The 288358-nt window shown below is 32.7% G+C and overlaps 6 protein-coding genes and 2 long non-coding RNA genes across 9 annotated transcripts; 3 read left to right on the forward strand and 5 right to left on the reverse strand.

Annotated features, from left to right (window-relative positions):
* Nucleotides 1–3759: 3759 nt before the first annotated feature.
* LOC114331367 (calreticulin) lies at nucleotides 3760–34873 on the forward strand. The gene is made up of 6 exons (XM_028280918.2): nucleotides 3760–4074; nucleotides 10088–10192; nucleotides 15349–15647; nucleotides 15736–15908; nucleotides 19816–20332; nucleotides 34648–34873. Exons 1-6 carry the CDS (start codon nucleotides 3990–3992, stop codon nucleotides 34669–34671), a joined length of 1203 nt encoding a protein of 400 aa, XP_028136719.2. The 5' UTR covers nucleotides 3760–3989; the 3' UTR covers nucleotides 34672–34873.
* A 32688-nt stretch (nucleotides 34874–67561) lies between these two features.
* Nucleotides 67562–148372, reverse strand: LOC114331368 (ruvB-like helicase 1). The gene is made up of 6 exons (XM_028280919.2): nucleotides 148104–148372; nucleotides 116202–116505; nucleotides 107173–107435; nucleotides 95417–95708; nucleotides 75378–75524; nucleotides 67562–68099 (listed from the first exon to the last, which is right to left on the reverse strand). Exons 1-6 carry the CDS (start codon nucleotides 148242–148244, stop codon nucleotides 67876–67878), a joined length of 1371 nt encoding a protein of 456 aa, XP_028136720.1. The 5' UTR covers nucleotides 148245–148372; the 3' UTR covers nucleotides 67562–67875.
* On the reverse strand, nucleotides 120205–122261 carry LOC126883893 (piggyBac transposable element-derived protein 3-like). Its single transcript, XM_050649597.1, has 2 exons — nucleotides 122112–122261; nucleotides 120205–121372 (listed from the first exon to the last, which is right to left on the reverse strand). The coding sequence occupies exons 1-2, from the start codon at nucleotides 122143–122145 to the stop codon at nucleotides 120216–120218; spliced, it is 1191 nt and encodes a 396-aa protein (XP_050505554.1). The 5' UTR covers nucleotides 122146–122261; the 3' UTR covers nucleotides 120205–120215.
* A 4789-nt stretch (nucleotides 148373–153161) lies between the features above and the next one.
* LOC126883894 (uncharacterized) lies at nucleotides 153162–159861 on the reverse strand. Its single transcript, XR_007697740.1, has 2 exons — nucleotides 159297–159861; nucleotides 153162–153479 (listed from the first exon to the last, which is right to left on the reverse strand). It is a non-coding gene; the product is annotated as an uncharacterized LOC126883894 (long non-coding RNA).
* Nucleotides 159862–162827: 2966 nt separating this feature from the next.
* LOC126883895 (uncharacterized) lies at nucleotides 162828–165227 on the reverse strand. Its single transcript, XR_007697741.1, has 3 exons — nucleotides 164738–165227; nucleotides 163944–164102; nucleotides 162828–163008 (listed from the first exon to the last, which is right to left on the reverse strand). It is a non-coding gene; the product is annotated as an uncharacterized LOC126883895 (long non-coding RNA).
* Nucleotides 165228–172773: 7546 nt separating this feature from the next.
* On the forward strand, nucleotides 172774–214230 carry LOC114331369 (endoplasmin). 2 transcript variants are annotated; one of them, XM_050649595.1, is made up of 11 exons: nucleotides 172774–172955; nucleotides 173021–173174; nucleotides 173228–173314; nucleotides 181746–181906; nucleotides 181965–182397; nucleotides 183165–183481; nucleotides 188745–188896; nucleotides 192413–192584; nucleotides 198951–199254; nucleotides 203094–203580; nucleotides 213911–214230. In XM_050649595.1, exons 2-11 carry the CDS (start codon nucleotides 173129–173131, stop codon nucleotides 214098–214100), a joined length of 2349 nt encoding a protein of 782 aa, XP_050505552.1. In that variant the 5' UTR covers nucleotides 172774–172955; nucleotides 173021–173128; the 3' UTR covers nucleotides 214101–214230. The 2 variants fall into 2 exon arrangements, with proteins under 2 accessions (XP_050505552.1, XP_050505553.1); XM_050649596.1 differs by having other exon boundaries at nucleotides 172939–172955; nucleotides 173024–173174.
* On the reverse strand, nucleotides 173138–173971 carry LOC114331370 (uncharacterized). Its single transcript, XM_028280922.2, has 3 exons — nucleotides 173747–173971; nucleotides 173507–173648; nucleotides 173138–173453 (listed from the first exon to the last, which is right to left on the reverse strand). The coding sequence occupies exons 1-3, from the start codon at nucleotides 173859–173861 to the stop codon at nucleotides 173327–173329; spliced, it is 384 nt and encodes a 127-aa protein (XP_028136723.1). The 5' UTR covers nucleotides 173862–173971; the 3' UTR covers nucleotides 173138–173326.
* A 70199-nt stretch (nucleotides 214231–284429) lies between the features above and the next one.
* Nucleotides 284430–285674, forward strand: LOC126883647 (uncharacterized). Its single transcript, XM_050649302.1, has one exon. The coding sequence runs from the start codon at nucleotides 284430–284432 to the stop codon at nucleotides 285672–285674; it is 1245 nt and encodes a 414-aa protein (XP_050505259.1).
* The last annotated feature ends 2684 nt before the right edge of the window (nucleotides 285675–288358 follow it).

The following is a 288358-nucleotide window of genomic DNA, read 5'->3' on the forward strand; positions in this document are numbered from 1 at the left end:
ACTATAATTATAAATTTGATTTTATTTCTGTCCACACATCAATAAAAACTAATATTATACAATATTTTTGTTTACCGATAATCTCCATATTGAACAATTATTGACAGATCATTTCAAAATTTCAACACCTAATCAGAGCCCGCATAACCACTAATACCATACTGTCGGTGTGCGCATGCGCGGGGATCAATCAAATTTTACCCTCAATCGATTCTCCGCTAAAGAAGAATATCTTCAACAATAAAACCACCCAACTCAATATTAAAGCGAAAGATGAGGGAAAAGATGAAGATTTTTTCGATTTTGTGGATATTCCATCCAATTTGGCAAGTCTTAACCGTTTGTAATATTATAAGAAGATTTCTGGAGGGCCAATTCAATGTAATTTTTTCTAATTTGTATAACTTAAAGATTTTTCAAAAAAAATGAGAAGTAATTTTGGCGTATGCATTTTAAATAAGATAATTAATATATACATGTTTACATATTGCACACATTTCCTGCTTATTAATGGATTTGTGCACAGCAATTTGGTTTTTTAATAAAATAAGTTGCACTGCTGTATCATTGACATAAAAGGACCTAAAACCATATAAATATAATGTAAATGTAGGTACATACATAGTATGTACTATTATTATGTAGGTCTATTCAGTAGGTACACTTATTTCTACCAGCCATCAATGATCGGGTATTAGAATATCCCAATAAGCGGGTTCGACTGTACAATAAAAACGATCATTCTAAAGAATTACCTCTACTGTAGGTATGCAATCTTGCTTACAATAGATGCCAAAAAATTAAACGTTGGCTCCAGTACACGTTGGGCCAACTAGTTGGCCAATGAGTTGGGCCAAGTAAGAACAGTGAATACATGGTGATTACACGTTGGTGGAGTTATCAGTCTGCATTAACCTTTCTTAGTGGATAAACAAAAAACAAACTCTGATTATGGATATGGATGTGGAGACTGTAGCAGCTGCCGCAATTAATTTGTACAATGCGTTCAATGCTTATAGAAAAGTGTACCAAACAAGAGTGATTAAAAAACAATGGCGCAAACGATGGTGCTTTTACACCGAAAAAAGTATTCATATTAAATCACAACCTTAAAATTAATACTTATAAACAGTATCAGTATTGTGAGAAGAGAAAACAAATATTTTAAACTCAACGACAACAACGTGTTCAGTGTTCATAACCAAACAGCTGTTTGGCAGATCGCGCAAGTCCCAAAAATCCTTTGATTTGTGCACCAAATACCGACAAGATTCGGTTTGTAGACCAACACTGACCGCCAATCGCAAACTCATGCCAAGTGGTCCTGTACACGTTGGCCCAACTCCTTGGCCCAACTGATTGGCCCAACGTGTACTAGCCCCAAAGTGGCTTGACTTGTGTAAACCCAGAGCAAACAGTCTTCTTAGCATTCCTGAGGTTTGCCATAAGTTTTATTTTTCCCTTACAGCCGAGAATGGGACAAAAATTTAAAAGTGTCAGAATATTAAAAGTACATATTAGAAATATGGAAGCAGAAAATGACAATCATGAAGAATATGAACAAGACTCTAATTTTATTATTCAGATTAACTATAGAAATGTTTTTTATTATAATTTTTAAAAAGAACTATTTTGCTTCAATAAGAGTGTTACTAAGTCTAGACTAAGTATTTTTTCGTTAAGTGTTCGACGAAAACTTTGGTAAGTCTACAAAATTTAGCAAAAAATCCGCTTTTTGTTATGTTTGATCTGTGAAATCCCTTAAAGCTCCTTATACATAATACCTATATCAGAAATTTAAATGAGTAAGACGTATTTCTTCCAAAGAAAACGCCATTTACTGTTAGTAAGTCTAGAGTAAGTATTGTTTTCCTTAATTGCTTCGACGAAAACTATAGCAAGTCTACAAAATTTAGCAAGAAATGTGTTTTTTGTTAAGTTTGATCTGTGAAATTCCTTAACATTCTTTATAATCTATAATATGTCAGAAATTTCAGTGTGTAAAACGTATTTCTTACAAAGATAATATCATTTCTTAGAGCGAAATCTTTGCGAAAAATTTTCAAACGCGATTATTTCAGTTCATCCAAAATTGAGTTACAATAGTCTTCGTTGCATGGGTCGAAATGTTCTTGCTAGTCATATGTTAGAAGCTCTAGGAACTCATAGTTTGCACGAACTGTAAGAATAGTCCTGCATGAGAGTCGTTTACATTCTCATAAGCTTGCATGCCCTAAATAATTAATAGCAGTTCATTGAGCTAACCAGGATAAAATTTACAAATGATCACAGGGACTGGACCGTTCAGCTAAGGAATGTTGTAATGTTTTCTAACGAGTCCTGTTTTTGCTTACAATCTCCAGACGGTAACGAACGTGTAAGGAGGAGACCCGGAGAACGATTTGCACCTTGCTGTATTTCACCCAGAACGCTGTTTGGTGGTGGAGGTATTATAATATTGGCGGGTATTTTTTTCAACGGACGCATCGAATTAATTTTTATCGAACATGGAACTCTATAAAGACGCGGCCACTCACGATAGTGCGGTGTCGTTCGACAAAATCGTTCATGATATCATTTCTGCAGTACTGCAGTAGAGAACCCAGTTTCTCTGTGGTAAAATTGTAATGATTATTTTCTTGGATGCACGGTCACACACGATCAAAAATTTTGTCAATTAGTCGAATTCGACAAAATTGCACGACGCCGCAGTATCGTCAGTGGCCAGCTTAACAGCAGGCAGATTCATACGACGGTGTCTGCAGGATAATGTGGTCCCCTATTCCCCTTTCGTTGAGGATAATTTCTTATTTTTGCAGGATAATGCGCGTCCATATACTATCCAAATCGTCATGGACTACATAAATACTGTAGCAATTCCCGTTTTGGATTGGCCCGTTTGTTGTCCTGACATCAATCCATTAGAACATTTATGTGACATTTTATGGGTAATATTAAAAAGAGGCTACCATTATCAGAAACGATTCAAGAGTTGGAAATAGCGTGGAACAAAGAACGTGAACATATACCGCAAGAACCCTTTTGATGTCATCTCTCCATCGTGTAGGTGGTCTACCTCTACTTCTTCTGTCTTCTCGTGGTCTCCCCACTGTAATTTTTTGGGTTCACCTCCCCACCTCCCGTCCTTCATTCTGGCTACATGGCCCGCCCAATTGCACTTGAGCCATACTATTCACTCTATGACATCTGTGATGCCTGTCTTTATTCTGATTTCCTCGTTTCTAACCCTGTCTCTGAGAGTCAATCCAAGTAGTGACCGTTCCATTCTTCTTTGGGCCACTCTAAGGTTGGTTGCTGTGGCCAAAGTAATTGATAAGAATAAGTAGTTGATGAGAATAAGTAGCAAGCATTTGCAATAGATATGTGCTGCACATTTTGCATGATAATCAGTAATTCATTATTCTATAAGTGAGAAATATTGGGAGTACCATAAAAAGATATGTGTAACTCCTAAATGAATCATCGGAAAAATGCGGATGAGATTGAAACAAATGTTGAATTCTATTTGTCTAAAGCAATAACAATATCTCTAAGAGTAATAAATATTTAGTAGAAGAGAAAGAATTATTTATTCTAATATACGTTTTTCCATAAACTTTTTCATATATACATATTTTATTAATTTCATTTTTTCACTACTTCGAATCTACCCTCTTCATTAGAACTCTGGCAACGCCGAAAACCAGAGCCGGTCAAAAACGACACAACGCAAGCCACGTTTTTGATTCTTCAAGTACTTGGACCAATCAGAGTATTCCATCTGTCGGCTGGATTGCGTTGTAAGGACAAACTCTGCATTACACCGAACGGACACTATATGTATAAAAGAGAGATGCAATAATATACGGTTGTCTGTGATATTAATGTAGGTTTGTCATTTCTACACACCTCGAGTTGTTTTTTGGCATTTCTAGAAAGAACTTGTCGAAGGTTTGACGTATCGGAGAAGGTCCTAACAGTTTAGAATAATGAAATATCTTGCAGTTTTTGTGATTTTTGCGTATTTATACGCAGCTCATGCTAGTGTTTATTTAGAAGAGAAATTCAGTGATGGTAAGTTACTATATTCTTATATAAACACATGCAGAATTAAATGACCGGTAGTTTTGGGGTAGTCCATTGCCCTAAGAAGAAAGTTGTCAAAAGATGAAATTGTTTTGTATTTTTCTTTTATTACGAAGTGTCTCAAATTGGCATTAATTACTTTTTCGCAAAATATTGTTTCACGACATATTACCAATCTATTATGCCGATCACCAGTAATAACTAATTATTTTATCACTAATGGCCTAATGTCAAGGTATTAGGTACCAGTGAAAATCAATGTTCATTTCAATAGTGATTTATGTACTTAATACATCTACAACTTATTTCTAGAACAACAGTAATACTGGTTTAATCAGATGCACCACCAACATTTTACATTTCAGCAAAAACTATTGTATTTATATCACAACCTAACTTTAAAGAATGCATATTCCATGTTTTGTTATTAAAATTCTATTAAAACCACAGAAAATACTATGTAAGTTTCTTATTTTCTTTAGGAGTCATTCACACATGTTTTAAAAATATTTTGTTGGGTTCTAAATATAAAACATTGGCAAATTTATTACCCTACAGGCTGTTTTTAAAACCTGTATATTTTAAATTTATTTACTAATTATATAAATGAAATAGAGGTATTTTGTAATTTCTATTCAGTTAATGGGTTCCAAAAGTTTTATCTCTAGAAAATTATCATTATCAGTTTTTGTCAAGCTTTGTCATTACCATCAGGTATTTTTGAATGTAAACCTAATAGTTGATAAGGATTGGATCTTCTTTGCCATTATAGGCATTTATATTAAACAGTTGACAGGTTTTATTAAAACCACATACTTATAGAATTGCTTGATATCATTTGAATAAAGCGAATTATGAAAAACCAATGTAACTGGCCATATAAAAACCAAATTAGTACAAATTACTACATATCCAGACGATGTAGCTATCATTAGTTGGAGCAAGCAACTACTAATGGAAACATTTAAGCAAATTGATCCTGAAGCACAATAAAGAGGGTTTAAAATAAATGAATCAAAAACGAAATAGATGACTGTCAAAATATCACCTGACAATGAAAATATTGTAATAGACAACTATCTCATTGAATATGTAAACCCCTTTACACATTTGGGCAAAGAAATCAATAAAAAGAATTCCCAGCGAAATCAATGCATGTATTTTCAGTGGGTGCCATACACACTATGCTAATAAAAAATCGAAATTATTAGACAAATGAACCAAAATTACTACAAAACTTTATGCAAACCCATGACAGGCCCGGCCTGAGGAGGGATTGTGCCGCCCTGGACAGCCACCTGGTTTGTCCACCCCCTAGGGCCGACCTTGACCCATGAGGTGGACACTAAAATGGACAAGGATAAGTTCCGTGTCCACTAGGTTGAACAGAAAACTTACTGTACCCACGGGTGGTGCACATGGTTGCTAAAGTGTTAATTAGACCAGTAGTGCAGTCACTGAAGGTTTTCACCTCCGATTTCGTTGAACCTCCATCGATTTTCATGAAAATTGGTGAGTAATTAGAGGATACCTCAAGGAACAAAGGTGACATGATGCCAACTTGCGCTTTTACCCTGGGGGTGGATGCCACCCCTTCTCAGGGGTGAAAATTATTTTATTAAAAATAATACCATAAGTCGATAGAGGGACAAATTATAAGCAAAATTTGTTATATAGGTTTATTAAAATAAATCAACACTTTTTGAGTTATTAAAGACCAAATATTTTATTTTTTTGTAAAGAAATGCATGTTTTAAATCGGTTTTTCACATATAAATCAAAAACTATAATAATACAAAAATAGACGGTTTAGTTTTGATTTAAATCTGTCTCCTGCCATCCCCCGATAGCGCTATTTCTAGGTCTACCTTTTGTCAAGGAGGCTATGCAAGAAGACAAATTTAAATCAAAACTTCCGTAGTTCTCGGTATACAATAAAACTATTTATACCGGAGTAAGGTTAGAACGCCCTCTAACGGGGAATAAGTGAAATAAATGGCGACTCGATTCTAGTTTTCTGTTGACCTAGATATCAAAATATCAAAAGGCACCGCTGGGAAAATATTCCAAAAATGCGGTTCAGAGAAACTATATAAAACGAGTCTTTGTACTCTCATACAGAGTATGGCATTAGTAAAAACTATAAGCAAAAACTATAAGCTTTTACAAAAAAGTTATTATTACTGAAATTGAAGATAATAAAAAATTTAATATATTCCTCATATAAAGAACTAAACTAATGTTAGTTCAAAGGGAGTTATTGGCAATTGAATGTGTATTTTTTTCGACAAGTACTCAAATCTAAGTATTCAAGCTTAAATAACGGGAAAACGATGCAATGTATAAAATATTCCTGCTAAACATTTGCCAAAGCACTTCGGAATACCTATCAAATGAGCTTCAGAACAAGGTAATAGCGTCAATAAGCAAGTTGTAATGAAAATAAAAGAACAGTTTCGAATTTTTTAGGAAAAAGTGAAAAATAAAACATACGCCATTTCCACAAAAATCAAAATTTATAGTAATCCTTACAAAAACTTATTTATGTTAGCATAAGTAATGTGTTCTATAATTTTGACCGGTTTAGAATGCATATTTTTGAAAAAAAGATAATTTAAAAAATCATGATTTTTAAAATTATTGTAATTCTCATATTCTTTTGATAATAACTCCAAAAATACTCAATATACGTTAAAAATATATATACCGGGTGGTGAATCGGAAAACGGGCCATAGGAAACTCAATGTAAAATTCTAAACTGTTGAATTCCTGCTTCCCTATCTATTTTACATCAAAAGTCATGAGAAGTTATTTGTAGAGGATTGAAATCTGTATTAAAAACAGAAGTTACAATTGTTCTACGATTTAAACACATTCCAAAATTTTGAAAAATATAATGTATTTACCGCAGTAGGTATGTGTGGGTATGTTAGGCCACACGTTACTATTTAACTGACAGTGAGCACATTATTGACTGAAGAAAATATCTTTATTATTCTTTTTCTCATGATCATCTTTCAGTGCGTCACAGTTTTTCGATTTCTCTCTAACGCATTAAATTGTATGTGACAGAAAAAAAGGCACGTCTGGGAATACTTCGGTAATTATTCTAGTTCGGTGATTATTCTAGTTGTCGATAGATGGCGCCATAATCAAAAAAGAATTATTTATTAAATAAAATAATAATATTATCAATATAATCTGTACAATTTATAAGACTATACAAATGAAAGAAAATACCATTTTATAAATGCAATAGACACAATTGATTTGGTTTTATTCCAAATTGAAAATAAAATTTGACAACTGTCAGATTTAACTAAAATGTCACGTTAGAATAAATGTCATAAATGTGTATTATCACGGACTTACCTTTTTTTCTATAATTTGTGACGCACTGAAAAATGTTCATGAAAAGGAGAATATTAATACTTTCTCCTTAACTAAGGGTATCTTATCAACTTTATTGTGTTTTAAACAAAAAATGATAAAATAATTTAAAAAATTGACAGTTCTAATTGTTAATATAATAAATTCATTGTCAACAAATGCAATCTTATACACATTATTGTATTGTGTGTGGCCTAGCTTTGGCGTATTACTCTGAAAATTGTATTATATTTTTACAAAATTTTGAATAATTATTGTTCATAGAACAATATTAACAGTTGTTTTCAATAGAGATTTCAATTCTCTACAAATAGTTTCTGATGACTTTTGATGTAAAATAATTAGGGAAGCAGGAATTTAACAGCTTAGAATTTTACATTGAGTTTCCTATGGCCCGCTTTCCAATTCACCACCCGGTATAGTCAAATTTAAGTTTTTTCTGTGCCAAATATTTTACCTGTTTTACTATTTCTATAGCGTAAAAAATAACCGAGACAGAAACGTTTAAATCTTAAAATTTTGCTGTGGAAACCATGCAACCGGAGTCATTTAACCTTTTATTTTTAAACAAGTAAGGGGTTTAAAAGATTAAGTTCAACGTGCTTAAATAGCACTTGGAATTAGTTTTTAAACAGTTCTTAAGTGAACCTGATATCGTAAACACGAACGGAGTTATTAAAAAAAACCATAACATTTTTTGGAAAAATTTTTAAAAGATAAATTTTGAAAAAATTTTGGAGCATAAATTTTAACGCTATCAACATGTTTGGACATTAAAAGGTTTTTGTAGTGAGGGTTTTATTTCATTTTTTTGTTAGCCTCAATTTTGATAATAATAACTTTTTTGTAAAAACTTACACTTTTTGAGTTATTGATGAAAAATTGGTTAAAAACATGCATTTTTCTTAAGAAAAATTAAAATATTTATCTTTAATAACTCAAAAAGTTTTGATTTATTTTAATAACTTTATATAACAAATATTGCTTGAAATTTGTCCCTCTATCGAATTACAGGGTTATTTTTAATAAAATAATTTTCACCCCGAGAAGGGGTGGCATCCACCCCCAGGGTAAAAGCGCAAGTTGGCACCATGTCACCTTTGTTCCTTGACTCACCAATTTTCATGCAAATCGATGGAGGTTCAACGAAATCGTAGGTAATAGCTCATATCCACCTTCAGTGACTCCACTACAGTAGTAACCTATGTTTGTGAGACCTGGGTAATGACAAACAAAGATGAAGCACAACTTAAGACATTCTTGAGAAAGATACTGAAAAAAGTATATGGCCTGGTGCAAGTGGAAGGTGGCACATGGAGAATCAGGCGAAACGAACGATATTAATGAATTAACTGAAGGGCATTTTGTAAGGTTTGTTAAAAGTCAAAGACTGTCATGGCTGGGAAATGCCAGAAGCCAGAGACAAGAAGATACAAAATCAACAAAGAAAATATTACAATGGAAGTTGATAGGAAGATGAAAAAAGACAAGACCCAGAACTAGACGGTCAGATAACATGGATGATCTGAAAACTATGAATGTAAGGCAATGGACGAGAAGGGCACAAGAGAAGAAGAATGGAAGGACATAGTCAAACAGGCAAGAACCCATCCAGTGTTATGATGCTCTACTCATGATTGTAATCATGATACTAAAGTACTCTAAATATGGACATTCTTAAGTTTTAGTTGCCATCTCTCTCAGTAAAGATTGTTTTACTATACATACTATTTCCTACATATTTTACAGTGACTATTCTCCTAGAACCTTATAAGAGCAACAACAGATACAGAGCACACCTGAAGAGATAGAAAAAAGTAGGGGGTGGTTACCTAGGGATGAAGAAGTCATGCCAGAGATTACGAAGGATAAAATAAAGCATGCTTCTGGAAAAGGGGGAAAGTACCTGGAAAGATATTACAGTAGTTGAGTCTGCAAATCTTCACGCAACGCAACAGCAAGTGACTTGCTGTTGCGTTTAGTAAATTTCAATTTCCGACTTATCATCGACTTATTTCGTATGCTTTAAATGATGACGCACAGGTAAGGATTCGCGGACTCAACTGTATTGAAGTTGGAGAAATTGTCCTTGAAAAATTCAAAGTCTACTCAACTTATGTCTATAGACAGCATAATTCCAAGCGATGGGATCGTTTTAATGATATTAATCCATAAAAAAGACCCTACACGAATCGAAAACTGTATTCCTCTCCCATTTGTATATACACTATTTACCAAAATAGTCACCTGCAGACTAGAGAATAAACTGAACCTCTATCAACCAATAGAACAATAGGAGTAAAACAAAATAAAAGCGATTCTGTAGAAAGTACAAAATCCGACTCATAGGATGTCACCGCTTTCAATCCAAATGTACTTGATGAAACTAAACAGATGACTAAACACTGTGTCATCGCATAGATGAATATACAATAGAAAGCTATCTAGCTGCTGTGGCCACTACATGCAAAATTTCCTTATGTTTTAGGCCCTTCAGTATTGTTGGGGTGTACTACACCCCACCTGTCAGATGCCGAGTTAAATAATTGTCCAACTTTTTATTAAGAAAAATTATATTTCATTTGATATTATTGAATTTCATTGTTTCAGATTCCTGGGAAAAGAATTGGATATACAGCAAAAACCCAGATAAAGAATTTGGAAAATTTGTTAGGACAGCTGGAAAATTCTTTAATGATGAAGAAGAAGATAAAGGTAAATATATTTATTCATACTCCACCTAAAAACAATTGTTTTTTTTTAATATTGATTTTTCATGATATACGAGTAATTGTTATAGATTTATAACAATTTATATAATTGTTATAAATCTACTTCAGTAAATAGAAGTGTTTATTGTTAATTTTTATCTTACACCTGGCTTTTCAACAACCTATGTTGGGGTAGGTGCTAGTTAGTCAGTTATAAGCTATCAGCATTCCACTACAGCTTATATGATGCTATGAGATGCAAAGTGGCCTAACCCACAACCCAGAATTTTACCAAAACGCTTTTATTACATTAAAGTTATCGCTTATTTAAGTATTTTCAGGTGCAGAGTGGCTCAAGCCCAATGCTTGGCCACTTTGGCTCAAGCAATACTGGCTTGAGCCACTCTGCATCTGCTATTGCTTGAGCCAAAGTGGCCAAGCATTGGGCTTAAGCCACTCTTCAGCTGAAAATACTTAAATAAGCGATAACTTTAATGTAATAAAAGCGTTTTGGTCAAATTCTGGGTTGTGGGTTAGGCCACTTTGCATCATAATATCATTGATCATTCAAAGTTGATCCAAATGATAGTTTTTCTTCATAACAAGGTTTTAATTAATACGTTGAGTTAAGGGGCTATCCTAGTGTAAAAGTACGAAATTCATATTCTTTTTTGGGAATTTCTAAATTAAAAAGTACTGTACCAATTACAGTGGAACCTCGATAAGTCGGATTAATCGAGACCGCAGCCGATCCGGGTTATCAAAACTCCGAATTAGGCGGAGAATATGGTAAAAATTAACAAAATATGATATACTTACAGGTAAACTCCATCGTTATTGCAAAAACATGAAATACATATGCCATCTAAATTACATACAGCTGTAGATATACAGTATTGTTTATTTATTAGTAAAAACTCAGTCAAAGTGAAAAAATGTTTGTTTTGCTGATGAAAATCAGTTTGGGTTAACCAGACTTCTGGGTTATCGGGGGCTGACTTATCAGGGTTCCACTGTATTTTGAAAATTTGCATGAGCATTTATTATTCGCGGTGTGCAAGTACTTGGAAAGGGAAACGAGAAACGACCGTGCGCGAGTCGCGGAGAAATATTGCAACTATCTTAAATAATTCATATTGTCAATTGAAATTGTCAAATTGACGTATATTTCATACCTTCTGTCATTGACGCAGAAAAATTATATATTGCTCCACAATATTGATATGATATGCAATTATTATATAAAGGTAAATTTAATTAATTGTATTTTGCTTGCAGTACTGCATTTTAATAACTGATTTTATTTACTACATACAATTGTTTACGTTTGCTAAACATAACCTGCATCTTATTTTTTCTTCTTATTATTTTTTTGGACTATGGTCTTGACAATTATCCAGCAACCAGGACTAATATAATTGGCGAATATAATTAAAAGTGCGAATAAAAGTACAGAGCGTAGAAATAGAGGTCGCTTTGCCGAACTTGCACGGTCCCAATAAAAAGGAGTACATGTAAAACAATTTTCATAAAATAATATTGAAAATTAAATGATTTATGCGCCATCTAGTGGCACTGTGAAAATAAAAACATAGCTCCACTGCTGCAGTGATTGGGACTAATACAAATCCTGAAACATAAAATTTCAAAGTTATTATTGAAATATAAGTAATTTTCTATATCATCAACTAGGTGTTTTTTGATCGGATAAAAAATGTTAATTTGGCGGTTTTTGAAACTGAAAATGTTTTAGCTAATTAAAAAAAAATTCAACACTTTGTCATTTTTCCAAAGTTTAATATTTTTCAAATATCCTAGTTGATGTTATATAGGAAGTAACTTATATTTCAATAATCACTTTGAAATTCTATGTTTCAGGATCTCTATTAGTCCCAATCACTGCAGCAGTGGAGCTATGTTTTTATTTTCACAGTGCCAGTAGATGGCGCATAAATCTTTCGATTTTCAATATTTTTTTATGAAAATTGTTTTACATATACTTCTTTTTATAGTAAATGCTCATGCGAATTTTCATAACGATTGCTACAGTACTTTTTATTTTAGAAATTCCCAAAAAAAGTATATGAATTTCGCACTTTTACACTAGGATAGCCCCTTAACTGTATTAAAACATTAAAAATTCGTTTGGCTGGTGTTGTAACTTTCTACATCTGGCATGGCATTCCAACGGTGTCATTTATACTTTGCATAAATAAGTGTGCACTTACTTATTTATTCTTGTAAGGTTTATTTCTATCGTTTCATTTTTATATTGCATATTCCTTTAATGCTCCTTCTTCTCTTCTTGTGGTGCTGTCTCCTTTAGTGGAGGTTAGCGATTACACTGGCAATTTGAACTAGAATGTATAGAATAAACTAATTAACAATTCATTGTTTTTTGTATTGACTCATGTTTATCAACACTCCATGTATGAGCTGATACTTTCGTCAAATTTCCAAGGAAATCAACATCTCCAGATTTTTTCTACTTAAATCCCTTGCAAATTGATTTGATCATTTGTTTTCCTCTCGCATATAAGTAAAACCTTATATATTTTTTATGGACACCTTTTTTATATGTGTTGCACCTTGATTTCTTTTCCATTTTACCTGATTTCATTGTTTATTACATTTGAGGTTACAGTTGCCATAGGTGTTTTACTACCATCAAAAACTATAATGCTCTAGTTATCCAGCCTGTGGCCTTTAGCATGCCTGACAAGCATGTTTTCTGTGTTGATCCAAGTAAACCCTCAATATTTAAGATGCACGCCATAGTAAATTTCGCAACACAATGAACTTTATGTTGTTCTGAAGCTATTTTCTTGTGGCATTTTTATAATCAAGTATATTCAAATGGGAAATAAGCCACAATTTTACCTAAAAATGATTTTATTAACGTTTTGACGCCCAAGTCGGGTGTCGTTGTCAAAATACAAAATAATACTAAATAAACAAAGATGTTGCTTAGTAAAAAATTCTTCTAATAATTTATTTAATCTGACTCATTTATATCGGCAATTCAGATACGTATTATACATTTTAAAGTAGACGACTTTAAAATGATATTGCCAATATTGATGAGTTGCGTTCCTGGGACGACTTTACTAAAAGATAGTTCATTCGATTACATGAAATCAATCCCAACTCAAGAATATCCGCCACAAAAAATCATAGCATGTGATCTGTCTTTAAAAAGACAACCAAATGCAACGGTGGCACTGAAATTCTCGCGTTAGAGATTCCATAGTAAATCACGAGGGAAAACCAGGAAATACCTCGTGATACTATCCCGACATCGTAAGTATTTGGGTTTACATTTAGTTTACTCTCAAAACTAATACCAAATTCTGACTTGATATTTTAAATTTTAAATAATACTAAAATACTAAATATGTACTAACTGGATATGTTACTGATTTACTAATTGTGGTATTTTCTTTCTATTGACTTCCTCCTTTAATAATATGGGTAACCACATCCTACTGCATTCTACCGAGGAATTTGCGACACAATTGGTTTCATTTAGCATAATTAGAGCCGCTTCTTTGATTTTTCTCTTTTTACTATCTGCTTCTTTTAGGACTATACTTGAATCTCTCCACTGAACTCTATGTTCATTATCCCATGCGTGTTGACATATTTGAGATCTATCAAATTCTCTATTTTTTATATAAGACTGATGTTCATTTACTCTAACGTCTAATGGTCTTGACGTTTCACCTATATAAAATTGTTCGCATTCACAAGGTATTTTATAAATACAATTCTTTGTTCTTTCTTGTTCACTGTTAGGTTTAGTTTTAGATTTTTATTTAGTTTTAGTTTTCCCTCGTGATTTACTATGGAATCTCTAACGCGAGAATTTCAGTGCCACCGTTGCATTTGGTTGTCTTTTTAAAGACAGATCACATGCTATGATTTTTTGTGGCGGATATTCTTGAGTTGGGATTGATTTCATGTAATCGAATGAACTATCTTTTAGTAAAGTCGTCCCAGGAACGCAACTCATCAATATTGGCAATATCATTTTAAAGTCGTCTACTTTAAAATGTATAATACGTATCTGAATTGCCGATATAAATGAGTCAGATTAAATAAATTATTAGAAGAATTTTTTACTAAGCAACAACATTTTTGTTTATTTAGTATTATTTTGTATTTTGACAACGACACCCGACTTGGGCGTCGAAACGTTAATAAAATCATTTTTAGGTAAAATTGTGGCTTATTTCCCATTTGAATATACTTGATTACAATGAACTTTGTCTATAACTAGTGTGACCAACTCCAATTCAGTTGAATTCGGGACAAGGCTGAAAAAATACCTGAAATCAGGGACATTTGAATGAAAATCGGGCCATTTTTTAATATAGAACTTTAATATTGTCATTTTTTTTTATTATTTAACATTTTTGTGTTGTTGGCATTGATATTTTTGATGGGATTCAGCCACAATTGGTTGTAATGATAATTACATTTTTGTTAGTTTATCATGTTTAGACTTCCAATCCGGAAATTGTTCTCAAAGAGAAAAACTTAGAAAATAAACTGATGTTGGATTTCCATGTAAATATAACCTTAGGTTAATATAAAAATGTATCATTACAAACAATGTTGGCTTAATCCCATCAAAAATATAATTATTGTCAAGCATGCCATGCCAAAAGAAAACCGCTTCAGAACAGGTTTATTACTTCTTACTATTGTAGCTTGTTTCTTAACATCGTATTTGTCTTGCGATGAAATATAATACCACCATATAAAATTATGCATTTTGGAAGTGGTATTAGAATATTACACTTTAGAAATTGTCGACTTTTTTCATCCCACCAATTCAGTTTGATGTGAATTCTTAGAAAAATAACGTATTCAAAATTTCAAAATAGAATTTAACCAAAACATTGAAAATTCGGATGGCCCGGAAGCCTTGCCCGGGACGCCGGGACACGACTTTGTAATTCGGGCCATGTCCCGGGTTTTTCGGGCTAGTTGGTCACACTATCTATAACTGATGTTAGCAGCAAAAATGTGAAGTGGTAAATAAAAAGTATTTATTTGCTCTTCTCTGAATGTTTATACTTAGATAATGCTTAACTAATAATCATATTGAATTTCAAGTATAGTATATAAACTTTACTAAAACTTAATTATTTTTAGGTCTTCAGACATCTGAAGATGCACGTTTCTATGCCTTAAGTAGAAAATTCAAATCCTTCTCCACAGAAGGTAAAGATCTAGTTATCCAATTTACTGTAAAACACGAACAAAACATTGATTGTGGAGGTGGATACGTTAAAGTATTTGATTGTTCCTTGAAACCTGAAGAATTACATGGGGAAACTCCATACAGGCTTATGTTCGGTCCCGATATTTGTGGACCTGGTACCAAAAAAGTACATGTTATCCTTAACTACAAGGATAAAAATGTCCTTATTAACAAGGACATCAGATGTAAGGTAATTATTATATCTTTTAGTTGCCAAAACCTAATTTATTTGGTGTCAAAATGTTTTTCCAACAAATTCTGATCATTAATGTTTCTAGGATGATATCTACACTCACGCCTACACTCTTATTGTTCGCCCAGATAACACTTATGAAGTACAAATCGATGGTGAAAAGGTAGAATCTGGAGAACTAGAAAGTGATTGGGATCTTCTTCCACCCAAGAAAATTAAAGACCCAGAAGCCAAAAAACCAGAAGATTGGGATGACAGGTAAAGATTTTTTCCTGTTTCTTGTAAAAATCATTTCCTTGAAAGTTTTTTGTAGAGTAAGAATTTCTAGATCAACAAAAATATAACAACACTTTCCGATGGTCTATCTTTTTGTACAGTTCTAGTGTTAACCAAAATTAAATTTGAAAGTAAAATCCAACAGTAAATTGGAATAAAGTGATATCTAAAAACAGTCCTGAACCGGCTTATCATAATATTTATCAGTGCCTTCAAAAAGTTCTATAATGAGTTCTACATACAAAAACCATGATTATTCAAAACCATAAAAAAATTGACTGTAGGTCATTAATAGCAGCATTCAATCTGTAAAATATGAAGATAAATTGAAAGAGTCAGTAAATAAAAACAAAGATAATAAAGATCTACTACAAGAATATAGAAACTATAGAGAGATTATGCAAAAATTACAAAATATGATTATTACAAAAAATAAATAAATAATAATGTTATCTCTGAAACAACAAATGAAAATAAAAATAATATTGTGATTTAATTTAACGAAATATCTGATTTTTACAACTATTTTATTAACATCGAACTGAATATGATAAAAAAATAACCTAATTCTGATATCTATATAAACTATTCAATATTCTTTAATTGTATGGCATTAAAATCTGTCAGTAATGAAGAAATTATAATACATATTAATGATCTAAAAAATAATAGTGCTTCACATATTGATTGTATTTGATATTTTTTTATTTTATAATGTCTTTGGCTTAGCCAGTTAGCCAGACCATTTGTGTTTTGTATGGTATTTATTCGATCTTATATGCCATTATATATAATAAATCCATTAGTTCATTTTATATGTAACATTTTTTGAATGGTTTTGTCCCAAGTCCCAGCACTTTTTAAGTTTTCGTTGTTGCACTAATTAAAAAAAAAAGGTAAAGAAACTGATAATAATTTATCGATCTATAATAGGGCAGTCAATGAGGGTATTTGGCTCCGAATTGAATCATACTTAACATCGATTTACTTGATATTTTCACAGTAAGTAGGGAATAGCTCAAGAAACAAAGTCTACCCTATACCTATAATATGGCGCTTTTATCTTGGGGGCGGTTCTTACCCCTTCAAGGGGGCGGGAAATTTTTTTGGTCAAAATAACCGCGGAAGTGGCTAGAGAACCCAGTTGTAAGCAAAAACTGTTATATAATTTTTTTTAAACTCAATACTTTTTATGTTATTCGTGGTTGAAAATTGGCAATTTTCATTGCAAAATGACACCTTTTCGGACGGTTTTTTGCGAATACCTTAAAAACTATGCATCTAACTAAAAACTATATGAAAGATTTTTGTAGCTTATGAAAAATCAAAGAGATTCGTTCCTTCATAAATTTTCTAAATAGTTTGAAGGTGAAAAGAGATTTTTTTGGTGCATGCTCAAATCGGTGTATTCAACTTAAAATAACAGAGAAATGGTCTATTTTATGTGTATAATGCTACCAATACCTTTTGTAGGGGTTGAAAAGACTTTTAAAAACGAGCACTCTTATAAGTCGATTACATTCAAACTAAGCGAGATAGGCTGCAAAAAAATTGATGACTAATGTATTTTAAGAAAATGAGAAGTATATTTAACCCCTCATCCACCAAAATTTAAATGCATCGTTTTCCTTCTGCAATACCTTTTATTATAGTGTTATTTCTATGTTCAAAAAGTTGGACGGGTTTAAAATTAATGGTTTTTGAAAAAAAAATAAGATCAAATTATAGAGCGCATTTTTAAATTTTCTTAAAAATCTTCCTTTTTCTCCATGTAACTTGAAAATGATACAGTAATGAAAAATAAAAACAAATTTTTGGTCCAGAAAACGCTACATTTTTCTACCATACTTTTTTTTCGTATCTGTTATCATTTTCGACTTACCTACATGGAGAAAAAGGAAGATTTTTAAGAAAATTTCAAAATGCGCTCTATAATTTGATCTTATTTTTTTCAAAAACCATTCATTTTAAACCCGTCCAACTTTTTGAACATAGAAACAACACTATAATGAAATGTATTGTAGAAGGAAAAGGATACATTTAAATTCTGGTGGATGAGGGGTTAAATATACCTCTCATTTTTTAATGTCGTTCTGAAGATATTTTCTTGTGGCATTTTAGTAATAAACTATTCTAAATGGGAAATAAGTCACAATTTAACTAAAAAAATGATTTTATTAACGTTTCGACATTCAAATCGGATGTCGTTGTCAAAATACAAAATATTACTTGTAGAAGAAGGAAAAAGCAATTCCTATTTTTCTAGATCTCGCAAATAGTTTTTCGACACCCTACACACTATGGTATTGTGTATGAGGTATAGTATTGGAAGTTTTCGACAATTATTTAAAGCATGTAAGCTGATGTTAAAAATTAGAACAGCTTATAGTGACCCTCTAAATATAAAACACTGGAATATCTCGGGGGACAGTCCTCAGACCACTTCTTTTTGTAGTTTTTATAAATGGAACCTCTATTTCATAAGTAGATGATACAGGCTTAGTCTTTAAAAGAAAAGTTAGCGACTGTTTAAATCAAGGTGGTTAAAGGTTTCTGTAAAAGTTAACAATGTTTATTTAATTAATAAAGTAACTGGAGACAGAGATAAATCTTTTTTACACAGCAATTTCATTGAATAATTCAAAAAGATCAAATAAGTGTTAACTCACATAGATGCAATGATTATCGTTATAAAACTACGAGGGTGAATCAAATATGAACCGACCTTTGCTAATAACTTTTTATTGAATTATAATTACAACAATTAAAGAATATTTTATTTTTCTATATACATTCCTTCCTTCTGTGTGCATTTTTCCCAGAGGCTAGGGAGTTTCTGTATTCCATTTTCATAAAAAGAAAGAGGGCGGATATCTAACCAATTACTCACGAATTGCTCCACTTGATTATCATCATCAAAACGACTAGTGAATTTTTTAATGGACCGAACATGTGGTAATCACATGTTGAAAGATCAGGACTGTATGCAGGATGTTCAGTGAGAGTCCAATGCATTTTCACTATTTTTTCTTGTGTTAGGGCAGCTGTATGCGGTCGGGCGTTGTCATGCAAGAGCAACACATCTCATATAGGACATTCCCGTCTTTTGGACCTATTGGGACCGTGCAAGTTCGGCAAAGCGACACCTGGTTTCTACGCTCAGCAAAATTATTCGCACTTTTAATTATATTGGCAAATTGTATTAGTCTTGGTTACTGGATAATTGTCAAGGCCATAGTCCAAAAAAATAATAAGAAAAAATAAGATTCAGGTTATGTTATTAAAACGTAAACAATTGTATGTAGTAAATAAAATTTGTTATTAAAATGCAGTACTGCAAGCAAAATACAATTGATTAAATTTACCTTTATATAATAATTGCATATCATATCAATATTGTGGAGCAATATATAATTTTTCTTCTTCAATGACAGTAGGTATGAAATATACGTCAATTTGACAATTTCAATTGACAATATGAATTATTTAAGAAAGTTGCAATATTTCTCGGCTATTCTCGCACGATCGTTTCTCGTATCCCCTCCAAGTACTTGCACACCGCGAATAGGCAGCTCAAACACGGTAAAAAAGACTACAGTAATAAGCGGCATTAATGGTTTATCTGTCATGAAGAAAATCCAGCAACAAAACGCCACGATAATCCTAAAACACTGTCCACCACAGGACTAATTTAGATATATCGTCAGTTTATGCTAAGCGGGGACAAAAAGGTCGGTTCATATTTGATTCACCCTCGTATAACGTTTGTTTATGTAGTTGTAATAAGGTTTGTTAATAAATTATTCATGATGGATTGTATGTGCTTTTCAAAAATGTTTCTCTAGTGTTTAGTATTATTTGTTACATTGAAATGTTTTTTTTTTGTTAGGGCTACTATTCCAGACCCAGATGACTCCAAACCTGAAGATTGGGACAAGCCAGAACACATCCCAGACCCAGATGCCACCAAACCTGATGACTGGGACGATGAAATGGATGGCGAATGGGAACCACCAATGATTGATAACCCCGAATACAAAGGTGAATGGAAACCAAAGCAAATCGATAACCCTGCATACAAAGGTGCCTGGGTTCACCCTGAAATCGACAATCCCGAATACACTCCCGATGCAAACCTTTACAAACAAAAAGAAATCTGTGGAATCGGTTTCGATTTATGGCAAGTCAAATCTGGTACCATCTTCGATAATGTCCTCGTCACTGATGATGTAGATTATGCCAAGAAAGCATTATCAGGTCTTAAAGATAAACAAGACGGTGAAAAGAAGGTTAAAGAAGAACAAGACAAAGCCGAAAGAGAATCTACCAGTGAAGATGAAAAGAAAGAGGATGACGATGATGATGATGAGGATGATGATGCAGAAGAACATGTGCCACAAGTAGAAGTAAGCTTTTCATAATAATCCCTCTTATATAAATGTATTCACACAAAGATAGGCGGAATGCAGTATAAACATTTTTTAATAGTCAAACATTTTATTAAATCAATTAGATTTCTGACCGCAAAACAAATTAATTGATGGTTTAGTGACATAATAATTTTAATAGGCGGACGAGCGCCATTTTGTAAAATTATTTTAACACTTAACTCCTGGGCCTATTTATCCTCGTAAGTTGTCGCAGCCTGGCCACTTTTTGTCGCTTGAATAAGTTGTGTATCAAATAGACAAGGCGAAAACGGCGGGTTCGTTCGAAAAATATTCCGATGAGATTTTTTTGCATAATTACATTTGTGAGACACCCCAGAATAAGGTTCAAGAAGTCGCTCACGCGAAAAGTGGTCCAAAATTTTTTTTAACAATTTTTTTTAATCAAATTGTAAAAATAAATATTTTTGGTCTGGTTAGGTTAGGACAAATTTTTTTTTTTAGATTTTTTGGGCCATTCTGGACAAAAAAGGTCTCTTGTAATTTTTCTGTAAAGTTGATCGTCTTCGAGTTATAAGCAATTTAAAAAACGCGAATATGGCCATTTTTAAGAAATTTTTTAAGACTCTTAATAACACGGTTAAAAATTATTATTATGAAAGTCAAAAAGTGACTAAATCCAAGTTTAAAGCCTCCACTACATGATCCTGAAGAAATTTTGTCATTAATTTATTACTAAGCTGTTATTTTTAATTATTAACAATGAGCCGTAAGATCGTATTGACGCGGCTGTAAATGTGAGTGCGAGCAAATACTATTGACTGTAATACATACAACTCGACATTTCCCATTAATTTTGAGGAAGCAAAAAAATAGCGACATCTAGCGGTATGAGTAGGATAACCAGAGCAATCTAACCTTACATTTATAAAATTGCTTTATTATAGTTTTTGTGTAAGTGTTTGAACTATTTTTATTTTAATTTAATTTAGCAAAATTAGCTCGTTATTCTAAAATTAAATTTGAATGTTTACGTCAAATTTTACGTTGTCAAAACGTAGTTCAACTCAAGCCGACAGTGGCGCTAGTGGCAACGTGATTCCAGATTTCTGTGGGAGTTGGATGTATTACAGTCAATAGTATTTGGTGCGAGTAAGATGCACCATTGACTGCCGGAATGTCATCTCTCTCGCACTCACCATTGCCGGCCGCCTAATACGTGCATGACGCTCATTATTATTACTTAAAAATAACAGCTTAGCAATAAAATAATGACAAAAGTTTCTTCAGGATCTTGTAGGCTTTAAACTTTGATTTAGTCACTTTCTGACTTTCATAATAATAACCTTTAACCGAGTTATTTAATCCTTGAAAATCGCCATTTTTCGTTCTTTTTTCAATTTTAAATTCCTTATAACTGGAAAACGATCATAGGTCTGGATCCCGCGTATGAAAAAAAAGTTGATTAATAGCAAGCTGAAAATTTGTTAATAGCTTAAGGGTGTCTAGTCGGATAAACTTTGATATATGGGAACACTGGAACAGGGGCAGTTTTAATTGTGGAACAGGTTAAAAATTTGGAACGGTCATACCACGAAAACGGCACATTTATTTTGTCCGACAGAACAGATTTAAACACTCCGAACAGAGATTAAGCTCTCATGCAAAAATCAGACTGCTATTTGTCACCTGTCATAATTCCTGTCATTTGACATATTCTACATGTTCCACTCATTAAAACGCCCATTTGGTGATAAATAGCAGTCTGATTTTTGCATGACAGTTTAATCTCTGTTAGAAGAGTTTAAGTCTGTTCTGTCGGACAGAATACATGTGCCGTTTTCGTGGTATGACCGTTCCAAATTTTTAACCTGTTCCACAATTAAAACGGCCCCTGTTTCAGTGTTCCCATATATCAAAGTTTGTCCGACTAGGCACCCTTAAGCTATTAACAAATTTTCAGCTTGCTATTAATCAACTTTTTTTTCATACGCGGGATCCAGACCTATCAACTTTAGGGAAAAATTATAAGAAACCTTTTTTGTCCAGAGTGGTCTAAAAACCCTAAAAAAAATTGTCCGTGCCGAAAATATTGATTTTTGCAATTTGATTTAAAAAAAATTTGGACCATTTTTCACGTGGGCGACTTCTTGGGATGTCTCACGAATGTGATTATGCAAAAAAATCTCATGGGAATATTTTTTCCAACGAACCCACCGTTTTCGCCTTGTCTAAAATTCATACACATAGGCTCAGACAGAGTAACTGTTGTGTATTATGTATGATACACATATGAGTCAAAGTGTTAAATGCGATAATATTTATGGCGAATAATACTTAAATCTCTTGTGTGCCGCATTAAATTTCTAGATTTCTCAGTGGCGACTGTTCTGCTCGCTTTTTACAGAAAACACTGAATCTAGCCTATCTATCTTTTTATCTTCCCACATATTGTGATAAAATTATTTTTCTTATTTGTGGATATTTCAAAAATATGACGTCATCAAATTTTTTCTTTTATTACAATTTATAACATTTGAAAGCTCCAATGCCACTCAGTATTTCTAAACTTTTAATTTGATTCTCTCGCAGCACTTCATAATGGAGATCGTTCAATACCCAATTGGGACGCTGTAAAAAAAGGATGGAGATACACTATACCTTGTTTTTAAACTAGGAAGAGTAATTTAAATTTGCCGCACCGTAATGCTTGTTTTTTTTTATATATATTGTTGTGATCTTATTTATTTATATGTGATGATATTCTTATATGTAATTTAATTTAATTAATGCATTAATGATAATCTAATTAATCAACCAGATCACATATCAATATGTTTTCAATCTCAGAGCGAATTATAAAATTACTTACTTACTTTCGTGACTTCTAAGTATTTCTCAGTAGTTCCTAATCGGGATAGAAAAAAATAAAATAATACACACATATGGATTACAATTATAAATCAAATTTTGTTTATTTTATATAAATGGCAATCATTGCTTAATATTTGTTAGATCTTATATTTATTTAATACAAACATTTAAAAATGGGAATCTTATTTCCTTTTGGTTTCCAATTTAAAATTTTTACTAATAATGAACTATTAGGATTTATTAGCAACAAATTGATTTAAGTTTGATGAAAATCTTCTGATATTAGCGATTATGTTCTTCAATTTTTAATGTGGTATTTAATACAAAAACCCATACATTCATGTCCTGACAAATGAGACTGACCTTTATCTGGTGAACTGCGAATGTCCTCACACAAAACCCGTTTCCTCCTACCCTTGGTTGCGATGAAAAAACTCGTCCTGGCCTCCAGTAATGTTCTCCTTTGAAAACTACCTCGTACAGCTCTCGTTCATGCTTTTCTCGTGATGCCGTGTTCTACCTTTTTCGAACCACTTCAATCAGCTACCGGGACACTCTTTGCTCAAGGAGATTCTTTTCTCTCGACTCGGCCTACCTCTCGTTCCCCTAGGGTACTCAACACTCACGGAACTACACCGGCTTTTTCACTCTTTCGTACACTACCGTCCACCACTGGACTTGTCCTCTCCACCGCTCAAAACATTCTGATCTCTCATCCTCATTCATTTTCCTACTTTCTCAATATCCCTTCCAGATTCAAAAATCAACATTCCACCACAAATTTTAATTCGCCGTATTCCTCAATACCAACTTTTAATCTTTCTAAATATGTTTAATGGATTTCAAGAAAAAATAATCATTTCCCAATTTAAACTTACTTTCTACTTTTTACAAAACTTAATGACCTATTATCTATTTCACTGAGTCTTATTTAGCGTAGGCTAATGATCGAATCTTCCGCGAACACTATAATGGCCCGCGTCACTCAAACTTGTTTATCTTAGGCGCATTGTTACCGAGTTTCGTATGCTTCTTCGAATCACTTTCTTAAAAACTAAATATAATAATTTGTTGTATACAGGTTGTTCTAAATTTAAATGCCCGTGGTTGAGAAAATTGAAGATCTTTTATATTAATTTGAATTTTGCTTATAATTATAAATTTTAATTCTCCTATCAAATAGGAATATAACAATATATAGAAAATGTTGAGTCATACAGGGTGATTGATTAGTGGGATAAAGCTCAATAGATCGGCTATAGTAATAGATAGCAATAAAAGTTAATAACAAAAATTTTAACCACCTTTGAGCTTTACATTACAAAATTAGTTAGAATGTTACAGGGTGTTTGATAACACAGTGGCAGACCAAACTTATGTTTTTTTAAATGGAACACCCTATATTTTATTTTATATTCAAAATCCTGTTAACTTCTCCATCACAAAAATATAAAGGTTCGTTATGTTATACAGGATATTTACAAAGTTATAACCAATTTTGTATGAAAATCGTAACTGTTCAACTAAACAATAGTTTATTAATGCCATATTTTTTTATTTATTGTCAAAATTTTCAAGAATTATTGACATTGCTAATTTTCTTTATATCAAATACAGGGTGAGTCAAAACGCAAGTACATTATTTCCTCAGTAATGTTAAATGGAACACCTTGTATTTTATATCATTATTGAAAAGCAACATTACCGTACTTTAATTTTTATATAACATTCCCTATGTCCAAATTTATTAGTCTTCGAGATATTTTCATTTTCAGAGCATATTATTTTAGGTGTCTAAATTTATCTAAATTTTAAGTAAGCCATGACTGAATTGACAATAATTGACTATTACTGCTTATAAATCCGGTAATCAATGTTACAATATAGCAAATAAAGAAATAAAAATAATTTATTAGTAATACATTTCACAAAAAAAAAACACAACCACAACATGTAACATTTTTGAAACAATTAAAAACTACTGTTTTATGTAAATGTAACAAATAAAGAAAGAAAATTAGTAATACATTTTACGAAAAAACACACTAAACACAAAATACAACATTTTGTGAAGACAATTAAACACTACTTTTATATGTAAATGTAACAATGTAACAAATAAAGAACGAAGAATAATTTATCAGTAGTACATTTTGCAAAAAAACCTGTTTAAAAAAATTAGAAGCCACTTTTAGTAAAATATTTTTAATATTTAATTACATAAGGTGTTCAAAATTACCTCCTAACACATTTATGCACGCCTAAAAACGATCATTGAATGAGCTACTTACTCTACGAAGCATTTGTAAATTAACACATCGAAATTCTATTTTTTATGTTGTTCTGAAGCTATTTTCTTGTGGCATTTTTATAATCAAGTATGTTCAAATGGGAAATAAGCCACAGTTTTACCTAAAAATGATTTTATTAACGTTTCGACGCCCAAGTCGGGTGTCGTTGTCAAAATACAAAATAATACTAAATAAATTTCCCATTTGAATATACTTGATTTTATTTTTTATCTCATCCCTTATTGTTGGAGGTATTTTATAAACTTTCCATTATTATTGTAACCCCAAAAAAATCAGTCCAGTTTATTAAATTCTGGTGATTTGGGTGGCCACGCTAGTGGTCCATTGAAAAATGAAAATATCTCAAAAACTAATAAATTTAGACATAGGGAATGTTATCTAAAAATTAAAGTACGGTAATGGTACTTTTAAATCGTGATATAAAATACAGGGTGTTCCATTTAAAATTACTGAGAAAATAATGTACTTGCGTTTTGACTCACCCTGTATTTTATATAAAGAAAATTAGCAATATCAATCATTCTTGAAAATTTTGACGATAAGTAAAAAAATAAGGCATTAATAAACCATTGCTGTTTTGCTTATTTTTATTTATACAGGGAGTTGAACTTGTTACGATTTTCATATAAAATTGGTTATAACTTTATAAATACCCTGTATAACATAACAAACCTTTATGTGATGGAGAAGTTAACAGGATTTCGAATTTAAAATAAAATATAGGGTGTTCCATTTAAAAAAAACATAAGTTTGGTCTACCACTGTGTTATCGAACACCCTGTAACATTATAACTAATTTTGTAATGTGAAGCTCAAAGGTGGCTAAAATTTTTGTTATTAACTTTTATTGCTATCTATTACTATAGCGGATCTATTGATCTTTACCCCACTAATCAATCACCCTGTATTATCGTCGCTGAATTTCAAAAAGGTGCCAAGTGATGTTTTATTCAAAAGAGGAGTTATGTGCAAAAATGATAGGCACGAAGGTTCTACCTATTCTGTAAAAAAGGGATCAAGTGTATTAATTACTGTTATTCAGATAGTCTCATAATTTTTTGGTGCCAAGTAACATTTTTTCTAACTAGTTGTGTAGAAAGGAGCTAAGTTCCACTTAGTAAAAATATAAAAATGTCACTTGGCCCCTTTTTGCAAATCAGCGACGATATATACTTAGGACAAAAAATCGAACTGTCTTATCCTAAAGGCTGATTTAAATAGATGTTCCTTAGCATGGGCAGCATTTGGTCGATTACAAAGAGTATTTATCAGTACGTGTTGCCAGTTCTGACATACAGAACTGAAACTTGGGCTTTTAACAACAGCATAGTCCACAAACTTGAAGTGACTCACAGAGCTATGGAGAATGCTCAATATTAAGCTCAGTGATCACAAATCCAATGAAGAGATAAGAAGACGATCAAAAGTAACAGATGTGATTCAGAAGATTGCCATGTTAAAATGGAACTGGGCAGGACACATAGGAAGGATGGAAGACAACCGTTGGCAAAGTAAATTCTCGAATGGCGACCAAGGGCAAGCAAAAGATGTAGAGGCAGATCTCTAACAAGCTGGACGGATGACACCAAGTGAATAGCTGGCCACGAATGGATGCAAAAAAACAGCAAACAGATATGAATGGACACACCTAAGGAAGACTTACATCCGAAGATGGGTGGAATAGCTGTTTATGACGATGAATGCTTGTTTGTAATTCAAAAAAACAGTAAAATCCTGTATAAAAGGTATATTTAAAAAACCCTCAAAAGGGCGACATCAAAATCACATAACTAGTTTTCGACCGGTTTACCAGTCATCATCAGTGCTTACGTGCAATGTACCGGGTGTCCCAATAAGATTGGCGCTCGGCCATATCTCAGGAACCGTTTATAGTACAGCTTTGGGAAAAAAAATTTATAACAAAATTTGCCTCGAGAAAAGCCTGGAAATTATTTTCATAATTGTAAGTCCACCGCTAGAGGGCGTAATTAAATATCAAAAATTTAAAAATCGAAATTTTACAAAATTTTCCTAATGAAAGGACACTGGAAATCCGATTATCGTATTCTTCATAAAATTCTGCGCATATTTTATTTCACAAGTTTAAGTCTACCTGTGCAAATAAGAGGTGGGGGTGAGTGGGAACATTCTTATGAAAAAATCGCTGTAAGTCCGGTTCTGCTTAATCGATTTTTGCAAACTTGGTCTTGTTGAAAACAGCTCTTTTTCGTCAATGTAATAGTTATAATTTGGAAACAGCCTATTACGTAATATGCCGGTTAGGAGGCGCTATTCATTTCCTTTTTAGAAATCCAGTTTTCTTTGGAAAATATTAAATACAAGTATGTATTTTTTTCCTGTATTACAAAATTAGACCAAATTAGCAACATAATACCGAAAACCTCATGTCTATACCTTTTTTATCTCGAGATATCTTAAGAAACGTGTAAATTTTAAACATAACTGTTGCTGTCATATAAGTGTAAATATATAGAAGCAAGTAGTGTGCTTTGGAAAAAAACAAAGAAACATTTACCAGATGTCACCGTATATAATAAATCAAAACAAAATATGAAAAACTCTACTACTGGGGTGACGTCTTTGGGGATATTTCATTGCATATATTCTAGCCGCAACAGTTGCATTTCTTATGCATTCAAAGAATGTGGCTATCATGTCAAATGCTTCTTAGTTTGTAAGAATCATCTTGAATTTCACTCTGTATAAATTTTATATAAATTTTAATAGAAACAAACCGCAACAAACCATCAATGAACAAATTTTTATGTTTTACTGATTTGACACATGATGACTTTTTGAAGTTAATACTTCTAATAGTTCTATTTTTTCCATAGCATACTACTTGTTTCCACTTTGACTTCCTTAACTTAGTTTACCGGTTATGTTAATAACAGTTATGTATTTATCTTAGTTGGTAATAGGATAATTGATATTAAAATATAATGAAATAAAAATTAAAAATTTGTGTAGGAAATCTGACGTTCTTTTATTTTCTACGATTCATCGAGAGAAAAGTAAATGCGCGGAGGCAACAATTCATAAAAATTTACATATTAACGCTATTTTTTTGGTATTATTTTAAGTATTAAAATTAGTGTAATATTTAAACAAAAATAAAATTAAACTGTTTGAAATATATTTATTTCGTTAAAATCATAATAGTAGAAGTATAACTTCTTACTCGCGTACAAAGTACACCCTCTTTGTTATATTTTATAGTGTTATTTGTCTTATTGTTGTTTTGATTCATTATATACGGTGACATCTGGACAATGTTCCTTTGTTTTTTTTTTCATAGCACACTACGTGCTTCTATATATTTCCACTTATATGACAGCAACAGTTATTTTTAAAATTTACACGTTTCTTAAGATATCTCGAGATAGAAAAAAGGTATCGACATGCGGTTTTCGGTATTCTGTTGCTAATTTAGTCTAATTTTGTAATACAGGGAAAAACATACATACTTGTATTTAATATTTTCCAAAGAAAACTAGATTTCTAAAAACAATAAATGAGGCGCTCCGAGGAAAAAGGGCGAATACGCCAGTTACAGTTTTTTTTTTATGCAATGGATAGCCTGATCATTATTCGAACAATGTACCACCATAACATGGTTTATTCGTCCTTTCTATTCAGAACTATAATAGGTTGACTTAACGGAAGCAAACTGTATGAATCTTAAAAAGTATGGTAAATGTTCCGTGGAACAACGGCGAATACGCCACCGCTACGTCGGTATACAGCTAGCCCTCCCACTTCTGTCTTGCCAAATTTCTGAATAAAATTTCCGTGATTTCCGTCTTATTTTTACCGTTTTAAGCTACAGTGTCGTTTTGCTTGTCAAAACAAGTAGTTTTTATTTTGATTAGTTTGAATAGTTTGAGTTACTTTACTAATAAAGTTAAAATTTTACTGCTACAATGTCAGAAAGCGAGTTTACAGAAGACCAAAACAAAGGCTACACTAGAAAAAGGTCGAAAACTGAAGACACGTGGTAAAAGAATGTGAATAAAGTTAAAAGAAACTCAGGTGAAGAATACAGCACCATTAAAAACAGAAAACTTGTGCCTAAGCGGACTGTGGGAAGTCCCTGTTCCTGTGGATGTTTTGAGAAAGTAGGTTTGGAGAAAATTAGTATAATTTTTAAAAACTTTTGGGAATTATCTGAGTATAACCTACAAAACGCTTACTTATCTAAAAGAGTGAAATCTGTTTCTGTCAACCGTTGTCGCATTAAAAATCGACCTAGTCGAAAGTTACGTAGTATTGAGTACAGTGTACTTTTTGAAAGCAATGAATTTAAAGTCTGCAGAAAAGCATTCTATGCGATTCATGGTGTCACTGAAAAGAGGGTTCGAACTGTTTTGAATAAAGTATCCACAAGTGGCACTGTAGAATTGGACAGAAGAGGAAATAAAAATCCAGTTAACAAAGTAAGTGTAGAAATGAAAGAAACTGTAATGTTACATGTAAATAGTTTACCCAAATGTTCAAGCCATTACAGCAGAGCAAAAAGCCCTTACCGAAAGTACCTTTCCACAGACTTAAACATAAACAAGTTGTATGACCTGTACTGTGAGTGGATGACAGAAAATCACCCTTTAATTGACCCTGTCAGCTCACGGTTCTATCGTGACACATTTAATAAAAAATTCAATATTGGTTTCAACCCTCCTAAGTCGGATACTTGTAATTTTTGTGACAAAACAGATATGGAACTTTCAAATTGTGATGATTTACAACGTAACCAATTGCAAGTTGCCAAGGAACTTCATTTAAGACGAGCCAAAGCAGTTCAAAAAATACTTAAAAGTTATAAAAGTAATAATGAAGACTCAGTTTCAGCAATTTGTATAGATCTGCAGCAAACTCTCCCTACCCCTAAACTGACGACATCTGTACAGTATTACAAAAGGAAGCTTTGGACCTACAATTTTGCAGTCCATGTTGTTAAATCTGGAAAATGTGTTATGTACATGTGGAATGAAAGTACTGGAGGTCGTGGTTCATGTGAAATAGCAAGCTGCTTGTCCCATTACTTTGATTCTATGGATCATCAAGTCAAAAAAGTTGTGCTATTTAGTGACAATTGTGGGGGCCAGAACAAAAATATGAACATTGTTTTAGCTTGTTTGAAAAAAATTCATGAATTAAAATTTGATTTCATAGAACATTACTTTATGATTCCTGGACATTCATATTTACCTTGTGACAGGGATTTTGGTCACATTGAGTTAAGGCTTCGAAATATTGATGTTTATTCTGAAGACCACTATATTGACTTAATTCGTTCATCAAGGAAGGTCAGACCATTCAAAGTAGTAAAAATGACATCATCAATGTTTTTTGATTTCACTGCTCTTCAGAAGTTAATTACAAAAAGAAAATCAACTGCTAGTTTTAAAGATGGTAAAGTATTTCTTTACTCCAAGTTGTTCAAACAAGGGTTTTCCATACAACCAACGTACCAAAATGTTTTGTCCGAACAAGTTGTTTTGCAGAAAGGAAAAGTAGGAGAATATCAACGCCATTTGTTTGATTTATCTGCCGCAGTTTTGTCTCCTAAATACCAACAGCCTATAAAACTTTCAGAGGAAAAAATAAAAGACATCAAGTCACTTCTTCCATACATACCGCTTCATCATAGGAGTTTCTTTGATGAGCTGATCTCTCTCCAAGAATCACAAACCAATTTGGCAACGCTAACTGGAGAAAGTCAGGATGATGTTATGGATTTTTGCTTGAATTAATAATTTATTGTTTGGTGTTTTTTTAGTTTTTGATTTATCTTAAACAGAACAATTTTTAATTAAAAAATGTTTTTCATATCATATCCTTTGAATAAAACTTTTTTCAATATCCTGAATTATAATTTTGGTTTAGATGGGGTGATCTTATTTGCTTAACAAGCAAAACTTTTTATAAAAAAAATAGTTTTTACCTAACCGCATTACAAAATTTTGATGACGTGTATATTCGCCCTTATTGAATTAAAAACACTTTTTCAACTTTAATCGCGTTTTTCTCAAAATGCCCATTTGGCGTATTCGCCGTTTGTCCACGGAGCGCCTCAAATATCGCCTTCTAGCCGGCATATTACGTAATAGGCTGTTTCCAAATTATAACTGTTACATTGACGAAAAAGAGCTGTTTTCAACAAGACCAAGTTTGCAAAAATCGATTAAGCAGAACCGGACTTAAAGCGATTTTTTCATAACAAGGTTCCCACTCACCCCCACCTCTTATTATTTGCACAGGTAGACTTAAACTTGTGAAATAAAATATGCACAGAATTGTATGAAGAATACGATTATTGGATTTCCAGTGCCCATTCATTAGGCAAATTTTGTAAAATTTCGATTTTTTAATTTTTGATATTCAATTACGCCCTCTAGCGGTGGACTTACAATTACGAAAATAAGTTCCAGGATTTTCTCGGGGCAACTTTTGTTATAATTTTTTTTTCCCAAAGCTGTAGTATAAACGGTTCCTGAGATATGGCCGAGAGCCATTCTTATTGGGACACCCGCTACATGCTAACCACCAAGATAGTATTATACAAAAATATGTGGGTAAAAGCCCAGTAAAAGTAGTCCGTCAAGGAGACATTGGTTTAAAATGCTACATTAAGCCTGGATGTTTAAAATATTTTCTAATTTGCCCTAGGTAACATATGAGATGTAGATATGACTTGTTCACATGTTGGAAGTGAGATGGCTCAGCATGTACATTGCACGTAAGCACTGATGATGACTGGTAAACCAGTCGAAAACTAGTTATGTGATTTTGATGTGGCCCTTTTGAGGGTTTTTTAAATATACCTTTTTTACAGGATTTTACTGTTTTTTTGAATTACATGGTATACAGCCAACTACAGGAAAACTTTTTCCTTGTGGATTTTTTGTTTGTAATTAGTCTAACCGCGGGCAAATTTTCTCCACTAAATTATGAAATTTTGACACTTGACATTGATGGAATTTTGACACTATTGGCATTTAAAATTTATAGGTTAATTAAGTTATATCGGAGATTTTTTGTTTTTTTTTGAGTTATTCCTTTAATTTTTAGATTTGTAGTCTGCATTTATATAATAAAACAGTTGCTTCTAGAACTCTTTAGCGACGTATTAAGGCCTGGTTTGTCTGACCAGATCAGTCCGTAATATTTCGGCGATGTAGCACGAAAAAGGTACCTTACCGTTTCAATTGAAACCCAATGTACAGAGTGTCCCAAAAGTAGTGGAACGGTCGAATATTTCGCGAAATAAACATCGGATCGAAAAACTGAAAAATACGTTTTCAATAATCTATTGAATGACAGCAAACACGACCCCCCACTCCACTCCCTGGAGGTGGGGTGGGGGGTAACTTTAAAATCTTATATGGAAACCCCCAGTTTTTATTGCAGAGTTGCATTCCCTACGTAAAAGTAAGCAACTTTTATTCGAGATATTTTTTCGAATTGTGAACAGATGGCGCTATAATCGGAAAAAACGATTTGTCCTGATACCGTTGGTAAATTATAGAAACGGTCTAATATCTCGAGAAATACACTTCGAAATGACTAACCAAAAAATACTTGTTTGAAAATACTTGAATATTTTTCAAAAAACTATCGAATAACATCAAACATCCACCCCATCCCCTGGAGGTGGGGTGGGGGGTAACTTTAAAATATTAAATCGGTACCCCCATTTTTTATTGCAGATTTGGATTCCCCATAAAAAAGTAAGTAACATTTGTTCGAAACATTTTTTAGAATTGTTGATAGATGGTGATATAATCGGGAAAATACGATTTATTAGCGCCATCTATCAACAATTCTAAAAAATTTTTCGAATAAATGTTACTTATTCTTTCATGTGGAATCCAAAACTGCAATAAAAAATGCCGGTTCCTATTTAAGATTTTAGAGTTACCCCCCACCACACCTCCAGGGCGGGGAGTGGTGGGTCGTGTTTAGTGTCGTTCGATAGGTTTTTGAAAAATATTAAACACGTGTTTATTGGTTTTTCATTTCGAAGTGTATTTCTCAAGATATTAGACCGTTTCTATAATATACCTATGTTATCACGATAAATCGTTTTTCCGATTATAGCGCCATCTATCCACAATTCGAAAAAATATCTTGAATAGAAGTTGCTTACTTTTATATAAGCAATCCAAATCTGCAATAAAAGCAGGGGTTGCCGTTAATATTTTAAAGTTACCCCCCACCCCAACTCCAGGGGGTGGAGTGGGGGGTCGTGTTTGCTGTCATTCGATAGATTTTTGAAAATTATTGAACACGTATATCATAAATTAGAGTTCTCTGCACTAGAGGATGAAATGTTAATAGAAAAAGTTAAGATTCCTCCCACGTATAATTCAATATAATATGGAACAGTTGCGCAGTTAAACGAAAAAATTCTTTGAACTTGGTATCGCTGTCCACAAGATGATTTACTACCAACGCTTTGTAAAGACCTTCTTTGGATCTATTTTCAAACTTGTATTATTTTCATTTTCATTACCTACATATTTATAATAACGCAAACGCATCGTCGCCATCCTGTTCTTCATCTAAGACCATAGCAATAAACAAAGTCATGTCTGCGTCCATTATTTATAATATTTATTAACTTATGTCGCAACGAAATGACTGCATGTATACAAACCACAAACAGACGAAACTTCCGAACGGAATAATTCCCTGAAATAGAGCGATCTTTTTCGTGCTATATCAACGAAATATTTCGGGCCGATCTGGTCAGACAAACCAGGCCTTTAGTAGATAGATAGATAGATTTATTTAACTACTTTACAAAAATATTGTTTGTAGCAAGTCAAAATTACAAGGTATATCAAAAAACTATAAAAATTAGTATAATATAATATTTATGGATTACCGTCGAAGGCCGACATAATCAACCAAAAACAAGATGAATCTGTTGTAATTATTAGGTGTGAATCTGTCTTGTGAGTTTACTCCTCCTAGTTTAAAATCAGGGTATAATAATTTGATACTCTTCATCTTTTATGACAAACGCTTGAACAGGTCAATTATTTTTCTAATTTATTAAAAAATTTTTAATGTATTTAATGTTAATGGTTTTTATTAATGTCTTTTTCTGTTTTGTTGCAGGAAGGCGATCACGATGAGTTATAAAAATAGTGTAAAGTGAACTAAAGAGACTTTTTTTATATATTACAGGTGTGAAGTGTTTTGTTCGATAGTGTGTACTGTTCCTTGACTGATTTTTGTTATTTTTGATCGTATTACTTCTAATAAAACACAAAATCGACAAGTTGTTTTCATAATTTCACATTTTATTTGTACAAAATTACAATAAATTATATTTTGTAAATAGTGTGATATCTTTAATTTTTTATTTGTTAACTAAAGTCAGGGATCCCAGGCCTATTTTCACCATTTACCAAATAGAAAAAAGTGATTATACAATATGGTATGCAGGAAAGGATAAACAAGGGCAAGGAGGGACAGCATTTTACATCAGAGGAAAATTAAGAAGGGAAGTCTTAGAATTTAAAGCAGTCGATGACAGAATATCATATACAGTGATGAGCGCACTAATAACCGGCAAAATAGCGCAAAAGATGGAAAACATATTAAGTTGTGAGATAAAACGAGATGAACCTAGTGGAGATGTTAAATTTAGCGATAGTAACTTATAGATTGACATTATATTGATTGTTTCCCACCTTTAGACGTATCGGACGAGTTTGAGAAATGCCACTGTCACAGTGACAGTTTTAGTTGACATACTCCTCTGATTCGTCTAAAGGTGGGAAACAATCAATATAATGTCAATATATAAGTTACTATCGCTAAATTTAACACCTCCACTAGATTCATCTCGTTTTAACTCACAATTTATTATGTTTTCCATCTTTAGCGCTATTTTGCCGGTTATTAGCGCGCTCATCACTGTATAAGAATAGATTATAAGCCGCAAAAACTATCTATAATTAACGTTTATGCACCCACCGAAAATAGTGATGAAATAACCAAACAAGACTTTTACGAGAAATTGGAAGAGACAGGTGATCAAGTGCCAAAACAGGATATACTAATTATCCTAGGGGATTTTAATGCAAAGGTTGGAAGAGAAAATTATAATCAAGAAGTGGCAGACACACATACATTACATGACAAAAACCAATGACAACGGGGATAGATTATGTGGCATAGCAGCAGCACTAGAAATGGAAATAAGTAACACCAAATATCAGCATAAAGATGTACACAAAATAACATGGTTAAGACCTGGAACTAATACCGGAAACCAAATCGATCACATTCATATCAAGAAAAAACAAGCGAAGTCAATAAATGATGTACGATCATATAGAGGAGCGAACATAGACTCCGACCACTTCCTGGTGATTGCAAAATTAAGGCAAAACCAAAAGAAACAAGAGTAGCGAAAAAGAAATGGAACATACAAACAACTGGAGGAGGATGAAATAAAAGATAGATACAAAGAAGAACTTGAAAGAGGAATACAACACGAAGAACAAGAAATAGAAGAACAATGGAAACGAATTAAACAAGCCATAGAAAAGGCAACGGATACAGAAATTGGCACAATAAGAAACATCAGAAGAAATGAATGGTTTGACCAGGAATGTAGAGAACAAATAGAAAGAAAGAATAAATCCAGATTGAAATGGATAAACAGGAACAACAGAAGATATGGAAACATATAGGAGAGCAAGGACAATAGCAAAGCAAACATGTAAAATGAAAATTAGAAGAAATAATGATGGCCATCAAAAGAGAAAACATGAGAAATAATTCTAAACCACTATATAATTACTTAAAATTAGTAAAAAAACCAAAACCGATGGTAGCCATAGAAGAAGACATTTCGAGGAATTATATAAAGCAACAGGTGAGATGACACAGGAAGGGGACATAATAAGGATAAGACAGGACGCGGAGGAATACAAGGAACCTACATACAAAGAAGTAGCAGAAAGTATCAAGAACAGAAAAGCAGCGGGTTATGACAACATAAACGGAGAACTCGTCAAATATGGTGGAGAAGCTCTAACTAGAAAAATACATGAATTAATTGTAACGATTTGGAAAGAGGAAAGAATGCCAGAAGACTGGAAAACGGGAATAATTATAACGATACCCAAAATGGAGACCAAAAAAATGCAAAAACTATAGAGGAATCACCTTGCCAAATGTGACCTATAAGGTCATGACGGGAATAATAAAGAACAGACTAGCAGAGCATACTGAAAAAATCAGGAAATTATTAATATGGATTCAGAAAAGAAAAATCGACGATAGACGCTACTCACATAATAAGACAAATCACGGAAAGAGCATAATATGAACACAACATGGAACTGATCTAGATAGAAGATCTAACACGCATAAAAATTCCAGGCAAATTAATACAGTTAATAAAAATGACAATGAAAGAGGCACAAGCAGTAAGATTTAGGTCAAAAGACAACGGAGAAGATTAGGGTCCAAAACGGAGTCAGACAAGGGGATGTCCTGTCAACTGAGTTATTCATTACAGCTCTAGATTGTAAACGGCAACATAAAAGAAGCAACAAATAACGGAATAATTAATAAAAATGCAGTACAAATAGTAGGTTATGCAGATGATATCGTTATAAAAGCCCGGGACAAAAGATCATTAAGGCATTCTCTGAAATCGAAAAAGGGGTAAAAAGAAGAGGACTAGACATAAATTTGGAAAAAACAAAAAAAACTGGATACCCCCTGAGACAAGAGCACGAGGCAGACCAAAAGCAAGATGGAAACAGCAAGTCGAAAACGACTTAAGAGTTATGGGAATTCGAAACTGGAAAAAAAGACAGAACCGAAATGAGTGGAGAAAAGTAGTGACGGAAACGAAGACACACCAGAAGCTTTGAGGAGACAGATTAGAAGAAAAGTGGACTGATCCCCCATGTCTTAACGGATCATTAAAGTGAAAAACATCTTTAACTTCCACGGGAGTGTACAGCTTATATACATATACTACTAACAAGCTAATTTTTCATGAGTAGTTTCATTTTGACGAGACGCCCAACTTTTTGCCTTTCAAAAATTTCCGTATGTGATAGATAACAAAGATAACAGGGATAGTCCAGTCGGGTTAGAGGTTAGACGAATAACAGGCCACACCTTGCATGCCGAGCTGTTCCAAATTTTATTTTTCTAATCTTTAGGGAGGATCAATAGTAGTGTAAATTTAAAATCTCGACTGAATTCCGCCGTTGCGTTGGCCGTCATTTTGATTTTAAACGGGAACCGTTTTTGCTCAATATCTCAGCCATTTTCAACTTCTCGACAAAAAGTATGAAAACTAAAATTGTTGAAAATTGATTTTCTTTAATTTCTTTCATTACAATTATTTCCGTGCGGTCGATATTTTCAGAGTGATGGGGGGAAATAATGACAGTTATTATTTTCCCCCCATAACTCTGAAAATATGGACCGCACGAAAAAAATGCAAAGAAAGAAATTGTAGAAAATCACATATTTTCAACAATTTTAGTTCTCATACTTTTTGTCGAGAAGTTGAAAATGGCTTAGATATTGAGCAAAAACGGTTCCCGTTTAAAATAAAAATGACGGCTAACGCAACGGCGGAATTCAGTCGAGATTTTAAATTTACTCTACTATTGACCATCCCTAAAGTTTAGAAAAATCAAATTTGGGGCAGCTCGGCATGCAAGGTTAGGCCTGTTATTCGTCTAACCCGACTGGACTATCCCTGCTATCTTTGTTATCTACCACATGCCGAAATAATTGTAAGGAAAAAAGTTGGGCGTCTCGTCAAAATGAAGCTACTCACGAAAAATTAGCTTGTTAGTAATAAATGGTGAAAATAGGTCTGGAATCCCTGTAACTATACGTGTTTGGACTGTATTTCACTGTTACCAAATATCGCCACTCTACTTTTGAAAAAACAACATTAACACTGACTAAAAAAATACAGAGAGAAAGAGGGAGAAATACATATTATATTTATTGGCTGCTTTCAAAGGGTTCCCATCGGAGTATGTATTTCCGTATTACACATATCCAGAAGAAAGAAAGATACATAGATAGATCTCTGAACGCAACAGTTACAAATAAATAATACGAACAACAAAAGACTGTTCGATTATATCAAGCAATATAGTACCAAAAAACAACCATAAGAATAAACAAAAAAGATTGGGAAAAACATTTTACGGATCTATACAAAACCAGCCAAGAGACATACGCAGAAGATGAAGAAATGAGAAAATAGAGATGAAGAGGAAGACGGATTAACCTACAGTTGTTTATCCCAAACCCTTTTTTCAGTGTGTCATTAATTTTGACGTCATAAGTTTTTAAGAATGTCGCGAATCACTGCATGACATTTTAGTTAAACCTGACAGAATATTTATATTTGTGTTTATATAAATCTCAATATTTATATAAATATGTGCCAGAATATTAATATTTTAAGGTAAAAATAAATAAATATAGAATGCATGTTCACTATATAATGTCCATATATACCAATGACATAAAATATTTATGTTACTGACAAATTTCTAACCTAGAATTACAATTGTCATTTTATCCGTTAACATTGTGAAAATACTGTCACGATAGATTACTTTTGTTTCAAATTATCTTTATTCGCATCATGGATTGATTATACACATGTTATACATACAGTGCTAGTCAAAAGTTCGTACCCCCCTCTCGTAACTTTTGCACGGTTATACTTATAATAATGAAGTTTGGCGGGAGGAAATAAACGGACGTAGGCTTCTTAACTAGTTATGACAGGTGACGTAATAGTGACAGATGACTTTACAGCGCCACTGTGACAGAAAATTTTAAATTGTACCTTATGGCAAGTGATACCTTGTTTGAAAGGTATTCAAAATACCTATTCAGTCATACTAATTGTTTTGGGTTTAAGTTGATTTTGGGGTCATTCCATATCAACTCAACACACCTAATTTCCACCCCTCTTAAGATTTGGTTATAATTTGGAATGCTCATAGTGGCTAATAGAGGAAACAAAAATACAAAATTTTAAATTTTTATCTCAAGCTGTTTCCGAAATATGCTTATGTAAAGTTTTCCAAAAAAATCCAACTGCGCCACTGTGACAGAAAATTTTAAATTGTACCTTATGGCAAGTGATACCTCGTTTGAAAGGTATTCAAAATACCTATTCAGTCATACTAATTGTTTTGGGTTTAAGTTGATTTTGGGGTCATTCCATATCAACTCAACACACCTAATTTCCACCCCCTCTTCAGATTTGGTTATAATTTGGAATAATACTCATAGTGGCTAATAAAGGAAACAAAAATACAAAATTTTTCATTTTTATCCCAAGCTGTTTCTGAAATATAGTTATGTAAAGTTTTCCAAAAAAATCCAAAACACCGCGACCATAATTTATTGGAATGCTTGTAGAAGCTGTCCTAATTGAGCCAAAATGCTGGGAAAGGTGTCATTTTGTAGCATTTTTAAAGCTCCTTACAGTGATATGTACAGTATGATGTTATAATAAACAAGTTTTTCTCAAACAAAAAAACCGCTCGCTGATTGATTATGTAAGAATGCCGTAAAATGCATACTTACGTAATTAAAGAATGCAGTAAAATGATCAATGTCATTTGATAAACAAATACGAATAAATAAAGATATGTATGGTTATCTGGCAGTCTTAAATTATCTTGTATACAAAGAAAGCATCTTACCTTAAATGTTGAATTATCTCGATTAGCGTGGAGATTCAGCTCACCGCTAGGCACCAACGCCACGGTGAGGCACACGTTGATCGCATTAGTACCGACGTCTTCGTATCACAGTTCACAATTCAAATCTGAGGAATTCTATTGTCAACAGCGGGGTACCCAAAGGAAATCTTTTCTCCCGTGGGATCCCAACTCTGGTCAGAAATGCCATAAAAATACTATCGTATGGCGTAGGTAAGCCGTTTAACATGTTACAATTAGACATGTTTTCACGAGAAGATCCTTAAGTGGTTTTCTAAGGATTTTAAGAATAAGTAATGTTGTTCTGAAGCTATTTCTTTGTGGCATTTTTGCAATCAACTATTCTTAATAGGAAATAAGCAGTGGCGGCTCGTGATTTTTACAATAGGGGAGGCTATACCTAACTGTAAAATATCTAGACAAATTTGCACTAGCAAAAAAATGCGCCAAAAAATGTAATTTAAGGCCCCATCTTTTGACCATTTTTTATTTACATTTCATAATATCATCCTAATTCATAATTTCATGATATCATCATTTTAAAAATAGTTAGTCTAATAGTAAAAGTTTAATACCAAAGTTTGTGTCGTTTATTTGTTAACAATTCCATCTATTTGTAAATAGATACCTATGCATATCAAAATAAATACAGATTTGAAGTTTTGCAGTCCATACATAATGAAGCTTCAAATTTTTTAAGATACTCAACTGAATTTTTTTAATTCTAAACGCGGTCTACTGCGAATTCAAAAACACGATAAATTACCGATAATTTGCTTTGAGTTAGAGATATCGGAAAAAGTTATTTGAGCAAGTTGTTCCAAATATTATTATAACCCCACATACCAAATTTCATAACAAAATTCGCACTTTTAGATTTTTCATTATTTTTAATCAGGACCCTAAAATTCGTTGTCCTGAGACGCACCCAACCACCCAACGGAGCCGAGAAGCTACACTGCCTCCCTTGGTATATCTCCGGGCAGCGTGTGATGGCGCCGTAGATGCCACTGTTAGGAGACCGGGTCTCCTTAAACGCCTGCTGCGCTGCACGGAGCATTAGCAACGGAGAAAGCTGGGCTTCTCGGCTCCGTTCGTGCATCTCGGGATAACCCAGGGGCTGCCTACAATAATATGTAATAAAACTGAGACGCGATCATGCGTTCTAATGCTAATGCTCCGTACGTATGGATAATTAGTGATAATATGGAATTTACACGTTGTATAATAGTGAGAGTAATTGTTGTTTTCGCGATTCATGATAAACAAAACAGTATAGAGTGTGTAAAAAATTTATGGGGAGGCTGAGCCTCCCTTGCCTCCTCTGACGAGCCGCCACTGGAAATAAGCTACAATTTAACTAAAAAATTTATTTTAACGTTTCGACGCCCAAATCGGATGTCGTTGTCAAAATACAAAATATTACTAAATTAAACAAAAATGGTGTTGCTTAGTAAAAAATACTTCTAATAATTTATTTAATCTGACTCATTTATATCGGCAATTTAGACATATATTATATATTTTAAAGTAGAAGACTTTAAAATGATATTGCCAATATTTATGAGTTGTATTCCTGGGACAACTTTACTGAAAGTACATGTGAATTTAAAAACCAGTAGTGACATCTACGGATATTTCACATATCCTGAAACTAGTTTGTTTATCATTTGGCAGCCATTGGATATGAGTACGTTATATCTCTTGGCACCCAAACAAGTGTTAGTTATATCGTTTGGCAACTAACTCGTTAATACTTGTTAGTAATTGTCTAGTAATTCTAAACTAAATCTATTGTTTATACCTATCTAGTAATTTTAGTAATTATATTTTTGCGAAGTTAGTTACATTTTAGACATGGCTGGAAATTACTGTACAACCAATCACACTTGTTCATAACCAATATTAAGAGTAAACAAACATAAATAACAAAAATCTTACGTTGATTAATAATACAGTTGAGTCCGCGAGTCTTTACCCGTGCGTCATTAATACCTGGCGAGATAAAACACATACTGTTTATCTAGCATCATTCTCTTCCACGCATGAATCTAATGTCAAATCAGCTGCCTCATGTTATTAAGTAAAAACACATGTTATTTTTATGAACGATTTAGACTCAGTGCATTGAAAAGAGATAGATACAAAGAAAGACGACTGGGATGTTTTCACATATTTTAAGTACAATTTCTGACGTTTTGGTTTGTTTACTTTTGTGACTGTCAGTTTGTTAAATTTTTTGCTGTTATTTTGTCGAATTTTTGCATTTTGAAGTTTTTTATAATATACAAACAGTTGTTTTCACAACTGATTTTATATTGGAGTTAGAAATTTTATGATAAATAAGTTTACGTTATTTTACGATAAATTTTGACAACGTACAAGAAATGCTTGTGTTTAATGTTCCGCCAAAGTGAATAAAATAACAAAAATAAAATATGTTATTGAATTTTTTTTATAAATTGTTTATTAATCAATGATAATAAAATAATTTATTAAGAATCCACGAGGAAAAATTTTTCCTGTAGTTGGCTGTATACCATTACAAAAACATAAAATCCTTGATAACAGGTATATTTGTTAAAATCCCTATACAGGGCTACATCAAAGACATAACTAGTTTTCATTCGGTTGACCGATCATCATCAGTGTATTCTCAGAATCTAACATGCTAACCACCAAAGTAAAAAATATGTGGGTATAAACCCTTTATGGTAGACTTGCTTCCATACAGTCATGATGTGAACTAGTCAAATTGAGCTCCATGGTACCTCGAGCGTGAAATATTGGATATTTTATACATCCATGTTCAAAACCACATCATTTTCATATGTTCCTATGACGGATTAATTATAAAGGGTTTATACCCACATATTTTTTACTTTGGTGGTTAGCATGTTAGATTCTGAGAATACACTGATGATGATCGGTCAACCGATTGAAAACTAGTTATGTCTTTGATGTAGCCCTGTATAGGGATTTTAACAAATATACATTTTATAAAGGATTGTATGAATTTATTAAGCTACTTCGAATGTAGCTGTAATCATGCATCAAAATTTTAAAGCAAAACTTAAATTTGATATTATATTTATTTGATAACGTCAAATTTCATACTATAACCCGTGATCGGAATAATACCTACTTTAGGTCACTTGCTATTGCGTTTAGTAAATTTCAGACTTACTCCGTCTTTTTAAATTATGACGCACGGGTAAAGACTCGCGGACTCAACTGTATATAAAGATCATCCTGATCCTGATACATTGTTTTTCAAGAACCGTGTAGGAACTGAACCTTTTTTCGAAATAATCTACCACGTGAAACTAGAAAGCCATTGTTAAAACAGGCAACATATTATGGTAATCTTATGGAATTAGTGCAGTTTGTGCCTCCCATCCATCACAACTTCTACAGAAATTTGCCTTACCAACAACGGGAAAGACAACAAATCCCAGATCAAGGTATTCAGGATAATATTCAGGAAGAACCCGACGAACCAGATACCTGCTTCGAAAGCGATGATGACTACTAGTTACGTTTATTTCTAGTGTGTTTCCTACTTTTTACATTTTATATGGCAATTGTTCACTTTTTTTACAAAAATTCGATGTTTCGTTAATTAAATTGTAGGTATTTAAAAGAATAAAGGTACAAGTACAGTCCAAGTATTTAATTGGAAGGCAATGGGTATAAGTGCTGTTTCTTATTCTAAAATATCTTATAAATTGCTAAGTTTTTTTCAATCTGATATAAATATACTATTACATAAAAGTTTTTAAAGTTAAAAAGACCAGCCAATCACTAACTATTTTGAAAAACAAGCTGTAGAATTTAGGAAAGGTGTTAAACTTCAAACTTGATTTTCTCAAAAGTACCCAAAATGCACTTGTATCCCTTGGCTTCTACACGCCTCATATGGTGTCGAATGTTTGACTTTAACGGGTATACTTCTCAGAAAACTGGAAGCCTTTGAAATCTGGCTGTATGGGAGAATCCTACGAATAATTTGGGTAGATAGAATTCGTAACGTTTGCAGAGGTGGCAATACTTCATTTAATAATACAAGACAAGATAGACGGAAGAAGACGGCCAGGTCGAAGAAGAATGTCATTGCTTGCAAACCTGAGGGAATGGTTTAACAGATCCCCTACATTCCTTTTTCGAACTGGCGTCAACAAAATTCCAATTTGATAGCCCACGCACGATAATGGAGCAAGGAGAGAAGAAGAAACAAATGTACTAAAAATTTTAGTGTTTCTGAAGTTACTCCGAATAATCAAAAAATTATAAATACAAAGCATAATATGAATCAATCAATTTTTAATGGATTAAAATGTTCATAATTCCGAAATAAAAACAAATAATACGTAACATTTTTGGATTTTTTGTCTTTCAAGATTAAGAAACCTTTTATCGGCCGAAACTGGTCGTTCAAGTTACAATAAAACCAAGTGTTCTATTTTTTACCTATTGAGATCTACATACACGCATCGGAAAAGTCTAGGGATATTTATATAATGTAATAAAATTAATAAAAATAAATTCATGTGGCCGTTTAATTTCAATTGAATTTATACAGTTGTCCATCCTGTATATTTTTATGCATGTTATGTAAAACAAAACGGAAATCGGCAAAAGTGATAACGAATATTTGACAACGTTTTTAACAGGAGAGGAAAAAACTATGGTTTGTATACTGCAGTAAAAATATTCTAGTAGTTTCGATTCTGTTCGTACTATAAAGTTCTTGTTTAGTTAGTGCATTGACAATATTGTTTTCGAGATATTTAAAGTTAAAAATGAAGGGGCACAGTACATTAATCAAAGTAGCTGTGTCGTTTCTTTTTCAACTTCAATTATCTCGAAAACTTATCGTTACGAATGAAGAGTATAATATATAATTTACATTGAAAGTATTGGAGAATCGAAGTATTGCGCTAAAAAGCAATTTCGCCAGTGGCGTAGAATTTGGGAAGGGTCAACCATTATCTGTCCCCCGTCGTACGCTTCTGGTACTAGCCAGAAACGTGTATTTATCATAATTTAATACGGTGTACAGTGCCTACATTCTTTGCCAAGTATGAAAAGGATATGTCAAATGGTTCTAAAGTACTGGATAAAAATAAATTTTTAAATAAAACACCCTGTAACTCAGTAACGAGCGACATTTTATTTAAGTGATTCGGGTTGGATCTTAATATTTTGAGGTCTAGAATTTACTACTTAGAGATTGGACATTCTTAATGAATCACCATGTATAGATGATGTCGTTTGTATCTCCTTTAGTTGTTTTAACTCTTGCTTATGAGTCCTTCGTTGTTATTCTAGTCAGTCGTATTAACTATGCTGGCATTTCTATCATTTTCATTTCTTTTAATAATCATTTTATATGCCAGGGGTGGCCAAACTCCTTAACAGTCCGAGCCATTTCTCAAAATTTTAAATTTTTCGCGAGCCTCAATTAAACAATTATTTAAAAACTGTAAAAAAGGTATAAAATTTTTCTCAGTGTTTGGATATCACGAATTTTAAAGTAAAACTTGTTTCACATGAACGATGTTTCACATCGTTGTTTCAAATATGCAAATAATTCTACAAGCAGCCTTTGCTAGTTCAGGATACTTCCGATTCTTCATCATCCTTCGTCCGTCTCTCAAAAAGCACAATCTTTAACACTCTGTCTTCCTCTGATCTTATCACATGACCTATCCATCTTATCTTAGCTTTTATATGTATCTGACGATGTTTTCAGTACCATACACATTCACCAATTCAGCTTTGCGGCACCTTTTCCGTCTCCTGTCAATTCATATCTTGAGGGCAAAATATGATTCTGAGAACTTTCCTTTCACATACCAGCAGCTTATTTATTTCCCGATGATTTAGAGTCCATGTTTCACTTCCATATGTAACAATCATCATTGGGCGAATAATTGGTATGTAGTCTTAATTTAGATTGTCTTTTTAGCAGCTTAGATCCTAATAATGATGATAGGGAGAATAATTCTCAATTTCACGCAGCTGTTCTTGCTGAGACCTCTTTTTATATGTGGTTGTCATCTACGATTACTGCCCCTAGATATTTAAACTCTTCCTATTTCGAAGTTGTGGTCATTAATAGTTACGTTCTACCTAACTCTTGTTCTTGGATTTTTGGTTACTAGCATGAATTTCATCTTCCCTTTATTTATTCGAAGGCCCATACTACCTGTTTTTTCCTCGAGTTGTGAAAACACCTCTTTCACGTCTCTTGTAGAATCAATGACTGCACCTAGATCATCAGCAAAGGCCAACAGTAGTTTTGATCCTCGATTCACAAATCCCATATCAGCTCAGATCATATTTTACTTATTACATATTCTAAGGCCAAATTGAATAGCAACGGTGATAAGGAGTTTTTTTGTCTAAGTCCTGATGTTGCACCTAGTCTTTTATATTTGTCGTCAGTAATTTAAGACATTTTGAAACACAAAAATTAAAAGAAATCCAGGTAGGGACATTTATTGAGAGCCACAAATTATCCTCCAAAGAGCCACATGTGGCTCGTGAGCCACAGTTTGCCCACCCCTGGTATATGCTGTCGAAGGCTGTTGGAAGTCGATGAATAATATGTGTAGTTCTTTTATGTTCGTAGCTTTTTTCGATGGTTTTCGTTAGTATGTGTAGGTATAGCAGTCTATTGTTGATATCCCTGTTATTACTGTCCTTTTTTCTATATAACAATTTAATCAGTTTGTTATGTGATGGTCAGGACCTTTCTTATTCATTATGTTTAGTAACATAATAGTTTTATAGTTGTTGCACTAGTTGTATCCCCATTCTTAAAAATTGGTGTGGTGTGTACGATATTCCATTCTAAAGTACTTATTTAAATATTTTGCATTCTTAGTACTCCTTCCATACAGATCTCTCTTGTGCCTCCTTCTTCATATCTTTATATGTTCAGGTCGTTTTCCACGTCATCCAACCATCTCTTTCTGGGTCTTCCTTTTTTCGACTTCCATTGTAATATTTTCTTTGTTGTTTTTGCATCGTCTTGTCTCTGCACATGTCCCAGCCACGACAGCCTGACTTTTCACAAATCGTACAATATCATAACCTTCATTCAATTCATTAATTTCGTTGTTTCCATATAATATATATTAACAATAGATCAGGCTAGTTATAGGCCGCTCAATGCATCGAGGTGTAACGCCAATCAAGTACAGTGGTCTAGCGCTAGCTATCTTTGTCTGTCGTACGAGTATGAGCGTATCTACCAAGAGGTGAGAGTAATGGAACGACACAGCGCCAGCGCCCATCATATGCTAGAGAGAGAAAGCTAAGCGCCAGTAGAGAGAGATAGATAGATCACCGACCTGAACTGCTCCGCGTTCCGCCATTTTTCGTACCTTGCCCAATCTACGTATTAATATATCTATGGTTGTTTCTCCTGATTCTCCATGTGCCGTCTTTCTCTTGCACCGGGCCATATATTTTTCAGTATTTTTCTCTCGAATGTCCTGAGTTGGGTTTCATCCCTTTTTGTCATTACCCAGGTTTCACAACCATAGGTTACTACGGGTCTAATCAATGTTCTGTAGATAGTCATTTTGGTTCATTTATCCAATAATTTCGATGTCATCAATATTTTGTTCGCATAGTATGTACGATTCCCGCTGGAAATACGTGCATTAATTTCGCTACTTGCGGAACTCTTCTGTTTCATTTCTGTGCCCAGATATGTGAAGGCATCCACACGTTCAATAGTATAGTTGTCTATTGTGATATAATTTTCATTGTCAGGTGTTCTTTTGACGGTCATGTACTTCGTTTATTTTAAGCCCCCTTTTTCGTGCTTCAGGATCAATTTCTTTGAACGCTTCCATTAGTCGTGGCTTGTTCCTACTATAATGATAACTACATCGTCTGCACATGCAGTAATTTGTACTGTCTTGGTGCAAGGGCGAATCCAGGACCGGAGGGGTATCAGTGGGTCTGGGGGTAATTTTTAAAAATTAAGGTTACAATGGTGAGTTTTCAGGCACTTTTCATACTCTTTTGAGTGCCATAAAGACATTCAAAATTTATCCTTATTAAAGTATTATTAAATCCAGTAACAATCTCTACAGATTTTTTCGGATCCAAGTGCAGTTCTTTCAACAAGTTTAATACTTTTCCCAATGCTTCTCCTGTCAGACCTTGTTCTTTCCCTCTTTCTTGATTTTCATTTATTTTTATGTTCCCATAAGCGTCAATGAACTTAGCAAAGTTTTCACGAATGTTATTATTGTGTATGTATCTCAAACTTAGAGAAAGCTGTTCCACGTGGGATACGTCGGTCGTTTCGTCAAATATGACAGAGTAATAATGTGCACTTTGAACCTGATTCATAATTTGTTCAATTATTTCTTCACCACAACATGTTATCAATTGATTTTGACTAGGCTGCTAATGTATGTTACTCGGAAACATGCTGTGGATAGGTGTTGTTTAAGAGCCTTATCTCCTGATGTGATTTTAAACCTTAACAATTCCCCTCAGTGCTAGGTCCAGCATCTTCGTCCAGAAGCAGAGAGAAATATTTTGTCGACCTAATAAAACTATATAGACTCTACTATTGGTCGTAGTCTTTCGATATTTTTTTGTATCTGTTTAGACCTCTGAGAGTCTATCTGTTTAATGACTGACTTTTGCGAGTACGATCACTTTATAGAAATTCCAGGCCCACCTAAAAGCACTCCTTGTGGTATGATGTTTTGTCATGGGTTTGTATAGTTTGCCCATGAGTTTGGCGAAAGATGTTAAAAGTTTCGTGACAAGGCTTTTGGCTGTCATGTTAAAAGTTTCGTGACAAGGCTTTTGGCTGTCATTGTCATCCCTTTATTGTTATGATTGATATGATTGTTATGATTGATAGTTTTGGACTTGAAGATTTTCATTCTTTTTTACATACAGTTAAATTAGTAAAACCAAGTTACCATGAAAACAGTAATATTAGCTCTAACATCTTAAGAACATTCTTAGATAATTGGCCAGATTCTATAAATATATATACACATGCATCTAAGACGTTAGTTGGCACTGGTTGTGCCTTTTTCATACCTGCTACTAAAACAGAAAAAATATTTAAGTTAGGCCATGATTTTTCTATCTTCAGTGCTGAAGCCATAGCAATTTATGAGGCCCTGCAATATTTTAAAGAATCAGAAGATATATCTGCAACAATTATTTCCGATTCACTCTCTGTTCTTCTTGCTATTCAAACTATAGATTTTCCCAATAACAATTCAAATATTTATATCCTACTAATTAAGAAAATCCTTTTTGAAATTCATAAAAATAAAAGAAGAGTGAACTTTTTATGGGTTAAGGCTCATATAGGACTAACGCATAATGAATATGTTGATAGTTTGGCTAAAAAAGCTATTGAATATGGTACTTCACATAATCGTAAGTTTTGCATATCTGACTTAGTTAACACTATTAAGCATCGAGTTAAAAATCAGTGGAGTCAATCATGGCGAGATCTTTGTAAACAATCCAAATCTCAGTATTCACTGATTCAACCTTCTGTTACAAATATATATTGGTTTAAAAATTATGTAGTACCTCGAAGATATATAACAACATTAATTAGAATGAAGTTTGGACATGCATGTTTCCCTCTACATCTAGCAAGAATTAAAGTTTTTGATTCAAATCTTTGTACAGAATGTCAGAAGGTTGGTGACTTAAATCATACTTTCTTTTAGTGCGCAAAATATATTCCATGCACATATAATTTAATCCAAGATTTAATAAAATGTAATGTTTTTCCACCTTTCAATGTATCCTATCTATTGTCTCTGTACAGCAAGAACATATATGATTGTTTAATGAAATTTATCTGTGAAACTAAAATTAACCTCTAAACTTATTAATCCTGATAATTTGGTATATTATGTACATATGAAAAAAGAAGAAGAAGAAGATACATAATGGAAAATGTGGTGAGTAACTTGGACAGTCCATAGCGGCCAGCTTTTGAACTGAGTAGAGAGCTGTAGAAGAGTTTGCTATGGAACTCTAAGGACCTCATTGCCTTCCTTATGTATGAACAGAGAACAAAAAAAGTTGTGACTGGCTAAATGACACCCAAGTCTATGCCATAAAAAAAATCCCTTTATTGTGACCATATTTTTTATTAGAAAAATAAAATGCAATACTTGCAAAACAATCCCTTTTGAATGTGCAAAAGTACTAACCAACTCCTTTGTTCTAAGTGCTGATGACCCAAGTAACGCTTCATTCCTTTTTTTATTCTTAGTGTGTACAGAATATGGAAATTGATACGATTTTAATGGTTGCCAAGGTCGTTCTAACAATTGGTACTTTGTAAAACTATCGACATTTTGATTTACAAAACATCATATGTCATTCTCCAAGCTCCTTTTAAGTATTGGTTTTGTTCCATCCTACTCCAGAAGACATATTGGGACCGTGCAAGTTCGGAAAAGCGACACCTATTTCTACGCTCTGAACCTTTATTCGCACTTTTAATTATATTGGCCAATCATATGGTCCTGGTTACTGGATAATTGTCAAGGCCATAGTCCAAAAAAAAATAATAAGAAGAAAAAATAAGATTTAGGTTGTGTTATTCAAACGTAAACAATTGTATGTAGTAAATAAAATTAGTTATTAAAATGCAGTATTGCAAGCAAAATACAATTAATTAAATTTACCTTTATATAATAATTGCATATCATATCAATATTGTAAAGCAATATATAATGTTTCTTCTTAAATGACAATAGGTATGAAATGTACGTCAATTTGACAATTTCAGTTGACAATATGAATTATTTAAGAAAGTTGCAATATTTCTCCGCTATTCGCGCACGATCGTTTCGCGTATCCCTTCCAAGTACTTGCACACCGCGAATACCCCTGTTTTGTACATAATATATGTGTTTGAAACTAAAAACTTCTATTTTTTTAAATTCTCGGTGGATCCGCCCTTGTCTTATGGTGTTTATATGGCCGGTTACATTGGTTTTTCAGATGACTGTCTCAAGAACTAGGTTGAATAGCATGGTTATTTATCTTATACTAGTCTCATTTTTACTATATACGATCTATTTTCGTATTTTTAAATATCTCTCTGTAAAAGCTACTTACAAAGCTTTTAACCTAGCAATATGGCAGTGTCATTGTTTATATTCAAATAATTATTTATTCTTGCAATCAACTATTCTAAATGGGAAAAGCCACAATTTAACTAAAAAAAGATTTTATTAACGTTTCGACGCCCAAATCGGATGTCATCGTTGTCAAAATACAAAATATTACTAAATTAAACAAAAATGTTGTTGCTTAGTAAAAAATTCTTCTAATAATTTATTTAATCGGACTCATTTATATCGGCAATTCAGACATATATTATACATTTTAAAGTAGAAGACTTTAAAATGATATTGCCAATATTTATGAGTTGCGTTCCTGGGACGACTTTACTGAAAGATAATTCGATTACATGAAATCAACCCCAACTCAAGAATACCCGTCACAAAAAAATCATAGCATCACAAGTGATCTGTCTTTAAATAGACAACCAAATGCAACGGTGACAGTAAAATTCTCGTGTTAGAGATTCCATAGCAAATCACGAGGAAAAACCAGGAAAAAAACCTCGTGATACTATCCCGACATCGGAAGTATTTGGTCTTCAAAACTAATACCAAATTCAAATTACGAGGTTTTTTCCTGGTTTTCCCTCGTGATTTACAATGGAATCTCTAACACGAGAATTTTACTGTCACCGTTGTATTTGGTTGTCTTTTTAAAGACAGATCACATGCTATGATTTTTTTGTGACGGATATTCTTGAGTTGGGGTTGATTTCACGTAATCGAATGAACTATGTATCCTTTGTCCACAACATTAAAATGGGTATTGACTATCTATTACTGTAATTATGTATCTCCAACTTGACCAAAATTGCACTTATACCCCTTGGCTTTTAGACGCCTCATATAAAAGAATAGAAAACACATAATATCTTACTAATCTAAGTTTCAGTCTCAAAGTATTTTTTTCATATAAGATTTTTTATGGGCTGAATCAGCGCGTCCCTCTCTCCATCTCAGGCAAATTCTTTCATGATCTCTTGCTACTGTTCTTCTCCAGCTATTGTCCTTCAGCTTGTCTCTTCTTCCGTATAGTTGGTATTCGAGTGCCTGTCTGGTTATATTATTTTGGCTTTTCCCTAGTGGATCTCCAATCCATTCCTTTTTATTCGTGAGTGTTTTCCTTTGTTTTGTTCTTATTCATAGTTCTCCGTTTGTTATTTTATCAGGACAGTATATTTTTAGTATTTTTCTCAACGACTAAATTATAAAAGTTTTGAAATTTTTTGGTTTTGGTAGTTGTTTCTTCCAACGTCTCCAAGATTCTGCGTCATACAATAATGTACTCTTAATACAGCTGTTAAACATTTGGATTTTGGTTAATTCTGATATATCGCGCGTGTTCCAGAGTTTCTTTAGGGAGTTATATGCATGTTGTGCCTTTATTATTATGTTTTCTATATCTTGCTCTGAAGGTATTTCTTTGTGGCATTTTTGTAATTAATTATTCTAATTGGGAAATAAGCCACAATTTAACTTGAGAAAATAATCTTATTGACGTTTCAACTTCCACATCGGATGTCGTTGTCAAAATATAAAATATTAATAAATTAAACAAAAATGTTGTTGCTTAGTAAAAAAATCTTCTAATAATTTAATTTAATCTGACTCATTTATATCGACAATTCAGACATATTATACATTTTAAAGTAGAAGACTTTAAAATGATATTACCAATATTTATGAGTTGCGTTCCTGGGACGACTTTATCGAAAGATAGTTCGTTCGATTATATGAAATCAAATTTAACACAAGAATATCCGTCATAAAAAAACATAGCATGCGATCTGTCTTTAAAAAGACAACCACATGCAACTGTAAATTACGAGGAAAAACCTCGTGATACTATCCCGACATTGTAAGTATTTGGTCTTATATTCAGTTTACTCTCAAAACAACACCAAATTCTGACTTTATACAGGGTGATTGATTAGTAGGGTAAAGCTCAATAGCTCCGCTATAGTAATAGATAGCAATAAAAGTTAATAACAAAAATTTTAGCCACCTTTGAGCTTCATATTACAAAATTAGTTTTAATGTTACAGGGTGTTCGATAACACAGTGGCAGACCAAACTTATGTTTTTTTAAATGGAACACCCTATATTTTATTTTAAATTCGAAATCCTGTTAACTTCTCTATCACAAAAAGATAAAGTTTTGTTATGTTATACAGGGTATTTACAAAGTTATAACCAATTTTATATGAAAATCGTAACAAGTTCAACTCCCTGTATAAATAAAAATAAGCAAAACAACAATGGTTTATTAATGCCATATTTTTTAACGTATTGTCAAAATTTTCAAGAATGGTCGATATTGCTAATTTTCTTTATATCAAATACAGGGTGAGTTAAAACGCAAGTACATTATTTTCTCAGTAATTTTAAATAGAACACCCTGTATTTTATTTCACTATTGAAAAGTACCATTACCGTACTTTAATTTTTAGATAACATTCCCTATGTCTAAATTTATTATTTTTCGAGATATTTTCATTTTTCAATGGACCAGTAGCGTGGCCACCCAAATCACCAGAATTTAATAAACTGGACTGATTTTTTTGGGGTTACGTTAATAATGAAGTTTATAAAATACCTCCAACAACAAGGGATGAGATGAAAAATAGAATACAAAGTGTATTTCGATGTGTTAATTTACAAATGCTCCGTAGAGTAAGTAGCTCATTCAATGATCGTTTTTAGGCGTACATAAATGTGTTAGGAGATAATTTTGAACACCTTATGTAATTAAATATTAAAAATATTTTATTAAAAGTAGCTTCTAATTTTTTCAAACATGTTTTTTTGCAAAATGTATTACTGATAAATTATGTTTCGTTCTTTATTTGTTACATTGTTACATTTACATACAAAAGTAGTGTTTAATTGTCTTCACAAAATATTGTATGTTGTGTTTGTGTGTTTTTTTGTAAAATTTATTACTAATTTTCTTTGTTTATTTGTTGCATTTACATAAAAAGATAGTTTTTAATTGTTTCAAAAATGTTGCATGTAGTGGTTGTGTTTTTGTTTGTAAAATGTATTACTAATAAATTATTTTTATTTCTTTATTTGTTACAGTGTTACATTGATTACCGGATTGATAATCGGTAATCTTCAATTGTCAATTCAATCATGGCTTACATAAAATTTAGATAAATTTTAAACACCTAAAATAATTTGATCTGAAAAATGAAAATATCTCGAAAACTAATAAATTTTTGCATAGGGAATATTATATAAAAATTAAAGTACGGTACTTTTTTTTTGAATTTAAGTAATTTTTGAACTGCGGTAGAGGTTCGTTTTTCGCAACGAAGTTCTTAATTTATTTTAAAAGAATCAGATATTTTTGCTAAATACAAATCCGGATTATTGACGGTCCGGATTTTTGACGTCCGGATTATCGACGTTCTACTGTATCAATAATTCTTAAAATTTATAAAAAAATATGGCATTAATAAACCATTGCTGTTGTGCTTACTTTTATTTATACAGGGAGTTGAACTTGTTACGATTTTCATACAAAATTGGTTATAACTTTGTAAATACCCTGTATAACATAACAAACCTTTATATTTTTGTGATGGAGAAGTTAACAGGATTTCGAATTTAAAATAAAATATAAGGTGTTCCATTTAAAAAACGTAAGTTTGGTCTGCCACTGTGTTATCGAACACCCTGTAACATTCTAACTAATTTTGAAATGTGAAGCTCAAAGGTGGCTAAAATTTTTGTCATTAAGGCTATGGGTACATAATTCGCAAATATTTTACGTGTATCCCTACTTTTCTGTCTTTACACTGCAAATTACGTGTAGTAAAATTCACACTGGTATGGATATGTAAACATTACTAGAATGTCATTCTACTTGAAAATGTCATAATTAATTTAAAGAGATGGCTTTTGAATGTTCTTGGATAACTGTTATTTTTATAATTGCAAATTATTAATTCAGTTAATAAATGTGATAATTTTTTCACTAACTATGTTTTCAGTGATTGTAATAATTTATTTGTACAACAAAAACTAATAATCAATCGAGAAAAGAGGAAAAGTGTTAAAGTGATTTTTTAATAATATGTTGTTATTTTGGAACGCTTACAATTTTGAACATCTCTAACAACAAAATACTTGGATCACAGGATATATCTGATGTATTCTCTGCTTGGATCTTCCACAAATAATACACAATAAATAACTTTTTATTAAGTTCACGTCTTAAATCAATTATTTATCAAATACACTATATATCAATAATATTTAATCAATTTCTCAAAATATTCCCGATGCAATGTCAAATATTTAAAATTGTCACTGATTGTCAGTATCTGACTGACAATAGGGCTTTTCATTCACAGTCATTTGTTTCGAGCTTCTGTCATGTGTCACATAATATTAATATATCTACGTCATACGTTATTGACATATACCAATGATACAAACCAAAGACGTATGACGTAGATATATTAATTTTATGTGACACATGACAGAAGCTCGAAACAAATGACAATCGATGAAAAGCCCTATATATGCTGACAATATTATATTCGGTTGAGTGCGTTGTAAGACAAAGACAGATTTGGAAAATATTACCACGGCATTGTGTTCATTTTTTTCAAATCCTGAAAAAACCAATATATATTTTTGAAAAATTTAAACGCAGAATGAAAGACTAAATTATTGCCGAGGGCCGAAAGTCCCTTAGAATAAATAAAAAGTTTATTTTGAATGAGATATTTGAAATTAAAAATCACACTAAATTTTCTCTTAGTTTTTTCACCCCTGTAACTTATTAAAATAAATATTATAGAAGTTCTCAGGGACTTTCGGCCCTCGCTAATAACGTAATCTTTCATTCTGCGTTTAAATTTTTCAAAAATACTTATTAGTTTTCTCAGGATTCGAAAAAAATGAATCCCCATTTGAATAGCATTGCAGCCGATAATACGTACCGATCCTCTTAACTTTTACTGCTATCTATTACTATAGCGGAGCTATTGAGCTTTACCCTACTAATCAATCACCCTGTATGTACGATATTTTAAATTATAAATAATATTAATATACATAGATACAGTTGAGTCCGCGAGTCTTAACCCGTGTCATCATTTAAAGCATACGAAATAAGTCGGAAATCTATTTCACGCAACAACAACTGACAGAAAGTGGTTACTATTCCGATTACGGGTTTTATTATAAAATTTGACGTTATCAAATATATAGAATGCCAAATGTAAGTTTTGCTTCAAAATTTTTGTGCAGAATTACAACTACATTTGAAGTAGCTTAATAAATTCTTTTATTATTATTGATTAATAAATAAATAAACAATTTATAAAAACATTCAATAACATATTTTATTTTTGTTATTTTATTCACTTTGACGGAAATCTAAACACAATAATTTCTTTACTGCGTGAATGACGTTATAATAGCTTTGTATGTTTTAAATATTAATTGCCAAAATATAATTATTTACCTTAAAATTTCAAAGCCCAATATAAAATTAGTTGTGAAAACAACTGTTTGTGTAATATAAAGAAACTACAAAACACAAAAATTCGACAAAAACCGCAAAAAATTCAACTGACTGACAGCCACATAAGTAAACAAAGCAGAAACGTCAAACAAATTGTGCTTAAAATATGAAAACATACCGAATCATCTTTTTTTGTACCTATCGTAGCAACATTCACACCCTGTAGAAATGTAGTAGTTTGACATATAAAACTCTACTTACGTTCAAATGATTTTTAATATAGTTTACTATTGTTACGAATCATTAGTATAGCTAAATTTTTATTTTTAGTATACAGGGTTGGTCGAAACTCGGAATGAGTATCTTCTGAGTTTTCTTAAATGGAACACCCTGTATTTTAGTATTGTAATGAAATGATATTTTATGGTACTTTTTTATTTCTTAAGCATTCCCTATACCTAACTGCTTTAATTTGTGCTTAATTGTTAATCACACCAACTATCTTAATTACGTAGGTATTTTGATAGCTAAACCATTATTGGTAATTTTAAGGATTAGTCTGGATTAATATGTATTTATTTCTGAAAAATTATTTGTGATTGAATTTTTTCACGGCCAACCTAATAATATTTTACGTATTTTTTGTTGCAATTAATGTTTAGCTTGAATCACCAATAGCTCACAAATTAAAGCAATTAGGTATAGGGAATACAGGGTGCATTACAGTACTAAAATACAGGGTGTTCCATTTAAGAAAACTCAGAAAATATTCATTCCGAGTTTCGACCAACCCTGTATACTAAAATTTCAAAATTAGCTATACTAATGATTCTTAACAATAGTAGACTATATTAAAAATCACTTGAACGTAAGCAGAGTTTTTAATGTCAAACTGTTACAATTCTACAGGGTGTGAATGTTGCTACGAAATTAATAAAAAAACGTAAATATCTCTTAAAATCCCTGTACAATATTACAAAACCTCATATTTTAAGAAAGAAGATATTGAGGAGAATCCAAAAATGTAAAAATATACAGGGTGTCCCATTAAAAAAACGAAGTTATAAGCAACTTCCGGTATAACCGGAAGTTGCAAAGAGATGAAAATATTTTCATTTAATAGATCATCCTTCAAAACCCCTACATTCCAATTTTCATGATTTCTGTTGCCTTTAGTTCTCGAGATATTTCTAATAGGCCGGTTATCTGCCTCACCCTATATAAATTAAACTGAAACAAAATATATGGAGTGCACAAAGTCGAATCAACGTCAGAATCTGGTAGACAACGATACCTACAAATATGCCTCCACTTTTCCCTACCTAGGCTCAATAATAAATGACGACAACACCAGTCAAGAAATGCAGGCACGGATTCTTAGCGGTAATAATTGCTTTTATGAATACAAAACTTAATGAATACTAAGTTACTGAATCGTGAGTCTAAGGGTAGAATCTACAAAACAGTAATTAGACCAGTGTTCACATATGGACGTGAAACGTGGACCTTCTCAACCACTGATGAAAATCAACTGAAAATATTTGAGCGCAAAATACTTTTTTTTGGCTTTAAGGTAAAACCCACACAGCCAGATACAAATTTTGTAAAAGAGAGTGCAAGAATTTGACACAAGGATTACACTCTTCTCGCCCAGGGGCCGATCAGGACATTTTATAAACGATCAAAGGTAGGCCTCGGATAGATAAGGTATATATACATTAAGCAAAGACATAAGGTGGCAGCAAAAGGTATTATTAAATTGTATTTTTGTTATTCTGACGAAATATAACAAACAATCGTAAATTTCTTTTCTGTTTAAAGCAAGAAGATACATTATGTTATATGGGCTTTCAATGTTCAATTGTAGAAGTTTTCTGAACAGCTCATTGGATTGAGCCCTATATTTTTGGCAATCAAAGAAGATGTGGTTCAGGTCACCGATTTTATTACAAACTTCACAAAGATCACTCTCAAGTATTTTGATTTTATGTAAGTGTGCTGGATAACATGCATGGCCAAACTTCATTCTACTAATAGTGGTTATGCTTTTGTGATTGTAATCGAACTTATTGTACCAATGTTTTTTCCTCAATTTGGTTTCTAGTCTGGTGTAACGTGTTGGATTTGTAAAGGTGTATTCTTGCCACAAGTATGACCATTTTCTTATCATTTTATGTTTTGATATGTTTATTTGTTCATCCGTAGTTAATTGGCAATTTATCTGTTCCCCATTTCTATGCTTTCTTTGGCAATTTTATCTGCAATTTCATTGTTTGTTATTCCTACGTGTGCTTTAACCCAGAAGAATTTTATAAATTTATTTTGATCTTGTAATTTTTTAATAATTGTTTGAATGTTAAAGATAATATCATTTGTTGTGTTTGAGTTGGATTTTAAAATTTTAAGAACTGAAAGTGAATCAGAGAAGATAATGGCATTCTGCTCCTCTTCCTGTTGTACATATTCTAGTGCTTTTAGAATTGCCATTGCCTCGGCTGTATAGATAGATATGTTTTTATGTAGCTTATAGTGTTTTTGTATACGTTTAGGTATTACGATGGCACAACCTGTGCCGTCAGTGTATATTGTGACATAGTTTGGATGTTGGTCTAAAATTTGATTAATAACTATGTTATTAGATGATGCTAATTCAGAGTAATGCGGTATATTCACATCACATACAACAAAGTGAACAAAGTAATCGATCTCTACCTTTGTTTGTGGTTGTAGGGTCACGTTTCTTAATGCTTCACAAATAGGAGGAGAGTTCTTATGTATCCAAAAAGGCTTAGTTAAGTCGTATTCGTTTAACTTGTATATGCTACTAATGAATGGTGATTTTTTCTATAGTGATTTAATAATCATTTTTTTAGCTAAAAATGGTCTTCTCAGTTCTAATGGAGGTTCGATTGCTTCAGTTCTTAATGGTTCAACTGGTGTAGATTTCATTGCTCCCAGACATATTCTAAGTGCTTTATTTTGTATAATGTCCAGCTTACGTAGATTGGTTTTATTGGACGTTCCATAAAGTGTACAACCATAATCAATTATTGATCTTATGTAAGCTCTATAGAAAATTAGTGCTGTTTGAGGTTCTGCTCCCCACCAAGTTCGCATGATGGATTTTAGGAAGTTTAGTCCTTTGTTACATTTTATCTCTATTTGTTCAATGTGTGGTTTCCAGGTCAGCTTTCTGTCTAATATAACTCGTAAGTGTTTGGCATTGGTATCCACTGGAAATTCTATTTTATTAATTTTAATTTTCTGCATTGGTTTCACATTATGCCTGGTGAAGATAACGACTATGGATTTTTCAGCGGAGATTTGTAGTCCTAAATCATTTATGGATCTTAAAAAGAGTTCTGTGCTGGAGTTTAAACGATTGATGCATTCATCGAGGTGTTTGCTACGTGTATAAACAACAAAATCATCGGCATATTGTATCATAGTTGCTGTAGATATGGAGGAGTGTAAATTAGTGGTATATATATTGAAGAGTAGTGGTGCAAGAACAGATCCTTGTGGCAACCCTAAATTTGCAGTTTGGTATTTCACTGGACAGCCATCACATCCTCCGAGTCCTACTTGCCTGTTTATATACAATTTGCATATGGTATTAGCAACTTCTTGAGGTATTTGTAATTGTATCATTTTTTCCCGCAGAATGAACCAGTTGACATTGTCATACGCACCTTTAACATCTAGAAACATCGTGCCATTGTAATCATTTTCAGTTAAACATATTTGTATGTCTGTAACTAAGTGTGTCACCGCATCAATGGTGCCAAACCCTGATACTGACTGATAGGTTCACAGAAGATTTTATGATTGGTATTATTTTGTTCTTGTTTTGTAAAAATGTGTGATGTATCATTCAAGGCATTAGCTGGCGAAATTTTATCTAGAATGTGTGTGTGTAGTTTTATTTTATGACTAGGGACATAATCCATTAGCCTATTCTGTTTTGATAAATAATTCAAGTTTTTTTTTTAACAACTGTTATAGAGAGAACCCGTAATTTTATTTAGAAATTGTTCTTGCCATTCATAATTCCCCGGTGTATTAACTTTCCCAGATCTTACTATTCATTTTTCTGGCCTGTATCCATATATTTGTCAATGGTGTATTTTTATTTAAGTTTTCACACCAGTGCTGCCAATATAATTTGGCTTAATATTTTAAAAACTTCTTGGTTTTTGAATTTTCGTTTTTACATTTCATATAGTTTTCCATGGTGCTTTGTTGCTTATATGTTTTGAGCATTTGTTTTCTTTTTTTTTAATAGCATCTTCGCAGCTTTGATCCCACCATGGTGGAAGAGAGGTTTTTTTGCTCATTTTAAAAGGTTGGTAGATGGGTATAGAGGCATTGGCTGCCTTATTTATCCCTTCAACTAATAAGTTGTACTTATGTTCTACGTTGTTGTTATTTTTAATGTGTTGTGAGAAGTATGTATCCGCAATTTCTTGATATAAGCTCCAATCTGCTTTATTTAGGTTCCATTTTGTTTTAGGTTGTATTATGATGTCTTTACTTTCCATTCCTTTATTAATTTCTATAATAATTGGAAAATGATCTGAGCCCAGTACATCAGGAAACGTTTCCCATGCACAATTAATTGCTATATCTGCAGTTTCAAAAGTTAAATCCACGACTGAATTATTCCCATTATTTGTGAACCTTGTGGGGGCTCCGGTATTTAAAAGTACTAATTCGGTGTTGTCTGAAGCGGTTATTATTTGCGTGCCTTTGCTGTTATTTTTGTAAGATCCCCATGTTTGATTATGCGCATTGAAATCTTCTCCAAAAATGCTATTAGACTTGGTACAGTTAAGAATTGCCTCCCAGTCTGCAACTGATGTTCGTATATCTGGTGGGCAATATATCGAGAAACATGTTAGTGTTATACTAAGCAAATTATAGCGCTAAATACTAAGGAAGATATTTGGACCAAACCATTTCAGCAATGGTTCGTGGAGAGTTAAAATGAACCACGAGATGGATGAAATAATTCAGAACGCAGATATTGTTAGATTTATAAAGTCAAAAAGACTAAACTGGCTGGTCACTTGGAAAAAAAGCCAGAAAATCGAGCTGTAAAAGTAATCCAGGGATAGAAGCCCCAAGGAAATATAACACGAGAAAGGCCCCGTAAAAGATGGATAGACGACGGCAATGTAGAAGGAGATCTTAAAACCATGAACATCAGGCAGTGGCGAAGGAAAATATCCGTCAGGGCAGAATGGTAAAACATTGTTAAGCAGGCCAATACTCACAAAGGGTTGTAGCGCCATTAGAAGAAGAAGAAGATATCCAGAAGTTTGTGAATAAAGTTTTCTATCTAAACTTACATCAGAAGTTTGTAAATGCACATACAGTCCCTGGACATATTATTATGACCACCTATGAATTTTTACAAAAATCAACTATTCCACTAGGTACATTTTGTTTAAAATATGATTTTTAAATTTAATTTCGTTATTCAATGTTAATGTTATGCATTAACTATAATACATTTAATAATAAACAGCAATAAAATATTTCAAAATATTACATATTTATATTTTTTTAATATTTTGTTCAACTTCTGACCTTAATCAGATGGAAAATATTTGGGAGCTTTTAAAACGACGAATTTGCGATGAAAAGGTCACTAACGAAATTGTTTTGATTAAAGGACTACGATATTGTTGAAACCACAATGGCAAATTGAAGCAAAAAAAATTTAACTGCATTCAAAGTATGCCAAGACGGGTACTAGCGGTAATCAAAGTTAGAGGGGGCTCAGCAAAATATTGAAAAAGTAAAAATATGTGATATTTTAAAATGTTTTATTGGTCTTTATTATTAAATATAATACATTTAATAATAAACAGCAATAAACCATTTGAAAATATCACATATTTGTATTTTTTAATATTTTGCTGAGCCTCCTCTAACTTTGATTACCGCTAGTACCCGTCTTGGCATACTTTGAATGCAGTTAAATTTTTTTTACTTCACTTTGTCATTGTGGTTTCAACGATATATTAGTTCTTTAATCAAAACAATTTCGTTAGTGACCTTTTCATCAGAAATTTTTCGTTTTAAAAGCTCCCAAACATTTTCCATCTGATTAAGGTCAGAAGTTGAACAAAATATTAAAAAAATATAAAATATGTAATATTTTCAAATATTTTATTGCTGTTTATTAAGAGGCTCGGTACGTTTTTTCGGCTGCAATGCTATTCAAATGGTTGATTCACTTTTTCGAATCCTGAGAAAACTAATAAGTATTTTTAAAAAATTTAAACGCAGAATGAAAGATTACGTTATTAGCGAGGGCCGAAAGTCCCTGAGAACTTCTATAATGTTTATTTTAATAAGTTATAGGGGTGAAAAACTAAGAGAAAATTTAGTGTTATTTTTAATTTCAAATATCTCATTCAAAATAAAAATTTTATTTATTCTAAGGGACTTTCGGCCCTCGGTAATAATTTAGTCTTTCATTCTGCGTTTAGATTTTTCAAAAATATTTATCGGTTTTTTCAGGATTCGAAAAAAAATGAACACAATGTCCGTGGCAATATTATCCAAATCTATCTTTGTCATACAACGCACTTAGTCGAATCGAATATTGTCAGTCAGACACTGACAATCAGTGACAATTTTAAATAATTATTTGACATGACTCGGGAATATTTTTAGTTGTTGATCAAATAATATTGATATATAGTGTATTTGATAAATAATTGATTTAAGAGGTGAACTTTATAAAAAGTTATTTATTGTGTATTATTTATGGAAGATAGAAGCAGAGAATATATCAAGATAATTCTGTGATCCAAGTATTTTGTTGTTAAAGCTGTTCAAAATTGTAAGCGTTCCATAGTAACAATATATTTTTAAAAAATCACTTTAACACTTTTCCTCGATTGAGTATTGGTTTTTGTTGTAGGTACATATAAATTATTACAATCACTGAATACATAGCTAGTGAAAAAATTATCACATTTATTAACTGAATTAATAATTTGCAATTATGCAAAAAATAACAGTTATCCAAGAACATTCAAAAGCCATCTCTTTAAGCTAGTTATGACATTGTCAAGTAGAATGACATTCTAGTAATATGTACATATACCAGTGTGAATTTTACTACACGTAATTTGCCATGTAAAGACAGAAAGGGTAGGGATAGCCGTAAAATATTTGCGAATTATGTACCCATAGCCTTAATAAATATATTATAGTTAATGAATAACATTAACATTGCATATAGTCGAGGCATTGAAGCACAAAAATTTTGGCGCAGTAAGACGGATTTTAATGCAGTTTGGTGCGTTGGATTCGTGAGAATGCCAGGAAATTTTGTGAACTAATGTAATGAATAAGAAATCTGAAATTGCATTTGTGCATAAGAAAAATGCATTTCAAAAGTGCATTTTGAAATAGGCAATTATTATAAATTTGCAACTAGGTAAATTTTCTTACTCGGGGGGTTTTTGGGGTCGCTGAAAACGAATATGAGGTCGGCGAGTGTGCAAACTACCTGGTGCTTGCAGCGGGTGTAATAAACCTCTTCCTCTGGAGTATTGTGGTAATTTATCATATAATTGGCTTAAACTCATTACTCGGGGGGTTTTTGGGGTCGCTGAAAATGAATATGAGGTCGACAAGAGTGTGCAAACTACCTGGTGCCTGCAGCGGGTGTAATAAACGTCTTCCTCTGGAGTATTGTGGTAATTTATCATATAATTGGCTTAAACTCACTACTCGGGGGTTTTTGGGGTCGCTGAAAATGAATATGAGGTCGGCGAGAGTGTGCAAACTACCTGGTGCCTGCAGCGGGTGTAGTGAACGTCTTCGTCTGGAGTATTGTGGTAATTTATCATATAATTGGCTTAAACTCATTACTCGGGTGTTTTTGGGGTCACTGAAAATAAATATCGCAACGACTAAATTCTAATTTCATAGGATATTATAAAAAACATGATTATTTTGTTCAGGATCTCCATTTTTTTTTTAAATTTGGCGCTTAAAATTATGTTGGCAGTATTGATACATTCTTGACTAATTTTATGAAGGATTTATTGCCTTTGTCTTTCACACGTTTGTATACACTAATATTCATATAACGGTTACACTGTAAGCAAAACAGAACACTTTTTTTCTTATTTTGTTTTCCTGTTATTTAAATAATTTATTATAAAGAAGTGTAAAAAATATATTTTTTTATTATTTAAATTAACGTGTCTCAGCAACGCAGGCCATTGACACGGTTAGAAAAGTAAGGTTTACAATATGTTTAAATTACAAGAATTAAGAAAATTAAGTATTTAAATTAAGAAATTACAATATCAGCAAAATGATAAAAAAAACAACATTTATATGGCGTAGTATAACTGAAAGTCTTTGAGAAACATTATCACGTTATTAAAGTTACTATTATCACTAAGAGTGGTGGTTTGGTCTTCATCCAGTTTATGTTGTCTTCGGGTGTTCGTGTATAGCTGGCACTCAACTAGTATATGTTTGACGGTGACACGAGTGTTGCAGGTATGACACCAAGGAGGATTTCCCTGGCTTATCAGGTAACCATGTGTAAGACGGCAATGTCCAATTCTTAGTCTTATCATGACAACTTTGTCTCTTTTACAAAGTGCTGGTATTTTTAAGGCAGGTATTCTGGGTTGAATATTATGGAGTTTTGAGTTTGTTCTATTCCAGAGGTTTTGCCAGACTCTCAAGCACATTTGATTTACTGTATGTTGTACCCCTTAATGAAATTATTGACCACGGCTGTCAACTTCTTATGGCTATGTACAATGCCCCGATAAGTTTCAGGAAACCGAATATTCCTGAGCAGTTTAAACTGAGTAATATCCAATTAGCTGAAACTTACCGATACAGAATGTACTTAAGGTGATACAGTAGCGATCAACAGGTAGCAAAAACGCGTTCCAAGATTGCGGCTGTAATTTTGAATATTTTTTCGAGATATTTGGCACACGTATTCGTAATATAATAAAGAATGGCGGTACAGGCCCCAATTTGAAAAATATATTAATATGTGAAAATTACTCTGTAATTAAATACAATATTAAAAAAACGAGCCTGTACCGCCATTAAGAACAAAAAAATACACTTTCTTCAAATAAACTTTTTTATCCGATGCCTAGATTTTGTGTCATTTTGGAACTACTAAAATTTCTTATTTCATTAGTAGTTCCAAAATGACAAAATCTAGGCATCGGATAAAAAAGTTTATTGAAAGAAAGTGTATTTTTTTGTTCTGCTTAATGGCGGTGCAGGCTCGTTTTTTTAATATTGTATTTAATTACAGAGTAATTTCCACATATTAATACATTTTTCAAATTGGGCTCTGTACCGCCATTCTTTATTATATTACGAATACGTGTGATAAATATCTCGAAAAATATTCAAAATTACAGCCGCAATCTTGGAACGCGTTTTCGCTACCTGTTGATCGCTACTGTTTCCTCTTAATGGCTATTGCCAAAAATAAAAAGATTGTCATTGGAAAAATTCTTTCATCTGTTGATGCATTTACCCAGCATTTAAAAAGGGTATATTTACAAACACAAATTTGGCTGCATGGAGAGGACAGTAACATGAACCCAACCGATTAGAGATGGGAATTACAAAATAATGTATTAATTCCAGTTAGAATGACTCAGCCACCTGGTCCTCCAAACATTTTAAATTTAATATTCTGTAGTTGTAAGTCAGACTGCGGCAACTCATGTGGGTGCAGGAAGCATGGGTTAGTTTGTAATTTAGCCTGAAAAAATTGTGCAGGCTCTGATTGCACAAATATTGCATTGGACTCGAGAGAGGAAGGCAATAATGAAGAAGAAGATGATAATGATGAAGAAAATGAATTTTAAAGATAAATTACGATAAATTTTTTTATAGTTACATCGAAGAAAATAGAAGGATTGAAGTGTCGATTACCCCAAAAACCCCCGAGTAACGAATTTAAACTAATACTCCAGAGGAAGACGTTTATTACACCCGCTGCAGGCATCAGGTACTTTGCACACTCTCGCCGACCTCATATTCATTTTCAGCGACCCCAAAAACCCCCCGAGTTACAAGTTTGGGCCAATTATTTAACAAATTAACATAATACTCCAGATGAAGACGTTTATTACACCCGCTGCAGGCACCAGGTAGACTCTCTTACACACTCTCGCCGACCTCATATTTGTTTTCAGCGACCCCAAAAACCTCCGAGTAAGAAAATTTACCGAGTTGCAAATTTATAATAATTGCCTATTTCAAAATGCACTTTTGAAATGCATTTTTCTTATGCACAAATGCAATTTGAGATTTCTTATTCATTATATTAGTTCACAAAATTTCCTGACATTCTCACGAATCCAACGCACCAATCTTCATTAAAATCCGTCTTACTGCAAAAAATCGACACTTCAATCCTTCAATGCCTCGACTAATAACAAAATTAAATTTAAAAATCTTATTTTAAACAAAACGTACTTAGTGGAATAGTTGATTTTTGTAAAAATTCATAGGTGGTCATAATAATACGGCCAGGCACTGTATATTCCTCAATCGATTCTAATGTTCTAACTATTGCGCATGATGTACAGGATTATTACAAGGTATTAAGAGATTAAACACAAATGTATATTAAACTTCTATACTTTTATTCATTAATCTAAAATTCGTGTCGACAATGAACAAACGCTGTAGAAAATAATCATGTGGTTCATATAATTGTTTTCACAATAATTGTGACATATCAATATTCTGGATGATGTGAAGTGATATAATATGTAGGTACAATGGACGAAGTCCCAAGAATTAAAATAAATGGTATTCAATTTGCAATAAATGTCTAGTTAAATATTGACAGTTTCCAGAAATCTTAATGCACGTAAAAAAATCAAAAATAAAACTTAACGTAATTGATACAGTTATAACAAATTGATATTATCAATTACGTCATAAACTTCTCCTTATTTTCAGATAAAACTTTCGCTGAAGCTTTAGCATCTAAAAATAGGGAACCAACTTCTTCAATGTCACTTTGAAGTATATTGTTTCTTCCGTTAATTTTTGCCGTTAGATGTGCTGGCGTTAATAACTGAACTGCATATCTTAAAGTTGCTTTTGCCCCAACTTCGCCTAACGATGCGATTGCTTCATGATCAATTTCTAAACCTAAAAATATAAAAGCTATAAATATCGTACATAAAAGCATATATGGCATAAAAATTAACATGTGAAAATAAAATTAATGACAGTTAATAATAATTGATGACCGTTTTATTATAAATGAATTAGTCCTGGATCACGCGCACCAAAAAAAGTTGATTAATAGCAAGCTGAAAATTTGTTAATAGCTTAACGGTGTCTAGTCAGACAAACTTTGATGCATGGGAACACTGGAACACGGAAGCTTTAATTGTGGAACGAATCTTTTCTTTTTTTTTTCATGGAGACAGAAATATTATAAGAAGACCCTTGGTGAACAAGGTAATTATTAATATATTATATATATTAATGGGTTAATTTTTGGGGATTCTATGTAGATGGAAAGTAAGATATTTAAACATTTTTCTATTGTACAGTTTTACGGGGGGACATCACATATTTGGTAGCTTAGTCGACAGACAATCTGTCCTACACTAACTGTAGTAGTTTCTTTTTTTGATTACATTACTAAATATAATTTTGGGGCTTATTAAATTCAGTAAATATTTTAAAAAAAGAGCACATGTATTTTTTTGCATTTGTTTAAATACTGCCTATAGTCACATGTGAATTCATTTTTCTTGGGTAGGAATTATTGATGTACTACTAAATATGTATAATGTATGTACAGTTTGATGACACAGAGTAATGGGATTTTATTCTTATTTTAAGGGTGCTTGTACCGGGTGGTAGTCTTTGTACCGGACACTAACTGTACCAGAATTTAGATGATGGTAGTAGTTTCCATACCTACCGGACGTTAGTCTATTTTCTTGTTTCGGATGGGAGGCAGCGAAGAAGGCCTAGTGATGGAGTAACTTCAGCGGGACGATGAGTATCATTTGTGGTTTTAATTATATATTTTTTATTAACTTATCATTGTCCACCTTCTTTTAGTCATAGTCATGACTGTGTAAAGGTATAGGAATTAATGCCTTAAAAATTCGTTTTGACGTTTAAACGACCCCGGGGTTGATTCATTATTAGTTTTTTTTTCAATAACAGTTAATTTCTTACCTACCATATTTTAGTATTCAGGGGGGGAGATAGTGAATTGACAATTTTTTAGGAGAGAGACGGATTAGCGGATTTTACTAGAGCCAATGGCCTAAATATTGTAACTGGGGAGAATATTAGTGGATTTTACTAGTTTATAAGGAAACTTAGAGCCAAATGGCCTAAATATTGTATCTGGGGGGAATATTAGCGGATTTAACTAGTTTGTAAGGAAACTTAGAGCCAAATGGCTTATATATTGTAACTGGGGGAATACTAGTGGATTTCACGTATTGATGTCTGTCGGAATAAATACCTGTCAATTTCTTTTTTTTTTTGTGTGTGACAAACAATAAATGTTGTGAGTTCGAGGTTTGCCTTGAATTGGGAATCGTGATTGGCTTGTGGAGCAAACCAGCTGGCGGCCTGTGAGACACTTGGTTTTTTAATATATTATTCCCTATGCTTCCTTGAACACCTTACCGGCCATCTGGCTACTGAGACAGGTTGCGTTCATTACTGTGCAGCGCACCTGTACAGGTAAATATACCGAATTTAAAATTATTTTAAGACGAAAAATTTTTTTGCCATTACTTTTTAAACATTATTAGAAATATGAATCATAATAGCCAGGCATTTCTGTGGTTGCTAAATATGCGCCAGACGCTATTTTTTATAAATAATAATTGAACAATTTAAATAATTTTAGTATGTCTGAAATTTTAATATTATATTATTTACACGTAAATAAATGCAAAATTAATTTGCCAGGCATTAATTTGGTTGCATTCACCAGCCAGATGGATTTAAAATCATAAAAATAATGTGTATTTTCAGCAAAACGATTGCTGGTTGGGTTAAGAAACTAGACAAACAAAAGATACGACAATTTCGGGAGTGAATGTTGTCCGCACATGTTATTAAGATGGGCCAGTCACAATAAATTCACAGTTTGCTAACGATTCTTGTCGAGTTTCTATTTAGTGAAAAGTGATTGTATACAATATAATGGCAAATAAAATACAATGTGTGTTTTGCAAGGAAAAAAAAACGAGAATGTAATAACTTTTGTGGATGAAAAACTGTTAAAGTGTAAAGAAGTTTTGAGTGCGCGTATAAATACAATTTAAAATATAATAATGTACAGTTACCGAACCAAGTGAATACCACTGATGGATACCATAAAAAATGTTACAATTCTTTTGCAGCCTTAATGGCTAAGTATCGTAACATATCTGACATTAATTCAGTTTTGTCAAATCTTCGTCATACATCAAGTTCTTCGCTGTCAAGTATGAGTGACACTGTAATAACTAATATTACTTTCTGTAAGTGACACTTTCTGTAATAACTAATATTACTGGAATACCCTACAACTTTAATTTGATCTGGCTGATGACTGCAACCGAGTTAATGTCTGGCAAATTAATTTTGCATTTATTTATGTGTTAATAATATAATAATAAAATTACAGACATACTAAAATGATGTAAACTTTTCTATTATTATTTATAATAAATAGCGTCCGGCGCGCATTTAGCAACCACATAAATGTCTGGCAATTATAATTCATGTTTCTAATAATGTTTATTTTTCGTGTTAAACTAATTTCAAAAACCTGTATCTTTTGTTTGTCTTATTTCTTAACACAGCCAGCATACGTTTTGATGAAAATATATATCATTTTAAACGATTTTAAATCCATCTGGCTGGTTAATGCAACCGAATTAATGCCTGGTAAATTAATTTTGCATTTATTTATGTGTTAATAATATAATATTAAAATTTCAGACATACTAAAATGATTTAAATTTTTCTATTATTATTTATAATAAATAGCGTCTGGCGCTCATTTAGCAACCACAGAAATGTCTGGCAATTGTAATTCATGTTTTTGATAATGTTTAAAAAGTAATGGCAAAAAAAAATTTCGTCTTAAAATAATTTTAAATTCGATATATTTACCAGTACAGGTGTGCTGCGCGGTAATGAACGCAACCTGTTTCAGTAGCCAGATGACCGGGAAGGTATTCGAGGATTCATAGGGAATAATATATTAAAGAATCAGCTGTCTTAAAATACTTTCTCGAAAACGTTGATAGCCATTTAGACTATAGCGTCTGGCACGTATTTAGCAACCACAGAAATGTCTGGCAATTATAATTCATATTTCTAAGAATGTTTTACAAGTAATGGTAAAAAAATTTTTCGTCTTAAAATAATTTTAAATTCGATATATTTACCTGTACAGGTGCGCTGCGCAGTAATGAACGCAACCTGTCTCAGTAGCTAGATGGCCGGTAAGGTGTTCTAGGATGCATAGAGAATAATATGTTAAAGAATCAGCCGTCTTAAAATAGTTGCTCGAAAACGTTGGTAGCTCTTAGACCAATAGTTGTGGAACTCCGGGAATACTAAGCTTTAACCACGACCGTCTCCACTTGAGTGAAGCCGAAGGCCGTAAAGATTGAAGACCCGGGACAACCGAAGAACGACGACTACTTTGTAGCAGGTAGGTTATCTAGTGTCTGTGAGTTGTCGCGTTAGAGTGTCATCCTGACAAGTTGATGATTACGAAAACTAGCAGGTTGTTTTTAAGTTCATTCAATAGTCCCCGTTATATACAGGGTGATTGATTAGTGTGAGGAAGCTCAGTAGATCTGTTATAGTAAAAATTACAAAAATAAGTTATTGACAAAAATTGTAGGCAGCTTTAAACTCCACATTTTAAAACTAGTTACAATCTTATAGGGTGTTCCATAAGATGGTGGCAGACCAAACTTATGTTTTTTTAAATGGAACACCCTGTATTTTATTTTAAATTTGAAATCTACTTCACATCCACATCACAACAATGTAAAGTTTTATTAGGTTATACCGGGTATTTAAAAAGTTATAACCAATATTACCTGAAAATCGTATCAAGTTTAACTCCCTATACAATTAAAAAGGAGTACAGGAACATTGATCTATTGCAACCATAGTTTTTTAATAATTGTTAAAAATTATAAAACATATTCGTTTGCATAATATTCGTTAAATCAAATACAGGGTAAGTCAAAATGCAACTACATTATTTTCTTGGTAATTTTAAATAGAACACCCTGTATTTTAATCACTATCGAAAAGTACTAATATCGTACTTCAAATTTTATGTAGTACTCCCTATACCTAAAGTTATCAGTTTTCTAGATATTTTTATTTTTCCATCAAAGTAATAATTTGGTAGATATTTTAACGTTATTGTGAGTTGGCCATGAACCAATGCGGTTAAATCGATCTTTCAATTATTTTTCAAATGCATTTTGTCTAGGTTGCCGCCTATCTGGAAACCGTTCTTGATAAATTCTAGCTGATAGTAATGAATTTTTATTGCATTCCCCCAAAATCAAGATCATATCTACCATTTCATCAGTAGTAAAATTCATTATTGCTAATTTAAATTGAATTAATTACTGAATTACTAAATAATAATTGTTGCTAATTTACGGTGTACCCCAATACTAAATTAATAAAAAATAATGTCAAACTGTCAGTTTCTGACAAATCAATCATGGCCAACTCACAATAATTATTGGTAAACGTTAAAATATCTACCAAATTAATACTTTGATGGAAAAATAAAAATATTTAGAAAACTGATAACTTTAGGTATAGGGAGTACTTCATAAAATCTGAAGTACGATATTAGTACTTTTCGATAGTGATATAAAATACAGGGTGTACTATTAACAATTACCAAGAAAATAATGTACTTGCATTTTGACTTACCCTGTATTTGACTTAACGAATATTATTAAAACGAATATGTTTTATAATTTTTAACAATTATTAAAAAACTATGGTTGCAATAGAGCAATGTTCCTATACACCTTTTTAATTATACAGAGAGTTAAACTTGATACGCTTTTCGGGTAATATTGGTTATAACTTTTTAAATACCCTGTATAATATAACAAAACTTTATATTTTTGTGATGTGGACGTTAAGAGGATTTCGAATATAAAATAAAATACAGGCTATTCCATTTAAAAAAACATAAGTTTGGTCTGCCACCATCTTATGAAACTTTGAAAGATTGTAACTAATTTTAAAATATGGAGTTTAAACCTGCCTACAATTTTTGTCAATAACTTTTTTTTGTAATTTTTACTATAACAGATCTACTGAGCTTCCTCACACTAATCAATCACCCTGTATAATATGATATATGAAATACTGTTTGTCCGCCAAAAATGTTGGGCATTTTCACCAGTCCGACACGTAAAACATTTCAAAGGAATTATCTTGGTGATAAATAGCAGTCTGATTTTTGCATGAAAGTTTAATGAAAGTATAAAAAATTCAATTTTAAGTTCTGTCCGACAAAATTCATGGGACCCTTTCGTAGTCCCACGTTCGAAACCTGCAAGATATAGACAAAATGCTGACTACGAAAACGTCCCATGAATTTTCCCGGACAGAATTTCCAATTGCTTTTTACCCTTTTATTAAACTCTCATGCAAAAATCAGACTGTTTTCTATCACCAACATAATCCTTGTCATTTTACATGTTCTACGTGTCGGACTGTATGCCAACATTTTTGTCGGACAAACATTTTTCATATATAAAACGTTGGCTATTAAATAAACTTACAACCTGTCACTTACAACTTATCACTTTCCACCTTTAAAGCTTCTCCTGTTCCACGCTCCATTACATCAAAGTTTATCCAACTCGACACCGCACCGTTAAGCTATGACCAAATTTTCAACTTGCTATTAATAAACTTTTCTTGGTACGCGAGATCCAGAACTAATGTCACTACAGCTGTTTCGACTCTTTCTCCGGCTGTTTGTCTCAAGTTGGTAATTCAGAATTATATTTGATTATTATACAAATAACAGTACAGGACTTATCATGGTCAATCCTCTAAGCTCATTGCTATCAGATATTTTTATGAACCATCCAGAAACAACGACTTCAAAACATTGCAACGTTCAATATTGTTGAACTCTTTCATTGAATTGCAAAATACATGGCCCATTTTGGTTAAATCATCTCCATTGTTCAACCGAATTGAGTGGAGTATTTTACCTTTAAGCTTTATTTGAACATAAGACAAGCATATTATAAAAAAATTGTAGGAACAACAATAAATGCAAAATTAAAGTAATATTAACTCGACTTCTTTTATATCGTGCAATAGTTATTTATGTACCAAGTCAGTAAAGTGACTCTTTATTGAACGAATCTGATATTACGAGCAAAGGGAGCGAAGCGAGCGAGGGGAGTAACAGACAAGTTCGATAAAGAGTCTTTACTGACGTGGTTACTTCTAATGAAAAAAGAATGTGGGTACTTTGTACGCACGTAAGAAGTTAACTTCTGTTATTATGATTTCAGCGAAATAAATATATTTTAACAGTTTAATTGTATTTTTATTTAAATATTAAACTAATTTTAATACTTAAAATAATACCAAAAATTAAAAATAACGTTAATAATTACGTAATTATTTATGAACTGTATAGCCTTGCGCAGTTGCTTTTCTCTTTATGAATCGTAGAAAATCTAAATAAATATAGTTACTAACAAATTATCAGTAAATATCTATCACCGTCCTATATATAATAGAATTAACAAAAACACAATTTCACACATTAACTGCATTAATACCTAACTTCAAAGATTGAAGAATTTCTTAATTTCAGACGTAATAAAAATTTCGCATGACAGTAATGACAGAATGCTTTTGCATGATGGCCGGTTTCGATGTTTAATCGATAGTTGTTATCAATATTGAATACCTAATTACTAAATTTGTAACGTTTTCGATTTATTTTTTATGAATATAATTGCAAAATACTACAGAATTTCACATTTTGACATAAATTTAATTAATAATAACGTAAATGTTGTACAATATTTTTAATAATTAAAGTAAATAAATTTTAAGTTCACTCAAATAAATAATCGATTACTGCCATCGACCACTTACATTCAATCTCGGTTAATTTGATAATCGCGGCAGGTAAAGTAAAATTCTTCTTTCAGTACAATGAAGTGTTACTTTACTGCCGCAAATGAGGGCAAATGAGGACAATAATGAATGACTTTAGTGACGGTTGGCGATAAATTTTATAACACAACATATTGATTATTAAATTTTTGAAGATTAGGTATCAGAAATTCTAATGTTATGTTTATTATAAATAATCTATCCTCACTATGTTATTCACTTACTAATGTAATGTAATATATTTACCTTCAGTGGTAGCTCTCAGTTTCAGTATTTGTTCCATGTCACTTCTACCGTAAGGAATTGTCCGAATAATCAACAGCCTATCTAACAGATCTAAAGGAATACCATGTGGAGCATAAACATCGTCTGTTCCTCTAATTAGACAACGACCTAAAATATTATGAAGCATTAAATTTTGATGATTTAAAATTTAAATAATCCAGTATAGGGCTTTTCATCGACTCTCGTTTGTTTCGAGCTTCTGTCATATATTTTGTAGGGTAACCGGTGAATTGCTCGAATGCAGTTGCTCGAAATCAATTGCTCGAATTCAATTGCTCGAAATACAAATTGCTCGAATAAAAAAGAAAATTATATATCTAAAATATTTATTCACAATAATACAAAATACAGACATAAGAAAGATTCTTAAAATAGGACGAATTATGTGATATTCCACGTATATAATCGTATATTAATTTATGCTGAAAAGTATTTATAACAAATCTAAAATATCTTTGAACTTTTAAAATAATAAGAAAAATAACGGTTTTGATTTTCTCTCATTATGATAATTAGGGATTATAATAATTTCCAGGTATTAGGGAAAGATTAAAATCATTAAATACCCATAAAAATGCTTACCCATTACCAATGTTTCTTTATTGGGTATTACCCCAGTTAACAGGGAAAAAAACATGAAAAAATGTTAAGCAGGGTTTTGAAGGTGCTAAACGGTAGATAAGAGATAAATGATGATAATTCCGTGAAGACGTACAGCTAATTTTTCTTCTTCTTTTTTTTTAAACAGGTACAAAGAATGACAAACTCAGTTTTTTGACTATAAAACGTTTCTTGTAAATTTTAGAGAAAAATGTTTTAAATAAGTGTTGTAGATCTTAAAAAGTTCTTGAATTTGATAGTACTCATATTAATATACATAAATAATTGACCTAGATAATTGCAAACAACTCTCATTTTTGCACTAATTTTAAAATATTAATAACTTTACTTTTTACACAATGATATATAATTTAACTACTTTAAATTATGCCATTTAATGGTTTCTTTAAGTGCACTAAATTTCAACCAGATTGACCAAATAGTTTATAAGCTATTTAATTTGTTTATCCCAGAGAGCAATTGTTTATACAACTGTTCTTGCCCTAACAGTGAATCTAGAGATATTTAGCAAATCGCAATCAATTATCCGAGAGTCTACTTTTAAGATGCATTAAGAAAAAATTAACATTTTATTAAAATTGTTATTAAAAAACTCGTTTGAAAAAGACCCTACTTTCTAGGTTATAAACAATTTGAATAACTTTGACAGTTTTTATGTCACACGCTTGCATGTAGGCTCACTGAAAAGCTGGTGAAAAAATACATATTAAAAAAGAAAAAATAATTTTATATGACAAATAGGAATCAAGTTAGTATTTTTTTTATAAATCAAATTTTGCATTGTTTATAAACATCTATATTTTACAATCCAGTTTATAGATTGCATATGCAGTGAAATAATAAAAACTTATGACCTGTTAAACTGATGGTACTCGTGAAACACCTCCAACGAAAGTGAAGGTGGGAATTGTTCAAGCTTCGCTTCCTTTTTTGGGAAAAAACTGCAATATATTATCACCTTCCATAGCATGCACAACCTTCTTTTTTAACTGGAGTAGCTCAAGAAAATACTAAAAATTGTGTAAATTTCACCTTGCACAATTGGAAAATCCCGTGAAAATCAATTAATTGAATTTTATTATAAAAGTTATTGAACTCTACAAGTATTCCTTAAAAATTATTTAAATTATTAATTAAAGTATATTTTTTATATAAATATAAAATAATTATAAATTAGTACAATACATTATTTATTTTTTTTTATTTGAAATAATTAAAAAGTATTTAAAAGTCCTTAATAGTTTTTAAAAAACTAATTTTTGTTTTATTTTGTTTTTGAATTGTTATGAAATGTTATTTAATTTAATGAAGCTATTAATATTTGTTTAGATAGGCATCTAATAAGTATAAATATGTAATATGTTTGCACTATTATTTAATGATGTATGTTAAGTTCAATAATTAGAATAAAATTCGTATATTTGTTTTGATAGTAATATATATATATATATATATATATATATATATATATATATATATATATATATATATATATATATTAGAGCGGAGTAATTTATATGACAAAAAAAAAAGTCATCGGGTCACAATCAGTTTCTGATTCTACAATGAATTCTGTGAAAAAAAAACTTTACACCATAGGTATCTGATGAATTTCGAGGCGCCACATTTTTCATTTAAGTTTTGAGGTACATCAGAACTCGTCATTTTACGACTTCTGATGTACATTGAGGTTGATTGTGGACAAAATTTCAACTTTTTTTATTACGGAAAAGTTTATTTTAGTAGATTTTGAGACGAGGAATCCATTTTTGATATCTATTTTTACCAAAATTACTCACCAGGGGGCGCTACAATGCAATTTTTTGAACGTCAGAAGTTGTCATTTTATGACTACTGATGTTCATTGCGGTTAATTGTGGACAAGTTTTAAACTTTGTTTACGGAAAAGAGAATTTTAGTATTTCTTGAGACGAGAAATTTAAATTTAATATGTTTTTCTACCAAAAACACTCACTAGGGGGCGCTACAATACAATTATATGAATATTATAAATTGTCATTTTATGACTTCTGATCTACATTGCAGTTGATTGTGGACAAACTTTAGACTTTTTTTACGGAAAAGTGTATTTTAGTAGCTTTTGAGACGAGGAATCCATTTTTGATATCTATTTGCACCAAAACCACCCACCAGGGGGCGATACATTGCAATTTATAATTATCAGAAGTTGTCATTTTATGACTTCTGATGTACATGGCGTTTGATTGTAGACAAATTTTAAACATTTTTACGCAAAAGTGTATTTTAGTAGTTTTTGAGACGAGCAATCCATTTTGATATGTATTTCTACCAAAAACACTCACCAGGGGGCGTTACAATGCAATTTTATGAGCATCAGAAGTTGTCATTTTATGACTACTGATGTAGATTGCGGGTGATTTTGTACAAATTTTAAACATTTTTTTACAAAAAAGTGTATTTTAGTAGTTTTTGAGACGATTAATCCATTTTTGATATGTATTTCTACCAAAAACGCTCACCAGGGGGCGCTACAATGCAATTTTATGAACATCAGAAGTTGTCATTTTCTGACTACTGATGTAGATTGCGGGTGATTGTGTACAAATTTTAAACATTTTCTTACGAAAAAGTGCATTTTAGTAGTTTTGAGACGAGGAATTCATTTTTTTATCTATTTGTACCAAAAATACTCACCAGGGGGAGCTACAGCGCAATTTGCGTCATTTTGTGAGTAAAACAATGTTAATATTATTATTTTTTCTTTTATTTTTATTTAGTAGATATTAATTCTGTGTTATTAAAAATATCTAACATTAACTTGATAATTATAAAATTTAAAAAAATTAATAATTCTGTTAATGAAATTAATTAAAATATAATAATTAACTAGACCTTAAGCAATTACTTTTATATTAGGTAGGGGAGCCCAAGCGGGGATTTCTGCAAATACTCGAGCACATCAGAATATCACATTGGGAGAAACATTGTACCCTGTAAATGTACCCCTACCATATATGGACTCTAACTACAGGGGATTTCGTTAAGGGGGGTCCGAAAGAATTTATCCTTAGAAAATCTCGAAATCATCAGATTAAGATAAGGTAAGTTAAGTACACGCAGTATATTTAAAAAAATCTTGCGATTTGAGCGGATACGTAAGGAAATGGATGAGTCACAAAGTTTTACAACTTTGATCGTCGAAAATGAACGTCAGATCGAAAAACTGAAAACTACGTGTTCAATATGTTTCACAAATCTATCAAATGATACCAAACACGACACCTCACGGACAGAGGTGGAGCGTAACTTTAAAATTTTAAATAGGAACCCCGCGATAATTCGCGAAATGAATATGAGATCAAAAAACTAAAGAATACGTGTTCAATATTTTTTAAAATCTATCAAATGACATCAAACACGACCACCCACGGTAGTGCGGTGGGGGGTTACTTTAAAACCTTAAAATAGGATTCCCCATTTTTTTATTGCCGATTTGAATTTCTTAGCTAAAAATAAATAACTTTTATTCGAGACATTTTTTCGAATTATGGATAGATGGCACTGTAATCGGAAAAAATGATTTTTGGAATTTAAACTAAAAAATGGAAAGTCTCCAGTAAAATGGAAAACTTGACTTAAGTTTTTTTGGTTTTCGGACTTAATTTTCACAATCCAATAGGTCTCCATAACGCTCGAGTAACTGCAAATTTAGCACACCTGCCTCCCCTACTAATACGAACGTATTATATACTACAAATACATACAGTTCATTCCAAACCCTTCTTTCAGTGCGTCACCGATAAAATGTCGAAATATGACAATTATTGTAACTAACCTAGAATGAAAATTGTAATTTCACCTCATGACATTGTGAAAGTATGTAACTATTCTTTAATGAATATATAATTTTCTGACTTCTATCTATAATAATCACGATCGAGAGAATTCGACAAACTATGATGCACAGAAAGAAGGGGTTTAGTATTAGCTTTAGTTCAATTAACCAATTCAAATTTTAATTTGACTGTCAAATAAGCGTCAGATCGTTTATGTACCGATCTGAAAATTAGTGTCGATTTTTGCTATTATTACCTTAAATACTAGTTTATAATACTATTTACTTATCAGATAGTAAGTATTAACTGTTGTGTAAAGTGTTAATCATCAAGAGAAAACTGTAACCACGATCCGTAATAGATGTTTACCTAATAATATTCTATGTTATAGTGTTACAGTGATGTTTTTGCCGTGGCTGGCTACATTCAATGGCACAAAAACATTAACGCTACAAATTAATCCAGTACTTTTGACTATATAAGTAACAGATAACAACAACATGTCTGAACTCAACTCTACCAGTAATATTTCTAGTTCACATGCAACTGTTACTATGTCAAAGCCGAAACCTAAATACCTATCCAAAAAAGAGCAAACCATAGGTACTAATCAATGCAGAACCAAATTTACTACTACTCGAATATGTCAAGTACATAGGTAACATTGTTAGTCCCACAAACATTTGCTTAGCCTCAAGAATCTCCAATAACAGAATATGCATCTACCTAATAAACTCTGAACTGGCGGAACAAATTATAACTGAATATCCTACGATTACAAAACTACCGTTGAAGTACTAGTAAGAAGACTAGTAACCCACGCTAAAAGACTTATAATTTTCAACGTTTGCCCATCAATATTTCACGAGATTACATAGAAACATCTCTAAAGGTTTACAACTTGCTTCACCAATATCATATCTAAAAGCCGTAATCCCCGGTGATGTGTTTGTGAGATTTTTATGATTTGGACGCGGAAATTGATAAAAACTTCAACCAATTTTAATATTACTTGTAGCGGTTTGCGATGTAACAAATATTGTCTAAAATCGTTTTAAACAATTATTATGTATAATTATAAGTTATAAAAATAAGCGAAGGAGATTTAAGAGCCCGCAGTCATATAACTTCAAGACAAAAAAGGTATAAAATTCTTACAATTAAGATAAAGGCGGAAGTGAGCGCTCTAAAAGTATACAGGCCTGGATCGCGCGTACAAAAAAATAGTTGATTAATAGCAAGCTGAAAATTTGTTAATAGCTTAACGGTGTCTAGTCGGACAAACTTTGATCTTTGGGAACACTGGAACAAGGGAAGTTTTTGTGAAGCAGGTTAAAGTTTGGAACGTCAGACTACGAAAACGTCCCATATATTTTGTGTGGCAGAACTTCCAATTGATTTGTTATCCTTTCATTAAACACTCACACATTTGCGAAAATCAGACTTATATTTATCACCAACTGGACATTTTAATAAGTCATAAGTCCGATACGTAGAACATGTCAAAGGACAAGAATTATGCTTGGCAAAATATTGCCAAGATGATCAGCAAAATCCAAGTATACAATATTTTGGGAATGGAGGAAAATGTAAGAAACGGCATTCTAACGTTTTCTACACCAAAATTTGACCAAAACCTCGTTTTGAATCATAATAATTTGTTATAATGCCTTATAATGACATTTTTGATTCCCTCGTATTAATACCTTATATTTTTACATTGATACTTTATGATAAAATATACAAATTGAAAAAATAGAAGAAGACTGTTTGGGCTTAAATGTTTCAGCTTGAGCTTATTTTTACGTTCCTCAGAAGCTATACATTAAGTTTTAGAAAATCGAAGATCCAAAATTTTTTTGATCCAAAATTGAGTGGTTTGGTTACTCAAAAACATCTAATTTATTATATTTCAAATAAATTTAATTAAGCAAAATATTCTTTAGTAAAGTTTATAATAAACTAATTAATATTACCTATTTTTTGTAACATAAAATCAGGGCCTATTAAATAAAAACGTTGAACAAATAATATTAACACTGTTTTATCCAAAGAAGTAGTCGTAAAATGACAAAAATTGCACTGTAGCGCCCCCTGGTGAGTACTTTTGGGACAAATGCATATCAAAAATAAATTCCTTGCCTCAAAAGCTACTAAAATACACTTTTTCGTAAAAAAAAGTTTAAATATGTCCCCAGTGAACCGCAATGTACATCACAAGTCATAAAATGACAAATTCTGATGTTCATAAAATTGCATTGTAGCGCCTCCTGGTGAGTGTTTTTGGTACAAATAGATATCAAAAATGGATTCCTCGTCCCAAAAGCTACAAAAATACACTTTTCCGTAATAAAAAAAGTTAAAATTTTGTCCATAATCAACCTCAATGTACATCAGAAGTCGTAAAATGACGAGTTCTGATGTACCTCAAAACTAAAATGAAAAATGTGGCGCCTCGAAATTCATCAGATTCCTATGGTGTAAAGTTTTTTTTTCACAGAATTCATTGTAGAATCAGAAACTGATTGTGACCCGATGACAAAAAAAATTACTCCGCTCTAATATATATATATATATATATTAATAAATTCATATAATTAATTATAAAAATAAAAAAGTAAAACATTGTTTATGAATTTTAATTTGATTATTCTAGTGAACGTCTATAACTTCTAAATCGCTTCTCGGCAAGATACAGTTTATCCTCTACAAAGTCTGACTCGACATCGTCAAGAACCACTGCAGCGCGATTACAACATTTTTTCTCCTCTTCTTCCACTGCACAGTTTGTAAAAAGATCCGTACAGTTTATATCATATTTTTTACAGTCACATCTTGTACTTTTGCAACCCGTCGAACATTTACATGTAATTTGTTTTAATATCTCTTTAGGTATCAAACAATCTAAGGTGTAAATAGGTTCAAAACCCGTATCAGTTATTTTCCATCCATACTGGGTAGCATCCAGTTTTTTACCTAACCAGTGTTAAACGCGAAGTACATGCTGATAACCTGCACCTTCTGTTGGGGGCAAATTTTCCAATTTAAAAGATTTTTTCCCTGTATTTCTTATAAATTGTAAAAAACGTAACTAATTTAATGCCAATATGTTATTATTTTTTTTATATGTAACATCAATTGCAGCAGAATACAAAGCAACAATGACATCACATCCGTTTTTCATGATGTCCTCCTTGTTAGCATTCTCGTCATAAAAAATATTTATCAGATCTACAATTTCTGACGATGCAGTTAATAATTTGAATTTTCCTTGATTAAAAAAGAGGAAGTTGTATCACACTCAGTAAAAATATATAAGAACCCAACGTATTTTCTTAGATGAGAATGTTTAAAACTATTACAACTATAATAGATAGATTTTCCTTTTGCGCCTTTTTTTTTTTCAAAATATATGTTATTGTCCGGAGCAGAGAGTTGCGTCAATATTATGAGTATATCAGTATCATTACCAATTATTACAATGGTCTTGTTAGTTTCATATGTATGTTCGTGAAGAGCTGTCTGCACTATTAATACGTCTGCATCTTCATCTGCTACTTTAGTTCGGTACCCAGATTTGTTGAGCTCTGCACATAAAAGTTGAATCAATTGCTTTTTATTTTTACTAACTGCTAAAAATATTTTTTGTTTTATGGATAAGATCGTGTTTTCAACCAATTTATTTTCTGGGCCTGAGCTAATTATTATTGTATATTTATATAAATAATATTCTTTAATTAGTAAAATATAAGTAATTCTTACGAGAAATTATTGTAAAATTAAAGCAAGTAATAGCAATTAAACTGCAAATTTTTTCAACATGTTTCAAATTGGGATTCCATTCTAAAAAATAAAACGAAGCTATTCTCACCTTCACATTTGTTGGCGGTGTTTCACGAGTACCATCAGTTTAATGAGTCATGTCTTTTTATTTTTTTTTACTGCATATGCAATCTATAAACTGGATCGTAAAATATAGACTTTCTTAAACAACTTTTTCAATTTTCAGCTCTTAATGTTTATAAAAAATGGAAATATGATTTATTGAAAAAAAAATTCTAACTCGATTTCTATTAGTCATATAAAATCCACTTTATTATTTTAATGTGTATATTTTCACCAGCTTTTCAGTGAGCCTACATACGAGCGTGTAACGTAAAAATTGTCAAAGTTATTCTAATTGTTTATAACCTAAAAAGTAGGGTCTTTTTCAGGCGGTTTTTTTAACAACAATTTTGATAAAATCTTAAAACATTTTCAATACATCTTAAAACTAAAGTCTCAATTAATCGATTGCGATTTGTAAAATATCTCTAGAGTCACTGTTAGGGCAAGAACAGTTGTTTAAACAATTGCTGTCTGGGATAAACAAATTGAATAACTTATAAACTATTTGGTCGATCTGGTTGAAATTTAGCTCACTAAAATAACCCATTAATTGGCATAATTTAAAGTAGTTAAATTAAATATCGTTGTGCAAAAAATACAGTTATTAATATTTAAAAATTAGTGCAAAAATGAGAGTTTTTTACAATTATCTCGGTCAATTGTTTATATATTGCAATATGTGTCACACCAAATTGAAGAACTTTTTAAGGTCTACAATATTTATTTGAAACATTTTTCTCTAAAATGGATAATAAACGTTTTATAGTAAAAAAACTTAGTTTTTCATTCTTTATAACTATTTTAGAAAAAGAAGAAGAAAAATTAGCTGTACGTCTTCACGGAATTATCATCATTTATACCTCATCTATAGCTTAAAACCTTCAAAACCCTGCTTAACATTTTTACGTGAAATCGATGATTTTTTTCCCTATTAACTGGTGTATATGTATTATTATTATTTTTCATTATTGTGAATAAATATTTTAGATATATAATTCTCTTTTTTATTCGAGCAATTTGTATTTCGAGCAATTTTCATATCGAGCAATTGATTTTCGAGCAATTGATTTCGAGCAATTGACCTAGAACCATGTTGTAGGTGAAATCCAAGTCAAATCACTCAGGCAAAAACTTTTGGATCTGATTTTTCTGAAACTTGGTGCATAGCTTCTGCGGGACGTAAAAATAAAATATTTAAGTTCAAAAAGTCTTCTTTTTTTTGATTTGGTGATTATTTAAACAAAGGCTATAGCGGGATAAGATGGTCAAAAATACCCCCGCACCGATCTGCCGCGCTACTTATTTTTTCGATAAAGGATATAAAATTATGCCCTCATGCAAATTTTTAGCTTCCCAGAGGTCCTAAAACGTCTTAAATCAAGAAAATAAAATTTTTTAGGTTTTATTTTTTTGTGAGCGTAATTTTACTTTAAAAAATCTGAAAAAATTCAAGAGATTGTATCTTTTGAATACAAAACAACCTAATTTTTTTCAGATTTTTGTAATAAAAAATTAGCCCAGGAAAAATTTTTGAAATTTTCAAACAATTTTTAGGTTATGATATGATTTGGCCAACTTTTAAATAGTATTTTTTTGTGTACTTTTTGCCGTTCTTTTAAATGGCATAGGTAGAATTTTTAATATCTGAGCGGAAAGAACGAAAAAATCATAAAAACCGTTTTTGGCTGTCTCGAGATGCATCTCGGGACAGCCAATTTTAGGATTTAGGATCCTGACTACAACAACTAAAAAAACTAAAATTGTGAATTTTGTCATAAAATTTGGTATGTGGGGTTATAATAATATTTGGAACAACTCTTCCAAATAACTTTTATCGATATCTGTAACGCGAAGCAAATCGAATCGCATATCGAAAATACACCCTGTCTGTACTAGGCCGCGTTTAAAATTTAAAGTTCAGTTGACTATTTTAAAAATTGTGAACCATCACCCTGTATGACTGTGCAAAATTTCAAATCTGTATACATTTTTATAGCCGAAACATAGGGGTGTCTTCATCTTAAATGCGACACACTGTATCTTATCAATTTGATAATTTATTGCAAATAATATAGTCGTATTATTTATAGATTCAAATCATTTTATCATAAAAAATTCAAATTGATTGCATCGAAGTATTGAACATGTGTATTAATAAAAAATAATGTTTATATGTATAATTATGTGTAATAATACAGGGTGTCCCGAAAAGATTGGTCATAAATTATACCATAGATTCTGGGGTCAAAAATAGGTTGATTGAACCTCACTTACCTATATACAATAGTGCACACAAAAAAAGTTACAGCCCTTTGAAGTTACAAAATGAAAATCGATTTTTTTTTCATATATCGAAAACTCTTAGAGATTCTTTATTGAAAATGGACATGTGGCATTTTTATGGCAGCAACATCTTAAATAAAAATTAAAAAGAAATTTGTGCACCCCATAAAAATTTTATGGGGGTTTTGTTCCCTTAAACACCCCCCCCAAACTTTTGTGTACGTTCCAATTAAATTATTATTGTGGCACCATTAGTGAAACACAATGTTTTTAAAACTTTTTTGCCTCCTAGTACTTTGTCGATAAGCCACTGGTTATCGAGATATTTTGAATATTTGTCGAATCCACCACATATTTGTATATGGTTAAGTACGATTATAAAGACCTGTTAATAATCTGAAAATTTATTTATAATTTACATTTTTATGTATATTGTGAAAAAGAAGCCACATCTCGACATAACGTGACTTATCAAAAACAGACTAAGAGGCAAAAAAGTTTTAAAAACACTGTGTTTAACGATTGGTACCAAAATAATAGTTTAATTTGAATGTATACAAATATTGGGGGGGTTAAAAGAAACAAAACCTCCATAAAATTTGTATGTAAATATATTAAAAAATAAGCCGCATCTCGATAAAAACTGGCTTATCGGAAAAATACTAAGAGACAAAAAAAGTTTTAAAAATGTTGTGATTAACTAATGGTACCACAATAATGAATAAATTGGAACATACACATAAGTTTGGGGGGGGGGGTTTAAGGGAACAAAACCCCCATAAAATTTTTATGGGGTGAACAAATTTCACTATAATTTTGTTTTAAGATGTTCCTGCCATAAGAATGATACATGTCCATTTTCAATAAAAAATCTCTAATAGTTTTCGATATATTGAAAAAAATCGATTTTCATTTTGTAACTTCAAAGGGCTGTAACTTTTTTTATGAGCACATTTGTACTAAGGTAAGTTAGGTTCAATCGAACTATTTTTGACCCCAGAATGTGTGGTATAATTTATGACCAATCTTTTCGGGACACCCTGTATAATATAATATACTGAGTGAGTTTTATGTATGGAAACCCTCAACTATCTCGGAAATGGCTTGCACGATTTTTATGGATTGTGGTGGGTTGGGGTTTTCTAATGTGGCCGATATTATAGTAATACTTACATTGTTGTCAGATCTTCCGTTTTTCTGAAAATCTAATTAACTTTCTTATTTCAAATAGAACACCCTGTATATTTTTTGCGTTTTGAAGTCCTTAAGAAATACTGATTATTTTCCATGTTATATTCCCTATACCTAAAGGCCATAATTTCGGAGTTATTGCTACATTTATTTAAAAAAACTTTTTAAACAAATTATAAAAATCAATCTTTTCGGCCTGCGTAGACATTATTTTACGTTCTTTGGACCATTGGGAACAAAAAAGTTCTCTTGTAATTTTTCTATAAAGTTAATCGTTTTCGAGTTATAAATATGTAATTTAAAACTGAAAAGAAATCGAATAATTACGATTTTCAAGGTTAAAAAGCACAAATCAAAAATATTATTTTTGAAACTGCCAAGTATAGAAATTCAAGCTAAAGCCTTATTTTATCAGTTACCAATAAGTAATTATTTGAGCTAGTTTCATTCTAAAATATTGTTTTTTAGTTGTTAATGCAGCCCGATCGCCCGTCCTCTCATATGCGCTTCATTAACATTTAAAAAGCAATGTTTTAGAATAAAACGTGCCAAAATTTTTTATACCAAGCCCCTGGAAGAAGGGTTTTGGGTACTCCGCAGTTTCAAAAATAATGTTTTTTATTTTTGTTTTTGAACAACCTTGAAAATCGTCATTATTCGATTTTTTCAGTTTTAAATTGTTTATAACTCGAAAACTATTAACTTTAGAGAAAAATTACAAAAGACCTTTTTTTGTTCCCAATGATCCAAAGAACGTAAAATAATGTCTACACGGGCCGAAAAAATTGATTTTTATAATGTCTTTAATTTTTTTTTAATAAATGTAGCAATAACTCCGAAACTTTGGCATTTAGGTATAGAGAATATAACATAAAAAATAATCAGTATATCTTAAGGACTTTGAAACGCAAAAAATATACAAGGTGTTCTATTTGAAATATTGAGGGTTTTATACATAAAACTCACTCTATTATAAATATTATAATAATAATTATAATAATATGTATTATATTAATACGCATTAATTGGTTCAATATTTCAATGCAATCAATTTGAACTTTTTATGATAAAATTAGTGAATTAGTCAGTATCCTCATTGTATATTTTGAATCTATAAAAAATACGACTATATTAGTTGCAATAAATTATCGAATTGATAAGAAACAGTGTGTCGCATTTAAGATGAAGACACCCCTAAGTTTCGGCTATGAAAATATATACAGATATGAAATTTTGCACAGTCATACAGGTTGATGGTTCACGATTTTTAAAATAGTCAACTGGGTGATATAAAATAGTCAATACTATAAACAGGGTGAATTGTCGATATGCGATTCGATTTGCTTCGCGTTACAGATATCGATAAAAGTTATTTGGAAAAGTTGTTCCAAATATTATTATAACCCCACATGCCAAATTTTATGACAAAATTCACAATTTTAGTTTTTTTTTTAGTTGTTGTAGTCAGGATCCTAAATCCTAAAATTGGCTGTCCCGAGATGCATCTCGAGACAGCCAAAAACGGTTTTTATGATTTTTTCGTTCTTTCCGCTCAGCTATTAAAAATTTCGCCTCGGCTATTTAAAAGAACGGCAAAAAGTACACAAAAAAATAATATTTAAAAGTTGGCCAAATCATATTATCATAACCTAAAAATGTTTTGAAAATTTCAATCATTTTTCCTGGGCTCATTTTTCATTACAAAAATCTGAAAAAAATTAGGTTGTTTTGTATTCAAAAGATACAACCTCTTGAAATTTGTTCAGATTTTCTAAAGTAAAATTGCGCTCACAAAAAAATAAAACCTAAAAATTCTTCTTTTCTCGATTTAAGACGTTTTAGAACCTCTGGGAAGCTAAAAATTTGCATGAGGGCATAATTTTATATCCTTTATCGAAAACATAAGTGCGGGGGCATTTTTGACCATCTTATCCCGCTATAGCCTTTGAATTTTATATCGTAAAGTATCAATGAAGGCCGAGGAAGACATGGATGGACCAGATCCAGGACATAGGTGAAAGGAGACACATCAGTATGAGGGATATGAAGAACCTGGCCACCAATAGAAGCAACTGGAAGAAGTGAATAAAAGGCGGAACCCGACATCCGACGCCCTGAAGGGCACTTAGGATTATGAGAAAGAAGAAGAAAGTATCAATGGAAAAAATAATATTTTAAAAGAAGGGACTCAAAAATGTCATTATGTGGCATTGTAACAAATTATTTTAATTCAAAGTAAGTTTTTGATCAAATTTTATAGTATAGAAACCGTTAAAATACATTTTTACATTTTCCTCCATTCCCAAAATACATCATAATCGATTTGGCTGAAAATTTGCCTACAGATAGCCAAAACATAGGACTTTTATGACCGATTTCACCAACGATACCTAAACAGTTGCCTTATTAAGTAATTCTTATCGATAGGAACTTCTTAAGTCAATACTTAGGAACAATCGCATTTCACAACTAAAAGAACTGCTTATCTAGGAAATGCTTTCCTAGGTATTACCTAGGGTATGTTTGAACTATTTTTGATAAATAAAAAGAAGAATAAGATGACATTTTCTTACTTTTTCGATTATTTGTCATTAATTGTTTGTTTGCCAATTTGGTTTTATTCAGTTTTGTACTGTTATTTTATTTAGTAGTTAGTTATTTGTGCATTAAGTTTGTATATAATAAATATAGTCTTGTATGTTATTTGTATATGTATAGTGAAATGGAGGAAAAGAAAAGAGTTGTAAATTTCACATATGACGAAAAATTGAAGTTAGTTGAATTGTCATTATTGAAATAATTTTAAAATATATAATATGTTGAAAATTGCTTTTTATTATTAATTTTTTAATGACACACTTTTAGTTATATCATGAATGGGTTTTTGAAACACAACACTAGTTTGTTAGGTAGGTAGACTACATAATTTTGTCAATAGACCTGTAAAAAACTCCAAAGGATTTTCTATATTTTCCAACACATATTATATTAATAATATAAAAGAAAATACAAAATTACAACTAATAATATACCTAATATTACAGAATAACAGAAAAATTAAGGTAAGAAGCAAATTATTGACAAACGTCACAAGTACATTAGTCAAAATTGTAAAAATATAACCCGACTGTCAACGATAAGTAACACCTAAAGTTTAGGGAGATCGAAATCCGTATCCTAACGTAAGGTAATGCTTAAGCGGTTTAGGCAATTCTTATCGTATGGTGAAATCCGTTTTAGAGTTAGGAAGTACCTAAACCCACTTAGGTAATTCTTAAATATTTAGGTATCGTTGGTGAAATCGGGCATGAGTGGTTAGAAGGATTTGGATTATATTACAATACCAAAAAAGTAACATGCAATAATATCAGACTCAAAAGTATATTAGTCCAGTCGGGATAGCATTTGACCTTGCATGCCAAGCTGCCCAAAATTTTATTATTAATTATTTATATGGGAAATAAGCCACAATTAAAATGAAAAAAATAATTTTATTAACGTTTCGACGCCCAAATCGGGTGCCGTTGTCAAAATACAAAATATTACTAAAATAAACTAAAGTGTTGTTGCTAAGCAAAAAAAAATTCTTCTAATAATTTATTTAATCTCACTCATTTATATTGGCAATTCAGACATATATTATACATTTTAAAGTAGAAGACTTTAAAATGATATTGCCAATTTTTATGAGTTGCGTTCCTGGGACGACTTACTGAAAGATAGTTCATTCGATTACATGAAATTAACCCCAACTCAAGAATATCCGTCATAAAAAATTATAGCATGTGATATGTCTTTAAAAAGACAACCAAATGCAACGACAGTAAAATTCTCGCGTTAGAGACCTCATAGTAAATCACAAGGGAAAACCAGGAAAAACCCTGTGATACTATCCCGACATCGTAAGTATTTGGTCTTACATTAATTTACTCTCAAAAAAATAATACCAAATTCTGACTTATAGCATGTTTAAATTATAAATAATATTAATAATACTAGATATATAAGTAATACTAAAATATAAAATATGTACTAGCTCGATATTATTGACTTACTAATCTTGGTATTTTCTTTCTATTGACTTCCTCTTTCAGTATGGGTAACCACATCCTACTGCATTCTACCGAGGAATTTGCGACACAATTGGTTTCATTTAGCATAATTAGAGCCGCTTCTTTGATTTTTCTCTTTTTACTATCTGATTCTTTCAGGACTATACTTGAATCTCTCCACTGAACTCTATGTTCATTATCCCATGCGTGTTGACATATTTGAGATCTCTCAAATTCTCTATTTTTAATATAAGATTGATGTTCACTTATTCTAACGTCTAATGGTCTTGATGTCTCACCTAAATAAAATTGTTCGCATTCACAAGGTATTTTATAAATGCAATTTTTTGTTCTTTCTTGATCATTGTTAGGTTTAGTTTTAGATAGAATAGATCTCAATGTGTTTGTTGTTTTGAATGTTGTTGAAATGTTGAATTTATTTCCTATTGTTTTAAGTTTCTCGGATAGTCCTTTTATATATGGTATTGATATTTTCCTCGTATTATTTCTGGTGAATGTTGTAGGATCCCGTTCTAAGTTGTTCTGTTCCATTCGATCCAATCTTGACAATTCCTTATTTATAAACGATAAAGGATAATCATTTTTTAATAAAACAGATGTTAACAATTGTTTTTCTGCTAAAAAGGAATTTTCGTTAGAACAAGTAATTTTGGCTCTATCATATAAGGATTTAATGATTCCCTTTTTAACGTTGATGTTGTGATTTGACTTGTAATTGAGATATCTGTTGGTGTGTGTTGGTTTTTAAAAAAATTTTATTTTTCTAATCTTTAGAGGGGTCAATAGTAACCTAAATTTAAAATCGCGAATGAATTCCTCCGTTACGTTAGCCGCCATCTTGATTTTAAAGAACCGTTTTTGCTCAATATATCCGCCATTTTTAACTTTTCGACAAAAATGGTAGGAACTGAAATTGTTCCAAATAAATCGTATTTACAATTATTACAATTTCTTTTTAACAAATTTTGTCGTGAGGTCGATATTTTCCGAGTTAATTGTACTTACAATAGACGCCTATATTTTTGACTATGGTATTGCATGTAACTTTTTTGGTATTGTAATATAATTCAAATCTTTCTAACCACTTAAAGTCCTATGTTTTGGCTATCTGTGGGCAAATTTTTTGTAAAAAACGGTATTTTAACGTTTTCTACATTATAAAAGTTGATCAAAAACTTGTTTTGAATCAAAATACCTTGATATCATGCCATATAATGACATTTTTGAGTCCTTTCTAGTAAAATATTATGTTTCCCATTGATACTTTACGATAGAAAATGCAAATGTGTTTAAATAAATACCAAATCACTGTAAAATCGCTTAAAATAATATTTTGAGAAGTAAAAGAAGAAGAAGAAGAAGACAATTCGACCTTAAATGTTTTATTTCTACATCCCGCATATAATATATACCACTTTTCAGACAAATCGGAGATCCAAAAGTTTTTTGATCCAAAATTGAGTGATTTGAAATGGAATCACCCTGTATAATTTGTGTATAAAATTCATATATGTATACTGATTATACAACATATATGACAGAAGCTCGAAACAAATAAGAGTCGATGAAAAGCCCTATTGAAAATTTATTTTTATTCCAATGTATATAGAGCTTATTACATGCTTTTCACTGGAATTGAATATAGAAAAAACTAAAAGTTTTTACCAATATCTGTAGTAATATACATACTACATTACAATTTAAAACATTTTTATACTAACATCAAAATGCGAATTTCAGGAGAAATTGTACACTTAGAGCCCGTTCACATGACGAGCGCACAACGCGCGATTACAACTACATGCATGTCATTCGAGACCGTTCACCGCGTTTTAAGTAATTAAAACGCCCGTTGGCATGTGAACGGTCTAAAATAAAATTGATGTAGTTGTAATCGCGCATTATCAAAACGCGCGTCAAGCACCTATCATGTGAACGGGCTCTAACCTTCAAATAGTCGAATGTCATTCGTCGCCAATATAATAAACAGAAATTGTGAACACCTTTTTAAAACAGTGAAATTAAAAATTACAAATTAAAAGAAAAAAAATTAAGTCTACCAAATATTTTTTGAAGTGAAACTTCTTATCGCTCGATATGGACTAAAATCGTATTTGGCGCCATTCAAAAATCGTGACGCGAGAGGTAACCCTGCGGTATAGACTTATTTGAACTTTTTTAATAAACTAAATACAGATCCTGAATTATCTATTGTCGTCTGGTTTAAGGGTGATTTCAAGTATAATTCCCGAATTTTACATTATTAGCTGGCTTCGGGGTGGTTTCAACCCTACGGGTTACTTGTTCAATTTTCTCAAAAAAAAAATACTGCGATACATGTTACTATCTATTTGTTATACTCAAGAGAGGTACCTCTAGGAATATTTGAAACGATCGAAAACATCTACCAGAGCAACACAATAAAAGTAAATGTGGAAGATGAACTAACTGACCCAATTGAAGCCGGCAATGGGATAAGACAGAGGGATTCCTTGAGTCCTTTATTGTTCAACCTGATCATGGACGAAATAATAAAAATAATAAGAACTAAAAAAGGATACCAAATGGCAGATAAACAACTTAAAATAATCTGCTATGCAGACGATGCAATACTAATTTCTCAAAGTGAAGATGATTTACAACGTATGCTGCACCAATTTAACATAACCGCCAGAAAATCTACCATGTTAATTTCCTCAAAAAGGACAAAATGCATGGTTATAACAGCAAATACAATAAGATGTAAATTGGAGCTCAGATGAGAAGGTCAGATGATAGAACAACTGATGGTGTTTAAATATCTAGCCATCACGCTATCTAGCTACGGAAGGCTCGAAACAGAAGTGGAAGATCAAGTGAATAGAGCAAACAGAGCCGCAGGTTGCCTGAATGACACAATATGGAGAAATAAAAATATCGGAAAAGAAATGAAAGGCAGAATTTACAAAACAGTCATCAGACCAATAATGACATACGTGGCAGAAATACGACCCGACACAGAGAGGATAAAAAGATTGCTCGAAACAGCCGAGATCAAAACCCTTCGAAAAATCGATGGTAAGACTCTCACAATTAACAATAATCTATTTTTTCAAATAGGCCAACAAGTTCGTTTTATTACACAAAAATATAATAAATTAACAATAACGAATTCTTAAAATAATACACTACTGCAGTGAACAGATATCGATAAAGATAACAGAACAGATAAGAGAAAATCTGACGCAGGTTTGTCAAAATGACAGTGACAATTTCTCTATGTTGCCTAATTAGCTAATAAGTCGTTCATCGACATCTAATAAACTATGTAAGAGGCATCAAAACATTTCAATAGTGGTCGTATGCACAATACTATTGTTGTCTGATATAACGAGATCCGCGTATAACAAGGTAATTAGTCCGCCATTTCAGTTCTCTTTATAGAGAGAGTCTACTGTAGTTTATCCCTCATGTAAGGGAACCATTTTCTCAATAATAATTATTTTAAGCGATATATTAAATCAATGAACAGGGAAATGAAAAATGAACATATAACTCTAAGATAACTCGAAAAGTATTGACTTTGCATGAAAAACGCTATAGAACAAAAGTTGCTTAGAATTAGTGTACTAAAGTAGCTGTACAGTCATTATGACGGTACAGGCTCGTTTTTTAATATTGTATTTAATTACAGAGTAATTTCCACATACTAATATATTTCTCAAATTGGGCTCTGTACCGCCATTCTTTATTATATTACGAATATGTGTGCCAAATATCTCAACAAAATCCGCACAGGCGCAATCTTGGACCGAGTTTGTTGCTACCTGTTGATCGCTACTGTAGCCTCTTAAAAAGCACTGATTGCTGCCTTTTCAGAATCAAGTAGGAAAAAACGGGATTTAAATTTGGTAGGGTTGATAGGCGGTATATCTGGTTATACTTTACCGAATTTAGTAATATAATTCAGTAAGACTAAATTTGCTAAACAATTAAATGTTGGCGTTACGAAGTGTCGCCGTTACGAATTGACTGCGTTACGAATTGTCCGTTACTATTTGTGGGGCTACGAACTGTCGCGTTACTAGATGTCGTGGAACCTCAAAATCTACATCGACTGCCAAGTAAAATAGATTAAAAAACTTACCTCTATTCGTTGCAAAAATAACAATGGGAGCTATGGCACTTTCTAAAGCTCTGTGTAGATAAGTGAATGTTTCTATATCTAACATGTGCACTTCATCGATAAATAGTACACCAGGAACCAATTCTGCAATACCTTGATCAATATATTTATCTACTATTTTGTTGATTTCTTTTCTAAGTTTATCTGTGATTTCTGTTTTCTTTGGTTTTAGAAGTTGGCCCATCATTGACAAAACGTCTTGTCCACCTTGAGGTTTAGCATTAGCGGCATCTAGATCGTGTAATGTAACGTCCTGAAAATATTATTAGTCAGCTAGTACTTTTATTTTAATTCAGGATAACCATTACTACTAATGCATGCACAAAAATTTTAACTATTTAAAATCAAAGCGGCAGTTTCACATAGCAGTTCATTGTTATCGCAGAGCCTTTTAACGGTGGGGATATATTTACTGCGATGGGTTTCACTGCTACCTACTGATTCACTACCCGTATGTCCAAATGAAACAGTCAGTTTTTAAAGATGGCGGCGAATAAAAAAAGTTGTAGATGGTCTAACTACCTATTTATTACTATTGAAGAAAAAAAGTAACCTCGTTGGCGAAACGAATATACAGTAAAAAAAGATATTGGATGAAAACACTGTTATTAAACAGACCTCGCCTTGACATGGAAAATAATTTATTAACAGAATCATTAAAACCATGGCACTGTTGGACAGTAAATATCATCTGTGCTCATTCCTAGTTCATTCCTGTTGGTTGGCTATCATGAATTTTCTTTTTTTTCTAGTAGATACGTTGCTCTTATGGATGCTACCTTCTTTTTTATCGTTTCTTCATCTATAATCTATACCCACCTTTTCCGCATTTCCCTTAAATTAATAAAAACATTTTTTTTTTCGTCCTGGAACGTAATGTGTTTTACAGATTTCGCCACTTTTATTTTATAAATAAGTTACTGCGATAGCAAAACTAGAATTATTTCTACTTATTGCAGTAATTCTTCTAGCAATCTACTGCGATCGAAGTGGTATGATTCACAACGAAGAAAGTGACAGTCGAACCACGCCTACCTAGCAGTCGCTGTGATTACAAAATAATAATAAATGACAAATTGATTTATTAAAACATCCCTTACGATATGGATGATACCCAATTTGGGTTCCGCAAAGGACTTGGAACAAGAGAGGCATTGTTTGCGTTTAATGTCCTCTCTCAAAGATGCTTAGATATGAACCTGGATATTTATTCCTGTTTCATCGACTTCGAAAAAGCGTTCGACAGGGTCCGACATGAAAAACTAATAGAATTATTGAAAAACAGAGATATAGACAGACGAGATTTACGAATTATCATCAATCTGTATTGGAATCAAAAGGCCAATATAAAGATAGAAGAACAGGAGTCTGAGAATATTTATATAAAGAGAGGATTAAGACAGGGTTGTGTTCTGTCACCGCTACTGTTTAACCTGTACAGTGAAGCCATATTTCAGGAAGCGATAGCGGAGCTAAGTGATGGAATCTCTATAAACGGAAGAATAGTAAATAACATAAGATTCGCTGATGACACCGTTATAATGGCAGACACCCTGGAATCACTACAAGAATTGCTAAATAGAATTAACGATTATTGCATTCGATACGGACTAAAAATAAACAAGAAAAAAACTAAATTTATGATTGTCTCAAAAACAGAACATGGAAATGAAAGGTTAATGATAGAGCAAACCCAAATAGAAAAAGTTAAGACATACAAATATCTGGGAACCTGGGTTGATGACAAAAATGACCAAAGCAAAGAAATTAAAGTCCGAATTGAAACTGCAAGGCAAGCATTTATAAAAATGAAGACACTGCTTACAAACAAAGACCTTCAGTTGCCTCTCAGATTGAGGGCTCTAAGATGCTACATATTTTCTATATTGCTATACGGAATGGAAGCTTGGACATTGAAGAGACAACACATAAGAAGAATAGAAGCGTTCGAAATGTGGTGTTACAGAAGAATATTGAAAATTCAGTGGGTTCAAAGGATTACCAATGTTGAAGTGCTACGACGTTTAAATAAGGAGTTAGAAATTATGAAAAGTATAAAAACTAGAAAACTGGAATATTTGGGTCACATTACCAGAGGAGAAAAATATGAGTTGCTGAGAATTATTATGCAAGGAAGGATCCAAGGAAGAAGAGGCATAGGAAGAAGACGCATCTCCTGGCTGAGGAACCTTAGAGAATGGTTTAACTGTAGTTCATTACAACTATTCAAAGCAGCAGCCAACAAAGTGACCATAGCCATTATGATATCCAACCTCCGATAGGAGAGGGAACTTTAAGAAGAAGAAGAAAACATCCCTTATAAAAGGTATATTTATTAAAGAACCCTTTCGGACTACATCACAGAACATTTTCGGAACGAAAAGTCCATCTTCAGTGTTGCTACAATGTACACTATACAAATACATAGTTAAAGCCACTAAATATTTGGGTGAATAAATGTTTAAAATTGTTAATGTATTACATTGTTGCTGATAAGATTATCTTCTTCTTCTCCATGTGCCTTGTCCGTTGCGGACGTTGGCTATCATCATAGCAACTTTAATTTTGTTTGCGGCTTTTATAGTGCAGTCACTGAAGGTTTTCACCTCCGATTTCGTTGAACCTCCATCGATTTTCATGAAAATTGGTAAGTAATTAGAGGATACCTCAAGGAACAAAGGTGACATGATGCGAACTTGCGCTTTTACCCTGGGGGTGGATGCCACCCCTTCTCGGGGGTGAAAATTTTTTTTATTAAAAATAATACCATAAGTCGATAGAGGGACAAATTATAGGCAAAATTTGTTATATAAAGTTATTAAAATAAATCAACACTTTTTGAGTTATTAAAGACCAAAGATTTTATTTTTTCGTAAAAAATGCACGTTTTAAATCGGTTTTTCACGTATAAATCAAAAACTATAAGCTTTTACAAAAAAGTTATTATTACTGAAATTAAAAATAATAAAATATTTAATACATTCCTCACATAAAGAACTAAACTAATAATAGTTCAAAGTGAGTTATTTGCAATTGAATGTGTATTTTTTTCGACGAGTACTCAAATCTAAATATTCAAGCTTAAATAACGGGAAAACGATGCAATGTATAAAATATTCTTGCTAAACATTTGCCGAACTACTTCGGAATACCTATCAAATGAGCTTCAGAACAAGGTAATAGCGTCAAAATTAAGCAAGTTATAAAGAAAATAAAAGAACCGTTTCGAATTTTTTTGGAAAAAGTGAAAAATAAAACATACGCCATTTCCACAAAAATTAAAATTTATAGTAATCCTTACAAGAACTTCTTTATATTAGCATAAGTAATGTTTTCGATAATTTTGACCGGTTTAGAATGCATATTTTTGAAAAAAAAAGATATAATTTAAAAAAATCATAATTTTTAAAATTATTGTAATTCTCATATTCTTTTGATAATAACTCCAAAAATACTCAATATACAGTATGTCCCTGTAAGTTGTATCCATATGGAAAACTTTTTTATTATTAATTTTACGAAAAAAAGTTATTCTTTATAAAAAGCTCTGCATGGTCCAAAACCTACGATTTAACCATCAAATATCAAATTTTTTGAATATTATACGAGGTATGTCAAAATGTTTGAAATTCACTCAAGAGTAAAGTAGCTTTATTTTTCACAATATTGAAAATTGCTATTATGAAAAGTTGTTTGGAATTAAAAACTATATTCTAGTATGCAATTACATCCTTCTAATGGAAATTTTTTTTTTGAAAAATTATGGATAACAACATTATTTTTAGTTAGTTCAATTCAGATAATTCTTTTATTATTAATTTTACGAAAAAAAGTGATTCTTAATAAAAAGTTCTGCATGGTCTAAAACCTAAAATACAACCATCTTATGTCAAATTTTATCAATTTTATACGAGGTATGTCAAAAAATATGAATATCGCTCAAAAGTAAAATACGTTTATTTTTCACAATATCGAAAATTGTTATAATGAAAAGTTATTTAGAATTAAAACTATGTTTAAGTATGTAATTACATTCTTCTAATTGAAATATTCTGAACTATAAAGGTACTTGACTTTTGATCTAAATTTATCTTTTTTGACACACCTCGTATAAAATTGATAAAATTTGACATAAGATGGTTGTATTTTAGGTGCAGAACTTTTTATTAACAATCACTTTATTTCGTAAAATTAATAATAAAAGAGTTATCTGAATTGAAATAACTGAAAATAATGTTATCCATAATTTTTCAAAAAAAAATTTTTTTTCAATTAGAAGGATGTAATTGCATACTAGAATATAGTTTTTAATTCCAAACAACTTTTCATAATAGCAATTTTCAATATTGTGAAAAATAAAGCTACTTTACTCTTGAGTGAAATTCAAACTTTTTGACATACCTCGTATAATATTCAAAAAATTTGATATTTGATGGTTAAATCTTAGGTTTTGGACCATGCAGAGCTTTTTATAAAGAATAACTTTTTTTCGTAAAATTAATAATAAAAAAGTTTTCCATATCGATACAACTTACAGGGACATACTGTACGTAAAAAATTATATTTATCCAAATTTTAGTTTTCTCTGTGCCAAATATTTTACCTGTTTTATTATTTCTATAGGGTAAAAAATAACCGAGATAGAAAGGTTTAAATCTTAAATTTTGCTGTGGGGCCCATGCAACCGGATTCATTTACCCTTTTATTTTAAAAAAGTAAGGGGTTTAAAAGATTAAGTTCAACGTGCATAAATAGCAGTTGGAATTAACTTTCAAACAGTTTTTAGATGAACCTGATACCGTAAACACGAACGGAGTTATAAAAAAAAACAATAACATTTTTTGGAAAATTTTTTAAAAATTTTGGAGCATAAATTTTAACGCTATCAACATGTTCGGGGGCTCATTTAATAGATATTTTTAAGTACTTTGAAAAATGTTTAAGTTTGTTACAAAATGCATCAATTTCCCGTTATTTCAGCTTTAATACTTAGAGTTTTTTACTCGCCGAGAAAAATATACATTTAATTACCTATAACTCACTTTTAGTTAACACCAAAAGGTTTTTATAGTAAGGGGTTTATTTCATTTTTTATTAGTTTCAATTTTGATAATAATAACTATTTTGTAAAAACTTACACTTTTTGAGTTATTGATGAAAAACTGTTTAAAAACATGCATTTTTCTCAAGAAAAATTAAAATCTTTGATCTTTAATAACTCAAAAAGTTTTGATTTATTTTAATAACTTAATATAACAAATTTTGCTTGAAATTTGTCCCTCCATCGAATTATGGGGTTATTTTTAATAAAATAATTTTCACCCCCAAGAAGGGGTGGCATCCACCCCCAGTGTAAAAGCGCAAGTTGGCACTATGTCACCTTTGTTCCTTGAGATATCCTCTAACCACTCACCAATTCTCATGCAAATCGATGGAGGTTCAACGAAATCGGAGGTAATAGTTCATATCCACCTTCAGTGACTCCACTATTATGCATAACTCGATCGATGTTAGTCCAAACCATTGGCGTCAGTTATGAAGCCATGAGTTTCTTCTTCCGGGTCCGCATTTACTCTCTATATTGTACCCTGTATTATCAGTTGCAGTATACGATATGTATCATGCCTCATAATATGACCGAGGTGTTCATGTTTCTGTTTCTTAATTGTGAAAGAGATTTCTTTTTGTTTTCCCAATTCGGCACAATACCTCTACGTTGATGCTGTGGGTTGTCCAGAATATTTTGAGGATATGTCGGTACACCCACATTTTGAATGCCTCTAATATTTTCATTAGTGTTCCCGCTATTGTCAAGGCCTCTGCGCCATTAAGCAAAACTTTTTTTTCAGCAGCCGTATTTTTATGTCGCTATGGGTGAATATATTTCTCATGTTAAATGTTGCCTTTTTAACTCCAGATCATATTTCGGTTGTTTGATCCCATTTCGAATTGATGACTGTTCCAAGGGATACACATGAGTCTATGTGTTGAATTAATTGGTTTTTTATTTTCAATTGCCTAAGCTTAGTTTTTAAACCAAGAGGAGTAAACTAAAAAGACAGATCCACACCGAAGAGAGTCACTAGAAATATCACCAAACACATCTTCTTTTTTGGTTGATCATATCGGCCTTTGAAGGTAATCCATAAATATTATATTATACTAATACGTCGCTAAGAAGTTCTAAAAACAATTTTTTTTTATATAAAATAGACTAAAAATCTAAAAATTAAAGGAATAACGTAGAAAATACAAAAAATTGCTGATATAACCCAATTAACCTACGAAATGCCAATAGTGTCAAAATTTTATAAATGTCATTAGTCATTCGTGTCAAAATTTGATAACAGTGGAGTAAACTTGCCTGAGGTTGGACCAATTAAACAAGCTTTACTGCGCGGGAAATTTGAATTACTCCTCTTGGTTTAAAAACAGATTGATAGCTGGTTGTTGAATTTTGCTTACCAGCATCATTTTTGTTTTATTTATGTTAAGGTTAAGTCCTCTTTCTACACTCGCTCTTTGTACCTTGTCCATAAGATGCTAAAGTTCATCAATACTGCTGGCAAGTACGACTATAATATCATCTGCATATCACATATTATTTGTCAATTTTATTTGTCAGTAATTTTTATGCCTCTGTTTGTTTGATATAGTGCTTTTTTAAAAAAATGTTTGGAATAAATAGTAAAAAGGGGAAGGGTGAGAACACATCCATGTCACACACCTTTTCTGATCTCAATGATCTCTGTGAACGAATTGCCAACTTTTACCCTGGCTGTCTGATTCCAGTAGAGACTTATCACAATTCGGATGTCCTTATCATCAATTCTTATATTTCGGAGAATTTCAATTAGTGGGTCATATAGTTCGTCCGCTCTAACTTTTCTCATGCGTCACGATTTATTTTCAAACAAATTCAGTCAAAATCTAATTGAAACGTACGCCGATGTGTGTAGTATATAGTATACAGTATACAAAATGTCGGTATATAGGGTGTTTCATTAATAATTGTCCATATCGTAACTGGAGAAACCTTAGCACAAAATACGAAGATTTAACCCAAAACACAAATAAAGTATTATTCCTTATCGAGATACATAGTGTTTTATTACAAATGTTCTAAAATGATTTTAGCCCATTGTTAAAGCACCTTTTAATATTTTTTATCGCCAACCGTCACCAAAGTCATTCACTATTGTACTCATTTGACGCCATTTGAGATAGTAAAGTAACACTTTATTGTACTGAAAAAAGAATTTTACTTTACCTGCCGCGATTAATCAAAATAAACTGAGATTGAATGTAAGTGGTCGATGGCAGTAATCGATTATTTATTTGAGTGAACTTAAAAATTAATTATTAAAAATACTGTACAAAATTTACGTTATTATTAATTAAATTTATGTCAGAAAGTGAACTTCTGTAGTATTTTGCAATTATATCCATAAAACATAAATCAAAACTTTACAAATTTAGTAATTAGGTACTTATTCAATATTGATAACAACTATCGATTAAACATCGAAATCGGCCATCATGCAAAAGCTTTCTGTCATCGTCATTACTGTCATACGAAATTTTTATTTCGTCTAAAATTAATAAAATTCTTAAATATTTTAAGTTTTATAAGCAAATACAAATTGTATATTATGAAATGGTGTTTTTGTTAATTCGATTATATGTATATAGGACGGTGACAGATATTAATGATAATTTGTTAGCAAATATATTTATTTAGATTTTCTACTATTCATTAAGGGAAAAGCAACTGCGCTGCGGGAACGAAGCAACACTTCATAAACATAACGTAACTAGTAACGGTATTTTTAATTTTTGGTATTTTATTTTAAATGTTAAAATTGGTTTAATATTTAAATAAAAATACGATTAACTGTTTAAAATATATTTATTTCGTTGAAATCAAAATAATAGAAGTATAACGTCTTACGTGCGTACCAAGTACACACACTCTTTTTTCATTAGGATGTAATTAAGTAAGTGTTAATGTTTTTTATGATTGGCGATAAAATTTTGTATGCACCACGTCAGTAAAGACTCTTTATCAAACTCGTGTGTTAGTCGCCTCGCTCGGCTCATAATATCCGACTCTTTCGATAAAGAGTCACTTTACTGACTTGGTACATAAATAACTATTGTTCAAACTTGACACACAGTTTACACATGTTAGGGTATTTTAACTAGTATTAAAAAATTGTGTTCCGCTGTTACCAGAGGCATGCCGTAGGGATATATACGTCATTTTCGCCCCTTTTCCCCCCTCACAAACTACGCCACTGTCGTAATAATAATTTCAGTATGTTTTTTGATTCCTTGTTACTTTTTACATAAATATCATCCTTTTGTATCATTGCGATAAAGTAAGTAGTTTGCGTTTAAATATAATGGATTCCATAAAACTATGTATTTTAAACTACATACATACATTCAATAAGATTATGTGTCTAAAATCGTGACCCGTCAAAATAGCCCGGTCAAAACAGCCCCGTCAAAAAAGCCCCGTCAAAATAGCCTCAACACAAAATAGCCTCGACAAAATAGCCCGCACACAAAATAGCCCCGACAAAATAGCCCGCACACAAAATAGCCCCGGTCAAAAAAGCCCCAGCTAAAATAGCCCCGGCTAAAACAGCCTCTTATAAACAATTACATAATTATTTATACAAGGTGTCCAAAAACTTTTTTTTAATTTAAATTATTTGACAAAAAGGAAGAATGTATTTAATTTATTTAATTTAAAATGCATTTTACTGTTGCCCGAAAACAGAAAAAAATGTTTATATCATAAATTAACATTGATTTTTGCTTAACTTTATTGTTCAAACTTCCAAGAGGCAGGAAAGACAGGACTCGAGTTCTCTGAAAAGACAATTTTTATTTAATGTGGTTAAGATAAACATCTGAATAGAGGATAATTACCATTTCCGAAAAAATGTATTTTTAAGGAATTATTTCATGATGAATTCTGAAGGGAGCTTTTTTTCGGGGCTATTTTGTCGGGGCTATTTTGTCGGGGCTATTTTGTCGGCGGGCTATTATTCCGCGGCGATTTTGTCGGAGCTATTTTGTGTGCGGGATATTATGTCGGGGGTATTTTGTCGGAGCTTTTTTGACGGGGCTATTTTGACGGGGTACCGTCTAAAATACATAATTTTATTGAATCCATTACATTAAAACGCAAATAACTTGAAAACTACTTACTCTATCGCATTGAGACAAAAGGATGATATTTACGTAAAAAGTAACAAGGAATCAAAAAAAACATACTGAAATGATTATTACGACAGTGGCGTAGTTTGTGAGGGGGGAAAGGGGCGAAAAGGAAGTATATATCTCTACAGCACGCTTCTGGTAACAGCGGAAAACTATCTTTTAACACTAGTTAAAGTATCCTAACATGTGTAAACTGTGTGTCAAGTTTGAACAAAAAATATTAAAAGGTGCTTTAACAATGGGCTAAAATCCTTTTACAACAATTATAATAAAACACTCTGTATCTCGGTAAGGAAAAATATTTTATTTAAGTGTTTTGGGTTAAATCTTCGTATTTTGTGCGAAGGTTTCTCAATTTCAATAATCTACAAAGCACATGTATAAACTAATGTTTGCAGACAAAACACTACATCCTTTGTGCCCAAAGCATTACTAAAACCAAATTGCGACTCGTTGATTTCCGCTTCACACTTGTAGATTCTGTTACACAATAACCGCCACGCTACTAGACGTACGGGAGCATTGGGCTATTACAGCCCTGGACCCTTCACTTGTTGCAATGTTTATTTTTATGTCTAGTGACGTTCTAAGTTTATTTTTATGTCTAGTGACGTTCTAAACGTCACTATACATTTTATACCTCAGAAAATGCATAGAAACTGAATATTAACATAGAAAGTTGGCAATTAATCAACGAACTGTCAATACTGATGAAATGGCCCCGTCCCATTCAAACAGTGAAGCGAGATTGCGGCCAACATACAAGAGAGAGGTCCTAGAGAGACAGAGAATGCCAGGGAAAATTTGCTACAACTACCCAGAGTTGCCAGATGTGATTTTATAAATCTCCCGCTTAGAAACTGAAATTCCCTCAAATTGAAGCTCAAATCTCCCAAATTTAAATTTGTGGCGCATTTTAATAAATTAGTAGTCAAATGTAGAGAACAGCAAACCAAAATTATACTACTTATCAACAGAGGGTCTTGGAAATAATTCATAGGTCCTATCGTGTTCGTTTATATGGGAGTATAATATACAGCTCTACTATGTATAATCGTAAATTTAATTTACCATGGCTTCTTAAAATCTTCCATAATTGTCCCCCCCCCCACAAAATTCCCCAACCATTTCTACTTAGAAAAATTTCCCTAGACGCTTTCAAATTACTCCAAAATTGTGGGAAAATACCCTAATCTGGCAACCCTTACTACCACTATCAATTTTTTTGTTTACGAAAGATGGCGATTATCTTCTAGCCTTCCCCGACTACTCTATCTCATTCTGGCCGCATTAAATTCGCTTCATGCCCATTCCATCAGTATTGACAGTTCGTTGCAATTAATGCAACAGCTGTATTTGACGTTTATAGTTGTCATTTTGAAGTTGTAAAAGTTTTGAAGTATTTAAAAATTCTTGGTGTTTGAATAAAGTTATTTTAAAGATGAGTAAGAATACTATTAATTAATGTAATTTTTGTATGGAAAAACAATTATTTTGAATAGTTTCTTGATAGTAACATGACAGAGATGAAAGTCACATCTGAGAACGGATCGAATTAGCCCATAAGCATAGCAATTGGGTACCTACCCATGTGTCTAGTAGAGTGGCGCTTACTGTATATGTATATGATTTTGGTGAGATTTTGGATAATATTAAACGCGGTGTGCAAGTACTTAGAGGGGATACGAGAAACGATCGTGCGCGAATAGCGGAGAAATATTGCAACTTTCTTAAATAATTCATATTGTCAATTGAAATTATCAAATTGACGTATATTTCATATTTACTGTCATTGAAGAAGAAAAATTATATATTGCTTCACAATATTGAAATGATATGCAATTATTATATAAAGGTAAAGTTAATTAATTGTATTTTGCTTGCAGTACTGCATTTTAATAACTAATTTTATTTACTACATACAATTGTTTACGTTTTAATAACATAACCTGAATCTTATTTTTTTCTTATTATTTTTTTGGACTATGGCCTTGAGAATTATCCAGTAACCAGGACTAATATAATTGGCCAATATAATTAAAAGTGTGAAAAATGTTGCTGAGCGTACAAACCAGGTGTCGCTTTGCCGAACTTGCACGGTCCCAATAGGATGTTTAAACTTTACAGTGATTTACTTCATGGCAACGTAAAACTCCCCTCTAGGGGGGTGGCTAGCTCGGAGAGAACCTCTCGAAACGGACTTTAGGTAGCAACTGAGTTGAATTTTATTGAAGCAAATGACAATAATGAAATAATGGGGTGGTTTTCCCGATAAAGTTTATTGGGCACATTTAATAAATTTCAACTAAAATTTAATATTAAGCCAGGTGCCAAACAAAAATTGTTAACCAAAAGTTCTTGCTCTTCCAGTAATGAGCAAAGCAGTGAAGAAATCAAATAAAATAATAAAGTGGTCAAGAATTTTCTACATTTCAGAATTAGTCATATCAACAAGTTGTTATGCATCTAGATTTCCGACATACCTGAATAACTTCTTTCTTTTTATGCACATCTCCTTTTGGTAATGGCACATATTCTTCAGCTTCTAAGTCAAATTCGGTGGCATAAGCATCAGATCTTCCTTGTCTTTTAACTGCACCACTTGTGGCTTCAATATAAATGACGTCTCCTACTTCAACTTTCTCTTTCTGGAGTGCTTCATATATACCGGGATCCAGTTTGAGTTGTTTACTTCCCTTTGCAGTTCTTAGACCAATGATAACATGACTTACAGTTTTTCCATAACCTAAAAATAATCCAGTCTATATAACGTAATTTACAAATGAGGCGCTCAGAGCAACAGTGGCCTAAGCCACAAATTAAGCATTTTTAGATTAATATATCAATAAAAGCAGCAACATTAAATCTTCGGATTAACAAGAGTGTACACAACCTATCTCTATATTTGGGTGTAAATCCCATAAGCATAATATAGATACGAATGCAAAGATTGCATTTATCTCAAAACTTAGTTTTTGGGGTTAGGCCACTGTTGCTCTGAGCGCCTCAAATATGTGGTGGATTTTACAAATGTTCAAAATATCTCAATAAAAACTGGCTTATCTAAATACACTTGAGAGCAAAAAAATCGACTCACTCGCTGAATTGTACATGTTAAATGTCTCGAATTTCCTAAACCTTTTGTCCGATTTGAGTGATTTTTAGTATGTTATAGCCTTATAGTTTAAGAAAATCGATAGTAATTCCTATTGAGAAATTCACACCGAGAATGCAGTACGGCAAGATAGGGCAATACATTTCTAATGGGGAAAAAACGCACAGGGTTGCCGGTCTTCACCAGTTGTTGATTGTTCCGTAACCGTACTGCAATCCCAGTGTGAATTTCACGTTAGACAGGTAAATGACATTTTATACCGGGTGTAACAATCATAATGTGTTTTTTCCTTAAAGTTCGGAACACCCTGTGGAATATTCTAACATATATAAAATATTTAAATTAAAACTCAATTGTAGCCTTAGGCTTTGTTAACATTTTGTTTTTTGATTCATTCGTTTATGTTCGATAATAAAAGAGATATGTACTTTTATATTACAAATCAGGTATGCTATTTGGTCTTGATCAATATCATTCCAAGTCTTGAGAGCTACTGTTTCTACCTCGTGTGAGGTTTTAGGAGGAGGCAAACGCTGTCGTAGTCTTCTGCCAATTATGTCCCACAAATGTTCGATCCGATTAAGATCTGGACTATGCGATGGCCAATTCAAAGTTCGAAGATTTACCTGTGGTAAATATTCGGTTACAGTTCATGAACGTGAGGTCTTGCATTATCGTGGATTAGCAAAACATTGTTACCAATATAAGGAGCCGATAGCATGATAGTTAAGCCCTTCGCTATGTAAGATTACTGCTTGAACACACTCATCGCGGGTCAAATTCATTGTGGCGCGTTCCATTTCCACCACACAACAACAAAAAATACGGACTTAATTGAAACTTTAAATAATAAATCTACTAATTTTCACAACAGACCCGACACTTTTTGACTGTTAACAATTTGATATCCATTAAATTGTTAATTTCTCAAGGCCTACTTTAGGCTTGTCTATTAAACTAAGCAGAAAATGAAGCTTAATTGATTAAAAACATCGCTAGTTCTTAACATACCTAACTTTTTGATTATCCAACATAAGCAAATGAATCAAAAAAGAAAATGTTAATAAAGTTTAATGCAACAATTGAGTTTTAATTTCAATATTCTATATGTGCTAGAATATTCCACAGGGTATCGCGAACTTTAAGGAAAAAACACAGTATGATTGTTACACCCGGTATAAAATGACAGTTACCTGCCTAGCAACATTATTATTACAGCGATTTTCTTAAGGGGATGGGTACGTATTTTCGGCTGCAATGCTATTCAAATGGAGATTCATTTTTTCGAATCCTGAGAAAACTAATAAGTATTTTTGAAAAATTTAAACGCAGAATGAAAGATTACGCTATTGCCGAGGGCCGAAAGTCCCTGAAAACTTCTATAATGTTTATTTTAATAAGTTACAGGGTTGAAAAACTAAGAGAAAATGTAGTGTGATTTATTTAATGTCATATACCTCATTCAAAAGAAACTTTTTATTTATTCTAAGGGACTTTCGGCCCTCGATAATAATTTAGTTTTTCATTCTGCGGTTAAATTTTTTAAAAACATTTATTAGTTTTTTCAGGATTCGAAAAAAATGGATACCATGTCCGTGGTGATATTTTCCAAATCGAACATTCGCTATCTTTGTCATACAACGCACTGAGTCAAATAGAATATGATGACAAGACAGTGACAATTTTAAATATTTTAAATATTTGACATGGCATCGGGAATATTTTGAGTTGTTGATTAAATAATATTGATAACGTATTTGATAAATAATTGATTTAAGACGTGAACTTAATAAAAAGTTATTTATTGTGTATTATTTATGGAAGATCCAAGCAGAGAATACATCAGGATTATATTCTGTGATCCAAGTATTTTGTTGTTAAAGATGTTCAAAATTGTAAGCGTTCCATAGTAACAATATATTATTAAAAAATCACTTTAACACTTTTCTTCTTTTCTCGATTGAGTATTAGTTTTTGTTGTACATATAAATTATTACAATTACTGAATACATAGTTAGTGAAAAAATTATCACATTTAATAACTGAATTAATAACTTGCAGTTATACAAATAACAGTTATCCTAGAACATTCAAAAGCCATCTCTTTAAAGTTAATGATGACATTGTCAAGTATAATGACATTCTAGTAATGTTTACATTTCCACACCAGTGTGAATTTTACTACACGTGATTTGCCGTGTAAGACAGAAAAAGTAGAGATAGCCGTAAAATATTTGCGAATTATGTACCGATGGCCTCAAATAATAAGGCTATAACTTACTAAAAAAATCACTCAAATCGGACAGCAGGTTTAGGAAATTCGAGGCATCTAACGTGTATGTACAATTCAGCGAGTGAGTCAATGTTTTTGCTCTCAAGTGTAGTACTAAGAGGGAAAAAGTTTTAAAAACATTGTGTTTAACTAAAGGTATCACAATAATAATTTAACTGGAACATGCACAAATATTTGAGGGGTGGGGGGTTTAAGGGAACAAAACCCCCCCATAAAAATTGATGGGATGTACAAATTTCAGTGTTATTCTTTTTAAAGATGTTCCTGCCATGAGAATGCCACATAAAAAATAAAAAATCTAATAGTTGTTGATATATTGGAAATATCGATTTTAATTTTTTAACTAAAAAGGGCTGTATTTATGTGCACATTTATACTAAGGTAAGTTAGGTTCAATAGAACTATTTTTGGTCCAAGAATATGTGATTTAATTTATGACCTACCTTTTTATTACATCCTGTATGTATTCGCGGTGTGCAAATACTTGGAAGGGATACGCGAAACGATCGTGCGCGAATAGCGGAGAAAAATTGCAACTTTCTTAAATAATTCATATTGTCAATTGAAATTGTCAAATTGACGTACATTTCATACCTATTGTCATTTAAGAAGAAAAATTATATATTGCTCCACAATATTGATATGATATGCAATTATTATATTATTTAATCAAAGGTAAATTTAATTAATTGTATTTTGCTTGCAGTACTGCATTTTAATAACTAATTTTATTTACTACATACAATTATTTACGTTTTAATAACATAACCTAAATCTTATTTTTACAATAGTATTTTGTATTTTGACGACGGCACCCGATTTGGGCGTCGAAACGTTAATAAAAATCATTTTTTAATAATATTGTGGCTTATTTCCCATTCTAAATAGTTAAAATTGTAAAAATGCCACAAGAAAATAGCTTCAGAACAACATTATTTTTTCTTATTATTTTTTTTGGACTATGGCCTTGACAATTATCCAGTAACCAGGACCATATGATTGGCCAATATAATTAAAAGTGCCAATAAAAGTGCAGAGCGTAGAAATCAGGTGTCGCTTTTCTGAACTTGCACGGTCCCAATAGAGTTTTTTGACTAGGTACATTTATTAGAAATGCACATGAAAAAATCAAGTAACATTTAAAATGGAATATATTAATAGACGAAGCAAATAAAAAGTATACAGAGAGAGGCAGATAAACGGCCTATTAGAAATATCTCGAGAACTAAAGGCAACAGAATCATGAAAATTAGAGTGGAGGGGTTTTGAAGAGTGATCTATTTAATAAAAATACTTTACTTTGTTTGCTACTTCCGGTTATACCGGAAGTTGCTTATAACTTCGTTTTTTTAAATGAGGCACCCTGTACATTTTTACATTTTTGGATTCTCCTCGATGTCTTCATTCTTAAAATATGAGGTTTTGTAATGTTATATAGGGTAATTTAATAGATAATTACGTTTTTTATTAATTTCGTAGAAAGTTTTACACCCTGTAGAATTGTAGTATTTTGACATCAAAAACTCGTATGTTTATGTTCAAATGATTTTTAGTAGTCTACTATTATTAAAAATTATTACTATAGCTAAATGTTGAATTTTAGTATACAGGGTTGGTCGAAACTCGGAATAACTATTTTCTGAGTTTTCTTAAATAGAACACCCTGTGTTTTAGTATTGTAATGAAATAATATTTTATGGTACTTTTTTATTTCTTAAGCATTCCCTATACCTAACTGCTTTAATTTGTGAATTATTGGTGGTTCAAGCCAAACATTAATTGCAACAAAAAATACGAGAATTTTTATTAGGCTTGCCATGAAAATATTCAATCACAAATAATTTTTTGCAAATAAATACATATTAGAAAGGTAAAGTTTTCAATCCTAATAGCAACATCAATAATATTGAAAAATATTAAAAATTACTAAAAAATTTTTAAAGTGAAAACGTATTGGTCCATTTCCCTGGTGACACCTCCAAGGCTTCTACAATATGCAAGCCAGATGGATGCTGCAGTGAAGACAAAAGGGAAGGAATTCTACACTATGCAATTCACAACCCCCCGTCTGCAGCTTGGTAAAGTTTCAACGGAAATGGACCTAGTTACTCTATAGGAGTAATACTAATAAAAATAAAAATAAAAATGTATACCATTTTTATTCAGTTGCAATATGAAGGCAAAACAATCTTATTTTTCACTTAGAATACGGAGCCCAATCCAGCACTCTGAACAATTTTCGACTCTTATTGGAGTCATCTTCGGAAAGGCGTAGGCCTGCAGCTCCATACTCGAAGTGACCAACCATGAAAGCTTATCCCCACATTGTAAGTGACGTGTATGGATTAGGTGACTAGCGTCATCTGGCAATTAAAAAGGTAAAGTAAAATACATATTAATCTAGACTGATCCTTAAAATTACCAATAATGGTTGAAGTATCAAAATATCTGCTTAGGTAGTTACGATTGTTGGTGCAATTAACAATTAAGCACAAATTAAAGCAGTTAGGTATAGGGAATGCTAAGAAAATAAAAAAGAACCATAAAATATCATTTCATTACAATACTAAAATACAGGGTGTTCCATTTAAGAAAACTCAAAAAATACTCATTCCGAGTTTCGACCATCCCTGTATACTAACATTTAGCTATAGTAATAATTTTTAACAATAGTAGACTAAATTAAAAATCATTTGAACATAAATAGAGTTTTTGATGTCAAATTACTACAATTCTACAGGGTGTGAAAATTGCTACGAAATTAATAAAAAAGAATGTGTGTGTACTTTGTACGCATGTAAGAAGTTATACTTCTACACTAAGCATCAAAATTAACGCACCACCTTAAAAATGGGACATTTTTATGTCTCGTATTTCCTAAACCTTTTGTTCGATTTGAGTGATTTTTTAATATGTTATAGCTTTATTATTCAAGAATATCGATGTAATATGTTGGGTAAGTGTCATTGTATACCGGGCGTAACAATGATAGTGTGTTTTTTGCTCACAGTTCGGAACACCCTGTGGAATATTCCAGCGTATATAAAATATTGAAATTAAAACTCGACTGTAGCCTTAGGATTTGTTAACACTTTGCTTTTTGATTCATTCGTTTATGTTGGATAATAAAAAAGTTAGGTACTTTAACAACTAGCAAAGTTCTTCAACAATACAGGGTGTTTCTAAATAAGTGCGACAGACTTTAAGGGGTAATTCTGCATGAAAAAAAAAATGACCGTTTGCTTTATAAACATACGTCCGCAAATGCTTCGTTTCTGAGATACGGGATGTTAAATTTTTTCTTACAAACTGACGATTTATTTATTGCTCTAAAACCGGTTGAGATATGCAAATGAAATTTGGTAGGTTTTAAGAGGTAGTTGTTGCGCATTTTTGACATACAACTCAGAATTTTATATTCGCCATTGGCGTGCAGTCTATTCACACTAAAATAGAACAATATTTGAGAACCAGAGTTTACGATCAGTGTATCCTCCCTATACTTACGTTCACAGACGTGGACACTCAAGAAAGGCCAATATGGATAAAATATTAAAGGCACAGAGAGCGATGGAAAGATCAATGCTCGGGGTGAGGCTCATAGACAAAAAAACAAATACATGGATTAGAAGCAAAACCAAAGTAAAAGACGCAGGAGAACATGCTGCCAAATTAAAATGGAACTTCGCAGGACACAATGCCCGACTGAAGGATAAAAGATGGAATCACGAAATACAACAATGGAGACCGTGGTTAGGAAGAAGTAGAGGAAGGCCACAAATGAGATGGGCCGATGACATAAAGAAGTTTGGAGGACACAACTGGAAACAGGTGGCGCAAAATAGATAACACTGGATTGAATTGGGGGAGGCCTATGTCCAAAGTTGGATTACTGAAGGCTGAAGAAGATTGGCGTGCAGACGGGTAATATGACCCGTAAACACGCCAATGGTGAATATAAAATTCTTAATTGTATGCCAAAAAATACGCAATAGCTACCTCTTAAAACCTACTAAATGTCATGTGCATATCTCAACCGGTTTTAGAGCAATAAATAAATAATTAGTTTGAAAGAAAAAATTCAACATCCCGTACCTCGGAAATGAAGAATTTGCGACAATATGTTTATAAAGCAAACGGTCAATATTTTTTCATGCAGAATTACCCCTTAAAGTTTGTCGCACTGATTTAGAAACACCCTGTATTGATGAGGAACGTTCCTAGTTGTTGATGTACCTAACTTTTTTATTATCCAACATAAGCGAATGAATCAAAAAGGAAAATGTTAATAAAACCTAAGGCTACAGTGGAGTTTTAATTTCAATATTTTATATACGCTGGAATATTCCACAGGGTGTTCCGAACTTTGAGGAAAGAACACATTATCATTGTTACACTCGGTATACATTGACACTTACCTGTCTAGCAACAATATTATTAAATCGATATTCTTGAATAATAAGGCTATAAGATATTAAAAAAGTCACTCAAATCGGACAACAGGTTTAGGAAATACGAGACATCAAAAATGTCCCATTTTTAAGGTGGTGCGTTAATTTTGATGCTTAGTGTATTATATGATTTCTTAAAAATAAATATACTTTAAACAGTTTGTTTTAATTTTTTTAAACACCAAACTAGTTTTGTGCTTACCGCTTTCAAAAAAATAAAAAAAAAGTATAGGATTGCTCCGGATTTGAACTCAAGACCTCTCGATCTCTGGCCGAATGCTATACCAAATGCGCTACGAGGACTGTGTCTATATCGGTTCGGACGTACCTAATGACAATTCACGGTAACAAACAGGCAAGGTGAAGTATAATAAATATACAATAAAATGTTTTAATAATACTCATCTTACTCCTGAGGAAGAAAAATCCAAAGACACAAAAATTATAATAAATATATTTACTTAAAACACTAATAATATGTTCTTTTCACACCTTTTCTTGCACTGATATAATTATACATAACTTGAAAGATGGCAACTAAACGCCATACTGTCTGTGTGCGCATGCGCGCAGTGATATGAAATTTTACTCTCAATCGCGCCTAAAGAAGTATAACTTCAAAAACGCAATTATCTTTTAAACTGCCCTATATAACATTACAAAACCTCATATTTTCAAAAAGAAGACATCGAGGAGAATCCAAAAATGTAAAAATATACGTGTCCCATTAAAAAAACGAAGTTATAAGCAACTTCCGATGTAACCGGAAGTAGCAAATAGATTAAAATATTTTCATTAAATAGTTCACTTTTCAAAATCCCTTCATTCCAATTATTATGCACTATTTCATCCGCACATTAGCTATGCAACTGTTCTTTGGGGTGATTCATCTGACTCCTTGGTGATTTTCCGTCTGCAAAAAAGAGCAATACGAATTATATCTGGCGTGAGCTATTTGGAGCATTGTCGCCCCTTGTTTTTTAAACTTAGTATATTACCTTTACCGTGCCTATATATTTTTAGTGTTGTTGTTGAAATACACAGGAGATCTATATCTCTTGTGAAACAACATGATATTCATAATTACAACACCAGACAGGCAGATAATATCAGAATTAATCGTTACCGTCTAATTAAGTCCAAAAGAAATTCTTTAGATTACAAGCTTTACAACGTGTTGCCAGGTTATATAAAAAATTTAAGTCTAAATGCTTTAAAAAAAAAACGTGAAAAGAATACTGAATAAGAACTGTTTTTATTCAGTGGAGGAATACCTTGAATATTTTAAGTTTCATTGAAGTTCATGGAAAGTACTCATCTAATATCTTTTATTACTGATCTGTGATATGGTACTTACATAATTTTTATACTATTTAAAAGTGAAATTTTTGTGATATACTTATGTGTGAAATTATTATTTGTATATTTTAGGTATTTTTTGTGTATTTTAGGTATATTCTAATTTTGTGTATAGATAGGTTTTTACTTGTTTATTTTAAATCTTTGAAGTCTGACTTGCTACAAACCTTGTAATTGTGTAATGTAGTCAAATAAATTCATTCATTCATTCAATTTTCATGATTCAGTTACCTTTAGTTCTCGAGATATTTCTAATAGGCCATTTATCTGCCCTAGCCTATATAAATACTATACCTCCAGCAGGGTTTTCCGTTTCTACTGGTGTCAATTCACTGACTTCCCCCTCATAAACTTCTTTGGTTTCCCTAATCCTCAAACCAATTGCTCTTCGAAAGTTCTCCATAAGAACTTCAGTCTTTTTTATTTCAGAACTGTAGACTTCAGATCCTACCATCGGGCAAAAAGGTACTTTATTTCCCAACTCTTGGGCTATTGCAAGTGCAATTGCTGTTTTACCAGTACCTGGTGGACCAGCTAGAAGCACAGCCCTTCCAGCCATTTTTTTACTTTTTATCATGTCCACTACTATGCCGGCAGCCTAAAACAAAATTTTGTGATAAGAAATCAGAGTATTTAATTAAAGTATGTAATATCATCTTGAATTATTTCAGTAATAGGGAACTTGCATAAAATTTTAAATTCGAAAAAAATGTTATAAATCACAACAGAACATAATTTAAAACATGTATCAAATATTAAAAAGTTTTGTTTGGCTTTCGTTTGGCCCCTAAAGATGATTAAAGATTCAAATTAAAACAGGTGGCCCAAAACGCGTCGTGACGTCATTCGTTTAAATTATGTTTACATTCTTCCAAAAAAGTAAACAGAATTTAAAATTAGACATTATAAACGTCACTAGAAAATACAGTTATGTAACCTCACAAGTGTTTTTGATCGTTTGAACTATTTTAAATGTCATTTAATAGTGTCAGTGTCAAAACGAATGCCAAACCTAATAGGGAACTTGCACATTTTTTTATTGCATAATAATATTCAGTTTCCTTTAAAAATAAGATTTCCAAAATTTCACGCCTTAAAACCTCATAATAACAAGTACAAATTTAAAATCTATATATATATATATATATATATATATATATATATATATATATATATATATATATATTTTGTTTTCTGGCCTTTGTTTAGAGAACCTTTAGTCAATTTAAAATAGTTCAAACGATCAAAAACACTTGTGAGGTTACATAACTGTATTTTCTACTGACGTTTATAATGTCTAATTTTAAATTCTGTTTACTTTTTTGGAAGAATGTAAACATAATTTAAAGAATGACGTCACGACACGTTTTGGGCCACCTGTTTTAATTTGAATTTTTAATCATCTTTAGGGGCCAAACGAAAGCCAAACAAAACTTTTTAATCTTTGATACATGTTTTAAATTATGTTCTGTTGTGATTTATAACATTTTTTTCGAATTTAAAATTTTATGCAAGTTCCCTATTGTTGGGACTATACAAAATTCCGTAACCAGACATCTCGTAATGCGACAGTTTGTAACTATACATAGGGTCAGTCAGGGTAATTGGAAACTGGGGTGATTGGAAACAGTACTCCCTACGGCTAGAAATGAAATATTATAACAATATCACATACACAGAATTACAATTCCATATTTGCTTATTGTGTGGTATGTTATTCATTAATGTCCATTCTGTGCAATTTAAATTTGATTAAAAAACTCGTAACATGAAGTAAAACCACTTCTATGTAAAAGGTATATTTAATAAAATTTTAAAAATCCCAAAGGATTAAATAAAACAGGTTCATTCAGAACGTTTTCGGATCTATCAGTCCATTATCAGTGAATTCGTGAATACTTGCTAACTAGCCCCAGAACCAAACAATGGTTGCACTTACTGAGCAGACCTCGTTGGTCCAAGATGGTTGTCAGGGTTCTCGTTTAGACTCTCACCATGTTCCCGGAAGTATTCTTGTAACATCGGCGTTTAGCCTATCCAATTCTACAATACTGTAATGTAGATCGCATTTTAAGTACAACCATTGTTTGGTTCTGGAGCTAGTTAGCAAGTATTCACGAATTCACTGATAATGGACTGATAGATCCGAAAACGTTCTGAATGAACCTATTTTATTTAATCCATTGGTATTTTTAAAATTTTATTAAATATACCTTTTACATAGAAGTGGTTTTACTTCATGTCACGAGTTTTTTAACTATATGGTATACAGCCAACCCAGGGAACTACCCCTTTTAGTTTAAATTTGATTGTTTTTAAACACATAAATCGATTTAGAACAGTGCCAATATTTTACAAAATTTTATTTCTCTGTATTAAGTAGGTATACTGATTATATGATTTATAGCTACTATAGGGTGGCCGGAAAGTCCCTTTACACTAATGATTTGCTTTTGTTATACTACAGAATGAAAAAATAATAACATAACTTTGTTTGTAAATTATTTATCAATTATTTGTTTATCTAAAACACCGGTGTACATACTTCCATTGTCGCAACACAACTTGGTACGACGCCATGTTCGTATGCTCATCCGTCTCAGCATGTCCGGAGTTACTGACGTAAAAGCTTTGCGAACTCCGTTTGACAATTCGTCATTCGACACATATTTGCGTTGTATAACCTCCTCTTTAATGAAATCTCACAGCGCATCCGGCGTTGTCAAATCTGGACTTCTTGGAGGCCAAGGAATTGGAGAACCTCGCCCAATCCATCGGTTCGGGAAGATTTCATTCAGGCGTTTGTGAACAACGAGAGCAAAATGGGATGAGGCGCCATCTTGTTGAAAATAAACAGTATTATCAGTGCCTTGACCTGTCAATTGCGGTAGTAACCACTATAGTTCACTATCTGGAGATAAGAAAGTTAAGTTATGGAGCCTACAAAAAAAATATGGCTCAATCAGATAAGTTGAAGTAATTCCAGCCCATATCATAACATAAGGCGGGTTTTTTTCACTTCATCACGGAAATGAGGGTTGTCCTTTGCCCAGAAATAAACACTTCAATTTCAAGAAATTGCATACTCATCGGTGAACACAACATTTTGTTTGTCGCATGCTCACGGAAAGCGTTGAAGCAGTAATTGACACGACTCAATTGTATACTCACTTGTGGCCGCCATCATGTTTCAATCGCAACTATTGTTGTCTGTCTGCATGACCAGACAGGTGCCCTTGACGATGAGAATGAGCCGAAACGCAAATAAACATTGGCCAGGTGTTGAAACATTATTAATATTAGTGTAAAGGGACTTTCCGGCCACCCTATACAAGAATATTTATATTGCATACAATGTTAATTTGAATGTTATTTACTACAAGAAGTCAGTACAGTAAGTATAGCCCTTTCAGGCCTGAACTTTTTTTGAGTGAAAATTAAGTTTCCCTTTGAATAAATACGATATACAGTATCTAAAAAAGGTGTAAAAAATGATGAAAAAAAATTCATTGTTTGAATCTGTCACAAATGACATATCACGTTCGTGCGCTCTCGGCTTACGTTCTATCAACGCACGATCGCGAGTGTATGAAAAAATTCACTTTTATTAAACGTAAAACACTATTAGGATCAAATAAAAATTATTTTATAATTTTTTAACATTTATTACATACAACCTTAAATAAAACAAAAACTAGGAGTAAATTTCAAGCAATTATACCTGAACATATTGTCAGGTACAGAAATTTCAAAAAAAGAATTATTTTTTATGGTAATCTCTAAAACAGGACTTGTTGCGTGACAAACACAAATAAACGTTGCACTTTTCACATCTAATTTTAGACCTACTAGAGCAATTTTCAAATCTGCATGTTCTAGGAGCTGGAATTTCATCAAAAATAGGAAAATGTTCATAACAATCATACCTCATTGAGTCACTTGGATTACTGGCTGGTCGATACCTTTTTTGGTTTACAACTGGATCAATATCCATAGATTCAGTATCTTCACTTGTTGATGAAGGATTTTTGGTTTTGGTTCCAATGAGACCATCGGCTACTTCAAATCTGAACTCAAGCAAATCTTGTATTTTCTTTTTTGGAATATTTGCATTGATGGCTTCAGTTATATAAAGGCGCCAAGCATTGACTACACAAAGGTCTATAAAGTGCAGTATTACTTTGAGGGTCCATTTTTTTGTTTTCATGAATGTGCGATAATATTCCATACCTTGGTCTAGAACGTCCACACCTCCCATGTTGGTATTGTAGTTGTGAATAAGCTTTGGCATGGAAACTTGAATATAAGCTAAGTTTTATCCCAGCGATTCATATTCACTTTATTGTCAGCTGATGTACAATTCGATACCATTAGCACAGATTTATTGTCTTTCCATTTAACAACAACTAAGTCTCCATACACAAATTGCTGTGATTCGCCTCGTTTCATACAACGATCTTCTTTAAAAGGTATCTTTCTCCGTTCTGGAAGTCTGTTCATCATCAAAGTAGCTGTTCCATGAAGTTTCATTTGAGGTTCAATGAGGAGTATCGATGAAAAATATCTATCAAAAAAGACACAGCTTCCTGGAGGAATTGACTTTGATAGGTGTAGAATCACAGCTGCGGAAACTCCAAGTGATCTGTCAGGGAAGGGAGTTCTTGCACCTTGATATACCTCAAAGTCTATCATTAGACCGTCGCTTGTTGTAGCCACAAACACTTTTAGGCCTTGAGGTCGCGGTTTGTTTTTAACTACTTGTCTTAAACCATTTGCACATCTTCCACAGAAAGGAATAATCTGTTCGTCAATGGAATAATTACCTGGACGTCTTTCTAATCTATCACATGCTCGTTTAACTGCAGTTATGATGGGCTGTACCTTCCAAAGTACATTCGTATTACCTTCAGGTGCTATGTCCTCATCAACTACATGCAAGGCTGTACGCAATGCCTTGAAGCGGTCTCGTGGCATTTGGCTTGATACCATGTGAAGTTGCATCCCTTGACGCCAATACATGTGAAGTCTAGGATAAGGGATGCATCCCATAATCAAGTGTATACCTATTAACTTCTTTATTTCTTCACTGTTTGTGTTCAGCATGCGACCTGTCTTGCGCATAAAATAATTATTTGTACAATTTGCAGCTAAATCAAAGAAACCATCATTTAAATAATCGGAAAAGTACTCCATAGCATTTCTGATTGGTTTAGGTGTACTTTTTGGATAATCATGATTTTTTTGCTGGAACGTCGTGTCTTTCCAGTGCCTCCTTGCTTTAGAAGAGCTCGTTGAAGGAACAGGTTTTTCATCTAATACCGTTTCTTTAATCTCCTGGTCATCGCTGTCATTTTCAAATGTTTGAATCTCAAAAACATCATCATTTTCGTCATGTAAATCCTCTATTTCAGACTCGTTGCCATCATTTAATAACTCTAGAGCCAAATCGTGGGAAAGAGGCACACCTGTAATTAGAAAAAAAAATATTTGGATCATTTCAACAGAGAAAAATTAATAAAAAGTCAAACCAGTAAATATTTAGTATTTTTAATTTCCTGCTATTGAAAATTGAATTTGTGACGACAACTCACTATCATGATATTCAAATATTACGGGACAAGATCTCTACAAACAAACCAATAATTTCTTAAATCTTGTTTAATAGAGAGATTTTGCACCTCTTATTTTGCAATTCAGTTATGGTTATCGTTATACTACGTCTGCGCAGTAGCGAATATATGATCCGTTATCGTTATTAAACATAAGGGATTCCGTAATTTACGGAGGTTTAAAGTAGTGCTTATCGTTATCGTTATAGTAATGGTTAAATTGCTTTGTTGCCAGAATGTAAAAAAATCAGTAAAATTACATTTACATAGATTCTAATTTTGATGACCTATAAATTAAAATATCAAAAACTGTTCAAGTACATTTATATGCTTAAAATTACAATAACGTTGTGAAGTGAGGTTATGTTTAAATAACGATAACGATGACACGAAAAACCTACTTGACAGGCTGCAAAAACTCTGCTTTTTAACGTTGCCGTAATCGTTATGCTTAATAAAGTTAACCATAGCGGAGCCAAAATCAGCGGTTATTTTAAGAGGTGCAAAATCTCTCTCGAAGTTGAAACTTTATCTATACTACAAACCCATTACCATAAAATAAATACTTATAAAAAACAAAATATATTTTACTTACGTTTGCCGGTTTTGTCAACAAAATACACAGCCATCTTCTAGGGTATTTTATTGCAAACTAAACGCGAATTCCTTAAATAATTTCAGTTATGCTGATAGTGCATGATAGACACAACATATTGATATCATCTTTCCCAGTAAAAATATGTTTATTTTGATATTGATACCCATATAAACATGAGCTCACGATCGTGTCAGCCGGTCACGAAAGGGATAGAATAGAATAGAGTAGAAATATGCTTTATTGTCACTGAAAATTTTTACAATTTTATGGACAAAGCTTACATACAGTCAAAAGAAAAATAATATCAACAACAAATAACAAATAACTACAATTTACTAAAATTAGATAAATCGTCAATATACAGTAAATATGATATAAAACCAAAGACAAAAACAATTAATTGCAAAATTTATATAAATTGCAAATTGAACATACTTACAACAAATAAAATACAACATTAGGAATTGACAGTTTAAGCCACTGCGTATGAAACCCAATTTTCTTAGTTATTCATTAAGAAATTCTTCTATTGAATAATACTTTTAGATAGATAGGCTTTTGTCATTTTACGGAACTTTGGGAAAGATGTTGCAGACTTAAGTTGTAAAGGGAGATGGTTGTCAATTTTTTTTTGCAGAATATAATATAGATTTCTTTACTCAGTGGATGGGATCGGTAAATAAATATCAAATATTGAATTTCGGGTGGAGTAAATATGATTGGGCCTTGCTGGAAAGACATGAAGGTGTTTACGAATTAAACAAACCGTTTCTAGAATATATAAAGATGGAAGTGTTAAAATTCCGTAATTTCTGAAGTAACTTCTGCAATGTGTAGATCTTCTGAGGCCAAACAGATATCGTATTGCTCTTTTTTGCAATTTAAAAATAACATCAAATTGAGCAGCTGTACTAGAACCCCAAAAAGGAAGACCATATCGAAGATGAGACTCGAACAACGAAAATATGTTATTTTATAAGATGCTAAATTGAGTTCCCTTGAGACAGATCTTATTGCATAGCAAGCTGAGGCGAGTTTCTTACTTAACGAATCGATATGAAGGGACCATTTGAGGTTGCTGTCTAAAAAAATACCAAGAAATTTTACAGAATCAACGGTACTGATCTGGCTGATATTAAGAGGCAAAGGTTGAAGAGCTCCTTTATAGGATAATGCTACTGTTTTATCTATATTAAAAGAGAGTAAATTAGAGTCAGACCAGGTCTTTATCGTCAGTAGATCCGAAGTTATAGTTTCATGAAGAGATGCAATATTTGAGTTGCTCCAAGTGATACTGGTATCATCAGCAAAAAGAAAAAATTTCCCATCGATTTTTAAATTAGTGATGTCATTTATAAAGATAAGTGTTCACAATTACCCCCTTAAATCTTGAGCATGGGGTAAATGAAAACACCCGTTAGTGGTAAATGGAAACAATGTGAGGTAAATGGAAATCAATTATTTACGTCAAGGTTACAGGTCTCGCCATTTTTAAAATGTTGAGGAAGTACATACGGAAGAGAGAACGAATGAAATACTCTTTGAAAATTTTAAAAATAAGGTGACAGATGTTAAAACAAAAAAAAAGTAACATACAGGGAGGCTGCTGCTTACTACAGTATTCCACATTGCGTTATTTACAACTGCATAAAGGGTAGAAACATACCAACTGATAAGATGGAACTAATGTACCTACTGCATGGTTAGCCAAAATTGAAGACCATATTGTTACGTATTTAAAAGCCTGATATTGTTGTTTACTTTTACCCCATTTTTAGTTTTTTTTCAAATTTCTGGGGTAAATGGAAACTTTGAATATCTTATGTTTTTGTAACTTTTTCTTACTGGTTTTAAGAAATTCTACTGTAGACTTATCGTATAATAGCCAAAAGCTTTTATTTTATTATAATATAAAACAATATATTTTTAAATAAATTTCAAATGCTTAGATGTCATGATATTTCAAATAGTGTTTCCAATTACCCTGACTGACCCTACTCATAACATCAAAATTGAAGTATTCTGTATATTTTTGTTAACCTGGAAACTAACAACTGAAATTAAGTTTATCTACACATTTCATGTTTCGTGGAGAAATAAATTTTTAAAATTGTCTTTTTTGGCTAAATGTTCTAAACCAAGGCCAGAAATCAAAACAAAAAAAATGTCTTAAAATAAATATATTCTAGTAACGTAAATTGTATTAATTGTTATAGTAAAAATACATTATTAATAAACTGTTTTTATTTGTTTCATATCGCAGCTTCGCAAAAACGTAGTCTTAAGTCAAAAAAGACGATTTTAGAGGAGACATTTTAAAATTTGATGGATATGATTATGAGCATAACTCCGCCGAATAAGTTGTTACTTTATAGAAATTACCTACTCGAGGTGTGCAAGTACTTGGAGGGGATACGAGAAACGATCGTGCGCGAATAGCGGAGAAATATTGCAACTTTCTTAAATAATTCATATTGTCAATTGAAATTGTTAAATTGACGTATATTTCATACCTACTGTCATTGAAGAAGAAAAATTATACAGGGTGTCCCGAAAATATTGGTCATAAATTATACCACAAATTCTGGGGTCAAAAATCGGTTGATTGAACCTCGCTTACCTATATACAATAGTACACACAAAAAAAGTTACAACCCTTTGAAGTTACAACATAAAATTCAATTTTTTTTTCATATATCGAAAACTCTTAGAGATTTTTCATTGAAAAAAAAAAATTAAAGTGAAATTTGTGCATCCAATAAAAATTTTATGGGGGTTTTCTTCCCTTGAACCCCCCCCAAACTTTTGTGTACGTTCCAATTAAATTTTTATTGTAGCACCATTAGTTAAACACGAGGTTTTTAAAACTTTTTTGCCTCTTAGTACTTTTTCGATAAGCCAGTGTTTATCGAGATATTTTGAATATTTGTCGAATCCACCACATATTTGTATATGGTTAAGTACGATTATGGAGACCTGTTAATAATCTGAAAATTTATTTATAATTTACATTTTTAGGTATATTTTGAAAAAGAAGACACATCTCGATAAGAGGTGACTTATCAAAAAAACACTAAGAGGCAAAAAACTTTTAAAAACACTGTGTTTAACTAATGGTACCACAATAATAGTTTAATTGGAAAGTACACAAACATTAGGGGGGTTTAAAGGAACAAAACCCCCATAAAAATTTTATGTAAATATATTAAAAACGAAGCCGCATCTCGATAAAAACTGACTTATCGAAAAAATACTAAGAGGCAAAAAAGTTTTAAAAACGTTTTGTTTAACTAATGGTGCCCCAATAATAAATTAATTGGAACGTACACAAAAGTTTGGGGAGTTTAAGGGAACAAAACCCCCATAAAATTTTTATGGGGTGGACAAATTTCACTGTAATATTGTTTTAAGATGTTCCTGATATAACAATGATACATGTCCATTTTCAATAAAAAATCTCTAATAGTTTTCGATATATTGAAAAAAAAAATCGATTTTCATTTTGTAACTTCAAAGGGCTGTAACTTTTTTTATGAACACATTTGTACTAAGGTAAGTTAGGTTCAATCGAACTATGTTTGATCCCAGAATGTGTGGTATAATTTATGACCAATCTTTTCGGGACACCCTGTATATTGCTCCACAATATTGATATGATATGCAATTATTATACAGGGTATTTCATTAACAAGTGTCCATATCGTAACTGGAGAAACCTTAGCACAAAACACGAAAATTTAACCCAAAATACTTAAATAAAATATTCTTCCTTACCGAGATACAGAGTGTTTTATTACAAAGGTTCTAAAATGATTTTAGCCCATGGTTAAAGCACCTTTTAATATTTTTTGTTTAAACTTGACACACAGTTTACACATGCTAGGGTACTTTATCCAGTCTTAAAAGATAGTTTTCCGCTGTTACCAGAGGCGTGCTGTAGGGACATATACTTTCTTTTCGCCTCTTCCCCCCTTACAATCTACGCCACTGTCGTAATAATCATTTCAGCATGTTTTTTTGATTCTGCGTTACTTTTTACGTAAATATCAACCTGTCTCAATGCGATACTGTAAGTAGTTTTCAAGTTATTTGCGTTTTAATGTAATGGATTCAATAAGATTATGTTATTTTAAACAAATACTAATCTTACTGAATGTAGTTTAAAGTACATAGTCTTATTTTTTTTATATGTTTATTAGGCAATCTGTTATAATATATAACAATAGGCACATTTTATCTGAGAAATAATGACATGAAGAGATTGTGACCAGCGCCACACATCTCTATAGAGATAATATTAAATTACTGTATTACATATATTAACTTAGCTACTGTAGCAATATTAATGTCAGTGCGGTAAATCTAATGGTGTCTGTCTCTATAACCGTTTTGTTTCCTGACTGTTGTCTAACAAATTAATTGCAAGCACATTCGCGTGGCTTTCAAGACGTACGATGTATTTTGCACTTAACTCCACTATCACTTCACTGACGGTTTTCGTTTCCAGATCATTGTAAATATCCCTGTTAGTAACAAACCACGGAGCATCGATTATTGAACGTAACACCTTGAACTGGAATCTCTCAATTATGGATACATTCGACTTGGATGTTGTTCCCAGAGCTGCAGACCATATTATGCCCAGACTGATTTGAATATTGTGTTGTGGACTAGCAGTTTATTTCTTGTCGTGAGCTTAGACTTACGCCCTAGAAGCCAATAATGCTTACTAAATTTTATGCCCAGTTGTTTCCGTTTGTTCCATATATGGGTTCTCCAGGTTAATTCCCTGTCCAAGTGCATGCCCAGATATTTTACAGAGGTAACTGAGGGAATTACCCTATTATTTAGTGTTGCTGTAGGTGATTCACCGTGACATTTTGTAAAAACAATATGGTTTGATTTTTGTTCATTCAATTTAATTCTCCAATTTTGTGCCCATGTATTTATTTGATTTAATACTCTCTGGAGTTTTGCAGCAGCTTCGACGGGATTTTCGTGTACTGCTAGGATTGCAGTATCGTCTGCAAAGGTGGTGGTCGTGGTATAACGATTTGTGGGTAAGTCGGCTGTGTAAATCAGATACAGTTGTGGTCCCAGAACGCTTCCTTGCGGTACCCCTGATCTGATGGGATATAGTTTTGTATAGACTGACTCAAACTTCACTCGAAAGTATATTTCTGATAAATACGACTTAAGGAGTGTATATAGTTCCTCTGGTAAGTTCTTTTTCAGTTTATACAACAGTCCTTGATGCCAAACTTTATCAAAAGCCTGGCTAACATCGAGGAATGCTGCTGAACAGTAACTTTTTTCTTCAAATGTTTTATTTATAACGTTGACCACTCTGTGAACTTGTTCGACGGTACCATGCTCTTTCCTAAAGCCAAATTGGTGGTCGGGTATCATATTTCTGTCTGTTAGTATTTGTAGAAGTCTTTTTTCTATTATTTTTCCATGATCTTAGACATTACTGGCATTAAACTAATTGGTCGATATGAAGTGGGCTCATTTGGAGGTTTTCCTGATTTTTGTATAAGGATAATTTCCGCAATTTTCCATTGGATTGGGAAGTGTTTTAGCCTTAGTACCGCATTACACAATTGAGTTAGCATTTTAATTGCTTTGGTAGGTAGATTTTTAATTACCTCACCTGTGATTAAGTCATAGCCAGGTGCTTTCTTTTTTATTAGATTATTGTTGATTATGTTTTGAACTTCTTTGGGTGAAACGTGTAGTGTGATTTCTCCTGTCTGGGTTTGGTTCTATAGGAAATTGTAGATTTCTTGATCGTTATTTGTTGCAGCAGCTGGTATAGGTTTGAAAACTTCTTCTAGGTATTCGCCGAAAGTTTCTGCCTTTTCATTGTTTGTTCTGGCCCATGTTCCGTTGGATTTTCTAATTGGTGGGATATGACGATGTTGCTGTTTTAATTTTTTTGTAGCCTTCCATAGCGCATAATCGCTGGCATCTGACGGCGTTAAATTTTCTAGGTATTCTTGAACGCTGTTATTTTTTAGTTGTTTTAGTAGTTCCTTCAGTTATCGTGCTGTTCTATTGAGCCTTAACTTGCCATTTGGATGTCTAGTTTGCTTCCAAGTTCTACTCAGATACCTTTTTTCAATTATTTTTTCTCTGACATTTACTGGACAATTAATTTTTTGTTTTGCTTTTGTTGGTGGAGGTGTTGATTTCCATGCAGCTTCCTGAATCATTGTTGTGTAATTTTGGATTTCTTTTTCTAGTTCTTCTGGTGACTTTAATGATACGTTTAGTTCAATATTTGCTTCAACCCTTTTTCTGAAAGCTTGTCTTATGGAATCCATTATCTTTAAACGCAAATAACTTAAAAACTACTTACTTTATCGCAATGAGACAAAAGTATGATATTTATATAAAAAGTAACAAGGAATCAAAAAAACATGCTGAAATGATTATTACGACAGTGGCGTAGATTGTGATGGGAAAAAAGGAGCGAAAATGAAGTATATATCCCTACAGCACGCCTCTGGTAACAGCGGAAAACTATCTTTTAAGAATAGTTAAAGTACCCTAGCATGTGTAAACTGTGTGTCAAGTTTGAACAAAAAATATTAAAAGTTGCTTAAACAATGAGCTAAAATATTTTTAGAATATTTGTAATAAAACACTGTATCTCGGTAAGGAGGAATATTTTATTTAAGTGGTTTGGGTTAAATCTTCTTATTTTGTGCTAAAGTTTCTCCAGTTACGATATGGACAATTGTTAATGAAACACCCTGTATAAAGGTAAATTTAATTAATTGTATTTTGCTTGCAGTACTGCATTTTAATTTCAATTTTAATTTCAATTTTAATTTCAATGGAAATTATTCAGGTATATGCCCCCACGACAGCTTATGATGACGAAGACATCAAACTATTTTATGAAGATATTTCAAAGGCTATGGAAGAACATAAAAATCGTCTCACACTAGTAATAGGAGATTTCAATGCTAAACTGGGTAAGAAACTAAACAAAGAAGAAACTAAAATAGGAGATTTCGGATACGGACAGAGAAATGATAGGGTTGCTACTTTGATGAACTACCTAGAAGAAAAGCGTCTATACGCAATGAACTCCTTCTACAAAAAAGCCCCAAAGAAAATGGACATGGATCAGCCCTAATGGGTCCACAAAAAATGAGATCGACTACATACTGTCCACGGAACGACATATCATTAAAGATGTAACAGTTCTTAACAAATTCACAACAGGTAGCGATCACAGGATGGTCAGAGCAAAAATTAATATCGACAGTAACTATGAGATGAAAAGAAAAATAATAAGAAACTGGGATCTAGTAGATAGAAACAAACTAGGGCAATATAAAGAGAAATACAAATACCAGTTAAAAGAACAACTCACCGAAAAATTAGACAGTGATGATAAAGATATAGACGAAATAAACAACATACTTACAGCAACGATGGTTACATCAGGAAAAGAAATAGCAAAAAAGGATGTTAAAAAGGGCAACTATGTATAAGAAGAAACAAAGAAGCTTATGGATAAAAGAAGAAAGCTGATCGAAGAAGGCAAAAGGAAATCTATAGAATATGTAAAAATCAATAAAACAATAAGCAAAATGATAAAAGAAACTAAGAGAAAAGAACAAGAAATAAAAATAGAAGAAGTAATACAGAACAACAAGAATATGAAATGCTTAAGACCGAAACTCGGCAGATTTGAAATAAACAAAATAAAAGGCGTAAACGGAGTAGAAACAAACATTAAAGACGACATCATAAATATAATCCAACATTTCTACTCAGAGTTATATAAAACAAAAAAGGAACCATCAGAAGAAATAAAAACCCAACTTAAGTCGAAAATAAAAAATGTCAATTCAGAATTACAGCCAGAAATAAGCAAATCAGAAATAAAGAAGGCATTGAAAGAAATGAAAAACAACAAATCGCCTGGAAAAGACGGAATAACTACAGAGATGTTGAAATATGGTGGAAAAGTGGTAACTAATACTCTCTATTCCCTTTTTAACAAAATATTAAAAGAAACAAGAATCCCAAACAACTGGAAGGAATCCGTAACCATTATCTTACACAAGAAAGGGGACAAAGCAGATATAAAAAACTACCGTCCTATAACACTCCTCAATGTAATGTATACACTCCTAACAAAAATTTTAACCAATAGATTGACGACAAAATTCGACGGATACCAATCGAAAGAACAAGCTGGTTTTAGAAAGGGATTTAGCAAAAGTGATCATTTATTAAGTATGAAAATCCTTATAGAACGAGCAAATGAATACAACATCCCTCTATATGTAGCGTTCATAGATTTCGAAAAGGCTTTTGACAGTGTCGAACATTGGGCAGTGAAAAGTTCTTTGATTAACAGCAGAATTGACCACAGATATACAGACCTAATAGCCAATATATATAAAGATGCCACAACAACAATTAAAGTATACGAAGGAACACAATCAATTCAAATAAATAGAGGCGTAAGACACGGTGACACAATATCACCGAAACTTTTCAATCAGGTTCTGGAAGATATCTTTAAAAGATTAGAATGGGAAGAAAAAGGTATAAAAATTTATGGACAACGCTTGAATCACCTAAGGTACGCCGATGATATCGTATTGATAACCGATAAAAAAGAAGAATTGTTTGAAATGATGAAAGAACTGGACATAGAAGCCGGAAAGATAGGCCTTAATATGAATTACAGCAAGACCAAAATCATAACAAATACAGATAAGGACATCACAATGAGGATCGGACAAGATGAAATAGAACAAGTTAACGATTATATACAGGGTGAGTCATAAGGAACTGTACATACTCCTACCTCGTATAGAGTCCCCTATGGGGAATAACAAATGACCATTAAAAAGTGTCTGCTCCCATTGTTTAATAATATACAGGGCGAGTTTCGCATTTTGACAGAAATTTGTATTCGTCATAATTTTTGAACGGTCAGATCGATGTGTCTCTTATTTTGATCAATCGTTACACTATTGCCACCTAATCAACTGATTTATTCAAACTAGAAAAAAATCAGGTCCGGCTTTAAAAAAATTAGTTCGTTTGGGTCTTAGAAAAAATTTCACCCTGTATAAGCTTTTTGAAAATATGAATGCAATTAAAATAACATGTTATCACCCAATCAACTGATTTATTCAAACTAGAAAAAATCAGGCCCGGATTTAAAAAATTAGTTTGTTTGGGTCTTAGAAAAAATTTCACCTTGTATACGTTTTTTGAAAACTCTAATATGAATTTTACAAATAAGACAAATAGGCAATTAAAATGGCATATTTATTTTTTCCCCACACGCTTACTTATTTTTTTATTAAAAAATCAAATTTGACTATGCATAAAAAGTTTGGCAAAGTTTTTGCATAGATTTAAAAAAATTAACTTTTTTTACAAAAATTAATTTACAAAAACAACGTTTTTCTTAAAATTAAAAGTTTTACCATTTTTTTTTTCTATAACACGTCTAGATCTAAAACTTCCCATAACACTTCTTTTGGACTCTATAGTTTAACATAGACGTGATCAAATTGATAAATTTTAAATTTTTCCACCTAATTTTTGCGATTTACAAGTTTGCAACTTTTACAAGAAGAAGACTGAAAGTCTACAACAATTTTCATAGTCTTCATAATGGTAAGAGGTATGTGCTGTAAAAATTTCAGAAAAAAAATATTAAAATGGAACAGAGTTGTAGCGAGTTAAACCGTGAGTTCATTTTTTTTTTCATTTTTAGAAAATTCCGATTTTGACAAATTTGATTTTTTAATAAAAAATTAAGTAATCGTGTGGGGAAAAAAATAAATATGCCATTTTAATTGCCTATTTGTCTTATTTGTAAAATTCATATTAGAGTTTTCAAAAAGCGTATACAGGGTGAAATTTTTTCTAAGACCAAAACGAACTAATTTTTTAAATCCGGACCTGATTTTTCTCTAGTTTGAAGAAATCAGTTGATTGGATGGTAACATAAATTACTTATTTGTGCAAAAAAAACTAATTTTTGTAATAAAAGTTATTTTTTTTAAATCTATGGTTCACTTTACCAAACTTTTAATTCATAGTGAAATTTGATTTTTTTATAAAAAATTAAGTAATCGTGTGCGGAAAAAAATAAATATGCCATTTTAATTGCCTATTTGTCTAATTTGTAAAATTCATATTAGAGTTTTCAAAAAGCGTATACAGGGTGAAATTTTTTCTAAGACCCAAACGAACTAATTTTTTTAAAGCCGGACCTGATTTTTTTCTAGTTTGAATAAATTAGTTGATTAGGTGGTAATAGTGTAACGATTGGCCAAAATAAGAGACACATCGATCTGACCGTTCAAAAATTATGACGAATACAAATTTCTGTCAAAATGCGAAACTTGCCCTGTATATTATTAAACAATGGGAGCAGACACTTTTTAATGGTCATTTGTTATTCCCCATAGGAGCCTCTATACGAGGTAGGAGTATGTACAGTTCCTCATGACTCACCCTGTATATCTGGGTCAAATTATAAAACTTAACAAGGAAAACCAAACAGCAGAGATCAAAAGACGAGTTAGACTGGCATGGGCGGCATTTGGAAAACTAAGCTACATCCTTAAAAACAAAAGATATCCACAACATCTTAAGACCAAGGTATACAATCAATGCGTACTCCCTGTTCTCACTTACGGTTCCCAAGCGTGGACGTTTACAAAAGCAAACATGGACAAGATCATAAAGACGCAAAGAGAAATGGAAAGGCAAATGCTGCACATAAGACTATTGGATAAAAAGAGAAACGAGTGGATAAGAGAGAAAACCAAAGTTAGGGATGTTAGACAAGAAGTCGCAAAGTTGAAATGGAGATTTGCCGGACACACTATAAGACAAAAGGAAGACCGATGGAACAAAATTCTCATAAATTGGAGACCGTGGGAATATAAACGAAGCAGAGGAAGACCACAAATGAGATGGGCAGATGATGTCAAGAAGCACGTGGGCTCTAGGTGAATAACTGTAGCTACAGACAGAGAAGAATGGAAAAGTATTGGGGAGGCCTATGTCCAAAGATGGACCGAAGAAGGCTAATTAGATAGATAGACTGCATTTTAATAACTAATTTTATTTACTACATAAAATTGTTTACGTTTTAATAACATAACCTGAGTCTTATTTTTTCTTCTTTTTAATTTTTTTGGACTATGGCCAGTAACCAGGACTAATATAATTGGCCAATATAATTAAAAGTGCGAAAAATGTTGCTGAGTAGTAGAAACCAGGTGTCGCTTTGCCGAACTTGCACGATCCCAATACAATTTTGTTAGAAATATATCTAAATGCAAACTGTGATAACTAGATAAATTTATAAAGTGTTTTTGTTAGCCCCTATTACATTTGGGTCTTTTTTCCTCAGAAACATTTACTTCAACTTTGTTAAAACGCTGACCTAACTAAGAAAGGGTTCTTATTTTAGAGACAATTTTCACAAAAACTAATCGTAAGTATAAGATCGGTCTTCCTTGACGAGAAGTAAACACACAGCTTGCTTCACATTCTGCGCTATTCTGCGGTGTAACTAACTTGGGTCTGTATTCATACGAAAATGTTAAGTACATATTTAACTAATTTCGCGCTAAACAAATATAGACACTTGGTGCCATCTCTTAGCGAATATTATTATTAACGTCATAGGTCTTTATTCACGCGATAGATACTTTTATTTTTAGTATATATGCATTAAGTAATAAGTCAATTTCGTCAAATTTTGATTTAAACCTACGTTCTTGCGAAGCAGCGATATTGGTTCACACTTAGTTATACAACTTTAAAGAGATAATTCAAGATAAAACTTTTTTTTTAATTTTTTAATTGTCATATTATTAACAAGAATACATGCAAAAATATGTGTGAAATATATCTAAAAAGAAGTGGTCTAAAAAAATACCACTACTTTTAGCATAGCATAACATGCAGTTTTTATTAAATTCAGTAATACTAAATTTGCTAAAAAAAATTAAATGATGACGTTACGAATTGCACCGTTATGAACTGTCGCCGTTATGAATTGTCCATTACCATTTGTCGGATTATGAACTGTCGCATTACGAGACGTCATGGAACCCACGAAATTTGTAACATTAGTGACTCAAAAGATGGTATCTACACTTGGATTAAAACAATTTTCAATTCAAACCATATTGCCCTTGTTGCCATATTGTGAATGTGACAGGAAAGCTGGGATTAATAATGTTTTATTAGAAGACCATTGACATTACGACTTACATTAGTTCTATTTATACAATTGATTTATATAATATATGTTCATTTATTTGACTAACAACATATTTAGTAGTTCTCAGCATGGTTTTCTCTTGAAACTTTTCAAATTCAAATTCAAAACTTCTGTTGAGACTGATAGCTATGATTATGTGAAAAGAATTTTGGAAAAACTGGAAGCAAAAATTAAATCTTTAGGCGCTTTTCTAATCCTTTATTGCAGGAAGTTTGGAAAAAGTATGTATACGGAGGGATATACAATTTTCTTGACCTCAAAAACATAAATCTATACTAAATTTACATTCAAGATGCAGTAGAAATAAACAAACCAAGACACGTTAAATACTACTAGGAGCAGTCCCGAATCATAATTTATAAAATTTGGAAATCATGATTTGGGATTTACAATGTACATAAATTGTAAATTATGATTCGGGAGTGCTCCTAGTAGCATTTAACATGTCTTGGTTTGTTTATTTCTACTGCCTCTTGATTGTAAATTTAGTTTAGGCAGTCGCTAGGGGAGCATTTTGGGACTCTTCCTCTTACTGGTCTACATAAACGATCCATCAGATAGACTCTTCCCTAGTAAAGAGATAGACTCTTCCCTAGACTAGTAAATGACTCTTCAAGTATTGAAAATTTTACTAATGGTTCAACATGCTTTTATGGGACAGATCCTTCTTATGCCCTCTCCAAAGGCCAGATTCTGCAGTAAGCCGAGAGATAGTTTAGAGGGAACAAACTTTTGCTCAACTCAAAGAAGATAAGTTTTCTCCTGAGAATCTTCAAAACATACATGTTTTGTCAGTCTATTATGCAAAAACACTGCAGTATCAAATAATTCTTTTTGGGGCTGCAGTATACAATTATATGATTTCTGTAGTCTAAAATAGCTGTTAGTGTAATTATGAAAGGAGCGCCAGGGGGCCCTGTTGAGGTAAATTCAAACTCTTAAACATTTTGTGCTTTTTAAGTGTTTATACAGGGTGTTTCATTAGTAATTGTCCATATAGTAACTGGAGAAACCATAGCACAAAATATGAAGATTTAACCTACAACACTTTAATGCAATATTCCTCCTGACTGAGATACAGAGTGTTTTATTACAAATATCCTAAAATGATTTTAGCCCATTGTTTTAACACCTTCCAATATTTTTTGTTCAAACTTGACAAATGGTTTACACATGTTAGAATACTTTAACTAGTGTTAAAAGACAGCTTTCCGCTGTTACCAGAAGCGTGCTGTAGGGATATATACTTAATTCTTCCACCTCACAATCTATGCCACTGTCGTAATAATTATTACAGCATGATTTTTTTATTCTTTGTTACTTTTTACATAAATATCATCCTTTTGTCTCATTGCGATAGAGTGAGAAGTTTTGAAGTTATTTGCGTTTAAAGGTAATGGATTCAATAAGATTATGTGTTCATACACTTAATCTTATTGAATCTTTAAATGCAAATAACTTGAAAACTACTCACTCTATCGCACTGAGACAACGAATGATATTTACGTAAAAAGTAACAAAGAATCAAAAAGACATGCTGAAATGATTATGACGACAGTGGCGTAGATTGTGAGGGGGAAAAAGGGGGGAAAATTAAGCATATTATATCCCTACAGCACGCCTCTGGTAACAGCGGAAAACTATATTTTAACACTAGTTAAAGTATTCTAACATGTGTAAACCGTTTGTCAAGTTTGAACAAAAAATATTGGAAGGTGTTAAAACAATGGGCTATAATTTTAGGATATTTGTAATAAAACACTCTGTATCTCGGTAAGGAGGAATATTTTATTTACGTGTTTTAGGTTAAATCTTCATATTTTGTTCTAATGTTTCTCCAGTTACTATATGGAGAATTACTAATGAAACACCTTGTATATTTGAATGCATTATGTTTCTTTTTAAAAATTTTCGTTTGTTCTATCTTTTACTCGACTCAATCATTAGTACAATACACCAAGCACAAATTTGTGCATGTGTGTTTTATTGGTACTGGTTGTTACAACCAAACAGCTAATCAATTTCATAATAATTTTAGACTATTTGTGCATTCCAACAATGACACTTTTGAGTTACTACTCTGATGTTCCACGTGAACATATTGTTATTTATCACAAAAACTGTTGTATTTTCCTTTGATATTCAAATTAGTGACAAATATTTTAAACGAAAAGTGACATAACTCAAAATGTTGATGATTTTTTTTTTTGTTAAAGTAGATATCACTTTTTGTTTGTTTTGCTTCTTACACAATTAGAAATATTCACTTATTCATATTCTGCATTTTTAATTTTTGCAGTTAGTTACCATTTAAAACTTAAAGTTAAATTAAGATCTAAAAAATACATTTTTGTCGCCTCTCAAAAAGTTGATTTTTGAGTTGTGATAGTTTTCTTCTGGATGAGCGATTTATTTTTCTACTTAAAATATTTTTTATATTAATAGACCATAGATTTGTCTTAATTTTTTATTGGCCCAAATTAAACTTTATTAACTCTTCTCTATTACAAATGAGGTGCTCAGAGCAACAGTGGCACACCCACACTCCACAATTTGCCCAAAACACTTTTATTACATTAAAGTTATCCCATTTTAAGTATTTTCAGATGCAGAGTGGCTCAAGTAACCAATGCTTGAGCCACGCTGCATCTTAAAATACTTAAATAATTTTTAATGTAATAAAAGTGTTTTGGTAAAATTGTGGGTTACGCCACTGTTGTTCTGAGCGCCTCAAATTATAGTTCACAACACATCTTGAAGTGTCATGTTCACCTTAGTTACTAACTAACATTGGCTGTCACCAACAATACTTTGTCGACAACTTTTTAAAGAGGCTTGTTGTGCTAACTCTATACCATTGTCTAAAAGTTCTTAGCTAGGATGTACGCCTATGGGGCTCCATTTCCTTCTGTTATTAATGTTAGTTCATACTTGTCATTTTTTAAGACGTGCCAATACCAAGACGTGAAAGCTTCTGGTTTTTATCCAATTTTAGAAGGATGTTCATTATAGAATACAGTAATACCCCGCACTTACGCGATAGGTGGGACAGAGCGATAACCGCGTTTGTCAAATTCGCGTTAGGGCGAAGTCCCATGTATCCGATTTCCGATGATACGTTGATCCGAATGTATTCTCATTGGTCAGAATCGAATCAGAATATTTTCGCGCCGAATTTCATCCGAAAGTTTTAACTATGCTTCTGACATCGGATAAAGTTGAAATTATTTTAAGTTTTTCCGATAAAACCGACGTTTTGTAATTGTAACGTAACCTCATTTTATTTCTGTGCATTCAACTTATTGAAACATGGATTTGAATCGAAGAAGTTATGTTCGTGAAGTTAATAAAACCATATTATTATGTCTGCTTCTTTTACTTCGTGAAAACAAACCAAACCAAAATGTACAATGCGGCCAAGAAGATATTGGGTTTGTGAAATATTTAAACAAAGAAAGTCACAAGGGGCTTTTAATAATTTATTGCAGGAAATGGAGCTAAATGATGTTGATAAATATTTCAACTCTTCCATAGATTCTTGCATCTCTTCCATTGTTTCTTCAACCTTATCCATAACAACATCATACTATAAATAATATTTATAGTATCATGCATAATATTAATTACAAATTACAACAATTGCAATTACTAACCAAACCAAACAAATAACAAATGTCAAACAATAAACAAAAAATTGACATTTGACCATGGACAGTTGACAGTTTATACGGATTTTCGTATCCGATAATCGCAACCATGTGACAGCTGCTAAACTAGCTACTACGAAAAGAAACGATTTTCATATGTCGGATATCGGATACATGGGACTTCGCCCTACGTCAGGGTGTAATTTCACATATTTTTCTTGTGCATTTCACAACTTATATCAGGTGAATGAAGTCCCCAACAACACTGATAGAATCCTGGATCTGATACTATCCACTAATAAAAATACTTCTGTTACATTGAGCGACCACCCATTGGTACCAGCTGATAGATATCATCCTCCATTGAACATTCAGATTAAGACTAATACGAATCACACAAATGAAGACAGTCCTCAGAATGATATATTTTATTATGATTTTAAATCAGCTGATTTAACTCTCTTAAATGACTGTTTAAGTCAAATTAATTGGGATGAATTATTATTAAATCACTCAGTCAATAATATGGTAAACATTTTTTATGATATTCTGTACTTTTTTGTTCATGCTGTAATTTCTCAAAAAAAAGTATCTAAAAGAAAATTTCCATTATGGTTTACCCCAGAGTTGAAGCAGCTGACAATCCAGAAAAAACAGGCTCACAAAAGATTTAAAAATTCAGGGTTAAGAGGTGATTATGTTGATTATAGCATACTTCGAGCTGAGTGTAAAAACTTATCTCAATTGTGCTACCTACAGTTTGTTGAAAAATCTGAATTTTCTTTAACAGATCAAAGAAATATAAAACAGTTCTGGAACTTTGTTAAGAGCAAGCGAAGTGGAACTGAATTACCACCTTTGTTGTTCTTTAAAGATAAAGAATGTCAGTTGGGACCTGATCTGCCTGATCTTTTTGCAGAATATTTTCAGTCAGTTTACACTGACAAAAATATCAATCCACAAAGTAAACCCTCATTTAATCATATTTGTATCTCTGATTATAACATTCCTATATCAACCATTTACGAGGAGATGGCTAATATTGACATAACGAAGGGACCAGGTCCAGATGGCATCCCTCCTTCAGTTCTGAAATCTTGTAGTTTTGTTCTTTCACGTCCACTCCATGTGATATTCAATAAATCTCTTGCTTCAGGTATCTTTCCAGATTTCTGGAAAGCGAGTTATCTTACGCCTATCTATAAGTCTGGTAACAGAGCTGATATATCCAACTATAGACCAGTATGCAGTCTTAATTCCATTCCAAAATTATTCGAGAAAATAGTAGCAGCTTATTTAAGATCAAAATTAAGTTTGTCAGTAATAGAAGAGCAGTTTGGGTTTCTTAGCAAAAAATCTGCAGAATTAAATTTAATTACTTTTACTAACTATCTGTCGGATGTCTTGGATGGGGGTGGGGAGGTTCACGCGATCTACACAGACTTTTCCAAGGCATTCGACAGGGTAAACCACAAAATCTTGCTCAACAAACTAGAAACTGTTGGTATTCAGGGAACATTATTGGAATGGCTAGCCAGTTATCTAACTGAAAGATGGCAAACTGTAAAGGTAAATAATTACATGTCTAAAAATATTCCCAACCCCTCTGGAGTACCGCAAGGGTCCCACCTGGGACCCTTATTATTTTTATTATTTGTCAATGATATTTCGGACTGTTTTAGATTTGCTGAATTCTTGTGTTTTGCAGATGACCTGAAATGCTACCTCAAAATATCCTCCAAAGAGGACTGTCTTAAACTTCAATCAGATCTGGCCAGATTGGATGAGTGGTGTGAGATCAATGCCATGGATCTAAACATCACTAAGTGCAACTCCATAACTTTTACTAAGAAACTTATTAAAATTAATTTTGAATATAGTATTAAAGGAACACCATTGTCCCAAGTCTCATTAATTAGGGACCTTGGGGTCACAATGGACTCCACACTCTCTTTTGTGAATCACATTGACATCATAGTTTCTAGAGCACTTAGGATGCTTGGATTCATTAAGCGAAGCACACATGACTTTAGGAGTATTAATGCTATTAGAGTGCTGTACTGTAGTCTCGTCAGGCCTTTATTGGAATATTGTTCTTCAGTCTGGAACCCCCATTATACTTCACACATTCACAGAATTGAGCAGGTGCAGAGAAAATTCCTTAGGTACCTAGCATATAGATCCAATATACCTCGTTTAAATGAATTTTCATATGATTTTGCATTATTACAAGATACATTTTCCCTGCCTACTTTGAAAGTGAGGAGGGATCAGGCAGATCTCAAAATATTTTTTAAACTCATTAATAGCATGATTGACTGTCCTTCATTGATGTCCACAATGTTGTTTTCAGTTCCATTAAGAAACACCAGATCAGTTAACGTATTTCATCAGCCATTTAGGAGAACCAATGTTGGCCTAAATTCTTATATACCTAGAGTGTCACGAATGGCTAACTGTTATGCTGATAGTTTAGATTTTTTTAATGAAAGCTATAGTAAATTTGTGAGCCTGTTAAAGCAAATTGTGATATACATTTTTCAATGTGATATATTGTGATGTATTGTATTTGTACCTGTCAGTTTTATATTATATCAATGTTGTATTGTTTTATTATTTTAACTTTAACTTTATTTTTCTAAGCACTTTGACTGTTTTTAGATTGTTTTTATATTAAGATTTTATTATTTGAATAATTCTATTGAGGTTTTTAAACTGTAAATTATTGTACTAAAAGTGGGCAAGGCCCGTTAATAAATAAATAAATAAATAAATAAATTATGTATGTATATAAATTATTTTTAATTGGGACCAGAAGCTAAGAAAAATAGCATATACAAATATAAAATTGTCAGTAGTAATTTCACAAGAGCTCTAAAATTATTGAATTTTTCCCGAGTGACACTTTGACAGTTTTAATTTCACGAGCTGAAGGCGAGTGAAATTATGTCAAAGTGTCACGAGGGCAAAAATTCTATATTAATTTTAGAGATCGAGTGCAATTTGTTGCGATTATTTCATGAATAAAACTGTTACAAACCAAAATTTTATTGTAATTTATTTATGTAAGTACAAATTAGTGCAATTGTGTGTTTGAGCATTATTGGCTTCGGAGTCAATGTCCATTCGCCATCTTACCTTTTTGGGATTATTTGTATTATTTATGCGGAAGCTCCAAAGGAGTGCTTCCTGCTTTCTACTGATTTGTTCAGGTATGTATCCAATCACAATCCTGCTCCAATTTTACAAAGAACTATTTTATATACCTATATCTAATTTTCAACGATTTTTGTTTTTATTTGGAATTATTTCTTTTCATTTTGATTTTTTTTTTATCATTTTTTTATGTATTTTTTTTTATTTATTTATTTTTTTTTATTTTTTTTTATATATATATATTTTTTTTGATATATTTTTTTTATTTTTCATTGTCTTTTTTTCAATATAATTTGGGATATTAGACTAGGACACAATTTGACGCTCAGGGGTCGATCAGAGCATTTAGACGAGACAGGTGGACCTCGGATAGGCGTATGGCTTAACACGAAAGGAAAAAAAAACATAGGTTATAAACTTAATCTAATACATAAAATATGTTTGTACAAAATTTGATAAACATTGAAATCTTCTGCTCTTAATAGTTGAGTTAGGTTATATGGTCTGGTGATTTTGGGTATTTTGGCCATTTCTTCATTTAATAATTTAACCTCGTTTATTATTCTAGAACAGCCTAGGATCATGTGCTCCGCTGTACCTTCTTCTCCACATGAACAATTAGGAGAATCACTAAATTTTATTTTATATTTGTACTGGGGAGTTAAAACATGGTTGAACCTTAACCTGCACAAAACAGAGAAAAACCGCTTGCTTCCCGACAGTCTTGAGAACCAAGACTGGCCAGGAGGCTTGGTAACTATGTTTTTATAAAATTTTCCCTTTGGACTGTTACTATACATTTCTCTCCATTCGGCTAGTATTATGGGTTTTACGTGGCAGGCAATTTCACTGTGGGGACATTTATAACTTAAAAGCTCTCCAGTTCTACTTCCTTTCTTAGCATCTTCGTCCACTTCTTCATTCTCTTTTATTCCACAATGTCCTTTAATCCAAACTAATGATACACTGATTTTTTTTGTTTGTAATTCTTGAAGTTTAATAATTATATTAGTCAAAATATAATTACTACTGACTTGGTGGATATTTTTTATTTTCATAATAGCACTTTTACTATCAGAACAAATTGCAAATGATTCTGCTGTAATTTTCATATTACTTATATACAGGAGAGCTTCTAATATGGCTATTGATTCTGCAGTATATATTGTAAGCTTTTCATTTAATTTAAAGGATTTTTTATGATTTTTATGTGGATCAAATATAGCGCAACCTACTTTCTTGTTGTTCTTTGATGCATCCGTGAATATATATTGACATCTGGGAAGATACTTTTCTAAATCCTCCTCAAATATGTATTGTCTAATCCTTGGGTGAAATTTTGAATAGTCTTGGAGAAAAACACAGTTAATTGGATGGATGTTATAAATATTTATGCTATATAATGGATCTATATCTGAAGAGTATATTTCTTCTATTACGTTATTTATTACATAATATGACTCAGTAATAGTTAAACTTTTTTTCAACTTCCAATAACTATGGGTAAGATCCGATGTAAACAGTATATTGATTTTTTGGACTAAGTTGCTATTTTTAGAACTTAATTTAGCTATAAAATTGGAAGCTAAAATCTTTCGGCGATATTTTAGTGGAGTTTCTGCTACTTCGGCAAATAAGCAATCAATTGGTGTACTTTTTAAAGCCCCTAGGCATAGCCTTAGACACTTATTTACTACGTGATCTATTTTTTCTAGTTGACTTTTGGAAGCTTGGTCATAGAAGAAACTACCATAATCCAGTATTGACCTAATGTAGGATTTGTACAAAAGGATTGCTACGTTTGGATCTGATCCCCATTTTGTTCCACACACTGACCGTAAGATGTTAATTCCTTTTTCAGTTTTCTTGATTAAATAATCTATGTGGTTTTTCCATGTCATTTTTTTATCCAGATACATTCCTAGGTATTTTACAGATGCCCGTACACTATACTTTGTTGTATCCAATGTTATTTCTGTTGGAATGTGTTTTCTTTTCCTCGTAAAAATGCAGACTTCTGTTTTTTTCCTGGAAATTTTTAGGCCATTTTCATTGCACCATTTATTAAGGTTCTTATAGGCTATATTTAATTTTTTGCACCCTTCTTCAATATACTGGCATGGGGAATATATACAAATGTCATCGGCAAATTGTAGTATAGAAACGGTCTCACTACATTTAATTTTACTTTCCAGATCTGCTGTATATATTAAGTATAGTACAGGGCTTAGTATACTTCCTTGTGGTAACCCAATATTGGTCGTTTTAGGTCCCAATGTTTCATCATTTATATTTATTGACACTGACCTATCGGAATATAGTAATCTTATACGTGAGGTCAAAGATTGGGAGATTCCCATTTTTTCCATTTTTTCATAGAGAATGTCTAATATGACGTTATCATATGCTGATTCTATGTCTACGAAAATTGCTGGAACGGAGTTGTTATTAGTAAAGGCGATATTTATATCACTTACTAGGTTGCCGATATTTTCAATAGTTGAGCATCCTCTTCTGAAGCCAAACTGTAATTTAGGTAATTTTTTATTATTTTCGAGCCAATGAACTAGTCTGACTTTGATCATTCTTTCTACAGTTTTTAATACACAAGAAGCTAGAGAAATTGCTCTATATGACTCTGGATCTTCCGCATCTCTATTTGGTTTCAGAATTGGGATTGCTTTATATTCCTTCCAGCTTGTTGGAAATTCTGCCCGATTCCATATTCAGTTAATTATGTTGCGAAAAATTTCAATACTTGATTCTGACAAACTAGCGAGCATTTTATAATAAATGTTATCAACTCCAGGTGCTGTGTTATTGTTTGTTTTAAGGCTTTGTTTTATTTCCATACTTGAAAATTCACTATCTATATCATCCGTGCTCAGTGAAATAGTCGGCCGAATATTTGTTTCCACCCAACTTGGAGCAATTTTATTAAAGAATGTTTCTACCCACTCACCTATTTGGATCCTATTTCTTGGGGGATTAAATGTATTTTTTATTTTCTTTATATACTTCCATATATCTTTTATTGGTGTGTTTCTGTTAAGTTGTTTGCAAAAATCTTGCCAAGAATCTTTTTTGCTTTGTAATATTATTTTTTTGGCGACTGCTACTGAATTTTTATATTTTAAATAGTTAGTTAAATTTGACTGCCTTTTATAAAGCAAAAAAGCTTCTTGTTGACATTTAATAGCATTTGCACATCTCTGATTCCACCAAACTTTGCTAAATTCTGATTTGATCTCTGTTCTCTTCTGTGGGATTGCTAGTTTTGTAGCATGATTTATTGACTCTATAAAACTTTTATATGACCTTTCGTTATTACTTCCATCTAATTGTTCATCTACTATCTGAGAGAAAAAAGACCAGTCAGCTTTATTTAAATTAACTTAGTTTTTACACTTAAAGGATAATTTAGTAGTATTAAAATGTGTTTCAATTAGAACAGGAAAATGATTGGAAGTACCTAATGGTGTAATATCAGTTTTCCAATCACAATTTAAAGTTATATCTCTAGAGCATATTGTAATATCTATAGCAGATTTGTTATTACTTCCAAATCTAGGTATTAATGTTTCGCTTCCTGTATTTAAATAATTTAAGTTACACTCCTCTATAGCACCGAGAAGACTTGAACCCGCTATGTCTGAATAACTATTTCCCCATGCAGTATGATGACAATTGAAATCTCCTCCTACCAAAAATGGCTTTTCTAAGCTATCAAAAAAGGTAACCCAATCTGTTTCTCTAATGTTTAGTTTTGGTTTGGCATATATAGAGTATAGATGGATTTTTATATTTTTATTTATTGAAACTGATACCGACACACATTCGACATCCTTTATCGGAGTAAATTTTGGCTTAGGAAAAAAGGTAAAGTATTTTCTTAATAAGATTGCAACTCCTCCAAAATTGTCATTACGGTCCTGTCTAAATATATTAAAATTATTAACAAAAAAATGTGAAGATTTCTTTAACCAAGTTTCCGAAAGCAAAACTACATTAATTTTATTGTCGAAAATGTATTTTTCAAAGTGACCTTTATTACACAAAATTGATCTAGCATTCCATTGCAGTATATTTAAGTTACTCATAGTCAGATAAAATTTGCGTTATACTGTCTTTTATGTTTTCAATAAGTGTACTATTTTTAATTTCTACATTTGAAAAAGTTAAAATATCTTTGATAAGGTTTAATAATGATTCGCAAGTTTTTATCTGTTTATTTACCGTGTTAGAGTCATCACAACCATTATTATAATTTGGTATATTTTTAAACTTATTGAAAACAGGTTCTGTTAAAGTTTTTGGATTTGAAATTATTTCTTTACGTTTTTCGAATGTTTCATCGATCTCTGGGGACATAGCTAACCTCCTTCTTTTTAAAGTAACGGTATAACGGTTAGAATTTGTGTTATTTTTTGCTACACTTGAAAAACTTGTTTCATGCTTAGAAGACGCCTCGGCGTATGATAGGTTTTCATATACCATAGTTCTTTTTATATTCTTCTGTCTAATAAATTCTGAACAATTGTTTTTATCAGTAGCGCAATGCTTTTCTTTACAATAAATGCATATTGGTTCATTTTTTTTGGCAGCTTTCTGCCTTATGATCTTCTCCACAGTTTTTACAACGTTCTTTTGATCTACATTGCAGACTGACGTGCCCAAATCTTAAACAATTCAGGCACTGAATTATTCTTGGCACGTATTTTTCGACATCATACACCATTTTTTCTATTATTACCTTTGTGGGTAAAAGTTGACCTCTAAATGTAACTATAATAGTAGTTGTTGGAACAATTTCATTTTGGTCATTTTTACGTGAAATTCTTTTTACGTGACTTACTTCAAAATTGTTGCCCAATTTTGGTTTAATAATTTCTTTTAATTCCTGTTCCGATAATTCTAAGTCTATTTGTCTTACGACCCCCCTTACATGTGTAAAAAACATTGGGATGTATGTATCGTATTTATCTTTTAAGGTCTGTGCTGTTAATAATTTATTTGCGCTTGTATAAGAAGTTAATTCGACCTTTATTTTATTAGCTCCTAATATTGATATGTTAGCTATGTCCTGTTTAATTTCTGGAACAGAATTAATAATCAGTCTAGAGGTAGCTACCCTATGGAGATTCCCTATTCTCCCTGTTTTACTTTGAACATAAACAAAAAATGGAGCATTATCTTTAGAAGAATATTGATTAATATTTTTAATGAACGTATTTACGTCTACATTTTTCCCGGAAACAGTATCAGAATCATTAACAGTACTTATCTGTGAATTGGGATTTTGGAATCCTCTAAATTCCTCCACTGGAGAAGCTGGAAGATCCGGCAGTGGCGAAGCTGGATGATCCGGACGGGACACATCCATTGCACACTCTAACTCATCTTTATGGGGGGGTTGTCCACCCCCGCTATTAACGCTCATGATTTAAAAACCACTTAGATTTCACTTTTTTAATATCGATATGTGTACTTTAATATGAATAACTAGTTTTTTAATTACGAGGTGAAAACACCGATTTCTTTAATTAGATTTTAAGTATCGCACGTCTTATCAATTTGAGGAACCGAAACAGACTTTGTATTAGTGCAATTAAACACACAGTTGTTATAAATATTTTACGGTTGAAAGTTATCACTTTTATAATTTTTAAAACATTAATTGTCATTAATGTCACTGAATGTATTTTTTCATAGCAACGAAGGGCATTTGACGTAATATACTTGACGACGGGAAATTATCAAAAATTATCAATTTAATTTAGATTTATGTAGCTTTCTATTGGTCAGAATCTCCTATGAATGAAATAATCAATTTAATTTATTTTGATGTAGAAGGCTGCATAAAATCTAACAAAGAGACAACTCAAAGATTTGTTTTCTCCCGCAAAATTTCTTCATAGCAATCTAATAATTTTTTTATCCCTTGTTTGGTAGAAGAAATGCGATATTTGTTATAGTTAGAGACCTTCAGTCAAGTTTCCAACCGTTATATTTGATCTTCAGTTTAAACTGGATCCAAACAATCAAGCTCTTCAATGTCTTGTTCTTCCTCATGCATTTCTATGAGGTCAATAGTTAGCTCCCAATTGTGGGAATTCAACAGTTCTTCAGCGTCATCATTATCAACAACTTCCTTGATCACATTACTAATTTCATAAAAATAACAAACACTCACTCGCAGATAAAACTGTAGATAAGAAATATCTAATATGTACAAAATAAATTCTAGTGATGTGCTGATTTCTTGCGAAAAGTCCAAATATCTACATTGGATGAGCAATAATATGTGAGAGGTAATTCTATTTCATCGATAATCAAGCGATTGTGTGGCGCTCAAATGACTAATCAACAAGATTTGAAAATCGGGTAACTCTGGTTTCGCGTAAGTCGAGGTATTACTGTACACATTCTGTTCATTCCTGATATTTTGAGTACCTATAGCACCACATCAAAGGAGGAGCTAATAAGGGTGTAAGACACCATGCCATAATACAAAATCCTCAATACATAGAACTCGGCACCCTAGTTTGTAGTGTGATGAAAAGATCAGGACTATACAAAACTGGTTTTATTTTGATACATGACGCCCTGGCCTATTCTATTTTTGCATAAACCCTTGGAATATTATCCTAGTTTTCATTACTTTCTCACTACTCAACTACACTGTATGTTGGATATTTCAAACAAAAAACATCCAGGAAGGGGAAGATCTTGAAATGACAATCAATTAGACATTAAATGAGGTAAGTTTTAAATTAGGGGCTGAAACATTGTACACACCATATTATATATTTTTAGTAATTTTTCAAAGAACTGTATATCATTTAAGTACTAAACTGCTAAGTATTGCAAATTATTATAAAAGAAACTAACCTCCCTTGCCTGTTCTTGTCCAACCAAGCCGGCAGCTGATGGAATTGCAAAACCTGCTTCATCCAAACCTAAACCTTTAATATGACTATGAGCACTTATTCTTTGTGTCTTTACAGTACTTTTCACCTCCTCTACCTTCATTTTGCTTATTTATCAGTTTAATAATGTCGTTTGGTTTAACCACACTTTGTTTGATCTTTAAACAACATAAAGTTTATTATTTTGTTGCTGCTGGGGAAATTGTATTGTCAGCTGTCATGTTTCAATTGTCAATTCTTCATAAGGTGCTTCCGCATTTCAATGAGGAAGTTCCGCATTCCATTGACAATCCGATGCAATTTCTTTCAATCAATATAAGGTCTGTTCCTTTGTATTAAGTGTAACACTAGTTCTTGAAAAGTGTAAGAAAAGTGTAAAAGTGTTACACTTTCTTGTTTCTTTGTTTTTCTAGTGTTTACACTTTTTTTCACGATACACTCAACTTCTGTCGTAGAACGCGTACAACTCGTTTCTTTGAAATGCTGTAGGAAAAAAAGTGTAACACTTTTCTACACCTACCTCCGAGACGGTGGTGGATATTACACTCGTCCTGCGCAGTATCATCCAACCGGAGCCAGCTGTTTAGCCGTTAAATGTGTGTGTTTACAAAAAAGATCTATTTCTTTTTAGTTTAATTTAAACTAGATTTATAAATTGAAAAAACTAAAGTAGCTACAAGTTTTAATTTAATTTTGCTTAACCTCCGAGTGGCACTTTCCTGTAATTTTAAAATTATCACTTTTCAGTGATTTTTTTAATATGCTTTTATGTCCTTAAGTTCAACAAAGCATTTCCTTTAATTACAATTAAGCCAAAACATCGCAAATCCTGGGCCCTGGACTACTAAAGGTATCCGGTATCCGCATATCAGCCATGAATATGCGTTCACTACTCTACATCAAGAAATTTACTTTCCAATGGCTCTGTCACTGAATATATCAGCAAGTATAGGAAAACCTATTTAAAACTTATAAAATCAGCTAAAAAATCGTACTATCAAAATTGTCTGAGAAGCTCTAAAAGTGTTGCAAAAGAAACTTAGTCCATAATAAACGATCTTCGAAATAAAATTCACCCAGCTTAAACATTTTTCCTTTCAGACCCTGGAAATCTAAATGAATACTTTGTTAATGTGAGTAAAAATATAACATCAACAGCTTCGTGCAATTGTACTTGAGACACTGTGTCAGGTGAGGTGTTTGAAAATTTGAGTAACTTGATTCTGGGGTGTGAATTTCTAAAACTTTTAAGTGTGGTTTTTAACCGTTGAGAAAAATTATTTATTTAGTGTTGTGTTTATAATTTAATATATGTTTTAAAATGAGTTTTGTTTTATTTTTTGAGAAAAAATTAAAAATACAGCATACTTACAGTACTTTTTTTGAAATGCTATTTTCCAAAGTTTATAAAATTTCTTACGCTCGATTTTATATTAATAAAGTTAAAGTGGACTTTAAATTTAAAGTTTTCTTTAACTGTAACAATTGCTTTTTTTAAGGTAACACACACTTTAACTTTATTATGAAATCGAGCGTTAGTCAAAATTCTAAATGCTCAGTAAATAATAACAACAATTAGGTACTTGTATTGAAAACAACATATTTTGTAATTTGAAAAAAAAACAACATATTTGCAACATAGATAACAAAACAACATGCTTTGTTACGTATTTTAAAAAACTCTCCATCATGCATGCTCCATGAGAAAAGAAAATATAAAACTAATTTCATCCTTATTGTGTCTCAGATGGCGTAGCTACTTTTGCTATAACTACTCAATGCTTTGCTACTCTACCTACCTACATACAATTTGTATTGTTTTATCAAAAAACAAGCATTTACATACTCTGCAAATTGTATATTTTTTCTTTGCATTTTCATATGAAAAAACCGTGGTATTTATCTTGAACTTTTTTTGAACAAGGTGCAATACTTAGGTAATATTATTATTAATAAAACAAAGTATATTAAAATACAATGTTAAAAACTTTAATAATATTAGCAATATTTAAAAACTTCAATATATTATAGTATACATATTATGAATCAGTAGAAACGATTATATTTAAATTTGGTAAATTATAACTCCAATCGACCAGAGCACGACCACACAACCCAAAACACAAGTACGCAAATATGGTTGTGTGAAGCGTGGCTCGAAGCCGTGCAATTTACGAGACTCGCTCGATCTGTAGATCCTTGTGTCCTCATCTCGCCAATTAATGATTCTTTTGAGAAAGGTAAATTTCCAGAGTACCTAAAGACAGCTATCATTATTCCTCTTCATAAGGGTGGTGAAAATCTAATTCCTGCAAGTATATACCTATTGCATTACTACCGGTACTCCAAAATTATTGAGAGACTCATAAAAGCATGACTTATGTCCTTTCTTGTTAAAAACAACATTTTATTACAAAAGTTCGGCTTTTTAAATAATAAATGTACTGCTGATGCCATGTTTTCTGTACTACATGAGGTTTATCAAGCACTGAGCAATAATCTTCACACTGCCACTGTTTTTTGTGACTATGCCAAAGCTTTTGATTGTGTAAATCATGAAATTTTGATAAAAATAACTAAATTTCTATGGAATTCGAAGAATTTCTTTGAATTGGTTTCAATCTTACTTGGATAGTTGGAAACAACTGGTTAGAGCAAATAATACAGACTCTAGTCTCCAAAATATTGTATGTGGGGTCCTCTACAAACCACATGGTTCAGTATCAGGTCCTCTACTTTTCCTTACGTTTATTAATGACATCCCTAGTTTAAAAATTAATGGAAAAAATTTTCTTTTTGCTGATGATACCAGTATTACTTGGAGCAACTCAAATATTGCTACTATACCTTCTGATCTACTCACGATAAAAACCTGGTCCGATTCTAATTTACCTTTTTTTAACATAAAACAGTAGCATTATCCTATACAGGAGCTCGTCAATCTTTACCTCTTAACACATTCACAGACACAACTGCATATGAAGCCACTTACTCCATAAGATGTGTCTACATCTAAAGTGTGTCTGTGAATGTGTTAATAACAGCCAGATCAGTATCGTTGATTCTGTAAAGTTTCTTGGTATTTTTTTTAGATAGCAATCTTAAGGGTTAAAAGGGTCTAAAGGGATAAACATTCACTGAAAGCGATATTATCTTTAATACCTGTGGTGCCTTCAACATTTAATGTCTGACTAAATTATTCTTTATAGGCAAAAAAATTTAAGGAATTTTGAATTAATTAGTTTTTAAATAAGTACATTTACCAGCAACAGTTGTAACGTAATTGTGTCAACTCGACAGTATTTAACTAGTTATTTGAATTTAATACCCTAGCTAGGGCATTATTTTTCAAAATAAATATTGAAAAATAACGCCCTAGGGCATTATAATATAACTGACTTCGAAATCATGTACAGTGGAACCTCGATTATCCGTCTCTCCATTAACCATCACCTCTGTTAACCGTCAGGGTACATACAGAAGTTGTATTGAGTTATACATTAGCAATCATTTAAATGCAAAAAAATAAAAAAAAAAGGTAATTTGATTTGTGATGAGGACACAAACGGCTATCCATTGCTGACAGATAAAGAACTCATTGAAATGGCAACAAAGGCGGACCAAACCTATTCGGAAGCTGACACAGTAGCTATATTGATGCTTGGACACAAGGAAGCTTGACTGTAGCTATATTGATGAACCTATTGTAACTGACAAAGATTTGCGTAAATAATCTAGAGAAGCTGCATCGCATATGCAATAATTCATCGAGTGGTATTCTCAACAAGAAGAAGCCAATAAAGTAGATTGCATGATCTTATGCCTTATGCCGATTAAGAAATTCAGCCGTCGCAAAATATGAAGCAGCAGTAAAACAAACACAAATTTCAGAATATTTTAAATTGATTCGATTGTATGAACACAAATCCCTCTTATATTGTCAAACAAACCATACAAATGAAATTTGAGAGTTGTACTATGAATTTTTATTTTTTTTTAATGTTCTGTTAACCGTCTTTTCGATTATCCGTCATACCCTTGGTCCGGTGCCCTGACAGATAATCGAGGTTCTACTGTAATAATATTAATGTCCGACTGGTATATTATTTGACAAATAATGACATGATTTTGAAGTCAGTTTGATAAATAATGACATGATTTCGAAGTCAGTTAAGTATTATATAATGCCCTAGGCTCTAGGGCATTATTTTGAAAAATTACGCCCTAGGGTATTAAATTTAAATATTCTCCTTTTCATGAACATTTTTCAGTGCGTCACAAATTATAGAAAAAAAGGTAAGTCCGTGATAATACACATTTATGACATTTATTCTAACGTGACATTTTAGTTAAATCTGACAGTTGTCAAATTTTATTTTCAATTTGGAATAAAACCAAATCAATTGTGTCTATTGCATTTATAAAATGGTATTTTCTTTCATTTGTATAGTCTTATAAATTGTACAGATTATATTGATATTATTATTTTATTTAATAAATAATTCTTTTTTGATTATGGCGCCATCTATCGACAACTAGAATAATCACCGAACTAGAATAATTACCGAAGTATTCCCAGACGTGCCTTTTTTCTGTCACATACAATTTAATGCGTTAGAGAGAAATCGAAAAACTGTGACGCACTGAAAGATGATCATGAGAAAAAGAATAACTAGTTAAATACTGTCAAGTTGACAAATAACAACCCAAGTAAAACTATGGTTACCACAATTACGTTACGACTATTGCTGGTAAATGTACTTATTTGAAAACTAATTAATTCAAAATTCCTTCAATTTTTTGCCTATAAAGAATAATTTAGTCGGACATTAAATGTTGAAGGCACCACGGGTATTAACGATAATATCGCTTTCAGTCAACTTATATCCCTCAGGCCAAAGGCCCTCGGTATATACACCATTGACCTCAAGTGTTATTATCCTTATAATACCCTTGGTACCTTAACTATAATCTCACAATCAGCCCATAGAAGGTGTCAAACAAATAAAATATTTGGGAATCATACTTGATAATTTATTAACAATTAAACGATTACTTTATTGATTACAGTTAATTTATTTAATGGAAATTAAGGTAATAATAATAATAATGTTTATTCAAAAATAATCAAATATAAAATCTTCCTGAGACTAAAAACATATTTAAGTGTATAATTAATAAGAATTAACATAGGAAGCCACAAGGAAATAAATCTGCACTTAGCTATAGCCCAAAGTAACTCCTGTTATTTATCCAAATCTTTACTAGTCAAACACATTTGTTTTGAAATTCCAGCAGTTTCTTCTTTTTATACCTTTTAAATATCTGGTGGTTGTTCCTAAAACAAAGACATAAATAAAAATTCTACATTGTGTACCATAAAAAAATCATAAAAATGTGGAAAGTATCACAAGAATAAAGAAAAGTCCCAGATATAAAATTCACTATTAAAATAAAAATAGTAAATAATTATTTATATCTGACACTTTTCTTATTGGAACTTCTTTCTGGTAACATCCTTAATCTCTGACTTTTACAATTTATAAGACAAGAGATGATGAATAAAGAAAGGGAAAAGGACTCTGCAGTATACAGTTACATTCTGCTTTCATTAATCTAGAAAAAAGATCAGAAAGATAATTCAAAGTCCGAAATTGTAAAAGTCAAAAAGAGATTAAGGATGTACCAGAAAGGGGTTCCAATAAGAAAAGTTTCAGATTTAAATAATTATTTACTATTTTAATAGTGAATTTTGTATCTGGGACTTTTCTGTTTTCTTTACGAGATATCGCTGAAGCATCCTAATAGTAGATAACTATTTTTGAAATTCCACTTAAATAGACAATTTGATTTCGTTTTGATTCAGAGGTGTGCAGGCAGCTCCACTGGGGACGCCGTAAGGCAGAAACAACTGTCTGGAGATTGTGTATCGCCTCTGGATCGAAAGGAAACATAAACTGTCTCTTCACTATCACAAGAGTATTTTAATATTTTTATTGAATAAAAGTAGTCAAAAAAAAGGACTAGTTGGTGGAGCGAAGAGATAAAAATAGCTGTGAAAGAAAAGAAAGTACCATGGAGAGCTTATCTAGAAAATAACAGTTAATAAGCAAGGAAGCTTGTGAAAGAAAAAGTTAAAAAAGCTAAATTGGAACAGTGGGAGAGATTTGGAGAAAAGATGGAGCAAGACAGTAGTAGGACAAACCAAAAATTGTTCTATTAAGGTCTGAAAAAATGAGAGGTAAATCAGGTAGTACTGTCGTGCAAATAAAAAAAAAATAAAATGGAGAAACACTTACCCAACCACAAGATATAGTTAATAGATGGAGTAAATATTCCAAAGAGTTGAGTAATGAAATAACAATGGAAGAATTAACGGAAGCCATTGCAAAAATGAAAAATGGTAAAGTGGCAGGAATAGATAATATCAAAACACGATTGTTGAAATATATGGGGGAATCTGCATTACACTACTTACACAAATTACTGATAACAATTTGGAAACAGAAACGCATCCCAGAAGATTGGGCAACAGCAGTAATGGCTCTTCTGGTAAAGAAGGGAGGTAAAAAAGTAATGTTCAAATTATCGAGGTATTTTCATGCTAAGTGTACTGGCTAAGATTTATGAATGAACACTGGAGATGAGACTGAGAAAGAAAGTGGAACTGAAAGAATCAACTAGACGATGCACAAAAAGGTTTCTGACCGGGCACAGTGTCCAAGATCATATCTTTACTATAAGACAATGGAAAAAGCCTTTGACAAGGTACCCGGACATCACATTTGGAAAGGGCTTGAACTGTTCGATGTTGGAGGAGAACTAATTGATGCAAGTAAAATTTATGTACTGGAACATTGTGCGAGCATTAAACTGTGAATCATTGCTAATACACAAGGAGTAAGGCAAGGCGGAGTTTTAAGCTCACTGCTATTCATTATATTATATATATATATGAATGAACCAATAAAAAAAATGCAGTAGAGTCCCGAAAATTAGATTTAGGTTACCATTGATTAAAAAGTATAACTCTGAGTAAATGTGTATCTGCAGATGACATTGCATTGATACCAAGTTCAGAGAAATCTTTACAAAGCAACCTAAATTTATAGACGAGAGAACTTGCAGACAAAGGAATGAAAATAAAATTAGCAAAGACTAAAACTTTACTTATTTCCAAGACACTGAGAGAAATCCATATAAACCTAGACGGAAAGGGTACCCCCCGTTAAGATAGGCAAAATGCCCTCACTCCCAGAATTCAATTTTATAATTTTTTTTACGTTCTATGCAACTAAAAAATGAGATAACGCGGATTTTTAGCTCGCCACCCCCCCTTACCCCTCCCCCCACAGCCAAAAACGTAGATTTTTAGATTTAATTTTTTTTAGTTGGGTTGCAATCGATTTAAAAATTTCAAAAAATTCACACGTGTAGCTGAGGCTTTTACAAAACATGTCTATTTTTTATGGACCCGTAGCTCGAGTGTACATAACCTTAAATTTTTTTTTAACTTTTTTAAAACCTATAACTTTTTTTTGGAGGGGGCTACAGGTCCAGTTTTTTTTGCATTTTGTGTATTTTATCAAAATCTATCTCTCTGATTTTTTTCAGATTTTTCCGTTAGGTGCGCCATCTTGAAAAATCAGGAAAACTGTATTTTTAGGGGGTTTTTAGGGATTTTCTCCATTTTATAGACTGCAACATAGATCAACTGAAGGTTTTTTTAATAGATTATGTATAATTTGAAATAACTATTTTAGGATTATCAAAAATTGGGCAAACCACCTTTAAACCCCCCCAAAAACCATGTTTTTTTAAGTTATGTAAGGGTTTTTGCGGGCTTAATGATATTTTTTGAGATCGATACAGCCTGAATATTTTTTTCATTTTTTTACGTTATATGTGATTAAAAAATAAGACTAATCGCATTTTTAGCCCACCACCCCCTCCCCTGCCCCCACAAAAACGTCAATTTTTCTATTTTTTTTTTTTTGTTTAGTAAAGTTGCAATTAATTTAAAAATTTTATGAGGCTTCTAAAAAACATATCTATTTTTTTAGACCCGTAGGTCGAGTGTACAATACATATAACCTTTTATAACGAATACATATAAACTTTGAGTTGGTCACTTTATGACTTTCATAATAATAATTTTTAATCGAGTTAAAGCCTTGAAAATGGCTATTTTCGCGTTTTTCAAATTTTAAATTGCATGTAACTCGACAACAGTCAATTTTATAGAAAAATCACAAGAGGCCTTTTTTGCTCAGGTTGATCCAGAGAATCTAAAACAAATTTGTCCTAAGTGAAAAAATTGATTTTTTGAATTCGTTTAAAAAATTGTTTAAACAATTTTCCGACCGCGGTACTGCCTTTCACCTTGTGGATTTGTTATAAGGACCTGTTTTTGAGCAAGTTTGTGCAAAAAAATGAATCGGAATAATTTACCTAATGGGGACAAGCATACAGCATGGACTATTTGCATTATGAGCCAAACGAAGATGGTTTGGAAAACATTAAACGATAGATACTGTTGTAGATGTGAGTTGCGGAAACGGCAACATAACCATAGGCTGTTGTTCGCATGTAGCTGCCATAATATGATATTTATCGCATGGAAGATATTTTACAAAAATCATCAAGCCAGCAGAATATCTTACAAAACTCTTTGACAATACAGATGTTATACCTGTAATAGACGAAGACAGCGATGAAGACTTTAGAACTGTAAAGTGTAATACCAACGAATATACTCTCCGAATACGCTAAGGGTATATACGAAGCTATATATTCTTTGGTAATACATTCTTTATTCTTTTTATGGTGTTTTACGTGGCAGTAAACGTGAAGCAAAATGACATTTTAATAGGCAGAGCAGAGATATAGGTTATGTAGATGGTACAAGCACATATTTGAATAATTAGAGTATGTATAATGTAAGGTAATATTAGGGTACCTACTAAATACAAACTAATGAACAAAGAACAAAATGTTTTGATTCACAAAACGACAAGAAGTATGATATATTAAAATAATGTATTTTTCTTAAATTGATTATTCTGTTTTATTTTGGTTTTTTGTATCCTACCTAAAAGATATCACAATGACATATTTACTTTATACAAAAATATTGCAAAAATTTGAAATTATTTTGTTAAATGTAGTTTACTTGAGGACAAACTGAGCAACAGATATACTGAGAAAAAAATGAAAACGAAAAAATGATGATTTATTGGGCAGGTTGAGAGGGAGGAGGGCTAAAATTGAGCTAAGGCTTATTTTTAAACACATCAAACGTAAAAAAAAACGAAAAAAAGAATATTCAGGCTGTATTTATCTCAAAAAATATTAAGCCTGGATCCCGCGTAATAAAAAAAGTTGATTAATAGCAAGCTGAAAATATGTTAATAGTTTAATGGTATCTAGTCGGACAAACTTTGACGTAGGTATGGAAACAGGGGAAGTTTTAATTGTAAAACGTAATTTTAATTGTGGAACGTGTCATCCTGGCAAGTTTATGATTGTGAAAACTAGCAGGTGGTTTTTAAGTTTATTCAATAGCAAATTATATAAAATATACCTAAAAACTCAGTTATTTCAAATTATTCCTACATAACCTATAAAAAAACCTTGAGTTAATCTATTTTGAAGTATATAAAATGGAGAAAATCCCTAAAAAGCACCGAACAAATCAGTTTTGCGGATTTTTGAAGATGGCGAACCTTACGGAAAAATCTGAAAAAGTCAGAAATATAGTTTTTGATAAAATACACAAAACACAAAAAATAGACATGCAGCCATCACCAAAAAAATATACGTACCTATTAAAAACAAAAAAAAAAGAGGTTATAATATGTATGTTATAATATGAGGGTCCATAAACATAGATGATCTGTAAAAGCCTCAGCTTGTGCGTGTGAATTTTTTGTAAATTATAATTTAATAATTATTAATTATTAAATTTACACAATTTAACTAAAAAAAATGACCATTTAGAATAGTTAATTACAAAAATGCCACAAAGAAATAGCTTCAGAATAACATTTGTAATTGCAAACCAACTTAAAAAAAAATAAAATCGAAAAATTGACATTTTTGGCTGTGGGGGAGGGGGAATAGGGGAAGAGGGCTAAAATTACAGTGACTCCTATTTTTTAAAATCATATAGAACGTAAAAAAAATTAAAAAAATATTCAAGCTGTATCGACCACAAAAAATATAATTAGACCCGCAAAAATCCTTACAAAACTTTAAAAAAACATGGATTTTGGGGGGTTTAAAAGTGTTTCGCCCAACTTTTGAATATCCTAATATACTCAGTTATTATACATAATCTATTAATAAAACCTTGAGTTGATCTATGTTGCAGTCTATAAAATGGAGAAAATCCCCAAAAACCCCTTAAAAAAACAGATTTCTTGATTTTTCAAGATGGCGCACCTGACAGAAAAATCTGAAAAAAATCAGATACATAGCTTTTGATAAAATACACAAAATGCAAAAAAAATTGGACCTGTAGCCCTCTCCGAAAAAAAGTTATAGGTTTTAAAAAAGTTAAAAAAAAATTTGAGGTTATGTACACTCGACCCATGGGTCCATAAAAAATGGACATGTTTTGTGAAAGCCTCAGCTACACGTGTGAATTTTTTGAAATTTTTAAATCAATTGCAACCCAACTAAAAAAAATTAATTCTAAAAATCTACGTTTTTGGCTGTGGGGGGAGGGGTAAGGGGGGGTGGCGAGCTAAAAATCCGCGTTATCTTATTTTTTAGTTGCATATAAAGTAAAAAAATTAATAAAATTGAATTCTGGGAGTGAGGGCATTTTGCCTATCTTAACGGGGGGTACCCTTTAGTAGAACATATGAATGATTTTGAATATTTATAAACTATAATAGACAAAAAATGCAAAAAAAAATGAACAACAGAATTGCTAAAACATCACGATTATATCACTCCCTCACTACAGGTTTCATTAGCAAAAGAGAAATTAGTGAGAAGACAAAAGGGACAGTATATTATATACCTCCCTTCTCTGCTTCATGGAAGTGAAACATGGCTGGCTTTCCTAATAATTAAGCTTGAATTATCACATCTTTATTATTATTGTAGACATTTAAAATCCTTATTAATTGAATTACATTAAACTTACCACTTATAAAATGTTTACTTTTCATATTTTAATTTTAGTTCCCTTATATCTGTTCTTCTTGTGGCTTTTATCCATTGTCCCCAGCTTTGTTTGGATAATTCATTTAAATGTATTGCATGGGGAGCCTTGGGAACAGTACAAAATAAGACTTTTCCCTGTCTGCCCTACTCCCACAATTTACAACAATACAAGTTACATGTATAAGCTTCCCAAGAAAGAAAAACTGATAACTGCTATGGACTAATTCAGTTCTGTAGGCGATAAACTACTTTATATTTGATTTGCTGCACACAATTTCGCTGCACAATCGACAATAAAAACAAACAGGATATTCTTTACAAATGTAAATATTAGGATTAGGTTATGTTATGTTATGTGCCCCCAGTTAGGCCATATTCGGAAGTTCCTTGTCCCTTTGCTTGATTGGCACACCGATAATTTTCGTTTAATACTGTCCGCTGTCATGAGCCGCTGTCACATCCGCTGTCATTTTACACTCAAATGTCCATAGAATTTCGTACACTTACACTCAAAAGTGTAACACTAAAAAACAAAGGAACAGACCTATAATAATTTTAATTTAGTTCACAGTTATTATTGCATAATAGAATTATACACCTGTAAAATAAATTTGGAAAATCGTACATCATCCACAAGTATACCCAGTATATATGCAACACACAATATACGAACACAGACGTACACAAACGCATATTGCAGGTAAAATAACTGCTCGTCAAAAGTTAGAGATATAGAAAATTATGCTCATTAGCTCATTTTCATAGTTAATTTTTTTGTGAACAGATAAACGGATTGCGCTAATTTTTTTTTAGTTTAGATTTTTCTTCAACACAGCTCTGCAAAGATATACTCAAACTTCTTTTTTGTACTTATACCGGGTGGAAGAAAAGAAATGTTTTTCTTATGTTAAGTCATAGAGAAATAACAACTTATTTCTCTATGTGTTAAGTTTGAGACACTCGGTTGGGAGGACGAGGTACAAATGTGAGTATACTTCAGAATCGTATTGTAGTCTAATGTTTTGTGAACAGTTTCTGTTTTGAATGTCCCTCCCTGCGATATCTTTTGAAACACTGCAAATATACGGCTTTGTAGTTTAACATGTGTTTTAACTGAAACAAAAGTTTGAGACACCTTGTAGAGAGCAAAAGGCACAAAGGTGGGTATACTCTTTCTCGGAGGCATCTTTTTCAGTGCGTCATAGTTTTTTATTTCTTTCTCACATGGTAGGTTTTAAGAGACAGTTATTGCACATTTTTGGACATGCAATTAAGAATTTTATATTCTCCATTGGCGTGCATGCGGGTAATATTACTCGTCATATTACCTGTATGAGCGCCAATGGAGAATATAAAAATCTTAATTGCATGTCAAAAAATGTGCAATACAACCAAATGTGCATGTGCAGTACAAACCTACCAAATTTCATTTTCATATCTTAACCGGCTTTGGAGAAATAAATAAATCGTCAGTTTGTAAGAAAAAAATTCAACATCCAGTATATCTGAAACAAAGCATTTGCGAACATTTGTTTATATAGCAAACGACCATTATTTTTTCATCCAGATTTACCGCTTAAAGTTTGTCGCACTTATTTAGAAACACCCTGTATTAATGAAGCACATGGCTAGTTGTTAAAGTACCTAACTTTTTTATTATCCAACATAAGCGAAATAATCAAAAAACAGAATGTTAAGAAAACCTGAAGCTATATTTGAGTTTTAATTTCAGTATTTTATAAATGCTATAATATTCCATAGGGTGTGGTGAACTAGAATAAAACACAGTTTGATTGGTACACCCGGTATATATAATGATAGTTTACCTGTTCAGCAAGAATATTATTACAGATTACAGCGATTTTGTTAAAGAATAAGGCTATATACAAGTTGAGTCCGCGAGTCTTTACCCCCCTAATAGCACAAGGACGTCCATAGGACGTCCTTCACGGACTTTAAGGACGTCCGTTTTCGTCCGAGGAACGTCTTTTATACGTCCTATTTTGGTCCAAATGTCGCGCTACCGAACGTCCATTGGACGTCCATCTAAGGTCCGAGGGGACGTAAATTGGACCTTAATCGGACGTAAATTGGACCTTAATCGGACGTCCTAGGGGACGTAAATTGGACCTTAACAGGACGTCCTAGTTTGGTCCAAAGCCACATTGCCAAATGTCCAATGGACGTCCACCTAACGTCCGAGGGGACCTAAATTGGACCTTAATCGGACGTAAATTGGACGTTAATCGAACGTAAATTGGACCTTAATCGAACGTAAATTGGACCTTAATCGGACGTCCTAGGGGACGTAAATTGGACCTTAACAGGACGTCCTAGTTTGGTCCAAATGCCTCGTTGCCAAACGTCCAATGGACGTCCATCTAACGTCCAATGGACGTCCACCTAAAGTCCGAGGGGACGTTCGGTGGACGTCAATTGGACCTTCATAGGACGTCCCAGTTTGGTCCAATGTCGTGCTGCCGAACGTCCATCTAACGTCCTGAGAGGACGTTCGGTGGACGTCTAGCGACGATATTTAGACCCGTGGAGAATGTATTGTGGGAAATAAAATACATTTTTTAAGGAACTTATATTACATCTTATATTAAATTACAATTATTGGATATTACATTATTTACATTAAATTACAATTACACTTCTCCAAGAAATTAACGCACCACCTTAAAAATGATGCATTTTTGATGTCTCAAATTTCCTAAACCTGTTGTCCAATCTCAGTGATTTTTTTTTATAATATTATAGCCTAGGCTACAGGTTACCTCCTTAAGCTTGTCATGAACGGGGAGCTATACTGTAATATATTATGTATATTATATCATATCACTCCCTATAGTAATGAGTGAGCCTGCCCTAATAACACAAAACATTCCATGAATGTTCCTAGAATGTACACACAGGACATTGAAAACATTCCTGGAATGTCCCCAAATGCACACGAATGTCCCTGGAAAGTACCAGGAAAGTGCTGTGTCAGCATTTTAAATATTCTTAGAATGTTCTGTTGGAACATTCCATGAATGTCTACGAATGTTCTTTGGACATTCACAGTCTATTTTTTAGACTGAATGTCTTGTTGGAACATTCCATGAATGTTCTTTGGACATTCACAGTATATTTTTAGACTGAATGTCTTGTTAGAACATTCCATGAATGTCTACGAACGTTCTTTGAACATTCACAGTATATTTTTTAGACATTCACTGAAATATATCGTCAGTAATGTGACAATACCTCCTATATGTTTTTTCATGAGGTTTGCAGGAGACGAAAAACATTTTTTAAGGTCACTTTCTGGTTTCGTACGTATTCTGACTTTTTTTGTAGTAAATAGATAGTTGAATTTACTGCAAAACAAGTCAAAAAATATATGAAAACAGGAGGTGGCCGAAACAAGTTTTTAGTCTATCTTACAAATCTCTTGAAAAAAACAGATAGGAGGTACTGTCACATCACTGACGATATATGGCCATACCAAATAATACATCCTTGATAAATATAAACATTTTTATTGCAAAAAATCTTTACATACATTTTTTAATGTAATTTGCTGACATTCCTAAATATTATTAAAAAATGTGTCACATTTGCTTTGTAAACCTTTCTTTTGCTTTTCGTAGCCACATATTCCGTTTCCTTTCTGGTTTTTTGTAGACCACTTCTCCCAGCTGATTCTAAAAGAAAATAAAATAAAAGGTAATTTTTCTATCCTTTACAATTAACAATCAGAAGAAATATTATTTACAGGTAATAATATGCATAAATAATAATAATAAAAAAATAAATACTAAATAATATTTAAATAAATAATATTTAATAAATAAAATAATAATAATGAACATTTTGTATTTTGACAACGACATCCGATGTGGAAGTAGAAACTTTAATAAAATTATTTTTTCAAGTAAATTGTGGCTTATTTCCCCATTAGAATAATTAATTACAAAAAAGCCACAAAGAAATAGATTTTTCACAAACAAATAAGTATTTAGTATTCATTATATTTATTGTTTTTATTATTTACTTTAATGTCCTACTGGTACATTATTTGACAAATAATGACATTTCGAAGTCTGTTAAGTACGATATAACGCCCTTGGGCATTAAATTTAAATAACGACTTAGATACTGTCAAGTTGACAAATATCAACCTAACTAAAACTATGGTTACCACAATTACGTTACTACTGTTACTGGTAAATGTACTTATTTAAAAACTAATCAATTCAAAATTCATTCAAATTTTTCGCATATAAAGAATAATTTAGTCGGACATTAAACGTTGAAGGCACCACAGGTATTATAATAATAACGCTTTCGGTCAACATATATCCCTATAATACCCTTGGTACCTTAATAACTGTAACATAAGATTATACCTTAATTCTTGTTTTCGATTTCTGATGTTTTTATTTATTTACATTGAATATTAATCTGTTTTGTTGTATAATCTACTTCGCAATAATTATGTGATATATTTGACTTAAAATGAATTCAAAAATTTTTTGTAGTTGGGCAACAATGTCAACTTAGATCTCCGATGTAGATAATGAATTACAACAGTATCTATATTGTACGGACTGTATTATTAATTAGGTTATGCATATACCTGTGTGACATAAGCTATTGGAACAGCACAGTCTCTCAAACGAACAGATGAAAGTGAAGTTCTGTCAATATCTTTTTCTAAAAAGTGTTTTGAACATACTCCTCTATTAACAAATCTAATCTATACTTTCTTGTCTTCTTCGCAGGATCTTCTGGAAAGCTAAAAATACAAAATATATGCATTACTAAGCATTATTAACAAATTTTAGTTTTAAATAAAAAATATGATTAATGAACTCACAAAATTATTATAAAACAGCTTAGAAATTGTTTATTAGTATAGTGGGTTCCCCAAACTCAGACACAACTGGCTAGTGATTTTAGTAGGTAATTTTTTTTGTTTTTGGCCAATTTTGCCAAAATTACAGTAATTAGTACTGAGACTGAGTTTAGCAAATCGACTATAATATTCTGTGTATTCATTAGTTGGTACTGCATATTATAGTGTGTGGTCTACCATCCTATTTATAAACGCATACACTAGCAAAAACGCAAAAAGAATTATTTTAGTTTTACAAATCCTTTTGTTATTACCTATCTCTATTTACTATTTTAGTTAGGAATAAGCGAAGTTTGTGGCTTATTCACAATTATTATTAAAATAATAAATGGATATGACCAATTATTAACTTATAAAATAAAATAATAATTCTTCTGATTTATGCCTTTTATTCACTTTGTTATATCTACGTTACTTAAAAGATTTTTTATGAATAGTATTATTAGGGTATTAATAGTATTAATTTATTTTCTGAAATACAGGGCATGCTTTCGTTTACATATTTGCATACTAACCTTTTAATAGGGCTTTTCATTCACAGTCATTTGTTTTGAGCTTCTGTCATAATTGAAACGTTATTCCTGCAGATTTTTTATCTACATTTGTTTCTGCTACTCCAACTGCGTTAAAAACAGGACACCATTTTATGCACTATGTTAATAATACTATTAAAGCTATTATAAAAGTATCCGAATTAAAAAAATATTCTTAAAAAGCACAAATAATACAAAATACAAACAACAATCCACGGCAAGGCAAGGCCGGGCAACGGCAAGGTCGCCAAGATGAAGATGAAGATGCCAAGATGGCCGAAGCGAGGTCGTTGGTTGGTCGTTTTTAGTCACGTGATTCCCTCTCAAGCGCCATGCACAAAAATATATGCACGGCGAATTTGAAAATGAACGCAAAAGAAATAAATATAAATGCCTCGCTTGGGTTTTGCATAAGTTATAAGTATTTTTTTTATTAACAAAATCGCATTCCAAATTGAATATTCGCGAACAATAATTTTTATTACATTTGTATGTTTATAATATTATATTCATTGAACTTGGGAAACTCTTTAAATTTGACATATTATTGCACTGTAGGCCTAAAATGTCACTTAGTTTGTCTGGTATGTTATAAGTAATGTTGTATCTCTTACACGTATGTATTATTTCGCAACTTAAAATATAGGAACATTGGTAGTATGTTCACAGAATGTCTTATGGTAACATTCCAGGAATAATTTAATCAGATGTTCACCGAATGTTCCCTAAATGTCCAGGACATTCAAATATTGATAGAACTTTGGTAGTACATTCCTGGAATGTTGTGTGTTGTTAGGGTGGAGACACGGAACTAATGGTTCCGTGTGTGCAGGCTCACTCATTACTATAGAGAGCGATGTGATATAATATATATTACAGTATATAGCTCCCCGTGCATGACAAGCTTAAGGAGGTAACATATAGCCTAGGCTATAATATTATAAAAAAAATCACTTAGATGGGACAACTGGTTTAGGAAATTCGAGACATCAAAAATGCTCAATTTTTAAGGTGGTGCGTAATGGGCTGTATATTATACATATATTTCAAATCGACACCTTGCTCATTTGGAGATAATTGACAATTTCTTAAAAAGAAGATATTCTATCTATGTACACTTATTATATAGTGTAATATTATATTATAATATTATAATAATCATTCAACTTTTGTCTAATTTTTTTTTCATCCGCCTTCGCTTTCTGTCTTTAGATAATTCAATATTATAAATAGATTATAAAATACTGAGATAAATACTTTTTGCTTACTAGGTACAATAACCAACCCAATCTGTTTGACAAAAGAACCGTTATGGGTAGAGGTAATAAGTTAAGACGAACAAAAGGCGACCGCGGTAGCGAAACTTTCCTTTAACATTGTATTCAAAATTCAAGGAAATCTATACTTTATAGAAAATCAAAAAGATTGGCTAGAATACAAATATGTACTTATACAGAGTGTTTGGTAAAGAATAGGCCATAGATTAACCTTAGATTTCGGAGGGTAAAATAGGTCGATTTAAGTTAACTTACGTTAGTACTAAAGTTGATAATAACCGAAATACAAGGTGTCAAATTTAAACTTTTATTTTATTTATTCTTGAATATTTCCTAACAAGCACGGGATAATATACCCTATTCCACGAACATACGCCTGTTTTGGATTACTTTGACAACGAATATTTTACTGTGCAAAATAAGAAGAACGAAAGTAAATTGCAAATTACATTGTTGTTTATTGGAATAATTATTAGCGCCATTTACTTTCGTACTTCTTATGTTGCACAGTAAAATATTCGTTGTCGAAGTAATCCAAAACAGGCGTATGTTCCTGGAATGGCCCATATCACGAAATTTGGTAAGCGGGGTTTTTTTGGGACAAGAAATCTAAATTCAACACCAAAAATGATGTATTGCCCAGGAAATAATCAAGAATAAAATAAAAGTTTAAATTTGACACCCTGTATTTCGGTTATTATCATCTTTCGTACTAAAGTAAGTTAGCTTAAATCGACCTATTTTAAGCTCAGTAATCCAAGGTTAAGCTATGGCCCATTTTTTACCAAACACCCATAAGATTGAAAAATGTATGAAAAATATACCAGAAAGAATAAGAAATATATATCAAAGAGCATGAAGAAATATGTAAATGTAATAAAAAACGTAAATAATACCAATGTTTGGATACCAGTTGGTGGTTTTGTCCATCATTCTCGGTGAGTTTGTCCTCTAGGCCTAGGCCATCAGGGATCGATAGGCTATGTCCAGACGGTGGTAGCAGCAGAGTCTGAATGCTTTCTCTTTGGCGTTCACTTACCAAGAAGTGACTGGCTGCAACGTGGAGCTCCAGTAGCTCTCTGGGGTTGATGACTCCGAAAACTCCTCATCTGATCGAGGAATCAGGAACATAGACTGTTTCGGCACTTCAGAAAAACTCCAGGAGCAGGAATCCTCAGGGTGGTAGATTAAAATGTTGTGCGCCTATGTCAAAGGGGCACATATAATAATCCATTGGATGGGCTTATGCATTGATGCTCTAAATGGCCCGATGAGGCGGTCGGACTCTGTGTTATGTTGTGAAACAGCGTCTTCATAGTTTTACGTAATATATAGTATATGTATAAGTATATTATACTTTAATTCGTATATAATATAATTTCTTACATTATGAAAATCAGTGGTTAATGAATAAAACTCTACGCGGGAGCCCTAACAACGACAACGACTGAGAGATCAACTCTCCAACTTCGAACTGATATCGGTGGGTGAATCGAAAATCTATCGCCTATCGCTATCGATACTTAGTTTTGTGAACAGAGGAACCAAGTAGTGGGGGTGATTTTCAGACGTCCACAAGAAGTCCGTATTTCGTCCAGTACGGACGTCCAAAGGACGTTCGTATTTATTCCACCATCGGAAGTCCGAAGGACGTACATATTTAGTCCACCGTATTCATATTTATTTCACCTGAAGTACGTCCAACGTCGGACGTCCAAAGGACATCTATTTATAGTCCATAGACATTAGGACTAAGACTGGACCTATTTTGGGCACGGCCACGTATATTCAACTTCAAAAAGATGCTCTTAAGATTCATTTTTAGTACAGATACATTGATAAAAATTATATTTTTGCTTACTAGAATTAATTAGCAAACTTATGTCATCTTGGTAACTAGAATAATAAAACATTGTAACAAATAATTTACAAATAAGATTTTTACACTTTACAAAAAAAACAAAAACATGTTTAGAATATTAAACTGTGCAATTTTGAATTAAATATAATTATCTTTTCGATGTAAACTATTTTATTAACATAATTAAGTTAATATTTTATTGAATTATTTTGCTATTTTATCCCGTAATTCGTATAATATGTCCAATATGGACGATCAGCAAACGTCCGTATTTCGTCCAGCACGGACGTCCAAAGGACGTTCATATTTATTCCAGCCGAAGGACGTCCAACATCGGACGTCCGAAGGACGTACATATTTAGTCCACCGAAGGACGTCCAACGTCGGACGTCCGAAGGACGTACATATTTAGTCCACCGAAGGACGTCCAACGCCGGACATCCAAAGGACGTCCATTTATAGTCCACGGACGTTAGGACCAAAAATGGACCTATTTTGGACGTCCAGAGGACGTCGTGTGCTATTAGGGCCGTGCTTCATTAATACCTGGCGAGATAAAACACATACTTTTTATCTAGCATCATTCTCTTCCACGCATGAAACTCATGACAAACCAGCTGCCGTTTGTTATTAAGTAAAAACATATGTTATTTTTATGAACCATCTAGACTCAGTGCATTGAAAAGAGATAGGTACAAAAAAAGACTATTCGGTATGTTTTCATATTTTAAGCACAACTTGTTTGACGTTTCTGCTTTGTTTACTTTTATGGCTGTCAGTCAGTTAAATTTTTTGCGGTTTTTGTCGAATTTTTGCGTTTTGAAGTTTCTTTATATTACACGAACAGTTATTTTCACAACTATCCTTGTGGGATCGGTACTCACCGGAGGGACCGCAGATGTTCGGAAACAATTAGCGTCTCTTTGCAAAGACAATTGAAGACAATGACGTCGACTTTGCAAAAGTAACAAGACTTACTCAACACACACACTACACATTACTCCCCTGACTTAGTGATAAGTTATACAATTATACGTGGCTAAAGGTTCTAGTTTTAAACCAATGCCAGAATCAGAGAAAAAAAAATTTTCACAACTAATTTTATACATATTGGGCTTTGAAATTTTAAGGTAAATAATTCTATTTTGGCAATTAATATTTAAAACATACAAAGCTAACGTCATTCACACATTCACACAGTAAAGAAATGATTGTGTTTAGATTTCCGTCAAAGTGAATAAAATAACAAAAATAAAATATGTTATTGAATTTTTTTATAAATTGTTTATTTATTTATTAATCAATAATAATAAAACATTTTATTAAGCTACTTCAAATTTAGCTGTAATTCTGCACAAAAATTTTGAAGCAAAACTTACATTTGACATTCGCTATATATTTGATAACGTCACATTTTATAATAAAACCCGTAATCGGAACAGTAGCCACTTTCTGTCAGTTGTTGTTGCGTGAAATAGATTTCCGACTTATTTTGTATGCTTTAAATGATGACGCACGGGTAAAGACTCACGGACTCAACTGTAAACATATTAAAAAAATTCACTTATAAATCAATAAACAACATTAGGAAATTCAAGACATCAAAAATGACCAATTTTTTGGGGTGGCCGTTTTTTGTGCCGGTCAGTGTATATTTTCATTCATTCTTAATTATTACAATGAGCTATTTCTACAATAATAAATTTTCAGGCAGCTATAATATTTAAATCTAAATAGACAGCTGATTTATATGAAGAAACATGTATGTTTAGAAATTTAACACCCTGTAGCTGTAGACTTATTCTTGATATTTGGTTCCTGAACATATACCTATCGCCGGTCCGGAATAAGAATAACCTAACTGTAAAAAGCCAAATTTTTCAAGAGCACAGAAAACGATTTTTAAATATTTAAAATAGGGATTAAATGATGAGTAATCGTCCAGGAGCATCGGTATGGCGTTTATTGTTACAATAATGGCTTTTATTTTTATCCGTTAATGGTTCGAATTTCATTATCTTAATTTAATCCCCCCATTTCAACCCGTTTCACAGTTGCGTCATTTTTCATCTAAAAAATTTTAAATATTTAAAATAGTGATTAAATAAAGAGTAACCGTCCGGAGCATCGGTATGGCGTTTATTCTTACAATGATATGGCTTTTAGTTTCATCCCCATTGGTTCAAATTTCATTATCTCAATTTAGTCCCCTCTAGTCCTGTCGCCAGGGGGGGTACAACGGCCTCGTTAATTCAGATGGACTTACTCAAGTTTTTTTTATGTATTTTGACCCGTAGAACACGAATTTTTTGGGTAACAGTTGATCCGAATGTCGATAAGATTGTTATAGACCAAGAACTTGAGGAATCAAATAACAGCGATTTTTGGCAAAACAAAACAATATTTTGTATTTTTTGGGCCATTTTAAGTAAAAAATATTTCTACAAGTTTTTTCGTAGGATGCACAGTTTTCGAGATAAACGCGGTTGAACTTTAAAAAAATCGAAAAATTGCAATTTTTGAACCCGAATAACTTTTGATTAAAAAATAAAATAGCAAGTCTGCTTACCGCATTTGAAAGTTTAAGTCAAATTATATCGGTTTTGATTATTTGCATTGGTAAAAATTTATTTTTTTATTGTTTAACAAAGCTATAAACACGTAGGGTTTCCCGTGCTTTTACATGCGTTTTAACGCATGTAACGTAGAAATAGTCTTGATTGCACTAGTACCTATTCTACCTACTCGTTCGATTTTAAATGAGAAATCATAGAAACATCACTCACGCACTAGTTGTTTGTAGCTTTGTTTAACAATAACACAATAAATTTTTAGCAATGCAAATAATCAAAACCGACATAATTTGACTTGAACTTTCAAAGGCGCTAAGCAGAATTGCTATTTTATTTTTTAATCAAAAGTTATTCGGGTTTAAAAATTGCAGTTTTTCGATTTTTTCAAAGTTCAACCGCGTTTATCTCGAAAACTGTGCATCCTACTAAAAAACTTGTAGAAATATTTTTTGCTTAAAATGACCCAAAAAATACAAAATATTGTTTTGTTTTGCCAAAAATCGCTGTTATTTGATTCCTCAAGTTCTTGGTCTATAACAATCTTATCGACATCCGGATCAACTGTTACCCAAAAAATTCGTGTTCTACGGGTCAAAATACATAAAAAAAACTTGGGTAAGTCCATCTGAATTAACGAGGCCGTTGTACCCCCCCTGGCGACAGGACTACTCATTTTCAACCTCAAGCCACAATTAAATTGAAAAAATAATTTTTGTATTTTGACAACGGTACCCGATTTGATCGTCGAAACGTTAAAAAAATTATTTTTTCAATTTAATTGTGGCTGATTTCCCATCTAAATAAGTAGTTAATCATTTTCAACGCTATCTACAGTTGAGTCATTCTTGATCTGAAATTTTTTCTGTACAAAAGAACTATTTTTAAATATTTATTATGACGCTTATATTCTTACAGCGATGGCTCTTATTTTCATCCCTATAGGGATATATTTATAATATTATATAATATTTTATTAACTGAATATACCTATATACAGGGTGTCCCAGACTAATTTAGCCACGCTATATCTCTTAAACGAATAGAGATTTTCGAATGGGACAAAAAGTGACATATTCTACTTGTAATACACTTTAATATGGCGTACAAAAAATCATCCCCTAAATATTCATCCCTTTGTTACAACCCCTAACTTTAATTTTTTTAATAGCACCCTGTATATTTTTTTATGGTTTTGGATGTGGTCTTTTATCGTCTATTCAACACATTTTTTGAAAATATAATCGGTTCGTAAATAACCAAGAAACTATCAGTTTATTTTTGTTAATTGTGTGTCCCAGACTAATTTATCCAGGCTATATTTCTTAAACGAATAGAGATTTTCGAATGGGACAAAAACTGATCTATTCCATTTGTAATGCACTTTCATATGGCGTAGAAAAAATTCATCCCTAAATTACAGGGTGCTATTTAAAAAAAAATAAAGTTAGAGGTTGTAACTAAGGGATGAATATTTAGAGGATAATTTTTTTTTCTACGCCATATTAAAGTGTATTACAATTATGTATGTAATAGATTTTTGTCCCATTCGAAAATCTCTATTCGTTTAAGAAATATAGCCTGGATAAATTAGTCTGGGACACATAATTAACAAAACTAAACTGATATTTTCTTGGTTATTTACGAACCGATTTTATTTTCAAAACATGTGTTGAATAGACGATAGAAGACCACATCCAAAACTATAAAAAAATATATAGGGTGCTATTAAAAAAATTAAAGTTAAGGGTTGTAACTAAGGAATGAATATTTAGGGGATGATTTTTTCTACGTCATATTAAAGTGTATTACAAGTAGAAGAGACCCCTTTTTATCCCATTCGAAAATCTCTATTCGTTTAAGAGATATAGCGTGGCTAAATTAGTCTGGGACAACCTGTATAGGTCCGATAATTTCACTATCTTAATTTAGTCCCCCATTTTCAACCCTATTTACAGTTGCGTCATTCTTCATCTGAAACAAGGTATAAAATGGTGTGTATTTCAATAACGACCAAACCACCCTGTGGTGGCTCAGCACATAGTTACAATTATGTCGCTTGTGTATCATCTGTATATAGTATTTTAGAAGTTAATTAAGCAAAAAACAGGAATTGACACAATTTGCAGTTACGTCATTCTTATCCTGGACCGGCGATATGAGTATGTAGTTACAATTTGATACCTCACCGTGGACCGTGACCCACCCTGTACATACTTTATTAAAAAATAATCAAAAATTTTATCTCTGAATAATAAACATGTTTAGAATTGTTTATAACTATTATCTTTCTAGATTAGATTGTAACAAGAACAAGAGTAACACTTGTTTTATCATTATCCCAGAACTATTTATTTCATCTTCTTGACAACTTTGTAATTTTGTACTTTCCCGCCAAACATAAATCTCTTCCAGCCAATACCAGGCAGCCATATGGACATGAGTTTGTCTGTAGACTTTTTATTGGTTCACGTCCTGTGACACTTATCGTGGTAGGTTTTGATTGGATTAATCCTTCCACAATTAAAACTATTTGACATTTATATTTTTATTCCAGTAGTTTTTCTGGTGAATTCAATTTCTCCCATCATCTACCAAAAACACCGAGCCGGTATTTGTAATATTTTTTGCTTGATGAACTAAAATTTAAAAACAGGGCTGCAAAATGAAGCAGTTTTTATTATTAACTATTGGTTTATTTGTCTTAATTGGTAAGTTTTTCCCATAATATTTTATCAACTGAATATTTATAAAAAAATTATAGGTACTGTAAGGGGCGATGAAATCGGAGAACCATCTGTAGAAACCATAGATTTAGATATTGGAGCTAGCAGAGAAGGATCTCGAACAGGTAATAATATTCTTATTCCCGGATTTTTGCATAGTTCATTAGATGTTCTGTTATCAATATATTTGTATTTTTGTGGAAATTCAGTCTCTTATTTTGTTTACAATGTTCAGTGAATTTTACATTATGGTACCATCCATATCTATAAATAAAATTCGTTAATGCTGTGATAATTTAGAATATTTTTACTTATACTTTTGATTTTCTGTGCAAGGCCTGGCATACTTTTCTTTTGGACTCTTTACATTAAGTTTTTCCATGTATTTCTTGATACTTTCATGACTTTCCTCATCTTGTTTGGATGTATTTGTATAAAATTTCCCAGTGATGATCGGTGCTGTAATATACATTACGTTTTGCAACACAAGTGTTACGTTATAACTAGGTAATGGGCTGATAGATTGTTCAACCTCATGGTAATATTATTCAACTTACCCAAACCTAAAGGTTTTTCAATTTTAATGTTTGAGCGTCCCAGAAGATATTTCTCAACAAAGCAAACATTGAAGGGAATAATTTTTTCAACCTCTGATTGTACTTCTTCCAACATGCTTTTTAATATGTATCTACTTTTTTATGTACGTAGACAATAATATTCTAGTTTTCTGAATATCTGTTTGATCAATAATATTGTCCTGTCCTTTGCTCACAAGGTACGTAGTTATTAATTGTCAATATTTTGTAGCTGCAATTATTTAAAACAGCTGAACGTTTTTTAATGGATCTGGTTTTTTGCATATTTGCAATCTATTTCATTCGTTGTGCGAATTTGGTAATTTAGGTATTGTTTTGCAGATTGTTTCAGAAATGTTTGTAGTATTTTTGTGTTCTGCTTTTTTAGCACACAATCCATAGGGATACCCCTTGTGCCCCTTCAAATGTTGCTATTTTTTTGTATGGGATTTTTATACTGTGTTTTAGTAATAATTACCAGTGTTTTGCTTTGTTGTTTATAAACTTTTGGATTATCAGCTGTTTTTGGAATTTTAGTATTCTACAGTTTGTATTCACTTTCTGACTTAGAGTCATAAGTAAATAGATGCCATTTTAATATGCTGGTACTGGGTATCATACATAACTGGTTCTCAGTGAAGTCACTCATGAAGGTTTGGCTAGATTTGTTTCAGTCTTTAACCCATTCAAGAGAATAGGTCTCTTACGAATAGGTTTTTATGTGCTGATATTCAGTCTAGCAGTTAATTATATATTTTATTAATGGGATTATCAGATCCTTCTATTAGGTTTTGTTTATTACACACCAAGATGCTTCAGCTATAAAAATTGTTACTGCCTCACAATTGGATACCTACTATGCCCCACAATTGGATACCTACTATATACCCAAATTGCTTAACATGTTCACTACCAAGGGGTATTTAAGTTTCTTTCTCATACACTGTAGCTATTTAAATTGCCATTATGTGCAGTTGCCCGGCTCACGGGTGAGATGCTGGTCTATGGGAAAAATCGATGTGGCTTATAATATACAAGTATAATATACAAGTCACTTTGTAAAGTAGCTAATGGGTTAAGTATATATTTGTAGATGATTAGTTTGTTTTCAGAACATGCACTTTGTGCGAGGTCCATTAAGGCCTGTACATAATTTTTTATTTTTGGATCAAGTCTTTTTTATACTTTTGTTTTTATGTGTTTCCATGTTTCTATATAAGATATTTGACCTGCTTTTACAGAATAAGGATTTAGGGTTGTTGTTTATGGTAACTTGTATTCTGATTCTTTTTGTGGTACTTAAATGTTATTTGGAGTAATTTGTTGAAGACTTTCTCTCTCATAAATTCTTTTTGACATATTTTTTGAAAACTAATGGTTTATTTATTTTACTAAAAATGACCTTTTGTTTGCTTTTTACAAAGGGTTTATAACTAAACCACAAAATATTTGTTTATATATTTTATTATGCTGTCACTCTATATTTAAGTTTGAAAATTTTAGAATAGAATTGGGTATTCACATGAAAACATTTAAAATTATACTTTCTCCTTCTTCTTAGATCAGACGAGACTCTGGCACTTGGTTGTAAGGAATTTGTACCATACCTTGTTTTTTCCTTAAACTCTAATAAGTTCTGTGACCTCAACAAAGGCTAATAGTTTTCTTATTGGTAGTTTTAGGATCTCTTCTGGTTCAAACCCCAGTTGACCAGTGAATTCCTGCCTTACATCACTTAGCACAATGCAATGGCATAGTATGTGTATGGCAGTCTCTTCTTCCATTTCACACTTTTTGCACCATGGTTCATTCACCTTACCTAGTTTGCATCTCTCACTCTCTCTATTCGCGATTGAAACGGAATATAGAGGGCAGGTCGAATGCAGGAAAATGGCCGATATAAATGGTATAAACAAACATTCAATTGAGGAACAGAACAATACCGATTTGATTTAAAATATTTTAATGTATTCATAATGCTAAAATTTACTAAAAATTTCTGAATAGTGACCAAATTCCATTCAAATCAACAATTTTCTGGTTTGTTTATACCACTTATAGTAGTTTAAATTTATTCCATCAGAGGTCAGATACTTTGTTTTTCATCGCGAATTGCCTTTCCTCCTTATTGAGTATTGGTCACTCTTGCCTTTCTTGACTAAAAGTGGGAGATGGCTGGTTGGCTGATCAGCGCATCCTCTTCTGTTTTTTTTTTACTTTATCGTACTACATACATAGTATAATAGATAAAGTTATAGGATCGTGCAAAAAAAATTCAAATTTCACTTTTTTTCGACGTTTTGAGTCCCCCTGAGTCTAAAAAGCAAATAAAAAAAACATGTCAGAAGTATGTACGTACGTACGTATGTCGCCACCGCCCAGCAAAAACTACTGGACCGATTTCGATGAAATTCGGTATGAGTAAGTTTAAGAGAATTTTGTCGAGAAACTAAGCTTTTAAAAAACCTCTCAAAGGGGGGCCGAAATAGGGGGGTTATTTGGGGCCCATTTTTGACAGAAAAGAATGAAATTTAACTCAAAGTTAGCTCATCGATAGGTAAATAGAAATACGGAATTTGACATTTCCAAATTCAAAATGGCGGCCAACACGGCCGACCGCCCACCCGATACATTTCCTTACCTATCTAAAAACTTGTTTAAGATAATTGAAAAAGTCCTTATATAGCCTAAAGATGGGGCTATAAAAAGAATATTATCGTTTTTCAGAAAAAGTTATGGGTTGCCTATATTTAAGGGGTGAAAATTTGACATAACTTTGAACTACATTTTCTTAAAAATGGCTGCAAGGAATTTGTTTATTTTTTGATATATTTTTGATATCCTATCGGTAAATTGAATGATATTAGTCAGATTTTTTAACTCCCCATAGAAGGGGAGTTATGAATTTTTTATAAAAAAATATTCGAGTGCCCGTAACTTCCTCTGTAATAGAAACTAAAATTTTAAATTTGACAGACATATAAATATGGTACTTTATTATCTATTATCACAATAAATTTTACCCAAAATATGGCTTCCGGTTGAACCGGAAATGAAAAAAAATCGTAATTTTTTAGATGCGCCCTGTATATTTTTACATATTTTGAAAGAATGCAAAATTACCTTTCCAATGACATAAAACTCGTTGCTGTAGCTCAAAACCTCGAAAAGTTACAGTAAATAAAAATTTTGCTATAATTTTGTGTGCGTCCTCTCTCATGCTATCATAGCAGAGCATTCTTATGGGACAGTCAATGAGGGTATTTGGCTCCGAATTCCATCCTACTACATCGATGTACTTGATATTTTCACAGTAAGTAGGGAATGGCTCAAGAAACAAAATCTACCCTATATATTATGGCACTTTTATCTTGGGGCGGTTCTCACCCCTTCAAGGGGGTGGAAAATTTGTTAGTCACAATAACCACGAAAGTGGCTAGAGAACCTAATTCTAAGCAAAAACTGGTCTATACTTTTTTTGAGAACTCCATACTTTTTGAGTTATGCGTAGTTGAAAACTGGCCATTTTCATTGAAAAATGACACCTTTTCGGACGGTTTTTTGTGAATACCTTAAAAACTATGCATCGAACTAAAAATACTATATAAAACATTTTTTAGATTATAAATAACAAAGAGATTCGTTCCTTCGTAAATCTTCTATTTATAATACAAAAAGAGATATGGTAGGTGAAAAGAGTTTGTTTTTTGGTGCATGCTCAAATTGGTGTATTCAACTTGAAATAACAGAAACGGTAGGTTTTAGGTGTATAATGCTACCAACGCTTTTTGTAGTGTTTGAAAAGGCCTTTAAAATGAGCACCGTTAAACGTCGGTTACATTCAAACTAAGCGAGATATGGTGCAAAAAAATATATGACCAATGTACTTTAAGGAAAAATAGGTACCTACATACATAATAAGTACATATATTTAACCCCTCATCCACCAGAATTTAAATGCATCGCTTTTCTTCTGCAATACCTTTTAATATAGTGTTATTTCTACTTTCAAAAAGTTGAACGGGTTTAAAATGAAAGATTTTTGAAAAAAGAAAAGATAAAATTATAGAGCGCATTTTTAAATTTTCTTAAAAATCTTCCTTTTTCTCCATGTAATTCGGAAATAAAAATGTTTCACTCCCGAGAAGGGGTGGGAACCGCCCCCATGATAAAAGCGCCATAGTATATAGGATAGACTTTGAATTAGGAGATTGGGCTACTCCCAAAATTTCATTAAAATCGATGCAGTAGGATAGAATTCGGAGGTAATATCTTGTTCTTACTCTCGCGCATTGACTGCCGTAATAGAAATAGAATGAAGATGCAAATATTGTAAACTATTAATTTCTCTGAAAAATGAACTAATTTGAAATGAAAGTATGACTAATATTCTATTGATTTATGCAATAATCTATAGTATGTCCCCGAAATCTGGCATCGAACATTTTCTCAAATGCAGGAATTAATGATGCGTAGAACCATAAAATATTTTCAAGTATACAAGGTGTTTCTAAAATATCAAAATAACGAGTAACTGTGTTATTTTTATAGAATGCCAGTATCTAGTACGATAACGATAATAGATCGGTACGATAAAGTTCTCGGGCGGCCCTTCCGTCCAGCGTTTTTCTTTCGAGATTTCCTCTATAAGTCTTTTCCATTCCCTATTTCTCGCTCTCTGTTTGACTTCTCTCCATATCAGGCCAATTCTTTCATGATCTCTTGTTACAGTTCTTCTCCAGCTATTATCGGGTCTTCCTCTTCTATCTGGTTGGTATTCGAATGCTTGTCTGGTTATATTATTTCGGTCTTTCCTTAGAGTATTCAATCCATTTCCATTTCCTACTTTTATCGTGACTATTATTTTCTCTTGTTTTGTTCTTCTCCATAGATCTATGTTTGTTATTTTATCCGGCCAGTATATTTTCAGGATGTTTCTCAACGATTTATTTATAAAGGTTTGTAATTTTTTAGTAGTTGTCTCTTCCCGTCTCCATGATTCTGCGCCATACAATAATATACTCTTCTTAATGCAGCTGTTAAATATTTTGATTTTGGTTAATTCTGATACCTAGTTTGCATAGGTGGTTTCTTAAAGAGAAATGTCCAGTCACCATTTCAGTGACCATTTTGATCTCTAGTTTATTGAGGTGCATCAAACCATTTGAGAATTTTTTATAAATATTCTTGATTATTTTTAGTCTGGATTTGACCTTGGGTGGCTCTCCATTTCTTTTGATGATTCTTTCTCAGCCATTTCTGAACCTCGTTTTTCATAGCATCTTTAGTGATGCCACAGGAAGGTTCTGGACCTTCAAAAGTTTCTCTCGAGCCTTGTTTTGCCAACATATCTACTCGTTCATTCTTCATGATGCTGCACCCATATTAACACCTTGGCTGCTTTACGAGACAAATAGACCTCACACTACACGGTTGGTTATGTTGACTGTGTAGTAACTCACTGTGGCAAAGGTTCACTACAGGACATGTATTCCTCGTACTGCACTCAACGTAAGTTTATAAATATATCTAAATGCAGCCAGGGTATTAAAGACACTTTATTGTTTTTTACTAGGTTGTTGAGGAGATCTTTGCAGTTTCTCACCAGTTTTGATTTCAGCAGTGGGTTCTTTACTGCCAGAATAGCTGCTTGGCTATCTGTGCAAATTTTAATTCTCTTATCTTTAGGCTCTTCATGAATGATTTCATCAATACATGCCACCAAATCAAAAACTTCAGCCTGGAACACATTTGTATGTTGACCTAGGCTGTAAGATTTATTATATGTACTTACAAATTAATATACTTTATTCTTACCCTTTGGTAATGTCATTGTTTGCATGTATAAATACTCGGTGCCGCCCAAAATCCCGACAGCCAAAATCCCGACAGCCAAAATCCCGACGGCCAAAATCCCGACACGCCAGAATCCCGACAGGCCAGAATCCCGTCAGGCGAGAATCCCGACACGCCAAAATTCCGAAAGGCGAGAATCCCGACAAATAAAAATCCTCTCCTTTAGTACCATCCGCACCATCCTTGGATTATAAGCTTTCATTTGACACCTCAAATGTCATTCTACTTGGTATAATGATGGAGGAGTTGTGTTTGCGGACAGACAGACAGACTGACGGACGTGGATAATTCAAAGTTTTCACATTTTTTTCAAAATTAGTGAAAACAATAATGGAAAAAATCTTCGCGAATTAATCAGTTTTAATTTATTTCCAAGTATCTAGGTGATATTAGTATAATTAGCTAAATATAAATATATATAATATAAATAAATTTCATGTTTAAAATAATACTGTAACGTAACAAAAATAGATGAATACTATGTGTTATAGTTTTGAAAATCTGACAGGATTTTTAATTTGTCGGGATTCTGGCCTGTCGGGATTCTGGCCTGTCGGGATTCTGGCCTGTCGGGATTCTGGCCTGTCGGGATTCTGGCCTGTCGGGATTCTGGCGTGTCGGGATTTTGGCCGTCGGGATTTTGGCTGTCGGGATTTTGGCTGTCGGGATTTTGGGGTAGACCCATACTTATTTTCATAGAATCCTGTACTTAGTTACTTTATTTCGCATAGTTTTAATTACTTATTTATTGTTAATTCAACTGGCTCTCTTGTTCCTACGTTTTGTTTTAGTTATTTGTTCTGATATTCATTCTGCTTCTCTTGCAAAAATTCTTTATACATTATATTTCTTTCAAAACTAGATAGTTGTCTTTTCTGATGTTATTAAATTGCCATACGTCTGTGCATTGTGTTTCTTCTGGATGAGTTATGTTAACAATAAATCAAAAATTTTGATCAGAAAGGAACATTAAAATAGATTTTTCTAAAAATCTTAAATTTAATATCATAAATTTAAGAGGCATCTTACATACATTCTGAACATAGTATGGTATCTATAACTCTACTAAACATTAATAGTGCCCTTATCATATGGTGTGACTTTTAAACTAGACATGCCTTTATTTGGTTTATTTAGTAACCTTTTATGTCCTATAATACATTTCTAATCTTTTTCCAACTTATTTTGGCTGCCCATTTTCCTTTTATCGTTTTTTTCTTCTCTGGAAGCCATGTGTTTTGCACCAGTACCAATCTTCAGCCAATTAATCTATTATACATATATTGCATTAAATATTATACAAATCCCCGAGACTTCGGCAGATCTGCTATAAGCATATAAGCTCTTAGCCAATACCCGATATTGCCCGATAGACCGTTTATTTTTGAGTACTTTTCTGAACTATGTATCTCTTTTTGTCTTGTGGTCCATTTTATTTCCATGAGTTGATACAAAATGTTGTCAGTCACGATTGAGCACCCACACTGTGACAATACCATACTCCCAGAGTTGCCAGGTCACTTCTTTTTAAGTTCCAATTTGTTAGCTAATGTTGACTACTATCCCGGCTATTCTTACTTTTGTATATTTTTTATTTTTTCTTTATTCTATACATTTGAGTGTGTATTGTTTTAACTATTTGAAATGCTTTCCATATCTTTATGCAGTCTTCTTATTACTTCTTCATTAGATAATAATATGATCTTTCTTTTCGGAAAATCCAAATAACCTTCTCTAAAGCCACATTTTAAAAGCCTTCAACTTTTTGTGAATGCATCTGTAAGGGTTCATGTTTTAGCACACTGTAGAGAACTACTGGACAAATATAGCTCTTAAGCAGCTGAACTTTCATTTTTCTTTTAAGGTCTTTTAAGATCTGCAGGTAATTATTTGGTTATACCTTATACCTGTTCTTAAGGATGTTCCCTATTAGCCATTGAGACATGTTTTGTCAGGGACGAGACATCCTGAGTAATACTTCCCAACCCAATTTGACCTGTGTAGATTCTCACCCATAATTTTTTAATATTATAATGTGCAGTTGTTACTTGCCCATAATTTTGTTAATACACCTAATAATAATTGATATCTGTATTTAAATTAAGTGCAATCTTTTGTTTACTAGATGATGAAGTCGTTAAAAGAGAAGAAGAGGCAATCAAATTGGATGGACTCAATGTTGCCCAACTTAAGGAGTTACGAGAAAAGTCTGAAAAATTTGCTTTTCAGACTGAAGTCAACAGAATGATGAAGTTAATTATCAATTCTTTATATAGAAACAAAGAAGTAAGTTTTAAAAATTGATGACTAGAAATTTCTGGTATCTTATATTATTATTTTCTAGATTTTCCTTAGAGAGTTGATTTCCAATGCTTCTGATGCATTGGACAAAATTAGAATGCTGTCATTAACAGAGAAGAGTGTACTGGATAGCCAACCAGAGATGAATATTCGAATAAAAGCAGATAAAGAATCTGGCATGTTGCACATAACAGACACTGGTATAGGAATGACTAAACAAGATCTCGTTAATAATTTAGGAACTATTGCCAAATCTGGTACAGCAGAATTTTTAAGTAAAATGCAAAATGCTGATACTTCACAAGATATGAATGACATGATCGGCCAGTTTGGTGTTGGATTTTACTCGGCGTTCTTGGTTGCTGATAGAGTTATCGTCAGCAGTAAACATAATGAAGACAAACAATACATTTGGGAATCGGATTCAGCATCCTTCAGCATCGTAGATGATCCAAGAGGAGACACTTTAAAAAGGGGTATGTTTTTCTTTGTTTACTAATTTTATACAGACCTATCGAAGCAAATCGTAATTAGGGCAGGTTCTGGAATAAGCCTTTCTTATATTTGGTGGTTAGTTACTCCCACACAATTTATTTAAAATAGAACTTAAGGGCATAGTCGCAAAATTTCGGCTCCAATGCTTTTTAAATGCATTCATTTTTTTCCAATCCTGAGAAAACTAATAAATATTTTTGAAAAATTTAAACGCAGACTGAAAGATTAGATTATTACCGAGGGTCGTAAGTCCCTAATAAATAAAAAGTTTCTTTTGAATGAGATATTCGAAATTAAAAATCACACTAAATTTTCTCTTTTTTTACCCCTTTAAGTTATTAAAATAAACATATGTAGAAGTTTTTAGGGACTTTCGGCCTTCAGCAATAACGTAATCTTTCATTCTGTGTTTAAAAATATTTATTAGTTTTCTCAGGATTCGAAAAAAATGAATGCATTTAAAAAGCATTAGAGCCGAAATTTTGCGCCTACGTCCTTAACTTCAACAGAAAAACCCCAAACGAAAACAAAATAAAGCACTTATCTACTATAATAATGGAAATTATATAATTTTAATTGAAAATATCTTAATATTTGACGTTTCAACTTCAAAAGTGGAAATTAAAACGTGAAATATAGAGTATTTTCAATTAAAATTGTGGTTTATTTCCATCAAGTATAGTATATCGTTACAAGAAAATAGTTTCAGAACCAAAGTTAAGTAGCTTATGTAACCATCTAATTCTAGGAACAACTGTAAGTTTGGAACTGAAACCAGAAGCCAGAGATTTCTTGGACCACGAGACCGTCCGAAATCTTGTTAAAAAGTATTCCCAATTCATCAATTTCCCAATTTACTTATGGACTAGTCACACTGAAACAGTTGAAGAACCTCTAGATGACGATGCTTCTGAAGAAACATCTCCGTCTGCCGATGAAGATGATGCGGCAGTAGAAGAAGAAAAAGAAGAAGATAAACCTAAGACTAAAAAAGTGGAGAAGACCGTTTGGGATTGGGAGTTGTTGAATGACAGCAAACCGATTTGGACCAGAAAACCAACTGAGGTAAATAGTTTTTTTTAATATATCGTCGGCATACTGCCAAAAGTGACCAAGTCATGTTTGGATAGTTTCGAGAAAATGAAGTGTAAAGTTTTAGAAGGAACTATAAAATCGAACATGATAACTACACAGTTTTGAAGGTTTTTTGTTCCTAGGCTTAGTCATCTAGAAGCAAATAATGTAGTTAATAATAAAATATCTCTTATCATAAACTAACAAAAATGCATGACTTGGTCACTTCCGATGTAAGATAAAATTAATTAATATGACTTGGACATGACAAACTTTAGCAAAACGAACGTACTACCGATAAAAAAAATACCCGAAAAACATGAAACTCGGTCTCTAAAGATCTATATTTAAATAAAATACATCCTTGGGCATTTCATACTTCATGCATTTCAGTTTAAGCCATTCAACATTATTGCCTCTTTTATCTATGCTTTTATTTTTAACCAAGTTACTTGCTAGAGATTTGAAGTAAATGAAGTCAGAATCTATGGTGCGGAGGTCTGGCCTCTGACAGAGACGCGCATGAAAAAGTAGAAGCATTCGAACTTTGGGAAAATAGACAGTAAGCGAGGGCCAGGCAGGAGAAGACACCCGTGGCTCCAAAATCTGCGGAGGTGTTTCGGGCCACATCGATCGAACTATTCAGAAGGGCCATAAGCAAGATCAGAATTTCCATGTTAATAGCCAAGGTTCGCAACGGAAAGGGCACACAAAGAAGAGAAGAAATCAGAAAATCTTAATTCGTGAACGTTATAGGGACTAAAACTTTTATTTTTATTGCATTTGGAACGTGCAAGTTGGAAAACGTTTCAAAGGTCATTGTGTGTAAAGATGCGTACTTTTTTTGCTTTTTTGATTGCAGAATGCATCCAGTCTGAAGTATACCTCCATGTATGTGCGCCCTTTCTCCAAAAAGATATGTTAGATAACATCAAACAGCATGTGCTGCAAAATATACAAAAAAGAGCCAAAATAAATTGAGTTCGGTTCTGTCCACTTCAGCTATCAGAAAAACACTAATTTCTTTTATAGTAGTTTTAATACCTTTAATCCAGCAGAGTAAAACAGTTTCCATTTCACCTTCCCCTTTGACCACTTAATTTTGTCCAAGAAAAGCAATAAACATTATTGGGTTTCGCAGTTTCATGAGTAGTTCAATTGTAGGTATACTTAATCTAATTTACCAACCGTTGCACGTCATCCGCGTCATAGCCTGTGACGTCACATGGTACCAACACGAAATATTTAGGCGGTAGGTGTGTTCTTTTTCAGAATCATTTTGCCTAGTACACTGGAATTACAGCCACTAGACATATTTTATTATATACGCGTAGAAATAATATTTGACGATTTCTATTAATGTTAACCTAAATAAATACACAATAATATGTTTCATTTAATTTGTATAAATGGATTATAAAGCGTTTTTATGAAGCAGATTTGTTTGGAACACACTGTAACTGTAATCGAACGAAGGTGACATTTTAGAATAAATTGGTAACATTTATTTGACAGTTGCGGTGATGACACTTCATATTTGTTTATATTCTTTACTATAAGTATCTGTTTTATTATATTTACTGTTTTTATTGTTTTCTTTACTACAAAAAGATCCTCTACTATAAAAATATAAATTTCACCTAATTTCATCACGACTTGGAATAATCGAGGTACCTGACAACTTTTTTAGTTGTTATTGTAGACATATACAAGAACCGGCTCCATGCCAAGAGTTCGGAGCCGTTTTTTAATTATTAACAATGCAGTGCAAAAACGCTTGCACTGCAAATCTTTAAAGATTGTAACTTAATTCTTGTTATCTATTTCTTAAGTTTTTACTTATTTACATTGAATATTAATTTGTTTTGTTGTATAATCCACGTTTACAATAATAATTATGTGATATATTTGATTTAAAATGGATTCGGGATTTTTTTATACTTTGGCAACTATGTCAACTTAGATATCTGGCGTAGATAATGACGTGCAACGGTAAGTAAATTAGATGGACTGTAGATAACTTCCTTGTATAATACATTTGAAAAACGTCCGACATTGGAAAATTTAAAACCAAAAAACCTTGTTTTTGAAATTTCTTTGCGTTAGAACAATAATTTTGACACAAAATTAAGTATACTTGTACGTAACGTCTACTTAAGTTAAATTGATCAGACAAATCCAATATCAACTCTCTACCGAAAAAAGTGACCAAGTCGACTTGGTCAGTTTTCGCAGTAGCGAATACCAGTATTATGACTTGAGCATTCTAAGAGGTACCTGAAATTAGGCAACCATATTTGTATTGCGACTAAGCTGTCAACAAAAAATTGTACTTTGCCTTAGATGGTTGTAGGCAACAGCCAGCTATGGCTGGAAAGGTATGAGGGTCGATGTTTTTATGCTCTGTGATAAATCAAATTCTGATTATTTTGTGTATTTGTGCAATAATTCTGTGTTTTATGAGATTCTGTGTTTGTAACTGTTAGTAATAATGAGTTTTTGGGGTAAGTTAGTTTTATGTATTGTGTGTTGTATATGTGTAGTGTGTTATGGAGATATGTGCTTCACGTTTCTCTGTCCTCTGTAACGAAAAAACGATGGACTACCCCAGCTAATTGAAACAATATTCGCAAATATTACCTCAACTAACCAAGATAGCCATCGTTACACCCTTAGCTTAGCTCAGTCACTCAGGTGTGTGTTCGTCTTGTCCTAACCTCAGATATGAACTATGAAAATTGGAATGGAAGCAAACAAAACATAGTTTTTAACTAATCATGTTTATTGTTCATAAAGATATAATAAATAAAATGACTTAGTAAATTGCATTAACAAATGTATTCAAATTCTTGCCAAAAACTAACAATTCTGGATTATACTTATGGCTTTTGGTAGCTGATGGTATCTTCTTGATGTCGTATGGTTCTGCTGTTGTAGACTTCTCGTAGGCCTGGGCGGATCTTCGGCCCAAGGCCCCTGCAGCTAGAGGTGGTGGTTGTGCAGTCTGGATGTAATTGTCTTCGCCTTCAAGTGTGCATCACCGGTGATGTGAGGCTTAAGTTCCCGAAGAGGGAAAGGTTGATCTCTTTCCAAAAAAACTATAAAATAGAGACACATATCAATCATCAAGAAGAAAAACCAACGTGTGCCATCTGCCGTTCTAATCGTCAGAAAGAGTAGCAGATGACAAGAATAAATCAAATGAAATTTAGATGAGAATAGTTAAAATTCTGGTTACTAAACGTGCATACATGTAAATTAAAAGATAATTATATTTGAAACTAAAATATCAGAACACATGGTCTGACATTGGAAGTTAGGTTAGATAAAAAACAATATAAAAACTGTTAGACGGAGAAATATAATCACAATATAATGTTATCCTTACCCCAAGAGATGATTTGATGAAATAGAAATGATTTATTTTTCGAATTACATGCCTTTTTAAGGATTAATTTTTCCCTTCCAGTGTATGTCAGGGAGTAGGGGGTCAAGTCGATGAAGTGACACTGTCATTGAAAACGACATTTAAAATGACAACCAAGTACTATGAAGTAGCGGCATGTTCCGTATTGAAAATACAGATATTTGGAGAGTATGAATATACAAGGTATGTTCAGTATGATGATTTAAATGAAAGAGATATATTAAATAGAAGATAATAAAAGAGGGTAATAAAAGAGAGCGCCAACCGATTTTTAAAGGGGAAAATGGGTAAACCAATTAGAAGAAGATAATTATTAATGAAATATTAAAGGAAATAAGGTAAAATAATTATTTTAAAAATAAAATATCAAAGATGTGACGTTTGTAACGTTACACCTCTATTATTGGTATGTTTTTGTTGTTCACTTCTTCTTGGAGTATTGGCAACCAAAGTCTGCTGCATTCTGCTGATGGATTCCCTACACATTTTTCTTCATTCAGTAGGATTAGGGCTGGTTCTTTGATTTTTCTCTTTTTCATGTTCGTTTCCTTCGTGACTATTGATGCATCTTTCCACTGTGGTCTGTGTTGATTGTCCCAGGCATGTTTGCATATCTGTAATTTGTCAAAATCCCTGTTTTTGATGTATGTTTCATGTTCGTTGATCCTGACGCTTAATAGTCTTGCAGTTTCTCCCACATAGAAATTGTTGCATTCACAGGGTATTTTGTAGATGCAGTTCTTTGACCTCTCCTGTGTGTTGTTCGGTTTGGTTTTGCACAGGACCGATCTGAGTGTGTTAACTGTTTTAAATATTGTTATCTATGTTGTACTTATTCCCTATCCTTTTTAATTTTTCTTATAAGCCCTTTACATGATATGGTATTGTTGTCAACCTTGAGTCCCTTTTTTGGATGTAGCTGGATTGGTTGTGTGGTTTTCTTATATCCTTTCTTCTATCTTGTGGAATTCTTTGTTTATAAATGAGACTGGATAATTATTTTTTGTAAGACCTTATGTATTTAGCAGGTTCTTTTCCTATTGAAATACAATACAATATTGAAATACAATACAAATACAATAATGAAAATTACAATACATATAATAAACACTCGTAATATGGATTCATAAATTCAGCATTCCCTGCAATACTCTATTCAACTATATATTAATATGATTAAAAAGTTGTCTGGCAAAAAATTAATATATCAGAACAGTAAATGCTATGCAGTATTATACCCTATAGATCATTATTTTTAAAACTTAACAAGGAGCCAACAACTAAATAAAAGAGGGTCCTGTCAATATATCGCTGGTACCTATGATTAATGTGATTCCTAATACATGTCCAGTGAAAATAATAACTCTTTTGATAAGTATTGGCGATTACATTTTTTTATATGCCCGTCCGCGAAGATTATAACTCCCAAAATATTTATAATGAAAATATTTAGTTCATAATAGATGCCGACGAAAACAATTATTTCTGAGAACTTTTTACTAATTATAATTTTCGTGGACCCACAAACAGAAATGATGTTTTTTGCCGATACTCCTCAAAAATAATGTTTTTTGCGGCGTTCATTGAAAGTTCTATTCTTAACGGCATTTTTCGGAGTTATACTTTTCGTAGTCGGCGGCGATATATGGTAAATTATCCTTTTGTAAACATCATTAGCTCGACAACTCTTTTTGGGTCTTTGCCTGGACCAGGATATCTCTCCATTCGCAACTAAGACGTTGTCTGATCTTAGTTGTCTAGTTAAGCCATGGTAACATTTTATTAGCAATTAATATGATTTTAATACACTTTCGTCTTCTTATGTAGGTTGAGGATGCAGAATATAATGAATTTTATCAGGCATTGACCAAAGACACCAAAGATCCACTTACCAAAATTCATTTCGTTGCTGAAGGAGAAGTTACATTCAAAGCTTTGTTATATATTCCTACTGTGCAACCATCAGAAAGCTTTAATAGGTAAGTACTCATTTATATTTGTATTATATGGCTACAAAGTTATACTCACGGTTAAATAAAATATTTTGAAAAAGAACAAGAATTTATGCTAAAATTAAAGTACAGTAGACTCCCTCTATAACGAGAACTGAAATGGTGGACTAATTATCTCGTTATAAGCGGATCTCGTTATATCAGACAACAATAATATTGAAACTAGCTGATGCCTCTTACGTAGTTTATTAAGTGTCGATGGTCGACCTGAATAAGGGCAGACTTCGCCATCCTAAATTGTAAATGTCCTACAATATTCAATATCTGTCGATAGATAAACAACAAGAAGTTTATTGCAGGCGGCGAGTTTATTACAGCACTTGCCTCGATAATAACACAGATGTTGGGAATTTTTATATACAGGCAGTTGAGCTGTTTATTTATAGCCATTACAGCACTAAAACAGGTAAAAAACATGTTCTTTGGTTTCGTTTTTCCTCGTTATGACCAAATATGCCTTGTTGTAGAGGGTTACAGTTCAATAGGAATTTTATGGGACACCTAATGTACAGCTGGTTCCTAAAAAAACTGATACGACTCTTAGTAAGATTTGATCATTTTGAGCAGTGTATGATTGGTCTGACATTATATTATTATATTTATTATGACAGACAAATAATAAAATAAACAGTCATTTTTTGAGGTTGAACAGAATACATTATCTGACAAATTTTAAGATTTGGCAGTGACAGTGACAGAATGTAAATAATAAATATTTATCCTTCAAAATACACTGCTCAATTTTCTACAAAATACGCTCTAAGAGTCGTATCAGTTTTTTTTGGAACCAGCTGTACCTCGTTATAAGCAAAACCTCGTAATATCCCTGTTCGTTATAGAGAGAGTCCACTGTATTTTGAATTTTGAGACTGAAAAAGAAACAAGACAAACTTTCTAACCTGTTGTAGTTCCCCTGGCAGTAAGTTTAAAATCATTCCAAATTTAAGCAGTATTTTGTCTCAGCATAACTGGTCTTTAGACGCGATACTTTTCAAATTTTTATGATAACGCAACCGTGAGTAGACAACAGAAGACCATAGCAAAAATCAATAGAGAAGTTACAATATTAGGGTAAGAACAGAACAAGTGGGTCGCGGTGAAGGTGGAGGTGGAGGTCGCGGTCGATGTCGATATCCATGTAAAACAAACACATTATAGTGAATGGAAGAGAACAGAGCAGGTAAGTGTAGGTGGAGGTTTAGCGCGATGCCATCCAGGAGGTTTACATCGATGCTTTTGAAAATAAAATGAGTTTGTTTTACATGGATGTCTACTGTGCGGCCTACAAGGATGCTTCCCTGTGATTGGTCCGTTCGAAGGCAAGTTGTCATTACCTGCGCTATCTGAGTTGATACTTTTTATATAATCCTTTTTCTTATTCAGTTTATTTTTGTATTTCTAAAGTAATTAAATTCAGTAAATTTTTGAAATATGAAGGAGGCTCTGATTATTTACAGCTGACATTTCATCATTATCATCACTTGACTGACACAACATCGCAAAAGAACAGTCTTTTTGTCATTCAAATTTCATTAAACTACTTCACTTGATAGTGTTTCTAGCTCTACTGACAGCGCAGGTGACCTCCTTGCTATGTGCTGTCGACATCGACCGCGACTTACTAGTAGCATCCACCGCGACCTACACCTCCACCTCGACCTACTTGTTCTATTCTTACCCTAAGAGTATGTATCCATCTCTTTCTTGACTTCCTCGCACTTCTATTCATCCTTTCTCCCGCTTGTGATGTTGGTATCTCCAACAAGTGTTCCGACCATCTCATTTTTTAAATTAACCATCCTGCTAAACTAAAATAGACAAGTACTACTGATACTAAGCGGTGCTCGTTGCCCATAGCCGAAGAAACACCTGATCGTAGCAATTTTGAACCAATAATTTTCACGAGAATAGAACTTGTCTAGTCCCTTCACCTTTCTTCTTTTTCTTAAAGATTCAAGTTCAATTGTAAACTCTTCTCTGTCTTCAGCTGTTCTCATTAGCTGTTCAATATTTAGTCTTGTCCATTGTCGAATATTTTTTAGTGACAATAGTATTTTCCTTCCTGGTCCCTCTTTCCCTCGATCTTGCTATTCACTATTAGTTGAGCTTATGTATAAGTATTATTTCTCAGTATATGACCTAGGTATGATGTTCTTCTAATTTTCACTGTGTTGAAAAGTTCTAGTTTCTTGCATATCCTTTCTTTGTTTGAAGTATGCAATATCCATGAAATCTTGTGGATTCTCTGGTAGATCCACATTTCAAAGGCCTCCCAATTTATTTTCGGTTGAAGTTTTAAGACTTTAAGTTTTAATGGGTCGACCGGACCCATTTTGATAAACGTAGTCGAATTTTGAGTTTTATTCGAGTATCACATAGCAGTCTAATTTTTTTGAAAGATTTTCTGGCATCTTCTATTCTCGGTGTTATTTCTATCTCAGGATTTCGGCTGTTTGACATCACTTTGGTTTTATTCATGTTTATTTTATACCAAATTTCTCACAGACCGAGATGAGTAGATATGTTGTAGACCCAACGACCAATCAACACTGTATCTGTATCACTGTCACTGTTGTATCTGATGCTGTTGATGTTTACGCCATTCACCTTGACTCCACCGTTGGAATCATCCAGTGCATTTTTAAATAAAAACTCAGCATAGAGACTAAATACTAGCAAGGGTGACAAAACACATCTTAAACCTTCAATAAAACTGAATTTTGCGTTACCACTTGAAGAGTACAGGGGAAAAACAAGGAATGTCACTTTTTCATGAATTTTGGCTTTTCTCGCCATGTGGTAGCAAAAACTGCGTACTATCGACTAGACTATCGATTCAGAACAATAACCAGAAAGATCAGTCTATATAAATTTTCTAATAATTTGTATCCCGGCGAAGGACCAGGATTGTCCGCACGCCACTGAACAAAAATAAGGAATGTTAGCAGTCTTTTCGTGCATTACTAAATTAATAAGTTAATATAGATTAATATTATATTAAGATTATAGACTAAGAATTGCTAGAATTCTGCTAAGAATCTCCTAAGTAGTTTTTAGATATCATAAGAATTAAACCTTTATTGGTGTTTATCTCAATATAATGTGACATTCCTTGTTTTTCCCCTGTACTCTTCACTTATCCTTTCATAACTTCTGTATGTCAATATGTCTGGTATTTGACCGATATCATATTACTACTCCTTCGTAGACGTAATCGGACCCAGACTTTTATTGTCTTTCAACATTTTCAAAGCCTGTAGAACTTCCAATTCCTACAGTCTTGACCATTAGATTGACCAGGGGAATACTGAATACTGTTCTAATCATGGAAAATATCTGTAGCATAAGTCTTACATACACCGTTTAGTTCATCTTAATGTAAAATGAGTTTTCTGTCATGGTCTTGAAGCAGCCATAAACATGTGTGATTCGTTGTTTGTTATTTGTTTGAGTTTTAAAGATTATTAATACATCTGTATCTAGGTATGGAACTAAAACCGACAATATTAAATTGTACGTCCGTCGTGTATTTATCACTGATGAATTCAACGATATGATGCCATCTTACCTTAGTTTTGTTAGAGGGATCGTAGATTCTGATGATTTACCATTGAATGTATCTCGGGAGACGCTACAACAACACAAATTAATCAAGGTAAGCAACTATAATAAGTGTATGGTTTTTATTTTTTTTCACGAAAGTGCATTGCAATTTAAATTTGTACATCTTTGTGTGCCGTGCTTGTTTTCAAGTGTTGGCTATCGCCATATTAACAAGCTGATGAAATGTTTCTCGGTCGGCAGCTATATGAAACAATTCCCCAACCGTTCCATATGTCAATTTTCTAATGTTACGCAGCCAGGACATAGTATGATACAATTGATCCAAAAAAGGCATAACCCAGACATCCAAAGTGAAAGTTTTCCTCCACCACCAAATTGTTCTATATGGTCCACATAATGTTCAGTAAAAAGTTACACCATTTTGAGCGTCCGGTTTGGGAGGGACGTACGTGGGGGAGAAGTCGGTAAATTAGTAGTTTTTTAAGTTTTTCGTCAATATCTCTAAAACTATGTGGTTTAGCGTGAACAATGTTATATACAAAAATGTTCTACATTAAATTTTAAACAAAAAAGGTCCGATATATAATTAAAAAAAAACAGTAAAATCCTTTATAAAAGGTATATACATATTTAAAATCCCTAAAAAGGGCTACATCACGATCACAACTAGTTTTCGATTGGTTTACCAATCATCATCAGTGCTTACGTGAAATTTACATGCTAACCACCAAGATATAATTTTATAAAAATATGTGGGTCAAAGCCCTGTACAAGTAATCCGTCAAGGAAACATCGGTTGAAAATGCTAACTTAAGCATGGATGTTTAAAGTATTTTACTAATATTCCCCAGGTTACATCTGAGCTGTGGTTTGACTTGTTCACATGGTGAAAGTATGGCAGCAAGTGACTTACTGCCCTGTGATGTAGCCCTTTTTAGGGATTTTAAATATATACCTTTTATAAAGGATTTTACTCTTTTTTGTATTACATGGTATACAGCCAAATACAAGAAAACTTTTTCCTTGTGGATTTTTCGATATATAATTGTTCTAAAACGAACGGTTCCAAAGTTACGGAGGTAGTATAGTATAATGGGTCCAAAAAAGGCCTAACTCCGTCATCCAAAATAAAAGTTTTCCTTCAACATCAAATTATTCAATATGGTCCACATATTGTTCAGTAAAAAGTTATTTTGAGCGTCGGTTTTGGGGGAGGGGGAGGGGAGAAGTCGGTAAATTAGTAGTTTTTTACGTTATTCGTCAATATTTCTTAACGTAAGCGGTGTAGCGTGAACAATATTCTAGACACAAATATTCTAAATTAAATTTGAAACAAAAAAGGTCCTATGCATAATTGTTCTAAAATCAACGGTTTCGTAGTTACGAAGGGTGTGAAGTGGAGGTTTTCTATATTTTTTTACATTTATTGAGCAAATTATAATATTATTACTGAGGAAACTAATATTTTTTTAACAGGATTGTGTTTTCTAAATATAATTTGCTATTTCATTGGCCGGTGGTATGTTACTGATAAGCCCTTGAAGGAATGTCAACCTCACCGCCTTCAAGAGGCTTCTACAGGCCTAGGCCATATAAATCTCTCGTACGAAGAAACCCACTCTGAACTTTCTATGGACAATGTCGCATGAATATCTTTGCAGCAGTAAAATTTTCGTTTCAAATTAATGTTGAACATTTTTGTATAGAATATTGTTCACGCTAAACCGCTTAGGTTTAGAAACATTGACGAAAAACGTCAAAAACTACTAATTTACCCACTTCTCCCTCCCCCTACCCCAAACCCGACGCTCAAAATGGTGTAACTTTTTACTGAACAATATGTGGACCATATAGAACAATTTGGTGGTGGAAGAAAACTTTTAGTTTGGATGGCGGAGATAGGCCTTTTGTTGGACCAATTATACTATACTACCTCCGTAACTTCGGAACCGTTAGTTTTAGGAGGATTATGCATAGGACCTTTTTTGTTTAAAATTTAATGTAGAACATTTTTGTAAATAAAATTGTTCACGCTAAACCGCATAGTTTTAGAAATATTGACGAAAAACCTAAAAACTACTAATTTATCGAATTTTCCCCCACATCCCCCCTAAACCCGTCGCTCAAAATGGTGTAACTTTTGACTGAATAATATGGGGACCATATAGAACAATTTGGTGTTGGAGGATAACGTTCACTTTGGATGTCTGGGGTTGAGTCTAGTTATACCAAACTAACAGTTGTTTTCTTACAACCCAGCGTTTTCCTTCGATTTTGCCATCAATGATCAACCGGAGTAAGCGATATTTAGGTCCTCTAATTATGTAACCGAAGTATTGAACTTTTCTCAGTTTTATGATGTTGATCAATTCTCGCTCTTTGTACATGGTCTCTAGCACACGTTCCTTAGATATGTGTGTTGTCCACAGGATTCGGAGCATGCGACGCGGTAACACCATAACTCTAACGATTCTAACTTGTTCAATTTTTTTATTTTTGTTGACAAGGTTTAGCATCAATAGAATAAAACGAACCAGACTTCAATACTCTTAGACATGTGGTCAATGACAGACTTTTATTGCACAATACATAATGACAGCTAATAAAGCTTTTTCGTGCAAGTTCTATTCTGGTCGAAATTTCCTCCATACAGTCAATCCAGCTACGCAGATATCTAAAGTATTCCACCCATTCCAGGATTTTGTTATCTAATTTTAGTACTGAGTCTTCGATATTAATTTTTCCGACCACCATCCATTTTGTTTTCTTTGTATTGTAATATATGTAACATAAATAAATGTATACATATCTACCTTCAAATTGAGCTGCTTTAATAACTTCATTAGCAAAATAGGAAGGAATAGGGAACGCAGGTTGCCTAGTTTGTGTCTATATATCTATAGTTGAAGTCACATTCAGATGGCAGTGTACGGATATAGGATAACAGCGTTGCCAATTCTACTGCCATTGTAAATTTTGCTACTTTTGTAAAATAAGCAGGGTCAAACTGACGGTAGACTAAAGATATGTTTAGGAAATATAAATTTTTAATAGAATATTTGTGAATGAAATAAATGGTCATAATTCCTAAAATGCTTTTATACATAATCAAGATAATTTGTTGGTTAACCACAGCTATTAAATTATATTAACTACATTAATAATTTTAAGTACATAGTTACCTTTAGTGGAAAGAGAATACCCCAGAAATACAATTTTCAATTATTTTCATTTTCATAATCTAGTTCATCTTCCGAGTCATCGTTTAATGAAATTGTAATAGGTTCAATGTCATCTTGCATGTTGTCTAGTGTCCAAAAATGATTCTCCAATTTTATAACATGGTTGACGTAATTTTTCCAATGTCCATTGTTGTGTACTGTTTCATAACCTTAATAAATCAATGTTTTAACGTCGTTTTGTTTGATATTCCTAGAGGACACTTTCCGTTCCACTTCACTCCACACCATTTCTATTGGGTTTAGTTCACAGTGATAAGGCGGAAGTCTTATCACTAGACGGAAGGCATTGTGATTCATGTATTTTTCAACAATACAATCAAGTTTGTATTGTTAAAAATATTTTTAAATGCATGAGCAGTTTTCAGAAGTTCATTTTTTACGTAATCGTCAAAATAAATATCCTTTTCATAAAGCCACTCCTTAATTTGACGTTTCACCCAATATTGTTTGGAAAAATTTAGTTTCCTAGAATGGTAAGACTCATTGTCCATTACAGTCACATTCTTATTATTTTTTTGGGAGATTCGGTATTAATATTTCTTCAAACCATTTCTCAAATAGGTCTCCGTCCACCCCTTCATGGTAATCTTCAGCACCTTTTTTGGCAAGAAAAGTGTCAGCACCTTCAACAAATCAATATTCGTTTCCTGCATGGACTAAAATCGTTCCTTTTCCGCTCGGAGTTTTTAAACCTGTGGTAAGTCCATTTACGAAAGCCTTCGGCTATTTTTTATTGTTGTATCTTGCCATATTTGTCGATTGGTAGTTCCAGAATTAACCCACGATTCATCCATATAAATGATATACAGCCCTGTGATGGATGACCGAAGTTATCTTTAACGTTTGAGTTAAAGTTAAGATAACTCAGGGATAACTATTTAAGTAAATTCGGTGTGACGTATCCGTCACCGTTATGAGATAGTTATTTCTTAAACGTTAAAAGAGAAATAACATTTGAGTAACAAAGTTTGAAGTAACAAAGAGAACCTTATGTAGAAATAGTACAAGTTGGAGTGAGTGCGAGAGATTGATCGGAACATGACAGAGGATGGGAAGATAACCATAAAAGCAGCGTTGCCAGAGTTGGTACAAATGTACCAATTTGATACAATTAACAACCAAACTTTTGATACTAAAGTATCCTAAAGTAAAAACCTAAAATTTTGTGATATAAGAAATTTGCTTCAATAACATTAAACGAGGTTTTTGGTGTCACTATTCCAGTCATTCCAGTGCATTTACAAAAATTTATCTGGCAACACTGCATATAAGTAGGTATGGTTCTATGTTTATAAATTTGAACTTATATTCAACAATTATATCTCGATTTGATTTTTGTATGATTTTTAAAATTGTATTACCCTTCTATTCTTAAATTATTACCTTTACTTTTCATTATTAATTATTGTTTTAATCATATTACCTACGTGCTTTTAATTGTTATTTGAGGTCTATTTTTTTGATATTTTTAATTTTGTACTTCTTTATATTTGATATTAGATTAATAACATGCCGCACAAAATTCTAGGACAACCTGAAGCAGCGTTCTTCGTTGGATATTCACTTGATTTCTATCTAAAAACAAGTCAAAAGATGAACCTAACCTTACACATCTTTGCATAACTACACGTTATCTCATAACTTAAGGTTTAACGTCGCGTTATAAAGTTGACAGTTGATATATCAGATAACTCAAGAACTGTCAAGAAATAACTCAAGTAGTTAAGTTAAATATGATACATCACACCAATTCGAGGATTATAACTTAACTACAGGATAACTTTACGTTATATTTACGTGAGTGATTCATCACAAGGCTAATTGGCTCCTTCGTTCCTCACTTTCTTTATTTCCTGGAGAAAATGGCGCATGCAAGAGGTTATTTCTTGTTTTTCTATTAATATTGAATTTCTACCCTGCTTACCATATATAAATATAAAACCCATGTCGTGCAATAGTCTTCTCAATGTACTCTTGGAAAAATTCGGAAGATGCTCCGTTTCGTTCATTTTGTCTAATACTACGTCAGGGGTTGGAGGAATACTCGTATTATCCATAAAAGGACCGTGCACTACTTGTCTTATTTTAGAACGAGTTACTTTCACCATATTTATTCTATTCTCACGACTATTCGAATAACCGGTTCTTTTTTTCTTATGGGAGTTACGAGTAGCCCATTTTTACTTTCACTTCTATATCGGAATATCGTTCGCTCAGAAACTCCAGTTATAGCAGAAACTTTCCGCACTATTGCTGATACACTTTTATCATTGTTACTGTTTTATAAATAGTTAAAAACATGTAACACTATTTTTTGCATTCACTATTTAACAAATTACCGGTTTTGAATTTTATTACACTTGCGGCCATTTTGACACTGACACGACACAAACGTTTGACATCAACTGAATATCCTTTTAATGACTGCCAACTATCTACCTGAATTTTAATTATTGCAGACATTAAAAAATAATTTTGAAATTAGAATTATATTTTCTTAATTCTAAATTATTTTTTAATGTTTTTTTTTTCTGATTCTGGCTTTGGTTTAGAACTAGAACCTTTAGCCACGTAATTGTATAACTTATCACTAAGTCAGGGGAGTAATGTGTAGTGTGTGTGTTGAGTAAGTGTCTTGTTACTTTGCAAAGTCGACGTCATTGTCTTTGCAAAGAGACGCTAATTGTTTCCGAACGTCTGCGGTCCCTCCGGTGAGTACCGATCCCACAAGAACAGAAACTATTTTCCATTTATTAATTTATAATAAATGAAAAATTTCCGCCCCTGGTAGGATTCTAACATTTTTTTTTAATGTATGTAACTGTAAATTCACGTAGAGAAAGTTTGGTGTCATTAAAAGGATATTAAGATCAAAAAGGGGATTACGAGTATACAAATAATTATTTCATTTGCACGAATTGCAAACAATTTTGAAGAGCAAAATTGCAAATATAACTTTCTATGTTTAAAATACCAACAGAAAAATTATTGAATTAAAAAAAATTTCACAAAAGTGTACGTAGTATTTTTACATTTTACATTCATAAATACATATTTCCTAAATTATTCCCTTTTATTGGAGCCGGCCCATAACGTGCGATTAAAAACTTTCACAACATTGTAGATATTTCTGACATATAGAAAGCATAGGCCTATCTCTGTAACGCTGCCAGTTGAATGCGAATTTCAGTATAATAGTTACTTTTTTTTACCAGGTAATTAAGAAAAAATTGATTCGGAAAGTACTTGATATGTTGAAAAAACTTCCCGATGACGAATATGACAAATTCTGGAAGGAATTTTCTACCAACATTAAACTGGGAGCTATCGAAGACCCTGCCAATCGCACAAGGCTTGCCAAATTGTTGAAATTCTTGTCATCCAACGGAAGCGGTTTAACCAACTTGTCGGATTACGTAAAGAGAATGAAACCAAAGCAAGACAAAATATTCTATATTGCCGGGTCATCCAAAGACGAAGTTTCAAAGTCACCCTTCGTTGAAAGGTTATTACGTAAAGGTAAGCACATAATGGGGGCTATGCTGTATCCATTACGTAAAGTGATTACGTACGGTAAACTCAAATTACAGACTGTAATCTTGTGTGTAAAATCGGTATGCTGTATCAATGTTATCCAAGGGGTTGCCTACCTTCGTATGTAATTTCTTTTAGGTAAACGCACGCGTAAACGTAATTTTAAACTTTTCTAAACAAAAATTACTTGCCGTTTAGTTTGGTTATGTGAAAATGTTTATGTTATATTAATAAATATTGTTATTTTTATTTGTGAAACCAAGTTGTTTGTGTGATAGACTTGTATTTGATTTTTAGTTTAATTGGTTTAGTGTTTAATTTTTAAGTGATTTTTTAGTTGTTTAGTACTTCAATATATTATATCATAAAATGAATTTTTGGTTTTGTTCTAAGTAGCTTTCACTATTTCCTACTAATTACTAACAGTACATACATCATCAGGATACAGTAAGTACCAGGGAATGTAAAGTTGTGCTCACAACGAAGCGCCAACCCTCACTCCCTGGTATCCCTCCTACCATATCATGGATCACCTGATGCATTATGTTAAATGCGATGAGATCGTTCACGAAAATGAAGAGTAGTAGGATACTCTGTTCTAGGCGAGGATACCATCCTTTGGTCTCCTTAGTGAGTGCACCCTTACCCTGCTAGGCCTGGATCCCACGTATCAAAAAAAGTTGATTAACAGCAAGCTGAAAATTTGCTAATAGGGCTTTTCATCAATTGTCATTTGTTTCGAGTTCCTGTCATGTTATATATAATATTAATATAGGGCTTTTCATTCACAGTCATTTGTTTCGAGCTTCTGTCCTGTGTCTCATAATATTAATATATCTACATCATACGTTATTGGCATATACCAATGATACAAACCAAAGACATATGAAGTAGATATATTAATATAATATGACACATGACAGAAGCTCGAAACAAATGACAATCGATGAAAAGCCCTATACACGGATTATACGGCATATGACAGAAGCTCAAAACAAATGACTGTGAATGAAAAGCCCTATAGCTTAACAGTGTCTAGTCGGACAAACTTTGATGTACGCAAACACTGGAAGTTTTAATTGTGGAACAGTTTAAAAATTTGGAACGTAGATTACTAAAACTCCCTTGTATTTTGTCAGACAGAACATCCAATTGATTTGTTACCCTTTCATTAAACTCTCATGCAAAAATCAGACTGATATTACTAACCAACATGATTCCTGTCATTTGACATGTTCTTCTTGTTCCACTCATTAAAATGCCCAGTTGGTGATAAACACCAGTCTGATTTTTGCATGAGAGTAATGAAATGGAAACAAATCAATTGGAAGTTCTGTCCGACAAAATACATAAAACGTTTTCAAAGTCTGACGTTCCAAATTTTTAACTTATTCCACAATTAATACTTCCCCTGTTCCCATACATCAAAGTTTGTCTGACTAGACACTGTTAATCTATTAACAAATAATTTTCAGCTAGCTATTTTAATCAACTTTTTTTTGGTACGCATTATCCAGGTCTATGCAGTTCCCTTGTTTACCGATCCAAAACTAATGAGTATAAATAAGAACCGAGTACTTACTGTGCCTCTCCCATATTTTCATGAAGTGTCTAAGTAGTTTTATGACTGTAGTTTGTTCATTATTGTATTTTTTTTTGTTTTTATAAATGGGTACAAATATACTGCTTCTCCATTCGTTTAGCATTTGTCCAACTTCCATAATTCTATTAAATAAACGTATTAGCCAACTTATTCCTGCCTCTTCTAATGGCTTCCACATTTCCCCAGGAATATCCTGATTCCTTTATTTTTTGAAGTGCTTGAGCCACTTCCTCATGGTCAGTGCGAGTTGACAGTAAAATCAAGTAGGAAGTATATATCAGCACGTCTCACAACAAGGATGGAAAAAATACAGTATGTTTAAGATATACTATGTGAAGACAGACACATGTCTCTGACTCATTAGCTATCATCAGTACAGTATAGCCAAGTTAGAATAGGTCTACGTTAACCTTTCCTTGTTTGAAAAACTCTAAACATTGATTGTTTGAAACATTCCTTTCCTCAGGTAGCTGTAGCTTCCTTCTTGGATGTGTTAGTTGTTGCTCTGGAATCGTTAGGATCTTCTGACATTATTGTCACAAATTGGTTGCATTGCTCCTGTAGTGATCTTTTCCCAAGCTAGCATACACCTCTAGTAGGTATAGCGGTATAGTATACAGAAATGTAGATAAACTGATAATGTTGATTTGTAAACAAAACATCTTCACTAAATGGGTGAAAAAGCTGAATTCTTAGTGTCTGTTATCTGTATTTTGAGGTTGCAGTCATTAAGTTACGGGGCAGAATAAAAAAAAAACTCTGTAGACACATTAACGGACACACTTCACATGTAATCACATCTTCTTAAGGAGTGACTTCATATGCAGTTGTGTCAGTGAATGTATTAATATCAAGCTTTCGCAAAATTTATTTGTTTCATCAAGTCTAAAATAAATTTATAATTCTTTTCTCAGTAAATACAATGAAATTAAGACAAAAAAGCATTGTATTAAAGAAGCATAAAAACTTACAACATGAGCTTAGTCCATTAAATTTTAAACATTATCACTAAACATAAAAATATAAGATTGTTAATCTAGTAGTAATTACAATGTTTTATTTAATTTTATATCACAGTAATAGTTTTTGGCACTGAAATATCTCATAAAAACGGATTACTGGTTGTCTCGTAATCCATCTCGTAACTGAAGTCACTCTAGATTTAAATTATGTCTTTCTGCCACAGCATTTAAGTACATAAATAACCGATTTACAAAATTCATCTTTTCAAAATATAAACATTAAACTTAAAAACAAGCAAAAAGTTGGGTTAACATGAATTAACTGACAGTCAGGACATGACAGAACCCTAATAACATGATACGTAATTTTTTTCATACATCATACCACTTTATACACTTATGTTTTGACGACTGTAATCTGATGTACGTAATTCTGAACTTTACACATGTACGTAATCACTTTACGTAAAGGATACAGCATAGCCCCCAATGTTATTTATATTCGTTATTTAGATTTTGTGCATTTTTCCGTATTTTATTGTATAATTTTTTTTGTTTTGTTTTCTGGCGTTTATCTGGAACTTTTAGCCGCGTAATTACTATCACTAGCTCAGGGGAGTAATGTGTAGTAAGTGTGTTTAGTAAATGTCTTGTTACTTAGTAAAGTCGACATCATTGTCTTAAAAAGAGACGCTTATGTAATACTAACGTCTGCGGTCCCTCAGATGAGTACCGATCCCACAAGGATCATTAATTATGATAACATTTATTAAATGTTTTAATAAAGAAAAATTTCTACCCAGCCGACAACAGGTCAACAATAGGGAACTTGACATTTTTTTATTTATATATTTATTATATTTGTCTACATATAGAAACATATTCCTTGTATTAAAGAATAGGTTATGATTGCCATGATTCTATTGTTTCTTTTCTATTTATAGCCTATTAGGCCTCCCCTTTTTCTCTCCAGGATTCTCTGCCCTGGGCTATACTCATCTATTTGGAACCAGCGTGTTTTTTGATGTCGTCGATCCATCTCATTTGAGGTCTTCCTCTTCCTCTTCGGTATTCTTAGCGTCTCACCTGTTTCTCCATGTTTCGCTGTTCCCAGGGTCTCCCCTGTTTCTTTTATTTATTGATAAATCTCATTACTTGTTTGCGTCGATTTCTTCTCCACCTTTGGTAAATGTTAAATTTATTAAATAAAGACAGACAATTATGATTTTTGTTTATTTTATTTATGTATATTTTTTTAGGTTACGAAGTATTGTTCTTGGTTGAAGCTGTTGATGAATATGCAATCTCTGCAATTCCCGAATTCGAAGGCAAGAAGTTCCAGAATGTAGCTAAAGAAGGTTTCAGTCTAACCGAAACCGAAGGAGGTAAAGAACAATTGGAACAATTAAAGAAAACGTTCGAACCTCTCACCAAATGGTTAGCCGATGATGCATTGAAGAATGAAGTTGCAAAGGCAACCGTTTCCGAAAGATTGTCTGACTCACCTTGCGCTTTGGTTGCTAGTCTGTTCGGCTGGACCGGAAATATGGAAAGGTTGGCTTTATCCAACGCTCATCAAAAATCTGACGATCCACAACGTACTTACTACCTTAACCAGAAGAAAACTTTGGAAATTAATCCGAGACATCCTTTGATGAAAGAACTTCTTAAACGAGTACTTGATGATTCCAGTGACCCAACAGCGAAAGATATGGCCAAGATGATGTTCAGAACGGCCACGTTGAGGTAAATCAATTTATTGATTAAATTATTTTTCAAATTGATCTCAGATTTTTTATAATTTGTCTTAGCTAAGTCTATTCGCTCCGTGTGTGACCATGGTGGGGGTACATGAAACGATGTCAGCGTGAGTAGCGGCGAAATCTGACAATTTTGGCGATTTTTTGTAATGTTATTGTCATTGTCTGTATAACAAATTTTATCAAAAATGGTAAATCAATGTTGCATAAATATTTAATTGTGCTAATAATAGCCAAAAAAGTAAGTGTAATTTTTATAGATATCCAAGAATGACAAATAAATTAGAGAAAAGATTTAAACTACAACTACAAACTACTTATAAGAGGAATAAACTCAAAAGACTGATTCACACCAAATAATTTCACTATAAAAATCCCCAGATTCAACTTCCTTTTTGGTTGACCATGTCGGCCTTCGACTGTAATGCAGTAATCAGTATCGGACAACTGATAAGACTAGTACCAATTCGCTAAAGAGTTATAAAAACAACAGTTATTTTATTTAAAAATCTAAAAAATAAAGAAATAACTCAGAAAACACAAAAAAATTGCCGATATAATTAATTAACCTTATATACCGGGCAGTATCCTCGCCCCCGCTAGCGAAATTATTCCGATTTGATTTTTGAAGTTATACTTCTTTACGATCGAGAGTGAAATTTTATAATGCCGGGCGCATGCGCACACAGACAGTATGTAGTTCGTTGCTAATCTTTCAAGATAATATGTATGTATCAGCGCTATCAGCGCAAATAAGTCATTAAAAGGATATATTAGTGTTTCTAGTAAATGTATTATTTATTATAATTTTTGTGTCTTTGGATTTGTCTTCCTCGGGAATAAGATATTTTATAATAATAGTAAGTATATTTAAGTATTTTTGTATACTTCACTTTTGGTCTATTAAATTTGTCAGTATGCATGAGAAATCTTGTAACCTGTCAAAGCAAAGGGAATTAGCTCAGTGGTCGAGCGTGTGACCGGAGATCGAGAGGTCCCGGGTTCAAATCCCGGACGATTTATATTCTTTTTTTTTTTATTTTTTTTAGTGCTGGGTAGGAAAGTTAGTTTAATATTTAAATAAAATACAAATAACCTGTTAAGTATATTTATTTCTTTGAAATTATATAATAGAAGTATAACTTCTTACGTGCGTACAAAGTACACACACACACATTCTTTTTTTTTTGGCACAAACTTACTCAAAAAGAGGTCCTTATATTCTTTTTCTCATGATCATCTTTCAGTGCGTCACAGTTTTTCGATTTCTTTCTAACGCATTAAATTGTATGTGACAGAAAAAAGGCACGTCCGTGATTACAGACATTTACAACATTTATTCCAGTTATTCTAGTTGTCGATAGATGGCGCCATAATAAAAAAAATAATTTTTTTTAATTAGATAATATTACAAATATCTGTATAATTTATAAGACTATACAAATCAAAGAAAATACCATTTTATAAATGCAAGAAACACATTTGATTTGTTTTTATTCCAAATTGAAAATAAAATGTGACAACTGTCAGATTTAACTAAAATGTCATGTTAGAATAAATGTCATAAATGTGTATTATCACGGACTTACCCTTTTTCCTATCATTTGTTACGCACTGAAAAATGCTCATGAAAAGGACAATAACATATCCACAGGGTGCCGGGCGGTGCCGTAGTCGAAAAATTGTTTAAACAATTTTTTTAAACAAATTCACAAAAATAATTTTTTCGTTTCAAACAATTTTTTTTAGATAATTTGGGATATTCTGAGCAAAAAAGGTCTCTTGTCATTTTTTTCTAAAATTGATCGTTGTCGAGTTATATGCGATTAAAAATTTGAAAAATGCTAAAATGGCCATTTTCAAGGCTTAAAATCGATTAAAAATTATTATTATGAAATTCAAAAGTGACCAAATCAAGTTTCAAACCCCTTATTGAAGGTCCTAAAGAGATTTTTGTAATTATTGTAGGCTTTTATCTTCTGATTGTCTAGGGTTGATTATTTGGGTACAGGTCGATTTTAGGATACAGCAAACTTTATTGTAGAACTCGTAATTACAAGGACAATGCAACAACTAATGTAAACGGCAATTAACACTGAACATCTAAAACGGCTTTATATCAAAAATATGCTATCTTATTTCGTCGTTCGTCTTTATTCTGATGAAAAAGGCCGTCTGCCCGCTATCATCAGCGTCTTAATGTCAACTCGACTTTTCTCTGACTTTTTGACTACTGTCACTTGGCCATGATGTGCTGAACCTATAGATCTATCGCGTTTTTTTTTATTATTAGGCAAATTCCACTTAACTGGCTTTCGGCTCGCGTTTATGATAAAATAAAATAACTTAAACGAATGTAATCCTACACTCGGCCATCCTATTCAGAATCCGACTCGGATTCGTCACTTTCATTGTCGACCCACGGTATCTTGAGTTCTCTGATTCGAATGTCTTCTTTATTTTTCATTTTTACGCCAACCAATACTTCGAAAGGTGTAGTATCTATACTTCGTTGATAAGTAGAGTTCAATGCACTTTGTACCCTGTCAACATTCTTATACCATTTCGTAGGTTCTTCTAAACTCAATTTCGTAAGAACAGGGATAATTGTTCTATTCACTCGTTCAACCTGACCGTTTCCTCGTGGTACTCCAGTTGTGACTAGAACATGTTGAATGTTTTCTTCTTGGCAATATCTTTCAAATTCCTCTGATCGAAATGCTGTACCTCGGTCGGTTATCATTCGAGAAGGGTTTCCAAATATTCTTCGTTGCTTTTCAAGACAAGTTATAACTTCTTTCGTCGTTGTCGACTTCGTCGGGTAAAGCCAAACAAATTTGGTAAAATCGTCTATAATTACAAGTATATGCTGATAATTCTTACTTGTAGACTGCAATGGACCCAAATGATCCGCATGGTATGTGTGCAGTGGACCATCTAGTGTTGGTATGGGATTAAGTGTTCCTTCTTTTTTTCCCTCCTTTTTGCTTCCTAATATACATGCTATACAGTTAGAAATAACATTTTTAAATTTCTCTTTTATCTTTGGTATATAAAAGTCTTTAACTATCACTTCCTCAGTTTTTTTCTCAGAAAAATGTCCTATCTCGTGACTTCTTCTTATTATCTCAGTCTGCATATCTCTCGGTACAACTAACAGTTTTAATCCATTGACATCCATCCATCCAATGGCACTACAGCCCAAATCGAGCCTTGGCCTCCTTCAATAAGCTTCTCCAATCATTTCGATTTACCGCTGTTCTTTTCCATGAACGCGTTCCCAGGAAGTTCCTGGCATCCTCATCGACTTCGTCTTCCCATCTCTTTTTAGGTCTTCCAACATGTCTTCTTCCCTGCATTCTTGCATTCAGCAATTTTCTGGGGATTCTATTCTCATGCATGCGGACCACGTGCCCTGCCCACCGTAATCTCTGCAGTTTAGTGTGTTGTGCTAGAGTTGGTTCGCTATATTGCTCGTATATTTCTCTATTATACCTAATTCGCCAGTTGTTATTTTCACTTATTGGGCCCAGTATCCTACGTAATAATTTTCTTTCAAACACATCTAATGCATTGGCAGATTTCTGTGTCACCACCCATGTTTCGCAGCCATAACTTACTATGGGCCTGATTATTGTTTTATATACCCGGAGTTTTGTTTTCCGGTGTACGTCTCGCGATTTGACTCGTGACTTCTTCTTATTATCTCAGTCTGCATATCTCTCGGTACAACTAACAGTTTTAATCCATTGACATACTTGTATAATATTTCGTGTTCTAAGTAAAAATCTTCATATGCTTCTGTCAGAAGTATTTGTTTTATCGCCTTGATGTGCTCGTCTTTATCCTGAGCCACTTTAATTCTTTGTATTACACCATCTTCTTCTGTAACCGTTAAAACTTTTGGATATCGGCTAAGAGTATCCACGTGAGACATCTGAGTACCTTTTCTATGCTCAATTTCATACTGGTACTCCTCTAGCATCAGTGCCCATCGTGCAACTCTTGTTGTAAGATCCTTCTTGCCCATAGTTCGCTTAAAGGCATCACAATCTGTAACAATTTTGAATTTGTTCCCAAGTAAATATATTCTAAACTTCTTCACCGCTCTTATAATAGCGAGTACCTCTAGCTCGTAACTGGTGTACTTCTCTTCCGCAGGTGTGGTTTTTTACTCATATAATATATTGGGTGGAGCTTGGAATCATCAATAGACCGCTGTAGTAAACATGCTCCATAACCATGCTGGCTTGCATCAGTGTGAAGTTCCGTATAAGCACCTTGTCGATAAATGTGTAACACCGGCTCATTTATTAGTTTTTCCTTTAGTGTTTCAAAATCCTTCTTTTGCTTGTCGTCAAACCTAAATTCTTCATCCTTTCTTAATAAGTCACTTAACGATTTTGCAATGTTTGCATATCCGGCTATAAATTTTCGAAAATAACCTGTAAGACCTAAGTAAGATTGAACTTGCTTCTGAGTTTTAGGTTCAGGAAATTTCTTTATTGCTATGACCTTCGCATCACCTGGTTGAATTTTTCCGTCTTCCACAATAAATCCTAAAAATTCTACTCTTTTTTGCAGAAATTGGCATTTCTTCTTTTTAATTTCCAGTCCATATTCTTGTGCTAACTTCAATACCAATTTTAATCTATATATCCCTTCTTCTATATCAGCGCTCAGAATGATAATATCGTCCATATAATAAATTACGTATTTTTGAGCCGTCAATTCTCTAAAAATGTGAGCAATAAATCTCTGAAATACTGCTGGGCTATTACACAGTCCAAATGGACACTTAAGAAATTCAAACTGTCCGCTGGGCGTGACGAACGATGTGTACTTAGTACTACTAGATTCTACGGGAACATGAAAAAATCCGTTCTTTAAATCAATTGTGCTAAAAATTTTTGCACCTTGTAAACAGTCAAGCACGTCTTCAACGAGGGGAAGTGGGAATCTGTCTCTTATTATGTTTTTGTTTACTTTTCTATAATCGCAGCAAATTCTTGTCCGACCGTCCTTCTTCTTTACCAATACTATTGCGCTGGCAAAATCCGAACAACTAGGTTTAATTATGCCTTCGTTTAACATTTATCTGCGTATCTACCTCTTCTTTTTCAGGAACAGATAATCGTCTGGGTCTTTCATAAATTGGTTCCTCGTTTTTTAAGACAATTTTCATTTCAATTTCTGTCGTCTTCGTTTTCTTTGGTGCATAACTTTCCATTAACTGCCTAACAGTTTCTCTATATTTTTCGTCTTCAATATGTGCTACTTTTACTTCATCTTCTTTGTATTTTTCGTCAAGCATAATGTGCATAATAAAGTTTTCGTCTGTCCTCTTGCACAATACTATCCCATCATCTCTTATACTAACAGATGCTTGTTGTAAAATATTATTTCCAATTATTGCTTGAAAAGATGTCGCAGCTTCTGGGATAATATGAAATTTTAGATCAAACTTCTCATCGTTAACGTCAGCTTGTGTCGAGAATGATCCTAATGTATTAACTTTCGCATTTTCTCCTAAGCCTTTCAACATTATGGTGTCGGGTGTTAAACAAATATCATTAAAGAATTTGTCATACACATCTTCTCTTATCGTACATATATCACTTCCTGTCTCAAATAAAGCTGTTAGTGTGATCTGATTAATTGTAAGATTAAGCGCTGTTTTCGGCTGAACCTCAATTACATTCAAAGCTGTGTTTTCTGTAGCAGCCTTCATCGATTTTTTATTGGGACATTTACTTGAAACGTGGCCATATTTGTTGCAGCTAAAACACTTCGTTCCCTTGGACTTATCTGGACAGTCATTAGATCTGTGACCTCTATTTCCACAATTAAAACAAGTAATGTTGTTCTCTCTTTTCCCGTCATTCTTCTCTCTTTTCCCGTCATTCTTCTCTCTTTTTTCATTTTTAACGATGTCCTCGTTTTTCTTAGATCCTTCTTTATTTGCTCTAAAGCCTTGAGCTTGTCCAGTAGTTTCCCTACCGTGTATCCTCTCATACAGTTTAATTTTCTCCTTAAAGTCTGCAAAATCTTTTGCTCCATATAACACTAGTTTATTGGATGATTCGTCTTGTATTCCATCAATTATGTATTCTATAACAACTTCTTGTTCTAAGTAAGCTCTATTAGCTATTTCTCTCATTTTAATCATGTATTCTTGTACAGTCTCATCAGATTTTTTTCGTCTCGTCATCAACATCTTATGTATCTGTGCACTATTTACATGTACTCCGAATTCTTCGATTAAACATCTCTTCAAATCAGGCCAACTTCTGATGCCTTTTTCTGACTGCACAAACAGTTTGGCAAGTCCTTTTAAACATTTTTTTGCATAGATTAATTTTTGTAAGTAGTTCCATCCTGTTATCTCAGCTACTTCTTCAAACTCGATAATCCACGTGCGAATAGGATATTAATCTTTTCCATTAAATGATCTTATTCTGTCTTCCACATCTCTAAAACTTAATGCAAATGATTCCTGTCGTCTTGTACCAGTCACTCCATTATTCGCGAATCTAATTTCAGCGTTATTGCTTGTGCTATAGCTTCTTTCTCCAATTTCTTCATGTACGTGAATATCTTCGTCATATCGTCTTTCTTCGTATCTTCGTCTTTCTTCGTCATTACTTCGTTCATATCTACGTCTTTCATCACATATTTGTCGTCCTTCGTCATAATTTCGCCCTTCGCGTCTTCGTCTAAGCTCGCCGTTTCGCCTTTCACGTCTTCGTCTTTCTTCTTCTTCAAGTCTTTCATCGTCTTTTGCGCGTCTTTCATCGTCTTTTCGTCTTTCTTCTTCCAATCGTCGTTTCTCTTTTTCTCGTCTTTCATCATTTTCCCGTCTTTCGTCTTCCAATCGTCGTTTTTCTTTTTCTCGTCTTTCATCATTTTCCCGTCTTTCGTCTTCCAATCGTAGTTTTTCTCCTTGCAATCGTATTTTTTCGTCTTCCAGTTGTCTTTTTTCTTCCTTTCGTCTTTCGTCGTCTTCGTCTATATCTGATACGTCATCCTCCTCTTCGTCATTTTCAGTTTCGTCGTCGTTAATGAAGGTATTCAAAAAGGAACAAATGCGAACAACCACGTCATGCTTCTTGTTTTTATAATTTAAATCAAGAATTTGGCATATCGCAATTAAATCAGGAAGATCCAATTTTTCACTTACATCGTTACATTTACTCAAAAATTGTTCGGAAGTGTCGTCGAGCCGAAAACCAGGAAAAGCACGCAAAGCTTTTCTAGTTTTTCGAAGTTCACCTTCAGTGGAAAATCAAATGTAATGCAAAATTTTAACAACTCTCAACTTAGCGTGAGTAATATTATGGTCAATATTACGAATAGAACCTAAAGTTGCCATAATAAAATATTTTCAAAAAATATTCAACAATATCAAAACACATATTTATAACTACGTAAAAAACTAAGCATGCAAAAATTAAACCTTTTCAAAAAATGAAATAACCTTAGTAATGCGTATTTGTGCTATAAAACCTACAAAAATTAACGTTTTCCTAATCTTAAAACGAAAATATATCGTCAACAAAAAATATACTAGAATGTTTTTATAATGGACACGAAATTAAATCAAGATCAATTAATCGTTCATTCATATAAAAAACTTTTTCTTAAAACGTGTTTTCAAAGTTCATCTGAATTTTCTGTTGCATCAGCACATCAACAAAAGGGACATGTCATTGAAAACATAACGTTCAATCTTCTTATCGTCTTAGTCTCTTGGTACAATGTTGCAAAAAAAAACTCTTACCTTGCAAATCGTCTCTAATAGTTTAACTCGTTATTACCATTTCATAGGCTTGAGTTCGTCATTGTGTTTTCATTCAGAACATATCAGCATTCAAAACAATATCGGCACGGCAATATGCGGCTAAACGTCAGCGTCAGTCGATCTCACGTTCAATCCATATCTCTGATTATCTTTATTATATCTGTCTTCTATCTTCTATCTGTCTAGGGTTGATTATTTGGGTACAGGTCGATTTTAGGATACAGCAAATACTTTACTCGTAAATTACAAGGACAATGCAACAACTAATGTAAACGGCAATTAACACTGAACATCTAAAACGGCTTTATATCAAAAATATGCTATCTTATTTCGTCGGTCGTCTTTATTCTGATGAAAAAGGCCGTCTGCCCCCTATCATCAGCGTCTTAATGTCAACTCGACTTTTCTCTGACTTTTTGACTACTGTCACTTGGCCATGATATGCTGAACCTATAGATCTATCGCGTTTTTTTTTTATTATTAGGCAAATTCCACTTAACTGGCTTTCGGCTCGCGTTTATGATAAAATAAAATAACTTAAACGAATGTAATCCTACATTATTTTATTACAAAGCTGTTATTTTTAATTATTATCTAACAATTAGTCCAGGAGGTATGGTCACCCCCGTTAGTGAAATTATTCCGATTCAATTTTTTTGCACAAACTTACTCAAAAAGAGGTCCTTATAACATATCCACAGGGTGCCGGGCGGTGCAGTGGTCGAAAAATTTTTTAAACTTTTTTTTTAAACAAATTCACAAAAATAATTTTTTCACTTCGAACAATTTTTTTTAGATAATTTGGGACATTCTGAGCAAAAAAGTTTTCTTGTGATTTTTTTCTAAAATTGATTGTTTAAAATTGATAATTTAAAAGACAATAGTGTCAAAATTTCATAAATGTTAATAGTGTCCAAATTTGATAATTAAGTGGAGTAGGTAAACATGTCTGCAGTTGGAATAATTACAAACAAGCATTACATCGCGGTAAATTTGAATTACTCCTCATAGTTTAAAATCGGGGATAGATTTTTCCCTTTTTGTTCATAAATTGTGATGAATTAGATGTTAAAAACCCAGTTCTTAATACTACATCCATTTTATACATATATTGGAAAAGTATCGTTAAAAAACTAATTATTAATAATTTGCAACTTCACAATATGTATTTATCATAGATGCTTAACTTCAAAATGTCAGCTGACGACGCTAGGTGTCGCGTCGGTCAGGCACGGAGCGAATATTGTTTAGGGAATATTGCATTAAAGTAGTAATACTGTATTGTTTCCATACAAATGTAAAATGTTTTCCAGAAAAACTATGTGAATTACATTTTTCAGAACAACTGAATGAATTAGATTTTGACTAGTGTGCAAATTAGATGTAAATAGACAAACTATGTGTAGATTTTCAAAGATACGAACAGTACTGATTAAAAAAATGTGGGCAGTGGTCTAAGTGTAGTGGGTACTATTTTTTGGAAACTCAATTACTGGTACATATGACAAAGATAACCAAAGATGATCTATCCGTAAAACAACCCGATGAAAAGGAATTATAAAATGTTTATTAATTACTAATGAGGGTGCAACACGATACAACCAGATATAAGCAGTCGAGATATATTGTACGAGTTTATGATGGCAGAATAATAAGCAAGAACACTGAAATCCCATCTCCAACTAGGTTTACGATTAAAACATATGAATATGGCCCTATAAAAGAGAAATTGCCTAAGTGAAAACTGGGTTTACCAAAGGTAGAGATACTCGAGAACACCTTCTGAATATAATATAGAAATAATGGAATAGAAAAATATAGTGAATTCAATATTCCATCATACATTTGTTCTATATATTCTGTAGGACAGGGTCAAACACTTTTATGGCAGATACTAATGGAAGTAGGCATACAACAACACTCAATTTGGCTTATAACTGAACTATATGAACAAACTACTGGAACAGTTAAAGTGCGCGATACACTCTCAAACGAATTCCATCCAGAACAAGGTATCATACAACTGTCTCCACAATTATTTAACATGTGGGGAGCATATTATGAGAAGAGCGCTTGGATGATGGGAAGAGGGCAATTCAATAAGGGAGCGTTCAAGTATTACGTAACGCAATTTTTGAAGATTTTTGACCCCCCGCCCCATGTAACGCACCGTAACGTTTTTCTGTATCCCTTTCCCCTGCCTAAACGTTACGTAATACCCAAGTTTCCATTTGAACCTAAATGAAGGTACAATCCAGGGCTTCACCGTAAAAAATAAACGAAACTTGGGAGATTTTGATTCCGTAGTTTTTTTTATTTAAGTTAAAAATCAATGCACCGTAACGTTTTACAAGACCCCCTCCCCCTAACTGCGTTACGACGCCCCCTAAACTGCTGAACGCCCCCTAAACGGCTGAACGCCCCCTAAATGGCTGAAAATGCTTTGTATCTAATATTATTTCTTTTGTGTCATGTTACGTTGTAGATAATAATCAATTGTTTTTTTTTATTTTAGATCTGGATATATGCTCCAGGAAACCTTAGATTTCGCTGACTCTATTGAAGCGATGATGAGGAAAACACTTGGAGTGCCATTAGACGAACAAATTGAAGAAGAAGAAGATTTACCCGAAGACGGTATTTCGGAAGAAGAGCAAATAGATGCAGATGCTGACTCCAAAGATGAGGACCACGATGAACTTTAAGTGTCTTGTTTGTTTGAGTGTGTGAAGTGCAAGTGTTAAGTACAATAATTGTACGATCTGAAAAGACTGTAATTACAATTCCTTTGTATTTTTGTTTTACATTATAAATAATTATTTATTGTAATGTGTTGCTTTGTGTTAAAATCTTTAATACCACACAATATTAACCAAAATTACCCAGGTTTTGATGGTTTCGTATTGTATAATACTAAAATTAATGCTGTGCAGACTGGATCCCTCTTATATTAGATCTCATTAGGTTTCGATATAAACTACTACTAAGTCTGCAATGTTTGTTTATTTTACAAAATTTATTAAAATCAATCTTAAAATTTTAATATGATAGTAAATATGAATTTGCCGAATTGTATATTGCCGATTTCTACCAAAACTGTACTGACGGCCCAGAAATTATGAAATGCGAAGTAGAACACGCTATAAATAGTGCTAAAATTAGAAAAGCTTGTGGTCCAGATGATACACCAACTGAGTTGCTGAAACTAATATAGGATGATAACATAAAAGTAGTAGTAAGACTTTTTAATTCAATATATAACACCGGAGTGATTCCCACAGATTGGCTCAAATCCATCTTTGTCGCAATACCTAAAAAACACAATGCGAGAAAATGCTCAGAATATCGATTAATTAGCCTAATGAGCCACACTCTTAAGATTTTCCTAAGAATACTTCACAACAGAATTAGACGCAAATGCGAAGAAGATCTCGAAGATACCCAATTTGGTTTTAGAAATGCTGTGGGTACCAGGGAGGCACTTTTTGCGCTTAACATCCTATTACAAAAATGCCGTGATCAAAGAAAATATGTATTTGCATGTTTAAAAGGCATTCGATAAAGTACAGCATGTAAAATTAATGCAAATACTGAAAAATATCGGAATAGATGATAAAGATATTCGTGTCATTAAAAATTTGTACTGGAATCAAACTGCTACGGTCAAAATTGGAGATAACTACACCGATGAAATCTCCATAGGGGCCGTTCATTAATCACGTGATGTTTATTTTTGGATTTTTTAACCCCCTTACCCCCTTGGTGATATATGGTGAGGTTTAAGGCTAACCACCCCCCCCCCCATCCCTACATAACGTGTATTTTTTAGTATCTACAAAAAATATATTTTTAGGTATTTATAAAATACACGTATCTATAAGTATCGTCTAATTTTATTATACAAAATTAAAACTACTGAAGAATTAAAACTGACCTAGCGCAACCCTGTTTACCCATGTATTCAGTGCCAAAACAACAAAATAACTGACAAGACTACCAATATCATCATATAATAGGTATAATACATCATGTACAGACTAAAACCTTATAAACAAAATAGGAGACGGCGACAGGGTCAGTATTCCTAGTGGAAACACATGGTAAGAAACAAAACACTTCGCAAGTGTCCCTTCTTATCTTAAGAATTTAAGAAAATTTACCATGAAGAGTAGGTATCCCATGTCGCTTTTAACATTAACATCCAATATTAATAAAACTATTTATAGAAATTTGGGTGAAGGGAAAGAAAATTAATGTGTTGTTGTATTGTAGAATATTATGAATGAAAAATTAATTTTTTTTTATCAGTCACACCAATGCCGTTTTCGATTTTTGAACACGTGTGACGAGAAAATAAATACACGTGATGTATTACCACACCCCCCTCCCTCTTGTGATGTTTCGTGATTTTTTATGGACCCCCCCCCTTTCGAGCCTCACGTGATTAATGGACAGCCTCATACAACGAGGAGTCAGACAAGGTTGCATTTTGTCACCAACATTGTTTAATGTTTACTCGGACCAGTTATTTAAAAAGGCACTTGAGAGACAGCCACATGGAATAAAAATCAACGGAGAACTACTTAATGTATCACATTAAGTAGACGATAGATATGCAGACGATACAGTAATTCTGTCAGATAATATTCTTCTTCTTTACGTGCCATCTCCGCGACGAAGGTTGGCAATCATCATTGCTATTCTCACTTTCGACACTACAGCCCGAAAGAGTTCAGTTGAGCTGCATCCAAACCATTCTCTGAGATTTCTCAGCCAGGACATTTTTCTCCTACCTATGCTGCGCCTTCCTTGAATCTTTCCCTGCATAATTAATTTTAGGAGTTCATTTCTGTCACCACGTGTTATATGACCCAAGTATTGAAGTTTTCTTATTTTGATGGAATCCAGTATCTCCCTGCTGTTTTGTATTCTCCTTAGTACTTCCTCATTGGTTATTCTGTCTGTCCAGGAGATTCTCAGCATTCTTCGATACGACCACATTTCAAATGCCTCCAATCTATTGAGGCATTGTTTATTGAGAGTCCATGTCTCCACACCATACAAAAGAACAGAAAATACATAACATTTTAGTACTCGCTTTCTAATATCTAGGCTGAGGTCTATACTATTTTTATTCTAATTCGGATTTCTTTGGTAGAATCGTTTGTTTCACTAATGTTCGTCCCTAAATAGTTATAATTCTGAACTCGTTCTATCGTCTTATTATTTACGTGTAGATTGATGTTTCTAATATTTTTCTTTGATATAACCATGAATTTCGTTTTCTTTATGTTTAGTGACAGACCAAATTCTTCACTTGTCGCAACAACCTTATTTAAAATTCTTTGTAGATCTGTAATAGTTTCTGCTATTAGTATTGCGTCATTGGCGTATCTAATTTCACATATGGGTAGGCCATTTATTTTTATGCCTGCTACTTCATCTTCTTTTGAATATTTTTTCATTTTTTGAATATTTCTTTTGAGTATGCATTAAACAGTGATGGCGACAAGACACAGCCCTGTTTAACGCCTCTTGATTTTTATTTTATTGGTGTTTAAATTATTTATTCTTATGACAGCTTCTTGTTCATAATACAGATTATTTATTATTCTTATATCACGAGTGTCGATGTTCTTTGTTCTCAGTAATTTTATTAACGGATTATGTTTCACCGTATCGAATGCCTTATTATAATCTAGGAAGCAGACATAGATGTCCTGGTTTACATCTAAACATCTCTGTATTAGCACATTTACTGCAAATAATGCTTCTCTGGTTCCTTGAGCATTTCTAAATCCGAACTGAGTTTGTCCAATGTCTTGTTCTAACTTTTAACTATCTACGAGCTACTGTTCTTCGACAGGCATGCAAACGAGCCGTATCCATCCTTGAGTGCCAAGTTGTTCTCTTGCATCTCTTGCTAGCTAACTCTATTCAGTTTGCCTCTATCCCTTCATACTTCTACTTATATCCCTTTTAATATCCCCTTCTCTTCACTTCTACATCCTTCCACTTTCCTCCACTAATACTACTGGAAAGTAGTATTTTTCCTACTGCGGCTTCTCAACGTAGAAGCCACTTCACTCTCTTCTTTACATCATCTATTTTCATTTTGTCCCACTAGACATACATCCTTTTTCCTTACTTCTGTTGGAGTATATCTTTCTTTTTACTTTCCCTCCAACAGAAGTTTTTCTTTTATTTGTTTCATTGGCAGGTAATATTGAAGGTCTCCAAATTCTGCTTGATCGTATTCACGAGGTAGGAGAGGAAATGGGCATTAAAATAAACTCAAACAAAACCAAATTTTTAGTGCTTAGTCGTGACCCACATCCCGATGCAAAGCTTCAATTAAACGGAGTCCAAGTTGAGAAAGTTCACAAAATGACATATTTGGGAACTGTGATAACGGACCAACTAGATCCAGACATAGAAATAAAACGTAAAATAGCAATGACTAAAACTACTTTTATGAAAATGAAGTCATTTCTTTGCAATAATCATCTCAGTTTAGAACTAAGACAAATAATGGGCAAGTGCTATGTTTGGTCCGTACTTTTGTATAGTGCAGAAGTGACAGAATTGAAGCATTGGAAATGTGGATTCATAGACGGATGCTGAAGATACCCTGGACAGCAAGAAAAACTAATGAAGAAGTACTAAGGAAGGTCAACAAAGATAGAGAACTTCTAAAGAGTGTTAAACATCGAAAAATGTCTTATCTGGGACATATAGTGAGGGGAAGTCGATATAAAATATTACAACTGATCCTTAAAGGCAAAATAGAGGGCCGTAGAGGTGTAGGAAGAAAACAAGTCTCTTGGTTAAAAAACATTCGTGAATGGATTCTATCAAATACAGGACAATTATTCCACATTGCAGAAGATCGAGAAGCCTTCGCAATGGTGATCGCCAACGTCGGATAATTCTGATATGGCACGTGAAGAAGAAGAGTAAATATGATAGGGCTAATACAGGGACATGGGCTGGCACCGACTCTGTTTAATATATGTAAAAATATGTCATAAGAAAAATGTCCGTAAACCCAAAAAATGTTGTTTAATAAGTCTATGCAGATGCAGATTGTAATGTACGCAGATGATGTAAACTTGATGGGCAGAACCGCAAGAATCATCACAGAACTATATATGTGGAGCTTGAAGAAAATGCGAAAGAAATAGGGCTGGCTGCCAACGTAGATAAAACTAAAGCCCTAATACAAGCAAGGACCCAATGAAACTTGCAGAATTTAACAATAGACGACGTTAACATAGAAGTAGTCGAACAGCTCACATAGCTCGGGTGTACAGATAACTGAGGATGGCAGCGAAGAGGAAGAAAGACGGAAACGGATAATGCTTGCTAAAAAAGCATACTTCTCTCTGTCGCAGGTGTTTGCATAGCAACAAATGGCGTATAAACATGAATCATGTATGAAAAGACAATAAACCTTACTAATACTTTTGAAAGAAATATATTAAGGAGGATATTGGTACCCATTGCGGCAATGGTATATGGTATATGTATGGAGAGAGAGAGAGAGAGAGAGAGAGAGAGAGAGAGAGAGAGAGAGAGAGAGAGAGAGAGAGAGAGAGAGAGAAAGAGAGAGAGAGAGAGAGAGAGAGAGAGAGAGAGAGAGAGAGAGAGAGAGAGAGAGAGAGAGAGAGATATTTTTTGAACACATTCAAATTGAATGAATTGAATTAATGTTTTTGATTTAAGGCCGCCGATTATGCCGTTTCAGAACTCAAAAGTAAGGACTTCTATAAGGACGTCAAGTGAATCAAAATCGAACGAGACGACGAGTTCTACAGATAATTTTAAATACACATTGTGGATGTGTAAAAAGGCTGTTAAGGTCCAGATCGACAGTGATATGTACATATTATGCCGATAAAAAAGAGAAGAATGCTTTCAAGTTGTTTGATGAAATTATTTTAACGAAGAGACATGTTGATATTAAAAAACATTGTATTAATAAATGATAATGTAGTATTTCGTCTTTGATTTACCTTACGAAAAAAAAGAGAAAACAACCCAGAATAAAAATTCTATTCCTTTAAGTATACGCTCTGAGCTTCGCTGGTGTCGCTCCTAGCGGATTTTCTAATGCAACTTTCACCGGTAATTTTTAAATTTATTATTTAATTATTATCGCTTAATATTTACAACGCAAAAAAGTAATTAAATTGTAATCGATTTTTTAAAGATTTTGCTAATCATTTTAACGTTCTATTAATGAAATATTAATTTCTTACTTCGGATACTTTCACAATTATCGTGTAGATGGCGCTTAGATAAATTTATAATTACATTATGAAATATTAAAAAAACTTAAATTCAGTACATAAAATGTAAGTATATTTAAGGTAAAAATATACACCACAGCTTTGACCACCTAATATTATTTCCTATGAATGTTTTTAATTTCAATGTGTTAAATTAATCACTTTGACATTTATGTCAAATTTCCGGTAAAAGCTTACAGACTTGTCACTACTGGCGCTCGCGAATTAATGGGTATATTTTAATTAAAGATTATAAATATTTCTTTTTGTAATTTATACTCGCGAAAGTAGACTAATACAGTACCGTATCTAAAATTTTCACTCGAAGCGACGACCGCCGCGCGACGTACAGTAGTTAATAAATAAAATTATGTATTATAACCCGTCCACATACACAACTCGCGCGAGTTTAAAGCGTGTCAGTAGCTTCGAGTGAACATTTTAGCCCCGGCTCTGTATCAAGCCTACTTTCGCGCTAAAAATTACAAAAAAAAACATTATTAATCTTTAATTAAAATATAACCATTGAACTAATGTTTGATATTTTTTAAGAGTAATTAGTTTGTACCATAAACTCACTTTTAAGCTTTGAAACAATTAAACAAATTATAAACAACGGAGTAATCTTATGTTTATTTTGCTGTTCCATAACTTTTTTGCAAATGATTGGAAAATTTTTTTAAAGCATTCATTTTCAAGACCTTTGAAATACGCATTTTAAGTATTTTTTAAAATTATAATATAATAAACAATTTCTGAGAAATGTTAATTTGTTTATAACTATTTTTTTTAAACATTTAAAGATTATGCAAAAAAATTAAAAATTTATATTTTGTCGACAAAATATTAAATAGGCATCACATCTTTATAATCTTTCCAAGTTTGATCAAGGTCTCATTATTATTTTGGTTGTTATTACTACTGTAAATTGTTAATTAACAATTGAATTGTTGCTAAAATATTCGTTTAATTTTCACCGGCTTCTGCAGTTATAATCTATACCAAGAATTTCACCAAGTTATTTAATTATTGATAAATAATTACTTGCCCAAAAAATTTATTTGAAAATTCGAGATTTTGTTGGGAAAACCCACATTTGGGTCGATAAAATATTAAAAATTTATATTTTGTCGATAAAATATTAAATAAGCATCTCATCTCTATAATTTTTATAAGTTTGATCAATGTATCATGATTATTTTGGTTATTATTGCGATCATAAATTGTTAATTAACAATTGAATTGTTGCTAAAAATATTCGTTTAATTTTCACCGGCTTCTGGAATTACAATCTATACCAAGAAAGCTTTGATGTCACTAAGTTATTTAATTATTGATTAATAATTACTTACGTAAAGCTTTATTTGAAAATTAGAGATTTTGTTGGGAAAACCCGCATTTTCCGAGGAAAATTTTCGTCGGAGCAAATCGGGAAAAACGTATCTACATGCAGAATTTAATTTCAGTGAATTTTTATTTGAGTGTTTTTGTTGTAAAGTTAAAATCTTCGGAGTTATAGAGCAATAATTGAAAAAAAAAATACGATTTGTCGGCGCCATTTTGTTTATAAAAAAAGTAGCACACTGTTTGCGGACTTTGCATACCTATATTATTAATATATAGGATCGTATAATTCGATTCCAGCAATAAAATTGCTGGTAAATAACTTTTCCATGAATTTTGCTAATTAGCCCAGAGTATTAGGGAAGCAGGAATAAAACAGTTTAGAATTTTACATTGAGTTTCCTATGGCCCGCTTTACGATTAACCACCCTGTATATTAGCCTCTCTGTATGCATCAGTTGCTGTTCTAAGCCTTACTGTTGCAGGTGACAATTTAACCCCTTAGTCTCCCGATGGTACTTTTAAGTACATACAGTGGAACCCCGATAAGTCGGCCCCCGATAACCCGGAAGTCCGGCTGACCCGGACCGATTTTCATCAGATAAACATTTTGATTTTCAATATTTTGTATTTTGACAACGACCCGGTTTGGGCGTTGAAACGTTAATAAAATTATTTTTCAATTTAATTGTGGCTTATTTCCCATCAAAATAGTTAATTATCAGACAAACCTTTCAACAATAAAAATGTATGTAATATAATGTGTATGTGTGTAATTTGAACTATACGATAGTGAAAATGACTCATAGCACACACCGCACAAACAACAGGCACCTGTCTGTAGTACCTATTCCTTTTTATTTCAAACTGTCTTAGCATTGTTTAGGAAAGACTATCTAAAAAATTCTTTTATAAACAATGGTCTTTAGTTTTCACTATTCTTAAATAACATTACATCGTTGTGACTGTATTGTGTGTCTTGTATTGTTCGCTTCCGTTTGCTTACGTTTGTGTTTGGTGTTTTTTTTTAGTAATTTTGATGTGTAGGTACTGTGCATATTTATAAATATATTTCATGTTATTTCAATTCTAACGGAGTTTACTTGTAAGTATACCGTATTTTATTAATTTTTACCATATTCTCCGGCTATCTCGGATTTTCGATAACCCGGATCGGCCGCGGTCCCGATTAATCCGAGTTATCGAGGTTCTACTGTACTACCAAATTCGGACAGCCTTCGGACAGCCAGATCGTTGGGAAAACTATGCTTTTAGCTTATTTTAAAAAGTTTCGCCCAAAAAAATAAGGCGGACTTATAAAAGTACCGTCGGGCAGTAACTGTCAAAAAAATCTAAAAGTGATGGGAGACTAAGGATTTAATATAGCCTCGTACTACTTCTGGAAGTGCGACAGTTCTTGTTTCACCTGTATCCACCAAAAACAATCTGCATTTATTATTGATACGACCCTCGATGTACAAGTTGTGAATTCCACCGAAGGACGTAATGTTAACAGTTAATATGAGGACTCTAGTTCTCGAGGTCGGTAGCTGCCTCTTGGTATCGACCCACTCTAGTTTTCAGACTGTTGTATAATCTTCTTACAATTACGACGAACGTGGCATATATCGCCACAATTGCTACATTTGGGCTGGCGTCTTATTGGCATCGCATTACAAACTACTCTCCGTGCCATTTCCTCCAGACGTTCATCGTTTTGTTAGTCACTTTCTTCAATGGTTCGTACTCGATGGCTTCGTGAAGTTTGACTAGCTGTTTCGTGTTCCAATGCAATAGCAAGTGATTCCATCTAACACTTTTGGCATTCTTCTTCTTCTTCCTCTTTTTAAACAATTTTGCTTGTTCATTGGCGGATTGATACCTCTATGGAAGGTTGTCACTCCATCTTTTGCGCGGTCGGCGGATACTTCTTCTACCGATCGGTGATTTACCTCTTGCTATTTTGACCACACGTGTCTCCTCCATTCTGGCTATGTGGCTATTCTATTTTTTTCTATTTAGTGTCCATTCGTTTATACACTGTACGTTACATTGTCTTCTAATGTCTTCGCTCCTTTTTTGATCTCTCAACGTATTTCATGTAATTCTTCTCAGTACTCACATCTCTGCCGTTTCCAGTAGCCTTTGTGTTGCGCCTGTATCGGTTCGCGTTTCTGATGCATATGTCACTTTTGGTCTTGCTAGTCGTAAAGATTTCTGTAGTTCACTCTCTTCCTATTGACGAAGGTATCTACAGCGATTTCTTTTAAAATGCTGTCTAGTGCCTACGTATAAGCCAACCGCACAGCACGAGCAACATCTGCTCCAAATTTTTGCAGATTCTCATTTGCTCGTTGAATTTTACACGCAGTTGTGGTTTGTACACTGTTGTTAGATGGGCATCTTCAAAGCGTTTTTCCAAACGAGTTAATAAGGTCTGGTAACATTTTTTGGCCCTTATGAATTTACCTTTAATATATCCGCAGCATCATCTTGTGGAGCAGCAGTCAAGGAAACAGCCTTTTCTTGTTCTACCCAATGATTAGATGTCGCAATAGCTTCAAATTCTCTAAGATATATGGACCAAGATGACTTCTCATCAGATAGTGGCAATTTGAATCTCATATCATGTGACGTTTCGTATCTCGGTGATTCTTCCTTACTTACAGGATCTAAAATTAGCGCATTAACTGGTGGTAGCACTTTCGTATATATAATGCTCTCTAATTGATTAATCTTCTCTTCTACGTCGTCTACTTTTTCTGTATCTTATAGAATGTTCTAGAAACTTCTTCAAACTTCTCATTGTTCTGTCTACATACTTCTTTAATTATTTGAGAAGTCTCGTTGTTTTGTCTAGCTGTTTCTTTAATTATTTGAGAAACACTTTCAAATTTATCATCATTCTTTCTAGAAGTTTCTTCAATCATTTGAGACACATTTTCAAATTTATCATCATTCTTTGGACGTTTTGAGAATTTTCTTTAATGATTTGAGAGACATTTTCGAATATCTCATCAATATTTTTAGAAGATTTTTTTTAATAATTTGAGAAACATTTTCTAATTTCTTATTATTCTTTCTAGAAGTTTTTTCAATTTCCGTTAATTCTACTTCTTCTACTGACTAAAAAAGGGAATGTCTTAGGGTCATCTCCATTCCTCTTGAGAACATCTCTTAGTCATTCTTGAAGAACCTTTTTGGACCCGCTGTAGTCATCATCCCGTTCTTCTCGTTGTTCACGTAATTGTTTTACTAACAGTTTTATAAGCCGCATCTTTGGTCAGGCAAGTATTTATTCCCGACAAACATAACGTTTCACAGTCGTCTAAAATCTCTTTTAAAAATCACTATTTAATGTAGTTTTAAATTAAATTATTATTAAATTAAATACCCCATATCTGACACCAATTGTAGCGTTTTTATTAAATAAAATCCACGGTTCGGATTTTTATACGAATATATATTTGCAACTTTACAATTCGAATTTGTCTTAAAAGTACTAACAGCGCCCCTATTTATAAAAAAATAGAAGAATACTAGAAAATTTCAGAAAAAGGATTCGACCACATCTATTCTCTCTTGACTGACCGTAGTTTCCGGAACATTCATTGCCTTATCCAGGTGCCGTTTCTAGAAGAATGGAAGAATTGGCTCGTCAGTCGAGTTGCAACCATTATTTGAGGTTAGTCAAAAGTAACTTTTTCGTTAAATTACTCTTATATTAAGAACTAATCAATATTAAGTCTCCATTGCTTAAAAATATAACAACTCTCTTAGCTTCCTTAGAAATAGTTCCTCAAAAAGAGGTATATAATACTGTATCTAACACTATAGGCCAGAAAATGAAGCTGAAAAATGACAAAATCTCGCAATTTTTTCGTCCAGCATCGATTTGTACAAAAATTTGGGATGTTCATTTTCTATATTGAGCCGTTGTACGCTTTTGGTTTTTTAAGGGTGAAAACTACCTCCAATTTTAAAAAATTATAAAATTACATTTTAAACTTAAATATGGTAAACATTTAGTTTTTATTAGTTAAATTATGATTACTTTATGCTTTAGAATATAATATCATAATATTTCAACCCTTAAAACCACCCTCGTTGGAGCTATATAAAATAATGTAAAGAATTTATTTATCCTAAAAAAACGATTTCGGCTTGCATCGATTTGCATAAAAATTTGGGATTAGGATCATCTCACATTGTACTTCATATTCTATATCATGCTCAAGAGCGCTCATTATTTTTAGGGGTGTGAACTACCTCTTATTGTCAAAAATTATATAAAAAATATTGTAAACCTTAATATGGGTAAAATTTGGTTTTGATTGGTTGAATAATGATTGTTTTATGCCTTAAGATAAAATATTCAAATATTTCAACCCTAAAAACCACTCTTAAAAAAAGTAATTTAATAGATCTACACAGAAAATAACGTAGTATTACGTACAAAAACATTTATTTACATTATTATTTATTTACATTAAAACATTATATACAAATACAAATATAAAAACAACCCAAGTCACATTTTGACGACTCTAAGTTTATTACACCAACATGTATTTATGTGGGACTAAGGTGGTTTCAGAAATATATGAATATTTTAAATCGTTATAAAATCAAATATGCTTACGGGACTTAGGTGCATTCTGTATTAAATTGTGTGTAAACCACAGAAATACATGTTGATGTAATACATACAAAATCGTCAAAATCCGACTTAGGTTGTTTCTGAAATAAGCGATTCAAATAGTTTTTAGTCATCTTCATCGAGATCAATATCATCTTCGTCTTCTTTCGAATTTTCGGGCTATTCGAATTTTTTCAAAAAAAAAAAATTCGTTTTTTAAATTTAGACTACCTAGCTTCTTCATTTTTGGTGATAGAAATTTTTTTCAAAAATGATTTTGCAGGGGTTTTAACGATCTAGAAGAATGTATAAATTAGATTCCGTAAGATTCCTTAGTTTTTAGGTGGGGTAAGTTTAAAGGGCTCGAATAAGGCGGTGTTTGCTCGTAAATAGAGGTTTTAAACAGCTATACCTCGCTAATATTCACTGTAGAGAAAATCTTTTAGGTGTTAAAGAAGCTACAATTCAGTATTTTATAATTTATTTTTTTATATCTCCAGTATTTTCGGAGATATTTTAAAGAAAAGAGTAAAAAATACGAAATTGCAAAAAATCAATTTATTTTTAAACTCCAATGTTTCTAAAATTAAGCTTTTTAAATAGGTCAAACTTCTTGGGTGTATTGATAATACATGTATAAAAAGAATTACAGAAGGGTAAAGACCAATTTTAATTAGGAAGATATAGGTCTGGATCCCGCGTATGAAAAAAAAGTTGATTAATAGCAAGCTGAAAATTTGGTAATAGCTTAAGGGTGTCTAGTCGGACAAACTTTGATATATAGGAACACTGGAACAGAGGAAGTTTTAATTGTGGAACAGATTAAAAATTTGGAACGGTCAGACCACAAAAACGGCACATGTATTTTGTCCGACAGAACAGACTTAAACTCTCCGAACAGAGATTAAACTCTCATGCAAAAATCAGACTGCTATTTATCACCAAATGGGCGTTTTAATGAGTGGAACATGTAGAATATGTCAAATGACAGGAATTATGACAGGTGATAAATAGCAGTCTGATTTTTGCATGAGAGTTTAATCTCTGTTCGGAGAGTTTAAGTCTGTTCTGTCGGAAAAAATACATGTGCCGTTTTCGTGGTCTGACCGTTCCAACTTTTTAACCTGTTGCACAATTAAAACTGCCCCTGTTCCAGTGTTCCCATATATCAAAGTTTATCCGACTAGACACCCTTAAGCTATTAACAAATTTTCAGCTTGCTATTAATAAACTTTTTTTTCATACGCGGGATCCAGACCTAATAGTTAGGGGGTTGTTTTCATTGATTTTTTCATAGAAAAAAGTAGGTACCGACGTTATTTTGACCATGAGTCGCTTAATTTTTATGCTAGAAACTTTTTTCATTTTTTTTAACATCTAATTGTATACTTCAAAAAAAGGTTGTGTAAGTTTTTCTCGAAAAATGCAAAGTTATCCCGTTATTTGGCTTTGAATATTTCAAATTATGCATTTGGCGAAAAAAGCTAACCTTTAACATGCCGTATCTCGGTTTGTGTTGGTCGTAGAAAATTTATACAAAAATAATTTTGTTTGTGTTTCTAAAAGATACAACTTTGATATCTAGAGTTTTGTTTTTGATTAAATGTATATTTTGGAGTTATTCTCCAAAAACTCTCTAAAAAAGTAGATTTTTTCGTCGAAAAACTGTTACTTTCATCCGCGAATAACTCGAAAAATGTTAGTTTTACGAAGAAAACGTAAAGAACATTTTTTTCTTAGAATTACGTTTTCCATCGATTTCCATGGTTAAAAGTAACGACAAATTCCCACCCCTACATCGGGTGGCAACCACCCCCAAGATATTAGCATACAGCGGCATGATATAGAAAATTAGGGTCTAGGACATTTCGGCGTCGCCGTTTCGGCGTGGCCATTTCGGCGTGGCCGTTTGGGCGTAGAGCCGTTTCGGCGTAGGCCGTTTCGGCGTCGGCCATTTCGGCGTCAGAGATTTTATTTTAGTTGACTAAATACCTACATTGGAGTCTATTAGTAAGACATTATTTTGAAAAAAATCTTTTAATATAGTTATTTAAGTAGATACATTGGAGTCCATTGATCACAAAATTTTAATATTAATGGTAGATTTGTATATGTCAATTTTATACTTATGTGTGTGTGCTTGTTATTTAGCTCATAGTTAATGTAATATCTGTAATTGGCTTCTAGCTGTAGATATTATATATAAATAAATGAATAAACAAGATTTTGGAAAAATGAATATTTTATTTTAGTTATTATTTACATGTTATAATTAGATATGTGCTAGTCCAATTAAAAATTCTGAAACATTTATACTTACATACAAGACATTTATATTTAACCTACAAAACTTATTCACGAAATATTAATTAAAATAAAGTACCTACTTACATATTATAATTATGTGCTACTTGACCATTAATGTTAAAATTGTGTGACCAATGAACTCCAATGTATTTAAATAACTATATTAAAAGATTTTTTTCCAAAAAATTGCCTGACCAATAAACCTCAATGTAGGTATTTAGTCAACTAAAATAAAATTTCTGACGCCGAAATGGCCGACGCCGAAACGGCCTACGCCGAAACGGCCTACGCCGAAACGGCTCTACGCCCAAACGGCCACGCCGAAATGGCCACGCCGAAACGGCGACGCCGAAACGTCCCATTCCGAGAAAATTATGCTTGGGCTATTTCCTACCTTCTGTGAAAATTTAAAGTAATTTCATGCTGGACGAAAAAATTGCGAGCCGAAATGCTTCATTTCTTGGCCTACTACCATTATTATGTTTTGTGTGACAAATAGATTTTGTAGATGCGATGCTCTAATATACACACTACACACTCATGTTTTTCTTTACTAAGATTGTTTCATGCAGTAGAAGCGAAAGCAAATTCGATTACTATGTTATTATAGCTTCTAATGTAGTAAAATTTGATTACAGTTACAAAGACTGCACTATACGTTGACAAACGACGAAACGAAATAATATTGGTTATCAAAGGACGGGTTGCTAATGTAACAGGTAGAGTAAATGCATTCCACCTACGTGCGAAATTTAATCTAAATATTTACGTCACTTTGTAATTTTCCGAATGGAAAACAAATAGTTGTGTTTGTATGCATCTCCAGCCTGTGAGTTTTATGTAAATCTATCACATTTCAACTTTTTCATTAAAATATGTACTCGGATGTAGATGGTTGAATACAAGGCTTGTGTTTTAATAGTTAGACGTGATGCATGTTAACGTATTACTAATAAATCAATCCAAATAAAAAATACTTATTTTTGCAAACTGTCCACGACCACAATATTTTTTGTAGTAGAATTGGAATTATAAACTATGTTCTAATAGGCAATTATGTTCTTCTACTTAAAAAAAATTGAAATTTTTTCTCAAATTACGGATATCCAAGCATCGAACTGAAATATCAGAATGTGCTTTTGCAGATGACATCGTTACCATAGCAGCAAAAGAAAAAGACCTCCAATAAATTTTAAAAAATGTGGAATGAAATATTAGAAGAAAATGGCATGAAGGTACACATAACAAAAACAAAATTAATGGTAGTGGCTGAAACGAAAGAAAACGTGAATACCGGGTGGTGAATTGGAAAGCGGGCCATAGGAAACTCAATGTAAAATTCTAAGCTGTTAAATTCCTGCTTCCCTAATTATTTTACATCAAAAGTCATCAGAAACTATTTGTAGAGAATTGAAATCTCTATTGAAAACAACTGTTAATATTGTTCTATGAACAATAATTATTCAAAATTTTGTAAATATATAATACAATTTTCAGAGTAATACGCCAAAGCTAGGCCACACACAATACAATAATGTGTATAAGATTGCATTTGTTGACAATGAATTTATTATATTAACAATTAGAACTGTCAATTTTTTAAATTATTTTATCATTTTTTGTTTAAAACACAATAAAGTTGATAAGATACCCTTAGTTAAGGAGAAAGTATTAATAATAAAGATATTTTCTTCAGTCAATAATGTGCTCACTGTCAGTTAAATAGTAACGTGTGGCCTAACATACCCACACATACCTACTGCGGTAAATACATTATATTTTTCAAAATTTTGGAATGTGTTTAAATCGTAGAACAATTGTAACTTCTGTTTTTAATACAGATTTCAATCCTCTACAAATAACTTCTCATGACTTTTGATGTAAAATAGATAGGGAAGCAGGAATTCAACAGTTTAGAATTTTACATTGAGTTTCCTATGGCCCGTTTTCCGATTCACCACCCGGTATACATACAGATCAACGGTATACACAGTATGGGGCAAATGTCTGGAATAAATTCATTATTTTGTAAACCGACGACTGTAAGGAAAAATTCCGAAACAGGTCGATTTTTAATTTTAAATTGTGATATTTCGACATATACTTCATGCTAGTGACGTCATCCATCTGGCATGATGACGTAACCGATGATTTTTTTAAATGAGAATAGGGACCGCGTGATAGCTCATTTAAAAGGTTATTCAATTATCTATTCAGCAATATAAACAGTAACATAATTATTTATGCAGAGTGTCAAAAAATTTTTTTTTATATTAAATTAATTGACAAAAAAAGAATATGTAACTTTTTAATTCAAAATACATTTTACTGCTGTCAGAAAAGAGAAAACAATGTTTATTTGACAAATAAGTATTGATTTTCGCTTAAATTATAATATGTTCAAACCAACTCCCGCCAACCACCTGCCTCTTATTGGAAGTGTCAAATAAACATTTTTTTCTGTTTTCTGACAGCGGTAAAATGTATTTTGAAATAAAAAAAATTACATAATATTCTTCTTTTTTGTCAATTAATTTAATTTAAATTTTTTTTTGGACACTCTGTATAAATAATTATGTTACTGTTTATATTACTGAATAGATAATTGAATAACCTTTTAAATAAGCTATTACACGACTCCTATTCTTATTTAAAAAAAATCATCGATTACGTCATCATGCCCAGATGGATGACGTCCAGGGCTGCTTTATCCATTAGGCAATATAGGCAGTTGCCTAGGGCGGCAAATTATGAGAGGGCAGCAAAAATACTGTACAAAAAACATTTGTATATAAAAATTAAAATCAAATAACATTTAAGCGTTGACTGATAAATATACTGGTAAATATACTCCGTATTTATCAATCAACGATTTAAGTACATCGTACGTACATCCATCAATGGAATATAAGTGGGCATTCATTTCTAGAAAACAAATTGTATTTTCTTAACACTATTCATTCAAAAAGAACAGAAGTCGTAAATTTAGGGATTATTGGGTCGTCGGCAGCACCGCAAAGGCGGCAAGCGCACTGTTCTATATATTTTTTAACTGAATCCTTTTGGCTTATTCGTGGTTGAAAATTTGCCTGAAATTTCATTGAAAAATGTCGCCTTTTCGGACGGTTTTTTGCGAATACCTTAAAAATTATGCATCTAACGAAAAAAACTATATAAAACATTTTTGTAGCTTATGAAAAATCAAAGAGATTCTTTCCTTCATAAGTCTTCTAGTGATAACATAAAAAGAGATATTATAGATGAAAAGAAATTTTTTTTGTGCATGCTCAAATGGGTATGATCAACTTAATAACAGAGAAATGGTCGATTTAAAGGGTATAATGCTATCAATATATTTTGTAAGTACTGCCTGAAAAGACCTTTAAAACGACCGCATTGTTTAATTTCGATTACATTCAAACTAAGCGAGATATGGTGCCACAAAAAAGGATGACTAATTTATTTTAAGATAAAATGCGAAGTATGTATATTTTAACCCCTCATCCACCAGATTTAAATTCATCGTTTTGCTTCTACAATACCTTTTACTATAGTGTTATTTCTATGTTCAACAAGTTGGACAGGTTTAGAATGTATGGTTTTTGAAAAAAATAAGATCAAATTATAGAGAGCATTTTTAAATTATTTTAAATCTTCTTTTTCTCCATGTAACTCGAAAATGATAATGAGATACAGTAATGAAAGAAAAATAAAATTGTTATCTAAAAGAAAACCTACATTTGTGTAAGGTATTTTTTTATTTATCTCTTATCACTTTCGAATTACATGGAGAAAAAGAAGATTTTTAAGAAAATTTAAAAATGGACTCCATAATTTGACCTTATTCTTTTCAAAAACCATTCATTTTAAACTCGTCCAACTTTTTAAATATAGAAATAACACTATAGTAGAAGGTATTCTAGAAGAAAAACGATGCATTTAAATTCTGGTGGATGAGGGGTTACTATACTTCTCATTTTTCCCTAAAATACATTAGTCATAAGTTTTTTGCACCATATCTCGCTTAGTTTGAATGTAACTGATATTTAACAGTTCTCTCGTTTTAAAGGTCTTTTCAAGCACTACAAAAGGTATTCGTAGCATTATACCCCTAAAATCGACAATTTCTCTGTTATTTTAAGTTGAATACACCGATTTGAGCATGCACCAAAAAAATCTTTATTCACCTACCATCTCTTTTTTTATCAAAACTAGAAGATTTATGAAAAAATGAATCTCCCTGATTTTTCATAAACTACAAAAATGTTTTATATAGTTTTTTAGTTAGATGCAAAATTTTTATGGTATTCCCAAAAAACAGTCTCCGAAAAGTGTCATTTTTCAATGAAAATTGCAAATTTTTAACCACGATTAACTCAAAAAGTATTGAGTTTTCAAAAAAATTTATAAAACAGTTATTGCTTAGAATTAGGTTCTCTGGCCACTTCCGGTGTTAATTTGATAAAAAAAAATTCCACCCCCGAGTACGGGTGGAACCACCCCTAAGTTAAAAGCGTCATAGGATATAGCGCAGACTTTGTTTCTTGAGCTATTCCCTACTTACAGTGAAAATATCAAGTAAATTGATGCAGTAGGATGGAATTCGGAGCCAAATATCCTCACTGACTGCACTAATAGATACCTATGGGCCACTCCACGAACATACGCCTGTTTTGGATTACTTCGACAACGAATATTTTACTCTGCAACATAAGAAGTACGAAAGTAAATGACGCTAATAATTATTCCAATAAACAACAATGTAATTTGCAATTTACTTTCGTTCTTCTTATTTTGTACAGTAAAATATTCGTTGTCGAAGTAATCCAAAACAGGCGTATTTTCATGGAATAGGGTATACATCATTTATACATGAATGCATTCACTTAAAGGTTCATTTGGATACCACAATAAAATCACCAATCACCAATAATTGACATATCTAAATATTTAAAGAAGAGTAGACTGAAAAATATTTTTCCTAATTTTGATATTGCTTTGCGCATTTATTTGTGCCTCACAGTTGCCAACCAGCGTGTCCGCTAAAAGGCCATTTTTGAAAATGTCAAAAATTTAAAATAGTCATGAACATAATTTCCGATCAAGTATGACGCAAGAACGTCTTAACAATTTGTCGATTTTGTCTATAGAAAGTGACGTAACAAAGGCGATAAATTATGACGACATGATGATTTTTCCAAAGAAAAATCAAGAAAGAAATCTGATGTGATCGAACTGGAATGACAATTTTTATATATTCTTATTTAAATAAAAAATCTGCTTTCAATTTTTTTTTTCGCAAAAATGGTACATGCTTGAAGGGCGGCTACTAGAGAATTGCCTAGGGCGTCAATTTACCTAAACGCGGCCCTGATGACGTCACTAGCATAAAGAATATGCCAAAATATCACAATTTAAAATTAAAAATCGACCTGTTTCAGGACTTTTCCTTACAGTCGCCGATTTACGAAATCACCAATTTATTCCAGACATTTGCACCATACTGTAGAACAACTAGAATGCTTCGAATACCTGGGTATAAAAATAGAAGAAAAAACAAGATTTGGAAATCAATAAACGTATAGAGAAAGCAACAAATCCATACAATGCAATGAACACAACTTTTATAGAAAAAAAAAAAAACGGAAATAGCGCAGAGTATCTACAAAGATGAAAATATTTAAGGCAATATTTCACATTTCAACTTTTTCATTAAAATACACTCCTGGCCAAAAGAATCGGGACACCTTAAAAATGGGTTAGTTTTGATTTCTCGAATCTCCTAAACCTGTTGTCCGATTTTAATGACTTTTTTAATATGTTATAGCCTTATTCTCTAAGAATATCGATGTAGTAATAGTGTTGCTGAACAGGTAAATGTCATTGTATACTGGGTGAAACAATAATACTGTGTTTTTTCCTGAAAGTTCGTAACATCCTGTGGGATATTCAAGCATTTAAAAAACATTAAAACTAAAACTCAATTGTAGCCCTAGTCTTTCTACAACATTCTGCTTTTTGACTCATTCACTTATGTTGGATAATGAAAAAGTTAGGTACTTTGATAACTAGTCATGTTCTTCATCAATACAGGGTATTTCTAAATAAGTGCGACAAACTTTAAGGGGTAATTCTGCATGAAAAAATATTGACCGTTTGCTTTATAAACATATTGTCGCAAATTCTTCATTTCCGAGGTACGGGATGTTGAATCTCTGTTGATTACTTAATTCTGTAAAACATATGTAAACTATAAACATATGTCCGGAAATGCTTCGTTTCCGAGATACGGGATGTTGAATGTTTTCTTCCAAACTGACGATTTATTTATTGTTCTAAAACTGGTTGAGATATGCCAAATGAAATTTGATAGGTTTTAAGAGATAGCCATTTCCCATTTTTTGACATACAACTAAAAATTTTATATTTACCATTGGCGTGCATACAGATAATATGACCGGGTAATATGACCAGTATGCACGCCAATGGTGAATATAAAATGCATAAATCTATGTCAAAAAATGCGCAATAACTGCCTCTTAAAACTCACCAAATTTCATTTGCATAGCTCAACCGGTTTTAGAGCAATAAATAAATCGTCAATGTGTAAGAAAAAACTCAACATCCTGTATCTCGGAAACGAAGCATTTGCAGACATATGTTTATAAATCAAACGGTCATTATTTTTTCATGCAGATTACCCCTTAAAGTTTGTCGCACTTATTTAGAAACACCCTGTATTGATGAAGAACATGGCTAGTTGTCAAAGTACCTAACTTTTTCATTGTCCAACATAAGTGAATGAGTCAAAAAGCAGAATGTTAAAAAAGGCTAAGGCTACAACTGAGTTTTAATTTCAATAGTTTTTAAATGCTAGAATATTCCACAGGGTGTTACGAACTTTCAGAAAAAAACACAGTATTATTGTTACACCCGGTATACAATGGCATTTACATGTTCAGCAACAATATTACTACATCGAGATTCTTAAAGAATAAGGCTATAGCATACTAAAAAAACACTAAAATCGGACAACATGTTTACGAGATTCGAGACCAAAAATAAATTGTGTATTATGTAGGTAGGTATAAGTAATGTTGTTTGGAATTAAAACTATGTTCTAATATGCAATTATTATATCGTTCATCGTTCTAATAAAAAAAAATTAATTTTTTTTTTTCAAATTTTGGGTACCCAGCATCATTTTCATCTATGATAACTCTTTTCTTATAGGGCTTTTCATCGATTGTCATTTGTTTCGAGCTTCTGTCATGTGTCACATAATATTAATGTATCTACGTCATACGTCTTTGGTTTGTATCATTGATATATACCAATAACGTATGACGTAGATATATTAATATTATGTGACACATGACAGAAGCTCGAAACAAATGACTGTGAATGAAAAGCCCTATTAATAAGCTCTGCATGATCTAAAAGCTAAGATGCAACCACTAATCTTATAAAATCCTAATGTGACAAGTCACACAGTCTGTCCGGTACTTTGTCGATATGTAAACATTGAATGACGTTTGTCATTCGACGTTTGTCATTTGACGTTTGTCAAATTGTAAAGAAAATACTAAAAATAACAATCTTATAGGGCTTTTCCATAGAGTTATATATTAGCATAGAGAGAGTGTCATTCAGAGCGAAGTGACGACACCATCTTTTTTATTTGGATTAGTGCTGTTTCACTCTTACGCATAGTAAAGCTGCTATAGTTGTCCTCCTCTTCCGTGCCTATATTCACACTGAATGTCATCATAGATTTTCGATACAATGTGTTAGAAAGAGATGCAGCAAACCAGTCCATGAGATCTTGTCGTCAGGAAGCGCGGAAGGTAGGCTCCCTCTATGTTAATATATACCTCTATGGGCTTTTCATTCACAGTCATTTGTTTCTGTCACATTATACACAGTTAGGTACATTATACGCCTTTAGATTTAAGTCACTAAAACTGAGGCTAACTTCGGGTCTATTTACTTTTTTCGTTTCTCGTGAAATCCATGCTTTTGGCACTTTGTTTGATCTAAATATGGTATACTGAATTCGCTCAGCCGAGATTCATTTTGACACATTCGGAATAGGAACATACAACACAAAAATTTCTACCTCACAGTATTGAGTGCTCAAATCAACTTAATCTTTCATTAAAAAAAGAAGAATTATTGGAAATAGTGGGAGTGTATACTAAACTCATAAAATTTTGTGAAATTTATTTCTACAAAATATTTTTATTTTGTACAATAAATAATTTTCTCATTTCTTATTAATACATTATAATTGTGTAAACAAATAATTATTGATTGGCGTAAGGTTTATGTTATTTATGTCTGTTTACTATTAATAATATTGGCTATGAGCAGGTATGTTTGGTTGTGCAGTAATTTCCAGTCACGGCTAGCAACCTAACTTCCAAAAAAATAAATTACCATCGTCACTAGACAGTTGTGTCTCAGATAAGCGAATCGACTTTATTTAGAATAATTGACTGCCGTTGACCCGAACGACGCGATAGCGGAGTTCGGGCAAGCAGCGAGTGCGGGGAAGACACTTTCCGCATGAGTTAGGAACAATATTTTTTCTAGGGCCGTACGTTTGAAAAAAGCCACAAAAAATAGATTTACATCAATTTTTATTTAGAAGTGAAAATACACAAATTACTTCTTTGACAAGGTTGTCAAAACCAAACTTTCAATATAATGGGTTACTACGTCGACGATATTGGTTTCCATGACGGCGATTCAAAACCATTGTAATTGTCTACTGATCTGACTTTTAAATATTATGTCAAAACAATTTTATTTCATCGAATTATCAGTAGTAATTGCACAAGAGCTCTAAAATTCTATATTAATTTTAGAGATCGAGTGCAATTTGTTGCGATTATTTCATGAATAAAACTGTACAAAACCAAAATTTTATTGTAATTTATTTATGTAAGTACAAATTAGTACAATTAAACACACAGTTGTTATAAATATTTGACGGTTGAAAGTTATCAGTAGTAATTGCACAAGAGCTCTGAAATTCTATATTAATTTCAGAGATCGAGTGCAATTTGTTGCGATTATTTCATGAATAAAACTGTTCAAAACCAAAATTTTAATGTAATTTATTTATGTAAGTACAATTAAGCGCACAGTTTTTATAAATATTTGACGATTGAAAGTCATCACTTTTATAATTTTTAAAACATTAATTGTCATTATCGTCACTGAATGTATTTTTTCGTAGCAACGAAGGGCATCTGACGTTATATACTTGACGACGGGCAATTATCAAAAATTATCAATTTAATTTAGACTTCTGTAGCTTTCTATTGGTCAGAATCTCCTATGAATGAAATAATCACTTTTATAATTTTTAAAACATTAATTGTCATTAATGTCACTGAATGTATTTTTTCATAGCAACTAAGGGCATCTGACGTAATATACTTGACGACGGGAAATTATCAAAAATTATCGGGTATAATATCACAATAGAGTGAGAATAAATTGAAAATAATGCGACAGTTTTTCGAAAATTTGTTGTCTGGCAATAGACACGAGAGCCCGCAGGGCTCGAGTGGCTATTGCCCAATGACAACAAATTTGAGTAAAAATGAAGCATTATTTTCTTATTTATTCTTACTATCGTGTAATATTCGTCAGATTATTTTTTAATACGTATATTATGGATATTTTAATCTACTTAAAAAAATTCAATATCACGCAATCACATATCTTACTATACGATTGGAAGTTAAAATCAAAAAATAATCAGTAGTAATTGCACAAGAGCTCTAAAATTCTATATTAATTTTAGAGTTCGAGTGCAATTTGTTGCGATTATTACATGAATAAAACTGTTCAAAACCAAAATTTTATTGTAATTTTTTTATGTAAGTACAAATTAGTACAATTAGTAAAGTCATCACTTTTATAATTTTTAAAACATTAATTGTCATTAATGTCAGTGAATGTATTTTTTCGTAGCAACGAAGGGCATCTGACGTAATATACTTAACGACGGGCAATTATCAAAAATTATCGATTTAATTCAGATTTCTGTAGCTTTCTATTGGTCAGAATCTCCTATGAATGAAATAATCAGTTTAATTTTTATTTCTGTAGCTTTCTATTGGTCAGAATCTCCTACGAATGAAATAATCGCGCTAATTTCATTAAAACATGAACACAATAAGATAAATTTGAAATAAATTAGTAAATAATATCTAAATATTAGTTTATTGCCTGTATTATAATATATTATAATGCCATATTACAAGGTATTTTACTTTCCCACGCACCTTGCGGGAAAATTTACTTTCACGCACGCCGTGCGGGAAAGTGCAACTTTCGGAAACGAAATGCGTGCGTGAAAGTAGCTCTTTTAGCACGGCTGTAGAAAAAATAGTTTTTATTCTTGTAAGTAAACAATGTTTTAAAATTATTTTTAATTATAAACATATTTTCGGTATATATTAATTTACGACTTTGTCAAAAATAGAGAAGCTTCTTAAGCAAGAAGCGCGTTCTTTACACCATTCCTATACAACTAATAAAATTTGATATCTGATGGGATCTGATATTGTAAAGATCTTCCTTAGACGTCTACAAATATTTCAAAGGTAAAAGTAGCCAAGTCAATCCAGTCCTTCTCGAGTTATGATTTAAAAATATATGTATATAAAAAAATAAAAGTCAGAAAAAAATGAAGGGCGTCAGATAAAATTGGGTTCCAGAAAAAGTTGAGTAAATCATAAAAAATGGAGGGTGTAAGCAAAAATTGGATGGAGATACGATAAAAAAGGAGGGTGTCACAAAAAATTGAATGCAGTGACTTTAGAAGGCAATTAATCGTATTCACCGTCACATGGTGACGAACAAAATCACTATGTAGTCATATACACATACAACGCGAAAAGTGGTCCATTTTTAACAATTTTTTTAAAGAAATTGCAGTAATCAATATTTTCGGCCCCAACAATTATTTTTAAGGTTTTTTGGACCATTCTGGACCACAAAAGTCTCTTGTAATTTTTCTCTAAAGTTAATCGTTTTCGAGTTATAAGCAATTTACAATTAAAAAAACGAAAAATGGCGATTTTCAAGGCGCAAAAGCACCAGCAAAAAATAAAAAATATTATTTTTCAGGTTATCAAGTGCTTAAATTAAAGTTCGAACCTTCTTGTATCCGTTCCCGATGAGTATTTTGAGATAATTTTATTTTAAACTCTCGTTTTTTAATTGTTAATGCAGCGCTTATGACAGGGCGGGCGCTCGGCTGTCGCGCGTCTGGACAATATTATATTATGTATCTCGGGCGTTCTCGTTATATATACCTAAGTTTTTGGTAACCATGTTTTTTAGTTTTTATAAATCAATATGATTTTTTAATATTTATTATAGTTTTTGAAGGTATACCTGATAGCTAAATAACAATTAAAAATTAATAAAGCGTTCGAAATTTTACAAATGTGCAGCAAAATTAATTTTTTTTAGTTTTTATCATTGAGATCTAAAAAATTAGAAAATATGTACTATTTTAGAAGTTGTTAAATACTTTTTTCTGCGAGCGTGCAAAAATGTCTACTTTCGCGCACGGGTTTTAGTTTAGAAAATTTCACTTTTCTGCACGCGCTTTACTTTTCCGCACGCTTTTTACTTTTCCGCACGCGTGTAGATATTTTAATATGGCCTTAAAATAATTATAATGCATGCAATAAACTAATATTTAGATATTATTTACTATTTTATTTCAAATGTATCTTATTGTGTTCCTGCTTTAATGAAATTAACGCGAAAATTCGATGAAATAAAATTATTTTGACATAATATTTGAAAGTCAAATCGGTAGACAATAACAGTCGTTTTGAATCATCATCATGGAAACCAAGATCGTCGTCATGCTAACTAATTATATTGAAAGTTGGCTTTTGACAACCTTGTCAAAGAATTAATTTGTGTATGTATTTTTATATTAATTAAATTAATTGATTAAGATTTGGTCATTTTTTAAATGCTCGTAGAAAAAATATTGTTCCCAACTCTTGCAGAAAGTCTCTCTTCCGCACTCGACTGCTTGCCGAACTCCCGCTTCGCGTCGTTCGGCAAACTGCAGTCGCGTGCGGAAAAGTATGACTTTCTGCACTTGTTAGGAAAATAACTATTGCATATTATGGGAAACATTGATCTGATTAATAAATCGAGTTGATTCATATACAGTATACACCGCAACAGCAGGGACCTGTTTAGATCTCAATTATATTGATATTAGAGTCTTAAAAATTTTTAGATCTCAGTGATAAAAACTCAAAAAATTAATTTTGCTACACATTTGTAAAATTTCGAACGCTTTATTAATTTTTTAATTGTTATTTATACCTTCAAAAATTATAATAAACATCAAAAAAGCATATTGATTTATAAATACTAAAAAACATGGTTACCAAAAACGATAAAAAAGCGCCGAGAGCGCCCGACCCCCCGAGCTACATAATTATAGTCCAGACGCGCGACAGCCCGAGCGCCCGCCCTGTAATAAGCGCTGCATTAACAATTAAAAAACAATAGTTAAAATAAGCCCAAAATATTCATGGTACTTTAGTCACTTTAGGTACTTGGTAACCGAAAAAATAATATTTTTTACTGGTGCTTTTGAGCCTTGAAAATCGCCATATTTCCTTTTTTTTTTCAATTTTAAATTGCTTATAACTCGAGAACGATCAACTTCAGAGAAAAATTACAACAGACCTTTTTTGTCCAGCATGGCCAAAAAACCTAAAGAAAAATTTGCTCGGGCCTAAAGTATTGATTTTTGCAATTTGTTTAAAAAAAAAATAAAAAAAAATTATGGGAATATTTTTTCAACGAACCCGCTTTTTCACCTTGTCTAGCTGTCACATTAACAGTTTCAGTTGACATACTCCTCTAATACGTCTAAAGGTGGGAAACAATAAATAAGAATGTAAGTTTATAGGTTATTATGGCTAAATCTCCCACCTCCACTAGTTTCATTTTTTTTTATCTCACAACTTAATGTGTTTTCCATCTTTTGCACTATTTTGCCGGTTATTAGTGCGCTCATCACTGTATACAATTTTTTCAATTTCATACAACCGTTGATTGAATACGCGAATTGGTGTATTCAATCAACGATACAAAGTATGTCAAAAATATAAATTCCGCTTAAGAGTAAAGCTTGTTACTGATGGGGAGCTATACTTAATACACAGGGTGTCCCAAAAAATAGAGGGACGGTCGAATATTTCGCGAAATGATCGAAAAATGAAAAATATGTGTTCAATATTTTCAAAAATCTATCGAATGATACCCCCACTGCACCCCCTGGAGTCAGGGTTGGGGTAACTTTAAAAACTTAAATATGAATCCCCATTTTTTATAGCAGATTTAGATTCATTACCTAAAAATAAGCAACTTTTATTTGAGTCATTTTTTCGAATTGTGGATAGATGGCGCTATAATCGGAAAAAACAATTTATCGTGATACCTACCCTAAGCAAATTATAGAAGCGATCTAATATCTCGAGAAATACACTTCCAAATGAAAAACCGAAACACATGCTTTTAATAATTTTCAAAAACCTATCGAATTATACCAAACACGACCCCCCACTTCACCCCCTGGAGATGGGCGAGGGGAGGGGGTAACTTAAAAATCTTAAGTGGGAAGCTCCATTTTTTATTGCAAATTTGGATTTCTCATGAAAAAATAATTAACAATTTTTCGAGACATTTTTATAGTTGTCGATAGATGGGGCTAATAATTCGTATTTTTTTAATTATAGCGCCATCTGTCAACAATTACAAAAAATGTGTCAAATAAATGTTACTTATTTTTTCATGAGGAATATGAATCTGCAATAAAAAATTGGGGGCCTTATTTAAGATTTCAAACTTACCCCCGCCCCACACTCAGGGGTTGGAAGTGCAGGGTTGTGTTTGGTGTAATTCTATAAGTTTTTGAAAATATTAAGCACATGATTTTTTGGTTTTTTGTTTCGAAGTGTTTTCTCGAGATATTAGACCGTTTCTATAAGTTACCTAGGGCTATGCCAGTGATAGGCAAAGTACGGCCAACTCTAGACCGCGAAAGTGATTAATCCGTCCCGCCGAGCGTCTGGATAGTATACATATAGCTGTAACACAAAATGCATATAATTCTGGCCCTTCTATAGAATTTCTTGAAATTTGTGACCCGCCATTAAAAGAGTTTGCCCGCCACTGGCCTAGGCCAGAGCCAATTTTAACAAAATGAGAAAAGTGCTCTGCACAGGAGATTTGAAGAGTTAGGTTGGCTAGGTGCTACGTTTTCTCGACTTTGTTTTATGAAATAGAAGCTTGGGCCTTAAATGCTGCATCAATGAAAAATCTAGAATCATTGGAGCTGTGGGTGTACAGAAGAATTCTAGAAATATCGTGGACAGAACACGTCACAAACAAAGAGGTTCTGAGAAAGATGAATAAAGAAATGGAAATCTTAAATACCATCAAAACAAGAAAATTGGAATATCTCGGGCATACGAGTATTATGTACACGTGGGGAGAGATACAATGCTCCAATTGATTATGCAGCGAAAGATTCAAGGAAAAAGAAGCATAGGAAGACGTAGAATATCGTGGCTGCGCAACCTGAGAGAACGGTATGGATGTACATCTTTTCAGAGCAGCCGTCTCTAAAATCCGAATAGCTATGGTGATTGCCAACCCCCGTCGCGGAGAAAGAAGGCATAAGGTATCACGATAAACCAAATTCCCGATAATTCGAAAAAAGTTGCTTAATTCGACGTAAATCTGCAATAAAAAATGGGGATTCCTATTTAAGATTTTAAAGTTACCCTCCACCACATATCCAGGGGGCGTAGCGCAGGGTCGTGTTTGGTGTGTTCGACAGATTTTTGAAAAAAATTGAAAAGGTATTTTTCAGTTTTTTGATCAGATGTTCATTTCGTGAAATATTCGACCGTCCCGCTACTTTTGGGATACCCTATATATTATATCTCATATCGCTCAGTATAGTAATTAGTTAGCTTGCATACGCGGAACCATAATATACAGGGTTTCGAACAAGTCTGGCAACACGACAATTTCTCGGAAACCGCTAGAACGATTTTTATGGATTTTGGTGGGTGAGGGTCATTTAATGCGGCCGATATTATAGTGGTAATTACATTGTTGCCAAATCTTCCGTTTTTCTGGAAATCTAATGAACTTTCTTATTTCAAATAGAACACCCTGTATATTTTTTAAGTTTTGGAATTCCTAAGAGATACTGATTATTTTTCATATGATATTCCCTATATCTGAATGCCATAATTTCGGAGTTACTACTACATTTATTAAAAAAAAATTTTAAACAATTTATAAAAATCAATTTTTTTGGCCCGGGTAGACATTATTTTAGGTTCCTTGGAACATTGTGAACAAAAAAGGTCTTTTAAAAATGAAAAAAATCGAAAAATGACGATTTTCTAGGTTCAAAAACACAATAAAAAATATTATTTTTGAAACTATCATCATCATGGCATCCACATCCCTAGCGGAGTGATTGCCGCCCTCTTTGGGCTCTTCCGATTCGTTTGTCGGTGAATCAATCCGCATTAACATTTTGGTTTTACAATTGGTTGTGTGACTTGGCATCTTCTACAATTTTTCTCCATTCGTTCCTGTTTTTTCTTATGGTTGCCCATTCTCTGACTCCCATCTTCTTAAGGTCCTCGACTATCTGGTTCTCCCATCTAGTTTTGCGTCTTCTTCGTGGTCTGCCTGATACAGGTCTCCATTTGGAAATTTTCTTGATGATGGCTTCTCTCCTTTCTATATGTCCCATCCATCTGAGTCTCTGTGCCTTGATAAATCTGATGATGTCTTCTCCTTTCAGAAGTCCTCTTACTTCGTGGTTCATGACTTTTCTAAATTCATTATTACCTAAATCTAGTGGGCCTGCTATCCTCCGAATTATTTTCCTCTCTAGGATCCTCAATCTTTCTTCCTCTTTCTGGGTCAGACACATTACCTCAGCACCATATGTGATTACTGGTCTAATTGCTGCTTTGTAAATCTTCAGTTTAGTATTCTGAGTAAGCTTCTTATCTTTTAGGAAGTTATTGTATTTCCAGTAGGCTCTGTTTCCTGCCTGGATTCTTTCACTGATTGCGATGCTTCTATCATTAGTTCCATTAACTAAGACTCCAAGATATTTAAAGTGTTCTCTACCTTTTCAAACTTATATTCACCAATATTTAAACTTGTCACATTATCTGGATTTTTTCTTGAGCATACTAGGTATTTTGTTTTGTTTTGATTTATTTCTAAACCCCTTTTGGATGCTTCCTTGCATAACTTCGTAAATTCTCCCTTTAAACTGTTCAGGTTTCTGCTAATTAATGCTATTTCGTTAGCATACGCCACAAGTTGCGACATCGATGTTATAATTGTACCTTTTATTTCTGTAGCTCTTATTGTTCCTTCTATTGCGACATTGAATAATGACGTTGATAGAGAGTCACCTTGTCGTATTCCACTTGCTATTTCTATATTTTTGGTGATACCGTTATCTGTAATTATTGCTGCAGTCGATCCTTCTATTGTCATTTTCGTAAGTTTTAGAAGTTTCATTGGTATATCTAGGTTCTTCATGTCTTCTATTATGTCGGCGAGCGGCCGTGGAGTAACGGCATAATCGCTGGCCTCATACGCCAGTGCACGTGGGTTCGAGCCCTACCAAAGGAAAACCATTTTAATTTCCAATAATGACACGAGCCGTCTCACCGTTCCTCGGAGAGCGCGTTACGCCATCGGTCTCCCTGGTCTAGAGTACATCGGCACTAGTTACTTAAAACAGGGTTAAAGATGTAAATGGCACCGGAACTGTCCGAAAGGATCTCCCCGGCAAAAATGCCATACGATATTATTATATTATTATTAGGTCGGGTCTTGTTAAGATGTCAAAGGCTTGCTTGAAATCTATGAAAAGGATGTGTAAGTCGATATCATGTTCGTAGCATTTCTCAATTGACTGTGTGATTATGTGAACTGAGTCTATTGTTGACCTTCCCTCTCTAAATCCGTGCTGGTAGTCTCCTATTTTAGTTTCAATGTATTTTGAGAGCTTTTGTCTGATTTTTTGAAACTATGAAGTCCATCAATTTAAGTTCAAGCCTTATTTTATTAGTTACCGATAAGCAAATTGGCCTTGTTTCATTTTAAAATATTATTTTTTAGTTGTTAATGCAGCCCAGCCCAATGGCCGTTCTCTCATATGCGCTTCATTAATAATTAAAAAAACAATATTTTAGAATAAAACGTTCCAAGAATTCTTATGGGTACCTCATAGAAGAATGTTTGATCTTGAATTTAGGTATTTTGTATTTTAAAAATTTATTTTTTACTTGTGTTTGTGAACTTTAAAAGCTTGAAAATCGTCATTTTTCGTTTTTTTTTTTCAGTTTTAAATTTATTATAACTCAAAAACGATTAACTTTAGAGAAAAATTACAATCGACCTTTTTTGTTCCCAATGATCCAAAGAACCTAAAGTAATGTCTACCTGGGCCGAAAAAATTGACTTTTATAAATTGTTTAAATTTTTTTTTAATAAATGTAGCAATAACTTAGAAATTATGGCATTTATATTAGGGAATATCATATAAAAAATAATCAGTATCCCTTAAGGATTCCAAAACTTAAAAAATATACAGGGTGTTCCATCTAAAATAAGAAAGTTCATTAGATTTACAGAAAAACGGAAGATTTGACAACACTGTTATTACCACTATAATATCGGTCGCATTAAAAGACCACTACCCACCAAAATCTATAAAAATCGTTCAAGCGGTTTTCGAGAAAATAACGTGTTGCCAGACTTTCTCGCAACCCTGTATATCATTGTTTCGTGTATGCAGGCCCAGTCATTATAGTGATTGATATGAGATGTAATATATGAGATATAATATGGCAGATATTCTGGAAGACCTTCAATCTCTGTTGAACGCTATAAACAGCGAATTTATTACAAAGGGCTTAACAATCAACGCAAAGAAAACAAAGTGGATGGTGTTCGGAAAAATTAATATCGAAGACTCGGTAGGTACTAAAATTAGATAACAAACTTCTGGAAGGGTGGCACACTTCAGAGATCTGGGTAGATGAATTGACTGCAGGGTTGAAAGTGATGAGGAAATTTTGACCAGAATAGAACTTGCACGAAAAAGCTTTATTAGCTGGCGTTCTGTATTTTGCAGTAAAAGTATGTCATTGACCACACGTCTAAGAGTATTAAACGGCTACATCTTGTACATTTTGTTCTATGGATATAAAACTTGGACAACAAAAATGAAGAATGTCAACAAATTAGAAGCGTTTGCTTCTAGCAAGAAGTTGCCGACCGAGAAACATTTCATCAGCTTGTTAATACCACGATAGCCAACGCTTGAAAGCAAGCACGGTACAAAAAGAAGAAGAATATATATTAGGGAATAGCTCCCCGTCAGTAACAACGTTAAAGTACCTTCATTTTTTACAATATTGAAATTGTTATTACGAAAAGCTGTTTAGAATTAAAAACTATGTTTTAGTATGTAATTACATCATTAAAATTGAAATATTGTGAACTATAAGGATACTTTACTCTTGAGCGAAATTCATATTTTTTGACTTACCTCGTATACTGTTGATAAAATTTGATAGATATATGATGGTTGCTTCTTAGGTTTTAGACAAGTTTAAATGAAGAATAACTTTTTCGTAAAATTAATAATAAAAAAGTTTTTCAACTAAAGTAGACAATCCAAAATATCCAACTTAAGTAGACACTCTGTATATCAGCAAATATTTGACAATCAATCACAAAAAAATATTCGTAAAATTATACAATTTCTAAAAACCTCCGTCATGGTTGTCTCTAAATATTTCGCTTTTCAACTTCAAAAAATACTTTTCATTCTCCAATAATATATTTGGAAGGTGAATGTAAGCAAACAGATGGATATTTTTGCTGCAAAACGTTTTTGTCGTTTTCTTTGAAAATACAAATCCTTGACATTTTATTTCAAGTATTCAATTTTAACGAAAGCAATAAACGTCAAATACAACCCGTAGTACTGAAATACCTAAAACTATAAAAGCTTTTAGAAGGAAATCATGAAATGTAGATATATAAGAAAAACATCTGCAGTTGTTAAGAAGATTTTGCTTAAAGTTAGCCTGTCCAGATAAAACTCGATTTTATGTTCCTGATGGAAAAACATTTTATATGTTTAGAAGAGTTTCAAATGTTCAATGCATAATAATATAACGTTTTAATTATATGGTTAACTTAGTTTCATGATTGTCAAATAAACGTCAAATTGAAAGGCAGTTTATTTAGAAGTCCTCCTAAAAATTATTAATTTTTAAGGTTTTTTCTTAACTTTTTGAGTATTGCTAGTTGTATAAAGAAGTACTAAACTAGTGCTCTGTAAGAAAGTATGAAATTTCGTGACTAGACGTTAAATTTCAGAAAACAAGTAATATGGAAGGTATACCACCCGAACCTCCAGATAAAGAGAAATTTTATGTAGAAATAGAAGGAGATGGGATGATGGAATATGAGGAATTAAATAAAAATAGGCTAAATAATAAGGTAACAAACAAACAAAACCAAACAAGTAGCACTATTGAGGCAAGTAACAAATTTAGTTTCAATGACGATGAAACTTTGACAAATTTAAATCAAACAGATACGTCAGGTAAGCAAAATTTAAATAAAGTAATAAATTTAAGATTAAAACATAGATATCAATTTGGTACTTATATAGTACATATAGAAAATTAAAACGGTAACATCGCTCGATTACACAGGATCGTCACGGCCCGATTGATTTTAAGTTCAGTACCTGAAATTGAAAATAATATCACACAAATTACAATAGTTGGTAGAAATAAAATCAAGGTAGAACTAAATAATTTTGCTAGTGCTAATAAATTAATTGATTCTGAAATTCTAAAAAGCCAACAGTACGAGGCATATATTCCAACGTTTTTTACTCAAAAGAAAGGTGTTATAAAATTGGTAGATAAAGAGATAGAAGATAATGATTTATTATCATTAATTAAACCTAGATTTGGAATTAATTTCGAAGTATTACATGTAAAAAGAATTATGCGGAAAGTGATTCAAGATAATGGTAATACTATTTATGTAAAAACAGGAACCGTAATTGTCACTTTTAAACGTCAGTCTATACCAAAAAATGTAATAATAGAAAAAATGATATACGAGGTGGAAAATTATACACCCAGAATAATCCAATGTTAAAAGTGTTTGAGATTTGGGTATATAAGTGCTCAATGTAGAGGAAAAGATAGGTGTGAAAGATGTGGCGAAGAACACAACAAATCTAATTGTTCCAATCCGAATAATTTACTTTGTGTATTGTGCAAAGGAAACCACAGCGCTACTGACAAGGGAGCAGATTGTACAGAAATACAAAAACAGGAATATATTAAAAAGTTATGAATAATGAAAATATAACATATTATGAAGCTAATAATAGATATAAAAAATATTATTCAACAGTAAGCAAAGAACAAGAAAATACTTCAAATAAATATACAATATATAAACGAAAACGATCAAGTAGTATTGATTCTAGTAGTGTAGATAAAGAAACAATGGAAGCACGCAGAAAAATTTTGCAAACACCAAAAGTACAAAGTCAGCCTTGTTATAATCTTAATAATCCCATTTATTCTAACAAAACACAAACACAAAACGATAATCAAAATAATATAGGAGAAATAATAGTAAATTTTATTTCAGCAACATTAAATCAAATTAATCACAATTTGGATAAAAAACGTTGGAATTATTAAAAAACAATATTTCCCAATTATTATTACCTCGTGATGGCTAACGTTTCATTTCTTCAATGGAATGCGAGATCAATTAAAACAAATAAGGGTTATTTAGAAAAATTCTTGTATGACAATAAAATAGATATAGGATTAATATCAGAAACTTGGTAAAAAAAAGTAATTTTATTAAAAATGAATAACCATTTTCAATTTCGTTGTAAAAACGAAAATACAGCCGAACCATATTCCAGTCCAATCAGAGAGTACCGCAAGCACCTCTACCGGTTTCGAAACTTCTTAGTCTCTCATCAGGAGGCACATCTGCTGCTCTCCCTGATCCAACCAAAACAAACCCCAGCGTGCAGTCCCGAATTGCAACGAACGAAATGGCATAGATGCCCTAGCGGCAACTGCTAGCAAAAGACTAAGTTTTCACTCTAATGGCATACAACATATCCCACCAGAATGAAAACAATGGGAACCTTCTCTGGTTACACCTCCGAGGCTTCTACAATTTGCAAGCCATACGGATGCTGAGACTAAGGAAGATGAGGGAATTCTACAATTTACAATTCACGTCACATCTGCTCAGCGCGGTAAAGTTCCAACGAGACTGGTTCCCTTCATACTCCACAAAGAGTAAATGTAAATCAAAAATGAATAACCATTTTCAATTTCGTTGCAAAACGAAAATACAGCCGAACCATATTCCAGTCCAATCAGAGAGTACCGCAAGCACCTCTACCGGTTTCGAAACTTCTTAGTCTCTCATCAGGAGGCACATATGCTGCTCTCCCTGATCCAACCAAAACAAACCCCAGCGTGCAGTCCCGAATTGCAACGAACGAAATGGCATAGATGCCCTAGCGGCAACTGCTAGCAAAAGACTAAGTTTTCACTCTAATGGCATACAACATATCCCACCAGAATGAAAACAATGGGAACCTTCTCTGGTTACACCTCCGAGGCTTCTACAATTTGCAAGCCATACGGATGCTGAGACTAAGGAAGATGAGGGAATTCTACAATTTACAATTCACGTCACATCTGCTCAGCGCGGTAAAGTTCCAACGAGACTGGTTCCCTTCATACTCCACAAAGAGTAAATGTAAATCAAAAATGAATAACCATTTTCAATTTCGTTGCAAAACGAAAATACAGCCGAACCATATTCCAGTCCAATCAGAGAGTACCGCAAGCACCTCTACCGGTTTCGAAACTTCTTAGTCTCTCATCAGGAGGCACATATGCTGCTCTCCCTGATCCAACCAAAACAAACCCCAGCGTGCAGTCCCGAATTGCAACGAACGAAATGGCATAGATGCCCTAGCGGCAACTGCTAGCAAAAGACTAAGTTTTCACTCTAATGGCATACAACATATCCCACCAGAATGAAAACAATGGGAACCTTCTCTGGTTACACCTCCGAGGCTTCTACAATTTGCAAGCCATACGTTCGGGTACAAGCTAGGGCATCTATGCCATTTCGTTCGTTGCAATTCGGGACTGCACGCTGGGGTTTGTTTTGGTTGGATCAGGGAGAGCAGCATATGTGCCTCCTGATGAGAGACTAAGAAGTTTCAAAACCGGTAGAGGTGCTTGCGGTACTCTCTGATTGGACTGGAATATGGTTCGGCTGTATTTTCGTTTTGCAACGAAATTGAAAATGGTTATTCATTTTTGATTTACATTTACTCTTTGTGGAGTATGAAGGGAACCAGTCTCGTTGGAACTTTACCGCGCTGAGCAGATGTGACGTGAATTGTAAATTGTAGAATTCCCTCATCTTCCTTAGTCTCAGCATCCGTATGGCTTGCAAATTGTAGAAGCCTCGGAGGTGTAACCAGAGAAGGTTCCCATTGTTTTCATTCTGGTGGGATATGTTGTATGCCATTAGAGTGAAAACTTAGTCTTTTAATTTTATTAACTTTACTGGTTATAATGACTTTAGGAATGATAGAGATGACGGATATGGTGGAGTAGCCATAATTTTAAAAAAATTAATTAAAATTTACAACAGTCCTACTTTTCACCAAATCAATGACTTAATGTGCAATAGCATATCCATTAAAATTCAATCCGGCAAAAAGATAAACATTTATTCAATATACGTAAAACCCAATCTTAAAATCACAGTAAATGAATGGAAAAAGTTTTTTAATAGTCTAGAGAAGCCTTTTATCATTGGTGGTGATTTTAATAGCCACAATTATGTTTGGGGTTGTAGTACTGTAGACACTATAGGAAAAAATCTGTTAGAAGCTATTGAGGACTGTAATCTTGTAATTTTAAATAATGGTAAAGAAACTTTGATACGTAGACCGAATAGCAATAATAAATCTGCAATAGATCTTACAATATGCTCAGCAAATATTAGTCATTTTTTCGATTGGGATGTTGTGGACGAGACATTAGGATCAAATCATTTTGCTATTGTTATTAACTCAAATATTAATGTTAATAAAGCGGAATGTGTAAATACAAAATTCCAGTGGAACATAAGTAAAGCTGATTGGTCTCTTTTCTCTTCTATCACTGATAATTTCATGGAAATTGATAATAATTTAAGTACCAACAATTTTTAAATAAATTAAACGAATATTGTAAGATATGTATACCGGAGAAGAGAACAGGGACTAATCCACGATTTAGAAAAACTTGGTGGAATGACAATTGTAAAAAGGTAATACAAGAACAAAAACTAGCTTTACGCAAGTTTAAACTACAGTCTAATATACAAAATTATATAAATTATAATAAATGTGTAGCAAAAACCAAACAAGTTGTATTAGATAGTAAGCGTAATGCATGGAGAAATTTTTGTAAAACTTTAAACAAAAATACACCAATTAAAGATATGTGGAATCAAGCCAAACGATTACAAAACATTTTTAAACCACAATCCAGTAACGGAAGGATAATGGGTTGAGGAGTTTTTAAGAAAATTATGTCCAGATAATATATTTTCAAAAATTAATGTAACGGAAAGGAAAAATTCTAACCATCCACTTTCAGTTCCATTTAGTTTCTGTGAATTAGAAATAAGCCTTAAGAATAAGAAAAATACTTCTCCAGGTATAGATAATGTACATTATATTATGTTGGCCAATTTACATCAAAAAGGAAAAGAAACACTATTAAAATTTTTTAATCAAATATGGCTATCAGAAGATATTCCAGATAACTGGAGAGAGTACCGGGTGATTCCTATTCTCAAAACAAATCGGAATCCTGATTCAGCAGAATCTTATAGAGGTATTTCATTGAGCTCCTGCATAACAAAAACACTGGAAAGAATGATAAAACTTAGGCTCGAAAGTTGGCTAGAAAAAAACAATAAATTATCACAAACACAATTTGGATTTCGAAAAAATCATTTTACTGTGAAAGCAGTGAGCCATTTGGTAACAGATATCAATTTAGCGTTTACGAAAAATTCTTCAGTAATAGCTTTTTTATTAGATGTCGAAGCAGCATACGACAACGTTAATTTAAATATACTATATAACAAAATGATACAAATAGGTCTGCCAGAATGTTTTTGTCAAAAAATAATAAAATTGTATGACTGTAGAAAAATTTATATATCGGTAAAAAATAACACATTTGGTCCAAGACTAGCGATGGGTGGTTTACCTCAAGGAGGAATATTAAGCCCTTTGTTATATCTAATTTACACTTCTGATATACAAAAAAATTTAAACTCAACAAAAATTTTACAATTTGCAGATGATATAGTTATTTATCAAGAAAACATTAAAATAGAAAATACAGTCAAATCCATTGAAGAAGGAGACAAACATATTAAAATATGGAGTGAATTACATGGACTAAATATATCTGATTCCAAAACCAAATTATGTATTTTTACAAGAAAACGAAAAGAAATACCCAATCACGTCTTAATAAACAATATATCCTATCCTGTACAAAGTTATGTTAAATATTTGGGTATTACTCTGGATAGACAGCTTCTCTGGAAAGAACATATAGATCATATAGTTAAAAAACAGAAAAAGGAATAAACATTCTTCGATTCGTATCACACTTACGTTGGGGAGCAGATCCAAATATTTCTTTGTTGTTATTTAAAAATAATATAAAAGCTATATTCGACTACGGATCAATATTATACAGTGACGCATCACAGTGTCTAAGGGAATAAATCCCTTAGATTGTGTATAGGAGCTCTAAGAAGTACACCGATAAATAGTCTACAAGTTGAATGCTGTGAAATACCGATGGATATAAGACGAAAAAAACTTGGCATCAGCCTTTTAGTTAGATTGTATGAAAAAAGGCAAGTTTAATTTCCAAAATACATCAACTGTTTTTAGCAGACTTGACAGAAAAATATTGGATAAAAAAGAAAACTCTAAATATGTAGATTTATATTCAAAAATGATAATATATGATAACCAACTTTATAAATATGACATACACCCAAATTATAATATGTATCGACTTTAATACTATGGAACAAGTTCAGGTATTAGGTCTGGATCCCGCGTATGAAAAAAAAGTTGATTAATAGCAAGCTGAAAATTTGCTAATAGCTTAAGGGTGTCTATTTGGATAAACTTTGATATATGGGAACACTGGAACAGGGGCAGTTTTAATTGTGGAACAGGTTAAAAATTTGGAACGGTCAGACCACGAAAACGGCACATGTATTTTGTCCGACAGAACAGACTTAAACTCTCCGAACAGAGATTAAACTCTCATGCAAAAATCAGACTGCTATTTATCACCAAATGGGCGTTTTAATGAGTGGAACATGTAGAATATGTCAAATGACAGAAATTATGACAGGTGATAAATAGCAGTCTGATTTTTGCATGAGAGTTTAATCTCTGTTCGGAAAGTTTAAGTCTGTTCTGTCGGACAAAATAAATGTGCCGTTTTCGTGGTCTGACCGTTCCAAATTTTTAACCTGTTCTACAATTAAAACTGCCCTGGTTCCAGTGTTACCATATATCAAAGTTTATCCGACTAGACACCCTTAAGCTATTAACAAATTTTCAGCTTGCTATTAATCAACTTTTTTTTCATACGCGGGATCCAGATCTATATGCTTTTTAAGGGACTATAGCAATTTGCCTCTATCTTTAAGAAAATTAGTGTTTATCTCAGACAGTTCACAAATGTTCAAAGATTATTGTATGCTATATACAGATGCATCAAAAAATATTGAAGGTGTGGGGTGTGCCTATTGGGATAGCAGTAATAAAATTAGTAAAATGTTTAAACTAATTTCTATTATGAGTATATACACAGCTGAATTAATAGCGATAATGGAAGCACTAAAATATTTATCCAATATAAATCATTCAAAGTTTATAATTTTTAGTGACAGTAAAAGTTCTCTTAGTAAAATTAGTGCTATAAATCCTAAATCCAAAGTGAACTACATTGAATTATATATCATAAATAAAATTAAAGAACTTCAGCAACAAGGAAAGTCTGTTAAGTTGGCATGGGTTAAAAGCCACTGTGGAATAACTGGAAATGAAATGGTAGATGAATTGGCTAAAAACGCGGTGACACAAGGAGTATTAACCCATTATCTTTGTACGCCAAAAGATATTGAATCAAATTTATTCAAAGAGATTAAGAAAGAATGGAAAGAAATATATATTGATGAAAACGTAAATACAGGAAACCACTACATATCAATCAGAAACTTTATAACGGATAAACCTTGGTTTTCTAAAATGGAGTCGACAAAAGATATGACAAGAACCATATGCAGAATGAGATTTGACCACTGTCTTACTCCATATTTATTTAAAATTAATATAGCTGATAGTCCACAATGTATTTGTGGACAGTTGGACAATCTACAACACAAAATTTTGACCTGTTCTTTTATCTCTAATAAAGTTAATATGTTTTTAAATTCACTGTATTCTTTGACTGATGTCCACCATCCCATTAATTTAAATTATTTATTAACATTAGAAAATAATGAGTTGGTATATCGACTATTGTATAAACATATTTTAGATATTAAGCTTAAATTGTAATTGTAAAATATAGAGTAAGTATTTCTTGTAAATTGTTATATGTTAAAAGAAAAAGAAAAGAAAAGAAAAAAAAAAGAAAAAGAAAAGAAAAGAAATATAAAATAATAATAAAAAAAATAAAAAAAAAACAAAAAAAAAACAAAAAAAAAAACAAAAAAAAAGAAAGAAAAAATATAAAAAAGCTATATAAAGAAATAGAAAAAAAATATATAATAATTAAAAAAAACGTAAAAAAAATATGTAGATAAAAATGAATGACGAACTTGGACAGTTCATAGTAAAATAGCTTTCGAATTAAGTAGAGGGCTACAGAAGAATGTTGCAGTTTTTGCTGTGGAACTCTGAGAACATCATTTAGAAAAAAATAAATAAAAAAAATATATAAAAAATTGTTAAAAAAAATACAAAAATAATTATTTATTAGTAGAATTGTTTATTATATTGGTATTAGTTTTAGGACACGATACGAAAAAATGACTAATAAAATAAAAAATAGTAAAATTGGCGAATGGATTTAGTGTCCGCAGTCATATAAACCCAAACAAACAACAACAATAACTTAGTTTCATACAAACTTATACACATACACCCGTCACAAAAAGTATAGCATAAATGTATTAACTGTAGAAGTTTTGATTAGTAGCTCCTAATTTTTTCGGAAATTCCAGGGAATCAAACGTAGGAATATTTAACAGTGGTTTATTCCAGTAAACTGAACAATCAAAGACCAGCAGGCCAAAAAATACACTCACGGGCACAAAATTCCGCCACCCAAAATTTTGGAACTAAGTTTGAGAATGTCTAACTTTATTATTTGTACTACGATTTTCAAGATTCTTGCATCAGTTTGTAGGTATGGCATGTTTAACAGTAAATGGTTGAGTTCAATTAGTTACCACTATAAACATCCTGGATTAACCGATAATAGTATAAAAGGCCCGGTTTCAGGTAAAATTTATTTCAGGCTTTATTATGGGAGTACCGTCTAATTAGTGTTAATTGCAAAAGACCAACTCTGTCTACCTCGGTGGCTTATCGCTCCGGGTGGGTTTTAACAATGGGCCAGGTCAGATAAATTTAATGATATTTACGACCGCACTAATTGAACTCAACCATTTACTGTTGAACAAACCATACATGTATTGATGTCGTTTGTTATTATACCGGTAACAAAAAATGTTTGTTTAGATGGCACTATAGGGGGATGAATGGAAGTGTTCTATTTTCTCCTAACTTTAAAAAATTTTGTGGAAAAACTGGAGGGCTGATTTGATTTCATACTCCTTTTGTGTTATCCTTGAGGTAATTGGTTTTGTTTTTGAATTATTCGAATATCTCTTTTCTTGTAAGAGCTGTAAATAAAAACACTGCTTTGAAGGTTTATTTAATTTTAAAAATATCAAGCGCTCTAAAATTAACAAAACAGAACAATAGCGATTATGTCCACCTCTTGCAGCAAGGACTTCTCGTAATCTGTTTGGCATCGAATAAAGATGTGTTATCCTTGCCTGGGGAATAGTTCGATATTCCTCTACCAGGGCCATAACTGTACCAAATTTTCTGGAGACCTAGCATGACGGCGAATAGCTTTTTTAATTCATCCCATAAATGCTGAACAGGATTGAGATCTGGGCCGCATGCGGGCCATTCTAATCTTATCAATCCAACCTCTACACATATGTCCAAAATTTGAAATATTCGAATATTTCATCTTTTTATTGATTTTTATGTATAAACTTTTCTGAATAGTTAAACATCATTCTGATTCAATTCTCATTAATACTAAATACATCTCAAAACCAGATAAACGATATGCAAAATAATGATTTAATCTCTTGGAGTGAAAAACAACGTACCATTTATATTTAAAAATAAATTAGTATGCATACATAACAATAATTTTGAATAAAACTAATAATCAGTATTTCCTCCATTGGCCTGTATGCATGCCTGTTGCCAATTTGGCATGCTGCCGATTCACTGGTCGAGCTGCGCTTGCGGAATTCTCTCCCATTCTTCACGAGCAGCATCTTTTAGTTCTCGAAGTGTAATAGGGTGATTGTTTCCCTTTTTGATGCATGTTTTGAGAATGTCTCAAGCATGTTCAACGATGTTCATGTCGGAGGAATTCGAGGGCTACTGTAATATGGATATTCCTTCTTCTTTCAGAAAATTTTGTACTGCTGCTCTTCGATGAAGACGTGCGTTGCCATGCATAAACACAAATCCATCACCTATTGCCCCTCGGAATATGAGAGGATTTAAAATTTCCTCGATGTTCACAGCCTTAGTGACTCTTCTCTCCAGAACCAGCAGTGGCGTCCATGTAGCACTCATAATACCACACCAAACCATAATACTGCCACCATCAAATAGGGCACGCGGTTGAGCTGTTTCTAGTCGGACTTGTCGTCCTGGGGCCCTCCAAATCAGTATTTTTCGCGAATCAGAAACCGAACCAGTTTTTGATCCATCAGAGAACATCACGTTATTCCAGTTAGGACCATGATATTCCAGTTAGGACCTTATGGTATAAAAATGTATCGAGTTACCTTCTCTTTTTTTCTCAATGTTCCCAAGTTTCTCCGCTTGGGAACTAGATCTTTTCCCTACACGCTTACCGCTATTAGGTAAGTGCTGTAGATATAATAAATAGCTCTAAGGGCACCTTTAATCCGGTCTGCGCGGGGTATCCCCATGTTTCGTTCGCTAATGTACTCGTCCAGGGATACCTCTGGTCGAAGAGGGGGTGGTTTTAGTTGGTAGGCGACCTGGCAGGGATGTCCGAAGGGGGCCCTGTGTCACTTATTTTTGACACCGTGCCGTCGGCGTACGTCTCTGGTTTGGTTGAATCCAACAGTACTAGGGACACCTTCCCTAGTCGATTTACGAATCTTTCCACCTCATTCCAAAAAAAAGTTAGGACCATGATGCACCATCTCTCTAGCCCATTGTAACCTTACCATTTTGTGTTGGTAGGATAGTTTGGAAATTAAAGAATACAATCCGTTGGCCAATGTCTTTTCAATCTTTGTCTGACTTCTGGTTGGAGCTGTAGTTGTCTTGCTTCCTCGTTGATGTAGGCTAGCAGATGTTCTAAATAATTTCTTGTTAGTCTGCCGATTTCGTCTTCAACGAACGGTATACCAGAGTCGTCATGCAGTGTGTTGTTACTAACGTACCACGGGGCATTGAAAATCATTCTGTGTTTTGGAAAAAGAGTGTTTGGATTTGATTCTCTGAATGATTTTGGTATTAGAAGGCTTGGCACAGCCCCATAATTGCACTCCTTATGTTCATATAGGTTTTATTATGCACTTATACAAGAGAAGTTTATTATCTCTGGATAACTACATTTTCAGCCTATTAGCCAATTCATTTGACGTATTTTCATGTTGATTTGGAATTTTTTTGCCAAGATGTGTGTTTTACAAGAAGTGAGCTTTTGGACAAGTGTCATTCCCAGGTATTTGACTCCTGTTTTTACTGGTATTAATATGTTGTTGAATGTAATTTGAATAGACTTAGTATGGTTAACTTTGATTTTCCATCTATTCATCCAGTCTTGTAGTAGATTCAGGTGCATTTGAAGGTTTTTGTATTTGAAGGCTTCCTGATGCTACTTGGGGGGTCATCATCGGTGGATATTATGGCGGTGTCATCTGCGAACATGGCATTTCGATTATAAAATTTAATTTAAAAATTAAATTTTATAATTTAATTTAATTTTTTTTATTTATAAATTTTTTTATAGTTTATAAACATTTTAATTATAAACATATATTTGATAGCAGCTGCCGCTAGGGCATCCCTGCCATTTCGTTCGTTGCAATCCGTGACTGCACGCCGGGGTTTGTCCTAGTTGGGTCAGAGAGAGCAGCATATGTGTCTCCTGATGAGAGACTAATAAGTTTCGAAATCGGTAGAGGTGCTTGCTGCACTCTCTGATTGAACTGGAATAATGATGCGGCTGTAGTTTCGTGTTGCAACGAAATTGAAAATGGTTATTCATTTTTGATTTATGTTTACTCCCATTGGAGTACGAAGGGAACCATTCTCGTTGGAACTTTACCGCGCTGAGCAGATGGGACGTGAATTATAAATTGTAAAATTCCCCCATCTTCCTTAGTCTCAGCATCCGTTATGGCTTGCAAATTGTAGAAACCTCGGAGGTGTTACCAGGGAAGGTTCCCATTGTTTTCAGTCTGGTAGGATGTAGAATGACATTTTTGGATGTTGTTTTATGTGCTACTAGATTGAAAACTTAGTTTTTTGATAGCAGCTGCCGCTAGGGCATCCCTGCTATTTCGTTCGTTGCAATCCGTGACTGTATGCCGGGGTTTGTCCTAGTTGGGTCAGAGAGAGCAGCATATGTGCCTCCTGATGAGAGACTAATAAGTTTCGAAACCGGTAGAGGTGCTTGCTGCACTCTCTGATTGAACTGGAATAATGATGCGGCTGTAGTTTCGTGTTGTAACGAAATTGAAAATGGTTATTCATTTTTATAAACATTTAATTTCAATTTTACTTTCAAATTATAATCAAACATTAATTTAATTTGTTAGTGTTAGTATTGGAAGTGTTATCAGTGGATAACTTCTCCTCTCATGTATTTGCAATACTCACATTTACTAATAGCTTTTAATAGCAGATTGTAAATTTGCAAATTTAATAAAAAAAAAGGGAACACGTAAGGGTCTTCTACGATACAAATGTACTGCATTTAGTCTGCGTGTTATTGTTTACCGTGAACTATTCAGTCTTTCAAGCCTAGCAATTTCTCTGGATATACCACTTATAGATTCCAGACGATTTCTTAGAGCTATCAATGTTATCTGCTGGTCTTGTGCTGCTGTTGTACATCGACTTCTGCCCCTTCTGGGGAGATCCTTCACGTCATTTGTATCTTGGATTTTTTTTTTAATCTACGATACAGCACTCTGAGTAACATCAACAATATTCGCGATATCACTTCGAATAAAGCCCTGTTGTAACAAAGCAATTACTCCAGATCTGTCAAAATGAGATATCACCTTTCTATGCATTTTATAAACGGATCAAATCAAATTTAAACAAAGACTGAAATAATGTTTAAATACACTAATCAGTTGAATGTGAGCAAAATGATACAAAAACGATTAAATTTTTTTATCAGTTTCATTTCAAAACGCTCTAGAATGAATATCAACAACAGTTTTGAAATCACCATAGACGTAGATATATTATTTGTACGTATTCCAAACTTTTGGACGTCAATCAGTGTTTTTATTTACAAAAAATTGTACAGCTCTTCCAAGAAAAGAGATATTCGGATTATTCAAAAAACAAAATTTTAGTGATGCCTCCGGGATAATATGATAGGACTACAGGACTATGAAACAAAATCAGCTCGTCCATTTTTCCACAGAATTTTTTAAAGTTAGGAGAAAATACAACGCTTCTATTCACCCCTGTATAATGCCATGCAAGCAAAATTTTTTTGTTACCGGAATAATACCAAACGATATCAATACATGTACCTACAAACTGGTGCAAGAATCTTGAAAATCGGAGCACAAATAATAAGGTTATGAATTATTAAACTTAACCAAAAATTTTGGGTGGCGGAATTTTATGCCGGTGAGTGTATAACACTTATTCAACAAAAATGAAAAATAAAATTCTATGGAATAAGAAATTTCATAGAATAAGGACAAATTGAACATTTTAATACTATATGGTATTACCACATCTGGCTCAAATGACGTCCCTCATTCTCTGTGGAAGGCTTCTTATCAGAGGCCATAATATGGAGTCTAAAGCAAATTTTCCCAATCTTCCGTTAACCTTCGGCCGGACGTGCCTTAAAAAATTACACCGTCGGGCGCGCAGCAACCCCTGTTGATCTGCCCCTCCCCCCACCTGTAAAAATTTTGAGCTCGTTACACTGAGCAGGAATTTAGTATTTTAGTTGGCTGAGTCAGCCCCCCCCCCACTACTTAAAAATAGGGATATTGAGTCGATATTTGCGGCAGAATTACAAGTTATTTATGAGCTCTTGAAATGATATAGTTTCGATTTTTGAGCTCATCCCCTTCCCCCCAAACAACCCTTTAATTGATTTAACTTAAGAGAAACATGCCGAAAACAATAATATATCGTATCGCGGAAATAATTCCTATAGCTTATTATTAGGGAGCGGATTTATATGCGATCAATTTTGATGAAATATGCGCATATATATGCAGTAAAAATTTTCGAAATATGCGCAAGATATGCACAAAAATTAAAAAAATGCGGATTTCGAGAAACCACAAATTTTCTGTTCTATTCTATTCTAGGGGGTTCTTTTATAGGGGGGGGGGCGACAATCTTATTTAATTATTATCTTTTAAATAAAATCATTATTTTTTATATGTATATGCAATTGATTCACATTTTTTACAAAAACTGATACCAATAGTTACCTATTTAAAATAAAACAACAATATCACTATATATATCTTCGATTATAATTCACTATAATGTGTTTTTAAAAATTTCTTACGAGGAAATATTTTCTTTAATCAGATAAAATATTTTTATAACTTGAAAAACTCCTTTCAACATCAACAGAATTAATTGGGGCGTATTTAAAATAACTTGTTAAAGCCGAAAATTCTGCACCAAAATCAATTTCAAAATTTCTATTAAAAATTTCGCATATGTCCTCCAAAGTTTTAAAGCCGTTTAAAGACGGGATCTGATCTAAAGCATGAATATTTCAATTTCCGTTAGAAAATCGCAAAACAATATTCTCAAACAAATTCTCTTAACAATAGGGGATTTAAAAGAATCACCAGAATTATAGGTACCTACTAAATTGGGATACAAATTGTACTAAATAATAAAATTGTACAAATAATAAAAGTAAATAAAATTCGGATTTCCCGGTAATACACCTTTCGTCATTTTAACATACTACAATACTTTTATAACGGCGTACTATAAGTACTTTGGGTAAAGATCGTGTATTTTCTAAGAAAAATGAAAAGGCAGTGAATGAGCCGTCTCTCTTCAGGTAGTTCTTGAATTAATAGAATATCCTGTGAGGGGAAATATTTTGTGTCGAATTAAAAAATTAAATTTTTTTTGGACTTAAATGTTTTTAAATAGGCACACAATATGCATGTTTCTTTAAAAATATGCAAAATTTAGTAAAGTTCTCAAATATGCGAAATATGCATGCAATATGCATTTAGCATAAAATCCGCTCCCTACTTATTATATTCTAAGAATAAACTCTTAAATCACGCGCATTTCGATTACTGAGCTACAACCCCTTCGCAAGAAAACCACCCCAACTTCCCGGCTTAAGAGAGAGTTATACTTAAAATCAATTAAATTAATTATTTGGCGACTACATATCGTTTAGTAATTTATGAGCTCCCAAAATTCGCGCATTTAGACCATTAAATTGCAATTTCTTTTGTATAGTGCAGTCACTGAAGGTAAAAATCAACTATTACCTTCAATTTCGGTGAACCTTCATCGATTTTCACGAAATATTTGAGTGGCTAGATGATACCTCAGGAAACAAAGGTGACATGGTTCCACCTTGCGCCTTTACCCCGAGGGTGAATACCGCCCCTCTCGGGGGTGAAAATTATTTTATTAAAAATAACTCCACAATTCGATAAAGGGACAAATTATAAGCAGAATTTGTTATACAGTATGTCCCTGTAAGTTGTATACAAATGGAAAACTTTTTTATTATTAATTTTACGAAAAAAAGTTATTCTTCATAAAGAGCTCTGCACGTCGAAAACCTAAGATTTAACCATACAATATCAAATTTTTTAAATATTATACAAGGTATGTCAAAAAGTGTGAATTTCACTCAAGAGTAAAGTAGCTTTATTTTTCACAATATTGAAAATTGCTATCATGAAAAGTTGTTTGGAATTAAATACTATATGCTAGTATGCAATTACATCCTTCTAATTGAATTTTTTTTTTTTTTGAAAAATTATGGATAACTAAATTATTTTCAGTTATTTCAATTCAGACTTTTATTACCAATTTTACGAAAAAAAGTGATTCCTAATAAAAAGTTCTGCATGGTCTAAAACCTAAAACACAACCATCTTATGTCAAATTTTATCAATTTTATACGAGGTATGTCAAAAAATATGAATTTCGCTCAAGAGTAAAATACATTTATTTTTCATAATATCGAAAATTGTAAAAAGTTATTTAAAATTAAAAACTATGTTCCAGTATGTAATTACATACTTGTAATTGAAATATTCTGAACTATAAAGGTACTTTACTTTTGATCTAAATTTATCTTTTTTGACACACCTCGTATAAAATTGATAATATTTGATATAAGATGGTTGTATTTTAGGTTTTAGACCATCCAGAACTTTTTATTAAGAATCACTTTTTTTCGTGAAATTAATAATAAAAGAGTTATCAGAATTGAAATAACTGAAAATAATGTTTATCCATAAATTTTCAAAAAATATATTTTTTTTTCAATTAGAAGGATGTAATTGCATATTAGAATATAGTTTTTAATTCCAAACAACTTTTCATAATAGCAATTTTCAATATTGTGAGAAATAAAGCTACTTTACTCTTGAGTTAAATTCAAACTTTTTGACATACCTCGTATAACATTTACAAATTTTGATATTTGATGATTAAATCTTAGGTTTTGGACCATGCAGAGCTTTTTATGAAGAATAACTTTTTTTCGTAAAATTAATAATAAAAAAGTTTTCCATATGGATACAACTTACAGGAACATACTGTATAAAGTTATTAAAATAAATCAATACTTTTTGAGTTATTAAAAATCAAATATTTTAATTTTTCGTGAAGAAATGCATGTTTTAAAGCGGTTTTTCGTAAATCACTCAAATATTGCAAGTTTTTACAAAATAGTTATCATTACCAAAATAAAAGCTTTGAAAACCCTTTTATTATTAATTCAAAGTGAGTTATAAGTAATTGAATGTATTTTTTTTGGTGAATACTCAAATCTTATTATTCAAGCCTAATTAACGGGAAAACGTCCAGATGTAGTACGAGGCCATCATAAGTTATCACCTGCAACAGTAAAGCTTATAACAGCGACTAGTGAACTAATTAATACATATGGCGAGGCTAATATGTCAATATCCATTGGCCAGACCACGGTTGAACATAAGTATTAATTGCCGAGATCTCCGACGAGTTCATATTGGGGATGGACGTACTAAGAAAAGTGGGAGCAATATTGGATGTTCAAAATGGAGTTCTCAGGATCAATGGTGAAGAGTTGCCCTTTCACGACGACAAAGAAGATGTCATCCGCCTACTAACTACATGGGACGTAACCATACCCGGTAATAGTGAGAAAATTCTGATGACCATGCTTGATGGACACTGCCGAGATGGAAGTTTAAGGATGGTCGAAGATGTGGACAATGTCGAGTTCCTAACGGCGAAAACTTTGGCAAGAGTTCGAGATGTCATCCCTGTAAGAGTTATGAATTTAAGGGAAACTGCTATCGAGTTAAGTAGAGGAGCTTTAATCGGACAGTGTGTTCCCGTAGCTTCAATTTGCTCTATGAATACCAATGAGAAATCATCGAAGTCAAAGTATCCAAAAGACCTTGTCGAGATGATCATTGAAAGATGCAAAGATCTTGATTATTAACGAACGGAAAAAGTGAGGTCTATGCTGATAGAGTATCAAGATGTTTTTGCTACTGATAAGAAGGATAAGGGCAAAACAAGCATAGTAACGCATAAAATAAATACCGGAGACGCTCAGCCAATCAGACAACGGCCTAGACAACTCCCATTTGCGAAAAGAGATGAGGCTTAAGGGATTATCAAGGATATGGACAAACAAGGGGTAATTGAACCATCGAACAGTCCATGGACATCACCAGTAGTTCTGGTAAAGAATAAAGATGGTTCAACCCGTTTTTGTATCGACTACCGCCAGCTCAATGCGGTAACAAAAAAAGATAGTTATCCTTTGTCCAGAATAGACGATACATTGGATATTCTCTTCGATTCTCGTTGGTTCTCCACACTCGATTTAAAGAGTGGATATTGGCAAGTAGACATGGAGCCAGCCGATCGGGAGAAAACCGCATTTTCGATAGGATCAGGGCTTTGGCAGTTCACGGCTATGCCGTTTGGTTTATGTAATGCTCCTGCCACATTTGAAAGATTAATGGAGGCAGTTTTAAGAGGTCTAACATGGAAAATATGCCTGGTTTACTTGGATGATGTAATTGTGGTTGAAAGGTCCTTTGATAAACATGCAAAGAATCTAATAGAAGTCTTTCAACGACTGAGGGTAGCAAACTTGAAATTAAGTCCAAAGAAATGTCACATGTTTCGACGAGAAGTTAAGTACTTGGGACATATTGTATCGAGTAATGGTGTAACAGCTGATCCTGAAAAGATTGAAGCAATTAAAGATTGGACAGTACCAAAAGATAAACATAAAATTAGAAGTTTCCTTGGCCTATGTACATATTACCGACGATTTGTCAAAGGATTTGCCAATATCTCCAAGCCCCTGACAAAGTTGACGGAGGAGGGCAAAGAATATACATGGAGTGAAGAGTGCCAAAAAGCTTTCGAACAACTACAAATGGCTCTGATCAGTGCACCGACATTAAGCTACCCAGGACAGACAGGAAAATTTGTTTTGGATACCGATGCTAGTAACAGTGCCATAGGAGCTGTTCTCTCCCAAATCCAGGATTGGCAGGAAAAAGTCATCGCTTATTTCAGCAAAATCCTGTCGAAACCAGAAAGAAACTATTGCGTTATTAGAAGAGAACTGCTGGGCGTAGTGAAGGCTTGCGAACATTTCCATAAATATTTGTATGGCAGAAAATTCTTTCTTCGAACAGATCACGCTGCTCTAAAATGGTTCATACATACAATTCCGTAATCCAGAGGGGCAGACGGCAAGATGGTTAAAACGGTTACAAGAATATGATTACGAGATAGAACACAGGCCGGAAGAGTTCATTCAAATGCTGATGCGCTTTCGAGACGACCATGCAGTACAAATTGTAATCACTGTGCCAAATTAGAGGAACGATTTTGCCCCGATTATAACAACCCCTTAAAATGAATAAATCACATCTAAATTCTTTTATATATTAAAAAGAATTTAGATGTGATTTATTCATTTTAAGGGGTTGTTATACCCGATATCTGTGGCTTTTGCCCAGTATCCATGTATTTTATTGTGTCGTTTAGCAATTGCTCTTCTATGAAGTATTTATAAGAGGACGAACCTCTGATGATGGCACGTTATGTGTTGAAAGTACTTAGCTGATAATAAAATATTTTTACACACTATCAAAAGTTTTTTGAGAACATACACCTGTTTGCCTTTTTGACCTACTTAGAAGTGTGTACAAGTCTTACATTCTTTTCCAATTCTTTAATTATTTAACTTAAGAGAAAAATGTTGACAAAACTTAAAATATATCGTATTGCGGATATATTCTTAGAATAAACTATTAAATCACGTGCATTTCGATTATTGAGCTACAACCCCTTCGCAAGAAAACTACCCCATCTTCCCGGCTTAAGAGAGAGAGAGAGAGGGAGAGTTGTACTTAAAATGCATTAAATTAATTATTTGGCGACTACATATCATTTAATAATTTATGAGATCACAAATTACGCGCATTTAGATTAGTAAATTGCAATTTATTTTGTATAGTGCAGTCACTGAAGGTAAAAATCAACGACTACCTTCAATTTCGGTGAACCTTCATCGATTTTCACGAAAATTGGTCAGTGGTTAGAGGATAAGTACCTCAAGAAACAAAGGTGACATGGTGCCACCTTGCGCCTTTAACCTGAGGGTGGATACCGCCCCTTCTCGGGGGTGAAAATTATTTTATAAAAAATAACTGTACAAATCAATAAAAGGACAAATTATAAGCAACATTTGTTATATAAAGTTATTAAAATAAGTCAATGCTTTTTAAGTTATTAAAGATCAAAGATTTTAATAATTATTCGTGAAAAAATGCATGTTTTGAAGCGGTTTTTCGTAAATCACTGAAAAACTGTAAGTTTTTACAAAAAAGTTAATAGTAGTTTAATTCGTATAGCTTATATTCTAAGAATAAACTCTTAAATCACGGTCATTTCGACTATTGAGCTACAATCCCTTGGCAAGAAAACCATGGCCATCCCATATGCCCGGCTTAAGAGAGAGTTGTACTTAAAATAATTTAAATTAATTATTTAGCGACTACATATCGTTTAATAATTTATCAGCTCGCAAAATATACGCATCTCAATTATTGAATTGCAATTTTCTTTCTATGGTGCAGTCACTGAAGGTAAAAATCAACTATGACCTTCGATTTCGGTAAATCTCCATTCATTTTCACGAAAATTGGTGAGCGGATAGAGGATACCTCAAGAAACAAAATTAACAATAACAACTTGCGGTTTCAGCCTGGGGTATATGTCACCCCTTCTCGGGGGTTAAAATTACTTTATTAAAAATACCGCCACAAATAGAGAGAGGGACAAATTCTAAGCAAAATTTGTTATATAATGTTATTAAAATAAATCAATACTTTTTGAGTTATTAAAGATCAAATTTTTAATTTTTGTGAAAGAAAATGCATGCTTTAAAGCGATTTTTCATAAATAACTCAAAAACTGTAAGTTTTTACAAAAAAGTTTTCATTACTGAAATTGCAGCTAAGAAATAATATAATAAATTGCTTACTTAAAAATAATGTTAATTTAAAGTAAGTTATAGGTAATTAAATGTATATTTTTTCTGCGACTATTCAAATCTAAGGATTCAAGCTTAAATAACGGGAAAGAGATGCATGTTTATGCAACACTTACTAAATACTTGTCAAAGTACTTAGAAATACCTATCAAATGAGCTCCAAAAAAAGTTGATAGCATCAAAATTTATACTCCAAAAATTTTTCAAAAAAATGAATTTTTTTGAATAACTCTGTTAATTTTTATGATATTAGGCACATCCAACTATTTGAAAGGTAATTTCAAGAGCTATAAAACTGTATTACATTTAATCTTTCAAATACTTTATTTTTTTAGGATAATAGTAAAGGGCTCCTGTTACATTGTTCTCGTAGTAAAATTTACGCTTCAACGTTTCTATCTTCGTTATTTTGATTCATACAGAAATCAAAAGACAATTAAAATCATTGCAAATAAAAAAAAAATCAAATTTCGTTATCTATAATTTTTTACGTATATCTAGTATTGTTGGAGTTATTATCAAAAGCAAATGATTTACGAAAATTTGAAAAATTTTGATTTTTTTAAATTATATTTAAAATAATAACTCCAACAATACTCGATACGCGTAAAAAATGATAGATAACTAAATTTGAGTTTTTTTTTATTATTTTATTAGCAAAGATTGTAGCTGTCTTTGGATTTCTGTATGAATCAAAATAACGAAGGTAGAAACGTTTAAGCCTTAATTTTACTACGAGAACAATGTAACAGGAGCCCTTTACTATTATCCTAAAAAAATAAAGTATTTGAAAGATTAAATGTAATACAGTTTTATAGCTCTTGAAATTACCTTTCAAATAGTTGGATGTGCCTGATATCATAAAAATTAAAAGAATTATTAAAAAAATTCTTCTTTTTTTGAAAAATTTTTGGAGTATAAATTTTGATGGTATCAACTTTTTCTGGAGCTCATTTGATAGGTATTTCTAAGTACTTTGACAAGTATTTATTAAGTGTTACATAAAATGCATCTCTTTCCGGTTATTTAAGCTTGAATACTTAGATTTGAATAGTCGCAGAAAAAATATACATTTAATTACGTATAACTTACTTTAAATTAACATTATTTTTAAGTAAGCAATTTATTATATTTTTTAATAGCTTCAATTTTACCGATGAAAACTTTTTTTAAAAACTTACAGTTTTTGAGTTATTTATGAAAATAATGCATTTTCTTTCACAAAAATTAAAATATTTGATGTTTAATAACTCAAAAAGTATTGATTTATTTTAATAACATTATATAACAAATTCTGCTTTGAATTTGTCCCTCTCTCGATTTGTAGGGTTATTTTTAATAAAGTAATTTCAACCCCCGAGAAGGGGTGACATATACCCCAGGCTAAAACCGCAAGTTGTTATTGTTAATTTTGTTTCTTGAGGTATCCTCTATCCGATCACCAATTTTCGTGAAAATGAATGGAGATTAACCGAAATCGAAGGACATAGTTGATTTTTACCTTCAGTGACTGCACTATAGAAAGAAAATTGCAATTCAATAATTAAGATGCATCTATTTTGCGAGCTAATAAATTATTAAACGATATGTAGTCGCCAAATAATTAATTTAAATTATTTTAAGTACAACTCTCTCTTAAGCCAGGAAGATGGGTTAGTTTTCTTGCGAAGGGGTTGTAGCTCAATAATCAAAATGCACGTGATTCAATAGTGTATTCTTAGAATATATAAGCTACAGGAATTATATCCGCAATACGATATATTTTAAGTTTTCTCAGCATGTTTCTCGTAAGTTAAATCAATTAAAGGGCTGTTTGGGGGTGAAGGGGATGAGCTCAAACATCGAAACTATATTATTTCAAGAGCTCATAAATAGCTCGTAATTCTGCCGCAAAAATCGATTCAATATTCCTATTTTTAAGTAGTGGGGGGACTCAGCCCCCCACTAAAATATTAAATTCCTGCTAAGTGGGACGAGCTTAAAATTTTTAATTTGCGGAATGTGAGAGCTCATAAATAGCTCATAAATCAGAGCTATTTGTTTTTTAATTTTTGCAAGTGGGGGGTGGCAGCTCAACACGGGTAAGTTGTTGAAAGTTTTTTGGGATTAATTCGCATATTAGACCAAAGTGCAGAAGGTCTTTTAAATGAAATTTAAAATTTATACAATCAAAGCACCTTTCCGTACACAACTGCAGAGGAAAGGACTGTAATAGGGCAAGCGTTATGAGTGGTGTATATTCAGGCGTACAAAAAGGCGCATAACTGACATTGAAAAAACAGATTCCTATGTTAATTGTGCATCTCATAATATTAATCTAATAGTGTTGAATGATGCTGTTGCTGGTGAACAGGAGTTGGTTTTTGTACGATATAATTAAGATATTATATGTTTTCAACGAAAACTTTTCGTTTATGAATTCGCAAAAGTGTGTGTGTTATTGCGTTGCCGCTCCTGAAATATCTAGGGGCCACCTAGCGGTGGATTCCTATGTAGATTTGTCTTCTGAATCTAAATATGAAAACGGCATTTCGCTATCTCTAACCGTCTTCGAGATATCCGACCTCAAAGTCGTCATTGTAACGTCACAAGCCTCCTTTAAATTGTCATTTCCTTCCGACATAAAAACGTCAACTCTACTTTGTTTTCGTTTGACGCAACTAAACGTCAACATAAAATTGAAATGTCAAATAAACAAATTTTATTTATTTATGTTAATATAATGTTAAATTACAGTTCACTATTTTCAAGAAAAACTGTTTATTTTGTATTAGGTCTGGATCCCGCGTATGAAAAAAAGTTGATTAATAGCAAGCTAAAAATTTGTTAATAGCTTAAGGGTGTCTAGTCGGATAAACTTTGACATATGGGAACACTGTAACAGGGGCAGTTTTAATTGTGGAACAGGTTAAAAATTTGGAACGCTCAGACCACGAAAACGGCACATTTATTTTGTCCGACAGAACAGACTTAAACTCTCCGAACAGAGATTAAACTCTCATGCAAAAATCAGACTGCTGTTTATCACCTGTCATAATTCCTGTCATTTGACATATTCTACATGTTCCACTCATTAAAACGCCCATTTGGTGATAAATAGTAGTCTAATTTTTGCATGAGCGTTTAATCTCTGTTCGGACAGTTTAAGTCTGTTCTGTCGGACAAAATACATGTGCCGTTTTCGTGGTCTGACCGTTCCAAATTTTTAACCTGTTCCACAATTAAAACTTCCCCTGTTCCAGTGTTCAAATTTTCAGCTTGCTATTAATCAACTTTTTTTCATACGCGGGATCCAGACCTATATTTATTTATTTGTATTAGATATCAAATCTATATTATACGAGGTATGTCAAAAAATATGAAGTTCGATCAAGATTAAAGTATCTTTATTTTTCACAATATTAAGTGTTGTTCTGAAGCTATTTTCTTGTCATTTTTATAATAAATTACTTTTAATGGGAAATAAGCCACAATTTTCCAAAAAAAAATGATTTTATTAACGGTTCGAAGACCAAATCGGGTTTCGTTGTCAAAATACAAAATACTACTAAAATAAACAAAAATGTTGTTGCTAAGTAAAAAAATTCTTATAATAATTTATTTAATCTGACTCATTTATATTGGCAATTCAGACGTGTATTATACATTTTAAAGTAGAAAACTTTAAAATGATATCGCCAATATTTATGAGTTGCGTTCCTGGGACGACTTTACTAAAAGATAGTTCATTCGATTACATTAAATCAATCCTAACTCAAGAATATCCGTCACAAAAAAATCATAGCATGTGATCTGTCTTTAAAAAGACAACCAAATGCAACGATGACAGTAAAATTCTCACGTTAGAGATTCCATAGTAAATCACGAGGGAAAACCAGGAAAAAACCTCGTGATACTATCCCGACATCGTAAGTATTTGGTCTTACATTTAATTTACTTTCAAAAAACTAATACCAAATTCTGACTTTAATATGTTTAAATTATAAATAATATTAATAATACATAGATACACAATAAGTAATACTAAAATATAAAATTTGTACTAACTCGATATGTTATTGACTTACTAATCGTGGTGATTTCCTCTTTCAGTATGGGTAACCACATCTTACTGCATTCTACCGAGGAATTTGCGACACAATTGGTTTCATTTAGCATAATTAGAGCCGCTTCTTTGATTTTTCTCTTTTTACTATATAGTCCTGAAAGAATCAGATAGTAAAAAGAGAAAAATCAAAGAAGCGGCTCTAATTATGCTAAATGAAACCAATTGTGTCGCAAATTCCTCGGTAGAATGCAGTAAGATATGGTTACCCATACTGAAAGAGGAAATCAATAGAAAGAAAATACCACGATTAGTAAATAACATATCGAGTTAGTACAAATTTTATATTTTAGTATTACTTATTGTATATCTATGTATTATTAATATTATTTATAATTTAAACATATTAAAGTCAGAATTTGGTATTAGTTTTTTGAAAGTAAATTAAATGTAAGACCAAATAATTACGATGTCGGGATAGTATCACGAGGTTCTTTTCCTGGTTTTCCCTCGTGATTTATTATGGAATCTCTAACGCGAGAATTTTACTGTCATCGTTGCATTTGGTTGTCCTTTTAAAGACAGATCACATGCTATGATTTTTTTGTGACGGATATTCTTGAGTTAGGATTGATTTAATGTAATCGAATGAACTATATTTTAGTAAAGTCGTCCCAGTAACGCAACTCATAAATATTGGCGATATCATTTTAAAGTCCTCTACTTTAAAATGTATAATATACGTCTGAATTGCCAATATAAATGAGTCAGATTAAATAAATTATTAGAAGAATTTTTTTACTTAGCAACATTTTTGTTTATTTTAGGAGTATTTTGTATTTTGACAACAAAACCCGATTTGGGCTTCGAAATGTTAATAAAATCATTTTTTTGGTAACACTGTGGCTTATTTCCCATTAAAAGTAATTTATTAAAAAGTGTTAATATAAAAAGTTGTTTGGAGTTAAAAACTATGTTCTAATATGCAATTATTACTTGTACATACATCCTTCTAAAGATAAAAAAATATTTAAAAATTTTTCTCAAATTACGGATACCAATACCATTTTCATTCATCTCTTTTATTATTAATTTTACGAAGAAAAGTTATTCTTCATAAAAAGATTTGCATGGTCTAAAATCTAAGATGCAATCATTATATATCAAATTTTATCAATATTATTCGAGGTATGTCAAAAAATATGAATTTCGTTCGAGAGTAGCGTACCTTTAGGCAAGTCGCACACCAAAGAAACATGAAATGAAAAACATGAAACGGAAAACATGAAACATGAAACGTGAAACATATTTCATGAAAATAAAACACTGCTAAACAAATCTCAAAGTCCGCCTACCAATGAAACGAGTGTGATTCATGCTCAGGACACATTTTTATTTTCGGAGAGTTTCATAAATATCCGGACGTATATTTGTTTAGCAGTGTTTTATTTCCATGAAACGTAATTTACGTTTCATGTTTCTTTGATGTGCGCCTTAGGCAAGCCGCACACCAAAGAAACATGAAACGAAAAACATGAAACATTAACCGTGAAACATGTTTCATGAAAACAAAACACTGCTAAACAAAGCTCAAAGTCCGCCTACCAATGAAACGAGTGTGATTCATGCTCATGGCACATTTTTATTTTCGGAGAGTTTTATAAATGGCCGGACGTATATTTGTTTAGCAGTGTTTTATTTCCATGAAACGTAATTTACGTTTCATGTTTCTTTGATGTGCCTTATAGTTCACAATATTTAAATTAGGATATAATTGCATATTAAAACATAGCATTTAATACTAAACAACTTTTCATAATAGAAATTTTCCATATTATGGATTTAAATACGTAAATAAACAAAGTTTTCGTTATGATAATTCTCGCATTTTCAGCTTGTTTTTAATGCAAGTATTAAAAGATGGGATGTTTGTACTGTGCACTATTATGACTATGGATTCATCGCGTTGTCCAACACGTAAAAGGTTATGTGAAACCCGGTGGTCATCCAGACATGATGCTGTTATGGCTTTGCGTCGAGCTTTCCAACAAGTAATGAAATCTTTAACGAAAATTTCATTGCTATCTAAAAAACGATGAAAAATTAGAAGCTAATGCATTATTAGAGCATATTATTATGAATAATTTTGAATTTGCCCTTATTACTATTCAATCTAAAATACTTAACTTAATTATTAATCTAACATCAAAACTTTTGCAATCTGAAACGGCAGAGTTAACGGTCGCCCTTTAACTTTTAGAAAAAACTCGTGATAATCTTCGAGAAATGAGAAATTCGTTTTCCTAAACTTTAGCAGAAGTAGTGGGGTATTATATCGGAATTTAAAAATAAACGGATAAAATGTATAAAAAAATTTTACGATGAGCTCAGCTGCAACGAAAAAATAACTTGTTGCAAAACCATTTAGTAACCAAAAACCAAAACCAAAAGTTAAATGTTTTCAACGTAATTTAGATATATTGAAACAGTTTACTAATAGGTTAGTCGGAGACATGTATAAGAGGTTTTCATGTTTATTCCCAAAAAAACTATTATAAACACTATCTGATGGAGACTTATTATAGTCCATTCTTTCACGGTTTTTGCTCTAAATTTTAAAGAACCGCTTGGATTGACATGAAATTTGGCATACGTATAGCTTACATGTCAAAGAAAAAAAGTGATATTGTGCCGATGTGTACTTTTGTCCTGGGGGTGACTTTCACCCCCTCTTGGGGGTGAAAGAATATATGTCCAAAATAAGTCCGGAAATGGGTAAACTAACTAATTTTAAGTAACTTTTGTTCTATAGAGCTTTTTCGCCAAGTCAACAAAATAACCACATTTTTAGACGGTTTTTCGCAAATAACTAAAAAAGTAAGTATTTTGTCGAAAAAAACGTTCTTAGCAAAAATATAGCCTATTAGAAAGTAAAAAAAAATGGTGTACGCGTTAGGTCTCTGGATCTCGTAGAACCAGAGTTATAGCCAATGAAAAATAGATTCATATTCACCACATTTCAAATAGAATATTTCGACGTGAAATATCCAAAAAATTAAGCACTTTTTGGGCAAAACACATAATAACTTTTTTAAAGTGTTTAAAAAAAGCTTTATTTCTGTTTTTACAAAAAGTTTCTAGCATTAAATTTAAACAAGTTACGCTCAAAATAAAGTTGGTCCCTTTTGTTTTTGAAAAAAAAAAAAAAATCGGGAAGACCACCCCCTAATTCGCAACTTAAATGAAATTAATCGTTACCGCTCCGCAAATTATTTTATTTATGTTGTGTTTGTATGATCTGTAAGTTTCATCGGTTTAAAATGCTTATTTTTGAAAAAATTTGGTTTCAAAATAAAATTTTTAAAAATTTAAATTTTGAAAAATATGCTTCTTTTCAAAATAACTTAAAAATTGTTAGAGATACCAAAAATCTCGAAAAACAAAAAAAGTCAGATTTGCTTTTCTGAATATCATGGTATTTTTTTGTTTTTCTATTAGACAAAAATTGATTAAGATTTGGTGTTTCTAAATTTGCATACATTCGTGATCAGTGACTCGTTCAACCCCTTTTAACTACAGCCCTTTCAATAATAAGGACTTTGAACCGATGCAACTTACAGATCAAATAAACAATATAAACATGAGTCAAGAAACTTGAAGTCGTAACGATTAAGTTCATTTAAGATACTAATTAGGAGGCGAGTTTCTCGATTTTTTTACCAAAACCAAAAGGGACTAACATTATTTTGAGCGTAACTTGTTTAATTTTGATGCTAGATTTTTTTTATAAAACAAAAATGAAGCTTTTTTTAAAACACTTTAAATAAGTTGTAATGAGGTTTCCCCGAAATGTGCTTCATTTTTGGTTATTTCACGTTAAAGTATTCTATTTGGAATTTGACGAATATGAACCTATTTTTCATTAGCTATAACTCTGCTTCTACTAGGTATAGAGACGTGATATAGACACCATTTTTTTAAAATTTTTACAGGCTATATTTTTGCTACGAATATTTTTTCGACAAAATACTTACTATTTGAGTTATTTGCGAAAAACCGTCTAAAAACGTGGTTATTTTGTTGAAAAAAATGAACATATTCACTGCCAAATAACTCGAAAAGTATTGACTTAGTGAAAAAACTCTATAGAACAAAAGTTACTTAAAATTAGCCAGTTTATCCATTTCCTGACTTGCTTTGGACGAATATTTTTTCACCCCCAAGAGGGGTGAAAACCACCCCCAGGGCTAAAGCACATATCGGCACAATATCACTTTTTTTTGACTTGTTAGCTATGTGTATGCCAAATTTAATGTCAATAAAAGCAGTTCTTTAAAATTTAGAGGTTTTGCAATATTTTACCGTTAAAGAACGGACTATTAAATAAAGGCCAAATATTGTGATTTACACATATTTTAGTAATTATACTGTTATTAGTTGTTGTTATGTTTATAATACGGGAGCCCACAGAAATTGTCGCGGGGGCGCCCTCAATCTTCAGCTACGCCACTGAGTATCCCTGGGAAGGTATTCGCAAGAATAATAGAGACAAGAATAAAAACCCAAATAGAAACAACTATGGAAGACACACAAGTAGGTAAGTAAGGCCGGTTTTCGCTCACCGTGGGAAAAAAGTGAGCCAGAATCGGTATGCGGATTCTCGCTCACGATGAGCCAGAATCGGTATGCGGGTTCTCGCTCACGATGAGCCATCAGGGTCCTTGGCATCGATGGACCATTCTGAACATGAGAAGAAGTGAAAGATCAACAATGACCAGAGAATCGTAAGAAGATTGTTGATTTTGAAAAGGCAACATGGCAATGACAATGGCCCATTCTGAACATGAGAAGAAGTAAAAGACCATCAATGACCAGAGAATCGTAAGAAGATTGTTGATTTTGAAAAGGCAACATGGCAATGACAATGGCCATTCTGAAAGTATATAAAAATGCTATATAATCATCATCATGACAATGGCCCATTCTGAACATGTATAAAAATGTGAAATTTTATACGATTATCATATATAGGGCTGAAAATATAATATTTGTACAAATTATGAAAAATCGAATAATTTGAAATATTTACAAAAATATTTTAAGTTGTTTATCAACATTCCGGATGCGTATGGTTGATAAGAAAGAATGTAGACGTTATTTTTGCAACAACAGGAATCCGTTAAAGATATGACAAACCACAATGCTAAAAGGCCGGATGTAAGAAACTGATAATACGTAGCCACAGTTGTTATTTATGTAAATGTTATCGCATATTTTTAAAACCACAAGGTCTTGTTTGTCATGTTTTTTGCAAAACATGGAAATCTTATCTCTGAAATGAACAACGTAACCGTGAGAATGTAAACATGTGATCACGTTCGTGCCGCGTGGGGGTAACGAGCTGCGGAATCCTTTAAAAAACGGAGCAGCGACATTGCCAATACGGCATTACAGCATATCTTCTTTGCTAATGATCCGATTTTGACGTATGGGGTGTCAAATGAAAGCGGTGGCGACACAGAAGCCAACTGTCAATTCTTCTTCTGTCAACGTTCAACATTAACTATCAATTCTTCTTCTTCTTTTCCGTATAGTGCCGAACAGAAAGTGACGCGAATAACGTGACGCGAATAACGTGACGCGAATGACGTGACGTGACGCGAATAACGTGACGCGAATAACGTGACGCGAATGACGTGACGTGACGTGAATAACGTGACGTGAATAACGTGACGCGAATGACGTGACGTGACGTGAATAACGTGACATTTGAACGTGAATGATGTGACATTTACGTGACATTGATCAACAATGACCAGAGGGTTGTAAGAACTCATCGCTTATCTCAAGAGCTCTTCTTCTTCGTGCCCGAAGAAGTGATCAACAATGACCAGAGGGTGTAAGAACGTTGTCACCTGCTTTTACCTGTGTGTCACCTGTATACCTGTATGACGCAAACCTATTGTCACCTGTGTGTCACCTGGATACCTGTGTGTGTCACCTGTATACCTGTATGACGCAATAATTGCATGAATAAGTGATCAACAACAATGACCAGAGGCTTGTAAGAAGTGGTAGTTTTTCTTCTTCTTTCCCGAAAGGGGACCACCCTGTACGCTGAGTGCAAAAGTGGTCGCTTATCGCTAGATCTCTTCTTCTTTTCAGTAAAAAAGTATAGGGTGGTCGCCCGGCCTAGCCTAGCCTAGCCTCATCTGTATTCTTGAAACTCAATTGGTGGTAAAATAAAACAATATAAATAGATGAGAACAAATAGAACCAGACATGAAGCTAGCCAAACAACATACCACGCTTGATGTGGAAAACACTTAATTTTAAAAATTATTGTTGAAATTGTAAAGAGAAAATTCGAATCTTCATGTAATATAAGACTTGATCAATAAATAAGGTGTTTAAATAAAAAAACCAACATAATCTCCAACATATTTATTAATACATAGAAAAATTACAACGGCATTATTCTATAAGAAAACTAGTGACGTCAACGATCCAAATTTCTTGCGGTTCATGAAAATAGTCCAACGGCGTGACGGAGGGTTGCAGAAATCACCACACTCAAATTCGATTGGATCATCGGCATAGGCAAGGTGGTATGAAGAATTCTTCTACAAACATTAGTCCACTCGAATGTGTTTAAAATTATTCCTTTAAATTTGTCGACACAGAATAATGGATGGAGAAAACTGTCGGGCTGGAGATAGACCAATATATTTAAACTACATCTGAGCTAGTAATCCAACTGTTGTGTTTGCTATCCAATCCTAACCATTTAACATACATCTTATTGCCTTTTCGTCTAAGTACTTTTTCAACTAGGTAAATGTCGGGATTTTTTGTTTTCTGTAATTCTTCTTCGTAAAACCCGCCACTAATCGGAGTACCTTGCATGTCTTCGAGCAAATAAGTTATAGGATTCGTTATCTTTACTTGTACAATTCTAAATAATTCTGTAGTCCAATTGGGCGTGAAGGCCTTTTCAAAGAAATGTTTTGCCTTTGATACACGTACAATGTCGCCAACTTTAAATTTTCGCGGGCCGGCAATCTTTAAGTAACTATAACTTTTGTGTAAAATAGCTTTTTCGTTGGATTTGTTGACCTGAGATGGTTTGAATCCCGTTTTACTGTGCTTCGTATTGTTGTATTCCTCGGTGATTATTGGTAGGACATCCAGCCATTTGTATGATCCATGTAAACTAAAATATTTGTACAACTTTGCTTTCAACGTTCTAATAACTCTTTCACAAATGGCAGCCTTTTTAATCGTGTAGGTGCTGTAATGATTAATTTCATGTTTTTTCATTAAATTTTGAAATTTTTTGTTGTAAAATTCCGTTCCCTGATCGGATTGTAGGTTCTTCGGCACTCGTTGAGTATGGGCGAGAATGTCCGAAAATGCCCGAGTAATTTCCTCACCTGTCTTAGTCTTTAGAGGGCGTGTCCATACAAATTTTGAAAAACAATCAATTACAACTAGTATTAATTTATAATTTTTATTCTGGTGCGCATAAGGACGCATTTCAGCCAAATCCATTTGCCACAAGTCATCGAGTCCTTTGATTATTGTTCGTCGACGAGGATAGTTTTTTCGTGCTGGTTTATGCAACTCGTACACCACCTGTTTCTTTTCTTTAGACATTCTTATATACGACTTTCAATTGCTTTTAGGCGAGTATCTATATTCATCGAATGAAGGTTGTCCACTACATCCTTTAATACCTCGTTCATTTCTTTTATCTTCTTTTCCATCTTCATATCGTATATCGCATGATTTGCAATTGTTTCTGCAGCAGATTTCATATTCTTATCCGTATCCTTTTTTAAAGTATTCAAATTATCTTTAATTATTTTTTGCAACTTTTGTTCTAGAAGTGGAACTGTGGTTTTATGAAGCTCTTTTCTCACTTCATTTAGTCCAATGGATAAATCTTGTACATCATTAGTTTTCTGCTTCAGCAACTTATTTACATTATTTTCCGTATCCTTTTTTAGAGTATTCAACTCATTTTTCATTATTTTCTGTAACTTTTGCTCGAGAAGTGGAACTGTGGTTTTATGAAGCTCTTTTCTCACTTCGTTTAGTCCGATGGCTAAACCTTCTATCTCCTCAGTTTTTTGCTGCAACAACTCACCATGTGTTTGAATTAATGGTGACTGTATGTTACGCAAGTCCATTATTTGCGCATCAACGTATTTTTTCGTTGCAGCATCACCATTTTCCGATGGGTCCTTGACATTGCAAATTTTCACATTTTCGGCATTAATATTTCCGTCAGAAGTATGTGGAAATGTAACTCGCGCCACCTTTTGAGCGCTACCACCACGAGAATGATGACCGAATTTGTCGACACTCATAATGGAAATGATGCTGTCATTCACAGTTACTCTATTATATTAGCTTCTTTTAGTTCATTGATGATTGCTAGGATTTCGTTGTCGTGAGATGTGTTGCCGGCATCTTTCGAAGCCACCAAGAGTTCAAGACGCTCCACCAATTCATTTGGATCGTCCGAGTATATATATTCCCTAGGCGTTTCATTGTAAATCAATCGAGAGTCATCGATAAACCCTGATCCTTTGGAGGCAGCTGGCGAAGATAGCTGTGGAGACGCTGATTGAGATTATGTTGAACGAGTTGGTAAACGACTATGTGGCGGTTCCGTTAGTGCTGATGATGTAGTAGATCGGGTGTTTATCTGTGACGGATTCTGTGATACCGTTAATGTAGGCTGTGACAGATTCTGTACTATCGTTGATGTAGACTGTGACGGTTTCTTTGCTACCGTTGATGTAGATGCAGGTCTAAACAATGGCTTAATAATATAATGATATTTGTCTCCACTTGAACCTTTAAGGCGGCCTATTGAATCCAGATGAACTTCGGTTTTCTCTAATAACGTTTTGTATAAATTTTTATCTTCTTCATTGTAGTATTCAGGATCAGGATTATCATAGAAAATAAGGTGATATAGGCCTGGCGTCTCCTGCACCGATCCTCCTTGACCATTTTTGGCGTCATCCATAACCTCTATAGCACCGTCTTTGTTAAACTTTATTCGTCGTTTACCCCACGTCCAGCCCAACAAATCATTGTAAATAGGCCCATAGTTTTTATCGATTTTATCAGACTTCATCCAAAATTCTTTTATATATTCATGACTCATCGGAGGATATTGCTCCATATAATCGTTGAAAGCACCTTCAGAAATATTATCAGGATCAAACATTACTTGTTCGGTTTCGTTATCTTGCGATTGGTGTGTTTCTATGCTATCTTCATATTCTTCATCGTTGTTTTCAAACACATCTCCATCACTAATAAATGATACTGGTGGTGTACGATTTTCTGCTATATTCGGCTCTTTTTTTAGTCCCACTTCTTCCTTTTTCGCCTCTTCTTTTTTAACTTGTCTAAACTTGTTATCGATAGCATGATGTAACGTTTTTGATGATTGTGCAATGTCCGTGAGAGGTTTCGAGATGGGTTTAAAAAGTTTATTTAGTAACTCATCTCGTTCTGTTTTACCTAATTTCAATGCCAAATATTTTTTGCGAATTGATCTAGCCAATTCGGCAACTTTTTTCTTACGCATGGCAATGGCAACCGCATCATAAGACATTATGTTGACGACTAAACAATCTACCTACAATTTTATATATTTATCAAATCCTTTGCGGTATCGACCACTGTTGAGGGCAAAGTCTTTCATAATGACCAGCGTGCCATACCTGTCACGCCAACATTCTGAACACATTTTTTTAAATTGATCAAATGACATGTCTGGCGATACGTGTTCATCAAATATATGCTTCAAATTTATCTCGTCTTGCTTGAATAATACAATCATGTTACAATTGTCTCTTATTAGCTGCTTCGGTATTTTTGAATATGTTTGGCATAAATAAGCGGCATCGATATCTTTATGTCTGCACATGGAATAATACTCGCGAATCTTCTGCTGTCCATCACATGCAACATCGTCAAATAAAAACACAGAGTTTGCTTGAGCTTCGTCTGGACCGATAATTTCTTCATTGTCTTTGAATGGAAAATACCCAACACCTTTAACTTGCGCTATTACACCTTGCAGTAGTTGGTATTTCGGTTGAAAGAGGGATTTTGAATAAACATAGACATTTTTGAATTTGGCGCCATTTGGATTAAATAAAAGTGATAGCATGACATTAGTTTTTCCGCATCCACTTGGACCGCAAATAATGGCTCTGAATGAGTTTGGTAATAATTTTCCATGTTTACTGGTTATCACTTTCTGGACAATATCCAGATTATCAATTGGCAGCGTCTGCTCTTGTTGAACGACCTTCATCGTGTGACAAGTGTAGTAAATAAGTACGGTAATATATTATAGATGTCACCACTTGTGTGTCATCAGTCCAATGTTGGTTGTCAAAGGAGAAGGTCTCGTGAACACTCTAATTAATAAACTACCGTTTGAGCTTCATATTCCTGGTGGTTATCAGTATTGTGGACCTGGAACAAAACTAAAAAAACGTCTTGCACGCGGAGATCCAGGAATTAATCCATTAGACGCAGCGTGTAAGCAGCACGATATCGCTTATTCGCAGCATTCATCTCTCGAAGAACGCCACAAGGCCGATAAAGAATTGGAAAATAGAGCCTGGGAGCGAGTTAAATCGAAAGACGCTAGCATTGGTGAAAAAACTGCTGCTTTACTTGTAACCGGTGGAATGAAGACGAAAAGAAAGTTGGGAATGGGACTTCGTCGTGGAAGAAAGGGACGTTATTCTTTTAATCGCGATGTTGTCTCACAAATTGCAAAGTCCATGAAGAGAGGAGCATCGTTACAAGATACTGCTTTGACGGCTGTACGAATTGCAAAATCCATAATCAAAAGACTTGGCGGTCGAAAAAAAATTGATGTTCCACGAGTATTGCCACTAAAATCTGGAGGTTTCCTGCCCCTCATACCTCTATTTGCAGGTCTTTCTGCTTTGGGAGCTTTAGCCGACGGTGCAGCAGGGGTGGCGAAGACTGTGGTGGACGCAAAGAATGCCCAAAAGAAATTGGATGAAGACATACGTCATAATAAGGCGATGGAACACATCGGCTCAGGTCTGTACCTGCGTAAGAAACCGAGAGGTGGATTCGGCTTGTATATGAAAAAAAACTTCCAATAAAGCTACCCAATCGTCCGCTGTACGACTTGGACATTGCACATTACGCAAAAATGCTTAAAATACCGCATTTTCGAGGAGTTTTCATGAATGACACTCTGCCTAGAGACGGTCCTCGACAACGAGAATGTGCAATAGTTAACTTGGATGTGTCAACACATAACGGAACACATTGGGTAGCATATAGAAAGATAAACGATGACGTAGAGTATTTCGATTCATTTGGTAATCTGAAGCCGACCAAAGAACTTGTGAAATATCTGGGTGCACGTGCCAGAATTTTCTACAATAATCATCAGTATCAGAGGTTCAATCAAATCATTTGTGGACATTTATGCTTAAAGTTTTTATATAATGGAGCATATTAAAGGCATGGAACTGCTTATGGATCATATGTTTCACAAAAAACGTTTTGAAGAATTCAGTAAAGAAGAACTACAATTAATACCGCTAGATTATATTATACGAACTGTAGAACCTATAGAATTGTTATATATATGGCATAAATTGCCTGGGGAATATCGAGGAGAATGGAACTTGCAGATACTACTTCCGTGCTTCGTACATTACAACAGGCCAGATTGGAGGACTCACTGGGATGGACCAGCCGATTCTCAAGCATCTTGCCATTTATGTAAACTTGCTTTAGAACAAATAAAAAATATGCGAACATAACATTGATGTTTATTCCACTATATAACCTATTAATCCTTTGAATTCAATCAGTCATCATGTCGCAGTTGTTGAGAGTAGTTAGTACCAATTATACATTTTCATTTCAACCTTCCACACCAATCGTGTTGGATCCGAACAAAGATTATGAAATAGCTCTTCGTGCCTTTCATTCCTACAACAGTATACCAAACATTGAAAATAACAAGTTTTATTACTACAATGACAAAAACCAATTGACAAAATTTGCTTTTCCCGACGGATGTTATGAAATTGCCGATATTGAAGAATACATACAAAAGAAACTGGGTGCCGACAATGAGCTTAAACCGGAAACGATATTTAGTCTAAAACCTAACCACAACACGTTGCAGTGTCAGATATTTAGCAAATATAAGATTTCGTTTAAGCAACCAGATAGTCTTGGTACAGTATTGGGATTTTCTCCGACAATACTCAATCCCGGAAAGACGTATTCTTCGGATCTACCTGTTAGGATTATTAAAGTATCTAGCATACGCTTTGAATGTAACATTAGTACCGGAGCCTTCGACGGTAACAGACCTGGTCACACGATCTATGAATTTGTCATACAATCGAATCCTGGGTACGCAATTGACGAAACTCCTCACAATTTGTTGTATTTACCCGTTGTGCCACAGCGTGAACTTACCAATATCACTGTCTTGGCTCTCGATCAAGAAGGACGACCTGTAAACTTTAGAGGAGAAGAGAGCACGTTGGTTTTGGAACTTAGATCACAAGGGAAATGGGCCTAGTAATAAGGCCATCTACTGCTCCAAGAACACCATTAGTTGTGAAACCGTCTAAGTGGCAACATCGTATCCACAGAACACCATTACAACCGTCTCAGCGTAAACATCTTACGTTCGCAAAAAAATTGGTTTTACAATCACTTGGTTTTAAACTAAAAAAATGACGACAGTGTATGAAAATCAAGAACATTCAGACAGCGTAGTAATGCCTCCAATATTCGATATTTATCGTAAGCCAATGTTTGATGAATCGATTCGAAAGGCTGAATACCGAACATATGCACCATTCATTAAATCATTCAACTGCAATGATATTGTTGAATTCAGCATTAATCAAGTTGACTCGTTTTTTGAAATGAGCGAAACCTTGTTATGCATTAAAGGATCACTCGTCGATAAAGCGGGATCTGGAACAATCACGCTAGCAAATAATGTGGGTGCTTTTCTGTTCGATTCGTGTACGTACAGCGAAAGCGCACGGGAGATGGAAACAGTGCGGGATCCTGGTATCGTAAGTGCTGTACGTGCTATGACATGTTACAATCAGGAAGATTCCAAGTATATGGTTATGGCAGGTTGGAATTACCCTAATAATCCCATTCTAAACGATACTTCATTCAACATACAGATGCCTCTTAAGCACATTTTTAACATTTTCAACGATTATCCAATGATTACGTGTGGTCGTCAAACAATAAGACTAGTTCGAGCTCGAAACGACAACGATTGTTTAATTATTACAGATGCAGCTACAACAGCAAAGATTAACATCACCAACATTGAGCTCAGAGTGAAGCACATATATCCCAACGATGAAATTAAACTACAACTAATGACGTCCATTCAAGAAGATCGCCCTATAGTTATTCCGTTTAGAAAGTGGGAATTGCACGAATTGCCTGCCATTACCAAAGGTGCTAGGCGTGAAGTTTGGGCTGTTAAAACTAGCACATCCGTTGAAAGACCACGTTATGTCATTGTTTTCTTTCAAACAGGCAAACGTAACACAATCACATCTGATCCCACATTATTTGACAATGTCAGCATCCAAAGTATTAGATTATCGTTAAATGGAGAATACTGGCCAAACGAGAGAATGCAGTTGGATTTTAGCAAAACTGACTACAACGAGGCCTATTTCAACGATACCGAATTTTACCCAAGCTACATACATTCCCAACAAAAACGACCTCTACTTGATTTCTTAGCTTTTAAGAATCGTGCATTGTTCGTTATCGATTGTTCGAAACAAGAAGAAAGCATGAAAGCATCCACCGTTGACGTAAAACTCGATATTGAAGCGAATAACGGTTTTCCTGACAACACCAAGGCCTATTGTATTATTATTCACGACTGTGTAATGGAGTACTTCCCTCTCACCGAAATTGTAAAAAGTCTAACTTAGACGCATGAGGTGTCAGTAGTACACGAGCAGTCATCATGAGAGTAGCATTCGTAGATATTCAGGGATTCGATGTGGACGGGTGGTTTGTTCCCAAAGAACTAACCATCGAAATAGGTTTTAAACGAAGCCATTACATCTTTTTACCTCCAAAACCATTCAATGCGCTAAGTAATGAGGATAAGAAGACGGCATCATACGTGGAGAAAAAACTGCTTGGTATTCGATATTCTGATGGAGATGTAGAATTGTCCAAACTAAATGAAATACTTGAAACCAAGTTGTTGTATGCCGCTGATTACATATATGTCCGAGGAGAACAAAAGGCAGCATTTTTAAGCAAGAAATGTCACATTTTTGGAGTTTTTCCCCTTATTATTGATGTTTGCAAGTTTGATGGTACGCCTCTTGCTACTGGAAACGTTGGTCCTGCTACAAACCCCTGCCACGCTGTTGGACTATTTTTATGCACCGAAAGAAATGTGGATCGTCTACGACACTGGTTTTCTTCTACTGTAATACCGTTGTAATTTTTCTATATATTAATAAATATGTTTAAGAGTTTTTTTTGGTTTTTATTTAAACACCTTATTTACTGATCACGTCTTATATTACATGAAGATTCGAATTTTCTCTTTACAATTTCAACAATAATTTTTAAAATTAAGTGTTTTCCACATCAAGCGTGGTATGTTGTTTGGCTAGCTTCATGTCTGGTTCTATTTGAATAGAAGAAAATATTTGCTTAAATCATGTATTGAAAATGAAATTTGTTCTCATCTATTTATATTGTTTTATTTTACCACCAATTGAGTTTCAAGAATACAGATGAGGCTAGGCTAGGCTAAGCCGGGCGACCACCCTATACTTTTTTACTGAAAAGAAGAAGAGATCTAGCGATAAGCGACCACTTTTGCACTCAGCGTACAGGGTGGTCCCCTTTCGGGAAAGAAGAAGAAAAACTACCACTTCTTACAAGCCTCTGGTCATTGTTGTTGATCACTTCTTCATGCAATTATTGCGTCATACAGGTATACAGGTGACACACACAGGTATCCAGGTGACACACAGGTGACAATAGGTTTGCGTCATACAGGTATACAGGTGACACACAGGTAAAAGCAGGTGACAACGTTCTTACACCCTCTGGTCATTGTTGATCACTTCTTCGGGCACGAAGAAGAAGAGATCTTGAGATAAGCGATGAGTTCTTACAACCCTCTGGTCATTGTTGATCAATGTCACGTAAATGTCACATCATTCACGTTCAAATGTCACGTTATTCACGTCACGTCACGTCATTCGCGTCACGTTATTTACGTCACGTTATTCACGTCACGTCACGTCATTCGCGTCACGTTATTCGCGTCACGTTATTCGCGTCACGTCACGTCATTCGCGTCACGTTATTCGCGTCACGTTATTCGCGTCACTTTCTGTTCGGCACTATACGGAAAAGAAGAAGAAGAATTGATAGTTAATGTTGAACGTTGACAGAAGAAGAATTGACAGTTGGCTTCTGTGTCGCCACCGCTTTCATTTGACACCCCATACGTCAAAATCGGATCATTAGCAAAGAAGATATGCTGTAATGCCGTATTGGCAATGTCGCTGCTCCGTTTTTTAAAGGATTCCGCAGCTCGTTACCCCCACGCGGCACGAACGTGATCACATGTTTACATTCTCACGGTTACGTTGTTCATTTCAGAGATAAGATTTCCATGTTTTGCAAAAAACATGACAAACAAGACCTTGTGGTTTTAAAAATATGCGATAACATTTACACAAATAACAACTGTGGCTACGTATTATTAGTTTCTTACATCCGGCCTTTTAGCATTGTGGTTTGTCATATCTTTAACGGATTCCTGTTGTTGCAAAAATAACGTCTACATTCTTTCTTATCAACCATACGCATCCGGAATGTTGATAAACAACTTAAAATATTTTTGTAAATATTTCAAATTATTCGATTTTTCATAATTTGTACAAATATTATATTTTCAGCCCTATATATGATAATCGTATAAAATTTCACATTTTTATACATGTTCAGAATGGGCCATTGTCATGATGATGATTATATAGCATTTTTATATACTTTCAGAATGGCCATTGTCATTGCCATGTTGCCTTTTCAAAATCAACAATCTTCTTACGATTCTCTGGTCATTGATGGTCTTTTACTTCTTCTCATGTTCAGAATGGGCCATTGTCATTGCCATGTTGCCTTTTCAAAATCAACAATCTTCTTACGATCCTCTGGTCATTGTTGATCTTTCACTTCTTCTCATGTTCAGAATGGTCCATCGATGCCAAGGACCCTGATGGCTCATCGTGAGCGAGAACCCGCATACCGATTCTGGCTCATCGTGAGCGAGAATCCGCATACCGATTCTGGCTCACTTTTTTCCCACGGTGAGCGAAAACCGGCATACCGATTCTGGCTCACTTTTTTCCCACGGTGAGCGAAAACCGGCATACCGATTCTGGCTCACTTTTTTCCCACGGTGAGCGAAAACCGGCATACCGATTCTGGCTCACTTTTTTCCCACGGTGAGCGAAAACCGGCCTTACTTACCTACTCATACAGTGTGGATTCAGGAAGGACAGAAGCACGCAAGACCTAATATTCACATTAAGATAAGTAAGTGAGAAGGTAATCAAGAAGAATAGATAGAGAGATA

Source organism: Diabrotica virgifera, chromosome 4 (genome assembly GCF_917563875.1).
Source record: "Diabrotica virgifera virgifera chromosome 4, PGI_DIABVI_V3a".
Classification (NCBI taxonomy): Eukaryota; Metazoa; Arthropoda; class Insecta; order Coleoptera; family Chrysomelidae; genus Diabrotica; species Diabrotica virgifera.

Bases quoted from the DNA above. Each gene is read 5' to 3' on its own strand.
- LOC114331367 (XM_028280918.2), top strand. From the start codon at position 3,990: ATGAAATATCTTGCAGTTTTTGTGATTTTTGCGTATTTATACGCAGCT. The intron at 4,075-10,087 runs GTAAGTTACTAT...TCATTGTTTCAG, and splicing joins AGAAGAGAAATTCAGTGATG to ATTCCTGGGAAAAGAATTGG. The intron at 15,648-15,735 runs GTAATTATTATA...TAATGTTTCTAG, and splicing joins ACAAGGACATCAGATGTAAG to GATGATATCTACACTCACGC.
- LOC126883893 (XM_050649597.1), bottom strand. From the start codon at position 122,145: ATGGCTGTGTATTTTGTTGACAAAACCGGCAAAC. The intron at 121,373-122,111 runs GTAAGTAAAATA...TTCTAATTACAG, and splicing joins TGTTGACAAAACCGGCAAAC to GTGTGCCTCTTTCCCACGAT.
- LOC114331368 (XM_028280919.2), bottom strand. From the start codon at position 148,244: ATGAAGGTAGAGGAGGTGAAAAGTACTGTAAAGACACAAAGAATAAGT. The intron at 116,506-148,103 runs GTTAGTTTCTTT...ATTTTGTTTTAG, and splicing joins GACAAGAACAGGCAAGGGAG to GCTGCCGGCATAGTAGTGGA. The intron at 95,709-107,172 runs GTATGTCGGAAA...TAATATTTTCAG, and splicing joins AAAAGAAAGAAGTTATTCAG to GACGTTACATTACACGATCT.
- LOC114331369 (XM_050649595.1), top strand. From the start codon at position 173,129: ATGAAGCAGTTTTTATTATTAACTATTGGTTTATTTGTCTTAATTG. The intron at 173,315-181,745 runs GTAATAATATTC...TTTGTTTACTAG, and splicing joins CAGAGAAGGATCTCGAACAG to ATGATGAAGTCGTTAAAAGA. The intron at 199,255-203,093 runs GTAAGCACATAA...ATATTTTTTTAG, and splicing joins TGAAAGGTTATTACGTAAAG to GTTACGAAGTATTGTTCTTG.
- LOC114331370 (XM_028280922.2), bottom strand. From the start codon at position 173,861: ATGTTGGAAGAAGTACAATCAGAGGTTGAAAAAATTATTCCCTTCAAT. The intron at 173,649-173,746 runs GTAAGTTGAATA...TGTATATTACAG, and splicing joins TGAAAAACCTTTAGGTTTGG to CACCGATCATCACTGGGAAA. The intron at 173,454-173,506 runs GTATAAGTAAAA...TTTTATTTATAG, and splicing joins CCTTGCACAGAAAATCAAAA to ATATGGATGGTACCATAATG.
- LOC126883647 (XM_050649302.1), top strand. From the start codon at position 284,430: ATGACGACAGTGTATGAAAATCAAGAACATTCAGACAGCGTAGTAATG.